Here is a 288,358-nt window from a genome sequence, read left to right on the forward strand (position 1 = left end):
TGTCAGTATGTAGAGAAGGCCAGCCTAAAATTCAACAGAGATCTGTAGGCCTCTGCCACCCAAGAATTGGGTCACAGGCATGTGCAACCACACCTTTTAGTTTTAACTTTGTAATATGAACCCCTAGTGTATACAGAATTGAATTATCACTGGACTAGTCGTTGGTAGAGCTGGGTACAGAAAGAAAGCATATTAGTGCCCAGAGGAGAGCTCTGTCATATTGCAAAGGTTTTCAGTTTAGGAATCAGAGGGGTGTGTTTCAGAACTGGATAAATAGGGCAAATGTTTTCATATTATCCCAGCAAGACAGTAAGTAACTTGCACTCGGAAGACAACTGCTTTGTATATCGATGTAATCAATATGGATAGTGGTAAGCAAATAAATGCTTTACATGCTTAATTCTCACACATTTAAAATATATCTTGGCTTATTTTTGGTGTAAATCAAGGCATAATTCTTTCCTAAATGGTTGACCAATGGCCCAGGTATGATTTATTGAACAACTTTTCCTTCTATCACCAATCAAATTCGCCTTTAATATACACTGCACGTCATCTCAAAAGCCTTTCTCCGCCTACCTCCTGCTTCCACCAGCAGCGTTTCAGTTCCGTGGAGGCTTGTATTTGTGCAAGTCTTAATTACCCTGGCACTCCCACATGGAAGGGCAGGGTTACTGCCCCCCTTTTCCTTTCTCATAGTGTTTGGTAATCCTATTTATTACTTCAAATAAATTAAAAAATTTGAGGTATCATCATTAGTTTTTTTTTGTGCAACATGAAATCAACACAGTATCTTGAGACTACATGATATAATTAAAGCATTTGGTTTATCATGAGTGAACACTAGCTACATGATAAAATTAAAGCATTTGGTTTATCATGAGTGAACACTAGCTGTCTATTCAATCTTTTATGCCCCCAATTAAATTTAAAATTTATCCATATAGTGTTACTCTTTTAACAATCATGAAGACTTACCATTATATTTTAAATTAGAGCATCTGGAATAAAGGATGCTTTTGGCTTTCATATTATCCATGAATTTTTAGATCCAAGTCCCTTGGAGAACACTTACATTTTAAATAGTTCTTTAGTAATTATGTTCTCTAGCTCAATAATCAGACCTGGAAACAAACCAAAACAAAACAATGACATTTGGAAGTTGTTTCTGCTTCATCATTTCGTTGCTGTTCAAAGAACATTGGCTTTGGATTTTTTTTTTTTTTTTTGACTGCTGGTGTTTTTACAAGTTGGTTTGTTTGGTTCAGTAGTCAGTCCTCCATCTCCTCATTGTCCTGTCTCTGCCTCCTGAGTGCTGGGATTACAAGTGCTTGTCATCATGCTGACTTCAAAACCACTGCTCTGATTTATTCTTTTCTGTTTTTATTTTCATTGCTTTAGTTCTGTGCCTCAAACTACTCTTCTTGGCTTCTGGGGGAGCCCCATTCATTTCATTTTCTTGGCTCCCTTGTTCTTACTCGTTTCCCCATTCACAGGTAAGTGCACTGCAGACTCTTTCACTGGTCTTTCTCTCAGTTCCTCCTGTCCTTCATTCAGTAATGATCTCAGCACTTTCAGGATCTCAGGATTCACTTAGGACCGTAGGTATCATAAAAGAAGGGCCTGCTGAAGAATGGAAATTGGCACTTAAACATTATAGTAAACACACAACATGAAATTTGCCTACTTAGCCATTTTGAAATGTTCATTTGGGTGAATGAACATTTTATTATACATTTGATTGTGGTCTAGACTTTAACAAAGTGATAAGTGGTCCTCATTTGTTTTTGCTCGGCTAGGATGAAACCCAGGGTCTTGTTCGTGTTTGGCAAGTTACTTCCCATTGAGATGTCTCCCTAAGCTATAAAAGTATCATTTTTTTTTTTGAATGAGCTTTTCGTTGTACCCATTTATTTTTGATATTTAAAGTTTATACCATGCTTTTTTATTTTCTAGGCAGGGTATTGCTGTATAGCCTTGACTGCCTCCTCTCAAAATTGTTCTGATTCTCCTATCTCTACCTCCTGATTGCAGGGATTACAGGCTTGCACCACCACATCCAGATCTATCTATCTATCTATCTATCTATCTATCTATCTTGGTTTTTAGAGACAGGGTTTCTTTTTGTAGCCCTGGTGTCTTGGAACTAGTTCTGTAGACCATGCTATCCTTGAACTCACAGATATCTGCCTGCCTCTGCTTTGCAAGTTTTGGGATTACAGGCCTGCTCCACCTATTGCCTGGCACAGATCCCATTTATTCTTAATGGCTGACCAGCTGTTATTATTTTTTACTGTGTTATGTCTGTTTTCCTTCTGCTCATTTACTAATTCTAGGCCTCAGGCTAAAGCTTGGTCCCCCTTTCCATCTGTATAATATTGCCATCCCCAAGTGCTATTTTTTTAAAAAAAGTTTTAACTTTAATTTTTATTTTTTCTTTACCGTTTATTCACGATACACCCCAATTGAAACCCCCTTCCTCAACTCCCCCAGCCCCATCCCTCCTCCCTTTTTCCCTCATCCCCTTCCCCTAGTCCATTGAAAGGGGGCGTTCTCCACTATTGCCATCTGCCCATAGCTTGTTGAGTCTCATCAGGACTGCCTGGATCCTCTTTTGTTAAAAATTTCAAGTGGTTCCCAGCAGCACTAAAATACAAGCATTTAGCATCCAGGGCCCCTCTCTCCCTTTTCGCTCAGGTGACACCGGGCAAGCATAGTGGCGGGACCATCTGGGACCGGCTGGAGAAGGGAGAAGGGAGCTATGAAGCCAAGGGCAGATACCTGGTCCTTGTGTTACCAGAGCCTTCACTTTTTCTCCCAAGAAAAACTTGTATGTATAAATGTCCCAGTTAAAACGTGTCCGTTTTAATTTATATTTTGAGAAACTTCCAAATAAGTGAAAAATAGTTTTGAAAAACATGTTCAAGCTCCGGGGGTCTAGTCGGAGACCCCCATCCTCTATTATCCCTGCTACCTTAGGTGTTCCGGGCTGGCACCTATGGGAGTCTTGCTTGCTTGGAAGTGGGGCACAACATCACAGCCTAAAGAAATGCTAAAGTAGGTCCTAAGGGGCTTGGGAATTATTGCCGAAAAAAAAAAAAGTGGTAGTTTAGAGCAGTGTTTCTCAAACTTTCCAACGCTGCCACCTTTTAGTACAGTTCCTCATGTTGTGGTGATCCTCCACCACAAAGTTATTCTCGTTGCTACTTCACAACTAATTTTGTTGTTGTTGTGAACTGGAATATAAGTGTATGGTTTCCGATGGTCTTAGGCGACCCCTGTTCAAAGGTCTTTTGTCGCCCGGAGGGGTCCCGACCTCCATCCAGGTTGAGAACTGCTGCTTTAGAGGGCTTTCACGGTTCCTGGGAAAGGCCATAGACGTAAATTTACTTGAACACAGTACATTCTACCTGAGGCATTTTGCTGGAACTGGAACTTTATTAACCTAAGTTTTGTTAAATATCTATAGTAAAAAAAATTTTTTGGGGGGGGCGTATTTTACAGGTCAAGTGCTTCAAGATGTCCACCTTTCGGAAGCACTTCGGGCTGACAGCCAAAGATGAATCGTGCATATTTAAAGAGCTCGAGAAGGTTCGCCAGCGGACCAGGACCATTCGCCGGAGGAATCTCTTGTTCAAGCAGAGGCTGGATTTCAGGCCGCCTTTGAGCTCAAGTTCCGAGGAAGAGCCCCCGGACCGGGACGAGGAAGAGCGCCCACGCAGCAGCGGTGGGAAGAAGAGGATGAAGGAGAAGAAGAAGGGGCGCGCGCCGTGGCCTGGGGCGCAGGGTGCGAAGCTCCCCGCCACGGCCGACCTGCAGGGGGCGCGGCGCCGGCCCGGGAAGCGGCCGCCCTTCTGCCCGCGGGAGTTCTACATGCGCAGCTCGGCGTACCGGCGGTTCGGTCCCTTCGCGCGGCTGCCAGTCATCGCCACGCAGGCTGGCACCGTCAGGCCCGCGCTGCTGCTCCGACACATCACGCGCATCAGGAGGCCGCGCAGCAAGGGCCCCGTGGCGCCGGTGTCCAAGCGCGTGTACTTCCTGAGCCCCGCGCAGGAATCGCGGCTGCTCGACGTGGTCCGCCAGCGCTACAGGCAAGCCAGCTCCCTGTCCAGCCTGAGCAGCGAGGCCGACGAAGGAAAGTCGCGTAGGCTGCGCTTCCACACCCACTACTTGCGCCAGGCCGCAAGCTGGGCCCGGTGGCCATCGAGGACATCGTCCAGATCCCCGCACGAGGGGCGCTCCACGAGCCAGATATTCTCACCTGGTCCGATGACGCGATCCTTGCCCACGAGCATAGAGGAGATCATTGCCTCTCTGCAGTCGGAGGCCCAGCAGGCCGCTGACCAGACCATCAAGGAGCTCATAGAGAGCATCCTGGGCCAGAACTACGAAGACATAATGAAAGTAGGTGTACGAACTCTATAGATTATACATGCATGTAACACACGTGTATGTACATTTTGTGTGTGCATGCATGTATACATGCATGGATGCGTAATATTTTATTGTGCATATTTCAGTTTATATGGTTAGATAGCAAACCCCAAGGTGTTATTGAAGTTCTTTGCATCTTACTTAAATTTTGAATTTTTGTATTTTCCCTTATGGGATTCTACATTGTTTTCAGAGTCAGAGAGGCGGAGAGGTCATTTCAAAAGGGATTCAAAGCACATTTGCTGACAGCCAGCGTAGCACCTCACCTGTGGCCTTCCTTTTCAATGGTTGTCATTGCTTTCTATTGAAAGACCAGAACGGGAGGTTGATGTGGAAACATTTCACTTTTTTCCCCTTGAGTTTAGCCTAATTAGTCATGATTAACAGAATAATGAATTTATATGCCAAGAAAATCATTATTACACTTAACTCTGTAATAAAATTTTCTAGTGGGGGCTATTCTCTTAAAACATTAAAACATTTTCTTAGTCATTTCTAACTTTAGACACTTACAAGTGCATGTTGTATGCCAAGCACTGTGACACACATTACACAAATAAATTTTCTGTTTTTCATGTGTATGCATATTTTTGCGTGTGTGTGTGTGTGTGTGTGTGTGTGTGTGTTCGTCTTGGATACCCGAGGTTGATGTCCAGAATAACATCAGGTAGGTGGATGCCAATAGGAGATTTGCTTTATGTAGGAATAGAAGTGAGATTTTCTATGTGAAATGGTTGCTCACTGGGAAGCCTTCCAGTTTAGTGGAGCTAGTGAGTGCACAGCCACAACTAACGTATGGTAGATTTTATGGTAGAGTTGGCTCTTCCCCAGTCATCTTTGATCAGAGGTTGTGTCAGAATTATGCCGAGAGAGAGAGAGAGAGAGAGAGAGAGAGAGAGAGAGAGATGGCTGTGAAAAATTATCTAGCGTGTCTGTGAGGGTTTATTTTCACTAGGTTAACCGAGGTGAGAGGAGGCATCCTAAAAGTGGGCGGCACCATTCCCTGGGCCTGGGCCCTGGACTGCACGAAAAGGAGAAAGCTAGATGAGCCTTGCTTCTGGACTTGCTAACTGTTGACATGCCATGAGAAGCTTTCTCAAGCTTCTTCCTGTTTTTGCTGCCATGATGGAATGTGAGCCATCCCATCCTCAAACTGTGAGCCACTATAAACTTTCCACACTCATAAGTTGTTTTCATCGGGGCATTTTGTCATAGCAATGAGAAAAGCATACATACATATAATACATGTACATACATATACCAATACGGTGTGTGTGTATGTATGCAGATAATTTGCTGCCTGGAGCAGTGAGGATTTTGTACCACTCTCCATAGATTTGTTTAAGAAACTGTATAGATAAAGCAAAATAGAATTAAGGATATAAGTTACCCAGAAGAAGGCAGAAAAAAATTAGCAGAGAAAGAACAAAGAAAAATAAAAAGCAATAAAACAGGAGACTTGAACTGTAATGTTCTACTAAGTATTTGTGGTTTGAATACATCAGCGGAAAGACAAGGGTTGACTGATGTGACCCAACTATATATTATAAAAAAAAATCCCTGAAATGATTATATGTAAGAGTTTATCTAATACAGCAACAGTTTTCTTAAACCCCACTAGCTTCCAAAACAATTGACACAGAGAGACTATGATTCATGTTACAAGCTTAAAGCATGGCAAACTTCAACCCTGTAAGCTGTTTAGCTCTCTCTCAGCTACACCACCCATGTGACTTGCCAATACGTTGTCCCTGCTGGGCTCCATCCTGCCATGACCTCCTAGTCCATCTTCTGCTTCTTCCTCCTCTCTCTCCTCACCTGTGGTCCCTGGACCCCAAGTATGCAAATCCTAAACTCTGCCTCCCTTTCTTCTGCCAAATCCCAAGCTTTAGCATTTTTTATTAACCAGTCAACTTTAAATTAGGTGGAGCCAAGGTTTTTACAAGAAGGACAGGTGCATATGAGAATGTGCTCATCTGGGAGACAACCAGACCTGAGGAGGGGTTAGTAATTAGCATTAAAATACACAGCACCAGACCAACCCCCTCCCCCCCAAATTATCTAGGTAGTTAAAAATGAAGGTGGAAATACATCATTCAGTTGTCAATCAAAAGAACACAGGAGTGGCTGCATTACCATCAGAGAAAGTAGATTTCAAAGCTTCACAAATAACTACAGAAGGCCAGACAAAAAACAAACAAACAAACAAAAAAACAAAAAACAAAACAAAAAACCTCCCCCAAAAAACAGTCTGCCAAGAAGACAAAGGATCCTACATGTGTTTGTAGTAAGTAACAGAGATAGAAAACATACAAAGAAAAACTCAAAGTCTAAAATTGTATTTGAGGACTCCTAACATTCCTCTTTTAAAAATTAAGAAAACTAGGCAATAGCCAAATATATGATTTGTTCCTGCCAAGGAATCATATAACAAAATTGACCATATAATGAATGAACCATAGAATAATCTCAGTAAAATGAAATAATCAAAATAATTGCAGTGTGTTCTGTAACCATCTGGAATCCAACTAGAAATGCAGAGATAGAACATCTTCAGGCAGTTGGAAACTAGATAGGATAATTTTGAGTAAGTTCTAGATCAAAGAGGACGTGTCACAGAGAGAAAAACAACACTGAACTGAACTGAATTTTGATAAAAACAAAATGTCAAAAGACTTTGGGTCACAGTTAAAGTGGAGCAAAGGGAAGTTGATGGCATTGTATTTGTCCATTAGCAAAAGAGGAAAAGTTCGACATCAATAGCAAGGGTTCTCAGGCCATGTTGGTTTCCGATGTGATTCATCGGTATCATGGCTGGGAAGGGCCGAAGGCTGCCTTTCCCTTTGGAAGCTTGCACTGTGTCTTTCGGTGCAATGAAAGGTAGTCCTTACGGATGGGGCATGCAGGCTGGTTCCAGCTCAGGAGTCTCTGGGTGCTGCTTCTGAAGGGCGAGGTGTCTTTAGTAATATGGACTTGCTTTCCAGCACTGGGAGATGGTAACCAATGGCAACAGCAGCAGGTTTTATGTTTTGGGAGTCTCTTAGTCTTGCCAACAGCTCAAAAGAGGACTTCTTATTTCTGGTATTGGATTTTTTTGTTAAGTGGTCTTTGGTCGTTGGAGGAAGCAATTTCAGCCCGAATGAGAAACATTCATTAAAAGTACATATACATTTATACACTGAATTACGTGCGTTACAGGTTTTTTTAAGGTATGTAGTGAATAGCATGGTTCTTTGCTATTCTCCAGACATCCTTATGGCTACTTTGCCCCCTTTTCTGTATTCGCTGCCCTCCCTCTTCCCTAAGGAGACCCCTCTTTGCTCATTTCCTGATGTGGTTCCTTGCACCCTGCCGTTCTCTTCTCTGTTGCCCCCCACCCGGCCCCCATTTTGGTGTGATGGTTGGAGAAGAATGGCCTCTGTAGGTTCATATATTTGAATGCTTAGTCATCAGGGAGTGGCACTGCTTGAGGAGGAGTACACTGTGTGGCTTTGCTGGAGGAAGTTTGTCAGTGTGGTTGGTTTTTGAGGTTCCATAAACCCAAGCTAATCACAGGGGCTTTCACTCTCCTGCTGCCTGTGGCTCCAAAACTCTCAGCTACTTCCCCAGGACCATGTCTGTCCATGCGCTGCCGTTTTCCTGCTAACCCTCTGGAACTGTAAGCAAGCTCCAGTTAAATGATTGCTTTACAAGAGTGGCCATGGTCATGGTGTCTCTTCACAGAAATAGCACGGTGGCTAAGACAACTGGCAGTGTTCCTATTTTACTGTCCTAGTTTCTGTAGTCACTGCAGGCTACGTGCTTATACCTGGAGGTTTGGAGCTAGGATCCTCCAAAAAGAGAGAACATGTGACATTTGTCTTTCTGGGTCTGGGTTACTTCACTCAAAATTATCTTTTCTTGTTTCATCCAAACTGCGAAGTTCGTGATCACACTTTTCTCCACAGCTGAATAACATTCCACATACCGCATTTTCATTATTATTTATCAGCCGTAGGACATTTAGGTTGTTTTCATTTCCTAGCTGTTGTGAAAAGAACAACAGTGAGCACGACTGAGCAAGTGTCTGTGATGGCATATCCTTTGAGCGTATGTGAGGAGTGGGACAGCTGGGTCATACGGTAGGTTCACTTTTAGCATTTTAAGGGTCCTCTACACTGATCTCCATGGTGGCCATGCCAGGTTGCAGTCCCACCAACGGTGGGTGGGGTTCCTCCCCCCCCCCCCGTATCCTCTCTAGCAATTGCTGTCTGTTGTTCCACTGATCTTCCCCATTCTTACTGGGGTGAGATGAAATCGCAAAGTTGTTTTGAGTTGCATTTCCCTAATTGCTAGAGACAATGAATATTTTTTTTTTAAAAGATGTTTCACAGCCATTTATTTCTCTATTAAGAATTCCCTGTTCAGGCTCTAGGCTCAATTTTTTCAAGTGGCCCTTTTTTTCATTCTTTGCTTTTTTGAGTTCTTAGTATATTCTTGATATTAATTATCTGTCAGATGTATGGTCAATAATCTCTCCCAATCTGCGGGCTTCTTCTTCACTTAGTCAGTTGTTTCTTCAGCTATGCAGAACTTCCTTCATTTCATGAAGCCTCACCTGTCAATTGTGAGGCCTTGATTCTTGGGCAAATGAAGTCCTGAAGAGGAAGTTCTTTTCGAGAGCTGGAGCAGATAGAGCACTTGCCTGTGCTTTCTTCGAGCAGTTTCAGTGTTTCATGCTTTGTGTTTAGTTCTCTGAGTCATTTGGAGTTAGTTTTGTGCAAGGTGATAGCCACAGGTCTAATTCTGCGTGTTGACATTCAGTCTTCATGGCATGATTGGTTAAAGATACCTTCTTCTCTTCTTCTTCTTTTTCTCCCAGTGTATGATTTTGGAGTCTTTGTCAGATATAAAGTAGCTGAAGTTATTTGTGCTCATTTTTGGTTCTTCCATTTTGTTCCATTGGTTTATATGTCTGTTTTTATGCCAATACCATATTGTTTTTATATCTTAAGATCTGGAATTGTAATCACTCTAGCATTGTTCATTTGCCCAGGATTGTTTTGGCAATCTGGGGTCTTTTGTGATTTGTTATTAATTTTGAGATAGTTTTTTTTTCTAGTGCTGTGAGAAATGAGATAAGGATTTTGAATGGAAATGCATTGAATATGTAAATAGCTTTTGGTAGGATAGTCATTTTAACAATGTTAATTCTGACAGATGAGCATAGGATGTCTTTCCATTTTTCTGTGTCTTTATCTCTTCAGGAGTTTAAAGTTTTTGTTGTAGGTGTCCTTTATGTCCTTGGTTAGGCTTATAACTAGATATTTTTTTTATTTGGGATTATTGTGAATGGGAGTGTGTTCATGATCTTCTTCTGTGCATGTTTTCATTGGTGTATAGTAAAACTATTGATTTGTGCAAGTTAATCTGTATTCTGCCACATTGCTGATTTTGTTTAACAGTTGTAGAAGTTTTCTGGTAGATTTTGGGAATCTTCTATCCATGCTTGTATTCCTTTCATTTCCTTCTCTTGCCTTATTGCTCCAGCTAGTACTTCAAGGACAATGTTGAAAAAGACTTGAGACAGTGAACATCCCTGTCTCATGTCTGACTTCAGTTGAATTGCTTCAGGCTTTTCTCTATTTACTATGATACTGGCCGTGAGTTTCTGGTATATCTGTAGTATATTTATATTTGCTCCCTCTAGTCCTACATTCTCTTGAACTTTTTTTTTGGGAGAAAATTATGATTTTATTAGAATGCTGCTCCAACAAACATTTTGTATGCAACAAATTAAAAAACTCTGTGTGAACAACCATAAATGCACATTACAAAACATAAGGTTATGAAACCAAAAATAAATCTGAACCAAGATTGATCCACTTTTCATCTGTTAAAGCAACACATCTTGATTGTCACATTCTTATAGTAACAGAACCATATAACGCTCAACATTTGTATTGGTGTGTTTTCTACAGGAGTAGAAACACTTGCCTCACCACTGTGTGGGTATAAACTTAACACAATGCAAACATCACCAGCTTATTATCTTTTTAAGCAATAGTGACAAGCCAAAATGTCATCTTTGACCAATAATACTCTCTTAAAGATGGAACTCTGACCTTCTGGTTCAGTAGAAGGCAGAAAAATGAAGCATAACTATATCTCCATTAATTCCCTAAGGCTTAACTTAAAGACCCGACATAGCTTCTGCTAAAGTTCAAAAGCCTCATTCAAATTTTTACGAGGCTGACAAATATATTGCCTACTAAATCTCAACATCCATTCATGTTCAAAGTATTGGAGAGATCAGGGATACAAGGCACATATCTAAACATAGTAAAGGCGATATACAGCAAGCCTATAGCCAACATCAAACTGAACGGAGAGAAACTTAAATCAATCCCACTGAAATCAGGGACAAGACAAGGCTGCCCACTCTCTCCATATCTCTTCAACATAGTGCTGGAAGTCCTTGCTAGAGCAATAAGACAGTTGAAGGAGATCAAGGGGATACAAATTGGAAAGGAAGAAGTCAAATTATCACTATTTGCAGATGATATGATAGTATACGTGAGTGACCCCAAAAACTCTACCAGGGAACTCCTACAGCTGATAAACACCTTCAGCAAAGTGGCAGGATACAAAATTAACTCAAAAAAATCAGTAGCCCTCCTGTATACAAAAGACAAAAGGGCTGAGAAAGAAATTAAGGAAACAACACCCTTCACAATAGCCACAAATGACATAAGGTACCTCGGAGTAACCCTAACCAGGGAAGTCAAAGACTTGTATGAAAAAATCTCTTGAACTTTTATCATAATGGCATGTTAGATTTTTTTCCAAAGGCCTTTTCTGCATTTATTAAAATGGTCATGGATTTTTGTCTTTAAATATATCTATATGGCTTATTATATTTATTCACTCACATGTGTTAAACTATTCCTGCATTTTAGACATGGTCTAACTTGGTCATGCTTTGTAATGTTTTTGATGTGTGTATGTATTCTGTTTGCAAGTAGTTTAGAGTATTTTGTGTCCATATTCATCAGGGAAAACTGTAGTTTTCTTTTTGTGTGTGTGTCTTTAATTAGAGTGATACTGGATTTGTAGAAGGAGTTTGACAGTGTTCATTCTGTTTCTCTGTCTCTGTCTTGTCTTGTCTCTCTCTCTTAAATGGTGTAAGAAAGAGTGGATATAGATCTTTGAAAGTCTGGTGGAATTCTTTGCACCTGTTCCTGGGCTTTTTTTTTTTTGGTTGGAGTTCTGCTTCTATTCCAATAGGGGTTATGGGTCTGTTTGATCTTGATTTAACTTTGATAGATTACAGAAATTAATGTTTTAGTTTTTCAGATTGGTGGTATACAGATTTTTAAAGTATGTTCTTATGATTCTCTGAAGTTTGTTGTGATATCCCCATTTTTATCTCTACTTTTATTAATTTGGATTTTCTTTCTCCTTATTTTAGTTATTTTGTCTAAGGGTTTCTCAATCTTGTATATTTTTTTTCAGGGAACCAGGTCTTCCTTTCATTGGTTCTTTTTATTTTCTTGTTTATGTGTTTCTATTTCATAGTTTTCAGCCCTGAATTTGAGTATTTTTTGCTTTCTACTCTTTTTGGGCATTATTTATTCCTGTTCTAAAAATTGCAGGTATTTTGCTAATATGTTAACATAAGATCTCTCCATTGTTTTTGATGTAGACTCAGTACTGTCAACTTGCCACTTAGAACTACTTTCTTTGTGTCACAGAGATTTTGTTTTGTTGTTTTTGCACTTTACTTCAATTCTAAAATGTTTTAATTTTCTTTTGATTTCTGTCTTGACCCATTTCTTATTTAGTAATGAGTCTTTCAGTTTCCACAAGTTTGTGTGTTTGCTGTTGTTTCTATTGTTGGTGTTCAGCTTTAACCCATGGTAGTCAGGTAGGATGTGTCATGTCATTTCAATTTTCTTGTGTCTGTTGAGACTTTGTGCCCTAGTATGTAGTCAGTTTTGGAGAAAATTCCACGAGCTGCTGGAAAGAAAGATATCCTTTAGTGTTTGTTTGACTTGTTCTGTAAATGTCTGCTAGTTTGTTTTGGCTTATAATGATATTTAACTCCATCATTTTTCTGTCCAGATGATTTGTCCACTTTTGAGAGTAAGGTGCTGAAGTCACCCACTGTCAATGTGTGGGGATAAGCATGTGATTTTAGCTGTGGTAGTGTTTTACTAACTTGTGTATTCTTGTGTTTGGTGCATAAGTCCTGAGATTACAACATCTTCAGGGATTTTTTTTTTCTCCAAGAGTGTCTAGTATCTTTCCCTATTTCTTCTGATTAGCTTTGGTGTGAAGTCTATTTTTCCAGATATTAAAATTGCTATTTCTCTTCCATTTGCTTGGGAGAGTTTTTCCATCCTTTAACTTTGAGGTGATGTCTCTATTTAGTGGTGAGGTATAGATTCAGTAGAAAGCTGGATTTTGTTTTTTCTAATCCAGTCTTTTAGTCTGTGTCTTTTTATTGGATAATTGAGATAGTTTATTTTGAATTTTACCAATGAGAAGTGTTTATTGATTCCTGTTATTTTGCTGCTATAATGTGGGTTCCTCCCTTTTTTATTTACTGTTCTTAGATTATTTATTCTGTGTGTCTTCTTGGCTGTGGTTAGCTCCTTCAGTTTTCTTTTTAGTGCCTTTTGTAGATTGATAGATAGAAATAGCTTAAAGTTGGTTTTATTGTGGAAATTTCCCCCTTTGGTTGGGATTAATAGTTTTGTTGGGTACAGTAGTCAGGACTGGAATTCGTCTTCTCTGTGCTTGTAGAACATCTGTTCATGCTCTTCTGAGTTTCAGAGTCTCCACTGAAAAAGTTAGGTGCTATTCTTCTGGAAGGGCCTTTAGCTTTTAACATATTTTCTTTGCTCTGTGCACTTAGTGTTTTTATGGGGTGTTTTTCTTCTGATACTGCCAATAAGTGTTTGGTATGTGTCTTGTCCCCTCATAGGTAACTACTTTAGAATGGGGATATTTCTGGATGTGGTGGCACATACCTGCAATCCCAGCACTCAGGGAGGCAGAGACAGGCAAATCTCTGTGAGTTCTAGGCCAACCCGGTCTACTAAGTGAGTCCAGGACAGCCAAGGCTACACAGAGAAACCCTGTCTCAAAAACCAACCAAACAAAAAGAATGGGGAAATTTTCTGTTATGATTTTGTTAAAAATATTTTTTTGTGCTTTTTACCTGGATTTCTTCTTTCTTTTTTTTCCACCCCTATTTATAGGTTTTGTTTGTTTGGTGGTTCTTTCATACTGACCTTAGTGCCAGGATTTTTTTTAGGGTTAACATTTTCTTTGACTGAACTATTTCTTCTATTTTGTCTTCAAGAAATTCCCTGTTCCCTGTGTTGTAATCCATTGGTGATGCTTACCTCTGAAGGTTTTTTCCTTGACATCCTAAGTTTTTCTTTCTAGTTTTGTTTCAGTTTGGATTTTCTTTAGTGATTCTATTTCTACCTCAATGTCTTGAACCCTTTTCATTATCTCATTGAACCATTTGTGTTTTCACTGTCTTTTAAAAGGCACTTATTTATAATTTCTTTAAGGTCTTTCAGCATACCCCATAATTGCTGTTTTCAAAGCCTGTTGCAATAGGGTCACTGGGTTCTACAGAAGGAATAGTTTTCGGCAGCTTATGTTTCTGTTTTTCCACTGGGATATCGGCATCTGGGGTTATGATGAGGAGGTGTTTCTTGGTATTGATATTTGGTCTTGTCTCTCTTGGGTGGTTGTTCCCTTCTTTGGTTGCCATTGCCTACTCTGGATCCCAGGACAGTGTCTTCTTTCCTTGTGCCTTGTTTTTAATGGAACAAATCACAATATAAGGTAAATGCTCTACTTTGACTTAATATGATTTTAAATGCTGAGACAACTAAGTAAAAGTGCTTTTAACTGAGTGTCAGATTTCCTGAGCGATTCGCATTTTAAGAACTGGGAAGAGGCATTATAGACAGCACTTTCATAGCCTTCTCCATGACCAATGTCAACAAAACATTCAAACTAGAGATTTGTAATTTGAGCTCACATGTATGGGGATACTTTCTTGGGTCTTTAATCTGGAGCTACAGAATATGGCTGCTGTTAAATGGTTAAGAAAGTTAAAAAAATACAGAGTCCTCATATAAAAATTAGAATGTACTTTTCTGTTAGCCCTTCAAGGACAGAGCTCCAAATGTATTCTAATAATCACATGCTCTATAGCTAGAATTCCCTGAAAGTTTTCACTGTGCAAATGTAAGTGGACTTTGTGAAAGCTCTTACTAACCCATCTGGGGTATTGGGTGTCAGTTGTGAGTGAAAATAGTCTCAAACATTTATGACCCCATCACAATATGCAGGGTATGCAGATAAAGGGATTAACCAGCCAAATATAAGAGAGCATAACCATGAGCCAAAATGGGCAAAGCAAAAGGCAAAAGCAAAAGGCTAGCCTCCTTTCGAGAAGAAAGACATTTTATGGGAAAAAAAAATCCAACGCTAATAAGAATTGTGTTTACTTAGAATCACTCAGAAAATGGCTCAGTGTAAAAGTACTTACTTACTTTGAAGCCTGGTGACCCACTTGTTTCTCAGAACCATCTTCAGGTGGAAAGAGAGCACTGAATTTTCCAGTGCACACATCCTCACTCCAATGTAGAGAATTTCAACAAAACAGCTTCAGTGTTCTTTTTCTATTCAGAGTGGTACTCAGTTAACCAAAGAATATTTCAGATTAGCTGCACTCGTGGCAAATGGAAATGAGAAAATTACCACCCCCAACGAATCAAGAAGAACCTGACTTAAATTTCCACCTTAGCTTTCAGTCCCCAAATACTGCCAGGCAAGATTAGTGGATACTGAAAATACCACCAAGACAGGGCTACCTGAAGACACATTTGGTAGTGTGTCAGTTTAAAAAACAAAGGACACCAAACGGTTTAGAAACAGATGTCACATAGCAGTACATTTCAGCTCTCTCTCCCTTAATTCAGGGAGTTGCCCATTTTGGTCTCCCAGTACTGAGATTAAAAGTGTACACTACCATGTCCAGCCAATTTATACTTTTTTAATGTAACATTTCAATATCTACATATTTGGGTGCTTTCAGTAAATATGAAATGCTTCTGTATTTTTTTATTTTAAAATGGAAAATAAAGTATATTAGTTCTCACAGATTCTTTTCCTGTTAGTTTGGTTAGTACAGTAATTTTGAACCAAGGTAGTTGTTCTCACAAAATCAATTTATTGTTTGTTGGATAAAGTACAGTTTATTTGCATGAGTATTGTTTGTCATGATTAGAATATGGAATTAATTGAAAAATGAGATGCCAATTCATTGCAAAACTCAGATTATCTTTGCTATTGTTTAGTAAGATGCTACCCAATAATTTCTTTAAGTTCTTTTCTGTTTGTATAATCAATTTCCTGTTTTTAAACTGTAAGTGGCAAAGTATACGTGCATTTGAATCTTGAAGTGATTTATTTTTGCAGGTACTAAGTAGATTTGAAGAAAAGCTTACCTATGTGACAAAATTGTCAAAGTGATGTTGGCAATAAATTATATTAGCTGGTTATTGTAGCTACAGTTATTTACATATTAGGATCAAAGCGTATTGTCTGTTCTATGGATTGCTGTTTAATATGTTTAATTTCACCTTTATTTAATATATACCTTTTTATCATTTCACATGTGACTGACTGACCAAATGCCTTAGAATCTCCTTGAATGGACAGAAACTATCGGAATAGTGAGAATCAGCACTAGTTACTTTGGTAGCATTAAAGTGTTAGTCTTCAAGGAGATAAAATATTTTATTATTTTGGCAGTTTCCTGTACGTACATAGTGTATCGTGATTGTATCTACCTCTAGCTTTTTTCCTTCCACTCTTTCCAGGCCCTTCCAGCATGTGCCCCTCCCACTTAGAGGTTCTGTTCGTTTTTGTGTTTACAAACCACTAAGTCCAGCCAGGGTTGCCTACACAAATGTGGGTAACCTGCCAGTTGCCAGCCACTGTGAGAAAAATGACTTTTGCTCTGTGACTAGTCATCAGTTGCCCAGAGTTCCCGAGCTCTGGAAAAAGCCCTTTGAACTGCTCCCTCATCCACACTGGGATTATTAGCTGGCTTGAACTGTGCAGCTCTTTGGCAGGCAAGCATACCTGCTGTGAGTGCATGAGCGCGATGGCCGTGTTACACCCAAAAGACAGCATTCCCAGTACTGCTTCCCATCCTCCAGCTCATGCATTCCTTCTGCTTCTGTAATCTTCCCCTGAACATAGTGGACATTGATAACGATGTCTCATTTTGTGCCGAGCATTCAAGTCACTTACCCTCAGCGCATTGACGAATTGTGAGTTCTTGCATTGACGGCTACCTGCTCTCCAAGGGAGCTTCTCACCAAGTTTGAGAGCATCACTAGCGTACATCAAGCATAATCATTAGAAGGCAGTTTAGCAACGTGTGCCTCCAGCAAAAACAGTAGTAGTAGGTTGTCCCACTAGGGCATATGACCTCCCCAGCTTCTGACCAGGGTTACAGTTTCTGGCATGAATCATCTCCTGTGGAGCAGGCTTTGAATCTGGTCAGAGAACAGTTGGCTACCCCAGTAATAGTCATTGTCCCTGAGGGCGTATCTGGCCTGATAGGTTGACATTGTAGCACAGGTTCCACCACTGTGTCACTAGATTGATGGCTTTTCTTGCTCAGCAGCTATATGGCACCTTTTGTCGGTATGAAAGCTATCCAGCAGGGAGGAAGTTTTCAGGTCAGCCCTAGTTTGATTTGTCTCTGCCCTTCCACCCCCCCCCCCCAAAAAAAAAACATGATGTGACTTCAGCAATAAAATCTTACCATCTAGTGATGGTAAGACACTGGGAGGAGTGGCCACAGAGCTTGGGTTGTTTTGAGGGGATACCCATCAGTGATAGCTGGTTTCTTTTTAAAGCTTGGCATTAATTACTAAATCTCTTTCACTGTTAGTTTTATAGTACTTTTCCAAAAAAGAAAAGCAACCCAACTCAAGTTAAAGCCCAGTTGTACACTATTTAAGAGGTGGTGTTTTCATTCTTCTGCTGCGTGAGCATATCGAGGCTCAAGAAAGAGGACACCAGCTTATAATTGTTTTTGGAATGTGAACTACAAAAGTGAATGGTCTTTTATAAAAGGTTACAAAGTAAGGAGGTGGGCAAGGGAGAGATTGTTCCTGAAGAGTCCCAGTTCATATCCCCTCCTCCCCAGATGGTTGGAGGAGGAGGTGAAGTATCAACATGAACTTCAGTGCTCTGTGGGAAGGGTCAGAAGGTACCTCACTGGGGAGGCTGCTGCTGAGGAGGGAGATGGCTCTGCTCCCCAGCTAAAAAATGAAAATGGAAAGTTTACTTATTGTCTTTTAAAGTTAGCTTGTAGTGGGTTTCCACAGCATTTTTTTTTTACCTCCTTTGCATTGGTTAAGCCTTACTTCCCTTCTCTCCCACCACCTGCTCTCATACCTGCTTAAGACTTTAACAGGGGGATTTTGCTGTTCCCCTCAAGTGATGATTTTTATTTACTCTGAATAAAACTAGAGAGACAAAAAGCTTAGACAAGTGAAAATAGCAATGTAGCATATGAGGTTGTTAGCAAGGCTAAGAATAATATGGCTGCCTTGACAGCAATTTGAACCAACTAAATAGCGCAGGTAAGCTACACATCGACTTATTATACACAAGAACCTTTTTATTTTCTGTTACTGAAGAGTACAGTATTTGATTGCTCTTGAAGTCAGGCATCCTATAGCTCTAAACAGCCTGAAGCTAAGCAGCTATATTTTTTACAGTGTTTGTTTTAAAGCAGAGTAGGTAAACATGTGGGTTTTAAGGATGGGTAGGTAAACAGTTTTGACAGTAAAATCAAAATTTTGAAAACTAGCCAATTACAATCACGGTTAAGCGTCTCTTATTCCAAATGAAAACAGTCTAATGACTGCATAGTGCATTTTATAATTGTGTTGGATACATATTCTTTCTCAGGGTGATATTCTAACTTCATTTCAAACTGTGTTGAATGTCGAATGTTTGTCTCACCAAAGTGAGGAGGAATGGCTTTAAGGAATTAGTTGTACATATCTTCATTGTGTGTGTTTATGATATGGTAGAATGAACGTTTAAGTTCCATTAGAGTGAAACACATCCTCATTTCATACCCTGCCTTTGACATATATTACTTTCTGTTGTAATTACGTAGGAATGAGCTTTCAGAGGTGATTAATTACTCAAAGTGTTTCTTGACCCCATTTTTCCCTAAAATAATGTGTTGCTCTGGAAGCCACACACACACACACACACACACACACACACACACACACACAAATGCATGCACACATACACTCTATACTATAAATAAGAAAACTGAGATCTCAGTGAGGAAAGTGACTATTGCTATGCCCAATGGCCAATTACTGCTGACAGGCAGTGAAAAATAGTCATGTCGGTGGCACTTTCCATTCTCTCCTTCCCTTTGTCTTCCTTTCCTCTTCCCCTTCAGCACCTAAAGACCTAGAGCTGAAATATTAAGAGTATTTCTCAGCATCACACTCTGCTTTCAGGTCTATGTATGGTAAGAGGCCCTTCCTAGTGTGGGCTGGCCATGCAGCCTTTTTATGATCACTCAGGAACTAGACCTCTTGGACCCGGGGAGAATCAGCAAGAATTAGGCTTTTCCCATAGCTTCCTGCTGTTAGTGGAATGCATGTGAGATGGGGCTTGGTCAGTGGCTCTGAGACATTCATTGTTGTCTGTTGAAAGGCTACAGATAGGAAAAATGGCGCTGGTTACAACAGAAGTTGTTTGCATGAGTACTAGCCTGTAGCATTCAAACACCCCTGAGTCTGCTAACCTACATTAGTTGTTTGTTTTTTTTTTTCATAAAAGATCAGATCTTTCCTGTTAAACAAGGCTGAGTAACAGACCTGCTTACTTTTTCATCTTAGTAGTTGTATTTGTTGGTAAGCCTTGATTTTTTCTCAAAGTGAGTACCCATGGCTAGAAGTTGTGAGTCCCCATCATTTTTCAGAGAAGAAAAGCTATTTTGATTTTTGCACATAGACTTAATGGTGAATTAAGGCCTTGTTAGAAATTTTCAACATGGTAGGATAGTTTTTACCAAGACCACCTTTTCCCATGCCAGGAGGGGAAAGGATGTGCTTTAGATATCATTTACGTGAAACTATAGGTTTATTGTGGTAAATCTTCCCCACATAAATCAACTCATCGGTCATTAGGTTTACTCTACCTTGTTAATAATCTAAATTTATCACTCACCCACCTTTTAAAGAGGTAGTGTTTCTTCTTTAGCCTTTACAGATAATATAATTAATGAAATTCTTACCCTTTGCTTGGCTCACTACAGATTTATTAGGTACACAAAAGCAGATCATATTGGGGCCAGACCTTATCATTTCAGCTAGATTTCCCCTCAAGAACATTTCAGATTGTAAGCTCTTCATCTCTTAATCCTTAGAAATAAGGTTATGAAGAAATGAACGATTGAGTCAGCTGAGATATTTTCATTGTTTTTATTATGTCATCAAGATTTACCTCATTGCATTGTCTTTGGCAGTCAATTATTCTGGGAAGTGATTATTGAATATTATTCTAATAACAGATATTTTATGTATGACTGTCTTGTTACTCTTTGGGGTTAAAAAGAAGAGACAGTAAAAATGCGTTTACAAGGGGAATTTTTGAAAATGATAAATGGAATGCATAATTCATAGAAACTGTACTTGTATAAAGTGAAATCAGTTTAGCCAAACACTATGTTAAAAAGGAGCTGGGGGCAAGTGGCGGGCCTGACATAGCTAGTCCTGGTTAACTCACAGATCCAGATAACCAGGGAACCCACAGTAACCGTGCCTTAGAGTACATCAAAGTTTATTCCTTCCTTGTTTAAAAAAACAGTTCTTGTAAAAAGGTAGTGCAGAAAAGATACGGCATCTGGCAGAGTCAGGATCTAGATTCCTGTCAGCTGATACCTACCCCCCTCCTGTGATACTTATTCCCACGGTCATCTTAAGGTCCAGTATGGCTGCTCTAGATCTTTATCACATCTGCATTCTTGCTAGCAGGAAGCCATTGAGAAAGAAAAGCACATGCCCAGAGTTGCTTGCAATTTTGGCTTATATTTTATTGACCCTAATTTCGGCATGCAAGCTCACATAGCTCCCAAAGAAGAAGACAAATAATATAATTGTGTGAGAAGCCATGTGAAAAGTTTGCATTTTATTATTGTGAAAAGGGGGGGATGAGTTACTGGGGAAAGTTTATTAACTTGTGGGTGCCTCAGTTTTCTCATCTATACAATGGAGTTAGTAATGCTATACAGTTCTGTGGGGACAAAATTATCTTTAAAACAATGTGTTTGTCCACATGACACATTCATTCACTCCCACCTGAGTGCCTGAGTGCTCATAGAAGCCAGAAAAGAGTATCAGATCCCCTGAAAATGGAGTTGCAAGCATTTATGAGCCACTTAATGTGAATGCTGGGAGCCAAGCTGCTCCTTTGAAGGAGCGTCAAGCACACTTAACTGCTGTGCATACTTGAATTAGATTCCTGTAGCTCCTTTCCAACGGAGGCTCTATAGATATGCTTTCAAGAATCTGGGCTATTGATGAGGGCTAAATTTCTCCAGCTCTAGAATTATCACACACAAGGCAGCACACACTAAAAGCCTGCCTTGTACTTGAAGGCTCTTTGTACATATTGCTGCACCAAACCCCGTTACGTTGAAGGAGCCGCATTTTCCTCAGCAGTGAGTACCAGGGTGTTTCTGTCTCTCCACTAGCCTTGCATGTTATTGCACCGTTGTGTTTTAACTAGTTTGAAAGTTCAAAGACTTTCCAGGACTTTTTAGTAGTGGAAACTGTTTTCAGAGGAAACCACTGCTGTGAGTTTAATATCCCACACACTTGAAAGCACATCTGTAGAGCCTGAGCTGGGAAGGACTCCTACTGCACTGTCTATAATGAAGTGGTTTTTTGTTTGTTTGTTTGTTTGTTTGTTTGCTTTTCTTTTTCTTTTTTTTTTAATCCACTCGTGTTATTATATTCCTGTCATGGAAGATTTTGGCCAGACTGGGAAACAGAAGTGAACAAATGAAGTCCCTGCTTTTTTAGGCCTAAAATCTGGAAAGAGTAGATAGAATAGATAAATTGCTGATGCACTGTATTATAGTAAATGAGTTAAGGAAAATTAATTTTAGGATGTGAGAGGCAGAGAATGATGGGGCTTGAAATTCATTTAAATAAAATGGTCAAGAAAATCTCTTAAGAGACCAAGTCATTTGAGCATACATCTGAAGGAAGTACGAGGGCAGGGCATATGCTATATGAGTGGAAGAGGATTGTTCCAAGCAGAGGGAAGGGTACCTGGAAAATTCCAAGGCAGAGGTGTCCCTGTGGTATTTGAGGAATGGAGGAATTTGGATGGAAAGATGACATCTCAGAGGTAGCTCCTGAGAGCTTGGTAGAATCTCTTATCCCAGGGGTTCAATAGAATCTATGCATTTATCATTTCCCTGCCAGTTACTCTGGCCAAAGAATTCAATTCAGAGGGGGAGGAGGAACCATTACTCAAACTCACCTTTTTTTCCCATCTGAAATCAGATTTTTCTCTTCTTCCTTCTGTTTGGTTCCTTTCAGGTTTCCTTGAAACCCGAGCTCCAGAAAGAGCCTTTTTTATTGCTTATATTCCACAGTATTGCTTATATTCCTTTTACCTCTGGCCATGTGCCCACAGGGAGCAATCTAAGCAAAGGCAGAATGGTGGTGGGAGGTTGTAGGGACTCATCACTCCACAACTGTCTCTTGTGTCCTCAGAGACAAGACTGAAAACAGGAGCTCAGAGAAGCAGCTGGTTTGCCACTTACAGTGCGGGAGCAGACTCCAGGCTCTGGGATTCCCTCCAGTTCCCTACTGTTGAGCATATATTTAAAACTCTCCTACAACTTAAGGTCAACAGCTCAGCACAACATCTCCCAACTGGATTTTAAAATTAATTTTTATTGCTGGCTTGTGAATCCCTTCACTATTGAGTAATTATAGTTGGTACTGAGTTTTTATTTGTTTGTTTTTTAGATACATTTCTTTAATTCAGTTCCTGTTGAGGGAACATTAATGTTGCACAGATAGTAAAGATAGCTTAGGATGTTTTTAAAGATAGAAAAAACAGTTTTGAAAATCTAGTTCATGTTTTGTTTTTTTTCCACCATGAAAGATTGTTTTGTTCCCATTGTAATTTAGAAGAGTTCTCCTGAGGAGGTGTACTAAAACGGTACATCTTACTCACGTAAAACACTTCCGGGAAAAGACAATAGACAGAGGATTGACTGACACACTAGTTTTAGTTTGACAGCTCCTGTCTACAACTGAACATTTTAGGCCTCATTTTTTCACTAAAGTACAAGATGTTGGACTGGATGACGACGACGATGACGACGATGATGATTGACATCCTGATTGCAGTTCCCCTCCCTCCTCTCCTCCCAGCCCCTTCCCCCACCTTCCCTCTGCCCCACCCATCCACTTCTTCTTTGTCTTCAACAAAGGGCAGGTCTTCCATGGATATCAACCAAACATGGCATATCAAGTTGCAGGAAGACTAGGCACCTCCCAAAGTATTAAGGCTGGACGAGGCAACCTAGTATGAGGAAAAGGTCCCCAAAGTAGGCAAAAGAGTCAGAGACAGCTCTTACTCTCATTGTTAGTTGTCTAACAAGAAGACCAAGCTAGACGACCACAACATATCTGTGCACAGGGCCTTGGTCAGAGCCATGCAGGCTCTGTGACTGTCAGTTCAGTCTCCGTGAGCCCGTGTGAACCCAGGTTAGTTCATTCTGTGGGTTTTCTAGTGTCCTTGACCCATCAGGTTCCTACAATCCTTCATCTTCCCTTTTTTGCAGGATTCCAAAGCTCTGCCTAATGTTTGGCTGTGAGTCTCTACATCTGCTCCCATCAGTTGATGGAAGAAGCCTCTCCAATGACAATTGTACTAGGTGTACTAGGCGCTGCTCTACGAGTATAGCAGAATTTCAGTAGGAATCATTTCATAGCCTGCCTGCCTGCCTTCCTTCCTTCCTTCCTTCCTTCCTTCCTTCCTTCCTTCCTTCCTTCCTTCCCTCCCTCCCTTCCTCCTTTCCTTCCTTCCTTCCTTCCCTCCCTCCCTCCCTCCCTGCCTCCCTCCCTCCCTCCCTCCCTCCCTCCTTTCCTTCCTTCCTTCCTTCCTTCCTTCCTTCCTTCCTTCCTTCCTTCCTTTCTTCCTTCCTTTCCTCTCTCCCTCCCTCCCTCCTTTCCTTCCTTCCTTCCTTCCTTCCTTCCTTCCTTCCTTCCTTCCTTCCTTCTTTCCTTCCTTCCTTCCTTTTTTTCTCTTCTTTTTCTTCTTCTTCTTGGATAATTAAAGGTCTATGCCTTTTTTTTTTTTCCATCAAAGTGAATGAATCCCATTCTCCCTTGCCTTTCCTTTACCTCTATGAGTGTGTCCCAGTGGGAGTGCTGGGAGAACACTTTGCTTGAGAATGGAGGACACTGGTGTCCTTTCTTGGTTGTCACTTCTTTACGCAATTCTATAGTATGTTGTGATACTCCAAGATGCTGTTGGTGAGTAAAGTGTCTGCCTCACCCTTTCATTGAGCTGTGCCTTGAATTCTTTTGTTTCCTTTTTTTTTTTTGTAATTTGTTTCCTCCTTCCCATTATGCTGCAGCTGTCTGTTTTGCAGGCAGTTTTTTAGTATGCTGCAAGTAGCTCCTCTCCCACAGCTCTCCTCCTAATATCTTATTTCTGTTCTGCCTCAGGCTTAGAAGCTAGATAAATAAACCTGGCAATATTATTTGTAAAGTGAGAGTAAATAGCCCCAGAGGCAGGGCCTTGGAAGCCTTCCTATGGGAAAATGTGAGCTCCCCCTCCAACCTCAGGCTTGGCTGACATGCTTCAGGCTTCTTTGCTTTGGTCCTGCTTCCCAAGCCCTCTGCCAGGCCCTGAGGTTGGTAGCTATCTGCACAGTGGATAGGTGAGGAATAACTACCTTTTCCATTTTCTGTCCTTATTGGTTCGGATGCTGTGAAAACATTTTTGTATTTGAATAAGGCATATTTAGGGCAGAAACCTATGGCCCAGTTCCTTTGCAAATCAAAATGAAAAATAGCAATCTCAGAACCACAGAAAAAGCTTTAGGCCATTTGATTATTTTAAGATGCAAACTATAGTGCTGACCTTGGGGGATTTTTGAACCACAGCTGTCAGTTTAAACAAAGAACCAAAACTAATTAAGCTTTTGTTGGAGGGGGCAGGGGTTTGAGAACTGGTTGGACAACTTTTAAAAGTTAATGACAGTTCTGCAGAAAACAAATAGAAGTGCTAATATTGTGTCCACATATCCTCTGAGGCTCAGCTTTAAGGTCTAGTTTTAGCCTTTTTTTCTTCTTATGGAAAATGGAGACTGGTTTTCTGCCCACAGGTCCATTGTATTTTTGCGAAGCGAATTTCCGCCAGGCCCTCTTCTTTCTACCTGCCTCTCTCCCTGTGTTCTTTCTCTGTTGTCACTACAGTTCATAACCTGGCTAGATTTTACTGTCACTGTCCCATTTGAGACTTAAGTAAACATTGTCAAGGGGTTGGCTTTAGAAAAAAACTTGAATATTATGATTAATTCCTAGTTCATTGATAAAAATGCTGAATTTTTCTGTAATTAGTGGTTATTAACTATTTTAAAGGTGCCAGAGAGGTGTAATCTCTCAGATTTGTCTGTCTGTGTAGAAGAAACATCTGGGTAAGTTAGATTCACGCGTAGAGTTGGGCGCAGGCCAAGGGTTCAAAACCTGAAGGGAGGCGGGCAGTAGCAAGAAGCTCCGCTGGGTGTCACAGCACCACGCACACCTCAGAAGGGGCGCCCGCCGAGAGGCAGGACCTCCATCGGCTGGCGGCAGCGAGGGTTGCGGCCGTATGTCTGAACTGCATCTAGGGCTACAGAGCAGGCTGCACAATAAACGCTAGATAGCTGGAGGCATTTGAGGGACGGGCTCAGCATTTGGTAGTGGTGATGACAGTGAGCCATTAAGGTGAACTACATGCAGTTAGCGTGTTTACAGGTTAAAGAACAGATTTGCCTCATGTGGTTCAAACTTTACATGGGTTAGCAGACTGAGGACTGGCTGAGGATCAGATCACAGAATGCGTCACAACTAGAATGGCTGTGGTAGAAACGTTTCAAAGGAACAAGATGAAAGCCATTCCCTTTTCCTTTTGCCTAGTTATTCTGAGAGTTAGTGTGTGAAGCGTATGGGCCTGCCTCATCATGGCCCATGTCTATACCTACATGCTTTTTTGTGGGTCTTCCCTGTCTCCCTGATCCCTCCTGCTGGTCTCCCACTCCACTTCTATGTGCTGAGGGGAAAGAAGACCTACTGAGGTGGGAGACAGAACGATTAAAGATACCATAGGCATTAGATATAATGTTTTTTTTTTGATGTTTATATTTTGTTACATTTTATTTTTAATCTTGTTCAAAGTAACACATAAACCTCGTTTGAAAAGTTGACACAGTACCAGGCTTATAAAAACAGCTCCTTGTTAACTTCCTTGTTAAACTTGTGCTGCTCCTGTTGCTCCCTGCCCTCTGCAGATAGCTGCTTTTCAAAAGGTTAGCTATTGCGATTTTTATATAACTTCACATTTCTACGTCATGTACTGTCTTTTCCATTCTTTCTGGGAACATGTTGAGGCAGGATCTCAAGCAGCTGCAGCTGGCCTTAAACTCACGACTCTCTTCCTCAGCCTCCTGAGCCGGGCTTGCAGGCCCGCAGCACCGCGCTCTGCTACTGCTGGCTTCTCCTTCTCCCTCCCTCCAACAGAATCTGTTGCTCTCCCATTATGGAGCTCCCCAGTTTGTCACCTTCGCTATGGCCCACCCCCGTTGCCAAGGTGCACAGACTTTCCTACTTTTCTAATACAGTGAGTTTGCATATTTGAGTTTGAAGTGCTATAGTTAGGCAGATGTTGTGGGGGAACATTTCATTTCTCAAGTAATTGGTTTTCCTTCTGGATTAATGGTTGCAAAGTTTTGTTTTGTTTTGTTTTTTTTTTTTTTTTTTTTAATCTTATTGCTTGGTTTCTAATGTGCACATCACAGGTTTGACACTAAAGACAAGTGACACTGTCTTCTGAACGCATCTGGGCACATCCGGTATTCTTTCCATCCTTTCATGGACATATTTCTCTTGAGCCTTTGGTCTCAGTCAGATTTGGTCTCTGGCCTGCTACTTAGTTAGCTCAGGTCTGCTGTCTAACTTCATGAATTATTTTCTGCATCTTCCTCTTTTATTCTTTTATTGATCTCCTGGGAAGGCAGGAGATGTGGGAAGTGTGTGTGTGTGTGTGTGTGTGTGTGTGTGTGTGGTGTATACGTATGTTAGATTTTCACAACTTAAAATTTCGTTATTCCGTCTCCCTTAAAATAATTGCTTGGCTGGTGGTAGAATTACAGATTGTAAATCACTTTACCCTGAATTTTGGAAGCGGTTCTTTCTGTCTTCTGATGTCTGTGGCTTTAGATATAAAATTCAGTATTTTTTTTTCATGGAGGTCGCGTTTTTAGCTTCTTGCTTTGTGCTGAAGTCTTGGTTCCTGCTCTGTTGAGAGAGAAGCTACTTGGCTTCACAGAGGGAGCAGTTGAGGGGGCTATGTCTAGCCCTGGTTGCCCACTCATTCCTGCGGTTTGGGGTCTCCAATTCCTAAACCTTTCTGAGGTTTTATACAAGGAACTAACTATATGGCTTGTTTTCCTTCTGGCTTTTTATTTTCTGTAAGAAATGACTACTTTGCAGAATTGTTGGTAAAATAATAAGAAAATATTTACATGACACTCTCTTGTCAGCTTAGCCATGTTTGTTGTTATTTTTAATGGGCCCTTTTGTTTATCCATTTATCCACTGGTGACTCACTACATGCATTGCAATAGTAAGTCACAAAAATAAATAATTGTCTTGTAGAATACACCTTGAGGTTCTTATTAAATCACATCCAAAGTAAACTTTCTTTCATGCATTTGCTCACAATGGGAAGAGCACTGTCTCACAGTCAATGCTGTTTAAGACACTTGTTTCTTCCACACAGACTTTCTAGATTCTCTTTAACTGAGAAAATATTAAGCTAAAGACAAGAAAATAGAAATTGTCACTGAAACTTGTCACACAGGATAGAGTAGCTGAGGCACTTTTATTTTTAAATCTACCAGAAAACATTTAATCCCATGAAATAAAAAAAAAAAAAATGTAGTTGGTACACAGAAAAAGTTAAACTTGTTTAAGTAACGCTGTCCCAGAAAGATGGCCAGGCTGAGTACTTGTGTCTTTGAAATGTTTTCTGATTCACAGGTAATATTTTTTAAGTTTTATAGTTGATTATGTTCTACTGATTTGAACTTAAAAATTATATATATATATATATATATATTTTTTTTTTTTTGAAGATCTGAGGATTGAACCCAGAGATTTTGTATGCTAGGCAAGAAAGAACTCTGCCGTTGGGCCACCTCCTGAGGCACGCACCTTCCTATTTTAACTTGTTCTTTCACTGGTTTCCTTGTCATGTGACTAAGTGTGCCGGTGCTGACAGAGTGGTTCTGATTGTTCTTAGGGTGTACATGAACAGTTACTGCACTGTCGCCCTAGTCCTCACTGGATGCTAAACCCCTCGCTTGTGTGGGCTCTCGGTCTCACACGTAGCTAGGAAGAGCAAGAATAACGTTCAGGCACACTTGTGAACTGTAAGATAGATCCTTACAAAACACAACGTGACAAATATATCATCAGAGTAGAGAAGCTAAACAATCTGGAAGATCAAAGGACATCAAACCACATTTTTTTTAAAGCTGGTAGTATCTCATTATCTTGAATTTTATTTTAAATTTGAATTTTCAGCCATTTCTAGCAACTTATAAACAAGCTTAGTGTTTTGTTTTGGTGTTGCTATTTTGCTACAGTGCTGTGATTAGGGATCTTGGTATTTTGAATTTATAGGGTACAGGGAGATCAGTCAGCTTTGTCTTTCTTTTTAGAGCTGCCTTTGTGCCAGGTTGAAATGAGGGTTTTGTTTCCTTGAACTTTCTGCTATATTGGTAATAAAGGCATGCAATATCCCTGTTCTCAATTTTTATTTTTCTAATTACTAACCCTGATTAATTCATCATGACTTGTGTGCTCAAAGGGGTCCCCAAAGACTTTAAACAGGGACCAACAATGGAATAAGACTGCAGATTCCCAAGAAATGCAAAACATTTCAGAAACACTAGTGTGACACTTCCTACCTCCAATATTTTATTCACGGGCATTGACAGGGGCTTTGCTACATAATCACTTCTCTTTGTAGTCTGTAATCGAAGGCTGTGACTCTTCAGCCTCACATCTCCACACACCCACTTGCACACAAACACTCACATCATATGCCAATAGTAAGGAAACATTCAAAGAAATATGTTACTGGGTAATCTTTCACTGTGGACTGGTGATGAGTTTAGACGTGGGAGTCACGAGAGAGGAGAGATGTTTCCTTCCGGCATTTGCAACTGGCTTCTTGGGATTCTGGAGAAGAATCCAGAGTGACCCAAGCAGCTCACTGGAATTTGTGTAACCGATAACTAAACCTGAATAACTAGGGTGATTGATCCTAGAAGCATATATCACAGTGTAAGTGCTAAGTAGAAGTACAACTGAAATTCTGTGTGAAGAGGAGCTTGGAAGCAACTGCTCAAGTGCTGTTTCATTGTCCCCTTTGTTAAGACCCAGGCTTTCTCGTGAGGTTCTCTCATCATGACTAACTCCTTAATTCCCTAAATGTTAACAGAGTGACTCTCAATATTCTTGAAAATAAGATGCTGGAGTCTGTCCCATCAGATTTTCTCTGATATTTCTTGACACACCTAAATTCCAGTTTATTGAAGATGGATCCTCTTCTACAGTTAAAAACTTGAAACTTACTTAAATTAATATTTCCCTTTATGGGTAACTCTTAAATAATGGAGAATAAAGAATATTAAGGAATATTATTTGTGCCTCTATTATTTCTATTATTTGGGCCTCATGTTAGGCCACCATCAGCATTTACCTACACCTTTATACCTTACTTCTAGTAAAACTTTTTCTCTTTTTTTTACCCAAACACTTAACTAATTTATTTTTCACAAGAAATTGATTGGATCTCTACTGACTGCAGGATAGCATTTAAATGCTAACCACAGATAGCACAGAATAGAGAATGACCCTCATAATCTGACTTTGTCACCTTCATTTTTATTTTGTCTTCCTTCATCAATGTTATATAGGCCAGCTAATGAACTCCCAGAGCCCACTGGCTTTGACTAGTATTTCTCACATCATTATATTGGCTGGTTTCCTAGGTTGACTGTTGTTGCTGCGATGAAATACCCCAAGTGGAAGGATATTAGGGGGAAAAAAGTTTTTTTTTTTTTTTTTTTTTTTTTTTTTACTTTACAATTCTGGTTACAGGAACTTAAAATAGCTAGTCACACCAAGTTCAAGAGCAGAGAGAAATGAATGACTACATGTTCACTTGCTTGCTTTCTTGTGCTTGATTACTTCATCTCAGATAATTCAGAATCTCTTTCCTAGGGAATGGTGCCACCCACAGTGGGTTGGTTCTTCCCGAATCAGTTAACAATGTTAAAACAATTTCTTGTGGACATGCCCCCAGGCCAACCCAATTAGACAATCTCTCATTGAGACTATTTCCCCAAATAATTCCTTATTGTGTCAAATTGATGATTAAAGTGAAACATAATAGCTGGTCTGAGCTAATTTAGACCGTGCTTGCTCATCTGTCTGCTGCTCACTTGCCTTATTCATATATATATATATAGTGCATCAGTTAAAGATTCTATAATGGCTGGAGACTATCTGGATCAGGTTTGTTTATCCCTTGTGACCAAAATCCGACTAGGAACATCCGTATGTATTTCCCTCCTGGAAGCCATAATTTGAAAAAGTGTGCATTTCTCCTGGTGACATATAAGCTGCCTGATATCAAGACTCAGAATCGGGATGTTGTTACCTCTGCCCCATTTTGTTTGTAAGGTGAGCCATATGGGCCAATCCTGTCAGAAAGCAGGGAAGTGCACCTTTTTAATCATTGGGGAAAATGTAGGAAAAGGTATGAATTCAGTTGGAGGTAAAATTAGAGGTCATTAATTCAGTTTACCACACCAGCCATCCATTGGACTTTTACAGTTTTCTTAGTACACTATGTGTGTTTACAAAAATGTTTCCCCTCCCTCTATCTCTCCTAGGTCCCACATCTCCTCCTCCCAGATCCACTCCCTGTCTGTCTCTCATTAGAAAAACATAGGCTTCTAAGAGGTTAACAGCAAAACACAACAAAATAAAATATAAGATAAAGTATAAACCATTAAATTAAAGCTGGGCATGGCAAATCAACGAAAGGAAAACGACCCCAAGGGAAGAAACAAAAATCAGTTGTCCACTGGTTCACAGCTGGCAATTACACTCTTTCCACCTCCTCCTCCAAGGGGTTTTCTGAACTCTGGGGTGTGGGATTTGATGGAGATATTCCTTCTAGGACTGTGTGTTCCAAGGTGTGTCTCTCTCTCCCTCTGTATAATATTTGACTTTGGATCTCTGCATCTTTTCCCATCAAAGAAAGATTCTTTGATAACGGCTGAATAAGGCATCAGTCTATGAGTATAGCAGAATATCATTGAGAGTCATTTTCTTGTTACTTTTCTTTTTACATCAGTAGTATTTTGTTTCAGCCTAGGTCCCCGGGCTATCTAGTCTCTGGCTCTGGATCTCTCAAGCAGTGCTGGGTATGGGTTCCATCTCATGAAGTGGACCTTAAGTCAAATCAGGGATTTGGTTGGTTACTCCTTCAAGCTTTGTGCTACTATTGACCTAGCATAGTTTACAGGCAGGAAAGATTGTAGATCAGTGGTTTTGTGGCTGGATTGGTGCTTATGTTTTTCTTTTGGTAGCCTGCAGAGTACCTTTCTATACCAAAGACACTAGAACATAAGTGTGAATGCTCTCATACCCATGTTCAACAAGTTGTGTGCTGTTGTCTTCAGCAATCGGGCCTTGCTGTCAGTTTGTGGAGAGCAACATACTGTCTTGGCAACTGCCTGGGTTGTTTGGGGATTTCTGTGGGACCCCTTTGGGCAACAGCTCATCTGGTAGCACATTATTATTATTTATCTAACCACTAACATATATGTTCATTTTGGTGGTGACTCCATAAGTCATCTGAATTGAGTCTACTTTTTTTCTGTTTTTCTGAGGATTAAAATGCTGAATTTATTCTTGTAGACCATAAAGCCTGGAAGCGAGATTATTTTTCTTTTGGCTTTTTTGTGCTTCAAATCACTTCATATGATTTCTTGGACTTAGTAGTTACTCTGTAAATAAATATTTGTTGAACGAGGTAAATAAAAATGTGCTTACTTTTGGAGCTCTGAATATTACTTTTGAAGCATTTATTTATGTTATTAAACTTTAAGAAGCCTAAGAGAATGTTTTTATAAATTCTCTTCAAAATATTTTTCATTTATTTTCTCAACTTCACAGACAAAAGTTTAGAGAATATGGTATATGCAGAAGGAAAAAAAATTAGGGCTGATCATTAACTTTTTGGATATTAATTAACCTTTATCTTAACTTTATCTTAACATATAACATTGCATAAAATATCATATATACTTTACGTAGCTGAAAGAATAAGAGGTCTCCCCCCCATAGGCTTTGTTTAGCAAGGCCAAGAATCATGTTCATGGCATAGGAATATCTTCTAGTTATCTCTTTAATTCTAAAGGTTTAACAAACACTTCAGAAATCTTGCAAAGTGTTTGTTATTTAAAGATATTGATAAACATAACGAGATATTAAATGATACAATCTCAAGGTCTTAATGTATAAGTCACATACCGCTAGCCAAACATGTGTGAGGCTTTTGTTGCTGTCACATAAACAACCATAAATCAACAACAGGAGGAATGACTGAAAGATTTCGAGACATATAGATGATTTTTGTGGGACAAAGAGTATGTGAAATATTTCCCAGTGCATATGAAGACGCACACACTTGTTTGATGTAGAGACTGTGTCACCAACTCCTGCACCTTTTAATGGTGTCTCTAAGCAATATGATTTTTAAAAGCTTATTCTTCTGTCATACTATACATCCTGACTGCAATTTTCCCTCCTTCCTCTCCTCCCACTATTTCATTTCTGAAATAAATGCCCCAAAGCTTAAGACAGTGGACACGTATTATTTCATGCAGGTTTTGTGGGTCAGGAGTCCAGAAACAGCTGAGCGATATGGCTGTGGCCCCACACTCCTGATGGATTGGGTCTACGCCTCTTCTATGGCCCTTGTTATTGGAAGTCTTCACTAAAACTGAAGGATGTGCTTCCAGTTTATTTCAGTCACAAGACCAGCAATTTGGTGCAGGTTCTGACCACCAGATGACTCTCCCAAGAACAAGTAATGTAAGAGAAAGGCGGAAGTTGCCTTGAGTTTTATGGTGTAGCACGCTTTGCCATTTCTGCTGTATTTGATAGATAGCACAGTGAGCTTGTTCTCTTAGGAGTTGAGTGCCCTTGGGGACCACTTTGAATGATAAGTTCTCATGGTAATGAGAGTTCTCTGAAGCCTGTTGGAATAAGCTCTATAGGTAGAATAAGATCTACAATAATTTTGTTATACATTGTATATGTTCTTCGTGTTTAGTTAGAATTTCCAGGTAAACTTTTGGCATGCTTTTTAAATAGAATATTAAGGGAGCTAACCTTTATTATTTGACTCAGGAATAGAAAAACAATGAAACATTTTCAGATTTAGTGTCACTTTGGATAAATGTAAACATTTTCAGCTTCTCTCTCACAAAATTGAATTAGAACATTAGTACTAATTCTCAAAAGTTACTATGTGGAAAAACCAAATATATACATCACTAAGTGGAAAGAAAGAAACCTTAAAAAGGCAATTTGTGGACTAATTTAAGCTACCACATTCTAGAAAAGACTGAGGTGGCATTAGAGAGACCATGGTTGGCAGGGGTTGGGGGAAAGGAGAAAGAGACGGTAGACAAGGAAACTAGAAATTTTAGGAAACAAACTGAGGACATTAAAAGATGAAGTACTTGGCGACAGACTTTCTGAGAGAACAAATAGTAGGCATGTTAGTAATATACACTGGCAATATGTCATATACCCTCTGTCCCACAAAATCATCTACACATCTTGAAGTCATTTTTGTCATTGCTGCTGGGGACAGTAACGAGCACCTCTTCCCACAGAATCATCTGCGCACCTTGAGACAGGGTCCTGGCAGTGCTGGGCAGGCCTCATGCATCACTAAGCCACATCCCCAGCTGAAAAGCCTTCACTTTCATCGAGTACTGTTGACTATGTAAGCAAGAGTTTTCAGAATTGAGACACAAAATTATTTTCACATGGCACTCTATTAAGTTATGAATTAAGAACCGCGCTCCATTTTGCACTGCCTCTTCTCCCCCTCCAAGAGCCCAACTGTTCCCTAAGTTAATTTTTCATTGGCACATAGGATCAGGGATACTCTTTGTTATTTACAGTCTCATTTTCATCTTTGTATGGAAATTGGATTTATATGAGGATTGAACTTGGAGCCTGTACATAACACTTAAACTTGACTAAATATCCTTGTTTTGCAGTCTGAAAAACATCTTACCTGTTACTTTCATCTCTAGCTTGACTGCTTCTTCTCAAGGCAAGAAATCTTGCCTTCTGTTCTTGTGCTTTTCTTGCATTCCTAAATGAAGTGCTATAGCATGGCGCTGCTTATGTAACTAGCAGGACACCATTCCTCAATACTTGCTACTTAATGCAAAAAAAAAAAAAGTCATATGACACAACGAATGCTATAGTCTAGAAGAAGCCAGGCACATTTGCCCAACTTTTTTTTCTTCCTTTTAATTTTAAGCATTTTTTTTTATTAATAGTGTCCTATAGGACTCCCACCTCTGCACAGTCTGAATGATCTTAAGATCAAGAGCACTTAAGATCAATGTTTCAGCAATTTGCTTTCTTACAAATACCATTATAAATTATGTTATGTATTTATGTAATTTTTGTTTCCAGGAGGGCTTGTCTTTTCCGTTTTCATTTTCAGCAGTTTCATGATCATTATTAGTATTAATTTTGAGTCAAATTTCTTTATAGGTTTCTGAAAGGGAAAGCCATACATTGGGTTGCCTTTTTCTATGGTGCTGACAATGAGTGAAGAGTGGAGCTTTGCTCTGACTCAGGCTCTGTCATACTCTTAAAGTATTTTTCTGATAACTTCTTTTTCTAGTTTTATTGACAAGTATCATAATGAAAAGCAATGTAGACCAGGCAGGGTTTTATTTCAACTTACAGGTTGTATAGCCTTACAGACTTATCATCAGTAGAAGTCAGCTCAAGAACTGACGCAGGAACTTAAGAGACAGAGATCACGGTAAGGTGTTGTTTACCAGTCAGCTGGCAGGCTCATGTTTGGTTAGCTTTCTTAAGAACCTAGTATTTTTTTGCCTAGAGAATGGTGCTCCCCATAGTTTGGTGAGTCCTTCCATATAAATTAACAGCCAAGACAAACTCCCACATACAGGCTGGCTCATAGGACATTCTGATCTGGGAAATCTCTCAGTTGAGATGGCTCAGGTGACTCTAGTGTCAAGTTGACAGTTGATGCTAATTAGAACACATCTGTAAGATTTTCTCTTTTAAATAATCTGTTTCATGAAAAAAACTCAATAGTTTGCCTTTTCTAAAACACAGTGTATATGTGATTCTATAGTAAGGGGCACTTACCAAAGGGATATGCCATCTTACTTGAAATACTGTGTTCCTAGAAATGCTGAATCTTTAGAAAGGATTTAAGGACTTCATGGAGAAAATGCCTTGCGTGATTATAGATAGCGACTGTGGTGGTTTTGATGCTTACGTTCATAAAACAACCACTCAATTTCTGTTTTATTTGAAATCACATTTTTTAAATACTGGCAGTTCTATTGAATTCAGGATCAAATCATCCATAATAATCATATAAAATATTTAACTGGGGGGAAAAAGTATAAGTTTGGAAGACTTAAAGAAAAGCAGTCCTGACACATTCCTGTGCCTGAAAGTAGAATTCTGAGGGCCAGTGCCATCAGGTTTGTACCTGCAGGAAGCAAGAGATTGTAATGCAAATTAGGGCATTTTCAAACCTGTGTGGACAAGTTCCTATTTAGGGCCATGAAGTGTCTTTTCTTCCTTTCCTGAAACTTGAACTTCAGGATAGTGTACTTGAAGGTATTGCACCCGGAGGGAGGTACTCACAGGAAGGCCTGTGCTAGAAATATACTCATGGCTCATGTCGCTGAGGAGAAGATAGATTAAGAAGTATGAAGAAATGGGGTTGACTGTCCTCATCCCTTCTCTAGATGATGACTGAAGAAGCATGAAGCCAGCCTCACAGGCCAAAGGATGGCAGCTGCTTGGGTTACTGTCCCATCTGCTTGTGCTGCTTACAGGGAAGGCCCTGGGCTTGCTTGGTTTGCTTTGAAGACATGGCACTCCTTGAGGTTTTTTTTTTTTTTTTTTTTTTCAATGCAGTTTATTCAGGAACCTTGAACAATCATCTGACCCTGGGGAAAGCCAGCCCACAGCTTAAGTAGCCTCTGGGTAGCCAACCCCAGCGTGCCACGTGGGCAATGCAGATAGGTCCACATACATGGAAGCAAGCCAGATCTTGGCCTTAGCCAAATGTGGAGTTGTTCCTGACAGAGAGCACTCACCATCGGGAAGGTGGAAGGCAGAAACCAGCTCCATCTTTAAGGCGTGGCATTACGCAGATCTCTACAGTTCCCCCTTTTTGTTTTAGACGCATCAGGCAAGAGTAGAGGTCTAATCTCTGATATTAGAAATAAATTGGGACTTTGTACCGATGTTCATTTAGGTGTCATCCACCCAAAGGTTTTTTATTTTTTTTGCCTGGGCTTTCTTCAGATTGGTATTGATCTTTCCAGTGTCTTCTAGCTCTGACACTTGTATACAGTCTTAGGCACTTCAGGCAACTTTTTTTTTTTAGAACAAATAAAAAAAGTATTGAGGATTGTGAAGCTGGACTGCTCTCAGCCTCACTAGTTTTCAGTCACCTACAGAATTTTAGAGTGTATTCAATGCATTTCCAGACCTTACTATAGATGCAGAAACATCCTCCTGTGAGTTACAGTGGATGACTCAGAGATGATGTAAAGTTCATGTATGTTATGCAGAGTGCTGTGTGCACGTCTTAATGATTTCTCTTTGATTTTCTTGTGAGCCTACACTTCAAGATATTTTATTCAAGACAGTGTTTATAAATGATAGTTAATTTCCTCATAGCCCTCAAAGCACCATCTTAATAGTTTATAATTTTTGCTGCTTTTGTAATTTCATAAATTTTCTTATTTTCTAAAGGGCCAGTGGCTTTTAAAGATTCATTTTCATCCTAACCCCAAGAGTTTTCTATAGATTACCTTTTGTGGTCTAGGTTGTAGTCATGGCCTTTGATGTGTGGTTAATTCATTTCTTATAATCACACAGTTGGGTTGCTTCACATTTAGGATTTCCAATATAAAATCAAACATTGATAATGTTACAAGCATCTGCATTTTGATTTTAATGTAAATAGTAATATCTATTAGCTTTCAGGCATTTTTTTTGTCTGCATTTCTTGTTTCAGTCTTACCATAAACATGATATATGTATTATTATTATCTCTATGTTAGAAAACTGGGGTTCAGAGGGATTCAGCTGCTTGTGGTTCCCTAACATGACCGAGTAAATATTTAAAACCCAAAGTAGAGTGCGTGTTCTCAGCAATTAATTACTCTACTGTACCACCTTCCATGTGTGATTTTTCACTTGACGCTATGATAATTTATTTGATTTATAAATTCATGATATTTTTGAGATAGGATCACTTTATGTACTTTGCGCTGGTTTTCCAACTCACTGTGTAGCCTAGGCTGGTCTCAGATTCATGAAGTCCTTGCTTCAGCCCTCCTTTGAGGGCTGGGTTTACGAGTATGCTATGGCTTAAAACTAATGTATTTGTATGTTTATTCTCTTATTTTTTGGGGGGAGGATTTTTTTATGGCGATTTATCCTAGGGCCGTGCACATCTTGTGTGTGCTAGGCACGTGCTCAAAGCATTGACTTCTATTCCCAGCCCCATCTCTGCCTTCTGAATTTGAGACAGGCTCTTAAAAAATTGCACATATTGGTCTTGAGCTCACTCTGTAGCCCAGAGGGACCTTTCTATCTTCTTGCTCCAGACTCTCCAGTATCTGGGATTGCAGGCTTGTGCTTCCTTACATGGCTATGGATTTCTTAATGTTGTGTGAAACCCACTCATTAACTTCCATTTGTGTGTTTTTGTTGCTAAAATTTCTATCTATTACCAACAAAATTCTGCGGTCAGAAAATTGTTATTTATTCATTGAGACAGGGTCTTACTACATAGTCTTGCCTGGCCTGGTACTCTCCATTTAATGAGGCTGGCTGAGAAGCCACACTGTGAATTGCTTAGGGTTTATTAGATTAAAAACAAAATATATTCTTTTTATCAATGAATAATATATTATTACAGTGATTATTACTGTATTAGTGAAAACAAAAAACCGAGGAGTTAAAAAATAAAATGTTATGAGTCTTAGTATTTGCTTTGATACACTGCTAGGTAGAGTCTTTCAGAGGCCTTCTGTGGTAGGCTCCTGTCCTGTTACTTGTTTTCTCCTACATCCAATGCACATCCCATTTGTCTTTCTAAGTGAGGATTGATCATCTTACCCTGGGTCCTCTTTCTTGTTTATCTTCTTTAGGTATACAGATTTCAGTATGTTTATCCTATCTTATCGGTCTATATAAGTGAGTATATACCATGTGTGTCTTTCTCCTTCTGGGATACCTCACTCAGAATGATCTTTTCTAGATCCCACCATTTGCCTGCAAATTTCATGATTTCCTCATTTTTGTTTGCCGAGTAGTATTCCATTGTGTATAAATACCACAATGTCTATATCCATTCCTCTGTTGATGGACATCTGTGTTGTTTCCAGGTTCTGGCTATTACAAATAAAGCTGCTACAAGCATGGTTGAGTAAATGTCCTTGTTGTGAACTTGAGCATCTTTTGGATATATGCCTAGACCCATAAGCAAACCTTCGGCAGAGTGCAGGGAATCATATGAAAGAAGGGGGAGTTAGTATGACGTGGAGAGGATAGGAGCTCCACAAGGACCAAATATATCTTGGCACAGGGGTTTTATATGAGACTGTATCCAACCAAGGACCATGTATGGATATAAACTAGAACCTCTGCTCAGATGTAGCCCGTGGTAGCTCAGTAACCAAGTGGGTTTCCCTAGTAAGGGGAACAGGGACTATTTTGGACATGAACTCAGTGGCAGGCTCTTTGACCTCCTTCCTCCCCCAAGGGAGGAGCAGCCCTGCTAGGCCACAGAGGAGGACTTTGCAGCCAGTCCTGAAGATACCTGATAAAACAGGGTCAGATGAAAGGGGAGGAGGTCCTCCCCAATCAGTGGACTTGGAAAGGGGCAGGAAGGGGATGAGGGAGGGTGGGATTAGAAGGGAATGAGGGAGCAGGATACAGCTGGGATACAGAGTTAATAAAATGTAACTAATAAAAAAAAGAAATAAAATGTTGATCAACTGTCACATTTATATAGTTTCCAAACCATTTCATCACCACAAAAGACATTTTGCATTATTAGTCATTCCCTATTTTACCATCTTCACCCATCCTCTAGCTGCCCCTCATTGGCCTTCTGTATCTACATATTTACCTATTCTGTATACGTCATGTAAGTATGACCATTCAATACATTATTTGCAATATCTTGCATCTTTCAATAGTAACATTGTCCGAATTAAAACTTTCCTATAAAGAACTTAATAAAAACACAGCAAGATTAACAATACATAAAATCTATAGCGTGCTTCTATACAGTTAGAATTGCCATTCTAAAGTTGTGGTGCTTCACATTGGGTTTTACGCTCCCCACCCCCTGTTTTTAACTGAAAAACTTTCTTCATACATTGATCATTTTTTCCTCTCACCTAATTCCTCCCTACCTTCCTACCCATCCAACTTTATACTATTTTCTCTTCCTTTCTTTTTCTTCAAAAACAAACACACACACACACACACACACACAAAAAAAAAAAAAACCACAATAAAATTTGACAAAAACAAAAATCAAAACATACAATTAAGAAAAACAGTAAGACTGAGTCTATGGGTGACATCTGAGCTGAGGTTTTATGTCTCCTCCATGCATTGTCCTTGGTTGGGGTATCATTCTCTTCAGAGCCCCCAGGGCTCAGCTTTTATGGCTCTCTTTGTCTCCTTTTAGAGCTCCTGTCCCCTTCAGGTCTTCCTATCTCCCCCTTTCCTAAGATTCCCTGCATTCTGCCCAAAGTTTCGCTATGAGTCTCAGCCTCTGCTTCTATACCTTGATCAGTAGATTTTTTCAGAGGCCCTCTTTGGTAGGCTCCTGTCCTGTTCCCTTTCTTCTGCTTCCAATGTCTATCACATTTGTCCTTCTGAATGAAGATTGAACATCTAGCGGAGCAGGGGTTTTCTCTGGCATGAACTCAGTAGCAGGCTCTCTGATCACCCTCACTTCAGGGGTGTAGTCTTGCCAGTCCACAGAAGAAGACAAAGCAGCCAGTCCTGATGAGACCTGATAGTCTAGGGTCAGAGGGAAGGGGAGGAGGATCTCCTCTGTCAGTGGACTAGGGGAGGGTCATAAGGGGAGGAGGATGGTATTGGGAGGAGACAAGGGAGGGGGCCACAGCCGGGATACAAATTGAATAAATTGTAATAAATGATAATAAAAAAGTTATTAGGCAAAACCCCCAATAAGACAAAAATGTGCCAAAACAAAACAAAATGAAACAAAAACTCCACAAAAATGCTGTTTTGTTTACCGAGTATTATCCATCTACTCCTTGGCATGGGGCCTGAAGTGTGCTTGATATGTTTAGTGGAACTCTGTTGGAAAATCTGATTTTCCCTTTGCTGTTGGTATTGATTTCAGATGACTTCTTGGTTAGGGGTGGGACCCAATGTCAACTTCCCCTTCGTAGTGCTCAGCTACTATCTAGGTTAAACCCTGCCAGTCTCTGTGCAGTCAATGGCATATCTGTTCTGTTTTGTCTGGATGACACCGTTTCTTTCCTTGGAGTAATCCATCACCTCTGGATCTTAAAAGTTTTCTGTGTCCTCTTCCACATGGAGGCTTGATGAATCATTCCCATTTAGGGCTGAGTGCTCCGAACTCTCTCACTCTCACTCACATTGCCAATTGTGAGCCTAAGTGTTAATTCCCACCTACTGCAAGGAGGAGCTTACCTGGTAGGGATAATGTAAGGCACTGGCATGGCAGCATGAAATTAGGAGCCATTTTATTGACATGTTACTTTAGCAGAATAATAGTGGTAGGTTTTCTCATGAGCCTATGACCTGTCTTGTCTCAGATTTTTGGCCACATTAACAGTGTCATTATGGGTTCCATTTCATGGAGTGGGCCATAAATCCAATGAAAAAGTAGTTGGTTTCTTTCATAATATTTGTGCCACCATCGCACCAATGTATCTGGCAGACAACTTACTGTTTTAGGTGACAGGGTTTGCCTCTGGGTGATCTTGATGATCACTTTTCCCTTTTAGTCGTGTGCAAAGTACGTCCCTGTACTATGAACACTAGTCCACTAGTTAGGCAATAGCTTGACTTCTCTGTTTGATGACATAAGTAAGAGTTGCCTACAGTAATAGGGCCTTACCACCTGGTTGCAGAGAGCAACCAGTAACCTTGACAATAACCTGTGGCGTTTAGAGGTCTCAGTGGGGCCCCTCTGACCAATGACTCAACCAGACGGAACCCATTGCTGGCATTGGGGCTTTGCTTGGTGGCATATGATATCTGGTTGGGACATTGTGTCCCCTATAAATTGGTGATACCATTTAGATTCATTTCGTGTGTGTACAGATGTTAGGAAACTTCCACAATGGGAGGTTTCTTTATGGCTTTTCAAATGGCCTTTAATGTTAGTTTTTACTCTCTCTTATTTCCTCCTTCACCCCTTCTCTTCCAAGTCCCCTCCATATGTCATCCTTCTATTCTGGTTTCTTTCCTCTTTGCCTCTCCATAATGTATATTCTTTTGTTTGTTTGTTTGTTTGTTTTTGTTTTCTACTTTTATTTTTCCCGAGACAGGGTTTCTCTGTGGAGTCCTCATGGTCCTGGAATTCAGGTGTCCGGGCTAGCCTTGAATTCACAAGGATCTACCTGCCTCTGCCTCCCCTGTGCTGGGGTTAGAGGCATGTACCGCCACTGCCAGCTTCATAATACTATATTCTATTTTTCCTTCCTTGAGAGAACCTCTCGTGTCCCTAGTCCCTTTCTAGCTACCTAACATCTGTGTTTATTCAGATTATAACACACATTTGGAATGCTTTAAAGCTAACATCTGTATATAAGACAAAACATACAATATTTTTCTTGTTGGGCCTGGATTATCTTATTCAGGATGATTTTTTTTCTAGTGCTATCCATTTATTTGTGTATTTCATAATTTCATTTTTCTTAACAGCTGAAGGACACTCCATTGTGTGAGTGTACCACATTTTTATTACCCATTCATCAACTGATGGACATCTGGGCTATTTCTATTTTCTGGCTATTATGAATGAAGCAGTGATGAACATGATGAGCAAGGATCTCTGTAGGAGGGGTAGAGTCCTTTGTCTATGTGCTCAAGAATGCTGTAGAAGGATCTTGAAGTGGATATATGCTCAGCTTCCTGACAAACTGCCATTGCAGCATCCTTTTGGTGGATTTTTCTTTTGATGAATATGTAGTGTCCTTTCATGTCTCTTCTGAATAGTTCTGGTTTGAATTCAGTTTTGTCAGATATTAAAATTGATACACCTGACTGCTTCTTGGGTATATTTGCTTGCAATACTTTTATATATCCTTTCCCCAAAGATGGTATCTATTCTTGATAGTGAGGGCTGTTTCTTGGATGCAGCAGAAAGAAGCATCCTCTTTTCTAATCCAATCTGCTAGTCTGTGTCTTTTTATAGGGTAGTTGAAACCATTAGTACTGATAATGGTCAATGAGCACCACTTATTGATTCCTGTTATTTTGTTGCTATGGTGTGGGTTCCCCTTTTTATTTATTGTCCTCAAGTTATTTATTTTATCTTCTTGGGCATGATTGACCTATTTAGACTAAAATGTGGTGTTTTTTTTTTTGTCACTGCTCTAGAGCTGTATTGATAGATAGAAATTGGTTAATTTTTTTAATGGAGTGCCTTTATTGGTTGATTATGATTGATCATTTTGCTGGGTATAGTAATCTGGGCTCTCATTTTTTTTTCTCTCAGTTTGTAGAACAGCTTTACAGGCTTTTTTTTTTTTTGTCTCTTTTAGAGTCTCCATTTAAAAGTCAGATGTTATTCTTTTGACCATGCCTTAATAGGTGACTTGGTTTTTACTCTTGCAGCTTTTAATATTCTTTTGTTGTTGATTTTTTTTTATACTCAGTGTTTTGATTATGATTATGTGTCCTGGGTAGTTTCTTTTCTGATACAGTCTATTTGGTGTGCTGCATGATTCTTGTAACTTCATACCTGTTAATTTAGACTGGGTAAGTTTTCCTCTATGATTTTTTAAAAAAGATATTTGCTCTTCTTTTGACTAGGATTCTTCTTCATCTACCTCTGTCATTCATCAGTATGGTCTTTTCATGGTATCAGGCTTTCTTGGATGTTTTGTGTCTGATGTTTTTACATTTTGCTATTGACATTACTAAAAAAGAGGAGAAAGGAGACTTGAGTGCCTGGGTGATAAAACTGATGGAAAAGTAAACAAACTAACTTGCCTGGTGATGCCAGATATGGAGAGTTATTGTTTACACTGAACAAGGGATTCTTAATTCCCTGTATTGTCCATCACTGTAATGTCTTCTTATGGGTATAGCTAAGTAGAGTGCTGGTTATCGAAACCAGCATTAATAAGGTAAAAGTGACACCGACAATGCCAGGAAGAGGTGATTAAAATGTATTCATATTCCTTTTTTGTTGTTGTTTGGATTGAATTTTAGTTTGATTTAAGTTTCTTGTGTGATGCTTTACAGTATCTGATTCAATGGCAATGTAGCTGATATAATATTACAGAGTTGTATTATTAAATTTAATCATCCATTTATCAAAGTCAACAATTTAAAAGCCCATTAAATAGAATAAACTTTCGTGTGTGTGTGTGTGTGTGTGTGTAATAGAGTTTCACCATATAGCCCTGTATAGTCTGGAACTTGCTTTGTATACCAGGTTGGCCTCTAACTCAGAAATATGCTTGCCTATGCTTCCTGAGTACTGGCATTAAAGGCATGTGCCACTATTGTTATTACTTTTGTATGTTTTGGCATGCTTTCCTGATTGGGAAGGTGTCCCAAAACCTCACAGCTCCAAGGTCTTGAATTTGAGCCACAACACGAAATGTTATCTTTTAAATTAAATTGTATTTATATGTTTATTTACTACAATTAATTCACTTCGTATCCCCACTGCAGCTCCTGCCTCATCTCCTCCCAGTCCCACTCACACTCCCTCTTCTTCCCCTATGTCCTTTCCCTAGTTCCCTGATTCCTATCAGGGAACCTCCTCCCCTTCTATCTGACCCTAGCTTACCAGGTATCATCAAGGCTGGCTACATCCTCCTTCTCTGTGGCCTGGCAAGGCTGTACCCCTCAGTGGGAGGTGATCCAAGAGCCAGCCACTGAGTTCATGTCAGAGACAGACCCTGTTCCCCTTACTAGGGAACCCACTTGGAAACTGAGCAGCCAATGTGCTTCCTTTTTGTGTGTTGTTTGGCCTGCCTTCTTGATGGGGTGAGAAGATGTCCAGACCACTCACAACTCTGAAGGCCACAAATTTGAGTCACACCTACGAGGACTGGGAAGGTATCTCAGATCAAAGGTGGGAAAGAATCCCAAGGGTATCCTGAGACACGGGAGCCCAGGAACCACACAGCTCTGAGAGGAGGCCTCCTCAACTGAGACTTTGCAGCTCTCAGGGAGGGTTGCCCCAACCCATGATGAGTTGAGGAGCCTAGTCTGAGCTCTGCTCCATTGGTGGTTCTTCTTCTTCTTCTCCTTTTTCTCCTTCTTCTCCTTCTCCTTCTCCTTCTCCTTCTCCTTCTCCTTCTCCTTCTTCTTCTTCTTCTTCTTCTTCTTCTTCTTCATCTTCTTCTTCTTCCTCCTCCTCCTCCTCTTTCTTCCTCTTCTTCTTCTTTCTCCTCCTCCTCCAATGAGTAAGTTACAACAGGAAGTAAATATCTTAAAAGAGATTTATTGAAAGGATGAATCCAAGAGAAGAGGGACAAATCCAGGATTGGCTGCCCAGGCTGGTAGGATTTGCTGAAGGAGGTAGAAACAGGATGATCACAAGTTAGAGGCCAGCCTGGGCTACAATGATGCACAGCCATACAAAAATATTTTCATGTTTTAAAAATATTTTTCTCAGGAGTATCAGTGGATTTGGGAGGGGCGTGCGTGAAGAAGGAGGTGGGAGGGTAGGATCGGGAGGGGAGGAGAGAGGGGCTTATGGGGGGATACAAAGTGAATAAAGTGTAATTAATAAAAAAAATTAAAATAATAAAAAAATACTTTTCTCTGTTCTCTTTGTGGAGTTCCTGTCTCCCCCAGGTCTTTCTAGCTCCCTATTCTTCCATAAGGATTCTGGCACTCTGCCCAAGTTTGGCTCTGACTCTCAGTATCTCCTTCGATACCCTGCTCGATGGAGTCTTTCAGAGATCCTCTGTGGAAGGCTCCTGTCCTTTTCCTTGTCTTCTCCTACTTCTGATGTCCATCCTGTTTGCCCTTCTGAATGAGGTTTCAGCCTCTTCCCTAGGGTCCTCTTTGTTGTTTAGCTTCTTTAGGGTTATAGATTTTAGTATGTTTATCCTATAGTATATGGCTAATATCCACTTGTAAGTGAGTATATATCATATATGTCTTTCTGCTTGTGGGTTACCTCAGTCAGGATGATCTTCTCTAGTTTCTACCATTTGCTTGCAAATTTCATGATTTCCTCGTTTTTAATTGCTGAGTAGTATCCCATTGTGTAAATGTACCACAATTTCTGTATCCATTCCTCTGTTGAGGAACATCTAGGTTGTTTCCAGATTCTGGCTATTCCAAATAAAGCTGCTATGAACATAGTTGAACAAGCGTCCTTATTGAATGGTGAGGCATCTTTTGGGTGTATGCCTAGGAGAAGTATAGCTGAATCTTGAGGTAGCGCTATTCCTAATTTTCTGAGAAAGTGCCAGATTGATTTCCAAAGTGGTTGTACAGGTTACATTCCCACTAGCAATGGAGCAGGGTTCCCCTTTCTCTACAACCTCTCCAGCATGCATCATCCCTTGAGTTTTTGATCTTAGCCATTCTGATGTATGTGGGATGAAATCTCAAGGTCGTTTTGATTTGCATTTTTCTGGTGACTAAGGATATTGAGCATTTCTGCCATTTGATATTCCATTGTTGAGAATTGGGCCCGGGAGAAGGGGGATCCTGCAGAGACCGATACTCCAATCAAGGACCTTGCATGGAGAGGACCTAGACACCTGTTCAGAGGAAGCCCACAGGCTGCTCAGTTTCCAAGTGGTTTTCCTAGTAAGGGGAGCAAGAGCTGTCTCTGACATGAACTCAGTGGCAAGTTCTCTGATCACCTCTCCCTGATGGGGGAGACAGTCTTACCAGGCCACAGAGGAAGAGGATACAGCCAGTCCTGATGAGACCTGATAGGCTAGGGTCAGATAGAAGGGGAGGAGGTCCTCCCCTATCAGTGGACTAGTGGAGGGCCATAGTGGGAGAAAGGGAAGGTGGGTAGGATTGGGAGGATAGGAGGGAGAGGGCTGCAGTGGGGAAACAAAGCGAATAAATTGTAATAAATAAATAAATAAATAAATAAATAAATAAATAAATAACTTTTCTTATTTATTGAACATAATTGATTACTTTATATTTTTCTTATGCATTTGTAATTTACTGTTTGAATTGAATAACCCTCTGCAATATTAGATAATGCATTTCAGTAATTTTATAAGTTGACATTACTTTGTTTCTTTTTTTCTTAAGGGTATTTCTTTGGTGGAACAAATGCACCTCAGACCAACTCAGTCACAAATAAAATCACCCACGGTGGAAGAAGACAAAAGTGGTCAAACAAGTGTGAAGGAACAGTCAACCACGGTAACGTCTTCCATAAAAGTCCTTTCCCCTTCTTGAACTGAAGTAATAGTTTGTCTCCTATTGACTGAATGTTTGCAGAGGGTTAAAAACGGGTTCCTCTAACTTTGAAGTGCCTTGAGAATCTAACCCAAAGGCATCTGGCTCCCTTGGCTCTGGGAAACTATTTTTCGCTGAAGCCAAACACCATTTTCAGGGAGAAATGTTATAAGTGGCTCTCATGAACTAGAGCTGCTTAAACATGAGGCAGCTTGAGATATGATTAAAAGTTATTAGCACCTAAGCAAATCTTTTTTTTTTTTTTAAGATTTATTTATTATGTGTTTTAGTGTTCTGCCTGCATGTACAATGGCATGCCAGAAGAGGGCACCAGATCTCATTTTAGATGGTTGTGAGCCACCATGTGGTTGCTGGGAATTGAACTCAGGACCTCTGGAAGAACAGCCAGTGTTCTTAACCTCTGAGCCATCACTTACAGAAGACATGATGACAGGATGCTTTACTTGAGAGTTTTGCAAATATGTCCCCATATATTCACACACACACACACACTCACACTCACACATGCACACGCACATACACACCAGAGCCAGGACTTGGGCTCAGTGCCATGAGATTGAAAATACTATTATTATTGTTTTTTTTTTTTCTGTTACATCACTAACCAGTCATTGTATAAAATTTTGAGCTCGGAGTCAATGCTACATTTTATAAGCTCTTGACCTAGCCATTCCTTCTTGTATAACAAAGAAACTTGTGCAGTATTTGGTCCTGCATGACATCTTTGATTATATCAAAGAACAAAATGGTGTATTGTAAAGCCACTCTTTGTAATTTAGACTTTTATTTAAGCCAGATTAGTTTTGTCATTTGAGAGAGTGCGGTGTTTTTTTTTTTTTTTAACTCCCAGTGGTCCATTATCCCAAATAATCTTTTAAAAATTGACTAATGAAATGTGACGATGAAGATTTTTTTTTTTTCTCCTTAGGATTTGGTGACATAGGCCATGGAAAACAAATGTGCTGGCTTTCAGATTTTTTAATTAAGTCAATTTGAACTTTTCTTTTGAAGTTTGCAGATAAAACCAAAAACAAGACAAAAAAAAAAAAAAATACCTTACCGCAGATCAGCGGAATTTCAGTCATGCATTTCCTATCCATTCTGCCGTGGGTAGAGCATGTGCAACTGAAGAGCTTCGAAGGGCCAATACGATGAACTTTTTGTACTTTTATTTTTCTCCAGCAAAGCACCGATGACATTTCGGAGGCTGTGCAAAGCACCTTGAAGACTGAACAGGAGGATCTTTTGGAATGGGCAGCCATAGAAGATGAGAATTTAGGACTTAAATATGAGGACGTCTCAGAGATGGTGCCACAAGAAGACACTGGCCAACCCTTGGAAACTGTAAAACAAAAAATGCGGTTATCTATAAGAGTAAGCAAAATAAAACACTACTGTTTGTATTGGGAACACTTAGACCTGTGAGAATTGGGGGATGCGCAAATGTGAAGACGTTCCCAGGCAAAGATCAAGGTATGGTGTATAGGTAACACTGGCTGGGAGTCAGGAAGTGGAGTCCCAAGATTAGGCCTGGGTGAACTCGGTAATTCCTATACATTTACCCCATTTAGATTTATTGTAACTGGAGAGTTCTTTCCTGTTGTGCAAATGTTTGCCAGCATTTTAGGCTTGTTTGTTTGTATCATCTCAATGCCAGTTATTATCCATGAACTTTGACCCTCTATTTATGGGCCAGATGCTTTATTTGTACTTTCAGTGGTGCAGGAATGAGGAACAGTGTGCTCCAGTAAACCAAGACAGGTCTGGGAGACAAGGCAACTTTTTGATGTCGCTAATAAATCCATCCAGATAAAAGAGTAAGGCAGGGCGGTAGCTGCAAACAGAATTTGCATGATTCCTGCCTCAGTGGACGTCTCCTAGAACTTATTTGCAAGAGTAAGTTACTAGTATTCTGTGCTGAGTCATAACTAACAGCAGAAAAAAAAAATTCACAGTTGTGATAACAACTTGGTGAAGAATGACTGGTTAGCTTCTTAGAAGAGAGATTGAAAACAAGCCTGAGAAATAATTATGACTTAAGATAAAAAAATGGACAAAAGTTTAAGAGCTGTGAGCTTCGAAAGACCACCCTGTCATCATGGATGAATAGTGTAATGACAGCAGAGGGCAGAGCTGGCTCAGCCTATTTTTGAAAAGAAGATTGAGGTTTTTAAAGAGGCATATGACAGAATCAGATTCTTCACTTTTAAAATCTGACAAGGAAAGTGATCTTTAGTTTAGGAAAAAAAGAATTGGGTTTTGAAAAACAAAAACAAAATAAAAAAACGCATTGAATCCCTTAACATTTGTGAGAGATTTTAAGCGTTAATTTGGGTATCTGAGCAGGCTGGCTCAGGTGGGTGCTTTTCACCTGCTGTGCTGTTTGAGTAGCAGAGTGCTACCTGCTGCCTGTCACTGTTAAATGACAAAGACAGAGCCTCCTTTGGAATGTTGGAAGACAGGCAGCTGAAAAAGAAAAAAAAAAAAAAAAAAACAACAACAACAACAACAACAAAAAAAAAAAACCAAAAAAAAAAAAACCAAACCTAGGCTCTAAGGGTAAAGGTTCTTATTTCTGCAATCTCTGTGCTGTACTGTCCTTGTAGGAAGCTTTAGAATGATTAAATAGCTTAGTAAAAAACGTTGTGCCACAACCCTCCTAACAGGAAGAGGTAATGCTTTTTGGAGCATGGGTTCCCTACAGACAAACATGGAAGACCAACCTCATTACTTCTCTTAGAATTCTATTAGATGGACTTTCATAAAAATGCTAAGCATGCTGCTCACTAACAGTGTCATGGGTAAGTCACAAGGCTTCTGGGCCCAGATTTTTCATGGACACTGTTTCTTTCTCCCCAGTACTAGGCATGTGAGTTTGGCCCAATTCCCAGACTATGCCTGTGTTGTTAAGTGAGGATAATGGCAGTGCCATTTTCCTAAGGCAAGGATGCTATACAGATACTATACGGATAGAGCTTAGTGTCTGGCACACAGAAGAATTAGCACGATTAGCGAGGGTTGATTACTGTGGTCTGAATTTTAGCAATCCACATATGAATGCTTCTTGAGTCATTGTAGCACACGATTGGTGTGTGAAAGTCTCTATTGGAGTGATGTAGGACGGTGTCCGGTTTAGCATATTCCTCAATAAGGTAGATGAGAATGTGGAAGGTTTACTGATTGGATTTGCAGATAACATCTAAAATTCGGTTGCTTAGAGTTCAGAATAAACTTACTAGTCCTAAAGCTATGTTACATTGTTTTTTTTTTGTCTTTGGGTCTACCGACCAAGTATGAGATCAGATTTAGTAGCAAATGTGATCAACCTCAGGCTTTAAATTATCATGCCGTTTTGTCACAGGGAAGACAAACACAGTTGCAGTTTACATTGTTGGTGGGTGCCACAGGGAGGATCCTCTTTTACTTGGTTGATCTGATCAGATCACATGTCAAATATTGTGTTCTTATCTGAGTATCCAACCACAGGAGGGTCCCTGGCAGATTAAACTGAAGAAAGGATGACAAAGCATGCCACTGCAAAACCGTTCCATGTAAGGTAGAGTTGAAGGGGCCACAGATGTTCATGTAGGGGAAAGCTGGCCCAAGCTTTGACTGTCTGCCAAACGGAAAGGAACTAGATTGTACTCTAATAGTTCCTGGGGTTTGAATTTAGATCAGTAGATTAAAGTTGTTAGATACTATAATAAAGAAACAAAACAGAATTGCGAGTAAGTGGATGTGTTTGGAAGAGAAACTGGCCGACAGTCTGTGCATCCATGTTTACTGCTCCCGTTCAAGCAGATCTGCTCAAGCAGATGACCAAGACTGGTAGAGATGCTGTAGGCAGAGTTCAGGTACGAACTGCAGGTGAGAACGGATTGCTCTGCTTCCATGATTGGCATGATTGGCTAGCCCCTCACCTAAGAAGCTGCAGGAAGTCACTCCTTTCTTACGGAGTTAAGCCCAATCCTGCAGCTAACTGTAATAACCTCCTTTTACCCAGTCCTCTGCTTATCCAGCTCTACCTCTGCCTTTGCTAAGAAAGCCTGTCTGCTTTCTCCTTGAAATCTAGTCTCACAGGCTGGACAGATGAGCTCAGCCCAGTGGTTAAGAGCACTGGCTTCCAGAGTACCCAGGTTCAATTCCCAGCACTTACATGGCAACACACAACTGTCCGTAACTCCTGTTCCAAGGGATCTGAGACCCTCACACAGACATACATACTGTCAAAACACTAATGTACATACAAAATGAAAATAGATAATTAAAAAATCTTGTTTCAAAACAAAAGCACAGAGCAACCCAGTAAGAAGAGTCCATATGTGAATTATTACAATCATATATTTTGAAAAATTTCCAGGAAACCCGAGAAAATGTTTTCAACATATAATTATTAAGAGGCAACTCTTTGTGAGACATAATGTATTTGGGTTTGCCCAGCAATAGAAATATAAAATGTATAGTTTGACAAATACCACACAAAATTACATTGTAAAGCCCCTGCTCCCACAAGAACACCCAGCTACACAACTGTAACATACGCGCAGAGGAACTAGATCAGTTCTATGCAGGCTTTCTGGTTGTCAGTTCAGTCGATTTCGGCCTCCGAAGGTGGAGATGGATGGGATCCTTGGAGCAAGCTGACTAGCAAGGCTAACTGAAATGGTGAGCTGTGGGTTCATCTGGGAGACCGTACCACCACAAAGTAAGGTGGAGAGTGATGGAGGATGCTCTCAGCACCAGACTTGGACCTGTGCATGCACACAAAAACACGTGAACATACGAACGCACACATACCATACATACCAAAAAAGGAAAAAAAAAAGTAGAGTAGATTGGGCTGGGGCACAGGGGCACAGCTTAGTGTTTGCTTGAGATCCGTGGCTCATCCTGTGTTTTTTCTTTAGTAATTTAAGGCAATAAATAAGAAATTTTGTAAGTAAATAAAATACTGACATTTTTATTTTCATCAGTACATGGACATAAAACTAGGGATCGTTTGGAAATAGTAACTTACCTTTAGTATAGTTATATTCTGATATACACATAGAAATCAGGAGTTTAAATATGAGACACAGCATTGAACATTCGAGAAAGGTCTAACTTCTTGTCGTCCAACTTTATTTAACGGCATGCTTTGTACGTTTCTAAAGGTGAGATCTTCAGAAATCTTGCAAATCAAAGGAAGAGAAATTAAACAAAGACGGATAAGTAAACCGGTTTTTAAGCCACCGAAGCCAAGAAGGAGTGTAAGAGCTCAGGAGGGTAAAAAACTAATTCGAAGGTAACTTCCTTAAATTTATATATTTTCTGTTTTATTTTTAATTATTTATTTTTATTTTATGTGTCTGAGTAATTGTTGGCATGCATGTGTGAGCACCAAATGCATGCCTGGTGTCTGGAGAGGTCTGAAGAGCATTGGAACTCTTGGAACTAGAATTCAGGATGGTGTGGATTCTGGGACTCCAATCCTCCACAATACCCGGGCTCTCTCTCCGACCACTTTGCACATTTTCTTATCCAAAGAGTAGTCATCCAGTGGCTTGACATGTAAAATTACAGTTTTAAAGGAAAAACTGAATGTTTTATTGTCTCATGGAGAGATCCAAGTGGAAAGTTGTCCAAGGAAAAGTTGCCGGTGGGTTTTTCGTCTGGGATGGGCTTCCCTCCATACTCCCTGTTTCTTGGAGTAGGGACAGCAGGCTAGAGATCATTGCTTTGGTCACCGTTTGATTAACTGCTTCTACTATATTGTTTAATTTTGCTGTGATAAAATAAAAGCCCATCTCAAAATGGTTATATGCTAGTCAGCTTAGTAATTTATGTTTCTCTGTACTGTCCATTCACATCTCCATCACGACCGGCTGTACCTTTAAAGAAGCTTCTTTTATTATTTATTGAGAAAAAGTCTTTCATACAATATGTTTTGATCATGTTTTTTTCTCTCCCCAGTTGGCTCCCGTATCTTCCCTACCTCCCTACCCACCTAACTTTATATTCTTTCTTTCTCTCTTTAAAACACAAATGAACAGAGGAGCAAATGAAAAGCAAACAAAACAAGAAATACACACACGCACACAGAAATCCCCCACAAAATCAAAAACCAAAATGTACAGTCAAAAGATCAATACGACAAAAATTGCATAAACAAAACAAACCTAGGCAAAAAGGCTACAAAAATACCATTTAATGGTGTTTCTTTATCACACCGGTTTGGATAGTGGTGTGTGAGTGCAACTCAGATTATGGTCTACCTTCACCACCCAACCAGCTGAAACTGGTTTTCATTTCACCATTGCGTTTCCTTTCTTCCTTCCTCCCTCCCTCCCTCCCTCCCTCCCTCCCTCCCTCCCTTCCTTCCTTCCTTCCTTCCTTCCTTCCGTCCTTCCTTCTTTCTTATAGGTTGCTTTATTCTAGATTATCTTCATTTAACTCTTTATGGAGGTTTAAAGAAATTTTAATTACTGGCTTTTGTTGTTGCTTTGGAAACTGGGAAGCTTTGGGTATGAAGACAACCTGTTTTATCTTTCTTTAACCGAGGGCTTAAACTTCGTAAATGGACATTACTCACAGTTTAGTAGTTGAGAGTGGATTCATGAGTACAGAATTCCAAAGCTGATGAAACAGTGAAATTGGCATCTAAGTGACCCTGTGCATGCCATTGCTTATCTGCACTGCTTTAAGCTCATTTAGTTAGCAAGATTATGTATTAAAACAAACAGTGACAGCAGGCAACAGGTATTCTACCTTCAATAAATAGTTACTGTCAGATTACCAATGAAGCAGAAACTTCTTGATTTTTTTTGTCCCTAAAAATCCTTGCATTTAGTGCATTAAGCAGAGTAGTGTGGCCACCCACAGAGGCAGGGTCTTTTCTTTTTTTATGTCTTAGTGTTTCAAAGAATGACAAATAGTCCTGCTTAAAGAGAGTGCGCTGTAAAAACACATTGGCTTTCTTGAGGATGCCAAAAATATTTGTAGCTCTTATTGACATATATTTGTTATTTTAATTCATGAACGCTGATTTTAGAAATTTCCATTATACAGAAACTAGACTGAAGTGCAGGGAAGAAATATAGGCCATTTAAAGAAGTCACTCTATAAAAGAGGATCTTGAACAATATTGCTGAAAGGCTTTAACACACTAGTCCTTTGTCTTCAACCAGTCTGTCTTTTCTCACCAGTGGCTAGCCCTCAGAGTAAGTGGTTGCCCTGGGAACTCAGTCATTTGGTACTCTGTGTTGTTTGGTGATGGAGGCACAGGAATTCAGATTGGTTGCAATGATATATATAATATATCATGATATATATATATTTATATATATATATCCAGAATATATTTTATATAATATACATAATCAGAATATATATAAATAATAACACTAAATATTCTGAATATATATATATATATATATGTAATCATATATAGTAAGATCTGAAGTGCACTCTACAAGCTAGGACCTGTCTGAAGCAGAATGATGGTTTAAGTAAGTTTGACATGAGAGCTTACTTTTTTGTTCCTTTCCCTGCTCCTCTCCCTCCCCCATCTCCAATTCTCTCTTCTTTCCATTTTATAGGGAGAACCTATAGCCCTGCATTCCTGGTCACTGCTATCCACTCTCCCAATCAGGTTTCTTGTCTCAGACATTTCATTGGCTTTAGATTTATTTCTTTTCCTCCCCCACAGTGTTCACAAAAGCTTTTGTCCTTGTTGGACTTTATGCTACTCAGGAAAAGTCATAGACTTTTGTATGTATGTATGTAGTATACCTAGCAATAGGCTAAATGGCATCAGTGAAATTCAGTAACAATAAAAATAAAACAATGTTTTATTTTTTTTATAAAATAAACTCTTTTTTATGTTAAAAAAGAGTTCTCATAAATGTAAAAGCTAGAAAAATTTATTCCATTCCTTTTCTCAAGGTATTTAGAGAAGTTGGTAATATAACTTGCAAGCTCAAGAAGGCTCTGATCCTGACCCAGACAAAGCCAAAATCTATATTCTCTATTCTATGCTACTAGTTGAGGGTTTCTAGACACATGGGCCACTAAACAGAGAAGCACTGACCACTGAGAAAAGGATCAATACAAGAGAAGACAAAGCAAAACAGACAAACAAGCAAAATTCCACCACCTCCAAAAAAAAAAAAAAAAAAAAAAAAAAAAAACCTCAGGACCTATACAATGCATGGAAAGAAACACTTATAAAATACAAACACTCCCCAACTCCTGCCCCACACACCAACATCAAGGGGGTAGAAAGTAAAGTAGAAACGAAGAAGAAGAAACCTCAGCAGAGGCATGTCATCAAGGTATTGTCTGAAGGATGTTTAGACACGAACAGCAGGCTCCATAGCAGTCTGTTCAAGCTGACGATACTTGATAGCTCTGGTGTGAGAGACTGTTCCTAAGTGCATTTACTCTTTTTAAGCTAAGGCCTATGGCCAAATGAGAACTTTAATGAAAACATTTAAATGCAGGCAGTCCAACCCCAGAACCACACTCTCTTAACTAGGGTTCTAGAAGTCAGACAAGATGCTAGATGCCTTTAAACTTGAGAGAAGCCAGGTAGGTGCAGTAAGCAAAACGAGCACTGGCCTGAGTAAAGGAGCAAGGATTTATCTGCAGATGGAAAAAGACAGCACAGTACCCAGCTCACCTTTCACAGCCTTGCTTCTCAGGAGGACCATGCCCGGAGTGTGCTGGTAATGATACATGCTGGGATCCCAGTAGGGGCTGGTTTGTTGACCTAGCCCAACTAGGCCTGCTCTGAAGGAAGGGTGATCTCTCCAGTACAGAATTACTATGAGGGTTAGAATGTGTAAAGCACCCAGAATGCAACCTGGCATATACTAGGTGCTTCAAAGGTTGGTTGGATGACGTGTCATACAAAATCAAGAAGGCGGCTCATCATGACTTATTTGCTTCTCTGGAGAGGGTACAGAGAGGCACATTTAAGGAGTGGGGAAAGGATGTGATAACTGAAGACACAGTGTTTCACTAATGAATTTCTGTAGTGTGGGTCTTGTTATGTTGTTTCATTAGCAGAGGAAGAAACTGGAGACTGAGTTACAGAATTCAAGTGAGGAGAGCCCATTGGAGGAATGACAAGTTTGCTTTAGTTTGCATTGAGAAGACGAGTAGCTTGGTATGAATTTGAAGCTCTGGGCATTTCTCAATGCCGCAATATTAAATCTGTCATAAGCCGTTATTATAGTTTTGTGTCTGATCTCACTATCTGTACTTCACTGTTCTTTTTAAAGTCTGAACTGAACTGTCAGTGTCAATCTGTGTCTTATCAAGCGCCCATAAAATGATGAAAGACATTCACTTTATGTCCTGTTCCAGAATCCCACAGCCTCTTCCCATTCCTCATCTTCATGACCTGTGCAACAAGGTTCCTAATGTGGAGTTACCTATGGATCTGCGTCTGGCTTCTCGAGTGTACCACACTCCCGACAGGAGAGGTCACAAGGCCATGCTTGGAGTACTGGAGTCATCTCTTTTAGGTGCTTGCTCTGTAGATGAGCAGAGAGACAGGTAAGTTTTCTGGTTATTTTGTTCTAAACTGTCAAAAACATCCAGAGAAGAGAGAAAATATGAGAGAGAGCCTTTCTAATTAATTCATCGATGTCTGAGCCCACATGGTGCAGCCTTAAAGGCCCTGTCTCTACAATGTCTTCATTGGAAATTAAGGTTTCAGCACATGAACACTGAGAGGCACATTCACCCATACTACTAATTTATCATAAGGAAATTTGATTGATTTACCCAGCTCTACAAGTGTAGCGCGTACATTATTTTATTTTTTTAACTTCATGATAACTCTGAGATACAAATACGAAAATTGAGATTCAATGAAAGTTAAGTACCTTATCTCTCTCTCTTTCTCTCTCTTTTTGCTGTTAAAAGAATCACGGTTTTGGGATGAGAACTGAGCAGGTGTTTAAATTAGAGTCCACTGTCATACTTTGGTCCTGGACAGTGTGTAGAAGCTGTGTGTTTGGAGTTCACTCCAGGTCTCTGTGTCTTTTCCTTTTTTTTGGGAAACTGTGTACAGCGTATGATCCACAATATTCTTGAAAGAGGAGAGAAAGGGGAATAGAGCATTCTGACTACAATGGTACCTGCTTTTGCGTGTTTTCTATTTAAATTTTCAACTGCTAAGGGAGAAGTCATGATTTCCATTTTATGCATAAAGAAATTTAGGCTTCATAACATTAAGTTACTTGTCCAAATTATCTCTGATTAGTGAATGGAATCCAGGAATGTCTAACTCAGTTCTACCCTCAATCATTTTTCCATTCTTTCTCCACTTAAAATATATACTAAAGACATTTTTTTTTGTTCTAATAACCCCTTCCGATTAAATCTTATTATCCTAGATCCCAGGTATACTATATATCTACTTTAGTATTGTATGTATTCATACACTTGTGAATATAAAGAAAACTCTTCTATCATCCTCCTCTCCCCAAACCCAGAGTGTGAGTTTTCACCTTCATGGAGCAAGTGTTTTCCTCCCACCATCAACAATGCTCTAGTCCCCTACATTTTAAAAGATTGGGTAAGGCTCAGAAAAAAAAATTACCTATGTCAAGAATAATACAAAATTAAATATTAAAATAAATTGGACCCATTTCAGAATTACAGCTTATTCTAGACATATAAGAATAAGATTTAAAAGAGAAAGGGAGGGGGGATAGCTGGAAGAAGGTGGAAGAGAGGGACCAGGAGGGAAGGAGGGAGGGGCTACGATCAGGATGTAAAGTGAATGTATAAATTAAAAACAAATTAAAAAAATCACCTCCGGTTGTGTTCACACATTACTTTACTCTTTTCATGGTATATTCTGAACCCGTTGCCTCAGATTGAGACTATTAGTATAAGTTGGAGCAATGTATGCATTCTTTTACAGTTTAAAATCATCCATTTTCCTGGTGTTCAACAACCATAATGAATTTTAACTTCACTCCTTGAAAGAAGGAATTTAAACCATTATCATACTTAATTCTTAATGAAGCAGTATGTAATTTTGGGACACATGTACCAATGAACAGGGCACCTCTGAAGTCCAATGTGTGGGGTTTGGAAATGTGGGAGCCGTTTCAGCATCTCTGATAAAAAAATAACAGCCTAAAGCTTGGAGTACAAAACAAAGACTGTATGTAATTGAGAAGGCACGAGATTCTATGATTGCAAAATAAAGACTGTGCAATCTCGTAGGCATGAGACTGTACTTCTTTCTCTTTCCTTTAGTACCTAGGATTGAACTCAGGCCTGGAGCATGTTATTCAGGTTTCTCTGCCACTGAGCTAGGCATCCAAGTGCCACAGTGTCCAGGCCTTTCTGCTCACACTCCAAAGGCCCAACATCCTTTTGAGTACTAATGGCTTGTATCATTCAGCAACGTGTTAAAAACAAAACAAAAAACAAAACAAAAAACAAAAACTGCTTTCTTTCCAATTCTAAGTTTTTTCTTTTTCCAGGTAGCTCTCACTTTCTTTTTCCCAGAGAGGAAGTAAGTGCGGTTTGATACTGATAATTCTTGACAATTTGTTTCTAAATACCAAATAAGAAGTTAACTTAAGTACTGAATATTTAATTCTTTAGCATCCATCTCTTGAGGATTACCTTGCTAAACAAAGCTTTACCTTTTCAAAACATACCTGTCTGCAAAGCTTCCCTGTTTGGAGAAACGTGTGATTTTTCCTCCTGTGAAAAGAGTTCTGAAGAAAGGTAACTGGAAGTACAAAGTAGCTCTCACTTCACGGATTTGCTTTTGCCGTAATAAAAACAGTGAGCTCTAAATCATAATATTTGTGGTTTGAAGACTTTTTGCTTTGCTAGTTCTATGATATTGTTATTTGTGGTAAATACCAAGAATATTTCAGTAGAAGGGTGAGAATATACGCTCACATTTATTTAAAACAACAAAGGTACTAGTGAAATGTACATTTATATTGTTGAATATTCATATTGAATATTCTACTTTAAGATGGATTTTGTGTTTCATAGAGATATTAATGGACATTTATTTAGATGTCTTAGTTTTGATTATTCTTAATTTTGGGTGCTGTGGTTGAATCCTTATGCGTGTTAAATAACGTTTCTCCCACTGAATTATACCCCTAAGCTTTGGTATGGACTTTTATTGTGGTTTTGAAGGTAGTTCATTGTTATGTAGTCCAGGCTGGCCTAAAGGCTGATTTCAAAGTTTTATTAATCTCCCTGAGCTGAGGTTTTTAAAGCAGGAGAAAAGTCATTGAAAAGTTGTTATGCCATTTGTGCCTTTAGCAGGTTAGTAGGCAGCGGTTCAGACATTCCTTGTTAATACATGTGCTGAAGTCATAAATGACATCCTATAGTGCCAGCTTTCCCCCCAGATTATGTGGGAACAGTGACTTTATCTTATCTTTTCCCTCAGCGCATGACACTGCTTAGTCTCTTGTCATCCTGAAAAGTGTAACTTGGTTTTTGTACATTGGCTCTGCCCCCCAAACCCTCACCACACAGATAAGATACTTGGAAATACACACACACACATGGGTCAATCCCTATGCATATATATGTGTATGTATATATGTATGAATGCATATGTATGTGTGCATACATATATATGTATATACACACACATATACATAATATTATATATCTACACACATATATGGGGATTGAACCCAGGGCCTATTACATGCTGGGAAATTGCTGTTCTCTAAATCATTAACTTAAAAACAATCTTTTGGGCTGGAGAGGTGCCTCATCAGTTAAGAGCACTGATTGTTTGTCCAGAGGGCCAGGATTCAGATGCCAGCATCCACATAGCAGTTCATTGTCTATATCTCCAGTTCCAGGAGATCCAGCGCCTTCTTCAGGCCTCTCTGGACACTAGGCATGCAAATGGTGCACAAACATGCATGCAGGCAAAATACCCATACATACAAAATAAAATTAAAAAAATTAAGAAACCCAAACATCTTTTGCTATTTTATTTTAAAATTTACTTGTGGTAAGGTTGAGCTTTTTTTTTTTAAATTTTTTTTAATGTTTAGGGCTAACCATTTCTACTTTTGAAAACTCCAACCACATAATCTTGGAGTTGTGATTCATCTTTCATTGATTTGTAAATGGTCTTCTTATATTAAAGTTTTAATTCCTTGCCACATATACTGAAGGCACTTTTCAAAACCTTACTCTTCACTTATGTCTGTGGTGTTTTATTGTATACTGAAGTTTTGATTTGTATACAGTAAAACTTTTGTGGGATGGTGGGTCAAGACAGGGCCTCATACAGTAGTTCAGGTTTGCCTGGAACTGACTCTGTAGCCAGGGTAACCCCAAACTCATTGTGCTCTTTCTACCTCAGCCTACTGAGTGCTGAAATTTAAGGTCGGAGCCCACGCTCTGCTTTCCAGCATGCTTTTTTTTTAAAAAAAAATTATTTATTGTTTTATCAATTACAGCTTATTCACTTTGCATCCAAGTTGTAGCCCCCTCCCTAGTCCCCTCCTAATTCTGCCCTCCCTCCCTCCCTCATCTCCTCCCATGCCCCTCTCCAAGTCCACTGATAGGGGACGTCCCCCTCCTCTTCTATCTGACCCTAGCTTATCAGGTCTCATCAGGACTGGCTGCAATGTCCTCCTCTGTGGCCTGGCAAGGCTGTACCCTCCAGGGGGAGGTGATCTAAGAGCCAGCGACTGAGTTCATGTCAGAGACAGTCCCTGTTCCTATTACTAGGGAACCTACTTGGAGACTGAGCTGCCATGGGCTACATCTGTGCAGGGGTTCTAGGTTATCTCCATAAATGATCCTTGGTTGGAGTATCAGTCTCAGAAAAGACCCTTGTGTCCAGAATTTTTTTTCTCTCTTTATGGAGCTCCCGTCTCCTCCAGATCTTTCTATCTTCCCCTTCTTTCATAAGATTCCCTCACTCTGTCCAAAGTTTGGCTATGAGTCTCAGCCTCTGCTTTGATACCCTGCAGAGCAGAGTCTTTCAGAGTCCCTCTGTGGTAGACTCCTCTCCTGTTTCCTGTTTTCTTCTTCTTCTGATGTCCATCCCATTTGCTTTTCTGAATGAGGATTGATCATCTTAGCCAGGGTCCTCCTGCTTGCTTAGCTTCTTCAGGTGTACAAATTTTAGCATGGTTATCCTATATTATATGTCTAATATCCACTTATAAGTGATTATATACCATGTGTGTCTTTCTGCTTCTGGAATACCTCACTCAGGATGATCTTTCCAGTTCCTACCATTTGCCCGCAAATTTCATGATTTCCTTGTTTTTAATTGCTGAGTAGTATTCCATTGTGTAAATGTACCACAATTTCTGTATCCATTCCTCCATTGAGGGACGTCTGGGTTCTTTCCAGTTTCCGGCTATTACCAATAAAACTGCTACGAACATGGTTGAGCAAATGTCCTTGTTGTATACTTGAGCATCTTTTGGCTATGATGGTATAGGAGTGGTATGGCTGGATATTGAGGAAGCACTATTCCTAATTGTCTGAGAAAGCACCAGATTGAGTTCCAAAGTGGTTGTACAAGTTTACATTTCCTCCAGCAGTGGAGGAGGGTTCCCCTTTCTCCACAACTTCTCCAGCATGTGTTGTCACTTGAGATTTTGATCTTAGCCATTCTGATGGGTGTAGAGTGAAATCTCAGGGTCGTTTTGATCTGCATTTCCCTGATAGCCAAGGATGTCGAACATTTCTTTAAGTGTTTCTCTGCCATTCTATATTCCTCTACAGGGAGTTCTCTGTTTAGGTCTGTACCCCATTTTTAAATTGGATTACTTGATTTGTTGCTTTTAACTTTTTTTAGTTCTTCATATATTCTGAATATTAGCCCTTTGTCAAATATTGGATTGGTGAAGACCCTTCCCCAATTTGTAGGCTGTCATTTACATATATGACAGTGCATTATGCTGCATTTTCTTCTAGAGATTTTATGGCTTTCTTGAGAAAAAAATGCCTGTTCCATCTATAATTTATTTTGTAATCTTTTAAATAACCTCTTCTTTTTTCACTAATTTGGAGTTCCAACAGTAGCAACATATACTGAAACCCTTGACCTCTGAGAGGCAGGGAGGTGTGTACTGGTGCTTCCCTCTCTTCTCTTGTGCTCATTTTATTCATCCTGCCATCCAAGTCCATGGCTCTACATTCAGGATAGATCTTCCCCTTCAGACTAGCCAAGGAATGTCTCCTGGCTGATTCCAAGTCTGTTTGATTTGTGAATGATGGATCTTCACTTCCTCTTATCATGGACACAAGGAAGACAAAGTTCTTTTTTTAATTTTTTAATTTTTTGATTATACTTTATTTACTTTGTATCCCAGCTGTAATTCCCACCCTTCTCCCCTCCCAGTCCCGCCCTCCTTCCTTCTTCTCCTCCCATCCCCTTCCCTCAGTCCACTGATAGGGGAGGTCCTTTTCCCCTTCCATCTGACCCTAGCCTATCAGATTTCATCAGGACTGGCTGCATTATCTTCCTCTGTGGCCTGGTAAGGCTGCACTCCCCCCAGGGGGAGGTGGTCAAAGAGTGAGCCCCTGAGTTCATGTCAGAACAACCCCTACTCCCCTTACTAGGGAACCCACTTGGATACTGAGCTGCCATGGGCTACATCTGTGCAGGAATTCTAGGTTATCTCCATGAATGGTCCTTGGTTGGATTATAGTTCTTTGCAAAGATCCCTGTGCCCAGATTTTTTTGCTTCTGTTGGTCTCCTTGTGGAGGTCCTATCCCCTCAAGGTATTTCTATCTCCCCTTCTTTCATAAGATTCCCTGTACCCTGCCCAAAGTTTGGCTATGAGTCTTAATATCTACTTTGATACCCTGCTGGGTAGAGTCTTTCAGAGGCCCTCTGTGATAGGCTCCTGCCCTGTTCCCTATTTTCTTCCGCTTCTGATGTCTATCCCATTTGCTTTCTGAATGAAGATTGAACATCTTCCCCAAGGTCCTCCTTCTTGTTTAGCTTCTTTAGGAGTATAGATTTTAGTATGTTTACTTTAGTATGTTTAGTATGATTTTAGTATGTTTAGTATGTTTATATTAGGTGATTAATATCCACTTACAAGTGAGAATATACCATGTGTGGAAGACCAAGATCTTAGTACATTGACTCTTACAGAAAACATGGATGATAGACAAACCATGGCACTGCATTTATATCTTAGATCCCACGTTTTTTAGTATGTTTTTGGACACTTGCTGTATTTCACTGATTTGTTGATGTAAAACTATTGTGTTGATTTGTACAAATACAAAAAGAGATGGTGGCAGAAATGCTGCTGTGCAAGCATTGGCTGACCTCAACTAATTATCCCTGTTGCCAGTTTCCTGGCTCAGAGAGATTCTTAAGGAATGAATTTCGGAACCATTAACTAACCTGGCTTCAAATCACAAATTCCTGGTTAATTTTTATCATCAGATCATTAGTATCACTCATTAAAACAGTAGCAATAACAATTGAAAAACAGAAGTTTAAATAATTAAATGTGTGTTTTATTATTTGTTATAAATAAATATTTAATGATTACATAAAATACACAAGAAAATGAAAACAAAAAAAGCAGTTGTACAAAATCTTGCCATTTGGAAATTATATTAGCATTTTAATTTTTTATTTCCTTTTTTTGCACTTGACTATGAGTTCTTGGTGTGTGTATGCCTGTATGTTCGAGTGCAGCTGTGGGGGCATACATGTGCGTATGTAGGAGGCATGCATGTAGGTAATGCCAGAGGGTATTTTTGACCATCATTCCTCATGCACCATACACCATCGTTTTTGTTGCAGAGTCAGTGACTTGGAACTCACCATGTAGATTGTACTGGCTGACTAGAGAGTCCTAGGAATAAATGTGTCTCTGCCTCCCTGTGCTGGTATTTGAGTGCAAACCACAATAATCAGCTTTAAATATTTATTTCTTTAAGTTTTGCTACTATAATAGAATTATATAATTTCTCTTTTCCATGTCCTCACTGGAAGCTGTCCCATATAACCTTCTATCCCCTGCTCTTCCAGAGGACCCAAGTTTGGTTCTCAGAACCCGCTTCTGGGAGCTCACAGCCATCTGCAACTTTAGCTGCAGGAGAGCAGATACCCTCTTCTGGTCTCTGCTGGCACCTGCACACATGTGCCATATAGGTAGAGATAGAAGTATATAGACATCATACAATCTCTAGAAACAGTTTTTGCAGTGGCATTTCAGACAACTGGTTACTGGTCTGTGAACCTTTCATCCATTGCTCTTCGGGATCCACTCTGAGCTCTTTGTCTGTTTCCCCGCACCTGCCCCCTCCCATTTTAAATATCTATTTTCAATTGTGTGTGTGTGTTTATTCATGCATTCAGGCGCATGCACACATATCCCTGTGTGTGTGTGTTCACATGAGTGCAGGTGCCTGCAGAAGCCAGAAGTGTTGGGTCCCCTTAGGGTTGAGTTATAGTTGGTTGTGTGTCACCCAAGCAGGTGCCTGAAGCTGAACTTGGGTCCTTTGCAAGAACTGGTGAGCCATCTTTCCAGCCCTGGCACCATTTTTTCTCCTCCCTTTTGACTGGAGTGCCTAGGGCTTAAACTGCAGCCTCTTTTCATATCTGCCTATACTCACAAAGTGAGCTTCCCAAGGTCCCAGGCTTTAAAAGCCATCTACATGATGCTGAGCATTAATTACTCAGGTAAGTGCAGCGATGCTCCTCACGGCACACTGTATAAATACAGACTGCCCACATTTAGGACGGACCTTTCCACCTCCATTAGCCCAGTCTAGAAACTCTCACTGGCATTCCGGAAGTTTGTCTCCTAGGTGAGTCTAGGCACTGTTAAATTGGCACTTGGTATCTACCATCCCACCTGTTCTTGTTCCTTATTGTTAATGTGAGATAAGAATGTCAATCAAGCCTCTGACATTATTTTCAAGTGATTTGCTACTCCCACATTCTTACAGGAGTTTACATCTTATTTTAATTGCACCAGCATATGTTCAGGGGTGGACCGCTTTCTCATTAACTTTTCCTTGTACGTGGAAAGCCATCCAGATTTGCTACTATATCTCTTCAGTTGAGGATTTTCCTCCGTTTTGAATAATGTTTGCATTATATTTACTTTATGCATTTCTTTATAAATATCAATCACCTATAGGTTGGATCTTAAGTTTGTATTCTTCATGTATGTCACTTGTTAGCTTATATTAATCTCTCAAACTTCTGCTCATCAGTGGTTTCATGTTTTGAGGTATGAAGTTTAAAAACCACAGCTCCCACTTTAATAGTTACAGGATCATTTTTCTCAGTCACTTACGTGAAGTATACGGCTTTATTTTATTACTTGCTTCATTCCACACTAAAGATTTTTCTTTGTAGACCATAATGAGTCTTTTAAAGATATTCTTGTTTCCCCCTGACAGTCTTTACTTGGCTCCTTGACTGTATTTCTTTGTTACACATTGAAGGTTCTCCTCATAGAACTACTGTTGGATTTTTCTATGTACTCATATTTGAAGGAAGACTGAAGAAAGGTCTTTTCTGGCTACCCAAAATAATACAGGATAGGTTTACCTGTCAGTGTTTACACTGTCCAGTTTGGAAGTCCTAAAATCCTATTGTAAGATTTTAAGTAGGCTAACCAGAGGTAAAGATTTATATTCCCCTCATTCAGAATACTGAAATATATGAATACTGAGAAATATGGAGCAGAATCTGAAAATTTTACCTGTTTCTCCTCAGTGATTGTTGAGACTATATTAAAGATCTTTTCCTATTGGATTTTATGTATTATAACGGTTATTATAGGCCTCTTTGTGAGCACATATATTACCTATATTTTATAAGAGTGACACTGAATAAATTTGAAAGCTTCTACTCCTTTGAAGAGACATGAAGTGTATTGCACAGAGACAAATGTGTAATTATCTTAACATTATTATCTCTGCATCATATGACTTACAAATAAGCTGTACAAAGAATGCTTCTACTTGGAAGATTTCATCCAACTTCTTCAAGGAAGTTAGTGACATTTGGTAAGGACATAGGAAATTGTGTAATAGACGAGTGAAGAGAGTTGTTTATACTAACAAGTATGTAGTATATAAAATACTTAATTTCCCAAATGAAGAAACTGTGGCCCGTTGCTAAGGAAACTGGTTCATATGTACATAGCTGGTAAAAGTGAGGACTCAGACTCGGATGGCTCTGAATCTCAGTGTGGTTTTTATTGTATCTCACTGTGTCATGCATCTGTGACTCCCCTTTCTCTATATGCTTTGTCTTGAATACACATTCTCACCCTATCTCCAGTCTCTAGTTGCATAGGAAGAAACATGCCCGCTCGCCCTTGGTAGCTCACATTTGTTCCGTTGCCATCTAATGTTGGAATCAGAGTATTTGCTTGTAGTGTGGTGGAGGGGGGGTTGTAATCTTACTTCTTCATTTTACTAGTGTTTGTTCCCTTCTAGGCATCTAGACAGAGGATGTTGCTAACTGTGGGGGACTTCCTTATGCTAATTATGTAACTCCATAAAGCTTTGGGGTTTCTGAACATTGCCTGTTTTGTTTTTTGTTTTTTTTTTCCATCACTCATTGCACATTTCCACCCTCTAGAATGCACCAGTGGCTCATGCTAATGCTTTCTGATGACAGCTTTAGAAATACCACTGTCTGTGGTCTGTTGTACTTCATTCTTAATGTGCTTTGCGTCTTGTTCCTTACGTCCTTCCAGCATAGGTATCGGGGACTGTCTTTCACTCCTCATTTTTCTTATTGTCTGCCATTTCTCAGTAATCAGGCTATTCCTGGCCCCACTTTATTTTTCTCTTAACCTTTGCTGTATAATCTAGGCAAAAACCTAAGGTATTATATTGAAGAGTCTAAGACTTAAACCTTGTTGGTGGTATGTGTCACAGATGAACATACATCAGGGTTGTGCTAAATTTTTATTTTTTTTTACAATTTATTCATTTTATATGTTGATTGTAGCTCCATTCCCTCATCCCCTATTAGTCTCACCCTTCCTCCCTCTTTCCTCCATCCCTTTCCTCTAGTCCACTGAAAGGGGAGTCCTCCTCCCCTGTCATCTGATACTAGCTTGTCAAGTCTTATCAGGACTACTTGGTAAATCTCTTACCCCAACTCTCTTGTTTGTAAATGAGGAGACAAAGGCAAAGCTCTGAACCCCCAAACACATGGCAGAATTAGAATCAGAATCAATTCTGGCCTCAGTTAAGTTTATGCTGCAGAAACATTTAGTGCATATTTTCATTAGCATACCTTTTTAAAAAATCATGTCTTTGCCTACATGTATGTCTGTGCATTGTGTCCATGCCTGGTGTTCAAGGAGGTCAGGAGGGGGTGTCAGATCTAGGAACGGAGGTACAGACTTCTTTTTTTCCTTTTTAAAAAATTCTTTATTAATTACACTTTATTCACTTTGTATCCCCCCCGTGGCTCCCTCCCTCCTCCTGTCCCAATCCCTCCCTTCCTCCACCCTCTGCATGCATGCCCCTCCCCAAGTCCACTGATAGGGGAGGACTTCTTTTCCCTCCTTCTGATCCTAGTCAATTAGGTCTCATCAGGAGTGGCTGCATTGTTTTCTTCTGTGGCCTGGTAATGCTGCTTCCCCCTCAGGGGGAGGTAATCAAAGAGCAGGCCAATCAGTTCATGTCAGAGACAGTCCCTGTTCCTATTACAATGGAACCCACTTGAATGCTGAACTGCCATGGGCTACATCTGTGCAGGGGTCTTAAGTTATCTCCATGCATGGTCCTTGGTTGGAGTATCAGTCTCAGGAAAGACCCCTGTGCTCAGAATTTTTGGTTCTGTTGCTCTCCTTGTGGAATTCCTGTCCTCTCCAGATCTTACTGTTTCCCACTTCTTTCATAAGATTCCCTGCACTCTGCCCAAAGGTTGCCGGTAAGTCTCAGCATCCGCATTGATAGTCTGCAGGGCAGAGCCTTTCAGAGGTCCTCTGTGTCAGGCTCCTGACTTGTTCCCTCTTTTCTCCTTCTTCTGATGTCCATCCTCTTTGCCTTTCTGGATAGAGATTGAGCATTTTAGCAAGATTCTTCCCTCTTGATTAGTTTATTTAGGTGGAGTACAGACTTTCGTGATCCACCATGTGGGTACCAAAGATCAAACTTGGGAAGAACTGCAAGTGCTCCTAACTGCTGAGAACTGCCTTTTGTGTATTTTTATCCTTACAGAGTGGTAACAGGAAAAAAAAGCCATTTAGTGTACACAGCAGTATTTGATAAGATAGTTTCTTAGTATGGTTTTATTTTTTGTATGGAAAGACATAAAAAAGAAAAATTTTGCAGTCCTATCCCATGACTTCCTAACTTTTACACATTTCTTTTTTTTAATTTAATTTTATTTTTTTCTTATCAGTTACATTTTATTAACTCTGTATCCCAGCCGTGGTGTCCCAATCCCTCATTCCCTCCCAGTCCCTCCCTCCTTCCCTCATCTCCACCGTGCCCCTTTCCAAGTCCACTGATGGGGGGGACCTCCTTCCCATTCATCTGATCCTGTTTTATCAGGTATCTTCAGGACTGGCTGCAAAGCCCTCCTCTGTGGCCTAACAGGACTGCTCCTCCCTTGGGGGTGGGGAGGCCAAAGAGCCAGTCATTGAGTTCCTGTTAGAAATAGTCCTTGTTCCCCTCACTTTGGGAAACCAATTGGTTACTGAGCTACCACAGGCTGCATCTGAGTGGAGGTTCTAGGTTATATCCATACATGGTCCTTGGTTGAATGTCAGTCTCAGAAAAGACCCTTTGCCCAGATATATTTGGTCCTTGTGGAGCTCCTATCCTTTCCCCATCAGACTAACTCCCCTTCTTTCTTATGATTCCCTGTACTCTGCCAAAGGTTTGGTTATGAGTCTTTGCTTTGAAAACACTGCTAGTTAGAGTCTTTCAGATGCGCTCAGTAGACTCCTGTCATACGTTCAATGCACATCCCATCTGTCTTTCTAAACGAGAGTTGATCATCTTACCCCATGTTTGCTCTCTTGATTATCTTTTTTAGGTGTGTAGATTTCATTATGTTTATCATATCTTATAGGTCTATATAAGTGAGTATATACCGTGTTTGTCTTTCTCCTTCTGGGATATTTCACTCACAATAATCTTTTCTAGCCATGTGTGTTGTTAAAGTAAAACAGTGCCATTCCACCAGATGTCACTGTTAGCATGCAGCAAAGGAGTTACAGTCCTGAAAAGGCACACCACCCTGATCTGATTTTGTTAAAACAAAAATCTGTGCAGTTACCCATATATTTCCCTATAAACTTCTCATGCTGAGACTATTCCTTGCTTTCAAGAAAGCATGCAAAATTTTCATCTGCCCGAGCTTCGGATTTTAAAGAAACAGTACACCAGGATAAAGAAACCTGCGCACAGTGTAGCGTCTTAGACGGTGAGCTTGGAAAATTCTTCCAGACCTCGGCTCTACTTTTTAAACAATACAGTCACAGTTCTCTAAATTGTGGAGTGAGACCTTGTGATGAGGTTGTAAAAATCGTTTTAGTGATTAGCTATGAACATTTGAGAACGGCATTACAGCAGCTATTGCATATAAATATACCTTGGTAGCATTTTTGTAAGGGAATATTTCTAGTTTTCCTATGCATCTAGTCTGTGAATTACCTGAAAGTGACAATGGGCTCCTGAGAACTTTCCTTCAGATTTTGTACACCTTGCAGCAAGGTACGCTTTCTAAGAAAGAGACAGTGAAGCTGTGATGAAGAACTCTTCTCTGCAGGGTCTCCCTAAGGCAGAGGAGGGCTGCCAGAGGGAGAAACCTCTGTGTTTTATAGCATGCGATTCACAGTTGCTTATATGTAACTTAGAGTTCTCACAACTTGTATCAAATGTCTTCTAAACTTCTGTTGTAAGCAACCTACAGTAAGAAATGTATTTCATATCCTGGTCTGATGGTATTGACTTTGAAAAAGGTATAGCTTTAATGTTAGAGAGATGGGCTTGTTTTGTTCCATTGGCCTCTTCCTTGATAGTAACAACATAAATTATAGTTTAGTCATTTGCTGAACATGTACTATTTGAAACACTGTTTGCATATAGTTTCCTAATCAGTAGAAGTAAGAACCAATCCGTGGAGCCAGGTGCTGTGGCACATGCCTATAATCCCAGTACTCAGGGAGGCAGAGGCAGGTGGATCTCTGTGAGTTTGAGGCCAGCCTGGTCTATAAAGTGAGACCAGGACAGCCAAGGCTATGCAGAGAAACCCTGTTTTGAAAAACAAACAAACAAATGAACAATAGCAACAACAACAACAAAAACCTGAATCAGTATTGCCATTTACAAACAAGGAAACAGATTGAGGAAGAAAAAAAATACCCTTCAAGTGTCTTAGTCTGTTTTGTGTTGGTCTAACAGAATACCCAAGACTTGGTAATTTATTAAGGCCGAACCAGTCATATTTATAGTAGAGTGTTGGGAGTTCCAGAGCAGGCAGCTGCAAACGTTTTATGGACTCATGCTTTTTCAAATCATGATGGAAAAATGAAAGGACAGGAAATCTCACAGAGAATGAAGATGAGTGCTTGTCTATCAGCGCTAACTCATTCCTGTGGAAATGGCATTGATTGTTTCCTCAGAGCTATGTCCTGATGGTGTAGATACCTCTCATTAGGCGCCACTTCTCAACATTGCTGCTTTTGGGAACAAGACTCAATGTCAGTTTTGATGAATACAAACCATATTCAAATGATAACAACAAGGTAATCTCAAGTGACTAATTTGCAGTTAAAGTCCAGTCTACTGCCTCGTTACAGAGCCTCAGTCTTTCGACGGTGCCAGTGATATTCAGACTTCATTTTGACCAACTAAAATACACAATTGTGTTTTTGGGAAACTGAAAGACAGTAAATGTAAATGATGATTGCTCTTCCATTTATGGCTTCTAGCTAAAGCACAGTGTTGCTGAAAGGTAGCTCGTATGTCACCTCACCCCGACCACTGTCACTTTTCCTCCACAGTCTGATGTTAAACTGCTTTATTTGTCTTGATATATTTTCACTCTAGTCTCATTTCTTAGTCTCTAGACCCAACCCTTTCTTTTCAAGAACGACAAGTCAAGACTGAGCTACAGAAAACAGAAATACTTTTAGTTATTTGAAGCAACAAAGAACTGATAAATGGCTGTTTAGTGGAGGGTTTGAAATAAATGGCCATGCACTGGGAAGACTTGCAGAAATAGCCACACAGCAACTGAACCGGCTTCTGAGGGAGTTGCTCTTTCTGCTTCAGGAAGGCTGAGAACTGGAAGCCCAGTTCTGGTAACATAGCACCTTAATTAAGAGTCAAGGCATCAAGAGTCTTTGTCCCAGATTTTCACTTTTATCTGATATTCTCACTGGTGAAATAAACATTAAAACTAACAAAAGCACTTGGTGGCCCTGCTGTGGAGGAGCTCGGCATGCTTTCATTGTGCTTGCCGAGAGAACCACCAGGACCACCTTCCTTCTAGATGGTGTGTGTGTGTGTGTGTGTGTGTGTGTGTGTGTGTGCGCGTGCGCTCGTGTGTGCACCTAGAGAGTGGTCCTAACTCACATCTCGAGCAGACAGCTGCAGGAAGAGTTCTCATCTCACCGTCCTCATCGCCATCAGGATGAGGATAGCATTTCTGTGTATTAAACTTGCTGGGTTATAATTTCTCTTTGAATCCAGATATTTGACCATGTAAGGTAAGAGGTGGCTCATGGGTAGCTAGACTCGTAAAGAGTTGGTCACATGGGCTTTGAGAGTTCACTACATTATTAAATGGCAAGCCAGTTGGTGATTCAGAAAGCTAGTTTCTGTCCCTGGAATGGAATGTCAGAAAATCAGAGGTGAGCAGTAGCCCTTTCACGTGTGATGACACTGTAGCATATGAGCAGGCCTGATTCATGTTTATCTTAAGCTTATTGCAGCACCTCTACATGAAATATCGACATATTTTAAGAGGTCTCTTAAGTCATTTACTCTTGATACATTCTGTTTTCAGGCTTTAAGCTTTATACTGGACATGCATGCATACTGCATGCTTTCTTAGCTCTAAGCCTGTATTGCTTATGGAGCGAAGACCGGGTGGGAAATGTTTTTGGATTTAGAAAGATGTGTATTCAAAAGGGGAAGTTGCAGGCATGTTGGCAGTTATACTCAGGCTGGTGTTTTGTCCTCGGTCTAAGAAATGAATATGCAGTTGTGAATTTGGAGTGGGGAAGAATGTTAAAAATAAGTGTCAAAATTATTCTGTTTTCTGTGTATGAATGTTTTGCCTGTATGCATGTCTATGAGCCACATGTAGGTCTGCTGCCTAAAGAGGCCAGAAGAGGTTTTTGGAGCCCCTAGAATTAAGAGTGTGAAGAGCTACCATGTGGGTTCTGAACTCATTGTCTTCTGGAATAATTGAACTCATGTCCTCTGGACATGAGTTAACAACAGAATCATTTCTCTAGTCTCCAAATAAGGTTTTTAGTATATTTCATTCTTACATTTTTGTAAAGCAAGAATACTTTTCCTATATAATGAATCAAAACCATTACTCAATTGAGTCTAGAACCAGATTTAAAAAAAAATTGAATTGACTTCTTCAAGATGCCTGTTTAGTTCAGGTATCAAATGTCAGTACATTGATTTAAGCAGAGGTAAGTGACAAGAGGGTGGTTCTTTTGCTTTATCAATAACTTTAAAAACAAAATTATTGTTTTTGTCACTTTGTAGAATACTGCATGGCCTTCCTGTTATGAATGAGAGACAAAAATATAGCAGTGTTACTCCAGCATCACCAGAGAAATTCTCTGAGCCGGTGCAGACAAGTCAACAGCAAGCTCACCAAGCAAACCTGCAGCTCTCAGGAGAAGAGGTAAGCATCGCTTCTCGTGTTCGCCTTCTCTGACTCACGTGCTCGTAAGCATATCGTTTACAGCACCTTTGGCATTCTTGAACATTGCTAAGGACTTCAATACTTGTTAATGTGAACCATGTCTTTGAACATTTACAACGTTACAACATAAATCAGAAAACATTAATATTTATTAATATAATAAAACCACAGGTATTAAATATGACTCCATAAATGCCTATTTATAAACCATAGTTACTTTGTTTCTTGCAACACTCTCTTGCTGTGTGGTCGAGGTTAGGTTGGCATCTGGTGACCCTCCCGAGGGCTGGGTAACAGCTGCCTACCCCCACGTGCTTCCTATGCTCATGGTTTCTAAATTCCAAATATGATGAGAAAGGTAGAGCTTGTTCCTTAATTTACTCACTTGGCAAATCTTTTTATATATTGAGTTCTCAGACATTCTTCATTGGTTCTCTTTTGGTTGGTTGTTTTGGGTAAAATACAAAGATTTGGCTTTAAACAGATACATAGTTAGAAAAGACAAAATTATTTCAGTATCATTTCTTACCTAGTTGTGGGCATTCTTTAATAACATACCAGAAATTTGATAAGTGATGATTTCCTGAGAGTGGTAAGATTTTCACTTTTCCCTGTGCCTCCTGCAAAGGTACTGAAAACTCTGTGTATAACAAACTTAAGACTTTCCAAAAGTGCAGGGAAGGAAGCATGAGGTCCAGGACCGTTAGGACACAAAGAGTGACACGGCACTGCAAAAGTACTTGGGCTTTCTTTTACTGCATAGAATTTAGACTTGACACATACAACTTGGAAATTTGGAAACACCGTACACACACACACACACACACACACACACACACACCCATACATGTGCACACACACAGGCCCACACACACAGCAAAACACATATGCCACAACAGATGGACAGATGGTCTAACTCACACTTTAACAAGTTGCATGACTCAACACACACACACACACACCAACACATATACACCCTAACACATGTACACATACCCCAGCAAAAACATGTTATTTCATTATTTCAAGTGAGGGTGGGCTACAAAACAAAACATTTTTGTTTAGAAAGTAATTACTGAATCTGTATAGACACCACAAGAGTGCTTCCACTGCCTGCTTTTACTGGTGACAAATCTGCCCCTGCCTAGAGTGTGTCGAAATATGCCAACATCTCTGTCAGATAGTTGGTAAGGCAGGGTGAGCATGTAGTTGCATCGTGGCTTGGATATAGGATGTTTCCTGAAGGCTCATGTTTTGAAGACTTGGTTTCCAATGCAAAGTTGAGGTGTGGGGCTTTGGGGTAACGACTGGGTTGTGAGTGCTCGCATCTAATCCACTAATAGAGTTATACTTAAACATACTGTTGGGATGTGGTAGAATCCATGGGAGAAAACAGGATGGGAGGGAGCAAGGAAATAAAGCTTGTCTTTGAAGGGCATTGCTCATATCTGGCTTCTCCCTTTTTTTATGCCGCTCTGCTTCCTGGTTCCATCAGTAAGTACTTTTGCTATGCTACCTGCTTCTGCCCAGAGCAGTGGATTTAGTGTGGGTTGAACTCTCTGAAACCAAGAGCCAAAGTGAATGTTTTTTCTCCTTTATGTTTCTTTTTCCATGTATTTTGTCTTAGTGAAAACAAGTGATGAAAGCAAACCAAAAGGAGTAGTGAGTAAACTTTGTGTTCACATTGTCAGTTGAGGCATATAAATTCTATCCCCAATTAATGAGCTGTTCATTTCTGCCTGATTGTGTTGGTGTCTAAGTGGAGTGTCAGTTAACCAGAAAGAAGATTTAAGTAAAATCTAACTTTTATGACACTAGGTTTAAAAGATTCATATTTCAAAAATTAGGATAAATCGCACACTAAATAGAAAAATGCATGGGCTGGAGAGACGACTTAGTGGTTAAGAGCATGGACTGCTCTTGCACAACACCTGAGTTCACTCCCCAACATCCATGTTGGAACCTTCATGACTGCCTGCTCCAAGGAGCTGACATCCACAAGCACCTGCACTCATTTGCATATACTCTTCTCCACATGCTCATAACTAAAAATAAGAACATATTTTTGAAAAAAAGAAAATTAACTATAGAAAAGTGTTTAATAGATGCTATCTATAAGATAACAAATGTTAGGCTTCAACAGGCTCTTCCTGAGGCCCCAGCTCTACATCTCCCAGACTTAACCAGTCCCTTCTTCCTTTTGGGTCACCTGTTACTGTCTTCTCCTCTTATAATTTGTCCCACCTTTTAACGTATAAAGGCCTACAAATTCTACCTCCCTCTTGAGTTCTTCTCTCCAGGTGGCACTAATAGATTACTCTTCCTTTCCAACCATGCCCACCTCTTAATATTTCAAACCTTCTTCCTCCACCTAACTCTGACTACTCTCCATCTCACTCTTGCACTGAAACTTTAGAGGAGCTATTGCCTCACCCCTCACACATACAGGAGGGCACATTGCCTCAGGCTACTTATACCTGGTATCCAGATGGCAGCTGCTTTGTACATGAAGGAGCTCAAAAAGCAGGCTATGCCATAGTTTTTGATACTGAGGTGATTGACACACAAGCCCTCCCTGCCCACACCACTAATCAACAGGCCAAACTAAAATTCTTACCTGTGCCTTCCAATTGGCCCAGGGACAATCCCTTAACATCTACACAGACTCTAAAATATACCTTTCATATTCTTCTCTCCCATGCTACCACCTGGAGAGAGCATGGTTACTTACAGCAAAGAGAGGATCTGTCCAATGCAGGCCAAATTATGTCCATGCTAGAAGCCTCCCACCTTCCCACAGCCATCGGAGTAGTCCACTGCTGGTCCTACTGGACAGACAATTCCATCGTTTCCAAAGGAAATAACTGGGCTGACAAGGCAGCTAAGGCTGCGGCCCTTAAAGGCCTAGACTTGTTCCATCCACCACAGGACATCCTTACTCTAAAACCCACATTTCCCCTGTCATCTCCTGACACTCATCAGATTCTGTCCTATCTATACCAGCTCTTTCATCCTAATAGTCGAGCTTTGTTTAACTTTGTCAAGACCTACCTGCAGCCTACAGAGAAATGCAGAGAAATTGCATTTCCTAAAGACTATTACTGCCTCTTGTAAAATTTGCCAGACTTCAGATCCTAACTCAGGATATCATAGTCCTCCTTTCCCTACCCACCATGTTAGAGGCTCTCTCCCCATGAATGACCGTCAACTTGATTTTACCCACATGCCAGCAGTCAAACTTGTCCAATACCTCCTGGTCTTGGTGGACCGGGATGGGTGGAGGCTTTCCTTACTACTAACAAAATTGCTCAGACAGTTTCTGATCTCCTTCTCCATGAGATTATCCCATGTTTTGGAATGCCCACCTCCTTCCAGTCAGATAATGCTCCTGAGTTCACTTCTCAGATTTCTCACACCTTATCTAAAGCCCTTAATATTTCTTGGTATTTTCATATCCCATACCATCCCCAGTGCTCAGGAAAGATAGAACAAACTAACTGATCTTTAAAAAACACTCTTGTTAAACTATCAAGCTTCACCTCGATTGGGTGAAACTCCTCCCCCTGGCCCTTTCAGGCTACGAGCTCTCCCCCCAAATCCTCTGTCCATGTTGTCCTTTGAGCTCATGCATGGAAGATCGGTACTAACTTCTGGTCTTTCAGCTAAATCCTCACTTCTCCCTGACTGCCTACTTACTCCCTTACTCTGTCATCTCCATTCTCCTCTATGGAACTTTACTGACCACTGTTTACCATGGTCACACACTAACTCCTGTCCATCTCCTATTAACAGCAGGGACCAGGTCATTCTCTCCCCTCCAGACCAAAGCCCCTCATCTCTTTCTCCTAAATGGAAAGTCCCTTTCAAGCTGATTCTGTGACCCTCACAGCTGCTAAGTTTGTGGGCTTCCATCATTGGATTCATCTATCTCACCACAAGCCTTTTACCCCCCTCTTCAAGATAATGCCCCATTCTACATATTAACTCCAACAGGACCCTGCTTCCTCCAGAAGATGCCAAGATCAACCACATTCTCCGGTTCCAGAGAAATGAGGCCTTGCTACAGCAGTTGTGTTCGACCCTACTGGATTGGATATGTATTTTTCTTCCTCTCCTGCTTGCCTGTTTCTATTCAAGGTGATCCCTACATATGGAGATTCGAGGTTCAAGACAATAAACAGTCTCTCCAAATTGCTCTGTGGGAGGCTGTCAGCAGATTGAAATAGCTACCACCCCCACATCCTCCTCTCTTATTTGACAGAATTTGTGTTTGCTTCCTCTTTGATCAAACAAAATATTATTGCAAAAATTGGCCAGTCATATGTGGAGGCTGCCCAGATTGGTCTTGCCAAATCCACGCACCAGCACAGAAGAAGCTCCTTCATCTGTATAAAAGGACTCTCTTCTTATACATCCGAGACCCTTGGGATCCCAGATGGGTAACAGGCATCGCTGGAAAACTCTACTGCTGCCGCATACCCAATTTACCTATTGGTACTACCTGTATTCAGAGAAAATATGTCCCAATTACCCAACCCCTGGTGATGGGAGGAGTAGAGAAGGTAATTAAACACTCCTCTAAGGTCATCACCTCTCTGACATCCCAACTCCTAAATAATACAAACCTGTCATTTCATCACCTACTTCAGACTCTGACCTCAGCCTACAAGCTCCTTAATATAACCCAACCAGGCCAATGTATCCCACCTGGGACCAACTCAGAACTACCACTGACAGCTTCTTCCATGACTCTGTCAAGTAACCTTACTTCACCATTCACTAACTGCCCTGACCCTGATGTTGTCACACCCCCTACTTTTTTCATATCACCTTCTTTGGCATGGCAAGCTGTTTCAAAGCCTCTGGGACACACACTGTAACAATACTAAGTTCTTTAGACTGTACTAAAACTATAATCCTTGACACCTCATCTCAACCCCAATGCCTTTCTGCTAATAATACCTCGATTCTTTGTGGTAATCACATCTACCATTGTCTACCTACTTATTGGTCAGGAGTTTGCTTGCTGATGTTCCTCTTCCCTGAGATGGGGATGATAAATGAAAAGGAGCCCCTACCAATCCCTACTCAATAGCTGCTCAACAGGATAGGAAGGCAATTCAAATCTTGCCCCTCTTGGCTAGCAGGAATCATGGCAGCTATAGGGACAGGGACAGCAGGAGTAGCCACTTCACTAACTTTGTATTATCAGCTTTCTTCCCAGTTCATGCAAGACCTCGAGCAAGTGGCTCAGACAATAATACTAACTCTCCAAGGACAGATTGACTCAGCTCACTGGCAGCAGTAGTACTTCAAAACTGATGAGGATTGGATCTCCTCACAGCTAAAGAAGGTGTTCTTTGCATCTTTCTTCAGGAGGAATGCTGTTTTTATGTCAACCAGTTGGGTATGGTAAAAGACGAAATCCAATAACTCCAGACTAATCTACAAAAGTGAAGGGAACATCTCCAGGACTTTAGCTCTTAGGCCTTTGAGAACTGCATATGGAAATGGATTCTGCCCTTCCTCACACCTTTTCTGCTCATCTTTCTGCTTTTGCTTTTTTGCACCCTGATTTATTAACTTCTTCTCTACATTCCTCTAACAACAAATATAAAAATTCTCTAACCAAACCATTAGTCAGTTACTCTTACAGTATTATTAACCTTTGCCCACAGAACCAGATGACAATGACCTTCCAATCAACCCTGATGATGGGGATCCACTATACCCTGAGAATGACAATGCTTCTCATCAGCAGGAAGTAGCTTGAAGAACAAAGGTCACCCTTATGCCCTCCCCATCATTATCCCCTTCCTAGCTCCTCACTTTTTAACAGAACAGAAAGGGAGGAATGTTGGGATACGTAAACAGGCATTTTCATGGCCAGCCCCAAGGGACCTGACAAAGGGGATATCAGGCATCTGAAGCCACTTAATGACCACCTGAAACCATTCTCTGTGTAGCCTTAAAAGAGAACTCTGCACCACCTGTTGTCTCTCTCTCTCTCTGTCTCTCTCTCTCTCCCTCTCCCTCTCTCTCCTACCCCGCCCAGAGACAGTCTCTGTGACTTCCTCCCCCTTCCCTTAATAAAAACTCCCAAGTGGAACCAGTCATGTGCCGTGATCTAGGAACCTACCATATGACTTTGCTGCACAGTCCTAACAGGTGCTCCATGTGAGAGAATGTCTGGGAAGAAAACAAAACAAAGCAAAACAAAAAACAAACAACAACAACAACAACAAAAACAAAAACAGGCTGAAGTACACTAAGTTTGGCCACTAATACAACTTGGCACTCTTCAGTGTCTAAAATTGGACTGTTCAAAGGCGCATGAGAAGGAAAAATAAACATAAGATCAAGAGACTTAATAGAGTTCAGCCTTCATTTGGTTGAACAACCTGCAGAAGGGGCCTCCTTAAAAATCAGAGCCGAGCCCCAGTAGTTAGAGGACAGAACAGGAGCAAGGCATGGAAAGAAGTTGATTTTCTCCTTTTTTTCTTTATTTTGGCCTGAATTTGATCATTGCTAGTGGTAATCAGTGAGTAACTGAATAAAAAATGCTATGTGATTGATTAAAAAAAAAAAACTGGCAAAAAAATCTAAAACCACCATAAAATGATAGACTGAAAAATTATGAATACCGTTTCAATAAATAATAAAAGACTCAGAAAGGCAATTGAAAGTTTTAATAAAGAAATGGAAGATTATAAAAAGGCACATATCAGTTTTAGCCTGGAAAAGTTAGTGTAACTGAAATGAAAACTTTAGTGGGTGGGTTGAATCAGGTATCAGTGGACTTCACGACAGAACATGAAATTTGCTCAGTCCAAACAGCAACCAGAAAACACACAGAAATATTAATAAAAAGTAATGAACTATTTCGTATTTGTGCTGTGATAATCCATAAGAGAACAAAAAGGAGAGACTATAAGGAATAATTTTAAAGAACTTACCAACTTGACAAAAAGCCATGCATCTATAGATTTAGTAATTTGGGAGAACTCTAAATGAAAACACAAAGAAATATATACCAAAGCACATATTAGTTATGCTGAAAACCAGAGACAAGAAAAGTCCTGAAAGCAACAAGAGAGGAACAGCATTTCATTCATTGAGAAACAACAGTTTGAATGGAAATTCTCATAAAAACCAGTGAGAAAGAAAACTGTGAACTTAGTTCTTCAATCCAGAGAAAAACACTCAAGAATGAAATGGAGTCAAGACATTCTTAGATGAAACAAAACAGAGTGAATTTGTTGCCACTTGAGTTAACCATAAATACAAAGAAAACAAACAAAATCTTAGGATGTCTAAGAATGAAGAGCATGGGAAGGAGAAAAAAAGGAACTACAAACGGAATCCCCCTTTTTCTGTTATGTTTCTCAGTTAAATCTGGTCCTGTTATAAATGCATATAAAGGAAATACTTAAAGCAGCTATGTCATAAATGGGGAATAAGATATAAGAGATATATCTTCTACCCATCACTTGGACAAGTAGGATGAAGACATCGGTCAACTGTTATAAGTTATTGTCTAATATAACTGGGTCAATAAATTAAATCTGTACAAAGAGATATACCCAAAACATTAAAAAGTAAGATTAGACTTAAAAACATGGTCAAATAACTCAAAGAAAGAAAAAAATAGAAAAAAAGAAAATTAGAGAACATAAAAAGAAAGCAACAATATAAATAAAATATTCCTTAATTAAACGTAAATGTTTAAAAGACATTCAATGACAAAGAATGCCAGTAACTGTTCAAAACAAACAGCACCATCATAAATAATCTATGGTTAAAGAGAACACTTCAGGGGACTTAAAATCTACTCAACTGGTGAAAATACAACACATCAAAAATTGTGGGTGGGGAAACTGAGAGAAGGAAGACAAGAAAAATTTATAGCGTTAAATAGTAAGTTGGGTAAAGATAGATGGATTGGCTTTGCACTGTTCTTTAAAATTCATGTGAATTTACAGAATAAGAACTGTAGTATAAAAATTGTGGTTATTGAACCAGCCTGGAAGAAAAGAAAGAGAAAATAAGTTGAGTTTGAATCACACTACTGTAAAAGTTTGTTGTAGTTGGTATCCGAAAGCATATCAGTGACCTTTTTCATACAGTATGATATTAAAATCTATGGGTTTATTCTCTATGCTGAATAGATATTTTTCTCATGTATGATTTTGTTACTGTCACACTTAGGTCACCTGAAAAATACTATTAATCAAACTATGTAGAGCTTAAATCATTGATGAACTGCACTAAAATTTTTCAGATCAATAGAATCCAGTTTTTTTTTCATTTATTGATAATCGATTCTTTTTCATTCAATATGCTGATTATAGTTCTCCTTCCTCTACTCCTCACAGTTCTTCCCCACTTCCCCTCCCCTCCTCACTGATTTCCTTTCTTTCTATCATTAGAGAAGAACAGGTTTCTAAAAGATAAAAACCAAACATAACAAAATAAAATACAGTAAGATGAAGCAAAAGCTATCATATTGAAGTTGAACATAGCAACCCAGTAGGAGGAAATGAATCCCAAGGCACAAGAGTCGGAGGCTCACTCATTTTCACAGTCAGGAGTCCCATAAAAGTAGCAAGCGAAAAACTGTGATGTATGCACAGAGGCCCTGGGGCAGAGCCAAGTAGGCCGTGTGCTTGTTGCTTCAATCTCTGTGAGCTCCTATGTGTGTTGCTGAGGAGCTTCAGAAGGGCTTGTTCTCCTGGTGTCCTCCATCCTCTTTGGCTCTTACAAAATCTGACCTCCTCTTTTCTGAGCTCTGAGAAGAAGGAGTTGACAGAGACCTCCCATTTAGACTCTCTTTCCACGTAATGCTTGGCTGTGGGTCTCGGCGTATGTTCCCGTCTGCTGGAGGCAGTCTCTCTCGTGATGTCTGGATAGAGCACTGATGAATGAATATAGTAGAATATCATTAGGAGTCATTTTATTGATGCTTCTTTTCCTGAGCAGTAGTGTTTGGTTTTACCCTAGGTCTTTGTGTTCTCTAGTTTCTGGTTCTTAATTACCCAAGCAGTAGGTTCCTGCTTGTGAAGGGGGCCTTAGGCCAAACAGACATTTGTTGCTACCCTCACAAGTTCTGTGCCACTATTGCTCTGGCATATTTTGCAGGCAGGAGAGATTGTAGGTGAACAATTTTTGTGGCTGGTTTGGCATCCATGTTTCTCTTTCGGTATCCTTCAGAGTACCTTCCATGTGGGCACCAGCTCAACTTCTCCATGTTCAGTGAATTGTATGGGTATTGTCCTCAGCAATGGAGCCCCATGCTCAGTTTGAAGACTGCAACCTTGGAATGCAGCCTGGGTTGTTTGGGGATTTCCATGGGGCCCTCTTGGCCATCAACTCAGTTGAATACACACCAGTTCTACCATTTCCCAGCAACAAGAAACAATTTTAGCCTTCTCTTCCTGTACTCTCTCCCCCACCTCATCTTTCCCTCAGCTGATCCTCTGCTCTCATGACGATCCTCTCCTAATCTGCTTGTAAAATCTATTTCATTTCCCCTTCCCAGGGAGATCTATGTGTCCCTGCTAGACCCCCTTTTTTTACACAGCCTCTCTGGGTCTATGGATTGTGGTTTGATTATAATTTACTTAATGGATAATATCCACTTATAAGGGAATACATACCATATTTTCCTGTCTGGGTCTAGGTTACCTTACTCAGGATGATTTTTTTTTTCTAATCTTATTCATTTGCCTGGAAATTTCATGATGCCTTACAATAAAACAAAACAAAACAAAACAAAATGGAGTAATACTCCATTGTATAAATGTATCACGTTTTCTTTAGCCATTCTCCTCTTAAAGAATATCTAGGTTGTTTCCAGTTTCTGACTGACTGTTATGAATAAAGCTGCAATGAACATGGTTGAGCAAGTGTCCTTGTGGTAAAATGAAATGTCCATTAGGTCTATGCCCAAGAGTGGAATAGCTGGATCTTGAGGTAGATTGATTCCAAATTTTCTAAAAAACAGACATATAAATTTGCATAGTGGTTGAACAAGTTTGCACTGCCACTAGCAACGAAGGAGTGTTCTCCTTGCTCCTCATCCTCACCAGCATGTGCTGTCACTTTCGTTTTTGATCTTAACCATTCTGACATATATAAGAGGGAATCTTATTTTTTTTGAATTTTATTTTTTTCTTATCAGTTACATTTTATTAACTCTGTATCCCAGCCGTGTCCTGATCCCTCATTCCCTCCCAGTCCCTTCCTCCCTCCCTCATCTCCACCGTGCCCCTTTCCAAGTCCACTGATAGGGGGGTACCTCCTCCCCATTCATCTGATCCTGTTTTATCAGGTATCTTCAGGACTGGCTGCAAAGCAAGAGGGAATCTTATACATCTCTTATTCCTCAAAATAGGGGAGCCCCCCCCCACCCAGACACACCAGCTCATCTATTCACCTGAGCACTGAGTTCGTGTTCCTTCCCTATGACCTTGTAAAGAAGTCCCATCAGGGGGTAGTGATCAAAAAGCAGGCAACATAATTTGTGTTAGAGAGATCCCTTACTCCCCTTACTAGGGGGCAGACATGAAGCTTAAGATGTCCATCAGAACTCTCTTCTTGGGCTCTGTGCATTGTAGTATGTATACACTGTACTATATGACTAAAATTTGAGTATTAGTGAGTATACACCATGTGTGTCTTTCTGGGTCTGTGTTACCGCCCTCAGGATGATCTTTCTAGTTCCACCCATTTGCTTGTAAATTTCATGATTTCTTTGTTTTTAATGGCTGAGTAGTATTCCATTGAGTAAATGTACCACAGTTCTTTATCCATTCTTTGGTTGAGGGACACCTAGGTTGTTTCCAGTTTCTGGCTATTATGAATAAAGCTGCTATGAACATGGCTGAACAAATATCCTTGTTGTATGGTGGAGCATCTTTTGTGTGCATGCCCAGTAGTGGTATGGGTGGGTCCTGAGAAATGTCTATTTCCAGTGTTTCGAGAAAGCACCAGGTTGATTTCCAGAGTGGCTGTACAAGTTTGCACTCCCACCTGCAATGGAGGAGTGTTCACCTTTCTCTACATCTTCACCAGCATTCACTGGAGTTACTGATCTTAGCCATTGTGACAGGTCTAAGATGGAATCTCAGAATTGTTTTGGTTTGCATTTTCCTGATGACTAAGGACATGGAACATTTAAGTGCTTCTCTGTCATTCGAGATTCCTCTGTTGAGAATTCTTTGTTTAGCTCTGTATCCTGTTTTTTAATTGGATTATTTGGTTTCTTGGTGTTTAATTTCTTGAGTTCTTTATATATTCTGGATATTATCCCTTTTTCAGATGAAGGATTGGTGAATTTATTTTTCCAACCTGTAGACTACCTTTTTGTTCTATTGATAGTATCCTTTGTTTTACAGAAGCTTTTCAGTTTCAAGAGGTCCCATTTATTAGTTGTAGATCTTAGAGCCTGGGCTATTGGGGTTCTGTTTAGGAAGTTGTTGCCCATGCCAATGAGTTCAAGGCTCTTAACTCACTTCTCCTTTAGCAGACTTAGTGTATCTGGTTTTATGTTGAGATCGTTGATCTACTTGGACTTGAGTTTTGTGCAGGGTGAAAGATGCATGGATTTAATTGTATCTTCAATGCTGAAATTCTTTCCTTTCTCTTGCACTGTTTTTTTTTTTTTTTTGTTTATGTTTTCTTCATTCTAATTGCATTTTCAGGTCTTGAATAGTTTCATTCATTTTTGTCATCTGTTTGATTGTGGTTTCCTCTCTGTCCTTGATGGCCTCTATTGTTTTGGTTGTATTTTCCTGTATCTTTTTGAGAGATTTGTTTGTTTGCTCTTTATATGCCTCTAATATCTGCACAATCATTGAGTCAAAGTTATTTTCCTGTGTTTCAGCTGTATTAGAATATCCCCCCCTTTTTTTTTGTGGGGTGGTTCTGGTGGAGCCATGATGTCCTGGTTTTTGTTGATTGTGTTCTTATGCTGGCTTTGAGCCATCTGGTTGTCTGTAGCGTTGGCTGTGTTTATTCCTGGAACCTGCTCCTAATACTGGATCTGCCTGTCTTCGGTGTCTGGAGTAGACTTCAGGAGGAGGAGCGAGGTCCAGAGGAACAGGAATGGTGCTGATGTTTCGGATGCAGCCGCCCTGGGGGTCCGTGTATCAGAAGGCGGTATGCGTCACAGGTGCTTTGAAGGGGAAGGGATGTGAGTGCAGGTGCTCTCAAATGGCAGGGGTGCGGCTGGTGCCTTGATGGTCAGGGGTGCAGGTGTGAGTGATTTGAAGGGCCGGGTGCAGAAGTCTCAGGTGGTACCTGAGGGGTCATGGGCACCTCAGGTGGAATCTGGGAAGGTAGTCATCCTCAGCTGACAATCAGGGGGGTTTGGTGCCTCAGAAGGCAGCTGAACTGCAGTTTATAGGCCTTTCAGACACTGTGCTTCCTTGGACTTAGCATTGTCTGGGTTCTACCATCTTAGATCTGGGATCCCTATGATTTTATTGTCTCCACAGGGCGACCAGTAGAACCATGGTTTGGAGGTTTGGATGCTGTCCCAGGAATCCAGATGCTGCCCTCAGGGGAGTGGGAGGGATCCAATGTCTGGCTGCTGGAATGGAGAGTCCCAGGACCTAGGGGCCTGCACACACTCGAGCATGCAAAGAGGACAGGGGGCTCACAATTCATGACTCCTGGACCCAGGAGACGGCCACAGGGGGCCTGGATCTGATTGCCCCAACTCTCTGAATGTCCTCTCCGGTCCAGGAAACACCAATGTTAGTGTTTTGGATCCAGCTGCCTGCTTGTTCACTGGTTTCGTAGTCTCTGATCTTCTGACCCTGAGATACCACACACACTGGCCGCAGCCATCTTGGAACTCCGGTTGTACCTTTCCTTCCTTCCTTCCTTCCTTCCTTCCTTCCTTCCTTCCTTCCTTCCTTCCTTCCTTCCTTCCTTCTTTCTTTCTTTCTTTCTTTCTTTCTTTTTTTCCTTCTTCAAACTACATCTTTTTAAAAAAAATTTATTTTATTAATTACACTTTATTCACTTTGTATCCCTCATAAGCTCCTCCCTTCTCCCCTCCCGGTCCCACCCTCCCTCCCCCTTCTTCATGCATGCCCCTCCCCAAGTCCACTGATAGGGGAGGTCCTCCTCTCCTTCCTTCTTTTCTTAGTCTATCAGATCACCTCAGGAGTGGCTGCATTGTCATCTTCTGTGGCCTGGTAAGGCTGCTCCCCCCTTAGGGGGAGGTGATCAAAGAGTAGGCCAATCAGATTATGTCAGAGGCAGTCCCTCTTCTCATTACTATGTAACCCACTTGGACACCAAACTGCCATGGGCTACATCTGTGCAGGGGTTCTAGATTATCTCCATGCCTGGTACTTGGTTGGAGTATGAGTCTCTGGGAAGACCCTTGGTTGTTCATTTCTTTATGAATTTCTCAGCCCTTTGAGTTTCCTTTATTGAGGATTCTGTTTGGTACTGTACCCCATTTTAAAATTGGTTTATTTATTTATTTACTTTTGATATCTAGTTTCTTGAATTCCTTTTATATGTTGGATATTTGCTGTCAGATGTGGAGTTGGTAAAAATCTATTCCCAGTCTTTACACTGCTGCTTTGATTGACAGTGTCCTTCACCAGAAGTTTTTCAGTTTCATGAGGTCCCATTTACTGATTATTGATCTTAGTGGCTATACTTGCAGGGTTCAGAAAGTCATCTCCTGTGCCAATGCACTCAAAGCTGTTCCCCACCTTCTGTTTTATTACAGTGTATCTGGTTTTATGTTAAGATCTTCCATTCACTTGGACTTATGTTTTGTGTATGATGATAAATATGGATCTATTTGCATCAAACTGTATGTGGACTTCTAGTTAGGCCAGTACCATTTGTTGAAGAGGATCTCTCTCTCAACATATATTTCTGGCTTCTTTATAAAAAGAACCAGGTGTACATAGGTGTGTGGATTTATGTGTGGGTCTTCAGTTCAATTCCATTGATCAATGTCTGTTTTTATGCCATTACTGTGTCTGTGTGCATGTTTTTTTTTTTAATACAGTAGCTCTGTAGTACAACTTAAATCAGGCACACTGAGACCTCTAGCAGTTCTTTATTGTACAAGAGTGTTTTTAACTACACTGGATTTTTTGATTTTTCATATGAAATTGTGAATAATTGTGTTGGAATTTTGATGGAGTTTGCATTGAGTCTGTAGATTTCTTTTGGTAGGATGGCCATTTTTACTATGCTAATTCTACTGGAACATGGAGATTTTTTTCATTTTCTAATATCTTCTTCAATTTCTTTTTTTAAAACACTTGAAGCTTTTATCATACAAGTCTTTCACTTGCTTACTTTCTTGGTTAGAGTTACCCCAAGATACCTCAAGATACTATTTGAGGCTATTGTGAGGGATGACATTTTTCTGATTTCTTCTCAGAATTTTTTGTTATTGTTGTTTTGTTTTAGTTAATTTTGTATTCAGCTGCTTTACTGAAGGTGTTTATCAGATGTAGGAGTTCCCTGGTAGAAATTTTAGGGTATATTATCTTATCATCTGCAAATAATACTTTTGACTTCTTCTTTTCCAATTTGTATTGTTTTGATCTCCTTCAATTGTCTTATTGCTCTAGCTAGAACTTCAAGTACTGTATTGAATTGACATGGAGGGAGTGGATAACCTTGTCTTGTTCCTGAATTGCCTTGAGTTTCTCTCCGTTTAATTTGATGTTGGCTCTAGTCTTGCTGCGAATTATCTTTATTATGTTTAGACATGGCCCTTGTAGCCTTAATCTCTTCAGGCCTTCTATTATGAAGGGGTGTTGGATTCTGTCAAAGGCAATTTCTGCATCTAATGAGATGATTTTGTGGAACAATCCAGTTTTTACATTGCAAAATATTTAACAATGGAGATATGACAATGTCATAGTGAGGACCACATCTTTCTAAAATTGTAGTATTGGCCAGGAGCCCTTTTTTGTTGACTGGACTTCTGACACTGACAGGTTTACATCGTTCCTTTAAGGGAAGCACTGGCCACATAACTGCTTTCTTACTAGCCATAGCTTGTTTTTCGTTAGTTCTCAACTCAAATAGCTGTACAGATGATTTTCCTCAAAAATCACCCTTGTACCTTACTTAAGGTCTTCTCATCTCATCAAATTGAACATTAAGGAGCTCTGTACTGAGTTATTGAGAGTTAGAAAAATTGGTCCTATTATGTTCTTCCTGGAGGGCATTTTAAAGGTGTTTTGTTTGTTTGTTTGTTTGTGTTTGGGTCTGGGTTTATGCTGACACTATTTTATTTTGTTATTTGTGTTTATTTTTAACAATCAGTGCAAATGTCAACATAGTGAAAAAGCCCAATAACCTTTTTCTGTATATCAGAACATATTTTGTTTTTCCACATGACATTTTTATTGATTCTCCGAGAGTTTCACATAATGCACCCCAGTCACAGTCCCTTACCAGTCCTTCCATGTCCACTCTTCTTGTGACCCCCCAAAATGAATAAATTAATCAAATAAATAAATAGCAACCCCAAACCAAGTTTACTTTGTGTCATGTACTCACGGGAGTGTGATCATACTCTCAGTGGTCTGACCCATAAATAGATCTCAGTCCTTGCCCTCCCACACCTCTGTCAGAAGCCATCAGTTGTGGAGAACTAGCCTTCAGTATTTTTATCACACTTTTCAAGAATTCTCATTGGTGGCTTCCTGTCTAGGCTGTTACTTTTGAGGGATGGGATTGGGAGGTTAGGGGTTGTCACAGAAGCCTTCTGTGTCCCGCCCTCCCTTCAAGTGTGCATCCACAGCCATCAGTATCACAGTAAGGGTAGCCTCCATCCTCTTCCCTGTCGGTGGGAGCACAGATTATTGGTGTCCCCATGGTTTCTGATAACAGCACAGACCACGAAGACTGCCCCATGCTGTCATAGGACCCTGGACCCAGACAAGGTCCTGGGAGGCAGCCCTGAACTGGGACTTGCCTCAGGTGGCAGGGCAGGGCACTCATGTCAACATGCCCCCTGTTGGCAGTATGGCCTCTGGAAACTAACATGGCTTCAGGCTGCAGCACACATCACAGACTTCTGCATGACCTTTGGTAACTTGGACCATGGACATCAGCACAGACCCAGGCTGCAGTTGGCCCATGGACCCAGACATGGCTCTTGGTATCAGCAAGGACCTGAACACCACCATGGTCTCAAGTGGCACAGGCCACGCCCATCAATATGTAACCATCCCCTGACCTCCAGCTCATAGATATGGCTTCAGGCTGCAACGCAGGCCACGGATGTCCGCATGGATCTCTGTGATAATCTGCGCCACAGACATTATCCTATCCCCAAGCAGGTCGTGTTCAGGTGGATCTGGCTGACTCATCCAGCTGCTGTTTCTCCTGCTGAGGGTGCAGCCTGGCTGCTGTCTCTTCCCAGAATAGAGCTTTGAAAACGAGTGTTCTGCCTTAAGTTTCATTTATTTGAAGTTTTAATAAAACAAATAAATTCACATGTCTGTCTCCCCCAGTGAACATAATGTTTTACCTTAGGTCATCAGTGTCAATGTGAGTTACTAATACTAGACTGTAATGGTAATTTATAAACGTTTATAAGCATATATGTGTACATATTTATATTTCTATAACCCTACAGGTTCCATTTGACTTCCACTTATGGAAGTCAAATGTTTTCTAATTAGTGGTTCAGTTCCTATGTGTTTTCTACCTCCCTGTCAAATTTTAGCATCCATTAGCCATACTAATCATGTCCCTATAACCAGTAGAACATTTTGAACATCACAGGGTACTTTCCCATGAACGTCTGTTTACCGGCTTAATTTGATAAAAGCTCTTCCAAAGGGACATCTGTACTTTCCCTTAAAAACAGAGTGCTGCTGATCAGCCTCCTCTCACATTTGTATCTTGCTTGCATCCATGATGATAACCTTGTTCTAGATGCCTACGCCGCAATAACTCCACCTATTCGCTAGCAGGAAAGACAGTGCTGTACCGTGACATATCATTTGTGTCCTCGGAATCCTCATAATTTCTATATATTTTTTTGGAAGACATCATCAACTGATTTGGGAAGAGCTTATTAATTTTTAGCAAGGACTTCCTGGCTGTAGGCCTGTGTACCTTACTTGTAGTATGCCTATCAAGACAGAAGGCAAGTGAGCCAATCATTTAAATTTGAAAACTTAGCCTGGTAATCACAAAATCTGCCTTCTTTTACCTAAGAATTATTTTTGGTAGATAGGAACTACTGATCAAATATATGGATGATAGAGGCGTGTATCTGGCTAGAAATAAATACAAGTACCCCATCATTGTGGCTTTTTCAGGAGTGGGGTCTTCACATGTTCTTCTCTGCTCTAGAAAATGTTGCTTTCAAGGGTTCATAGCTAATGCTTGAGTGCTGCTTGAGAGTTGATGCTTTACAGCATTAGTGCTCACTTATTTTTGTCAAAAGCTATTCTTCATGGTGGTATGGCATGCAGAGTCAATTTGCTTAAATAGTTTCAAAACCACCAAATTTAAGGAAAATAAAATTGCCTATAACATCAAGCTTTCAGACAGCTATTAATTTTAAAGTACTGCCAGAGATTTTTTTAACTTATTTTCATGAATGCCTAAATAATTTTTATGTGCAAGTATTTTTTAAAAACTTAATTTAATTAATGTTTTATTATTTATTAATTGTTTTATGTATTGTATTTACTGTTTTCTTATACCTTTATAAAGACAGTATGAGGATTTTTCTCATGCCTCATACCCCACTTCTTCTATTAGTATACAATATTAGTTGAATGGTTGCCTCCAGAAGACATGTCCAAGTCCCAACTTTTGGTGCTGTGGTCTTGCTCTTATTTTAGAAACAAGTATTGTCTGTTAGGCCACAGAGGAGGGCTTTGCAGCCAGTCCTGAAGATACCTGATAAAACAGGATCAGATGAATGGGGAGGAGGTCCCCCCCTATCAGTGGACTTGGAAAGGGGCACGGTGGAGATGAGGGAGGGAGGGAGGGACTGGGAGGGAATGAGGGATAGGGACACGGCTGGGATACAGAGTTAATAAAATGTAAGTGATAAAAAAATAAAAAAGAAAAAAAGAAAACAAAGAAAAAAAAGAAACAAGTATTGTGAAGATATAGTTAAAATTTTAGATAAGATTATTCTGATTGTTGGGCAGGTCTTAAATCCAAATAGTAATTGCATGCTTAGGAAAGCAGAATGCCTCTAGTTACCAAGTGATGTTCCCAGTACTGAAAATGGGTTATATCTAATCAAGCTGTAGGCCAGAGTCCCCATGGAAATCATTAAAGAACTTAGGGTATTGTCAAGGCTATTGGTTGCTCTTCACAAACTGACATCCAGGCTGTCCGCAGCTACACACTCATTGATAATGAAGAAGTTGCCCTAGTGCTTATCTGGAACCTTCACCCCTACTGACTAGTATTCGTGGTACTAGAAGGCACTCAGCTTGTACCCAGCTACAATCCCTCTGATCTACAATGGTGTTAGTCCCTGGAGCCCCCAGAGGAAGCATGTGCCTAGGTTCTGAAACTGAAAGGATGCCTTTCTCTCCATTTAAACCAGCAGGGGATGCTCCCTGTGGCAGCTCCTGAAGACCTCCACAGTTTGTTAAAATCCATGGCTCAGAACTGGAGCTTGTTTCTCACCAAGGTCCATATTCCATTCAGAGTTCCCTGGCTTTCCATACCAGGTCTGTGTCTCAGGAGTAATTTAGTTGTCTTGGTTTTTATGTTTGTTTTTTTGGTTGTTGTTTTATTTTTTTTTTCATCTAAACTCTAAAAGACAGAAAAATTTAAGGATTACTGTTCAAGTGTTTTGTACTGTGCACCTCAGTTGAGAGCTGGCTGTAGCTGGATCTGACTGGCTTGGGGGAGTTCAGGAGGGAGTCTTCTGAAAGGGAGCATCTTGGCAGCGCAGCTCTTTCAGGGCCTATGCTGTTTGCAGGACCTGGCAGCATTGTGCTGACCTGGTGAGAAAGTGCTTAAATGTCTCTCTTATAATGTTTTTCCCATTTATATTGTCCATTTTAAAGGAAATCACTATACATAGTCATATTAAAACATGGGGAATATTGCTCTACCTCTTTGAGACTAGAATATTTACAAAATTATCTAGAATTTTTTTCTGCAGAAAAGATTGTTTTACCTGTTTATCCATTAATTCATTCATCTGTTGAAATCAGCACTACTGATAAATATTAACATTACACTTTGTGTTATAATCCAGTGATATTTTATTACTACCACCACTAAAATGGTTTGCATTTTGGCTGTTGGTAAGCCATTCAGTTGGCTTCCATGCTTCTTTTGATGCATCTCATCACTATGAGGGATTTTTGACAGTTCTCTAATTTTTGGAACTAGAAGATATTCTAAACTTCTCTTTTTTTTCCTTTAAGAGCAATTTCTTAATTTTTGACAGTGCAAAATATTCCAGATTCATTTTATATATGATCTTATACAATTCTTGATTTGTTTATGGTGATGCATCCTGGTTCCATTTATATGAGTAGAAACCAAGAAATACCTGAGTAGAATGTATGCTTGCTACTATCAAGGCATTGTTGCTTCTAGGCCTTACCAGTCAACAAAGCAAAAATATACATCTCTCTGGCAAGGCAGTAGCACAAATGAACTCACATAAACCCAGAACGGAAGTAGGGAAATGAGCAGCACCAGTTGAGGAGCTATGAGCATTTTGGTAGCAGCTTGGAGAAATAAGTCAGTTTTCTTTAATGATGTGGCCTCTGATTGGTTAATCACATTCCAGTACATACCCCACTTCCCAGAATGGCAAAGCAATACAAACAGAATTAGATGCAGAAAAAAAGAAAAAAGAAAAAGAAAAAAGAAAAAAACCTCAATGTTGGGTAGGTTGATAAGAAAATGTAGATACAAGGGGAGTGAGAAATATGATCAAAATACATTTATGGAATTCACAAGACTAATAAAAATATTATTTATAAAATACATGTTTGTATATAGTAACTCATATAAATTCATGCATCTCTAAATGTTTCTGTATGTCAGCATTTATGTGTCTATATTAAACTAAATATGAGTTCGCAATCCTTTGTGATATGGAACATTCTAGCTACCTTTTGATTATCTTTAAACTCATATTCCAAAAAATGGCGAACTGGCTCCTACCATCCTCCACTCTTTTATTGAGTCTTCGAGGACCACTATCTGCTGATGGAAGTATCAGAATTGCTAGTCCATATTCCTAAGAACGATGCCATATGGACTGTTTCTTTTCCATTAGTTTTGCATTATCCACTCCTTTTAGCCACTGAGCTCAGCTTTTAGGAGATTGTTCCACGTATTGATAATACAGCTACAATATTTTGTTATGTTTTGCATTCCACCCTGAACTCCTCTTTACTCCGTACATGTTTTTGTAAGCTTTGCATTAGGCTACAAGTCAGCCTTTTTTTTTTTTTTTTTTTTTTTCAATGCAGTTTATTCAGGAACATTGAACAATCCTCGGACCCCCGGGGAAAGCCAGCCCACAGCTTAAATAGCCTCTGGGTAGCCAACCCAGGCATGCCACGGGGGCAATGCAGATAGGTCCACATACATGGAAGCAAGCCAGATCCTCGGCCTTAGCCAAATGTGGAGTTGTTCCTGACAGAGAGCACTCACCATCGGGAAGGTGGAAGGCGGAAACCAGCTCCATCTTTAAGGCATAGCATTCCACAGCTCTCTACAGTTCCCCCTTTTTGTTTTAGACGCATCAGGCAAGAGTAGAGGTCTGATCTCTGATATTAGAAATAAATTGGGACTTTGTACAGATGTTCATTTAGGTGTCATCCACCCAAAGAGCATCGGACCCGTCCGATACCTTTTTCTCAGAGGCGGGACCTGGGGCATCAACCCGCATGCAATCAGACATTTTATGCAAAGCTAAATAAATTTTAACAAATACATTGTTATGTAGCCACAATTCTGGTAGCATCTACAATAGTTTTCCTTTTTTTTTTTTTTAACAAATCCCTTTTAGTTTATGACTTAGTAACTTAATACTTTACTCAATGTATTACATATATATTTATTTTTGGATTATTACAATGTATTCACTTTGTATCCCAGCTGTAGCCACCTCCGTTGGCCTCTACCAATCCTACCCTTCCTCCTCCTTCTCCTCCCATGCTCCTCTCCCAGTCCACTGTTAGGGGAGGTCCTTCTCCCCTTCCATCTGACCTTAGCCTATCAGGTATCATCAGGACTACCTGCATTGTCTTCCTCCATGGCCTAGTAAGGCTGTTCCTCCCTCGGGGGGAGGTGATCAAAGAGAAAGCCACTGAGTTCATGTCAGAGACAGCACCTGTTCCCCTTACTAGGGTACCCTGATTAGCTGCCATGGGCTGCATCTAATCAGGGGGTCTAGGTTATCTCCATGCATGGTCCTTGGTTGGAGTATTGGTCTTTGCCAAGACCCCTGGACCCAGATTTTTTGGTTCTGTTGCTCTCCTTGTGGAGCTCCTGTCCCCTCCAGGTCATTCTATCTCCCCCTTCTTTCTTAAGATTTCCTGCTCTCTGCCCAAAGTTACTAAATATCCACCCCCCAAGGGAGGAGCAGTCCTGCTAGGCCACAGAGGAGGTCTTTGCAGCTAGTCCTGAAGATACCCGATAAAACAGGGTCAGATGAAAGGGGAGGAGGTCCCCCCCATCAGTGGACTTGGAAAGGGGCAGGGAGGAGATGAGGGAGGGAGGGTGGGGTTGGGAGGGAATAAGGACACAGGATAGAGCTGGGATACAGAATTAATAAAATCTAACTAGGGAGGGTGTGACCGGGAGGGGATGAGGGAGGGGCTTATGGGGAAATACAAAATGAATAAAGTGTAATTAATAAAAGTTAAATAAAAAATTAAAAAAATAAAATGTAACTAATAATAATATTATTAATAATAAAAAAATTAAAAAAAAGAAAAAATCTTTATGGTCCTAACTAATGTCTCTCTGTGTGCAAGTACATTTATATAAATAACATTTTTTGCATGAATTCTTCTGAAATGCTTATTTTTAATACTATGTTTGTAAGTCCTGTCTAGGGATTATAAGTGTTGTGCCTGAAAAGCTTTATATATGTATTTGTTTCTCTTTATAGAAGCACTTAAGTTGGACTTTATTTTCTCATTTAGTATGCTTTGTGAATGACCTATGCTTATCTCCCCATGTATGTGTAAGAACTTGCTTAGATACACAGCAAGAAGTGACATGTCTGCCCTGTGGCACCTGTATCTCCTGCTTCACTGACTGGCCAGTTTGCCACCCTGCGGCTCCCCCGTTCCTCAGATCACAGTGTCACTCACTGCTGCTGCCTCTACATGTGCTTTATGCTGACAGTATGCAAAGCCGTCTTCCCATGGCGTTCAGAGGCTGTGTAACAAAGCAGGCCATTTTTTTTCACAACTAGAAACAATTTGCCAGGAGCTTGGGTTTTTAGTTTTAGGGTAAGTTTGTTACTATTTGTCATAATTTTTTTTTAATAATATTTGCAAAGGTGTTTGCATATCCTGGAGCTTCAAAGATGTTTTGGAATCTTACTGCATCCAAATTCGCTTTTCCAGAATCAGTGATGAGGGAAACTTTATATTCAAAATTTCAGGTAAGGAATACATTTTCTATATTGTTGTTTTTGATGTTATTTAATAATAAATTTGTACGATTGCTTCTGACCTAAAGTTTACTGGATTGTTGTATAACTTGCCAAACAATTATTGCCACAGTCAAGATTGGTTGGATAATACCATACAATTGATTTATATGTGCAAATAATTGTCCCACGAGTACATCCTTATATTTTCTAAAACTATGGTATATAAATGCTATAACTGTGATTCATGTACTTGTTTAAGTTATGTATTCACTGCAGCTAGACAAGACTAACTTGTTTTCTTTCTGGAAGAATATTTTATTTAGGTATTTAAGTTATGAAATTATGCAGGTTGTGTAGAGGGACCCTTTTAGTCTTTTCATTTACTTTCTTGGTACATGAAGACAATGAACATTTATTATCAAAATTTAGATAATTAAGAATCCCTATTAAATTTGCTGGTAGCGATAGTATTATTGATGTATGTCTTACAGTTAAGATTTTACAGTTCTTCTGGAGAACCAGATAGAACTTTTAAACTTCGCTGGAAAAGCAAACTTTATTTAAGCCAGTCTAGAAGAGTAGCCAGACTGGTAGGAGATGGCATACAGCCACATGGCCAGTTGGCACCGGCTCATTTGGGAATGCCTCCAGGTCCTCCTCATCACCGAGCACCTGATGCACTTTTCTGCTCAGGCTGAAACTAGAACGTTGTCTGCAGATGTCCATGATGTCTCTGTTGTTCAAGCATGTACTCATTTCACGGGAGAAGATAGTTAATTCTTTTTTGAAGCCCTGGTAAAATTCTGAACTAAATCCATCTGTCCCTGGGATGTTGTTCATTGGGCAATTTTGAATTACTGCTTTATCTCAAAAAAGCATTTATTGGGTATGGCAGGACTGTTGTACCCATGATGCCACAGTGTCTGCGGCTACATGCTCAAGACCCAACTAAGATCAAATCAGCCAAAATCCCAGCACGGAAAGGAGACGGGTACAGGAAGCCCCACCCATCTACCTGAGAAACAATAGATGGAGTGGGAGTCTCTTTCCTTCATACAGGCAGCACTAAGCAGTCGCAGTAGATTTTCAAGAAAAGCACATCAAAGTGTTGGGGGAGCAGTTGTAGAGGACAGTATGGAGTAATGGAGTGAGGGATTGAGGGTGTACTTGATTAAAACACATTTATATGCATGTGTGACGTTTTCAAAGACTAATACTAAAAGCAAATGGAAATTGAATAAAAGAGAAGTGTGCATTGGACAGCAGCTCTGCATACCCCAAAGGCAGGAAGAAAGGGTTAATGTGATAAGCCAGTCAAAGGTGGCCTTCTGCCAACTGGAATGTAGCTGGCTTTCTGAAAAACTATTAGTGTGTTTAAATGTCAGGTAGGAGGCTCTGCAGGTGTCAGTGGCCAGCCCGACATGCTCTACTGACTGCCTTAACAACCCTGTTTTTCTTACAGGGTTTGGGATGAGTGCCCAGTCACCTGGAGGGCAAAATGGCAGTTATGGCCGAGATGACTGCCATCACATTGCATGGCTGCCTACATGAATTATCTCCTGTGTTGATTTTGTTACCAGCTATTTTGTTTACATGTTTAAAAAAGAAAATATGAGAGTTGATACAGATAGGACTCTTCTTGAAGTGTTGAAAGAACTGATTATTTGGTCAGAACTAAATAACTGGAGAAAGTTGCTGATAGCGTAAATGATTTCTTTACTCATTTTTGAGTTATTTATATTTAGTAGTTTTTGAGTCAGATATTGGTGCATTACAGCAAGTCGTGTGTTTTATGAAATGCATGTTATATGTATAAAGTTGTATGTATTTTTCTGTCAGTTTTAACATGTTTGTAATGTTACATTTTTTTCCATTTTTCACAGTTTTCATATCTATAATAGGATTTTTAGAAAGTAACTTAACTTTCTTGTTTCTTTTCTTTGTTTTCAGTTATAAACTTTACCCTTTATCAAACTCACACCAGTAAAGAACCATCCCTGCTAATACATTTGTAGTGAAATTTATGATATACAGTATCCAAACTATCTATTATGACTTGTCAACAAAAAAGAAATGAATTAAATATATCTTGTTTGATTAACAATATTTTGAATTAATTATTACATTATTGTGACATTGTGAAAAGTTATTTTTCTCTTTTGAAATTTTTGATTATTAACTTCACTGCTTATTACTGAATGTTTATATTCTGTTTAGTCTTTTTCTTAATTTTGAATTGAATTTTAATTCTTTTCTTAATTTTTTTATTGAATATTAATTATTTTCTTATTCTTTTAAAGTAATAGAAATATAACTTATGATTTTTTGTATAAAGATTTGAGTTTATTTCACCAGTTTTTAGTGTCTTCATTTGAAGGAGATAGTTTTCTTTTTTCTTTCTTTTTTTTTTTGGATATACCACTTAGGTATAACATGCAGTGTATCCTTAGGCTACATGTTTTTTGAAATGGGCTGTTATTTGTGTGGTGCTTTATTAGACACCCTAGCATTTGCTAACTAAGCCAGGGGCACTGTCTGTGGTTCCTGTTGGTGGCACTGAACTGGACTAAGCAGAGCATAGCTTCTGAAACCAGTCTTGGATTTGAATTCTTTTACTTCCTAAGTACCTAGGCATGCTCCTGAATCTTTTTGTATATAAAATAAATTTTGAAGATTTAATGAGGCATGACATTATACTGTGTAGGTAAACTGAGGTGCTCAGTTGGCAATAGATTTAGTTATTATATTGTGATATGACCTCATTTCTTTGTGGTTCGTTTTCTATTTCTTTCATTTGACCTAGTGAAGACTGATTAATTAATGTTTTTTTCAGTGTAGATGTTTTGTTCATTCTTTTCATGTGTTACTAATGGTTTTATTTCATGTGGCATGAAAATTTTGTATTAATTGAAAGCTTTCAATTTATGAATTTTATCTCCTGTTATTTTTAAATGACTCAATTTTACCTAGTTAATATTTAAATTCTACATATATATATATGTATACATGTTAGTAGAATATATGTGTGTGTGTTTATGTGTGTGTCCAGGGATATTTTCTTTATTTTTTTTTGTTATTTTCATTTGTTTTCCTCAGTTTATGATTGCTTGTTACCATACGTTTAAGCCAGACATCATGGTTATGGGAGGGTTCTTTTCTTCATAGTAGCCAGGAGTCAGAGAGGGGGAAGGCACTGAGCAGGTATAACCTTCAACAGCGCCCCGCATCCCCTCCCAACACGGTCACTTTATGCTGCTAGGCTCCTAATGTCCCCAAAGCCTCCCAAAGCAGTGCCATCAGCTGAAAACAGGTGTTCAACCAGGGGGCTGGAGGCAGGGGACATTCCATGGTCACACAGTTTTCCCAGTCCATCTCTACCCAGCGTCATTTCAGCAGCATCCCTGGAGAAAGGCAGTAGCATTTGTGCCTGGGGCATCGATCAAACACTATAATTGCTCTAACTCTAACTCCTAACCCTAACCCTAACCCTAACCTCAGTATATGAGCTCTGCTATGTTTCTTTTATAATAAACAATCATTGACTGTCAATAAGTTCTACTGTTTAACATAAAATATGGTGTGAAAGCTTTTGCCTTTGTTTTGTCAAAAGTGTCCTGTTAAATGTTTAATACCCGGTAATTCTGCTGTATTTTGTATATCTTTTGTAAGCATAGCTCAAAACAGTCACAAAAGTTTTTTTCTGTATCAAGTAGGTAGTCTCTGACTAATAGTGGTACTTTAGTTGTCCAAGCGTCTTTCTGCTATGACTATTTATTATTGTTATGATTATTATTTGTCTTCCGCTGTGCTTCAGCTATTCTGTCCTAGTTTTTTTTTTTTTTTCTCAATGCAGTTTATTCAGGAACCTTGAACAATCATCTGACCCTGGGGAAAGCCAGCCCACAGCTTAAATAGCCTCTGGGTAGCCAACCCCAGTGTGCCACGTGGGCAATGCAGATAGGTCCACATACATGGAAGCAAGCCAGATCCTCAGCCTTAGCCAAATGTGGAGTTGTTTGTGACAGAGAGCACTCACCATCAGGAAGGTGGAAGGCGGAAACCAGCTCCATCTTTAGGGTGCGGCATTACGCAGCTCTCTACAGTTCCCCCTTTTTGTTTTAGACGCATCAGGCAAGAGTAGAGGTCTGATCTCTGATATTAGAAATAAATTGGGACTTTGTACCGATGTTCATTTAGGTGTCATCCACCCAAAGAGCATCAGACCTGTCCGATACCTTTTTCTTAGAGGCGGGACCTGGGGCATCAACCCGCATGCAATCAGACTTGCTCTTCTCTGGGTCCAAAGCAGCTGACCCTGAGTGCAGTGCTTAGCCTTGCATCCTGAGCATAACATTTTAGCTTTTTATGGTAGCCAACCATGCTTGGGGAGACTGTCCTGCTTCAATGGCTGTAAAGGCCTGAATGATCATGGCTGCATTACGCTGTTGTGAGACTCTAATCTTGCATATACACCACAGGCAAACCAAGGAGACCAACACCAGAAGGCCTGCTAACACTCCCATGCCCGCCCATTCCTTCAGATGATTCATGTCTGCAGCAATCCATGGTGATAATCCTGTGGCTAGTCCTGCGTCCACTCTGGTAGAATTTACTGTGATAATGGCCACTCTCAGCTGCTCCATCGTAGTATCGAATTCTCCAGTCCAATTACCTAAAATATAGCTAGACAATTATTTAGACAGATTTGCAGCACAGGAAAAATTCTCATGTTGTATGCTAGTGACACAAAGTCCAGCATACTTTCATTGACAGCCAGGTTGAGCGATTTGCCATAGGGTATCAATTTGCTCCTGCACGAGGTCAATCCTCTGATTGAACACCATCAAACCTCCTTTTAGTTGAGCATTAATTCCTTTTTGTACATCTAAGGCATGAGCTACATTGGCTAAAAGATTATTCAGGGTCTGAGCAGTCTGCACAGTATGACTCCTGGCTAATGCCACGGTGGTAGCTCCAACAGCTGCCAATGAGATGGCAGTAACAGTGGCGGCTGTAGTTCCAAGATCCCTTTTCTGTCTGAAGAGAGTCATAGCGTGAGGGGCATCAACGGGCACAGGCACCCAGCGAGGCATGCGAGTAACCAGGGCATACCTAAATTCACTAGCATTCCAGCATTGGGCAAAAAAACAAGTATCATCACCACAATTACTTGGCTCTATCTGGCTAATAATGAATAGAAATGGGGGATATAAACAAACAGGTGTGGGCTTATAGGAAATATTATGAGAAGCCTTAACCCCCTCGTTGGAACATCCTGCGTCAGTTCTAGAACTAGCAGTGGTGGTGTCCGAGGTCTGAGTAGGTTCAGGAGACCATTGCCCCCAGGGGCGAGACGTGCTCCATGTAAATTGACTAACTCCATGTTTTCCTCCACTTTTGAAAGTCATTTTAAGGTTCTTAAATTATTTTTTCCCTTTTTTTTTAAAATTTTTCATCAATTACACTTTATTCATTCTGCATCCCCCCATAAACCCCTCCCTCCTCCCCTCCCAATCCCATCCTCCCTCCTCCCTCTGCATGCATGCCACTCCCCAAGTCCACTGATAGGGGAGGTTCTCCTCTCCTTTCTGATCTTAGTCTATCAGTTCTCATCAGAAGTGGCTGCATTGTCCTCTACTATGGCCTGGTAAGGCTGCTCCCCCCTCAGGGGGAGGTGATCAAAGAGCAGGCCAATCAGATTATGTCAGACGCAGTCCCTCTTCCCATTACTATGTAACCCAATTGGACTCTGAACTGCCCTGGGCTACATCTGTGCAGGGGTTCTGGGTTATCTCCATGAATAGTCCTTGGTTGGAGTATGAGTCTCTGGGAAGTTCCCTGTGTTCAAATTTTCTTGTTCTGTTGCTCTCCTTATGTCAACCTCTGACACAGGCTAAAGCCATCTGAGAGAAAGGAATTTCGCATGCCTACAGAAGATCCAGCTATAAGCAGACAAGCTGATAGAGTAGTTTCTAAAGTAGTGATTGATGGGGGAGAGCCCAGCCCATGCTGGGTGGTGCTGTGCTCCTTGGGCTGGTATCCTGGGTTCTCTCTATAGAAAGCAGGCTGAGCAAGCCATGGAGAGCATCCCAGCAAGCAGCACTCCCCCCATGGCCTCTGTGTCAGCTCTGTCTCCAGGATCCTGCCCTGCTTGAGTTCCTGCCTTTGATGATAAACAGTGAAGTGTCGGTGTGAGTGAAATAAACCCTTTCCTCCCCAGACTGATTTTGGTTAGGATGTTTCATTGTGGCAATAGAAACCCTCAAACATACAGTATAAAAGGATGGACAAAATTCAGTGCTTCTGATTCCTAAGATACTTTAAGTTTTTTTTTTCTATTTTCAATGATTAATAATTAAAAAAGCATTAATATTTTTAAAAACTGATTCTTAAATTTAAGCATTTTTCAAACATAAAGTTAGAACATCATCAGGTAAATAAGGCACAGCATGGTTCAGCTAATCATGAAAATGTCAGCTTGTCAAATTTAGGCCTGCTGGTGGTTTGTGAACAACAAAATCACCGAGTATAAGGCAGAGAAGCAGCATATTTAGTGAGCATCATTTGTATAGCCTTTTCCTCTTGTAATAACTTGGTTGGGTGACAGAATTAAGCTTAAGTCATTTAAGGGAAATTGCGCTCTAGTTTACCTTTAGAGTGCGTACTTATGCTTGAAGGTGAAGTCACTCGCTAGTAGCAAGGCCTGGCGATCAGTCTGGTGTTGGCGGAAAAATACATGGTGCTAATCTCCGTAATGTTGCTGATAGCTCCTAAGATTTCACATTGCAGGAATCACGTGCTTGTTCCCATTTGACTAAAGGCTGGAGCTGTGGATTTTGTGCTAATATGCAGTCTCTAGTTATACTTTCATGTGTCATTGGAGGTAATTCTTTTACTACAGGATTATTCATTTATTTATTTTGCTAACAATGTTCTTCAGTGAAACAGCGGTGGCTGTAAACATTGAAAAAATTCCATGAAATTATTTAGTATATACTATAACTTTTTTTTTTTTTTTTTTTTAAATCACAGAGTGTTCAGGGAAGCAAAATTTTAACTGAGAAAATTTCTGATTCCAAGGAGAGTCTGGTTATCTTCGACACCTACTACAGAAGAAGCTTTAGGGTGTGTATGACTTTTACTCTGGATTTAAGTTGATTATTATATCTTCTTTCAGCACAGATATGTTTCTAGTTACTGTAGAGACTACTTGTTGTTGTTTTGTTTCTCTGGGGCATATATCAGACCGGCCACCAGTATGTGTGAACACACTGATTTTCATTGTTCCGTTCTTAGAACGCTCAGAAGGCAGGACTCATTCATCAGTGGCAGGGTATTTGTGTGGGTTCCCCCCCCTCAAATTCTAAGCTTTCTAATTTGTCTTTGCCTAGGACTTAAATGCTACTGTGTGCGTGTGTGTGTGTGTGTGTGTGTGTGTGTGTGTGTGTGTGTGTGTGTGTTGGCTCAAAGGGAAGCTGTTTATAGCTGTGGAGCAGAATAAAATTGACCGATGCAAATGGTGATTGTGTGTGCTCCTGCGACTTCAGGGTCCTGGCAAGAGTATTCATGGCTGCTCCTTAAGCCATAAACAGGACTGGAGAGAGGTATGCAGTTTATATCAGTGGCTTTTTAATGTCCTGAAATTTAAGGAAGAAAACCAGGACACAGTTTTCTTTTTATTAGGACCTTCAGCTCTGTACTCTACCTCGACACTCGGGCTGCTGACCAAAGCAAAGAGAATCAGTGTCCTGAGTCAGGTCATACCTACCTCCCTTTCTGGTGGGCTATTCAGACTGAGTGTGTTCCTGCCCCTGTCTACCATATTCCCAGGAAGTACTTTTGGGCTGTAGTAGTGATCCTCACTCAGTGTTTTGCTACCTCTTTGCCACCAATCATTCGCTACTGGCCCTGATGTGTGTTTGATCTTTTTATTCCTAACAGGCCCAGGGTGTCATTGCTCATAACATTGTCTTGTCTGAAGCACCTAGAATTGTTGTCTTTTAAAAATAACCAAACCACCCAAATGCACACTCTTTCTGGGTTAAAGAGCCATTTTCCTTGTCAAGGTTGTGGCAGTGGCACCTCTCATGCCTTCCTGTCATATGGTCTCATCTTTGGTAGCTACTGCTTTTCACCCATTCTGCTGTAGCTGGGAGACTCTTGCATGATGACATCACTGATGTCTGTGTAAACAGTGGCTCCAGCTACCACATAAAATGTATCCAAAGTGCTGAGGCAAGCAACACAACCTGGTCTCAAGTATGTATGGCCTATATGCTTCTAGAGCCATCTGACATCCGTGCAACCTATGCTCTGCCTCCACCAGAAGACTTGCGGTCTAAAATTTCTAAGAGTTTCACATTTCTCTATGTTTTTTCGGGGACTGCTTGCATGGCCTGGGATGTCCTTAACATCTTTGGAATCTGTGGCAATACTTTTGCCCTCACACAGCAGCTATGATGTATCCAGGTTATTACCCATCTAGAACTGACCTCCCCCTGTTATCCTTGTACCCGAATCATACTTTGTTTACAGTAATTGACACCTGTTTTGCATCATAGATGCTGTTTCTTATTTGTCGAGGAACATCAACATCTACTGTCACAGTGCTTGCTTACTCTCTAAACGTCATAGCACCCGTTTGGGTGACGTTGTAGAAAGTCGTTAATGCTCGTGTGCTTGCCTCCCCTGAAGTGAAAGGCTGAGGGTTCTCATGATTAAAGGGGACTTTCCAGTACGCACATGACAGAGAAAATACCAGTATGGAGTTGGAACAGACCGGTGAGGCTCCAGCTCCAGCTGAGGAGTAATTGGCAATGTATGACTGCCATGGGAGGGAGAGTCCGTTTTCCTCAGGGATGCAGGGCATCAGAGGCTGCCTGTATCTCAGTAGCTGGCTCCAAGCTACGCACACACAGGCAGCCCTAAGCACACTCAGTAGGCTTTAAAAGATATAGCACGTGCAAATGGGAAAGAAAAGTGGTTGAGGACATAGGGGAAGAATTTTCAGGAAGAGAATTGGGAGTGGGTTAGATAAAAACACATTATATGCATGTATAAAATTTGGAAACATTGGAAAAGGAGAAAAGGGAGACTGCTCAGGGATCAGTTTCTTTCTCAGGTCTGACTAAAGTAGCCTCATGTGTTAGATACCCTCAAACCTTGAGAAATCAGGGCCATTTATACCACCAGGGAGGCTTTGCCCAGAGCCCCTTCACATCATGGGCTCTTGATTTTACAGTGTAAGGCTTAAACTTAAAATGAAAAATTTTCATTTCTATAAACTTGACTGAATGAAGTGACAGATCTTAAGTCCTGCTCTTTTCTATTAAGGAAATGACTTAATAAGTAAGAAAGTATATTTTAATTAATATTTGCACTTTCCATTAATCTACAAAAGTTAAAGTTACTTAATCTGCTTTGTTTGGTTTGCTGAACAGTAACTATGGTTAATGTATTTTTACTTGATTGTTTTACAGTCTTTAATAGAAAAAAAAGCTGCATCATATGAGAATATCCAAAAATATTCCAGTGCACCATATACGCGATTGAAGGTATTATAACTTTTTGGCTATTTTTTATTCCTCTCCAAAAAACTTGGGTTCTAGCAATAAAAATCATGCCTTTTCCCCTAAGTTTGAATAGATATGCTATTTCTTATTATTATACTTTTAGTTAGGTGTAGTTTCACAAGATAGGGAGTATAATAAATAATGCAGAGCTGCTATCTCCATGGACACAGTTTAAATACATAAATAGCTCATGTGAAATTCTTACTTGTGGATAACTGATAAAAACCAGCTAGCACAAAATCTAACAAAGAAAATGAAAGATCTTTGCAGTGAAAATTATAGAAAACACTGGAGAAACGATTTAAAGACACAGGAAGTTGGAAATACTGCCTATGTCCATGGCTGGCAGAGCTAATATTATGGCTATGGCCATGCTACCAGAAGTTAAATCTAAGTTTCATTGCAATGAGTACCAAAATTCTGATGAAACCCTTCAAAGAAATGGAAAACAGTCCTGTGTAAATGCAAGATTTACTGAACTAGCCAGATCAGTTCCAAGCACCAAGGGCAAGAAGGATCACAGTACCTGCTTTAAAATGATAACACAGTCATGATAAAAAAGACAGAAGGGTAAAAGCACAAGGCAGACACAGACAGTACAATAAAGTGGAGAACTCATACAGCTACTGTCATCAGAGCCTCAGCACAGGGGCCAGAAGCATATGTTACAGAATCAAACAAACTCCAAACAGGCTTCCATAACAAATGGTTCTGGGAAAACTATACACCCACACATAGAAAGAATAAAACTAGATCTTTTTATCCAAGAAAGCAATTCAGACTGTATCATGTATCTTAGTGTAAGACAGGAAACTTTTAAATCATTGATGAAAAGGCACTCTAAGATACTGACATGAACAACAACTTTCTGAATAGCTCAGAAAATAACAGCAAGAACTGAAAAATGGGATTGCATAATATTAAAAAGCATCCATTCAAGAAAGGGAACTATTAGCAGAGTAGATAGACAACCTACAAAATGTGAAAACAGTCTTTGCCAGATATTTGTATGACAGAAATTAATATCCAGAGCGTAAAAAGAACTAAAAAAAAAAAAAACCAACGCAAAACCAAACTAATCAAACAGACAAACAGACATACAGAAAGACAGAAAGACACCAATCACTAAATAAACAAAAGAAACAAAGTTTTCAAGATTTGAAGCTCAAGTGATTGATAAGTACATGTGAAATTTTCTAACATTCTTAGCCATCAGGTATGTACAAATCAAAACTATCTTGATGGGTTATCTCACCCTATTGAGGATGGCCATTATCAAGAAAACAAATGATGACAGACTCTGGTGAAGGTGTGGGCAAAGGGAATCCGTATGCACTTTACTAGAGGGAATGTAAATTAGTGTAGCTGCTGTGGAATGTCAACATGGGGCTTGTTCAGGAAACTAAAAATAGAGCTCTGACCCAGCTGAGTTGCTCCCCTGTATATTCCAGAATGAATCAAAAGCAATATGCAATAAACACATCTCCATATCCATGTTTATTGGGGCTCTATTCGCAGAGGCAAGGTATCATAAGTCTGGATGCCATCAGTAGTAGAAAAGCGAATGGATAAAAAAAAAAATATGGCATACACACACCTGAATGATATTCACGTAAAGAAGGGTGGGATTATGTAGTTTGAGGGGAAATGGATATAGGCTGGAGATGTGATGTGAAACAGGTTAGATGAAATAAACAAATACTGTATTATCTATCATATCTAGAACTGTAGTTTTAAAAGCCATAAAAGGAGAAGGGAGACTGGGAAAAGGAAGGACATCAGGGTGTGGGGATAAGGAAAGGACAGAGATGAATGTAATCAAAGTACACTACACACATACATGAGAATGTCATAATGAAACCTGTTATTTTGCACAATTCATATATATTGGTGACAATTTCAAGAGTATATTATTTAATAGTTAGTAAAGCCAAACCACATTAATTGAAGTTTGATTATATTAATTTTAAATGTAGAACAACTAAACTGATTTTATATATATATATATATATATATATATATATATATATCCACTTCTGTTTTCTTATTAAGAGATCAAAGTCTACAGTTGAGTTGAGAGAAGAGGCCCCTCCGCCATTTATAGTGAAGGATGATGTAATCAGCAACCTACAACAGTTGCTGTACCAGAAGAGGAAGGAGCTGGAGCGGCACTTCAACAAGCTGAGGAGAGTAACTGAGCCCATCATAAATACCGAAGAGGAAGTCGTGAATGAGCCAGAGGACGTGAAATACCTGACCCTCGTTGAAGCATCAAGAAAGGCTGGCATTAGCTACATTGTATACCCCAAGAGAAGGAAGAAAACGAAGAAGAAAGGAATTAAGTTCCCGAAGCTCAACCTTGTGTATGAACAGCTCTCCAAGCCTCCAAGGAAAATACAAAGGTTCTGTCCAAGTAGTACATGTTTATGGCTCATGGAGGGTATTATGTTATTGTTTGGGGACTTAATTTTATGATTTCATTCAGCATAGCTACTCTTTGTTCTCCAAGGAAAATATGCTAGCTAGCTAGAGTAAATATCTTACTTCAAAAGATGGAAGTATTTGATAGTATAAATATGTGGATTGCTTAACTTCATGTTTTAAGACTGAATCCATTTTATGGCTGAAAGAAGTCTATCAGTGGAAAGAAAAAATGTAACATTGTGTTTGCTAAACTGGCTCAAATACCACCTATTCCAAAATCAAACAAGATTGCTGATATTTAACTGTTTTCAGATTTACATTTTTGTTTAATTCTATAATATAACAAACTTAAATATTTTGTGTGTTGTGAACCTGTCTTCAAGGATCAACACACAAAAGTAATTATCTTTTCACCTCAATTGAATGTATCTGACATATTTTCAAAATGTCTAGGACCAGGAATAGCAATAGCAGAACTCCTGGGATGTGCATGTTTACTGTTTAAGACATAGATGCTAATGTCCTTATTGTGTACTTGAGCCTCTTTTGTATATATGCCTAGGAGTGGTATAGCTGGATCTTGAGGGAAACAGTAAGATCTGGAGAGGACAGGAGCTCCACAAGGAGGGCAATAGAACCAAAAAATTTGAACATAGGGGTCTTCCCAGAGACTCATACTCCAACTACGTACCATGGATGGAGATAACCTAGAACCCCTGCACAGATATAGCCCATGGCAGTTCAGTGTCCAAGTGGGTACCCTAGTAAGGGGAACAGGGATTGTCTCTGACATGAACTCAGTGGCCTGCTCTTTGATCACCTACCCCCTCAGGGGTGGAAACAGGGGCTGCCTCTGATATAAACTGATTGGCCTGCTCTTTGATCACCTCCCCTTGAATGGGGAGCAACCTTACCAGGCCACAAAAGATGACAATGCAGCCACTCCTGATGAGATCTGATAGACTAAGATCAGAAGGAAAGAGAGGAGGACCTCCCCTATCAGTGGACTTGGGGAGGGGCATGTGTGAAGAAGGAGGAGGGAAGGTGGGATTATGAGGGGAGGAGGGAGGGATTTATGACGAGATACAAAGTGAACAAAATGTAATTAATAAAAGTTAAAAAAATTAAAAAAATAGATGCTGCATGTAACCAATGCAATTTATAGAAAATTTCAGAAAGCCTAAGGATGATTTCTCTCTAGACATTCTCAGGTTGTAGAATCTGATACACTTCTGCCCACTTGATAACTAAGGCCTTTCCTAGTGATAAGGGGATAGAAATGTTTCATTTATCTTGTTGTTATTAAGACATGCTGGCTCCTTGGTGACTGGTGACATTATCTCAGGAGTCTGGGACTTAACACTTTGTGGGTGACAGCTGTGACTGAGGCCCCTGTGGTGTGGAGTACCTGAGTTCTCCTGTGTGCTGGTCTCTCCTGCTCCAGTGTAGCAGAGTTTTTCTCCTTTGGCCTGTCTTTTGGAGGTTTCAAATAGATTTCTCTGAGTTGAAAACTAGGAACTTAGATCTCCCTGTGCAGATATAGCCAAAAGGCAGCTCAGTCTTCAGTGTGGGTTGCCTAGTAAGGGGATCAGGGCTTATCTCTGACAGGGACTTGGTTGCCTGCTCTTTGATCACTTTCCCTTGGCAGGGCAACCTTGACTGGCCACAGAGGAAGAGAATGCAGGCAGTCTTGATGAGCCTTGACAGGCTAGGGTCAGATGGTAGGGGAGGAGGGATTCCCCATTCTATGGTCTAGGGGAGGGGGATAGACAGGAGAGTGATGAGTGGGAACAGGAGGAAACGAGGGAGGGGGCTAAAACCAGGATATAAAGTGAATAAATTATAACAAATAAATAAATGAGGGGAAAAATGAAAAAAAAATTCCTTAGGGAGGAATCAGACTTTTGACACATTTGCTGATTTCAAAGTATGAACCTTTGTCATCCTAGTACAAAAGACAATACAACACAATTCTGACTGCTCCCCAGGTGACTTCTTTCTAAAATAAAGTATACAATAATAGAATAAACACATTCTGGGAGTTTTTGCAATGCTCATTCACTTATTTTTGTCATGTTGAATACTAAGTTTCACTATTTTAAAAATATATTTCAAAATTTATTATAAGAAATTGCAGAAAAAAACCCACCTCACATTGAAATTAACCAGATGCAAAGACTGTAAAAGTCAGTGTATATTCGGAACAGAAAACTTGGGGCTTCACATTGGATTTTATACTTTTGCTCCTAAATATATTTTTATGAACTTATTCACCACCCCAAACAAATAATCCATGACAGAGTTAGAGCTAGAGAAACAACTTTTTTTATTCACTTTTCTTTTTTTAATTAAATTTTTATTTTTTTATATTAATTACAGTTTATTCACTTTGTATCCCAGCTGTAGACCCCACCCGCCTCCCCTCTCACTCCCACCCATTCCCCCTTATCTCCTCCTATACCCCTCTCCAAGTCCACTCATAGCAGAGTTCCTCCTCCCCTTCCATCTGACCCTAGCTTATCAGGTCTCATCAAGACTGGCTACAAAGTCCTCCTCTGTGCCTTGGCAAGGCTGCCATCCAGGGGAGGTAGTGAAAGAGCCAGTGACTGAGTTCATGTCAGAGACAGTCCCTGTTCCCATTAGTAGGGAACTCACTTGGAGACTGAGCTGCCATGGGCTACATCTGAGAATGGGTTCTAGGTTATAACCATGAATGGTCCTTGGTTGGAATATCATTCTCAGAAAAGACTCCTGGGCCCAGATTTTTTTATTCTGTTGCTGTGCTTGTCGAGCTTCTGTCCTCTCCAGGTCTTACTATCTCCCCCTTCTTTCATAAGATTCCCTGCACGCTGCCCAAAGTTTGTTTATGAGTCTCATTCTTTTATAGAATGCTGGGTAGAGTCTTTCAGAGGCCCTCTGTGGTAGCTTCCTGTCCTGTTTCCTGTTTTCTCCTTCTTTCAATGTCTGTTCCATTTGCCTTTCTGAGTGAGGATTGATCATCCTACCCAGGGTCCTCCTTCTAGCTCACCTTCTTTAGGTGTACAGATTTTTGTAGGTTTATCCTATATTATATGTCTAGTATCCACTTATAAGTGAGTATATACCGTGTGTGTCTTTCTGTTTCTGAGATGCCTCACTTCGAAAAGCTTCTGTAAAGCAAAGGACACTGTTGTCAGAACAAAATGACAGTATACAGACTGGGAAAGGATCTTCAGCAACCCTATATCTGACAGAGGTCTAATAGCCAGAATACATAAAGAACCAAAGAAGTTAAAAAGCAACAAATCAAATAATCCAATTAAAAAATTGGGTACAGAGCTACACAGAGAATTCTCAATAGAGAAATATAGAATGGCAGAGAAACACTTAAAGAAATGGTCAAAGTCCTTAGTCATCAGGGAAATGCAAATCAAAACGACCCTGAGATTTCACCTTACACTCGTCAGAATGGCTAATATAAAAAACTCAAGTGACAACACATGCTGGAGAGGTTGTGGAGAAAGGAGAACCCTCCTCCATTGCTGGTGGGAATGTAAACTTGTACAACCACTTTGGAAATCAATCTGGTGCTTTCTCAGACAATTAGGAATAGTGCTATCTCAAGATCCAACTGTATCACTCTTAGGCATATATCCAAAAGATGCTCAAGTACACAACAAGGACATTTGTTCAACCATGTTCATAGCAGTGTTATTTGTAATAGCTAGAACCTGGAAACAACTCAGGTGTCCCTCAATGGAGAAATGAATACAGAAATTGTGGTACATTTATATAATGGAATACTACTCAGCAATTAAACACAAGGAAATCATGAAATTTGCAGGCAAATGTTGGAACTAGAATAATGTTCATTATCTGCATTCACTCTTTCCTCATTCCTTAATATTTAGCCTTTCTACGTGTTATATTTCTACAATGTACACTTTTAGTATATATATATGCATATACACACACATATGGAATACAATTGAAATTTGAAAAAATTACAAAATTTGCAGAAAAATGGGTGGATTAAAAATGTATATTAAATGCAGTCACACAATCTAAAAAGTAAACAAACATACTTGTTCTTCCTCCTATATGAAACCCAGCCAACTTTCACCACTTAAGGAAATGTTTTTGCCTCTTTTAATTTTTAAAGATTTGCACCGACGGTGAAACACTTGTGTACCGGGTGGTGCATCAGAATTTTCTATTCCCTTCGAAACCTTCAGCTAATTTATGTAGCAATGTAGAGAGGGGCTGATTGTTAGCTGACAGCAAGTCATGGAACATCTTGATGATGATTTTATTCTAGAAATACTTTCCTTACCATATTTCATGCAGCTTTACTGTTGTTGTGTGATAGCCATTCTGGCTGACTCTCTTAATGGTTCTTAGTGGCCCCATTTGCTTTCACGTATCAGGTCAATCTTGACTCCAGAAGGTTGTTCTGCTGAAGGTCATTTGGGCTAATTAAAGTCCCAGGCTCATGCATTTCCTTTCAATCTCCTTGAGACACGTTGCTGCTTGCTGTCACTTCCCTCCTCAGGTAGGTTATGACAGAGCACCCCACAACTGCAAAAACAGCACAACCTCATTGTTCCTTTAGATGCCTTCACCTCTGAGTCTTGCTCTGTGAGACCCACCAGTGAGGAACTGGAAGGAAACTTCAGTAGATATCTTTGCTGAGCTGGCATATTTCACCTTTTCCTTATTCTGTTTCTTTAAGAGCTGGAGGCAGTTCAGTTCCAGGAACAATGATGAGACACTATCTCTGTGTCTGTATTCTAACTGCCGTGCGCTAGGCCCTTGGTGACCAGGCCAAACCACTTTATTTCTTAGGCTGTTTCTTAGCTTATCTGGAAGATGAGCTTACCCATATGACTACTGAAGTCATTTCTAGCTCAAAAGTCTCTTAAGTCAGACAGTAAAATCAAAATTATCCTTCTACAAATGGAATATCTCGAGCAACACATTTAAGCTGTTTAAAACTTCCCTATTCCCTATGTCACATCTCATGTCGGGATAATTATGTGCACACATATTCCTCCTGGAGAGCCTGGCCTCCTGCCTGACAGATAAACCAGCAGGTTAATTTACCATGTTGTTTGTTCAAATGCGAAACCATGAAACATATGGCTGGCTTTGAAAATGTGGACTTTCTGATTTTTTTCTTCTTTTTTCTCTTTTAATTTGGGCTATTCAATTTCAATGAACCAAGACTATAGCTTTTCCTTGTAAACATTCATCCGTTACCTGTGTTTGCTTTTTACATTCTTCTAAAACTTGTCTAGCTGCTTCTAGTTCCTTGCTTCCATTAACATATTATAATTATTTTTATCAGCTAGTAAGATAACGCATCCTCATTGTAAAAACTTTAGAAAATATTACAGTCCTGTCATTAAGTCACCATTAACATAGTTTTGAATGTGTACATGGGAACACATTCAAACAAACCTATGGGAGTAGATTAACCTTCATGCATGTGCATGTATGTTAAATGTGTGCTTGCATATTATATAGAGAACATGGGACTACATCCACTAAGTTCTGTCACTGATTGTTTCTGAGGTATAGGTAGTAGGTGAGGTTGGGCTAGCAAGAGACTCCTCAGAAGTTTACTTTATACCTTCTATATGTTTGAATTTTTTTCTACTGGATGTATATTTATGGTTAAAAGTAACTTTTTTATTTTCTTTTGAAATAGTCTTTTGTGAAAAGCAGGGATTCTCAAAATATATTTCCATTCACTGTGAGTATCCTGCAAAGAAGACCAAGGGGCTCTGTGACTGAAAATGTAGCTGTGTGACTGAAAATGTAGCTGTGTTCATTCCCAGATTTACAGAGCCATAAATGAAATATACATGCATTTTAATTTCAAATATTTATTTCATAAGTGAATCTTAAAACTGAGAGTCACCTCTGCTTATGAACTCAGTGGCTGGCTCTCTGATCACCTTCCCCTGGTGGATACTGTCTTTCCAGACCACAGAGGAAGACATTGCAGCCAGTCCTGATGAGACCTGATAAGCTAGGGTCAGATGGAGGGGGAGAAGGACCTCACCTATCAATGGACTAAGGGAGTAGCATGGGAGGAGAAGAGAGAGGGAGGGTGGGATTGGGGAGAGACCAAGTATGGGACCACAACTGGGATACAAAGTGAATAAATTATTCATAGTTAATGGAATGGTTTGAAGAGTATTGGTGTTAGCTCTTCTTTGAAGGTCTGGTAGAATTCTGTGCTGAAACCATCTGGCCCTGAGCTTTTTTTTTTGGATAGGAGATTTTGATGACAGCTTCTATTTCCTTAGGGGATATAGGACTATTTAATTTATTTACCTGGTCTTAATTCAGCTTTGGTAAGTGGAATCGATCAAGAAAATTGTCCATTTCATTTAGATTTTCAAATTTTGTGGCATATAGGCTTTTGAAGTAAGACCCAATGATTGTTTGGATTGCCTCAGTGTCTGCTTTTATGTCCCCCTTTTCATTTCTGATTTTGTTGATTTGGATAGTGTCTCTCTGCCTTTTAGTTAACTTGGCTAAGGGTTTGTCGATCTTGTTGATTTTCTCAAAGTACCAGCTCTTGGTTTCATTGATTCTTTGAATTGTTTAATTTGTTTCTAATGTATTGATTTCAACCCTGAATTTGATTATTTCCAGACATCTGCTCCTCTTGGGTGTGTCTGCTTATTCCTCTTCCCCTGCCCCTAGGGCTTTCAGGTGGGCCTTTAAGTTGCTTGTATGAGATGTTTTGAATTTCTTTTTGAAGGCGCTTAGTGCTATGAACTTTCCTCTTAGCACTGCTTTCATTGTGTCCCATAAGTTTGGGTATGTTGTTTCTTCATTTTCATTGAATTCTAGGAAACCCAGAATAGCTAAAACAATCTGCTTCAATAAAAGATTTAAAGGTATCTACAACCCTGATCTCAAGCTGTACTATAGTGCAACAGTAATAAAAACTGCTTGGTACTGGCATAGAACCAGAATAGAGGATCAATGGACTTGAATAGAAGACCTAGAAATAAGCACACACACTTATGCACACCTGATTTTTGAAAAAGATGTCAAAACCACACAATGGAAAAAAGATAGCATCTTCAACAAATGGTGCTGGTCTAACTGGATATCCACATTTAGAAAAATGCATATAGATCCATACTTATCACTCTGCACAAAACTAAAGTCCAGGTGGATCAAATACCTCGACATAAAACCAGACACACTAAACCTGTTAGAAGAAAAAGTGAAGAAGAACCTTGAACTCATTGGCACAGGAGACAACTTCCTGAACAGAACACCAACAGTTCAGGCTCTAAAAGAAACAATCAATAAATGGGACCTCATGAAACTGAAATGTTTCTATAAAGCAAAAGACACTGTCATCAGAACAAAAGGACATCCTACAGACTGGTAAGGATCTTCAACAACCCTATATCTGACAGAGGTCTAATATCCAGAATATATAAAGAACTTAAGAAGTTAAACAGGAACAAACCAAGTAATCCAATTGAAAAATGGGGTACAGAGCTACAGAGATAATTCTCTGTAGAAGAATACAGAATCCCAGAGAAACACTTAAAGAAATGTTCAACATCCTTAGTCATCAGGGAAATGTAAATCAAAACAACCCTGAGATTTCACCTGACACCCATCAGAATGGCTAATATCAAAAACTCAAGTGACAACACATGCTGGAGAGATTGTGGAGAAAGGGGAACCCTCCTCCATTGCTGGTGGGAATGTAAACTTGTACAATCACTTTGGAAATCAATCTGGTGCTTTCTCAGACAATTAGGAATAGTGTTAACTCAAGATCCAGCCATACCACTCCTAGGCATATATCCAAAAGATGCTGAAGTACACAACAAGGACATTTGCTTAACCATCTTTGTAACAGCTTTATTCATAATAGCCAGAAGCTGGAAACAACCCAGATGTCCCTCAACTGAGGAATAGATACAAAAACTGCGGTATATTTACACAATGGAATACTACTCAGCAATTAAACACAAGGAAATCATGAAATTTGCAGGCAAACGGTGAGAAGTAGAAAAGATCATCCTGAGTGAGGTATCTCAGAAACTGAAAGACACACATGGTATATACTCACTCATAAGTATATATTAGATGTGTAATATAGGATAATCATAGTAAAATCTGTACACCTAAAGAAGGTAAGCAAGAAGGAGGACCCTGGGTAAGATGCTCAATCCTCATTCAGAAAAGCAAATGGGATAGACATCAGAAGAGGGAGAAAACAGGAAACAGGACAGGAGGCTACCACAGAGGACCTCTGAAAGACTCTACCCAGCAGGGTATTAAAGCAGATGCTGAGACTCATAGCCAAAATTTGAGCAGAGTACAGGGAATCTTATGAAAGAAGCAAGAGCTAGAAAGACCTGGAGGAAGTAGGAGCTCCACAAGGAGAGCAACAGAACCAAAAAGTCTGGGTCCAGGGGTCTTTTCTGAGACTGGTACTCCAAATCAAGGACCATGCATGGAGATAACCAGAACCCTACACAGATATAGGCAATGGCAGCTCAGCCTCCAAGTGGGTACCCTAGTAGGAGGAACAAGGGCTGCCTCTGACATGAACTCAGTGGATTTCTCTTTGATTACTTCCCCCTGAGGGGGGGAGCAGCCTTACCAGGCCACAGAGGACAACAATGCAGCCAATATTGATAGATCTGATAGGCTAGGGTAAGATGGAAGGGGAGGAGGACCTCTTCTATCAATGGACTGGAGGAGAGGCAAGGGAGAAGCGGGAGTGAGGTTGGGATTGGAAAGGGACGTGGGAGGGTGCTACAGCTGGGATACAAGGTGAATAAATTGTAATAAATTAAAAAATAAATAAAAAATGTAAAAGACCAAAGTGAATAAATTATAATAAATAGTACATAAAAAAATAAAAAATCTGGAAGTTACTGTAGATGACGTAAGAAGTGAGCAGATAGTGAAGAAAATTATTACTTTAACTCAGCTGTTTATTTCTTCAGAGTAAATTTATTGTGCACCTTCTATACAGCAGATACTAACCTGGATTTGAAGTTGCAAATGAGAACAGTGAAGAATAATAACCAATCCCCTGCCCTCTTATATTTTATATTCTAGAGGGAATGTGCTGGTGGAGAGACTAGCTAGGAGTATTATGAAGAGAATATGGCACGGTAGCAGGAGCTTATGTTTTAGGCAGAGAGCTCAGATGTGTCTGTGACTTGGTATGGAATGCTGTGGAGGAATTGCATGTTAACCACTGAAGAAGAGGGAAAAGAAAGTGCAAAATCCTTGACTTGGAGGATATGCATATTGTTTTTGGACAGCACATAGAACAGTTTCTGAAACACAAGAGACTGGTAAGGAAGTAAGGTCAAGGAAGTATTTGGGGATAATATCCAGTATTGCAGTATTGACCATAGTAAGTAATGAGTGTGAAATTACTCATAAGACTGCCCACAGGTTGAAACTCTGCAGATGTCTTGGGTGGGTAAGAATGCTTTTATAATCAAATTTCCAGCACCCACATGAAAATGCTGGGCATGGCTGCATGTGCCTGTAACCCCAGCATCAGGGGTAGAGAAAGGTAGAGACAGGTGGGTCTCAGCGTCCTACTAGCTAGCTCAAATGGAGCTTCAGGCTCACTGAGATACTGTGACTCAGGAGAGTGTTGAGCGATAGTGGGCGACACACAACATTCTCGTCTGGCACCTACACATGCATCTATGGCTACTCGCACCCGCACATAGTTGTGTGTATACATGCGTACACCATACACACAAATTGAAAAAGGAAAATGTATATTTGTGAGTCATTGTGAACTTGAGAAGGGGACAGAGACATTTGTAAGCTGTGATAAGTGTTTTGGGTCATTAAAAGGAGACCTCAAGAGTGAAGAGCAACCTCCCCACCCCCAAGGGAGGAGCAGTCCTGCTAGGCCACAGAGGAGGACTTTGCAGCCCGTCCTGAAGATACCTGATAAAACAGGATCAGATGAATGGGGAGGAGATCCTCCCCAATCAGTGGACTTGGAAAGGGGCGGGGAGGAAATGAGGGAGGAGGTGAGGGTGGGATTGGGAGGAAATGAGGGAGCAGGATACAGCTGGGATACAGAGTTAATAAAATGTAACTAATAATAAAAAAATAAAATTAAATGAAAAAAAAGAATGGAGAGCAGTATGTTGCAATGATCAAACATTTTCCAGCAAACTCACCATGGTAGTGGTATGAATTACAAAATCGTAGTGGAAGCACAAAGACCCATAAGAAAATTATTGGATGATCTATGAGAGAAATGGCTGCTTGGTCTAAAGTGATAGCAATCCAGACGATATAAAGTGGCCACTTTCTAGACAGATGTTGGGGGTACTGCCAACAGTATTTCCTCATAGACTACTTGTAAGATATGAGAAAGAAAGAGATTAAGGATACTCCCACAGAATTTTACTGGAGCAATTGAAAATATGCAGGTTGCCCAGGTGGTTAAGACTATGGAAGGGACAGGGCATGATGAGACTTGAACAAAGTGCCTATCAGTTTAACTTCAGATCACAGTGACATTGCAGGACAGGTGAGATGGTGATCAGGTCAGAAAAGGTAGATAACTACTGTAACGCAAGGTACTCAGTAACTGTAAGCCTTGATGCGTCAGATCACAGCCTTGGAGAAACAAAGCCAGATCAACAGCTGCAAATCAGATGCTGGAAGGGGTGCCCATTGCTTTACTACATCAGACCTAAGGTGGCCATCGCCATCAACCCCTGCTTAAATGACATTCACGATAACTTATAGTAACTGTCTACACTAAATTTTCTCTGAGTCACTCACTGTTCCAGGATTGGAAAGTGACTACAGGGCGGTCAGTTCCTTGCCTCCACAGGTGAACAGTTAGACAGTCTTAAAGTCCTGATCTTTTTTCAAGGGCTATATCCAGTTAGAAGCACCCTACCTCAAGGATCTTCGGGTATAGATATCTTGACTTTATTTTCCTATGTTCTTTTATTGAGGTTTCTGAGAGAAAACAGAGAACAAGGGGTCCTGTGGATGTAGTCTGCATAGATTCCCAGGCCAGAGACAAAGTCAGGAAGTAGAGAAACATGAAAGCACAAACAAAATAGCTGGCACAGAAATTAGAAATGTGAATAGAGGAGCCAGGTAGTGAGTGGTCTAAAAAGTGCACTGCCTTGGAGGCTTTCTCAGGGGATGTGGCTGGAGAATGGAGAGGGAGGAAGAGATAGGGGAATCTCAGTGGTCTGTGCTGACACTTCTGCTACATCTTGACGGCCTTGGTAAAACCTTATGTTCTTGACACTAGAGATCCTTTCAGAAGAGCGACATAATTTGACACACATTGGTGAAAATGTTACCCAGATGGCACATGGAAGATAGATTAAACAAAGGGCAAGAGTAGATGTGTAAAGTTAAGTTACTGTATGTCTGAGCTAGGGTTTTATTTGGGGGATAAACCACCAAGACTAAGAGCAAGTTGGGAAGAAAATTTGTTACTCTTCCACACTGTAGTCAATCACTGAAAGAAATCAGGACAGGAACTCAAACAAGCAGGAACCTGAAGGCAGCAGCTGATGCAGAGGCCATTCAGGGTGCTGCTCACTGGCTTGCTCCCCGTGGCTTCCTGCCTAACCTGCTTTCTTATAGAACCCAGGACCACCAGTCCAGGATGACATTCCCTGCAATAGACTGAGCCTTCCCACACCAATCAGTAATTAAGAAAGTGCCCTGCAGCCATGCCTCTAGCCAGCCCTATCTCTTGGAGGTGCTTTCTCAAGTGAGGTTTTCCTTACTCTAAGATGGCTTTAGCTCTTGTCAAATTGACGTAAAACTAGCCAGGATGCTGCATTCCAGGGAAAACAGATGAAAAAAGCTTATGCTAGAACATGGTGTGGACATTATAAGAAAGGAATAAAAGAATGGGAACCTTCTCCTACTTTAGCCCTTTCTTATAATATAAATCCAGTAAATAAAAGATGATAGAGCTAAAACTTCCTTTTCAAGCTTTCAGAAAGAGGTCCTTATCCTGTCTTCCATAGCTACTGCCATACAGATAGTAAATGCTACCAAATGAAAGCTGTATTGCCATTGAGAATTTGATGTGGAACCTATAGCTGCATCGTTTGCAAGCACCCGAATTATAAAGTGCCATAGTTTATGGAAAAACTAAACTTCAAGTTCTTACCCTTGGTAGCCTTTGAAAGAAGCGTTTCCTATATCTCTTCCTCCTTACCTCATAAATTCCACACTGCCATCATTCTGGTAGAGGGTGAGGTTGTGAATTAGATCAGAGAGGAGCACTGTAGTCATCATCACAGCACTTTAGAGAGGCTGTTGCATAAAAAATACATTTCCATTTAGTGTACAGAGATTCTTTAGAGTGTGGTACAATTTTAATGATTGAAAATGTGAACTTGGGTTGCATAAAATTAGCAAATTTTGTTAATAGAAAAATAGTAATTTTTGTGTATGGTTGGTTTTGAATTATTGATCAGAAATATAATTGTGCTTCTGTAATTAAAAAAATCATTCTTTTGAAACCAGATCAGCATCTCATGGAATACTTCCTGGACAGAAAAAACACTTCCTTAAAGTTCCACTATATGAACGTCAAATAAGGTGCCCCAGTGTACCCACGCAATTAAATTTTGATAAGTTTGTTCAAAGAAAAGGAGGAATACCAAAAAACACTAATCCTCTGGCATGGGTTATTGAGACATTTGCCAAAGACAAACCTCAGAAAGCACACGCGCCAGTTTTGCCTGTTCAAAAAGATGTTCCAGAAATAGTGACAGAGATCCCGAAGCTGGAATTAAGTGACAATATGAAGTGCAACCTTCCAGAAGATCTCATTGCGTATTACGAAGCCGAAGTGGAGAGGTTGACTCAAGAAATAAACAACGAGAAACAAACTCCTGTGTTTGCATACTGTAGGCGTGGAGCTATTTATCGAAAACTGGGAAAGCTGCAAAGTGCTATGAATGACCTACAGGAAGTAAGTTTTTAAAATAACAATAACGCAGGTCACTATTCACATTGCTTTTATTTATACAGTATTTTTTTGTTGTGATGTTGACTAGCAAATGATTGTAAAACAGTTTATGGGATTGTGGAATACAAATATTGACGTTGTCAATACTTGCTGGAAACAGTTGGCTTCTGTTGTTTGGATTGGGAGGTTTTATTTTATGTATGTGCACGTGAAGTCACTGGTATCGATGATGTTTGAGAAATTCATTTAATAGTGTTTCTTCTTTTTGGAAATGAACTCACCTGCCTTTATACATGTATTTTTCAGACCATATTTGTGGAGCCAATGTTTCTAAATGCTTATTGGCACAGACATTTCATTTATCTTTTCCAAGACAAATTTAATGATGCTTTGGATGACTTGAATTTTATACATAAATACAATAAAAACCATGCAGGTGGGTTGTGTCTGGAGATGGTTATATCACCTGTTTCTTTATCTCAGCTTTTGTCATTATAACAGATAAGACATATACTGATAAATAGATGTTAAAATGCAAAAATGATGTGAATGCCTTCAGCTTTCTTTTTTTTTTAACTTTTATTAATTACACTTTATTCACTTTGTATCCCCCTATAAACCCCTCCCTCATCCCCTCCTAATCCCGCCTTCCCTTCCCCTTCTTCACACATGCCCCTCCCCAAGTTCACTGATAGGGGAGGTCCTCCTCTCCTTCCTTCTGATCCTAGTCTATCAGATCTCATCAGGAGTGGCTGCATTGTCATCTTCTGTGGCCTGGTAAGGCTGCTCCCCACTCAGGGAGAGGATCAAAGAGCAGGCCAATCAGATTATGTCAGAGGCAAGTCCCTCTTCCCATTACTATGGATCCCAGTTGGACACTCAACTGCCATGGGCTACATCTGTGCAGGGGTTCTAGGTTATCTCCATGCATGGTACTTGGTTGGAGTATGAGTCTCTGGAAAGACCCCTGTGTTCAGATTTTCTGGTTCTGTTGCTCTCCTTGTGGAGCTTTCAGCTTTTAAAAAATAATTTTCTTAATGTTACAAATGCAGACTTCATGTAACCTGATATTGTTTTCAAATAACTCATTGTATTTGAATTTATGCTCTGGAGATCTTTTTCAGCACAATTTCTTTCACTTATCTCACAAGGAGAATATGAATTCAAAATTATAGATGGGAGGTGACTTGTAAGTCTTCTCTTGACCACAAATTTCAGAGTGAGAGTTATGGTACAGCGAAGGCCTCTTGGTGTATGAAATCTATACCTTTGCCGTATGTGTCATTTTCTAACTGCCAGAACTTCTAGACACAGAACTTTTTAGAAATGTGGAAGTGTCACCCTCATCTTGGAATCCCCAACACTCACAGATGGACACAACATAGCAGAAGATGGCTGAATGATTTCTGTTCTGTGTTGGTCTCTCTGTGCTAGAAGTCCACATACTTCTGTGTCATTCAAACTTAACTATTTTCTTCCATTTATTTATTTAATCACTTTACAGCCTGGATGCAGCCCCTTCCTGCCTCTCCTACCAGTCCCACTCTTAAGCCTCCCTCCCCCCCTTCTCCTCCCCTTCTTCTCAGGGAAGGGTCCAAACTCTCCCCGCCCCCATGGGTACCAACCCACCCTGGCACATCACAGCACAGCATGGCTAAGCTTACCCTCTCCCACTGAGGCCAGACAAGGCAGCCCAGCTAGGTAAAGGGGGTCCAAAGGCAGGCCACAGAGTCAGAAATACTGCCCTCCCACACCACCCACTCTCCAATTGTTAGGGGACTCACATGATAACCAAGCTGCACATTTGTTACATAAGTGTAGGGGGTCTAGGTCCAGCCCACACATGTTCTTTGGTTGGTGGTTCAGTCTCTGTGAGCCCCTATGGAACCAGGTTACTTTACTCTGTAGGTCTTCTGGTGGTGACCTTGACCCCTTTGGCTCCCTCAATCCTTCCTCCTGTTCTTCCACAAAACTCCCCGAGCTCTTCTTATTGTTTGGCTGTGGGTCTCTACATCTGTTTCCACCAGCTGCTGGACGAAGCCTCTCAGAAGACAGTTATGCTAGGTTCCTATCGGCAACCATAGCAGAGTATCTTTAATAGTGTTAGAGGTTGGCTTTCTCCTGTGGGGTGGGTCTCAAGTTGGGCTGGTCGTTGGTTTGTCATTCCCTCAACTTCTGTGCAATCTTTATCCTGCACTTCTTGCAGGTAAGAAGAATTTTGGGTTGAAGGTTTTGTGGGTGGGTTAGTGTCCCCCCTCCCTCCACTGGGAGTCCCCCTGCCTACAGAAATGTGGCTATTTCAGGTTCTGTATCCCCTGCTGTTAATTATTGATGCATATCTTTTGTATCCCATATCTCCCACTGCTAAGAGTCTCAGCTAGGGTCACCCTCCTAGAACCCTGGAGATGTCCCCCAACCGATTTCTGATCTTTCTCAACTTAACCTTATACTGCAGTTGTTAAGGCTGAAACATTTAAAACAGATTCAGAGATGAGTGGTAGTTTTGCCAGTTCAGAGTAGGACTACTTGAAATTGCAGATGCATATTCAGTCTTTGAGAAAAAATATGGTGTTGACCTTAAGAAAGACTAAACAAACTATACTAATGAAAATCATTCTAGGACTTCATTTTTAGGGAGGGATTACTGATTTAAAATTTCACAGTTAATGAATAGACTGTAAAGTGTAGTTTTATCTTTCCTCTTTAGAGGCATACTTGTCAAAGGCAGAGATTTTCAAAGAGAGGAAGGACTTTACGTTGGCAATTCTGAATTATAGCCAGGCCATTAAGTGCAGGCCCACAGACGCTGACCTCTATTTCAGGAGGGGAGAATTGTATGAGAAGACAAACAAAGTGCTGGCCATGGATGACTTCTCAAAAGTAAGCTTTCTGACACTCTCTTTACAGTACTCTCTTTACAGATTTTGTTTTGGAGACATTCTTTTTAGGTTTATTTGTTTATTTGAGGTTTGGCCTGCATGTAAGCATGACAACCATGTACATGTCTGGTACCTGCAGAGGTCAGATGACCATCCAGGTCCCTGGAACTGGAGTTACAGATGGTCATGAAACAGCACATGGGTCTCTGGGAAACAAATTCCAGATCTCCTACACGAGTAACAAACTGGCCAAAACCACTGAGCCATCTCTCCAGCTTCCTTGTAAAGTTTTTTAAAATTATTTTTTATTTTTAAATTAATTACAGTTTATTCACTTCATATCCCAGCTGTAGCCTCCTCCCTCATTCCCTGCCAATCACATGCTCCCACACTCATTTCCTCCCACACCCCTCCACTGAAACCAAGTCCACTGATATGTGAGGTCTTCCTCCCCTTCCATCTGACCCTAGCTTATCAGGTCTCATCAAGACTGGCTGCATTGTCCTCCTCTGTGTCCTGGTAAGGCTGCTCCCTCCTCAGGGGGAGGTGATCAAAGAGCCAGCCACTGAGTTCATGACAGACAGTCCCTGTTCCCATTACTAGGGTACCCACTTGGACACTGAGCTGCCATGGGCTATATCTGAGCAGGGGTTCTAGGTTATCTAGGTTAGAGTATCATTCTCAGAAAAGACCTAGAATTTTTGGTTTTGTTGCTCTCCTTGTGGAGCTCCTGTCCTCTCCAGGTCTTACTATCTCTCCCTTCTTTCATAAGATTGCCTGCACTCTGCCCAAAGTTTGGGTGTGAGTCTCAGAATCTGCTTTGATACCCTGCAGGGTAGAGTCTTTCAGAGGCCCTCTGTGGTAAGCTCCTGTCCTGTTTCCTCTTCTTCTTCTTCTTCTTCCAATGTCTATCCCATTTGTCTTTCTGAGTGAGGATTGATCATTTTACCCAGGGTCCTCCTCCTTGCTTAGCTTCTTTAGGTATTCAGATTTTAGTATGATTATCTATAAAAATGTGTAATATCCACTTATAAGTGAGTATATGCCATGTGTGTCTTTCTGCTTCTGGGATACCACACTCAGGATGATCTTTTCTAGATCCCACCATCTGCCTGTAAATTTCATGATTTCCTTGTTTTTAATTGCTGAGTGATATTCCATTGTGTAAATGCACCACAATTTCTGTATCCATTCGTCCACTGAGAGATATCTGGGTTGTTTTCCTGGTTCTAGCTATTACTAACAAAGCTGCTATGAACATGGTTGAAAAAATGTTCTTGTTGTGTACTTGAGCATCTTTTGGATATATGTCTAGGAGTGGTATAGCTGGATCTTGAGGAAGCACTATTCCTAATTGTCTGAGAAAGCATCATATTGATTTCCGAAGTGGTTGTACAAGTTTACATTCCCACCAGCAATGGAGGAGGGTTCCCCTTTCTCCACATCTTCTCTAGCATGTGTTGTCACTTGACTTTTTTTTTTTTTATCTTAGCTGTTCTGATGGGTGTAAGGTGAAATCTCAGGGTTGTTTTGATTTGAATTTTCCTGATGACTAAGGGTGTTGAACATTTTTTTAAGTGTTTCTTTGACATTCTGTATTTCTCTACAGAGAATTCTCTGTGTAGCTCTGTACTCCATTTTTTTAAAATTGGATTACTTGATTTTTTGCCTTTTAACTTCTTTAGTTCTTTATATATTCTGGATATTAGACTTCTGTTAGATATAGGGTTGCTGAAGATTCTTTCCCAGTCTGTAGGCTGTCATTTTGTTCTGATGACAGTGTCATTTGTTTACAGAGGAGTTTCCGTTTCATGAGGTCCCATTTATTGATTGTTTCTCTTAGAGCCTGAACTATTGGTGTTCTGTTCAGGAAGTTGTCTCCTGTGCCAATGAGTTCAAGGTTCTTCTTCACTTTTTATTCTAACTGATTCAGTGTGTCTGGTTTTATGTAGAGGTCTTTGGTCCACTTGGAATTTAGTTTTGTGAAGGGTGATAAATATGGACCTATTTGCATTTTCCTACATGTAGACATCCAGTTAGACAGCACCATTTGTTGAAGATGCGGTCTTTTTTCCATTGTATGGTTTTGGCATCTTTGTCAAAAATCAAGTATCTGTAGGTATGTGTGCTTATTTCTGGGTCTTCCATTCAATTCCATTGAGCCTACTCTTTTTCTTTGCCAGTACCATGCAGTTTTTATTACTGTTGTTCTGTAGCACAGCTTGAGATCAGGGATGGAGATACCTCCAGATGATCTGTTGTTGTACAGGATCGTTTTGGAGATTCTGGGTTTTTTGTTTTTACATATGGAGTTGATAATTTTCTTTCAAGTTCTGTAAAGAATTATTTTAGTATTTTGATGGGAATTGCATTGAATCTATAGATTGCTTTTGGCAGGATGGCCATTTTCACGATGTTAATCCTACCAATCCATGAGCACGGGAGATCTTTCCATCTTCTGATACATCTTCTTTTTTTTTTTTTTTTTGTTCATCAGTGACTTGAAGTTTTCTTTTTTCTTTTTTTTTTCGAACAGGTCTTTCACTTGCTTGGTTAGAGTCACACCAAGGTACTTTATGTTAGTGGCTATTGTGAAGTGTGTTGTTTCCCTAATTTCTTTCTTGGTCCTTTTGTTTATAGTATACAGGAGGGTTTCTGATTTTTATTTTTGAGTTTATTTTGTATTCAGCCACTTTGCTGAAGGTGTTTATCAGCTGAAGGAGTCTGTGGTTGAATTTTTGGGGTCACTCAATTGTACCATCTGCAAATAGTGTTACTTTGACTTCTTCCTTTCTATTTTGTAGCCCTTGATCTTCTTTACTTGTCTTATTGCTTTAGTTAGGATTTCAAGTACTATGTTGAAGAGAAATGGAGAGAGTGGGCAGCCTTGCCTTGTCCCTGATTTCAGTAGGATTGATTTAAGTTTCTTTATGTTTAGTTTGATATTGGCTATAGGTTTGTTTTATATTGTCTTTACTATGTTTAGGTATGTGCCTTGAACCCCTGATCTCTCCAAGACTTTAAACATGAATGGGTGTTGGATTTTGTCAAATGCTTTTTCACCATCTAAGGAGATGATCATGTGGTTTTTCTCCTTCAGTTTGTTTATATGGTGGATTACATTGATGGATTTTCTTATATTGAACTACCCTTGCATGCCTGGGATGAAGCCTACTTGTTCATGGCCTTGTAAAGTTTTTAAGAGTCATCACAGTTATATAATAAATTAATTATAAGTTAGGAACTAGAACTTCCATTTCTGGAATTCTGTTAACACCAGTTTCTTGACTGAGAGACATTATTGAGTGAATGGGAGACAAAGGCAGATGTGAAACATTGAGGCAACTGCAAAGGACTCACAACTTTTCTAGTTCTCTCTTTTTGGACTAAGAAATATGGTTTCAGAGGCCTTTGAGATTTGCTTGTTCTCTATGGCTAACAGAAGAACTTGCCTTTCCCCCTTTATTAAGCCTTTGAACAGCTGACACTCTCTTCAGGGAACCCTATGGCTCTTGAAGAAGCTGTGATGCCAGATTCATTTACTCATTCATTCATAAATATTTGTTGAGGGAGACACTGCATGCTTTAATAGATAAAGAGTGAATGGCATAGAAACGATTCTGGATTATGCATATCTCATAGAAAAGATATTTAAAGAAAATATAAACACACCCATGAGATATAAAATTATGATGGTGCCCTGAAGGAAGGAAGGTGAGAGGAGGCATCTGTATTTGTTTGTAGGTATCAGGATCCCCAAAAGGAAGTGAGGTTTTGACTGAACCACACTTTGAGGCTGCCACCAACGCAACACATTTCCCCTGGCTGCAGCAAAACATGCATTTCTGACTATTGACTTTTAAGTTTAAATCTTAGTTCCAAGTACATTGACAAATTAGAATAAATTACTTAAAATTTTCAATTTACACGTTCCCAACTGCCAAGTTTCCTTCATGGTTTAGTTTGATATTCTTCTGTGTAAGGAAAGTTTTATTGGTCTTGTAACTTATGACCTAGAAGTAAGCAAAAAGCTCTTTTGAATATGTTAGGAATACATACATATATACACATACATATGTACATGTAACAATTAATGAAAAAGGTCATTCATTTGAAAGACCAAAGAGTGGTATATGGGAGGGTTTGGAAAGAACATCAGTGAAGGGAGAAATGATGTGATTTTATTATAATCACAAAATTAAAGGAAAACATTTTAAAAAATAGTAATTATTTTTTAATTTATTATAATTTATTCACTTTGTATCCCAACTGTAGCCTCTTCCCACATCTCCTCAGCCCTCCCTCCCTCTTCTCCTCTCCTCCCCCTCCCCCAGTCTATTGAGAGGGGAGGTCCTCCATCTAACCCTAGCCTATCAGGTCTCATCAGGACTGGCTGCATTGTCTTCCTCTGTGACCTGGCAAGGATGCTTCCCACTCAGGGGGAGGTGATAAAGAGCCAGCCACTTAGTTCATGTCAGAGACAGCCCCTGTCCCCCTTACTAGGATGCCCACTTGAATACTGAACTGCCACGGGCTACATCTGTGCAGGGCTTCTAGGTTGTCTCCATAGTTATTTTTGACTCTTCTCACTTCCTGTGTCTGTCTACAGTAGTTTAAAAACAGATGAATATAGCATTTTGAAGTCAAGCAATTCTCAAGCGACTTAGCTCATTTCTTTCTTCTTTAAACATCCTTAGGGACCTGCTCTGTGCTGCAGTTTTTCCTAGTATCAACCAGCAAGCAACTTCCCAGCTGAACACTTGCATGACCCTGCCCTCTGCTGCTCTGTATGTCAGTGTGTAAGGACGAGGGACATCACCACAAATTAATTTCTTCTTCCTTGTGTTAGGGGCTGGATTAAGCGGTAACCTATGCTACTGATCAGCTCAGTTCTTTCAGCCGCTGTTAGGACTGAATGATGTGAGACACTGCAGCCCTTCCCTACAGTTCTTTTATTTTTGAAATTATAATATAATTACATCATTTCCCCCTTTCATTTCTTTCTTCTCAACCCTCCCAAATATACCTACTAGCTTTTTTTAAAATTTCTTTTTTCATCGATTGTTATATGCACACACTCATATATGAATATATATATATACATGTATGTATATACAAAATTCTAGCTTGTTTATCCTGTGTAATGTTATTCATATATATGTTTTCAGGGGTGACCATCTGATATTGGATGACCAACTAGTGTGCTCTTCCCTGGGGAAGACTGTTTTTTTACCCAATCTCAGAATTTTTCAATTGCCTGTAGTTCCTTGTGTAGTGATGAGGGCTCATGGTCTTTTCCTTACCCAGTTTGTCATGTCTGTTATTGTCCTTGTTTAGCTCATGTTTAGGCAGTCATGTTGGTGAGACTTAATGAGGCTACTTTCTGACATTATAAGGAGACACAGGATTTTTTTTTTTTTTAATCAGTGAAAGTTTCAGTGGCCAAAAGCTTTGGCTGTTTGTATTTACTGTTTGCTTCTCCTCTGGATAATAATCTCCCTCAATGTGGATGGCTGAGTGAGAGGATCAGGGGCTGCCTCTATCATGAGCTCAGCTGACTGCTCTCTGATCACTCACCCCTGATGATGCAGCCTTGCCAGGCCACAGAGGAAGAGGATCCAGGCATTCCTGATGAGACTTAACAAGCTAAGGCAAATGGCAATAATGGAGAACTCCCCTTTTCAGTGGACTAGGGGAAGCAGATGAGGGGAAGACGGAGGGAGGGTGGAAATAAGTGAGTTGAAGGAGGGGACTTCAATCGGGAAATACAATGAATTAATTGTGAAGAAAAAAATAAAAGTTAAAAAAAGAATTTGATGATGGGTAAATTTCCTAATATCTTTAAACACAAACCTGAAAATTTGAGCATGAAAGTGGATTTCTCTTATGCAATTTGAATTTGTCTTCAATTTTCTCTCACTGTATGATATGTTTCCATCCTTACACCCTTCCAGTGTATTCATCATGATCCCCAAAGAGCAGATGCATTAATGAAACGTGCAATGTTCTACTTTGAAAATGAAAACTGGTCTGGAGCCACAAGTGATTTTACATCTCTGATAAAACTTGAGCCCCAAAATTCTCAAGCAAGGTAAGAATTATTTTAGACGTGAATTTTGAAATAGCTTATTTAAATGTGTCTTCAGGAAAAATTGCTTGATATCATCTGACAGCCCTTTTAAACTAGTGAGCTAATTTTCAGGGTCAAGTTATTTCCTTGCATTTCGAAGTGCACACACTTTGTAACTATGTAAATTCTCACTTGTCATCCATAATTTCCTTCTTTACATTTCCTTTTTTCATTCATAGCCTTTGTACCCACAAGGAAGAGATATGCTCAAATATTTTTCTAAATATTTTATTGTAACTTGTATGGTAAACTTCACTATTTTTTATTATTTATTATTTTATTTTATTATTTTTTACTTTTAATAAAAATAGATTTTTTATTTTTAATTTTTTATATTAATTACACTTTATTTATTTTGCATCCCAGATGTAGCCCCCTCCATCATCTCCTCCTTATCCTACCCTTGATCCCTCATCTCCTCCCATGCCCCTCCCCCAGTCTGATAGGGGAGGTCCTCCTCCCTTTTCCTCTGACCCTAGCCTATCAGGTTTCATCAGGACTGGCTGTATTGTCTTCCTCTGTGGCCTGGTAAGGCTGTTCCCCCCTCAGGGAATGGTGATCAAAGAGCAGGCCACCAAGTTCATGTCAGAGACAATCCCTTTTCCCCTTACTAGGGTACCCATTTGGAGACTGAGCTGCCATGGGCTACATCTGTGCAGGGGTTCTAGGTTATCTCCATGCATGGTCCTTGGTTTGGGGTATCATTTTCAGAAAAGAGCCCTGGGACCAGATGTTTTGTTTTTGTTGTTCTCCTTGTGGAGCTCCTGTCCTCTCCAGGTCTTACTATCTCTCCCTTCTTTCATAAGATTCTCTGCACTCTGCCCAAAGTTTGGGTATGAGTCTCAGCATCTGCTTTGATACACTGCTGCGTGGAGTCTTTCAGAGGCCCTCTGTATTAAGCTCCGTCCTGTTTCCTGGTTTTTTTTTTTTTTTTTTTTTTCCCTTTTCTGATATCCATCCCCTTTGTCTTTCTGAATGCGGATTGAGCATCTTACCCAGGGTCCTCCTTCTTGCTTAGCTTCTTCAGGTGTAAAGATTTTAGTATGTTTATCCTATATTAAATGATTATATTATATGATTATATGATTATTCTATATTATATGTTCACTTATAATTGAGTATATACCATGTGTGTCTTTTTGCTTCTGGGATACCTCCCTCAGGATGATCTTTTCTAGTTCCCACAATCTGCCTGCAAATTTCATGATTTCCTTGTTTTTAATTGCTGAGTAGTAAAATAGATTCCCCCCAGCACAATATTTTCTGATTACAATTTCCCTTCCCTCTACTCCCACTACCTCTCATCTTTCCTCCTGATCTACCCTCTCCCTGTCTCTTATTACAAAGAAACAGGCTTCTAAGGAATAATAATAAAATAAAATGAAACTAAAACACGGGAAAAGGCAAAACAAACAAACAGAAATAAAAGATACCTAGAAAAGACACAAGAAACAGACAGTTGGAAAGCCCAACTTTTTTGTAGACTCAGGAATACCATAAAAACACTTAACTAGAACTCACATGTGCAAAGGACATGCAGGGGGGAAAAAGAGAAGAAAATGAAAATAAAACAAAATATGATTAAAAGAAAGTGTTGGGTGTTAGTCTGGTGCTATCTATTCTATGTTAATTGCTTCCCCCCTGAAACCTGCTTGCTACAAGCAGAAACTCACCTACTCCAAATGACACTTTAAATTTGCCTCTCTGTTTAACCAATAAAATGCCTATATACTTGGGCAAGGTTGATAGGGAGGTGTGGCCAAGGTTCGTGGGCTTTTGGGGATAGAGAGAATATTGGGAAAGGGAGAACAGAAATAAAGAAGACAGGAGGAAGCCACAGTGAGTTACCGTGGAAAAGGTGCCACGTGGGTCGGGAGGAAGGATTCCAAGAATGACCTGGAAATGATTGATCCAGATGAAGGATAAGCCAGTATTTATGGAATTATGGATGGAGGACTGCCCAATTAGGAGTGATTAAAGCAGACAGAATGGGATGTGGGCTGAGAGATATGGAATTATCTGTTCAGACCAAGGTGAAACAAGGCATGTGTTAGATTATAAAATCTAACAGGTGTCTTATTGATTGTGATAGTGGTTTAAATAATACCACCATAATAATTATAAGGCTAATAAACAGTACGATCCTGATACCATAAATTTGGCACAAGAAAGGAAGAGTCTTAACCTGGCAAGGCATCATGAGACAAGGACCTTCCAAAGATGCTGTTGATTTCACTTTCTTTTGGTTATCTACTGCTGCACATGCAGCTTACCTTGAAGAGTCGCTTGCTTCTCCAGGGAGACCCCCAAACTAAATTTCATGTGCAAGTTGTTAGCAACTAGAGAAAGCTTCTAGTTTAAGGATGGGAGTGTGTGTCCTTTTCTCCTTTTAGCTGTAGCACCCCATCTGTTACCTGCATAGACCCTCTGCATGCTGCCTCAGTTTCTGTAAGTTCATATGTGCATCAATTCTGTTTATTCAGAGGGCCTTCCTTCCTTGACATCTTTCATTTCCTCTGGCTCTTACACTCTTTATACCTCTTCTTTCACTGATGCCTGAGCTCTTGTGTTTTAAGGGAGATTTTCTGGAGACATCTCTTTTAGGACTGAGTGTATCAAAGTCTCTCACTCTGCATATTGTCTGGGTGTGGGTCTGTGTATTTGAACCCATCTGTTACGGGAGGAAGCTTCTCTGGTGATGGCTGAGCAAGGCACTGACCTACAAGTATAGCAGAATGTCATTAGGATTAAAAAACAATAGTATTCAGTCTTATCCTCAGTTCCTGGCCTATCTGGTCTGAGGTTACTGGTCTCCCATGAAGTGTCATGTATGGATTCTATTTTGTAGAATGAGCCTTGAGTTAAATCAGCTACCAGTTGGTTACTCCCATAAGCTCTGTTTCACCATTGCACTAGCATATCTTGCAAGGAGGATGCCATTGTCTATCCAAGGGTTTGTGGCTGCTTTGATGTTTGTGTTCCTCCTTTGGTAGCATGCAGAATGCCTTCTTGTAACAGAGGAGCTAGAGCATAGGGGTGAAGGCTTTAGGTAGACACCAGATCAACTTCTCTGTGTTCAATCAGTTGTATAGTTGTTGTCTTCAGCAATGGGGCCTTGCAGTCAATTTGTAGAGAACACTCTATAGCCTTGGTAATATACTGGGTCATCTGGGAGTTTCCCATGGGCCAACAATTCAATTAGATGTAACCCATTTTTGGTATTAGGGCTCTGTCTTCCTCATTATTTAGCTTAACTTCATATTCATATATATATATAAATGTATATTTATATAAATATATATACATATACCCATACACATATAGTTTTACTGTATTAGGTTTACATACTAACTCTCAAGCAGTTCTTAATTTTAGCTCTTTCCCCATATGCCTTCCCTTATGCTCCTCTTCTCTTCCCTTCCCCACTTGATCCTCCCATTCCAGCCTATACCCTAACTCTGAATCATTCATAATTATGTATTCTATGTCCCTTTCCTAGGGAGATCTATCTGTCCCTTCCCAGTCCCTTATTCTATACCTAACCTATGTGGTTTTACAAATTGTAGTTTGGTGATAATTGAATTAACATTTAATGTCCACATAAAAGTGAACACATACCGTATTTGTTATAATTGTCTTTCTGGGCTTGAGTGACCCAAATGAGGATGATTTTTTTTTCTAGTTCTATCCATTCATCTGCAAATTTCACTTGTTTAACATTTGAGGAATATTTAGTTGTGTAGATGCACCATATTTTTTTTTTATATTTATTGGCTGAGAGACATCTAGGTTGGTTCCAATTCTGGATATTATGGATAGAACAGCAATGGTTAAGGAAGTGCCTCTGTGGCAGCATGAAGCTGTTTTTTTTTGGGGGGGGTATAGCTAGATTTTGAAGTAGGTTTCCAGCTTGCTGAGGAATTGCCACATTGATTGTCATGGTGACTGCACAAGTTTGCACTCCCACCAGCAATAGAGGAGTGTTTCCTTCACTCTACATCCTTGCCTGGATGAGCTTTTCCCTGCTTTATTGATCTCATCCATTTTGATCAGTAGAAGATGAAATATCAAAGTAGTTTTGATTTGCATTTCCCTGATTGTTAAGGATGTTGAACTTTAAGTGTTTTGGGGCTTTCTCTTTTGAGAATTCCCTATTTTGGTCTGTACCCTATTCCAAAACAACAACCACAACAACAACAACAAAAAACAAAAACAAAAAAAAACCAAAAACCTCTTTTTATTATCATTTATTACAATTTATTCAATTTGTATCCCAGTTGTGGCCCCCTCCCTCATCTCCTCCCAATCCCACCCTCACTCCCTCCCTCTTCTCCCCCTATGTCCCTCCCCTAGTCCACTGATAGGGGAGGTCTTCCTCCCCTTCCATCTGATCCTATCATATAAAGTCTTATCAGAACTAGTTGCATTGTCTTCCTCTGTGGACTGGCAAGGCTGAACCCCCAGGGGGAGGTGATCAGAGAGCCTACCATTAAGTTCATGCCACAGAAAACCCCTGCTCCCCTCACTAGGGACCCCACTCGGAGACTGTGTCTATGGGCTACATCTGAACCAGGGTTTTAGGTCCTCTCTATTCTTTGAGTTACTTGCCATTTTGATATCTAGTTTCTTGAGTTCTGTATAAATTTTGCATAGTAACCTCTATTGTATGCATATTTGGTAAGAATCTTTTCCTACTGTAGGCTGCCACTTTGTCCAAATGATGTTCATAACGCTTGCCATATGTAATGCTTCATTCTTTAAACATTACTGTGGCTTGAAATGTGTTTATAGCAATACCTATTCATCTCTTTATTTGCAATTTTATTCTTGTTTTTTTTTTTAACAAGAAATTTCTTTGTAGCCTAGGCTGCTCTTGAACTAATGATCCTCCTGCTTCAATCTCTTGAATGACGACATTACTAAAATGGAGCCACCATGTCTGCCTTCACTTGGCAATTTTCAGTCATAAGCCTCATTAATGTTAAAGTATACATTCTTAAAAGCACCACACAGAGAAGTGCATAGCTTAATGACATTACCCTGTGTATATCTTGTAACCAAAACAGGCAAAGAAACATTTGTAGTACTGTGGAAACACCCTTTGGCTCTGCCTCCTCCAGAAGGTAAACATTGCCCTGGGGCTTATTTTAGTCACTTTCTTGTAGGTTTTTAAGAGTTCCAGTATGCAAATATATGTCTAAATATTCTTAGTTTTGATTTTTCTGTTTGCAGATTTTATATCAATGTAATAGTGTTGCTTCATGTTTCATATCTTTCACTGCAAATTAGTTGTTGTCATTGAAGGTGGTTCTACTAATAGTTTTTCTTTCTTTTTAAAATTAATTAATTAATTAATTTTAGAACCCGATTTTATCACCTTTCCTCCTCTCCTCCCATTGCTCCTCTCCACCCCCCCCTGCTTTCCCTTACAACCTCTACCCCTCCCCTACTACTCAGATAAGGGAACCTTCCTCCTACCCACCCTTCCTTCCTACAGCACAGGAAGTCGAATCAGAACTGACCAAATCGTCTCCTGTGGCCTGGTGAGGCAGCTCCACCACGAGGACGTGATTGAAAAGCAGGCAATAGAGACTATGTCAGAGACAGCCCCCCCTTCCCTTTCTAGGGAAGCCACATGTTGGCCAAGCTACCCAGGGTTAATGTATGAGTAAGGGGCCCAGGTCGAGTTCATGCATGGTCCTTGGTTGGTGCTCCGTAACCCCCATGGGTCCAGGTTAGTTGGCTCTTTTGGTCTTCATGTGGAGCTCCTGTCCTTTGTGAGTCCCTCTATTCTTTCCCCGTTCTTCCACAAGGCTCCCTGTGCTCCACCCAATGTTTTGTTGTGAGTCTTAACATCAGTTTCCATCTACTGCTGGGTGGAGCCTCCCAGGGAAGGCTATCCTAGTCTCCTATCTGCAAGTATAGCAGGATATCATTAACAGTGTCAGGGGTTGGCTCTCTCCAATGGGGTGGGTCTCAGGTAGGGCCAGGAATTGGCCCTCAAGCTCTGATCTAGCTTTATCCCTGCACATCTTGTAGGCAGGGCAAATTTTGGGTTGAAGTTTTTGTGGGTGGGTTGGTGTGTTCCACTCCCTACACTAAGAGTCCAGTCTGGTTAGAGAACCACGTCTTCAGTTTCTAAGTCCCCTACTCCTAACCATCTCAGAGAGAGCCACTCCCACATTGTCTCAGAAGCCTACCGTGTCTTAGGTCTCCAGCGTGTCTCAGAGATGCCCCCGCCCACGATTTATTTTCTCTTTGCAAGCCCTCCTGCTCCATCTGCCCAGTCTGATCTACACCCTCATTTCTCTCCACATTCATTCTTCAACCCTGTTCCCTCTCTTCAACCACTTCTGCTATCTATTCTGTTTCCACTTCTGAGTGATATTTAAGTATGCTCCCTTGGGTCCTCCTTGTTACTTGTTTTCTTTGGATGTATGAATTGTGGTATGGTTATCCTGTACTATATGGCTAAAACCCACTTATAAATGAGTACATTCCATGTATGTCTTTCCAGGTCTGGGCTACCTCACCCAGAATTGTTATTTTTTAGTTCCATCCACTTGCTTGCAAATTTCATGATTTTTTTTTAATAGCCTCATAGTATTCCATTGTGTAAAGGTACCACAATTTCTTTATCCATCCTTCAGTTGCGAGACATTTAGGTAGTTTCCAGTTTCTGGTTATTATAAATAAAGCTGCCATGAACATAGTTGACCAAATGTCCTTGTTGTATGGTGCAGCATGTTTTGGGTATATGCCCAAGAATGGTATAGCTGTGTCTTGAGGTATAACTATTCCCAATTTTCTGAGAAACCTCCATATTTATTTCCACAGTGATTGTACTAGTTTGCACTTCCACCACATCTTCCCTTCCTCCATATCTTTGTCATCATGTACTGTCACTTTAGTTTTTGATCCTGGCCAATCTGACAGGTGTAAGACAGAATCTCAGAGTCATTTTGATTTCCATGTCCCTGATTACTAAGGACATTGAGCATTTCTTGAAGTACTAATTGTAGAATAATCTGTTTAGCTCTGTACCTCATTAAAAAATAGATAATTTAGTTTTTTGGTGTTTGATTTCTTGGGTTCTTTCTATATTTTGGATATTAACCCTTTTAGATATAAGGTTGGTGAAAATTTTTTCCCCCAATCTGTAGGCTGCTATTGTGTTCTGTTGACAGTGTCCTTTGCCCTACAGAAGTTTCAGTTTCCTGAGGTCCCATTTATTAATCATTGACCTTAATGCCTGAGCTGTTGTTATTCTATACAGGGAGGTGTCTCCTATACCGACGAGTTCCAGGTTCTTCCCACTTTCTCTTCTATTAGATTTAGTGTATCTGGTTTTATGTTGAGATCTTTGATCCACTTGGATTTATGTTTTGCAAAGGGTGATAAAAATGGGTCTATTTGCATTCTTCTACATGTAGACATCCAATTAGACCAGCACCATTTGTTGAAAATGCTTTCTTTCTTTCTTTCTTTCTTTCTTTCTTTCTTTCTTTCTTTCTTTCTTTCTTCTTTTTTCATTGTATGGTTTTGGCTTCTTTATCAAAATCAAGTGTCCATAGGTGTGTGGGTTTGTTTGGGTCTTCGATTCAATTCCATTGATCAACCTATATGTTTTTATGCCAATACCATGCAGTTTTAATTACTATTGCTCTGTAGTACAGTTGAAATCAGGGATGGTGATATTTCCAGAAATTCTTTATTGTACAGGATTTTATTCACTATTCTGGATTTTTAAACTAATTTTTAAACTTCTATATGAAGTTGAGAATTGCTCTTTCAAGGTGTAAAGAAATGTGTTGGAACTTTGATGGTAATTGCCTTGAATCTTTAGATTGCTTTTGATAAGATGTCCACTTTTACTATGTTAATTCTAACAATCCATGAGCATGGGCAGGGGGTGTCTTTCCATCTTCTGATATCTTCTTCAGTTTCTTTCTTCAGAGACTTGACATTCTTGTCATATGGATATTTCAATGGCTTGGTTAGAGTTACACCAAAATAGTTTATATTATTTGTGGCTATTGTGAAGGGTATTGTTTCCATAATTTCTTTTTCAGCCCATTTATCATTGTATACAGGAGGACTACTGATTTTTTTGAGTTAATTTTGTATCCAGCCACTTTGCTGAAGGTGTTTATTAGCTGTAGGATTTCTCTGGTAGAATTTTTGGGATCACTTAGCTATACTATCATATCATCATCTACAAATAGCAATATTTTAACTTCTTCCTTTCTGATTTGTATCCCCTTGATCTCCTTTAGTTGTCTTACTGCTCTGATTAGGACTTCAAGTACTATGTTGAAGAGATAAAAAGAGGGTGGACATTCTTGTCTTGTCCTTGATTTTAGTGAGATTTTCTTGTGTTGCCTTCCATTTAGTTTGATGTTGGCTTTCAGCTTGCTCTATATTGCTTTTATTATGTTTAGGTATAGGCCTCTTTTTATATGATGGATTATTTTGATGGATTTTCACATGTTGAAACATCTCTGCATCCCTTCAATGAAGCTGACTTGATCATAGTGGATGATGTATTTAATGTGATTTTGGTCTCAGCTTGTGAGTATTTTTGCATCAATGTTCATGAGGGAGATTGGTCTGAAAATTTCTTTCTTGGTTGAATCTTTGTGTGGTTTAGGTATCAAGGTAACTGTGCCTCATAGAATGAGTTTGGCAATGTTTTTTTAGTTTCATTTTGTGGAATAGTTTGAAGAGTATTGGTATTAGACTTCTTTGAAGGTCTGGTAGAATTAAGATCTAAAACCATCTGCCTCTGGGCTTTGTTTTTGTTTGGGAGACTTTTAATGATTGCTTCTATTTTCTTAGAGGTTATAGGACTATTTAGACTGTTTATCTGATCTTGATTTAACTTTGGTAAATGGTATCTATAAAGAAAATTATCCATTACATTTAGATTTTCCAGGTTTTTTTTAGTATAGGTTTTTGAAGTAGGACCTAATGATTCTTATTTCTCCAGTATCTGTTATATTCCCCTTCTTGTTTCTGAATTTGTCAAATTTCATATCTCTCTGCTGTTTAGTTAGTTTGGTTAAGGATTTGTCTATCTTGTTGATTTTCTCAAAAAGCCAGCTTTTAGTTTTGTTGATTCTTTGTAGTATTCTCTTTGTTTCTAAGTTATTGATTTCAGACCTGAGTTTGATTATATCTTGTCCTTGATTTTAGTGAGATTTCTTTGTGTTTCTCTCCATTTAATTTCCTCTATTCTTCTCTAGTATGTTTGCTTTTTTTGTTCTAAAGCTTTCAGATGCTAGCTTTAAGTTGCTAATTTGTGATTTTTCCAATTTCTTTATGAAGGTGCTTAATGCTATGAACTTTCCTGTTAGCACTGCTTTTGTTGTATTCCATATGTTTGCGTATATTGTGCTTCCATTTTCACTAAATTCTAGAAAGTCTTTAATTTCTTTCTCTATTTATTTCCTGACCCAGTAGAGTATGAGTAGAGAGTTGCTTTGTTTTCATGAATTTGTAGGCTTTCTGTTGTTGTTGAGTTCTAGCTTTAATCCATTGTGGTCTGATAAAATACAAGGAGGTATTTCACTCATCTTATATCTGTTGATTGAGGTTTGCTTTGTGACCAAGTACATGTTCAATTTTGAAGAAGGATCCACGTGGTGCTTAAAAGAAGTTGTACTCATTTATGTTTGGGTGAGATATTCTTTAGGTTCATTCGATTCATGAAGTCAGATAGTTTCATTATTCTATGTTTAATTTCTGTCTTGTTCACTTATTTATTGGTGAGAGTGGTTTGTTTGTCTCTCACTTTCAATGTGTGGGGTTCAATGTGTGATTTAAGCTTTAGTAATATTTCTTTTACTAATGTGGGTGCCCTTGCATTTGGGGCATAGATGTTTGGAATTGAGATGTCATCCTGGTAGATTTTTGTTTTGATGAATATGTAGTGCCCTTACCCATCTGTTTTGATTAATTTTGCTTGAAAGACTATTTTATTAGATAGTAGAATAGCTACTCCTGCTTGGTTTTTTTTGGGTCTATTTGCTTGGATCCTTTTTCTAGCGCTTTACTTTGAGGTAATATCTATCTTTGTTGCTGAAGTGTGTTTCTTGTATGCAGCAAGAGGAAGGTTCCTGTTTTCATATCCAGTCTGTTGGCCTGTGTCTTTTTTATTGGGGAATTGATTCCACTGATGCTAAGAGATAATAATGACCAATGATTGTTGATTCCTGTAATTTTGATATCAGTGGTGCTAATGTGTGTAATGTGAATTTTGTTTTATTTATTCCTGTGTTTTTTTGGGAGTAGTTACCCTTGTTTTGTTGTAGTTTTCCTTCTAATATCTTCTGTACAGCTGGGTTAGTGGAAAGACATTGTTTAAACTCAATTTTGTTATGGAATACCTTGTTTTCTCCATCTATGGTGACTGAAAGTTTTTCTGGGTGTAGTTGTCTGGGCTTGCATCTGTCTCTTAGGGTCTGCAAGATATCTCTCCAGGTCTTCTGGTTTTTGAGGTCTCTGTTGAGAAGTCTAGTGTAATTCTAATAGGTCTGGCTTTATATGTAACTTGGCCCTTATCCCTTGAGGCTTTTAATATTTTTCTTTGCTTTGTACATTTAATGTTTTTGTTATTTTGTTATTATGTGGGAGGATTTTTTTGGTTCAATCTATTTGGTATTATGTAGGAATCCTGTACATTTATAGACATCTCTTTCTTTAGGTTCAGAAATTATTCTTCTATGATTTTTGTTGAAGATATTTTTCTGGGCATTGGAGCTGGAAATCTCCTTCTATTCCTATTGTTTCTTAGGTTTGGTCTTTTTTTAACTTTTTTAATTACACTTTATTCATTTTTGTATCCCCTCATAAACCCCTCCCTCCTCCCCTCCCGGTCCCACCCTCCCTCCACCTCTTTCTGCATGCATGCCCCTCCCCAAGTCCACTGATAGGGGAGGTCCTCCTCTCCTTCTTTCTGATCTTAGTCTATCAGTTCTCATCAGAAGTGGCTGCATTGTCAGGGTTCTAGGTTATTTCCATGAATAGTCTTTGGTTGGAGTATGAGTCTCTGGGAAGTTCCCTGTGTTCAAATTTTCTTGTTCTGTTGCTCTCCTTGTGGAGACCCTGTCCTCTCCAGCTCTTACTATTTTCCACTGCTTACATAAAATTCCATTCACTCTGCCCATCAGTTGGCTATCAGTCTCAGTATCTGCTTTCACAGTCTGCATGGCAGACGCTTTCAGAGGCCCTCTGTGGCAGGTTCCTAGGTTGTTTCCTGTTTTCTTCTTCTTTGGATGTCCATCCTCTTTGCCTTTCAGGGTGGGTATTGAACATTTTAGTTAGGGTCCTCTCTTTTGCTTAGTATGTTTAGATGTACAGATTTTAGTGGGTTTATTCTATGTTGTATGTTTATATGAGTGAGTATATACTGTGTGTGTCTTTTTGCTTCTGTGACAACTCACTCAGGATGATCCTTTCCAGGTCCTACCATTTACCTGCAAATTTCATGATTTCCTTATTTTTCATTGCTGAGTAATACTCCATTGTATAGATGTACCACAGTTTCTGCATCCATTTTTCAGTTGAGGGGTATCTGGGCTGTTTCCAGCTTCTGGCTATTACAAATAAAGCTGCTACAAACATGGTTGAGCAAATGTCCTTTTTGTGTACTTGAGCTTCTTTTGGGTATATGCCTAGGAGTGGTATGGCTGGATCTTGAGGAAGCACTATTCCTAGTTGTCTGAGAAAGCGCCAGATTGATTTCCAGAGTGGTTGTACAAGTTTACACTTCCACCAGCAGTGGAGAAGGGTTCCCCTTTCTCCACAACCTCTCCAGCATGTGTTGTCACTTGAGTTTTTCAACTTGGCCATTCTGATGGATGTAAGGTGAAATCTCAGGGTTGTTTTGATTTGCATTTCCCTAATGGCTAATGAGGTTGAGCATTCCTTTAAATGCTTCTCTGCCATTCCATATTCCTCTACAGAGAATTCTCTGTTTAGCTCTGTTCCCCATTTTTATTATTATTATTTTTTTATCAGTTACATTTTATTAACTCTGTATCCCAGCCGTGTCCCGATCCCTCATTCCCTCCCAGTCCCTCCCTCCCTCCCTCATCTCCACCGTGCCCCTTTCCAAGTCCACTGATGGGGGGACCTCCTCCCCATTCATCTGATCCTGTTTTATCAGGTATCTTCAGGACTGGCTGCAAAGCCCTCCTCTGTGGCCTATCTGTTCCCCATTTTTTAATTGAATTACTTGGTTTGCTACTTTTCAGCCTCTTTAGTTCTTTATATATACTGGATATGAGTCCTTTGTCAGGTAAAGGGTTGGTGATGATTCTTTCCCAATCTGTAGGCAGTCGCTTTGTTTTGATGACTGTGTCCTTTGCTTTACAGAAGCTTTTCCATTTCATGAGGTCCCATTTATTGATTGTTGCTCTTAGAGCCTGTGCTGCTGGTGTTCTGTTCAGGAAGTTTTCTCCTGTACGAATGAGTTCTAGGGTATTCCCCACTTTTTTTTCTAGCCGTTTTAATGTGTCTGGTTTTATGTTGAGGTCTTTGATCCACTTAGACTTCAGTTTTTTGCAGGGTAATAAGTATGGATCTATTTTCATTTTTCTACATGTAGACATCCAGTTGGACTAGCACCATTTGTTGAAGATGCTATCTTTTTTCCATTGTATGGTTTTGGCATCTTTGTCAAAAATCAGGTGTCCATAAGTGTGTAGGTTTATTTCTGGGTCCTCTGTTCAGTTCCATTGATCCACCATTCTGTTTCTATGCCAGTACCATGCAGTTTTTATAACTGTTGCTCTATAGTACAGCTTGAGATCAGGGATGGAGAAACCTCCAGAAGATCTTTTATCGTAGAGGATTGTTTTAGCAATTCTGGGTTTCTTGTTATTCCATATGAAGTTGAGAATTTTTCTTTCCAGGTCTGTAAAGAATTGTGTTGTCAATTTGATGGGAATTGCCTTAAATCTGTAGATTGCTTTTGGTAAGATGGCCATTTTTACTATGTTAATTCTGCCAAGCCATGAGCATGGGAGATCTTTCCATCTTCTCATATCTTCTTCTAATTCTTTCTTCAGAGACTTGAAATTTTTTTCATACAAGTCTTTGACTTCCTTGGTTAGGGTTACACCAAGGTACTTTATGTCATTTGTGGCTATTGTGAAGGGTGTTGTTTCCCTAATTTCTTTCTCAGCCCTTTTGTCTTTTGTATATAGGAGGGCTACTGATTTTTTTGAGTTAATTTTGTATCCTGCCACTTTGCTGAAGGTGTTTATCAGCTGTAGGAGTTCCCTGGTAGAGTTTTTGGGGTCACTCACATATACTATCATATCATCTGCAAATAGTGATAGTTTGACTTCTTCCTTTCCAATTTGTATCCCCTTGATCTCCTTCAACTGTCTTATTGCTCTAGCAAGGACTTCCAGAACTATGTTGAAGAGATATGGGGAGAGTGGGCAGCCTTGTCTTGTCCCTGATTTCAGTGGGATTGCTTTAAGTTTCTCTCCATTCAGTTTGATGTTGGCTATAGGCTTGCTGTATATCGCCTTTACTATGTTTAGATATGTGCCTTGTATCCCTGATCTCTCCAAGACTTTAAACATGAATGGATGTTGGATTTTGTCAAATGCTTTTTCAGCATCTAGGGAGATTATCATGTGGTTTTTTTCTTTTAGTTTGTTAATATGGTGGATCACATTCATGGATTTCCATATATTGAACCATCCCTGCATTCCTGGGATGAAGCCTACTTGTTCATAGTGGATAATATCTTTGATGTGTTCTTGTATTCGGTTTGCGAGTATTTTGTTAAGTATTTTTGCATCAATGTTCATAAGGGAGATTGGCCTGAAATTCTCTTTCTTTGTTGAGTCTTTGTGAGGTTTAGGTACCAAGGTGATTGTGGCTTCATAGAATGAGTTTGGTAATGTTCCTTCTGTTTCTATTTTGTGGAATAGTTTGAAAAGAATTGGAGTTAGCTCTTCTTTGAAGGTCTGGTAGAATTCTGCGCTGAAGCCATCTGGTTCTGGGCTTTTTTTGGATGGGAGACTTTTGATGACTGCTTCTATTTCTTTGGGGGATATAGGACTATTTAATTGATTTACCTGGTCCTGATTTAGCTTTGGTAAGTGGAATTGATCAAGAAAATTGTCCATTTCATTTAGATTTTCAAATTTTGTGGCATATAGACTCTTGAAGTAAGTCCTAATTGTTGTTTGGATTTCCTCAGTGTCTGTAGTTATGTCCCCTTTTCATTTCTGATTTTGTTGATTTGGGTGGTGTCTCTCTGCCTTTTAGTTAGCTTGGTTTGTCTATCTTGTTGATTTTCTCAAAGAACCAGCTCTTGGTTTCATTGATTCTTTGAATTGTTTCATTTGTTTCTAATTGATTGATTTCAGCCCTGAGTTTGATTATTTCCAGCCGTCTACTCCTTTTTGGTGTGTCTTCTTCTTTTTCTAGGGTTTTTAAGTTGGCCATTAAGTTGCTTGAATGAGCTGTCTCGAATTTCTTCTTGAAGGCACTTAGTGCTATGAACTTTCCTCTTAGCACTGCGTTCATTGTGTCCCACAAGTTTGGGTATGTTGTGTCTTCATTTTCATTGAGTTCTAGGAAGACTTTAATTTCTTTCTTTATTTCTTCCCTGACACAGCTGTCATTTAGTAACAAGTTGTTCAGTTTCCATGTGTGTGTAGGCTTTTTGCTATTTCTGTTGTTGTCGAAGTCCAACTTTATTCCATGGTGATCAGACAGGATACAAGGGATTATTTCAATCTTCTTGTATCTGTTGAGGCTTGCTTTGTGACCCACTATATGGTCTATTTTGGAGAAGGTTCCATGAGGTGCTGAGAAGAAGGTAAATTCTTTTGTGTTTGGGTGTTCTGTAAATGTCTGTGAGGTCCATTTGATTCATGACCTCTGTCAGAGACAATGTTTCTTTGTTTAATTTTCATTTTATTGACCTGTCCTTTGTTGAGAGTGGGGTGTTGAAGTCTCCCACTATTAGTGTGTGGGGATCTATTTGTGGTTTAAATTTTATCAATGTTTCTTTTACAAATGTGGGTGCTCTTGTATTTGGGGCATAGATGTTCAGGATTGTGATGTCTTCCTGGTGGAATTTAGGTTTGGTCTTTTTATGGTGCCCCATATTTCTTGGATGTTTTGTGCTAGACTTTTTAGATTTAGTATTTTCTTTGACCAATGTATTGATTTCTTCAATCCTATTTTCTATGCCTGATATTCTCTCTTATAGTTTGTTGGTGATACTTGTATCTGTAGTTCCAGTTCTCTTTCCTAGGTTTTCCATTTCCAGGATTGCCTCAGTTTGTGTTTTCTTTATTGCTTCTATTTACCCTTTCAAGTCTAGAATGGTTTTATTAATTTCTTTCACCAGCTTGAGTGTATTTTCCTGTATATCCTTGAGCGATTTAATTATTTCCTCTTTAACAGCCTCCAGCATCTTCCTAAGATTAGATTTAAGGTCATTTTTCTGTGCTTCAGGTGTGTTAGTATATCCAGGGCTTGTACAAGGATAGTTGGGTTCTGGTTGTGCCCTATTGTCCTGGGTTTAATTGATTGTGTTCTTTTGCTGTCCACTAGCCATGTGGTTGTTTCTGGTGTTGGCAGGCTTGAAGGTTCCTGGTAGTCCCTGATGGCTGTCACCTTTGGTAGTTGCTGATGTCTGCTGCCTCTCTGTGGGCAGTCTCTAATGGTCATGGTCCTGGAACCACAGGCAGAGCTGGTGCCTTGGAATTGGCTCAGAAAGGTCATGGAACCTCTGCTAGTAGTCTCCAATGGCATTCAAGCCTGGAAATCTCTACTAATAGTTTTTATGCTACATTTATTTTCTCTTTTGTTCATAGATGTGGTGTCTAGTTTTTTATGATTGTGAATATTGTTCCCTGGAACATTCTTGAGTGCGTGTACTTCTTCTTCTTCTTGCTAATAAGAAAGATAAAATTTTACTCATGTTTTTAGAAATTCAAGAATCTTCTTATTTTCTGGTGAGGGCTTCACATAGCTTCAGCTAATGGTGGGAAGAATAAGGAAGCAGGCATGTATCCACACATTCAAAAAGCAATAGGGACCCAACTGATTTTTCAAAGTGATTATTGCAACAGTAATGTATGGCAGTTCTACAGAAACACATCAGGAGTATTATATGATTTTCAGACTTTTTTCCAGTGGTCACCCTTATGGGCATGTAATACCATTCCATTGATTTTTTTTCATTTTCTTTAATATCATCATTATTTTTATATTATACCATGATTTATATACATATTTTATATGTACATGTAACCATTTGGATGTCTTCTCTTGTCAATCATATCCTCTTTTTATTAATTTCTAAAAGTTCTTGTATGTACTAGATACAGATTTTTTTTTTGTTATAATCATGACCATTTTTTTTCCTGTTTTTGATTGTCACTATGCTCTTTAACTATTATCTTTTGGTAAATAGAGTTTTAAAATGTAATGTCCACTTTATCAACTTCTTTCATTAAAACTCATGCTTTTGAGATCATATAAGAAAATACTTTTTTCTATTATGGCAATTCCATTTTTAAAATTAATTGAAATTTCAATCTGATAAATTATTTTTTGCTTTTATATTAATTGAATTTCTGGAAGACTGAACCTCTGTTTTTTTAATTAACATTTTCTGTTTTTGTCTCTTATTACTCTTGTCTCTATTATTTTAAATTTAAATATTTCTAATTTGTATATGCACTTTGTTGAAATATAATTATATCTTATTAAACTTTGTGTATTAATTTTCAAATGTAATTTTATTTTTAATTTTCAATAATATTTGTAAACATAGGGATAAAGTGAAATGAGGTGATTTGTAATAATTAAATCAAATTAACATGCGTATAACACTACATTCATCTTTATGGTAACTGTCAATTCTTTCAGTAATTTTGAAATATATAATCATAACTGTTAACCATAGTTGTCATGCTGTACAATAGATTAATGGATCTTATTTCTCCTATTGTTGCCTTTGGCCAACCCCTTTGTTTCTTTATCCACTCTACACTTCAGCCTGTGGCTGTCAGGACTCTCTGCTTCCACCAGTTTGCCACGTTGATATTGTCTTTTTCTTCTTGATTAATTTCCCTTAGCAGAATGTCTTCAGGTCGATTCCTGCTGTTAAATTTGCCAGATTTTCTTCCTGTGTGAAGGCTGAATTGTACCTTCGTCACATTATGTTTATATCACAGAGTAGGAGGAAATATTTACCATCCATACATGTCACAAAGGGCTAATATCCAAAACACATAAGGAACTCAAATGATAAATAGCAAGAAAATAATTTGATTTGAAAAATGGGCCCAGGATCCAAGTACATATTCTTTAAAGGATAGTGTAAAAAATATCTAATAGTCATGAAAAATTTCAACCTCACTGCAAATTAGAAACTTTTCAGCTAAAATCACAGTAACATGCAACCACACACCCGAGACAAATGGCTGTTAAGAAGACACAAAAAGTGTTAGAGAGTGGGAGAGAAATGGGTTAAACCTTTTTATAGTTAAAATTAGTGTGTATGTGAGTGTGTGTGTGTGTGATAGCTGAACAAAACGTAGATAATATGACGGAGTAAATCTTTCATTTATTTGAGTGAGTGAAGGAAGGAAGGTTTGGTGTTGATTCTTTAATATTTGGTTGAATTTATCCAGGGAACTTCTGGTATTAGCTATGTTTTTAAAAATTATTCTATACAGGCTATCTATTTCTTCTTGAGCCAACTTGGTTAGTTTGTGTATTTCTAGGAAGAAGGTAATTTTATTTAGGCTTATTTACAAGTTGTTCAAATGTTTATATTGTCATACTTTTTTTTGTGCTGGGGAAACGGAATACTCTGAAACTGAGCAATTTACTTTCATCAGCGTAAAGCAGGAACCAACCTGAAGACATTATGCTAAGTGAATAAATCAAGCAGAAAAAGACAAATATCACAACAATAAGTCCGGTTCTTCTTACCCAGCATCATTATCAGAAATTATTGTAATTTGTATTCCTGATAATAGCCATTTTGAGCGGGACCAAGACAGACTTTCTAAGGATTTTAAGAATATGTATGCATGTTAACAAAAATTGATGAAAATAGAAGCCATGTATTTTTTCTTTTCTTTTTTCTTTATTCTTTATTATTTATTACAATCTATTCACTTTGTATCCCAGCTATAGCCCCTTCCTTCATCTCTTCCCAGTCCCACACACCTTCCCTCTTCTCCTGCTATGCCCCTCCCCTAGTCCACTGATAGGGGAGGTCCTCCTCTCCTTCTATCTAACTCTAGTCTATCAGGTCTCATCAGGACTGGCTTCATTTTCTTTCTCTGTGGCAGAGGGAGAGGTCTACAACCAGGATACAAAGTGAATAAATTGTAATAAATAATAATAAATTAAAATAAAGAAAAGGAAAACAAACAAACAAGGAAATCACGAAATTTGCAGGCAAACGTATAGAACTAGATAAAATCATCCTGAGTGATGTAATCCAGAAGCAGAAAGACAAACATGGTATATACTCACTTGTAAGTGGATATTAGACATATAATAGAAGATAAACCTACTAAAATCTGTACTCCTAAGGAAGCTAAATAAGAAGGAATCCATGGATTTCAAAGAAAGCAAGGAAGGGTTTGAAGGGAGAAGAAGGAAGGGGGAAATGGTGTAATTATATTATAATATCAAAAATAAAAGAATTAATATTTATTGTAACTTTGGATATATTTTGAGAATTGTTTAGTTGTTTATCCCATTTTTATTAGGTTGTTTGTTTTCTTTTAAGTTCTTTGTATATTCTGCACACCAATCCTGTAGTAGATGTATAACTAGCAAAGATTTTTTTCCTATTTTATACGGCTGTCTCTTTAATCAATTAGCTATTTCCTTTGCTGTATATAATTTTAAAGTTTTGTTAGATCTTGTTCGCTGGTTGCTCGGCTTATTTCCTAAGTGAGTGGAACTATAGTTAGAACGTCACATGACTATATCTAGTAATGTCTCGTAGGTTTTTGTTTTTTCCTCTATCAATTTTATATTTTCAGGTCTATGTGAAAGTCTTTGATACATTTGAAATTGACGTGTATGCAAATTAGAGATATGGATCCAATTTCATTCTTGATATAGATAAACACATTTTCTAGGACTAGCTGTTGACATGATTGTTTTCTTCCACGTGCATTGCTGCCATCTTTTTCAAGCATCAAGTGGCAATAATTTTGTAGACTTATACATTGGTATACTTTATTACATTGACCTACCTGTCTTTTTCTGTGCTATACCATGGTTATTTTGACTGTACCCTGAGTATAACATGAGATAGTATTCCCAGAGTTATCCTTTTTGCTCAAGATTGCTTTGGAATTTGGACTCTTTTGTGTTTCTATATGAATTTATTTTCTAGACTTGCTTTTTAGCCCATTTCATTAGGTGGTTGGATTTTTCTTTTATGTTATTTGTATATTTTAGACACTAATCCTGTGTTCTACAAAGAGTGGCATTGGGATATTGATGAGGCATTGAGTCTATAGATTGCTTTTGGTAGGAAACCCATTTTCAGAATATAAATTCTTCCAGTCCGTGAGAATGGGAATTCTTTCTGTCTTCTACTGTCTTCCTTCGCTTCTTTCTGCAGTATTTAAAACTTTCCATTGTAAAGGCTTTTAATTTCTCTGGTTAGCTTTATTACAGTACACGTGCTTCTGTGAATGAAATTGTTTCTTTGTTTTCTTTCTTCTTTTGTGTAGGTCATTAGTAAACTTTCTATCCTGCCATTTTGCTGAAAGTGTTTATCTGATCTTTATTTTTTAATTTTAATTTTTATTAATTATACTTTATTTACTTTGTATGCCCCATGTAGTTCCTTCCCTCTTCCCCTCCCAACCCCACTCTCTCTCCCCCTTCTCCACACATGCCCCTCCCCAAGTCTACTGATAGGAGAGGTCTTCCTCTCTTTCCTTCTGATCCTAGTCTATCAGGTTTCATCAGGTCTGGCTGCATTGTCTTCCTCTGTGTCCTTGTACGGCTGCTCCCCCCCTCAGGGGAAGGTGATCAAAGAGCAGGCCAATCAGTTCATGCCAAAGACAGTCCCTGTTCCCATTAGTATAGAACCCACTTGGACACTGAACTGCCAAGGGCTACATCTGTGCAGGGGTTCTAGGTAATCTCCATGCATGGTCCTTGGTTGGAGTATCAGTCTCATATAGTCTTTTGGTAGAGGCTTAAGAGTGTTTTATGTATAGAATCACTTTATCTGCATGTAAGGATACTTGGACTTCTTCCTTTTCTGCTTGTATTGACTTTATTTTCTTCTCATTTCTTATTTCTCTGACTGAGACTTCAAGCACTATATTCAATAAGAGTATGCAATCTTGTACCTGATTTTATTGTTAATGCTGTGAGTTATTCCCTAGTTACCATGATGTTGGCTGTAGATTTGCCATGTGTAACTTTTATTATGTTGAAATGTATTCCCTTCATTCCAAGTCTTTTTATGACTTTTATCATGAAGGTATGCTAGCTTTTTTCAAAGACATTTTTTGAGATGATCATGTGATTTCTGTCTTGAGTCCATTCATGTGATGGATTACATTGACTGATGGGCTTATACTGAACCATCCCTGTATCTCTGCAGTGAACCCAACTTTATTGTAATGATTGATTTTTTTAATTTTAATTTTAAATTCTGTTTGCAAGCATTTAATTGAGAATTCTTTTTTTGTCTGTGCTTATCAGCAATATTTGTAATTTTTTAAAACAGTTTCTTTATCTCGGTTTGGTATTATGGTAACACTGCTTTCATAAAAAGAATTTGCAAGCATTCTGTTCTATTCTGTTTTGTGGAATAACCTGAGATGGATTTGTGTTATTTCTTCACCAGCCACCTTTTCTATCTTCTGCTTGCCTAAATGTTATATTTTACCTACTGATCTGGGAAATGGAAAATGCTAACCATGCAGGACTGACAAAGTTCCCCTATTAAAATGCCGCTTGTTTCCTCATCCATTAATCATTAACTTGGTTGCTCTAAGTTTTCGCTTAGGACCTAGAGCTCCAAAAGTGTTAATAATGACTATTTGCTTTATCTAAGCCTTTTTATTCATATGGAGAAATGGCATTTAAGGTTCCCCACCTTGCCAATTTTGCTAATTGCCTGACTCTTATTAACAAATTGATGTCAATGATTTTATTAATAATAGGAATTTTAATATCTTGATGTCAGTGATACCACTTTTTTGCTAACAAAATTGTAGTGGTTATAATTTCTGAGCCATTTATTTTTTTTATTTTCCATACTCCATTTATTTTTTAGTTACTTCAAAAAGATAGTCTTTTATTCCCTCCCCAAATTATGTTCATATGATTTATTTGCAAGCTGTTCATATTAATCGACTTTCTAATTTTGAAGAATAAATGGCTTTTGGACATTATACTTTTTGATGAGATATTAAAAATACACTTAATTTTGTTTTGTTTTAAGGTTTTGTCATTACTATTTCACATTGAGATAGGCCAGTGGTTTTGTAATCTGAATTAAATTTCAGAACTTTTCTACTTTATGAAAATGAAGTAAGTCTCTCGTCTTCTCTTACAAGCAGATGCCCTTTGAATTTGATGTGAGACTCTGCTGGTAAGGTCGAAATCTGGCACTTCTGGGTGGCCTCTGAGCTCAGGCTAGGATGAGGGATTCCCTTTCTCAGTGGGGTTCTCTCTTCACCTGATCTAGGGAACCCCAGATTCCATAAGGAGTGTCACATAGCCCTCAGGGAAGATTACAGGCCTGATCCTTTCCTGATAAGAAACCTGTTCAGCAAGCATCTTGGGATTGCTAGGAACACCCACCCTATACTAGTGAGAGTCTTGGCTTTCAGCCAATGACCTTTAATTGTACCTGAAGTTCTTTCTCTACCCATAAACTAATTAAGTACTATGTTTTGCCTCTTGTAATAGGACTGTGCTACTACATGTAAATGAGATACTATAAATTAAGTATCCTTAGCCCTCTAGCTCTAGTTCCAGCAAATCAAACACATTCACCCTTCGATCCCCTCCTAGTGCCAAAGTTTGTAAGTCTTTGATTCACAAAATAAATATCTCTTGCTCCACTCCTCCACCATGGCCACCTGAGATTCAGCATTTTTTTCTGGGGAAGAGAGGGCTTTTTTTTCCTTCCTGGAAATTCACCTCCAAAATCCCAGAGCTTGGCTTTTGGTCAGGACAGCTGGAGCATGACCACCATGAGCTTGGTGTTGACCACCAGTAAAGTACCTGCCAGGCCTGGACTGGCCTCCATGCCTACCAGAACTGCATCTCACTAGACCTGCCTTCAGGCCCACTAGCTCTGAGCTTTGCCAGGCCTGTGTTGACCAAGCAGGTACAGGCTTTCTCCGCACCCCTGCCGTAAGTACAACAGCTTAACCAAAGAGCTATAACATTTGGGTACCCTCACAGCTTTCTGGAATCCCCGAGTTTTCACAGAAGTCTGATACCGACAATCTCATCGTAAAAGAGCAACTGTAGCACCCAGTAGAAACGTCATTTCCATCTCTCTCAACAGCATAGCAAGAGTGGGAGCCTCACCTAGTGCATGAGCCTCACTTTGATTACTCTGTCTGTTTCTGAGAGAAATGGAACCTTTGATCTTGGGGTTCCTATGTTCTTTATGCAGAAGCTGACAGCCAAGTCCCAGACTACTGCTGGAGAAGGAGCGACAATTTGGCATGTTCTGTTCTTTGAAAATTAGAGGATCTCACCTCTAAAATTACCCAACTCATGTCCAGTAGAGGTCTTTCAAACGCAAAAGGCATCTTGAGACCCTTGAAGACTGAATACTTCATCTTTAAAATTGTCTTGGTTCATGTCCTAACAAATCAAAATCATATATTTATTTTTTGAGACAGAATCTCTACGTAGCCCTGAATGACAAGTTATAACTTGCCACATAGACCGTTGATCCTCCTGCCTCTCCCTCCCAATTTCTGGGACTGAAAGGCCTGTGCCACCAACCCAGCTTTATCTCACTAGTCCTGCCTTCAGGTCTTACAGGATCAACCTTTTGAGGTGCTCTCACAGCATGCAATCAGTCCATGTGAATTCTCCAAGCACACGGCTGCTGATGCTACTTTTTTTTTTTTGCATTTATTTATTTTACATCTTGGTAGGATGTTCCCCTCCCATCCCTCCTCCAAGCCCCTCCCTTTCCCCTCTCTTCCCTTCCTTCTCACATACCCCTTTCTTTCTTCTCAGAGTGGGGGAGACTTCCACTGCTATCAGCCCACCTTGAGGTATCATCTTCTTCTGTTGAGGCCGGACAAGGCCATCCAGTTAGTGGAAAGGGACCCAAAGATGGCCAACAAAGTCAGAGACAGCCCCTGCTCCTGCTGTCCCACACAAGGACAAAGATGCACATCTGTTAAATATGTGTGGGGGGCCTAGGTCTGTCACACGGGTGTCTCTGGTTGGTGGTTCAGTCTCTGTGAACTCCTATGGGTCCAGGTGAGCTGATTTTGTAGGTTTTCTTGTGGTGTCCTTGACCCCTCTTGCTCCTTCAATCCTTCCTCCCCATCTTCCATAAGATTCCCTGAGCTCCACCTACTGTTTCACTGTGGGTCTCTGCATCTATTTTCATCAGCTGCTGGATGAAGCCACTCAGGTGACTGTTATGCTAGCCTCCTGTCATCAAGTATAGCCGAATATTATTAATAGTGTCAGTGGTGGGCTCTCTCTCATAGGATGCAACTCAAGTTGGGCCATTCACTGTTGGGCTGGGTTTAATGTGTTGTGTGTGGGTTGGAGGCCCCTTCCTTCCATTAAAAGTCCCCTTGGTTATAGGAGGTGACCACTTCAGGCTCTATATCCCTTGCTCCCAGAAGTCTCAGCTAGGGTCACCACCATAAACTCCTGGGAGCCTCCTGTGTCCCAGAGATGACCCCCCGTCCTGTTTTCAGTCCTTTCTCCCATCCCTCCCCTCCTTTTCCCAAATCTGATCCCTCCCCACATCCTCACTCATCCAGTTCCCTCCTCCATCTACTTCAGATGCTGCTTTCGTTCTTACTAAATCAGTATTTGATTCAATCCCTTTGAGTTCATACTGGAATACTTAATATCCTATCCCTGGAGTGATGAGCTTTGACTTCCACAAAAACAAAGATCATTAGTCTCAAAAGCTTTTCTCAGCCATCTCCCTTTGCTAATGGGCTAAAGACAAATGCTTTACAATAACAGATGTGTCATTGTGATAAGACAAGTCTGTCTCATAATACTTTGAACTAACCTTCATATTTTCCTACTCCAATCCTTTTTTGTGCAAATATTGCTCCTTTCACTAAAAATAAAATGAACATCCAGAATAGATCAATAATACAGAATTTTAAAAGGTGTTTTAAAAAAGTTGTCTCCCCTGTAAAAGAAATTAGATGAAGCTTAATAACCAAGAAGCTGCCTTACAAACACAACTAATTATGTAACAAAGAGTCCGTATAAAAAGTTTATGTTGTTTTGAGAGCAACATCACAACTAAGCTCCATTAAAAAGCAAAGAGAAACAATTAGACATTAGGTGATAAGTTTAATAAAAAGAGAATGCCTATTTTGCAGTGCACATTCAAATGCTTTTCTTTTTCTAGGACAAACCGAGGGAGAGCGTATTTTAAAAGGCATTTTTATAAACAGGCAACCGAGGACTTTTCTGTTGCCATCCACTTGGATCCCAACAATTGGCTAGCGCTGTACTACCGAGCCTGCTTATTTAGAAAGAGTAATCCACTGAGAGCACTGCAGGACTACAGCGTGTCAGGTACTCAGCTGTGTGAGAGAGTCTGACATGAGCTGCAGCAGCTCCGCTTGCTAGAGGGGAATGCTCATGTTTGTTCACGAATGTGATATGGAGATTACTGTGTAGTACTGTGGATAGTCACATGCTTAAACACTTGTTTTGTGTATGTGTGTTGTTGATGTGTCTGCACACACGTGTAGGGACCAGAGGACATCTTCAGGAGATGACTACTTTTTGTCTTTTATTCTTTTCTCTCTCTAATTCTTTTAAATTTTATTTATTTAATTTTTGAGACATGGTCCTTCACTGGCCTCATTGAACAGGCTAGGTTTTGTGGTCAGCAAATCTAGGGGTCCACTCTCCTCACCCACCCCCTTAGTGAGATTACCAGCAGCAATGCTACCAGGCCAAGCTTCCCCAGCCCCGTGGATTCTGGGGCTAGAACGCAGGTCCTTGTGCTCCAAGGCAAGCACTTTACTAGGACATCATTCCATCACCTTAAATGCCCCATATATGCTGAAAGGAACCTCATGCTGCATGTCTGTCTCCAAGGGTTCTTGGAAAGCAGGGATGAAGACTGCTGTTCACTTTTCTCTTTATCTTTACATCTAATTTCTGGCCATAGCTGACTCCATCTTGGCCTCTCCCTTGCCTGCTGTGGCCTTTGTTCTCTCTGATTTGCACCTTCTCAGTTCACTCCTCAATTCCCAGTGTCGTGTCAAAGCAAATGAGCCTTCTGTATGAATGGGACTCTGTCCCCTAATGCTTTAGGTTTGAAGAGTTCTGTGAGCCAATCTGACTCCACTGACCTGGTCCATCCAGAGAATCCTTTCCTCCTTATTCTTTCTCTAAAAGCTTTACTCTCACATTCCCCCATCAGCCTCCCATCTTGGAAGCTGTCATAACAATTCAAAATCTCTACAATTGAATTATTCGGAGCAAACTGGCTCTATTTTAGCCGTAACCATTTCCTTTACATTAACCCAAGGATTTAAATAATCCACTATTAGAACAAAGCTCTATGCTAATGATGTTTGGCATTTATGGGAAACTTCAATACTTTCTGAGCACTGTTCTAGGTACTAATATATAGAATACTTCAGTGAATACTCAAATAATGATACAAAGAATTTACTATCTAAATTTTACTGATAAAAACAAAGTCTAGTGTAGTTACATCACACGAATAATTTTTCTATAAGAATAATTTTTCTTCCAGTATCACAGGAAAGCTTTTCCTAGCTCAGCCAATCACAATGTAAATTGAACAGTGAGGTTGCCTTCATGTTATTGATTATTTGCTTCAGTAGCATGGCCATTGCTAACAATGGCTAAAGCTTCTCAAATTTAGTATGGAGGTGCGTGTACGTGTGAGTGTGAGTGTGAGCATGTGTGTGTGTTTGTGTTTGTATGCGTGTGTGTGAGCATGTGTAAGTGTATGTGTGAGAATCTGAGCATGTGTGAGGGTGTGTGTGTGTGTGTGTGTGTGTGTGTAAAGTCTAACCTCTCAATCCAGAATGGACTTGAAAGCTTAGATAACTTGCATTGACTCTTATAAGAACCTGCACAATTCACTATCATGTGAACCACAAAGAGGGTGTTAGTAACCAAAAGACTTGTGAGGTGACCTCTAAGCTGGGTCCTGGTGAGGGACACTCATCTGAAGTGGAGGTTATTTTTGTCCACTTGTTTCTGCTCTTTGAGATATATACAGTCAAGCTGCCCATCTCATTTCTGTGTTCTGCCTTAAATAGCCTCTTGGAAGCTGCTTAGCTTTAAAGGTGAGGAGATCTGACATGTGCCATATGCCTTGTTCTAGACCAGCACTACCACTCCTGATCTTTGGTTCTTTTGTTTTGTTTTTGCTTTTAATTATTTTTATTTTTATTAGTTACAGTTTATTCACTTTGTATCCACCCTGTACCTCCCCTCCCAATTCTACCCACCCTCTTTCCCCACCCATGCCCCTCCCCCAGTCCATTGATAAGGGAGGTCCTCCTCTCCTTTCCTCTGATCCTAGTCTATCAGATCACATCAGGTGTGGCTGCACTGTCTTCCTCTGTGGCCTGGTAAGGCTGCTCCTCTTCCTCAGAGGGAGGTGATCAAAGAGCAGGCCAGTCACTTCATGTCAGAGACAGTCCCTGTCCCATTACTATGGAGGCCACTTAGACATTGAACTGCCTTAGGCTACCTCTGTGCAGGGGTTCCAGGCCATCTCCATGAGTGGTCCTTGGCCCGAGTATCAGTTTCAGAAAAGACCCCTGTGCCAGACTTTTTGGATCTGTTGCTCTCCTTGTGGAGCTCCTGTCTTCTCCAGGTCTTACTATCTCCCACTTCTTTGTGATAACACCAAGCCACTGTGAGCAAGAGCACCCTTCCATCAGCTGTTAAATTCTAGGCCTGCCTTTGCCATAGACTTATATCTTAGTTTGTGTCAGTGTGCTGTTCCCCTTTGGCTTTGACCACTTATTTGTAAAATGAGTGGAATGTCTGAGTTTACCACCAGCTCTAATAAATTTGTGAGTCATAATAGCCACTGAATGACTAGTTAGCATTTTTTTAAAAAATTTATTATTATTTTCCACCCACCAAATGGGCACAGTCATCATAGATAACATTGTTTATGGAATGTTAAATAAACATAAGCAATAGGAAGGCTGTAGTCTCAAATGAAACTCATAATTGTTTAGAAACCGAAGTGTATGTTTTGTATCTTCAGCTCTCATAAATGATGGCTATGAGAATCTTAATTGCTTTCTACATCGGGGCATACTTTACACACAACTAAAACATTGGATGCTGGCAGTTTCTGATTTTGAAACTGTTATTTTTCTTGAAAGGTATGTCTTTTCATATTTATTTCAGTATTGTATGAAATCAGGAAGAAAATAAAAGGAAGCTTTACCTCATTAATGATAACATTGTAGAAAATGAGATTGTAATTATAAAGTCACACTAGAATTAGAATAACGCTAAAATAAGGTTACTGCTAAAATAAGACTTTCTCATTTCAGTTGTTTTGCAAAATTTAGAGGTTGAATAGATTTAAGAAAATTTAAGTCCATGGCTGTCAAGTTCAAAAGTGAAAAAGGAGAGATAAGACTGTAGGCCTCTGAGGAGCACAGTGGTTCCTTTTGTGCTAGCCAGGCAGAGTGTTGTTTGGGAGGTGTAGCCAGAGGGTCGTGGAAGAGCCTCAGTTCTGCAACAGACTGCTTCCATGGCAGGGGCTACAGAAGACATAGTTTTCTTGTCTTAATGCAGAAACACTGAACAAAGTAATATGTAAGGTCATTTCCATACTAAAAAAAAAGTCACTTGATTAAGGAGAGAAAACAACTTTTCTTTGATATTGAAAACCAGTTTAATAAATATTTATGTGTAGAGGGTTTTTATTTTTTTTAACCTGAAATCACCAAACCTTAGAATGATTCTTTTTCACAGTTAGGGCCCATGGCAAAGATTTTTTGAAAAAAAAAAAATTCTTTTATTAACTACAATTTATTCATTTTGTATCCTAGCTATAACCCCCTCCCTTATCCCCTCTCAATCCCACCCTTCCTCCCTCTTCTCCTCCTATTCCCCTCCCTCAGTCCACAGATAGGGATAGGGAGGTCCTCCTCCCCTTCCATCTGACCCTAGCCTATCAAGTATCATCAGGACTGGCTGCATTGTCTTCCTCTGTGGCCTGGTAAGGCTGCTCCCCCCTCAGGGGGAGGTGATCAAAGAGCCAGCCACTGAGTTCATGTCAGAGATAGTCCCAGTTCTCATTACTAGGGAACCACTTGGACACTGAGCTTCATGGGCTACATCTGTGCAGGGGTTCTAGGTTATCTCCATGCATGGTCCTTGGTTGGAGTATCAGTCTCAGAAAAGATTCCTGTGCCTAGAGATTTTGGTTCTGTTGACAAAGACTTTTGAGCTGAGAAACAATCATCATTGATTCAAGGTAACTGAAGAGTCAAGTTTTGCTAAGAGTCAAGGAGGAGACTTTACTATTTCTGCTTCCAGTAGAGACCCCGTAATTGTTAATTCACTACAAAGTCTTTTTATTAATAATGTTCCAACTTTTATTGAAAATTTTTTTCATACAATATATCCCAATCATGGCTTCCCCTCCCCTACCTCCTTCCAGGTCTTCCCCACCTTCCCAACCAAGACACTTATTTTTTAAGGTCACATAGTGAACTAATTTCATTTCTTTAGTAGAGCATAAATAATATCTAATTGCAATTGATTCATGTATTTCATTAGCTTTTATAGCTGAAAGCATTGGAAATACATTTAAAGTTTTAATTAATTTTTTCTTTTTTGTTTAGAAGCGCTACTGTGGCTTACATAAATATTGGCCTTGTATACCTGCTACACCTGGATAATTACACCGAAGCCTTTTGGTGGTTTTCTGAGGCAATTAGAATTGATCCTTTATATATCCAAAGCTATCTTTGTAGAGCAGAAACCTATCATAAGGTATTTAAGACTTGGGATTTTTTTTTGAGTTTAAAATATTTGAATTTTTGGAATATTTATCTAATTTCCATAGAGGCTCATAGATTTATAAACAATAGCTATTAAGCATATGCAGTTACCTGTTATTAGCTGTTTACAAAGCCTCTATTGATGAGGCATCCATTCTCATTTTATAATATCTCTAGTACATGTTTAATTCTCAATACAAAACAACATATAGCTATTACAGTCAATGTATTTTATGCAAATAATAATACATGATCAGGAAGTGTCTGAGAATCATATCTTCAAAGTGCCTGTAATTTTATTTGCTGGTCAAACTACTGTTAGCCTTTTGGAATTTGTTGGTCTAATTCCGTGTATTTGTTTGTGTGTGTGCATGTACTGGCAAGAATAGGGTATATATAGAATGATGGCCTAATAACTAACAACTTTTTTAAATTTAATTTTTTACAATTTTTATCAATTAAAAATATTAAATTTTAATTTAAGTTCTAAATTTAAAAGCATGTAACAAATTCTTAGTAACTCAATAATTAGTATGTGTCTTACAGCCGTAACCAGACCTGACCTCCCACAGAACACAACATTAGCTTTTATCTCTGATGAAAATGCAGATACACCTCTGGCCTATTTCCTACAAACTGCTCTGCCCAAGAGGCTACTTCTTTCCTAGGATGTTTGCAATGGCCTCTTCATCTTCTTGTTTCTGCTCTTTACTGCTTTTGGTGGAACTATTATAGAAGTGATTGTGCCAGAAAATAAGTCAGGCTTTTACTTTTATGCTTAAAAACAACGAGGCCAGGCACGTCACTAACTTTCCACCCTTGTTCATGCGTATCTCTGGATATATCGGTTTCAATCATAACATGCTGAATTATGCTGTGATTAAAAATGAACAAAAAAAACAAACAAAAAACAAAAAATGCCTTCCAAAGTACCTTACTAAAACAGCAAAGACTTATTTCTTGTTCTTTTTTCATTTGTTATTATTAGCAATTTATTTGCTTTGTATCCCAGTTCTATCCACTCTCCCATCTCCTCCTGGACCCACCCTCACTCCCTCTTCCTATGCTATCCTTCTTCCCTAGTCCACTGATAGGGGAAGTCCTCCTCCCCTACTTTCTGACCCTAGCTTATCAGGTCCCATCAGGACTGCCTGGATCCTCTTCCTCTGTGGGGTGACTAGGTTGTCCCACCAGGGAGAAGTGATCAAGGAGCAGACAACCAAGCTCATGTCAGAGATTCTGTCTTCTCCCATTACTAAGGAACATACATGGAGAATGAGATGACTATGTGCTCCATCTGAGCAGGGGTGTTGTCCTTTCTATGTATGTTTTTTTATGCATCGGTATCTGCAGTCCCCTAGGGCCCTGCTTATTTTTGGCTTTGTTGGTCTCCTTTTGTGGCTCCTTTCCCCTCCAGGTCCTTTTATATTCCCCTCCTTTTATAAGGCTTCCTGTGCTCTGTCCAAAGTTTGGCCGTGAGTCTCTGCATCTGCTTCAATACCCTGCTGGTTGGAGTCTTTTAGAAGAGGAGATCTGTGGTAGGCTCTAGTCCCTCCAGTTCCCTCTCTTCTCCTGCTTCTGGTGTCTATTCTGTTTTTCCCATCTGGATGAGAATTAAGGATCTTGTCATTTAGCTTCTTTAGGTCTGTAGATTTTAGTATGTTTATCCTATAGAGCAACAGTAATAAATACGGCATGGTACTGATATAGATTGAAGGATCAATGGAATTGAATGGAAGATCCAGAAATAAACCCACAAACCCGTGCACACTGATTTTTGACAAAGAAACCAAAACGATACAATGTAAAAAAAAAAAAAAAGATGGCATCTTCAACAAATGGTGCTGGTCTAACTGGATGTCTACATGTAGAAAAATGCAAATATATCCACACTATCACGCTGCACAAAAGTAAAGTCCAGGTGGATCAAGGACCTCAACATAAAACCAGACACACTAAACCTGTTAGAAGAAAAAGTGGGAAAGAGTCTTGAACTCATTGGCACAGGAGACAACTTCCTGGACAGAACACTAAGAGCTCAGTCTCTAAGATCAACGATCAAAAAAATTGAACCTCATGAAACTGAAAAGATGCTGTAAAACAAAGGTCATGGTCAACAGAACAAAATGAGAGCCTATAGAATGGGAAAAGATCTTCACTAACCTTACATCTGACAGAAGGCTAGTATCCAGAATATACAAAGAACTCAATAAGTTAAACAGCCAGAAAGAAAGCATGGACTTTGCACTACAGCAGGGGAGGTTCAGGTAGCTCTGTGGCACAGAGTATAATGCACTGGGCTTCCAGTGATGACATAAAATGGGAGTGTTTCCTTAAAGGTAAAACTTTCAAGAGAGTTCCAAGGTGTGCATCAGGGTAAATTAACTTGAAAGAAGAATAGCTACAAAAGAGATTTCAGGCTATCTTTTTTTTCAAAACTGAGCACCCGGGGAAGTGTTTCTAAGGGTTAGACTTGAAGGCACATGGAGGCCACTGCTTTTATGGTCCAGTGAGACCAAATCATATATTGAGCTGGAAGTACATTCACATTGTCTGTGTAGTACTGGTTGTGCTGGCATGCAAAATCTAAGAGCAAGATGACTGTCAAGGCTTGCACCAAGGTACCAGAAGGCTGCTGAGCAGGCAACGGGTAGCATGAAGCTCCAGCATCAGTTGTGTTTGAAGCGCTGAAGGGAAAGCTCAAGTTGTAGTAGAAACTTTACAATATCGGAGATGTTTCACTAAGGAAACATCCGGGTACAAGTGCAGCTTCCTAGGAAAGAGACTGCATGTGCCCAGGCAACAGAGCTGGAGGGGTAGGGCGACCCAAGCTTTTTGGAGCGTAAAAGAGGCAATCCAAGCGTTGGGCATGAAGCATAGAACTTGGTATTTGAGGTGCTCCTTCTCAGCTTTGCTTTGGTCTGATTGGTTTCTTGCTCGATCCCATTCATCTTGTTGGAAGGGGAATGTTTACTCTGCACCACTGCACAGGAGAAGCGCAGGAAAAACTTTCCTGGGTCTCGGGTAGGACCAAGTGTGTGGAGCCAAGCATGGAATGTTATGGTTTAAATGTGAAATGCCTCCCATTAGCTTGTATATTTGGACACTTGACTCCCAGTTGATGGCGCTATTCCTTTATTATTATTATTATTATTATTATTTTTCAATGCAGTTTATTCAGGAACCTTGAACAATCATCTGACCCTGGGGAAAGCCAGCCCACAGCTTAAATAGCCTCTGGGTAGCCAACCCAGGCGTGCCACGGGGCAATGCAGATAGGTCCACATACATGGAAGCAAGCCAGATTCTCAGCCTTAGCCAAATGTGGAGTTGTTCGTGACAGAGAGCACTCACCATCGGGAAGGTGGAAGGCAGAAACCATCTCCATCTTTAAGGCACGGCATTACGCAGCTCTCTACAGTTCCCCCTTTTTGTTTTAGATGCATCAGGCAAGAGTAGAGGTCTGATCTCTGATATTAGAAATAAATTGGGACTTTGTACTGATGTTCATTTAGGTGTCATCCACCCACAGAGCATCAAACCCGTCCGATACCTTTTTCTCAGAGGTGGGACCTGGGGCATCAACCCGCATGCAATCAGACATGCTCTTCTCTGGGTCGAAAGCAGCTGACCCTGAGTGCAGTGCTTAGCCTCGCATCCTGAGCATAACATTTTAGCTTTTTATGGTAGCCAACCATGCTTGGGGAGACTGTCCTGCTTCAATGGCTGTAAAGGCCTGAATGATCATGGCTGCATTACGCTGTTGTGAGACTCTAATCTTGCATATATACCACAGGCAAACCAAGGAGACCAACACCAGAAGGCCTGCTAATGCTCCCCTGCCCGCCCATTCCTTCAGATGATTCATGTCTGCAGCAATCCATGGTGATAATCCTGTGGCTAGTCCTGCGTCCACTCTGGTAGAATTTACTGTGATAATGGCCACTCTCAGCTGCTCCATCGTAGTATCGAATTCTCCAGTCCAATTACCTAAAATATAGGTAGACAATTGTTTAGACAGATTTGCAGCACAGGAAAAATTCTCATGTTGTATGCTAGTGACACAAAGTCCAGCATACTTTCATTGACAGCCAGGTTGAGCCATTTGCCATAGGCTATCAATTTGCTCCTGCACGAGGTCAATCCTCTGATTGAACACCATCAAGCCTCCTTTTAGTTGAGCATTAATTCCTTTTTGTACATCTAAGGCATGAGCTACATTGGCTAAAAAATTATTCAGGGTCTGAGCAGTCTGCACAGTATGACTCATGGCTAATGTCACGGTGGTAGCTCCAACAGCTGCCAATGAGATGGCAGTAACAGTGGCGGCTGTAGTTCCAAGATCCCTTTTCTGTCTGAAGAGAGTCATAGCGTGAGGGGCATCAACGGGCACAGGCACCCAGCGAGGCATGCGAGTAACCAGGGCATACCTAAATTCGCTAACATTCCAGCATTGGGCAAAAAAGCAAGTATCATCACCACAATTACTTGGCTCTATCTGGCTAATAATGAATAAAAATGGGGGATATAAACAAACAGGTGCGGGCTTATAGGAAATATTATGAGAAGCCTTAACCCCTCGTTGGAACATCTTGCATCAGTTCTAGAACTAGCAGTGGTGGTGTCCGAGGTCTGAGTAGGTTCAGGAGACCATTGCCCCCAGGGGCGAGACGTGCTCCATGTAAATTGACTAACTCCATGTTTTGCTCCACTTTTGAAAGTCATTTAAGGTTCTTAAATTATTTTCCCCCCCATTTTTTTTAATTTTTCCTCAATTACACTTTATTCATTCTGCATCCCCCTATAAGCCCCTCCCTCCTCCCCTCCCAACCCCACCCTCCTTCCTCCTTCTTCTTGCATGCCACTCCCCAAGTCCACTGATAGGGGAGGATCTCCTCTCCTTTCTGATCTTAGTCCATCAGTTCACATCAAAAGTGGCTGCATTGTCCTCTACTATGGCCTGGTAAGGCTGCTCCCCCACAGGGGGAGGTGATCAAAGAGCAGGCCAATCAGATTATGTCAGAGGCAGTCCCTCTTCACATTACTATGTAACCCAATTGGACTCTGAACTGCCCTGGGCTACATCTGTGCAGGGGTTCTGGGTTATCTCCAAGAATAGACCTTGGTTGGAGTATGAGTCTCTGGGAAGTTCCCTGTGTTCAAATTTTCTTGTTCTGTTGCTCTCCTTGTGGAGACCCTGTCCTCTCCAGCTCTTACTATTTCCCAGTTCTTACATAAAATTCCATTTACTCTGCCCAACACTTGCCCATCAGGCTCAGCATCTGCTTTGATAGTCTGTAGGGCAGAGGCTTTCAGAGGCCCTCTGTGGTAGGTTCCTAGGTTGTTTCCTGTTTTCTTCTTCTTGTGATGTCCATCCTCTTTGCCTTTCCGGATGGGGATTGGACATTTTAGTTAGGGTCCTCTCTCTTGCTTAGTTTCTTTAGATGCACAGGTTATAGTGGGTTTGTCCTATGTTGTATGTCTATATGAGTGAGTATATACCATGTGTGTCTTTTTGCTTCTGGGACAACTCACTCAGGATGATCCTTTCCAGATCCCACCATTTACCTGTAAATTTCATGATTTCCTTATTTTTCATTGCTGAGAAATATTCCATTGTGTAGATGTACCACAATTTCTGCATCCATTCTTCAGTTGAGGGGCATCTGGGTTGTTTCCAGCTTCTGGCTATTACAAATAAAGCTGCTACAAACATGGTTGAGCAAATGTCCTTTTTGTGTACTTGAGCCTCTTTTGGATATATGCCCAGGAGTGGTATGGCTGGATCATGGGGAAGCACTATTCCTAGTTGTCTGAGAAAGCACCAGATTGATTTCCAGAGTGGTTGTACAAGTTTACATTCCCATCAGCAGTGGAGAAGGGTTCCCCTTTCTCCACAACCTCTCCAGCATGTGTTGTCACTTGAGTTTTTGATCTTAGCCATTCTCATGGGTGTAAGGTGAAATCTCAGGGTTGTTTTGATTTGCATTTCCCTAATGGCTAGTGAGGTTGAGCATTTCTTTAAGTGCTTCTCTGCCATTCGATATTCCTCTACAGAGAATTCTCTTTTTAGCTCTGTTCCCCATTTTTTAAGTGCATTACTTGGTTTGCTGCTTTTCAGCTTCTTTAGTTCTTTATATATACTGGATATGAGTCCTCTATCAGATAAAGGGTTGGTGAAGATTCTTTCCCAATCTGTAGGCAGTCGCTTTGTTTTGGTGATGGTCTCCTTTGCTTTGCAGAAGCTTTTCAGTTTCATGAGGTCCCATTTATTGATTGTTGCTCTTAGAGCCTGTGCTGTTGGTGTTCTGTTCAGGAAGTTTTCTCCTGTACCAATGAGTTCTAGGGTATTCCCCACTTTTTTTTCTAGCCGATTTAATGTGTCAGGTTTTATGTTGAGGTCTTTGATCCACTTGGACTTCAGTTTTGTGCAGGGTGATAAGTATGGATCTATTTTCATTTTTCTACATGTAGACATCCAGTTGGACCTGCACCATTTGTTGAAGATGCTATCTTTTTTCCATTGTATGGTTTTGGCGCCCTTGTCAAAGATCAGGTGTCCATAAGTGTGTGGGTTTATTTCTGGGTCCTCTGTTCTGTTCCATTGATCCACCATTCTGTTTCTATGCCAGTACCATGCAGTTTTTAAAACTGTTGTTCTATAGTACAACTTAAGATCAGGGATGGAGATACCTCCAGAAGATCTTTTATTGTAGAGGATTGTTTTAGCAATTCTGGGTTTCTTGTTATTCCATATGAAGTTGAGAATTTTTCTTTCCAGGTCTGTAAAGAATTATGTTGGTAATTTGATGGGCATTGCATTGAATCTGTAGATTGCTTTTGGTAAAATGGCCATTTTTATTATGTTAATCCTGCCAAGCCATGAACATGGGCGATCTTTCCATCTTCTCATATCTTCTTCTAATTCTTTCTTCAGAGACTTGAAATTTTTTTCATACAAGTCTTTGACTTCCTTGGTTAGGGTTACTCCGAGGTACCTTATGTCATTTGTGGCTATTGTGAAGGGTATTGTTTCCCTAATTTCTTTCTCAGCCCTTTTGTCTTTTGTATATAGGAGGGCTACTGATTTTTTTGAGTTAATTTTGTATCCAGCCACTTTGCTGAAGGTGTTTATCAGCTGTAGGAGTTCCCTGGTAGAGTTTTTGGGGTCACTCACGTATACTATCATATCATCTGCAAATAGTGATAATTTGACTTCTTCCTTTCCAATTTGTATCCCCTTGATCTCCTTCAACTGTCTTATTGCTCTAGCAAGGACTTCCAGAACTATGTTGAAGAGATATGGAGAGAGTGGGCAGCCTTGTCTTGTCCCTGATTTCAGTGGGATTGCTTTAAGTTTCTCTCCGTTCAGTTTGATGTTGGCTATAGGTTTGCTGTATATCGCCTTTACTATATTTAGATATGTGCCTTGTATCCCTGATCTCTCCAAGACTTTAAACATGAATGGATGTTGGATTTTGTCAAATGCTTTTTTAGCATCTAGGGAGATTATCATGTGGTTTTTTTTCTTTCAGTTTGTTAATATGGTGGATCACATTGATGGATTTCCGTATATTGAACCACCCCTGCATACCTGGGATGAAGCCTACTTGGTCATGGTGGATGATATCTTTGATGTGTTCTTGTATTCGGTTTGCGAGTATTTTGTTGAGTATTTTTGCATCAATGTTCATAAGGGAGATTGGCCTGAAATTCTCTTTTTTTGTTGGGTCTTTGTGAGGTTTAGGTACCCAGGTGACTGTGGCTTCATAGAATGAGTTTGGTAATGTTGCTTCTGTTTTGATTTTGTGGAATAGTTTGAAGAGAACTGGAGTTAGCTCTTTTTTGAATGTTTGGTAGAATTCTGCACTGAAACCGTCAGGTCCTGGGCTTTTTTTGGATGGGAGACTTTTGATGACTGCTTCTATTTCCTTGGGAGATATAGGACTATTTAATTGATTTACCTGGTCCTGATTTAGCTTTGGTAAGTGGAATCGATCAAGAAAATTGTCCATTTCATTAAAATTTCAAATTTTTTTGCATATAGACTTTTGAAGTAAGTCCTAATGATTGCTTGGATTTCCTCAGTGTCTGTAGTTATGTCCCCATTTTCATTTTTGATTTTTTGATTTGGATGGTGTCTTGCTGCCTTTTAGTTAGCTTGGCTAAGGGTTTGTCTATCTTGTTGATTTTCTCAAAGAACCAGCTCTTGGTTTCATTGATTCTTTGAATTGTTTTATTTGTTTCTAATTAATTGATTTCAGCCCTGAGTTTGATTATTTCCAGCTGTCTGCTTCTTCTTGGTGTGTCTGCTTCTTCTTTTTCTAGGGTCTTAGTGAGCCATTAAGTTGCTTGAATGTGCTGTCTCAAATTTCTTCTTGAAGGCATTTAGTGCTATGAACTTTCCTCTTAGCACTGCTTTCATTGTGTCCCACAAGTTTGGGTATGTTGTGTCTTCATTTTCATTGAGTTCTAGGAAGATTTTAATTTCTTTCTTTATTTTTTCCCTGACCCAGCTGTCTTTTAGTATCAAGTTGTTCAGTTTCCATGTATGTGTAGGCTTTTTGCTATTTTTGTTGTTACTGAGGTCCAGCTTTATTCCATGGTGTCAGACAGGATACAAGGGATTATTTCAATCTTCTTGTATCTGTTGAGGCTTGCTTTGTGACCAACTATGTGGTCTATTTTGGAGAAGGTTCCATGAGGTGCTGAGAAGAAGGTAAATTCTTTTGTGTTTGGGTGTAAGGTTCTGTAAATGTCTGTGAGGTCCATTTGATTCATGACCTCTGTTAGAGATATTGTTTCTTTGTTTAATTTCTGTTTAGTTGACCTGTCCTTTGTTGAGAGTGGGGTGTTGAAGTCTCCCACTATTAGTGTGTGGGGATCTATGTGTGGTTTAAATTTTATCAATGTTTCTTTCACAAATGTGGGTGCCCTTGTATTTGGGGCATAGATGTTCAGGATTGTGATGTCTTCTTGGTGGAATTTTCCCTTGATGAGTATGAAGTGTCCTTCCCCATCTCTTTTGATTAATTTTGGTTGAAAGACTATTTTATCAGATATTAGAATGACTACTCCTGCTTGCTTCTTGCGTCCATTTGCTTGAAAAGCTGTCTTCCATCCCTTTACCCTCAGGTAATGTCTATCTTTGTGACTTAGGTGTGTTTCTTGTATACAACAGATTGCTGGGTTTTGTTTACACATCCATTCTGTTAGTCTGTGTCTTTTCATTGGAGAATTAAGTCCATTGATGTTGAGAGAGATTAATGACCAGTGGCTGTTAGATCCTTTGAATTTGATGTTGGCTGTGGTCATACGGTTGTGTGCTTGGTTGCTTTTTGTTTTACTGAAGTGCGGTTATTTATTTTCTGTGTTTTCTTGAATGTAGCTAGCTTTCTTGGGTTGTATTTTCCCTTCCAGTGTCTTCTGTAATGCTGGATTTGTTTGTAGGTATTGTTGAAATTTGTTTTTGTCATTGAATATCTTGTTTTCTCTGTCTATGAGGACTGAGAGTTTTGCAGGGTATAGTAGCCTGGGCTGACATCTGTGTTCTCTTAGGGTCTGCAGGATATCAGTCCAGGCCCTTCTGGCTTTCATAGTCTCTGTTGAGAAGTCAAGTGTGATTCTAATGGGTTTGCCATTATATGTTACTTGGCCTTTTTCTCTTGCAGCTTTTAGTATTTTTTCTTTGTTCTGTATACTTACGGTTTTGATTATTATGTGGCGGGAGGATTTTCTTTTCTGGTCTAATTTATTGGGTGTTCTATAGGCCTCTTGTATTCTTATTGGTCTCTCCTTTAAGTTGGGGAAATTTTCTTCAATGATTTTGTTGAAAATATTTTCTGGGCCTTGGTGCAGGGAATCTTCTTTTTCCTCTATTCCTATTATTCTTAGGTTTTGTCTTTTTATGTTGTCTTGAATTTCTTGGACGGTCTGTGTCAGGAATTTTTTAGATTTAACATTTTCTTTGACAGATACATCTATTTCTTCCATTGTATCTTCCACACCTGAGATTCTTTCTTCCATTTCTTGTAGCCTATTGGTTATGCTAACCTCTGTAGTTCCTGCTTTCTTCCCTAAGTTCTTTCTCTCCACAATTTCTTCCATTTGTGTTTTTTTTTAATTTTTCCAATTCTATCTTCAGGTCTTGAGCTATTTTGTTGGTTTCCTTCCCCGGTCTGACTGTATTTTCATGTTTTTCTGTCAATTCCTTCAGGTGTTTGTTTGAACAATCCACTGTTTCTTTTATTTCATTCAGTGATTTAAGCATTTCCTCTCTAAAGGCCACAGACTGTTTGGCTGCAGCTTCCTGTATTTCTTCACGGATGGCCATAATCTCCTTGTCTTTAATTTCCTCCATTTCTTTACGGATAGCCATGATCTGTTTGTTTTTATCTTCCTCTAATTCTTTTCGTATTTTATTTGTTTCCTCTGTTATCTTCTTCATGAGCATAGATGTTAGGTCATCTCCTTGAATTTCATTTATGCTGGGGTGTCTAGGGCTATTTGCCCCTGGATAACTGGGTTTTGGAGATGCCATATTGCTCTGGCTTTTGTTGGTTGGACTTTTACGCTGTCCTCTACCCATTGGGCTATCTTAGTTGTTTGAATTTAGTTTCTGGTTGTTCCTGGCCTCTTGTAGTGGAGAGAATCCCTTTGTCAGGAAGATGGTTTTTCCTGAAGGAAGCCTTTCCAGCTCTTTGGGTATAGTCACTGGATGTCCGGTGTTTTTCAGGAGTTGCTACAGCTCACCTCAGGCCTAGAGACCTGGGTAGTAACTGTGGTCCTGATTAGTCGAGAGGGCTCTCCTCTCACTGGGAGAAGTCCTGGAGACAGTTGCCCTCCTTCTGGGTTTCTTGCTGTAAATTTAGTGATCAACTGCTGTAACCTGTGTGTCCTGTGGTTTGGTCGGTTTTGTTAGGGATAACTGGTTGCCCCCTGGAGCAGTATCTGGGGGGTTGATCTCAGGGTTCCCGGTCTTTTGTAGGTCTGAGTTTGGGGCTTTGTGCCCCAGAACCCAAGAGGTAATTTGTGGAAGGTGAGTACTGCTCTGGTGTCTTGGGGCGCACAGTTCTGCCTGTAAGGTGTATTTGGTACAATGCAGGCCTCTGGGCTGGTGGAGCGTGCGCCCGCCTGCTAGTCTTCGGAAGCTGAGTTTCTGATCACTCTGTGCTCCCCGTTTGGGCCGAGATCTGTGATGGCTGGGCGTACTCACCTGTCTGCAATCTGCAGGCTGCTAGACTTTCCCTAGGTGACCCCAGCAGCACGGTTTCTTCCTTCCCTGTGGGGTCCTCTCTGGACAGGGGTTCCCAGTCCCTGTTGTACTGGGGCGCACAGCTTGTCTGTACCGCTGAGCTGAGAGTGCAGATCTCTGAGCGGCAGGAGCTCAGTTGTGTTGGCGGTGGGTGCCCGCCGTCCTAGCGACCTTCCGGGGATAGACTGGGTGAACCGTGATCAGTCTGGCAACTTTGCTTCCCAGTGGGGTCCCCCCGCGGCTGGGACTCCCAGCCTCAGGCACCCTTGTGCTCACGGATCAGCCTGGGAAAGTGATTGGGACATGGACGTTTGCGGCTCCAGCCCAGAGACACAAAGCCCGTGTTACCCGGGATTTCTTCCTGGTTCTGGCTGGGTAGCCGTGAGTGGACCAGACCGATTCCCACACCGTGGGAGCCTCCCTTCACCTGGGAAACACGATTGATGTAGTTTCAAGGCCCAGAGTTCAGTCTCCTGGTCTCTGCATGGCAAGTGCTGTCCTGCTTCTCAAACGCGGTGCTCTCCCGGCGCTGCCATCTTGGCTCCCCCCAATGGCGCTATTCTTGGAGACTGGGTACTCTTCGTGACATGAAATCTCCCTGGAGGAAGTCCATCCCCGCATGGTTCTTGGTGTTTCATATAAATAATTTTAATTTTTTTATATTAATCACAGGTTATTTACTTTGTATCCCAGCCATAGCCCCATCCCTCATTCCCTCCCAATCCCACCCTCCATCCTCCATCTTCTCTCTGCCCCTTTCCAAGTCCATCAATAGGGGATGTCCTCCTCCCTTTCCATCTGAACTTAGCTTATCAGGAATCTTCAGGACTGGCTGCAATGTCCTCCTCTATGGCCTAGCAAGGCTGCTCTTCCCTCAGGGGTGGGGAGAAGGTAAAAGAGCCAGCCACTGAGTTCACATCAGAAATAGTCCCTGTTCCCTTACTAGCGAATCAGCTTGGATACTGAGCTACCATGGGCTACATCTGAGCAGGGGTTCTAGGTTATATTCCAGGAACAGAAAGACATACATGGTATATGCTCACTTACAGTGGATACTAAACCTATAAGATAGGATAAACATAATGAAATCTATACACCTAAAGAAGATAAACAAGAAAGAGGACCCTGGGTAAGATGATCAATCCTTACCTAGAAAGACAAATGGGATGAATATTAGAAATAGGAGAAAACAAGTAACAGGACAGGAGTCTGCCGCAGAGGGCCTCTGAAAGACTCTACCCAGAAGGGTATCAAAGCAGATGCTGAGACTCATAACCAAACATTCGGCAGAGTGCAGGGAATCATATGAAAGAAGGGGGAGTTAGTATGACCTAGAGAGGACAGGAGCTCCACAAGGACCAAATATGTCAGGGCACAGGGGTCTTTTATGAGACTGTTTCTCCAACCAAGGACCATGTATACCTAGAATCCCTGCTCAGATGTAGCCCATGGTTGCTCAGTATCCAAGTGGGTACCCTAGTAATGGGAACAGGGACTATTTATGACCTGAACTCAATGGTGGGCTCTTTGACACACACCCCCACCCTGAGGGAGGAGAAGCCCTCCTAGGCCACAGAGGAGGACTTTGCAGCCAGTCCTGAAGATACCTGATAAAACAGGGTTGGATGAAAGGGGAGGAGGTCCTCCCCTATCAGTGTACTTGGAAAGGGGCAGGGAGGAGATGAGAGAGGGAGGGTGGGATTGGGAGGGAATGAGGGAACGGGATACAGCTGGGATGCAAAGTTAATAAACTGTAACTAATATTAAAAGAAATTAAAAAATTAAAAATAATATAGGATAAACATACTAAAATATGTTCACCTATAGAAGCGAAGCAAGACAAAGTACCCTGGGTAAGATGAACAATCCTCACTCAGAAAGGCAAAGGGGATGGACATTAGAAGAGGAAGAAAACAGGAAACAGGACAGGAGCCTACCCCAGAGGGCCTCTGAAAGACTCTACCCAGAAGGGTATCAAAGCAGATGCTGAGACTCATAGCCAAACTTTGGGCAGAGTGCAGGGAATCTTATGAAAGAAGGGGGAGATAGAAAGACCTGGAGGGGACAGGAATTCCACAAGGAGAGCAACAGAACCAAAACATCTGGCCCAGGGGGCTTTTCTGAGACTGATACTCCAAACAAGGACCATGCATGGCAATAACCTATAACCCCTACACATATGTAGCCCGTGGAAGCTCAGTGTCCAAGGGTACCCTAGTAATGGGAACAGGGATTGTCTCTGACATGGACTCAGTGGCTGGCTCTTTGATTACCTCCCCCTAAGGGTGAGGGCAGCCTTGTCAGGCCACAGAGAAAGACAGTACAGCCAGTCTGGATGAGATCTGATAGGCTAGGGTCAGATGGAAGGGGAGGAGGACCTCATCATCAGTGGACTTGGAGAGGGGCATAGGAGGAAAAGAGGGAGGGAGGATGGGATGAGGAGGGAATGATGGAAGGGTCTACAGCTGGGATACAAAGTGAATAAACTATAATTAATTAATATAAAAATTAAAATTAAAATAAATAATTTATACATGGAAATGATTTATACAAACAAATATATATATGGAAATAAATATAACTGAAACAGTGCAAACTACTTGAAGAAAACAGTGGGTAGAATAAAGAGGGAATCCAAAGAAAGGAAGTTTGCTTAAACAAATTAGAGCACTCCTGTGGAAATTTGGGGCTAGTACTTCTTAAACTGCCCTTGTTCCAGCTGCACAATTAATGAGCTAGTGACATGTTCACATTGCCATACTTGGTTGTACCAACTGTCCAGATCAGTATTAGTTACTTTTCTCAGTCCTGTGATATAATTCTTGAGAAAGCATTATAAGACAGGAAGGAATCGATTTGACTTGTGGTTTGAAGACCGAAAAGTCAATCATTGTGCAGAACAGATAGTACGAGGCTGCCCCATGATAATCAGTGTTTGAGGCTGGGGTACCTCTCAACAAAACAGGCCAGGCAGCAGAAATCTGACAGGAAGTGGGGTCAGAATATAAAACACCAAGAATACTGAGCTACCATGGGCTACATCTGAGCAGGGGCTCTAGGTTATATCCATACATGGTCCTTGGTTGGAGAAACACCCCTGTGCCCTGATATATTTGGTCCTGTGGAGCTCCTGTCCTCTCCAGCTCATATTAACTCCCCCTTCTTTCATATGATTCCCTGCACTCTGCCGAATGTTTGGTTATGAGTCTCAGCATCTGCTTTGATACACTGCTAGGTAGAGTCTTTCAGAGGCCCTCTGCGGTAGGCTCCTGTCCTGTTTCTTGTTTTCTCCTTCTTCCAGTGTCCATCCCATTTGTCTTTCTAACTGAGGATTGACCATCTTAGCCCAGGTCCTCTTTCTTGTTTATCTTCTTTAGGTGTACAAATTTTAGTATGTTTATTCTATCTTATAGTTCTAGTACCCATTGTAATTGAGTATATACCGTGTGTGTCTTTCTGCTCCTGGGATACCTCACTCAGGATGATCTTTTCTAGATTCCACCATTTGACTGCAAATTTAATGCTACCTGAACAGAACTCCAACAGCACAGGCTCTAAGATCAACAATCAATAAATGGGACCTCATGAACCTGAAATGCTTCTGTAAAGCAAAGGACACTGTTGTCTGAATGAAACAACAGCCTATGGACTGGGAAAATCACCAACCCTATATCTGACAGAGGGCTGATATCCAGAATATATAAAAAACTAAAGAAGTTAAAAGGCAATGAATCAAGCAATCCAATTAAAAAATGGGGTACAGAGCTAAACAGAGAATTCTTTGTAGAAGAATACAGAATGGGAGAGAAACACTTAAAGAGATGCTCAATGTCCTTAGCCATCAGAGAGATGCAAATCAAAAAGGCCCTGAGATGTCACCTTACACTCATCAAAATGGCTAAAATCAAAAACTCAAGTGACAACATCTGCTGGAGAGGTTGTGGAGAAAGGGGAACCCTCCTCCACTCCTGGTGGGAATGTAAACTGGTACAACCACTTTGGAAAACAATCTGGCACTTTCTCAATTAGGGATAGCGCTTCCTTAAGACCCAGCTCTACCACTCCTAGGCATATATCCAAAAGATGCTTAAGTACACAACAAGGACATTTGCTCAACCATGTTTGTAGCAGCTTTATTTGTAATAGCCAGAATCTGCAAACAACCCAGGTGTCCCTCATTTGAGGAATGGATACAGAAATTGTGGTACTTTTACACAATGGAATACTACTCAGCAATTAAAAACAAGGCAATGTGTAGTGCTTTATTGGCAACATCTTTAGTGGTAGTTTGTCTCTTAATGTGTTGAAATGCAAGTTATGTTTCTGTGACCATTAATAAGGATAGAATGAATTTGACTTTCCATATGAATGTGAAGAGGACCTCTTTTTCACACCACTCATTTGTTTTGTTTAATCCATTCACTTACTCATTTTGTTTCAAGTCTGTTTCTTTACCTTATTTGTAAAGTGGAATTTACTTTTTATATTGCTTTTTGCATACTAGTTTATTAACTATGTGAAATTTAACATTTAAGACAAATAATTTAAAAACAAAGACTACATATTATAAGATTTCTTGTCTGAATTTATGAATTTTGTTTGCTTTGGTGAGTTAAGAAAATCATCTATTTTTTTTGTATTTATAAACACACATATACAATGATTAATGAAAAAAAGAGGACATGAATTTGAAAAAGATGAATAGTATAAGGGAGGATTTAAAGTTTAGAAAGGGAAGGAAAATGATATAATTTTACGATATCAAAAATAAAAGAAATTATTTAAAATAAGCAGAAAGGAAAATCAGTTATAATTGGGTAAGTTTCTACAAAAATCTGCAAGAAATTGGGGGCTAAACACCAAAAAGGAGATGATTGCTTCAACTGGAATACACATTTCTGTCTATCACCCAACAGCTGCATACATTGAAAAAGGCAGTAAATGAATTATCTCGTGCTATCCACCTCCAGCCTGATGCCATCCAGTTATATATAATAAGGTATGAGCACAGAAATTGAATTCTTCTTGGGATAACTGTATATCTTAGCAAACGCCCGGGGTTCCTGTGTTTATTCTTTCACTCTCCTTATTTTGCACTTAGCCTCCAAACAATGTCTATCTTTTAACATTTTTTCTTAATTTTAATTAAACATTAATGTAATCATATCGCTGCCTTTTCTGTACTCTAACACTAAATTACAGTTTCTGAAAGTGATGCTCCTTAGATGACTTGCTAAGCAGTTAGCATATGTCACCTTAATGTAAGGTAGGACCCTTTAAGCATTGGCTCTGTTTGTAGCCACAGACGTAATAAATAGAACCCTGTGCCAATTCAGTGAAAAAAAAAATGACCCTCAAAATTGTATTCCAAATTTAGTAGAGTTTGCTATGGAGACATTTTGTAAGATATTATTGCCAAAACTATAATCTCTCAAGATTAATAGGCCTGGAAAAATGCAATGGACATCTTCTGGTAAATACGTATTTTGTGTTTTAAAATTAAACCACATTTCAGAAATTTATATGAATATTTCTTCCCTTTCTGATCTGTTTAACTCTTTCGTTTTAATGTCACATTTCCTAAGTTATTTCTTTTAGCATAATTCCAAGTTATTTTGTTTCTTTGGACTTCTAAAAACTGTAATTTTGCCATGCATGGATGGTAAGCCTTTAATTCCAGCACTTGGAGGCAGAGGCAGGAAGGTTTCTCTGAGTTCAAGGCTAGCTTCGTCTACATAGCAAATTCCAGGACAGCCAGCACTACATAGAAAGTCCCTGTCTCAAAATATCAAAGGCTAAAAATGAACAAACAACTTTATAATTAAAAAAATAACTCTGTGTACACTTACATAAATGGATGAATATTTTATAATTATAAAAAATTAAGTAACATTATAGAAACTTTAGAGATTATCATGGAAGAGCTGGGTGGAAAGAATTTAAGCTCTGGAACATAGGGAGAAGGATTGTGAAATGCTGTCTTCTGGGCATAATACAGTTTCAGTCACAACCACAGAGCAGGTGTGGCTGCCTACAATGAGCCTGCACAAGACTGGGCTTATCAAAGGTCAGTAATGATTCAGAGCAGGAAGAACACTCATTTCTTTCAACTGGGCACCCAACTGAGTTCTAAGCTCATGGTCACATGGAGGAGGCTAGTTAAAAGTCTCTTAGTCTTTTTGTTTATTTTGTTTTCTGACAGGGTTTCTCTGTGTAGCCTTGGCTGTCCTGGACTTACTTTGTTGACCATACTGGCTTCAAACTCACAGAGATCCACCTGCCTCTGCCTCCTGAGTGCTGGAATTTCAGGCACGAGCCAGCTCATCCAGGTTAAGTCTGTTAGTCTTAATAGCAATTCTGGTTGACACTCCTAGTAGCAGAGGTCATGGAGATTGAAGAGGACACCCTTAAACTAGACAGGACTCCTAGTGGAGGGAGGGGAACACCAACCCACCCACAGAAACTTAGACCTGAAATTTTCCCTGCCTACAAGATATGTGCAGGGATACAGATAGAGAAGAGACTGAGGGAAGGTCCAACCAATCCCTGGCCCAGTATGAGACTCACCCCATTAGAGAGAGAACCCTCACACTATTAATGATAGTCTGCTACACTCACAGACAGGGGCCTAGCATAGCTGTCTGCTGTGAGGCTCCACCCAGCAGCAGATTGAAACTGATTTTGAGACTCACAGCCAAACATTGGGCAATGTGTAGGGAGTCTTGTGGAAAATTGGGTGGAAGGATAAAAGGTCCTGGACGCGACAGGAGTTCCACAAGAAGACGAATGGAGACAACTAACCAGGACCTGGAAGGGCTTGCAGAGACTGAAGCACAAACCAAGATCCATGCATGGATTGGAACTAGGTTTTCTACACAGATATAATGATGGACAGCTCAGGCTTCATGTGGGTTCCATAGTAAGGGGAATGAGGGCTGTCTCTTACATGGATTCTGTTGCCTGCTTTTTGATTCCCCCTGCCCTGGCAGGATTGCTTCACCAGGCCAGAAGGGAAGAGGATGGGCACCGTTCTGATGAGAGTTGATGAATTGGGATGGGTGGGTACCAGGGGTGGGCTCCCATTTTCTGAGGGATAAGGGATGGGGTGAGGGGAGAAGATGAAGGGAGGGTGGTATCGGGAGGAGAGAAGAGTGGAGGCCAAGATTAGGATGTAAAGTGAACAAATAAATAAATTAATTAAAATTTAGTTTATAATTAAATTAACTAATGAAAAATTTAAACAACAGCAACAGCAGCAGCAGTAACAATAACAGCAAAGCAAAAAAAGACTGAGTGTGAGACAAGGGCTTTCGGAAGAGCAGGGGCAAAGTGCGGTAGAAGGAGTGGGAAAAGTGTGGAGGTTATATATATATACCTTATACATGCATGAAGTCTGCAAAGAACGAACTTAGTGAAAGTTTTAAAATCCCACAGAATACTTACCCTCCACCTGCTTAGAATAAAAGCTATCATTTCTTCCAGAGGACAGTATCTTCTTATCATGAAGTGTTTTGATCTTGCCAAGTTCACTATTTATCAAGTAGCAGAAATGAACAAAGGTAAATATAATTAATTCAAAATAAAAACGTTATAGAAGATTTTTTTTAATTTTACTATTTGTTATATCTATGTATCGATATTGATAGCATGAAAGGCAAAGCTGTTACTCCTATGTAATCAACTCATAAAGTAATTCACAGTGTGGTGAATGAAAGAGCTCATTTTGGGATATACCAAGCTTATAATTTAACTTTTTTGTTTGTAACTGTAGTGATTTTTGTTTTACAGTAAGAGAAGGTTTTAGTCCACTTCTCATTTCATGTTGGAAAAAAATGTCATACTGAGTGGTTGTCTTAATGTAATTATATTCTAAATCCTTGCTACCTGGCAGGGGTACCAGTAAGCTTTCTTTTGCTTTCAGGTCTCATTGAGCTGACCCCAGTACAGGAAGCGCTTACTTACTCATTTTGTGAAAACCATGACAAGGCCATTCAAGTCTTAGAAGCGTCCTTAGTCAATAAACCAGATATCGCCACTTTCGCGCTCTTGGCAAAAGCCCAGATGAAGGCCAAGAAAATCAAGGTGAAAAACTTGCCGATTGATGTTTATTAAAATTAGTAATGGAATTCACATACTATACATAAAGATTAAATGAAAAAGTAGTATTTATTTATGAACTAATCATTTATACTATACATTTATTCTGTATCTGTATCTGTATTATATTGATTATACATATATATAATTTATTATATAATATATCCACTTTACATCTCCATCATAGCCCTCTCCTTCTCTCCCAGTCCCACTCTCCCTCTCTCTTCCTCCTGTCCCCCTCCCCTACTCCCCAGAAAAGGGGAACCCCACACTCAAACCCACACCAGCATATCAAGACTGAGTGCATCTTTTTTTTCCCTGTGGACTGGCGAGGCAGCCCTGCCAGGTGGAAGTAGTCAAAAAGCAGGCAACAGAGTCAATATCAAAGGTAGCTTCCTCCCTTCTTCTAGGGGACTCACAAGAAGATCAAGCTGCCTATTGGCTATGTATTTGTAAGGGGCCTAGTTAGAGTCCATGCATGGCCCTTGGTTGTTGCATCAGTCTTTGCAAGACCCCTAGACTCAGGTTAGTTGGCTCTGCTGGTTTTCTTGTGAAGCTCCTGTTCCCTCCTGGTCCTCCTATTCTTGCCCTCAGAACCTTTCAGAAGAGTCCCTGCACTCCACCTACTGTGTGGCTGTGAGTCTCAGCATCTGTTTTGACCCGCTGCCGGGTGGAGCCTTTCAGAGGACAGCTATGCTAGGCTCCTGTCTGCAAGCATAGCAAAGTATCATTAATAGTGTCTGTGGTTGGCTCTCTCCCATGAGCTGAGTATCAGGTTGGGCTAGGCATTTGTTGAACATTACCTCAATCTCTGCTCTATCTTCTTCGTCTTTATCCCTGAACTTATTGTAGGTAGGGTAAATTTTGGGTCAAAGTTTTTGTAGATGGGTTGGTGTTCTCCTCCCTCTACTAAGCATCCTCTGTAGTTAGAGGACAGCCTCTTTAGTCTCCACGATGCTCGCTACTAAGAATCTCAGCTAGGGTCATCCCCATATCCTCCCCATATCCTCCCAGAAGCCTACCTTATAGTAGGTCTCCAGGATGTCACAGAGATGCGCCCACCCATAGTTTCCCTTCTCTCTGCAGGCTCTCTGTCCTCCTGCTGCCCCCCTACTCTCCACAGGTCTGATATCCACCCTCATGTCTCTCCTCGTTCCTTTTCCTACACCGTTCCCTCACTTGGATTATCTTTCTTTCTTTCTTTCTTTCTTTCTTTCTTTCTTTCTTTCTTTCTTTCTTTCTTCCTTCCTTCCTTCCTTCCTTCCTTCCTTCCTTCCTTCCTCCCTTCCTTTTCTTTTTTCTTGTTAAAACAGAGCTGCTGAAAATACTCGTTTACATGTCCTTTTTTTCAGTTATAGTCCTGGGAGTGGATTGCTGACCTGTGACATTGTTCTGTAATTTTGTGCCAGGTTATTCTTCTATCTGCTTCTTTCAACCTGTGACATCTCCAGGAAATGGCATTGCCAGGCCTTCTCTTTGGCAATCTCATGGTCAGGCACTGATTCCTTCCTATGTTCAGTCCATGTCTCTGAGCTTGAATGTCAGGTTGTGCATCATTCATTTTATGTCTGTCAGTCATTTGTAGTTTCCATTCTGTCAGCTTCCTGTTTTGTTTTTTTTTTTTTTGTTATATTCTTCTTACGAACATCAAGACTACTGTGTTATCACTTCTCTGTAATAACCCTTGCTTGTACGCTGTGTGTTGTCTCTTTGGCTTGTTCTACAAATGTGCCTTTTGAGGAGCAGTCATCCTCGGTGTGTTTGGATGTATGTACTTTTAGTTTTCCTTCCAGGTGGTTAAGTTTTTAAAGTTCTTTCCTGTGCCAATGTCATTAAACAATTATCCTGTGTTTTCTTAGACGATTTGAAGTTGGGCTCTTTCTATGTAATGCTTTAAAAAGATTACTAAAATTTTAAAAAGTCATTTTAATACACATAAGACATAAGATATATACACAATACTGGGACACTAGGTAATATTTTGATATTGCTTTGATACAGCTTTGATCAGCTGATACTGCATAATGTTTAAATGCTAAACATCGTATATCTTCTAACATTTAACTGAATTTATACCACTTTTCTGTTTTTTTTTTTCACTTGGTGACTTCTCCAATTAACAACCTTTTCATCATTAAAATTTTTGTGTGCTAATTTTTGTGTGTTTGAAAATTTTTGTGTGCTAATTATCTTCACTTCCTCACTTTACACTTGTTATGATCTGCTGTCTATTCTCTTGTGGCAGACATAATGCATACCCAACATACAAACTGTGCCATTCTGTGACCATAGTGTGGGTGGATCCTGTCAGTTGCTCTGACCGGTAGACCTTGGCAAAGGTGATGGATGTGATGTCATGCTGCCTATACTTAAGTTACATTTCATGATGTGTGTGAGTAGAAGACTGGAGAGAGTATTCTCCTGCTACCCTTGACGAAACAGGGAGCTGTACTGTTAGTAACTGACCATGGAGAGGGTCTCAAGGCAGGGAAATGCTTTGGACCTTTCAGTACTGCTTTGGACCTCAGTGATCTGCAACCAACAGTCATTACTCTCTGCCATGTAGTCATAGGGCTATAAAAAGTTTTCAACAAGCCAAAAGACCTTAGAAGAAGAGATTTCCCTATATAGCTGTCACCTAACACCTTATGGCCTAGAGAGCATAGATCAAAAGACACAGTTTTTCTAAACAGAATCCACTTACTGTGGAAAAATGATAAATATATGCTGTTTCGAAGGCACCATTTTTCTTTTTTGGCATAAGGAAAATAATACAAATTTTAGCATCGGAAACTATATAATTACTGCAACGTATACCTAAAATAATGGCAAATCTAAGCAGTGAGGTAGATGCCTGCAAATATTTAAGGATATGCCTTGTGAAATATAACCAACTCAGAGGACTTCTAGTAGTTCATGGGTGTTGTTCTTTAGGGATCCCAGCAGGGGCCAAGTAGAGCAGGAATCTTATTAAAAAATGATTGGATATGGCTTTGTCTAATGGAAGGAATGAATGAATTCATGAGAGGTCTTCAAAGTTCTCAAGAAAATTATTTCTTCAGAAACCAGTATGGAAATAGTGATAGAGACAGAAAGACGGACAGACAGAGATAGAGATACAGAGTTAGACAGCTAGGGAGGCATTCCTTGTGGGAATACTCTAGGCCCTTAGAACAAGCAACAGCTACCAATAATCCAGTGTCCTGTCCTGGAGGGTCAAGCAGATGGATTCCTCTCAAAATGAGCTGGAGAGCTGCTTCTCCGTTTAGTTTCCAGGAGTCAGCTCAACTGATACCATGTGTACGTTTCTGTAGGACCCACACAGAGTTCCTAAATGAGCCATGGGATTTCCTGTGAACTTTTAGACAACTCACCTAATCAGAGAGGATATTGTTGTAGTTTTAGTGTCTCAGTTTCTTTCAAATCCTCTTCATTTCTTTATTTCATGATCATTAGTTGGGTTTTGAGTTACAGTATTAAGATCTTCTAAGCCTTTATTTGTAGCGCCCACAGTATGGCTTTCAGGATACCAATGTGACATCTCTGTTAACCTCCACTCTGAGGTCTTCCTGAGAAGACTTGGCAGAATAGCAAAGAAAGGGCAGATAGGCAAAGTAAGAAAAAATGACGATGTGCTTATTTTCATTGAAGTGGAATGGAAGACACTCAAGTCTTTATGAACTTAGAATTCAGTGAGGAGAGCTAAAGATCTGAAGCAGAAAAGAAAGGTGGTGGAAGGAAATGGAGTGAAGGACTGAACTCTGAAAAGGAGACTATAAGGAAGCATTCAAAGATTGAGAGGAAGGGTGAATATGGCTGACATATTGGTATACTGAACAGTATAAAGGAGGGACACAGAGAACCTAATTCACTTTTCCAGTGGCAAGGATGGGCTAAGGATGGGAGATTAGATTGCTTGTGAGTCTGGAAAAAAATGCTAAAGAAGAGTCAGGAAAACAGCATGTTCAAGTTAAATCACATGGCTACTTTAACAGTTTACTCTAGTTTAGAAAGTAGGATAACAACAAGTAAATGTTTAATCATGATGTTCACGTTTAGATGCATAAGATGGTTTTCTGATTAATAAATAACATCTGGAAATTTAAACTCCTTTTTCCTTAATGGGTTTCAACTATTTTTATTAAATTTATGTGGGTAACTTTTTCTGAAAACTTGTTTTCTAGCTGAATCCTATTAAGAATAAAATAGGCAAGAAAGGGATGACTGAGATAGTATCAGGTATCATCAATACTTCTATTACCCAACTTCATAGCATTTCATTCAGGGACATAACAAGGTAATTATTAGAAAGCTGTTCACAAGTTTAAGTTAGATGTTAAACTTAAACATGATGTTATAAATTCTAACATGATGTTAGAATTTATAAGTTCTACTTCCTGAAATCCATGTATGCAAGCATGCTTCAGAACTGGTATAGATAGGATTGGCCCTGGGTGAAACTGGGACCAGGGTCCTCTAGTTGTACAAGGACGACTTTCGCAACTTTACCAGATCTGTTTGCATTTGTATAACATGAGAGCAGAGATGCTGTGGACCAGGAGTTCTCTTTACACACAAGGTTATAATGTTAAACAAACAACAGTAAAAACAGCCTCCTCTTCCCTTGTCTTTGTCTTTATTTTTACAGGAATCTGTGAGAACATTTAAGAAGACGTTGGACATGTTTTCAAATCCTGAGATAGCAACACCACCCACCAGTGTTTTAGCAGACTGTCTGTATAACCTGGGTCTATGTTACATGGAGGAAGGCAATTTACACATGGTATTTGTGTGTTTAGTTTTTTTTTGAATTCTCATGTATTGAATCCCCACAACAATTTCCTCTTCCTCCGCTCCTCTCTTCCCCTCCTGCCACCTCTCTTCCCTCTCATATTTATTCCTCCATTTTACTTCAGAAAAGAGAAGGCCTCCCGGGGATGTCAACCAAACATGGCATGCCAAGTTGTAGTAACACTAGACACAAACCTTTATATCAAGGCAACCCAGTAGGAGGAAAAATGTCCCCAAAGCAGGCAAGAGTCAGAGACAGCCCATGCTCCCACTGTTGGGAACTCCATAAAAACGCCAAGCTGCACAACCATAATGTATGTGCAGAGGGCCTAGCCCAAACCCGCACAAGCTCCTTGTTTGTTGCATCGTTCTCTGTGAGGCCCTGTAAGCCCTGCTTGGTTGATTCTGTCGGACACATCCTGAGTGAGGTAACCCAGACACAGAAAGAAAATATGGTGGGTACTTACTTATAAGTGGATATTAGCTGTAAAGTAAAGGGTAACTCAAGGTAGGAACACATGGGTTTTCCTGAGAAGGGGAAACAGAATAGATTTTGGGCTGCAGGCATGGAGGGGTGTGGGAACAGGAGGGATTAGGTGGGCAGTGTTTCGTGGGAGTGATAGAGGGCAAGAGTACTAGGAAGGAGGGCTGGAATTGAGGGGAGACATTAGGGGGACAGTGCAGAAACCTAGCGCAGTGAAAAGTTCCTGGACTCTACGAGAGTGATACTGATGAAGTCTCTTAGTGATGGCGGATATGGAGTCCGAGCTGGTCATTGTCTACAACCTGGGAAGGCTCCGAGTGGGACTGGGACGCCAACGCAGACACACAACCTTCGACGTATAATCTCTCCTGCCCACAAGATTTACTGGGGTAACAATGGCACAGAACTTGTGGGAGCGGTCAATCAATGACCTGTCCAACCTGAGGCCCGTGGCATAAAAGGGAGACCACTCCTGACACTGCCCAGATGGTCAGGAACAAGAGGCGTGACAGCTCGGAGACCCAGGGTAGAACCAAATACAACTGGCATGAAAAAGTCACTGAAGTGATTTCTAATGATATTCTGCTATGCTCATAGATTGGCGCCTAGCTCAGTTGTCAGCAGAGGAGCACCATCTAGCAACGGAATGGGTATGGGCTGTGAGAGCCACAGCCAAACACTAGGCAAAACCAGGGGACCTCCTCCCCAGAAGAGGGGGAAGGAGGAATGTAGGAGCCAGTGATACCTGTGTGTTTTGAAGCAAGAGAATATTTGTGACTTTCCAGACTGGTTGCTGCATTCAGTTCTGTTTCTGAATGCTATCCACATTAATGTAGGAAGTGAACCAAGAAAAAGTAGTCCTATCTAAAGCTTGGCTCATACCAGGCACCCTGCATTCATAATTCCCTTGAATTGTTCGATATTAAATATCAGCTCATTTTTATGCTAATTTGTCAGTAATATTTTAAAGCTAACACGTTTCTCAACAAAATAATAAATCTAACTGTAGGAAACTGTTGTGGCAAAATAATGCCACTGCACTAATTTGATTTATTAAATTGTAAATAGTTAAAGTGAGTGTTTCAATGTGCAGTAGAATAAGTGGATAATGATTAGAACATTATTTGACTTTCCTTATTGATAAATAATTCAAAGCAGATTTAAGTTGGTTAAGATGACCACATACATTGGAGAACTGTGGCACCCTTTTATCCTGAAATCTAATAACAATGTTTTTGTTGTAATTCTTGGACCAACATGCAGAACTGAATTCTGCTGTCTATGATTTCTTTGAATTAATGAAATCAGAAGAATAATGATTAAAATTAAACCTCTAAGTATTGTTGTCTAACAACATGGATTATGTAGATATTTGTCTGAAAATAATGGGGCTTTCAATTATAAGTTTGACTTATTTCTAGAGATTATACTAGTTTGTTCACAGGGTCTTTGAGAGAATGTATTTTAAATAGCTCAAAAAAAAAGTGAAGCTTTTCAATAACAGTGCCATACTTTATTAATCTTTTAAATTCATGTATTCTGTCACTAAGTGGTATGTACTTAAATATATTCTTCCAGGCTTTTGACTCTTTTACAAGAGCTGTGCAAGCAAATGCTGAATTGGCAGAAGCCTTTTATTATCGGGGAATTTGTAAAGTAAAACTCAACAAGGAAAACCCAATTCTAGACTTTAATCGGGCAATTACCTTCAATCCTAAACATTACCAGGTATTTAAATAAATGATATCAGTAATTTGGACAATATGTTAGTTTTGGTGAAACTATGAAGCAGTTTATATGTAATTGCTAATAAAACAGTTTGCTTGCTCTCTCTCTGTCTCTCACTCTCTCCAACCATTTCTCCCCCCTTCCCTTTATCCCTCTCTTCCTCTCCTCTTTCTCTTCTTCATACTATACAGCACAGAATGGCCATGCACTCACAATGTAGCAGAGAATGACCTTAAACTCCTGATACTTCTCAAGTTTAGAGATTACAGACATGTATTATCATATGTGATATCAATTAACTATATTTTGATAACTCAATTTTTTTATTCATCTTGGAACAAAAGTATTACTTTTAGATAATACTAATAGATAATACATTTGAAAAAGTATTTTGAGAATTGTGTATATGTAACTATTTAAATTACATTAATTTGTTTGTTAGTAATTTTAGTTTACATGCCGTACATTTTATTGATTTTTTTGCTTTCATATGGATTTTTTCATCCTAACACATTTCAGTGATAACCCCAAATTTAGTACAGGAAATTTGGCTAGATATTGATTTTAAATTAAATTTGAGTTGACTAAATACTGGATAATATTAGTGAATTATTAGTAACAATCCTAGATAAATAATGTTGGTGTAGTTATGTGGGGAAATGTCTTTTTTTTACCCCCACAGGAGACTCATTACTAGGGTAAATGGGATGAAGAATTAATGGTGTATGCAACTTTTTTTCTAATCATTTAGGGAAAAAAATGGAGAAAGCAGATACAGTAGGCCACACACTAATGGTAGCCACAAGCCAGATCCCTGTAAAATTATTTCGGCTATGCTGTATGTTTAATTTTTTTAATGAAAAAAAAAATGGGGAAACCAATTTTAATATTGTCTTTAGGTACCATAGATTTTTTTGAAGTTCTATATATTCTGGTAGGACTGATGATTTTATTAAAACATGTATTCCTGCTTTTCACCTTCTCTGAAAAGGCGTATTTAAGCCGAGTAGCCTACTACGGTTTAGAGGGCAGATACTCCAAAGCAATCCTGAACTGCAACGAGGCCATCAGACTTTACCCTGAGAGTGTGCGCGCCTACATCAGCAGAGGAGTTCTGAAATGTCACAACAAGGTAAGACGCACCTGCCCGGGTCACTAAGGGTTCAGAGTTGAGGTTTCTCGAGTTGTTAACTGGGGACTCGCTTCCAATTTTCCACAAATATATGATGAGAGATTATTCTACCTGTATACTTCTAGTGTTCCCTTGTTCTTTGGACTTACTCTTTGACTATAGATGATGCATTATATTCCACCATAGTTTATATTTAATTACTTGATTGTTAGATATTTGGACTGTTTATATGTTTTACTGTCCATTTTAAATCATGCCTTTATATGTAAGGAAAACAAAATCATTGCTTGACTTTGTTTCCAAAATACAAATTTTTGGGCAAAATACTGTGATATCTGATGTTGAATGGAATGATTTCTATCTCCCTGAGTTGGTTTTTGACATCTCTTCATTACTACTTCATCTGGGATACTTTGCCTCAGCACCTTAAAGCAAAAGTGTAACCTCTCATTCGGTATCAATTTATGGAAATTTATGTCCAGATGATGACATAGGTATCAGAGAATACTAGAGGAGGATGAGAAAGTGAATGTGAGTGCAAAGTGCTGCGACTGTATGCTAGGAGACTCTGAGTGGCAGAGGGAAGTCGGCCCGTTAGCGCTCACCAGGAGACTGCGGGTTGCTTGCCTTTTAAAACCAGTGTCACTTTCTCAGGGCTATATATAGCAACACTGGTAATAATTGCTTAAATTAATTTTTTGAGATTTTTTTGTTATTTTATTTGCATGAGTGTTTGCTTACATGCATATTTGTGCACCATATGTGTGCAATGCCTGTGTAAACAAGCAGAGGGCTCCAGAACTCCTGGATCTGGGGCTATAGACTGTCATAAGTTGCAGGTGCTGGAAATTGAACCTGGGTCCTTTGGAATATTAGCCCAGTGCTCTTAACTGTTGAGCTAGCTCTGTAACCCGTAATTGCTTAAATTTAAGTTACTGATATCCTTAATTTTATTTGTAGGTTAAAAAAAAATCTGTAAAAATCCCTACTAAAACCTTCTTAATGAACTATTAAAAGATTAGCTTTAATGTATTAATTTAGAAAGGTAATGCATAGATTCTGAAAGAAATGCTTTGAATATTTATTTTATGATATGATTTATCCTTCTCTTTCTCTTTGTAGAACTACAAGCTAGCTTTTACAGATTTAACTACTGCCATCAACATGGACAAGAATTGTTACATAGCATATTATAACAGAGCAGTCTGTTACACCAAGATGAGGGAACTTCAGATGGTAAATAGCTGTTGAAGTAAATGAGAGATTTACCCAGAGTCCTCCTTCTTGCTTAGCTTCGTCAGGTGTACAGATTTTAGTATGTTTATTCTTTATTATATGTCTAACATCCACTTATAAGTGGGTATATGCCACATGTGTCTTTCTGCTTCTGAGATACCTTACTCAGGATGATCTTTTCTAGATCCCACCATTTGCCTGCAAGTTTCATGATTTCCTTGTTTTTAATTGCTAAGTAGTACTCCATTGTGTAACTGTACCACAATTTCTATATCCATTCCTCAGTTGAGGGACTCCTGAGTTGTTTCTAGGTTCTGGCTATTCTGAATAAAGCTGCTACTAATATGGTTGAGCAAAGGACCAAGGGTAAGATGATCAATTCTTCACTCAGAAAGGCAAACGGGATGGACATTAGATGAGGGAGAAAATAGGAAACAAGACAGGAGCCTACCATAGAGGGCCTCTGAAAGACTCTACCTAGCAGTGTATCAAAGCAGATGCTGAGGCTCAGAGCCAAACTTTGGGCAGAGTGCTGAGAATCTTATGAAAGAAGGGGGAGATAGAAAGACCTGGAGGGGACAGGAGCTCCACAGGAGAGCCACAGAACCAAGAAATCTGGGCCCAAGGGTCTTTTCTGGGACTGATACTCCAACCAAGGACCATGCATGGCAATAACCTATAAGCCCTGCACAGATGTAGCCCATGGCAGCTCAGTCTTCAAGTGGTTACCCTAGTAAGGGGAATAGGGACTGTCTCTGACATGGACTCAGTGGCTGGCTCTTTGTTCACCTCTCCCTGAGGGGGGAGCAACCTTACCAGGTCAGAGAGGATGACAATGCAGCCAGTCCTGGTGAGACCTGATAGGCTAGAAGGGAAGAAGAGGAGGACCTCCCCTATCAGTAGACTTAGAGAGGAGCATGGGAAGAGATGAGGGAGGGAGGGTGAAATTGGAATTGAATGAGGAAGGCAGCTAGAGCAATGATTTGAAGTGAATAAAGTGTAATTAATAAAAATAAATATTAATATTGAAAAAGACATTTAAAGCATTTGAGAAGCAACATGAATTCAGTGGCTTCCTGAGTTAGACAAATAACCAAAAAAAAAAAAAAAAAAAAAAAACCCAGTGTATTATAAGCAACATGGTAAAACATTTGTAAGAATATTTAAAGCATTTGTATTTTCTTCTTCATCTCTGTTAAAATCTTGGAAAATAATTCCTATGGGAATACACAAATAAAACTTGATAAACCACAAAGAACCATTTTAAATACTATTGATTTCTTTCTTGGTGCCAAATTATCATATGCAGCTTCATTATTGTCAGTTCATTTTATAATGCATGAAAAGGTGTTTAAATGCCTGTAAAAATTAGGATACATTATGTACATATCATCTGAGTAAATGTTTTACTGAAATACCACCATATAGAGTTTTACAGAAGTGTCCACTAGCAGTACTGTTTCACAACTTGGACCTAAGCTAGAGCAGTTTATGAAGGTATTTGTTGTAGAATTCTGGGACTACACATGCAATGAAGAATATGTCTAGAGCCATGTGTTCCGTCTGCAGAGGCTGTTGACAGGGATTTGCACACGTGTCTTAAATGTCTGACGTGTTTTAAAACTTATAGTGTGGCAGCAACCACACTTCTTCACTAAATTCATTCATATTTTCCAATCTTTTTTAATTTTTAATTTATTATTTATTACAATTTATTAAATTTGTATCCAGGCTGTGGCCCCCTCCCTTGTCTCCTCCCAATCCCACACTCCTTCCCTCTTCTCCCTTTATGGCCCTCCCCTAGTCCACTGATAGGGGAGGTCCTCCTCCCCTTCTATCTGACCCTAGCCTATCAGGTCTCATCGGGAGTGGCTACATTGTCTTCCTCTCTGGCCTGGCAAGGCTATACCCCACAAGGGGGAGGTGATCAGAGAGCCTGTCTCTGAGCTCATGTCAGAGAAAACCCATGCTCTCCTTACTAGGGAACCCACTTGGAGACTGAGTCTATGGGCTACATCTCAGCAAGGGTTTTAGGTCCTCTCAATGCATGGTCCTTGGTTGGAGTATCAGTCTCTGAAAGGTCCCTGGAGCCCAGTTTTTTTTTTTTTTTTTTGGCTCTGTTCGTCTCCTTTTGGAGCTCCTGTTCCCTCCAGGTCTTTTTTTTTTAATTCTTTATTAATTACACTTTATTCTCTTTGTATCCTCCCTGTGGTTCCCATCCTGATCCCTCCCTTCCTCCACCCTCTGCATGCATGCCCCTCCCCAAGTCCACTGATAGGGGAGGTCTTCTTTTCCTTCCTTCTGATCCTTGTCTATCAGGTCTCATCAGGAGTGGCTGCATTGTCTTCTTCTGTGGCCTGGTAAGGCTGCTTCCCCCTCAGGGGGAGGTAATTAAAGAGCAGGCCAATCAGTTCATGTCAGAGACAGTCCCTGTTCCTATTACAATGGAACCCACTTGGATACTGAACTGCCATGGGCTACATCTGTGCAGGGGTCTTAGGTTATCTCCATGCATAGTCCTTGGTTGGAGTATCAGTCTCAGGAAAGACCCCTGTGCTCATATTTTTTGGTTCTGTTGCTCTCCTTGTGGAATTTCTGTTCTCTCCCGTTATTACTGTTTTCCACTTCTTTCATAAGATTCCCTGCACTCTGCCCAAAGTCTTTCTATCTCCCCCTTCTTTCATAAAATTTCATGTACTCTGCCCAAAGTTTGGCCATGAGTCTCAGCCTCTGCTTTGATATTTTGCTACCTTTTGTAAATACGTAAGTAGAGTCTTTCAGAGGCCCTCTATAGTAGCTTGACTCCATTTTCTCACCCTTTGTTCAAATGGTTGACTTCAATGAGAATTATCTCTGTGATCACTCACCTCTAAGCTCTTTGTGTTTTGTTCCTTGCTGCTCTAGCTTCTTTTCCCTATATCTACTGTTCTCTCCCTCCTCACTTCTGCTTTTTCATAGCAGTGGTTAGTTCTTTCAGAATACTTCACATCCCACTATTCTAGGTGGATGCACACCTCAATCTCTGTGAAACTTAGCAAAGTCTGCTTATAGCATCTATAGATTTAGGAGTCACAGGGAAAGCACAGGTTGAGAAACCTTCCACACAGAAGAATGCAACATTCCTGACAACTAGCCCAGCAAACTTGTCTTCCTCTAGAAATATAGACATATGAACAATTAATTCTTAACAAGGCAATTGGCAAAATTCAAGGATCCAATTAAAGGATCATTTAGCAGGGACCTACAGAGCAGGTGTCTTTGAGGATTTTCTTCACACCCCTTCCTGCCTGAAGGCAACTCCAGGCCAAACACAGTGAGCTGGGCAAGGAAGGAACTTCCAAATTTTACTCAGTTATGTGAAAAAGCCAATTCTTGCTTAATGAAGAACATGCAAAACAATCTGAATAATTGAGACCAAAATAAGGTTGCAAAATATTGGTGATTTTTAGGGTGCCTGAACCCCAGAGCATTTCTTCTGTTCATTTTACAGACAAGGTAGGTAGAGGCTACGGAACTCAGCCAAGTGGCACTGGGAATTAGAAACCTGCCCTGGCATTCATACATTTGTTTGTTTCTGGGTTCACAGTCCTTAGGTAGCTTTGTAAATTCCTGTGATGCTGGATTGGATAGGATGTCATTTCCTCTTACCCCTTTGCCTACTTTCACTTGCTTTTCAGCATTCCTTCTACCACTGGGCTAACATGCATTCTTTATAGATAGAGTTTCCTAAAAATCTAAGCATGGTGAATATATTTTTGTGTTTGAAATTTTAATAACTTTAAGCAGTCACTGTCATTTTTTAGCACTGGTACTTAACAACAAAATCACAATATGTATTATTGAAATATAAAGCTGAAGAAATATAACGATATTTAACCAACTAAAATCTCTAAGGGCAGTCTTTTTTCAAGTTTGCTGTGTGTACCACCTGTGAAAAGTTACAGAAATATAATCAGACAAAACTAGATCTTGGGGTCTTTTTTAGAATTTCTGAATAAACTAGCTTGTTAGATTGACTCATATAGCCAGTGGATGATGAAGATAAGCTACAAGCTTGTTTTCTTTCTTCAGTATCTACAGAGGAGGCCTTCATGCATGCAATGGTTCTATCAGGATGATTTTCAGATCTTCAGTTTCCTCCACTCAGCAAGTGCTCACCTAGTCTTAGACTAGCATGGTGGATTTTGACTCTACTATTATATAATAATAAAGACAGTAGCCATTACCTCTTAACTACAGCTTATCATATGACAAACACTAGACTAAATACAAATACATAATCAAAGCATTTCTGTTTTAGGCAGAAATTGAGGGAGGGTGAGTGCCACTGGGATTTCCAGGTTTTTGTGTCCCTGAACAAGGATTTGGATTATTTAATAGAAGGAAAAGAATGGGTTTATTAAGGGACTAAAAGACACTTCTAAGGGTGTCAGTGGGTCAAGGCTAGAGAAAGATCAAAGTTTCTATAGTGATGGAAGCAGTAGATTGGAGAATTTGTGCTATGCACCCCCCTTTTTTCCTTTGCAAATATTCTGTCATGTTGACTATAGAAACATGTGGTAAAGGGTTTCTAGACTGGTTTTAGCCTCCATTTTGTTGTTGTTATTATTACACAGAGACCTGAAGAGCTGGATCCCCTAAGACTGGAGTTACAGATGGTTGTGAACTGTCATGTGGGTGCTGGGAATTGAACCAGGGTTTCTCTGGAAGAGCAGCCAGTGCTTTTAACAACAAAGACATTCCTCTGTCAATCTGACAAGCTAGTTGATTCAGAAGTTCTAAAATAGATTCCAATGGTATCTTTTATATGCAAATGTTTACCTTACACTCCTGTGATATTTGTAGATGAACTCGAAAAATGTATTTAAAATTGTAATATTCCAGTTTTGTAGCTGAGGAGAGAGATTTCAAGTTAAGTAAACCTTTCTTAAACTCAGAATCTAGTAAAAGCAATTGATGGTACACATTCAGAAAATGTTATGGCTGTTCTCATCGTAACCAAAACTTTTAGGTTAGACATTCAGGGAAATGTCTGTAATTTCACAGTGTAGTGATCTGAGGTAGAAGGATCATGAATTCAAGGCCAATATGATATCCAAAGCACGTTCCGACTAGATAGTTTTGTGGTCTGACACTATCTAAAGGAGCAATGAAACAAAAGAAAAGAAAACATAACAGAAGGCATCTTCAGTGTTCTCATCTGCAGTGCCCGTGCTTAGCTTCCGTGAAATCCCGTTCCTCTAGAATCTCTCCTCATGTCCAGCTGCTTGGTGGATATCCAGGGTATCTCACAAACTCTACATTCTGTGAGTCCGTTGGAAGAATGACTGAGATAGGGTGTGACCAACAGGGCGGGTTGTCCTTCAAGCACTACTAAATATTCTATAGGCCTTGCAACGTTTGTAGTTATATCACAGTACACAGATAGGATTTCTACTTGTACAGGCTCGTTAGACACATGTGCCAGGAAATAGGAGAAAAGGGCAAATGAGCAGAAAGTTAAATTCTATTTATTCACTTAGCTGACACAAGAACTGACCCTTGTTTGATTAACCATGTGATTTTTGAACAAAATATCCTCAAAGTGTTCAGAAGAATTCACCCCCTTAGAAGTTAGTGCAGGGGAGAAACCTATTCAGTCCCTGGAAAAAAAGATAAGAGTAGAGGGTGCCTTCTTAGTACATTAATTTCTTAAGTTTTGATGGCTTTCTTTAAAAGCTGTGACTATGCATATCAATATATTTTGAATTTCCCTACTTTCCTCTTTGCCCTTATTGTACCCTTTTCATTGGTTTCTGATTTATTAATTTGATTGAAATTTACCAAATGCCTGTATGTGAAGGCAGGACACTTGTCACGAGGTTCAGAGTGCTGAAAATATTAAGCACTTGCCTCCTGCAGTTTAGACTACAGTGAGGAAGGCAATAAAAATGCTAAAATAATTGAAATTTCAAATAGTAATCTCCATTTTATCTCATGTGAATGTGTTGTTTGGAGAAAGAGTCAGTGTGGTGGGGAGCAGCGTGTGTGCGTGTGTGTGTGTGTGTGTGTGTGTGTGTGTGTGTGTGTGTCCCTTCCTTCCAAACTGAGCAATGCATAGGAGCATACCTGGGTAGCAAAGAGATGGTATGTCATGTGCAAGCACAGTGAACACTTACTTAAAAGCAGAACTGCCATAAGATATACCTAAAGGGACTCTTCAAACTTAGCAGAGACTTGAGTCAAACTCCAGAACTGACTCTGAGATTCCCACACTTGATACAAGCATATCTGACCCAGGGCAGTAGAGTAAGCAAGGTCTCTAAAGAGTTGCATTTTGACTATAAGTGAATGTTTTGTTTTTAGGCTTTAAGAGATTATGGGATCGTGTTGCTTCTTAACCCTGGAGAACGTATAACATTAAGTACCTTCGTTAACCGCGGACTCATCTACAATGAGCTAAAGCAGTATGGCTTTGCAATAGAGGTGAGCCTTCCTGTGAATGTGGGCAAATGAACTATTTGATCTGACACAATCTTAAAAAAACTAGTGTTTATTAATTCAGATTGGTGGTATTAAATGAGTTACAGTGTTAACAAGAATTGTATTGAAATACCTAGGATAGATAAGATTTTTATCAAACCTAAGTACTTTACACTTTATTTTGATTGCAGCTGAATGGTTAATGTGTTATTTTTTTTTTTAAACTAAGGCTATCATCTCCCAAAGGAAGTACAAAAATTCAACTGTTTGACAAAATTATTTGTAGATAATTTACTCTGCTCTGTAATGTTCTTTCTCACTCACAGTTTTCCTTCTGCTGTTGAAATTTGTCAAAATATATGTTTTAAATAGGACAGGACATAGATATATGAATGAGCTACTGAAAATTTTTAAGTCTTTAAGAATAGGCTTTCAGAACTGGAATTTATGGAAGTATATTGGAAAGAAACAAGCAGTTTTCGAGTTATTGCTTTATAGAATAAACATGGTTCATAATCCTCATTAAACCCTTTATTAAAACTTGACAGTATTTGTTTAGAATTAAAATTTAGAAACAAGACAAAGGTGGAATATTCATTTGCAGTTAAGTGATGGCCTTTTATGTATTTGTTTCATCCAGACAACTTTTTATACTACCTGTCAGCTTTGACAGTGGTACAAAATTTATAATTTTAACTTAGAGATAAGGAAATGAATATTCAAAAGAGGTTTAATAAGATCTTTGAAGCAGTAAATACTGATGCAAGATGTAAACTTGGGTCCCACTACATTATAAATGCCATGTTCTTTCAGACAAGGCTGAGGAACCGAAGACAGTTTTCATGCTTGGGCAGTCAAGAGAGAATCACTCTTGGACTCTTCTCTTTCTTTACCATACACTTAACCCATTAATAAGTCTAGTTATCTGTCACTGAAACAAAATTTGAACTAAATCAGTTCTCCCAATTGCTCTCTCTCTAGATCTCAGAATAGAAATTTCCATCTCCCAGTCTCCTGAAGTTGCTTACACCTGGCCGTTCTCTTTCATAGTTAGCCTTGCACATGCATTCTCCACATGGTGGCCAAAGAGACCACTTTAAGAAATAAATGAAGTTAGTTCACTTCTCCAAACCTGCAGTGACCCATACCACCCAATAAAACCTGAATTTCTGACCACTAAACCCAAGGTCTGCCTTGATGTGACTGATGCTCACTGCAGACTTTATTCTCAGTCTTCCTTGCTACCCTGGAACCTTTCGTTGTTGGTCTTTTGCTATTCTCTGGTAATGCCCAGCTCCCTTCTTGCCCAGGGCCAATACACGAGCTGTCTCTACATAGCTATAGTTCTAAGCCCTTCTTTAATCTAATATGGTCTTTCAGTCAAGAGTAAATTGAATAATTAAAATGGGATATTAGAAATATGAAAGGACCTCAAAGTATGTTTGGATGTGGGATAGAGAAACATACACTGAAACGACCAGCAAAAGCACAAGTAATAAGGTATTAGACCCAAATCCAATGATGTTAATAGTTATATTAAATAAAATGGTCAAAAGGCACCAAATAAAAGAATAGGCCATCAGTTAGGAATTTTTGAAAAATATCTAGTATATTCTGAGTACAAGAAACACTTCAAATATTGATGGAAAAGACATACAAAATAAAAATGGCGACCTTTGCTTTGTGTAAAGGAAATAAGTGGCTAAAAATTAAAAAAAAAACCAAACATTTAACCGATTCACCCAGAGAAAGAAACAATAAAGGTTAGAATAGTGAGTGATAAGAGAAGAACCAAGATACTGTCATAAACCTACCCATGGGAAAAAAAGACTCATTGAGGGATCAATTGAAGGAAAGCTAAAGCGAGAGGAGAACTGAAGCACACCAGCTATCAGGCAGCTGTCTGACCTTGCAGGAACAGCTTGATCAGGAAGCGTTTAGGCTGGAAAGCTTGAGAAGCTGATGGTATGTTATGTTGCTGTGAGAGCATTTACTTATAGCTTTTCCTTATTACAAATCTACCAGGTGAGACAATGAAATTAAAAACAGATTCAATAAAAGATTAAAGTTAGTACAGACATGATTTTAGGTATCACGCAGGATCCAAGGGTTTGTGCATTAAATTTAAATGCATATGTCCAGCCATAGATCAAATATCAGACATTTAAGGGATGTAAAATTGGTTCCCCAAAAACATGTTGTCATAGGTGCTTAAGTTTGCTGGGAGAAGGGGAGTGATGGCATCTGGGAGCTAAGCTCATCTGTAAGAAGTGAATAGCTGTAAACATGATGTTTCTCATGTCGTGTAGGAATTTTCAGGACAACGCCAGAGTAAGGGATAAAGTTAATTGCCCCATAGGGGTGGGACTAGGAGAATGGAGAAGTGGAACAGAAGAACACTGCTTAGCACTGTTAGTTTCATCGTTCACAAGACTAAGAGCAGAAAATCCATTCCACCCCTTAAGACAAGCAGGCTTCCCCCTTAATAACAAGCAGGGCAAGTCTGTGAGAAGAGGAGGGAGAGGGGAGTGATTGGTGAAGGCAGTGCCTCTCTATTTCTCCCAAATGATGGAATTAAAGAAGTGCACCACCACCCAGCTGCCTGGCTACGGTCACTTTTAAGAAGAAAGTTTAAAGGATTTTCTTTTGCCGTCCAGGAGAGGGTACCATCTTCCCACAGTTCATTTTAGCTCAGTGAAGCAACCGCAACAAATGCCTGTGGAGATTCCTGTTGATGGTGTTCTCTGGGGAAGAACATTTTTATTTCCTGTACAGGTTCTGGGGGCCTCCTTTAGAAGACTCTTCCCCTCCTCGCAGCCATCCGTGAAATCAATCATATACAGTCCATCAGTATGAACATGACATTTGGCTCATAAATGTTTATTTAGCTGCTAATTCAGTCTTTGTACTGTACTTATTTTCATTCATGCTGAAAGTATTTCTGTAATACTTTGAGGTGATTGCAAGCTTCAGACAATATTTTTAGGGCCTGGTAGAGGAGAATGTTCTGGTCCTTTTTGTCAGGGTTTCTTGAAGACTCAGCACATTTTAATTCTTTGAAAAAGCCTGTTCCCCACGGCCATTCAAGTCCATTCCCTCGTCCTTTCCAGGTTTCACAGACTAAGGTTAGAGCTTCCATTTTTTTTTCCACTTCAGGGGGGCCTCTTAGACAGAATCATACAGCTCCTTCCAGAAATGTGGGTTCCAAAGGTAGGTTCAGACCTGACTAATCAGTGTAAAGTGCTTTGTTATCATCACTTACTGGCTTGGAACCTTGTTGTCTAACCGTCGTGTAATCCCAAAGGTTCTTTCCAGGGCAATTTCCTCTTCTCTCCGAGAAGGAGAGTTTCTGGTGGTATAAACAATAGAGGGAAGTAAACGAGATACTTCATACCACAGGGCAGCACTGCAGGAAAAGTCCCCGTTCTTAGGGTGGACTCACAGACACGGAGTGTGAATAATGACTGGGATGCCTTGCTTCATCCGCTCTCGTTACATGTGATTAAAAAAATGAAACTTTAGACAGATGTCTATTTTAAGGTTTATGTGATATATACTTACGTGGAATCAGAGTCAGAAGGATATTTTAAGAAAACATGAATTAACAATATCTTATTCAATTGTTTCAGGATTTTAAACAAGCTGTACTGATAAGCCAGAATAATGTGAATCTTTGTCAAGCTACCGCCATGTGCCATCACAGGTATGGAGCATCGTTGTTGTCAAAGGGGAAGGAGGAAGAATCAGCAGCCACGTACAGAAGACAGAAGGGAATGGGAAGGGGGTTGGGAGATGTGCCTGTGATAGAGTTTTAAAAAATTGGGGTAGTCATATAATGGATTTCTTCCATTCTGATTTGAGGACCATATCTGCAGCACCCTGTGTCTGTACTAAATCAGCAATTAAATATTTATATCATGGCATTGAAGATGTACATTTAAATGTATACACAAAATGTCAACTAAATGTATGTATAGCTTGAAGTATCTAGGTATGAAATAATTTGTTCAGAAAAGCTCATTTCCTGGAAAAGAGGATAATTTACTAATATTTTCAAGAAAATTTTGCACCAAAAGACACATTTCTATATTCTAAAAGTACTAAAAACAATCTAGGAAAATGTGTACAAAATACATTTAAATCTACAAAAATACAATACTTAAGAGTGACCTCTTCCTGAGATTTCTATACAAACATATTATAAACAAGGACATCTGGAAATAACAACAATAACCCACGGCCTTAGGAACAACTACACAGACTTTAATATGGATACAATGTCACTGTTTAATAATAGTTTATAACATTACTTTTTTTATAAATTATTATTTTTATTATAATACAATCCATCTAGAATTACAGTATATTGGGGTCTATTCTATTTTTATAACACTGTCAGCATATTAATAATTATTACATGATATAAGATCATGATATAGTTAGAGCAAGAATTTGTTGGAAAACATAGTTGCAATATTTGTATTATTTTTTAATTAAATTTTATTTTTTATATTAATTACAGTTTATTCGCTTTGTATCCCAGCTGTAGCCCCCTCCCTCATTTCCTCCCACTCACACCTTCCTTCCCTCATCTCCTCCCATTCCCCTCTCCAAGTTGACTATTAGGGGAGGTCCTCCTCCCCTTCCATCTGACACTAGCCTATCAGGCCTCATCAGGACTGGCTGCAATGTCCTCCTCTGTGGCCTAGCAAGGCTGCTCCTCCCTTGGGATGGGGGAGGGGTGGCAAAGGTCAAAGAGGCTGCCACTGAGCTCATGTCAGAGGGAAAATCTAGGGAAAATCACTTGGATGTTGAGCTGCCATGGGCTACATCCAAGCAGGAGTTCTAGGTTATATCCATACATGGCCCTTGGTGGAGTGTCAGTCTCAGAAAAGACCCCTGTGCCCAGATATATTTGGTTCTTGTGGAGCTCCTATCTTTTCCATGTCATACTAACTTTCCCTTCTTTCATATGGTTCCCTGCACTCTGCCAAAGGTTTGCTTATGAGTCTTAGTATCTGCTTTGATACACTGCTAGGTAGAGTCTCAGAGGAATGGATACAGAAATTGTGGTATTTTTACACAATTGAATACTACTCAGCAATTAAAAACGAGGAAATCAAGAAATTTGCAGGCAAATGGTGGGATCTAGAAAAGATCATTCTGAGTGAGATATCCCAGAAGGAGAAAGACACACATGGTATATACTCACTCATATAGTCCTATAACACATGATAAACACAATGAAATCTATACACCTAAAGAAGATAAACAAGAAAAAGGACCTGGGGTAAGATGATCAACCCTCACTTAGAAAGACAAATGGAATGTGCATTGGACTTAGGAGAAAACAAGTAACAGGACAGGAGCCTACCGCAGAGGGCCCCTGAAAGACTCTACATAACATTACTTTTGATAAGGGAAAGAATGCCAGTTTCTTTGGAGGATTAAAGTGGGATGATTCATTAATGATTGATGTGAGTCTGCAAATACAGTTTAAAAGACTAGAATAGAGTTTAAAGTTGGGAAACTAACATTCTGATTCTCCTCTTTAGGATGTAGATGTATAACTACATTTCTCTATGAAAAGTAAAGTTCTTATTGTAGAAAAAAAGTAATAATAGAAGTTATAAATTCTGCAGATGCCTTAGGGTTAAAAACCTGCTCTCAGGCCTTTCATTATACATGGTCACACCTTTGTCTATTTTATTGCATCGGTCTTTGTGCAATCCGTCTCTTTAGGCACCTGTCATTCTTAAGAAGAAATGGAACGGCAGCTGATGTGTTTACTTTGGTGGACATGTGCAGGCCAGATTGTCTGAGGTCATTGCATTCCGTCAACATCCGAAACATCCTACAACATCCCTCAGCCTTGTTTCTACGTGACCCTGTAGAAGCAGGCAGGGCCTCCGTGTTGGCCTCACATCTTTACGAAGTGTGATCTTGGGCTAGAACAGCAAAGCCCCCTAAGGCTTCCAAATAACCAACTTTCACCAGGTCTCTAGGGTCTCCACTTTTCTCTAATAAAAGCGGAATTCAAATCAACAATAATTCCCTATAGTTTAGTTCCCCACCTATTGAGTTTTCACAGTTTTACTGAGCTTTAACAAGCAACATTTAGAGACTATATAAAAAACATTTTGGTAACATACCCTATGGAAGTGTGGCTTGTAACTATGGAACTTATTTTTTGACATTTTTGGTAGAAAAAAGTTTTGTTTTTGTTTTTGTTTTTTTAATTTGGAAAACTTCATAAAAGTAAAAAAAAAAAAAAAAACAACAACTTTAAACATTAGTGCTCAGATACTTGAACTCCTGTAGTTGAGGCTGTTTGACGTATTCGTTGTGTATTTCTATCTCCTGCTCTCGTGGTTGCCAGGACGCGGCCTTCCTTGGGCTGAATACCCTACTTACTGCCCAATTTAATCAGCAAGAGTGCTGTGCCAATGTGAACTTGCAGATCTCAACAAGAAAGCCACCTTTGTATTTTATACCTATTGCTTGGTTGTTTGTCACATGCATTGCTACAACACATTGATTATACTATTTTGATATTTGCATAAGCTGTTTCTAAGCCTTTAACTCTGCAAGCCACATTCTTCTGTGTTTGCAGGTCTTAGTGATTTGTTTGTAGAAACCAGAAAGGCATATCTGGCCACATCTGTGATTACTGTAAATGCAGTGGGCCTCTGTGTCTGTGACTCAGCAGACACTGTAAACTTGAACACCTTCTGAGAGTGATCACATGACTTTAGATGCATATAAAAACATTTGTTTCAGGAAAACTCTTAATGTGCTTTACATATGTTACAGCTGATACTTAATGATTTATAGACCAATGAAAACGTACTCGGAAGCAATGTAGATCTTCTGCCAAATCTTCCCACTGGGTAAGTGCCCTGTTTGGGCTTAGCAAGAGCTCCACATTATAGGATGGTGTGGCAGACCGATCTCCGGGAAAATGAAAGTGCTCTCCCTACAGGGCACCTGGTTCATTTCCCCCTTGTCTATGGTACAGGAAGCAGGAAGAGACACTGTCTTCAGTTCTGCCACTTGGTCTGGTTGTGACTGTCAGTCAAGGATAATCTTCAGGTGCCTGTCAGGTGGCTTTCTATATCCATTTCTAGCTTTTAGGTTGTTTACTCAGCTGAATAGACTAAGTGCACATCAGTTAGCGTTGATTGCTAGCTATATCTAACCGCCCTTCAGAGTATACAGCTTGCATTACAGAACAATGAGCTTTGGTTTACTGTCTGATCTGCAATTGTATGCTTTTGTAATTGGTTAGGCCACACAGAAGGAAAGCTTATATTTTATAAGCCCTGTAGCAGATTACACACCCACGAAGATTTTTGAATCTCTTGATGGGTGAGAAGGGCAGTGGACATGATACACACCAAATGCTAATAAAATAAGAATGCCTCAGTAATTTATAGTGCCTATATGATGATGGCCTTGAAAACCCAGAACACAAGGGCCCTATAAGTATATACTGTAAGCAAATACTAATCTATTCAAATGGAGCAGCTGAGAGTGGCCATTGTCACAGCAAATTCTACCAGAGTGGACACAGGACTAGCCACAGGATTATCATCATGGATTGCTGCAGCCATGAATCATCTGAAGGAATGGGCGGGCATGGGAGCATTAGCAGGCCTTCTGGTGTTGGTCTCCTTGGTTTGCCTGTGGTATATATGCAAGATTAGAGTCTCACAACAGTGTGATGCAGCCATGATCATTCAGGCCTTTACAGCCATTGAAGCAGGACATTCGCCCCAAGCATGGTTGGATACCATAAAAAGCTAAAATGTTACACTCAGGATGCGAGGCTAAGCACTGCACTCAGGGTCAGCCGCTTTGGACCCAGAGAAGAGCATGTCTGAGTGCATGCGGGTTGATACCCCAGGTCCCGCCTCTGAGAAAAAGGTATCGGACAGGTCTGATGCTCTTTGGGTGGATGATACCTAAATGAACATTGGTACAAAGTCCCAATTTATTTCTAATATCAGAGATCAGACCTCTACTCTTGCCTGATGCGTCTAAAACAAAAAGGGGGAACTGTAGAGAGCTGTGGAATGCTGTGCCTTAAAGATGGAGCTGGTTTCCGCCTTCCACCTTCCCGATGGTGAGTGCTCTCTGTCACGAACAATTCCACATTTGGCTAAGGTTGAGGATCTGGCTTGCTTCCATGTATGTGGACCTATCTGCATTGCCCACGTGGCACGCCTGGGTTGGCTACCCAGAGGCTATTTAAGCTGTGGGCTGGCTTTCCCCAGGGTCAGATGATTGTTCAAGGTTCCTGAATAAACTGCATTGAAAAAAAAAAAAAAAAGAAAGCCTATCAACAAATGCATTGTACATAGAATGCCATCTTTATTCTTGGTAAATAGAGCTAGTTCCTGTGTAAAATTGCTGATGTAATCTACCAAGAAGGTACCTGGAGAGGCACTGAGACCCCGATTCAAATAAACAGGCACATTTTAACACAGCCGTTAAAAAGAGTGAAATTTCACTGAAAACTATCAGAGAGATGATCCTGTGATTTCTAAACAACCACCCCCAGAATGAACTCAAGTTACCAATGGCTGAGGAAGGCCATTGTTGACCCTTTTCTGTCACTGGAAGACAAGTATCCCTACTACTTCAGTGCTGATCCTTATGTTGTGATCTTCAAGATGTCACACAGTGCTTGCTTTTGGGTGGTATTTGGCAAAACAACAATAGCAACAACAAAACATGGAGACAGAATCAGAAGGGCTTTTTATCCCTAAGATTTTTATTTTTTATTGTTTTCTATTTCTATTTTATCTTTATTTATATATATGTATGTGTTGAATGTACAGAAGAATCTCTCTAGCCCTGAATTATTTTTCCTGTTATGGATGAACATTAAAAAAATAGTTGTTAAACAATATGAGGCCATTGTCTTCATTGATGCCCTCAGTGAAATGGGATGCCCCTTAGCAAAAAGAAATACTAAGCATATATAAATTTATTTTTAATGTATGCCATGAGTCATTTGATAATGAGATAATTTCTCTGTAAGGTATTATTTTAGATAACTTTGTTTTATGTAAAAATCATTGAGTTTTTCCTTTTAAAATTTATTATTATTTATTACAATTTATTCAGTTTTTATCCTGTACAATTCATTCAATATACAATTTATTCAGTTTGGCCTCCTCTCTCATCTCCTCCCAGTCTCACCCTCCCTCCCTCTTCTCCCCCTACATCCCTCCCTTAGTCCACTGATAGGGGAGGTCCTCCTTCTCTTCTATTTGACCTTAGCCTATCAGGTCTCATCAGGACTGGTTGCATTGTCTTCCTCTGTGTTTTTAATGTAAACTAATATAGTAACACTATCTCTCGATGACATAAGATTATAGGATTATCATTTTATGTTTGGTCCCCTGTAAACTGAAGCATTATTAGTTGGATTGAGATTGTAATTTAAATAGCATATGTTGTCAGTATCAGTGCGTATTTTTCTATGTTAGTAGCTTATCACTCTTAAAACAAAGTTTAGGATTGCTGTTTAGCCTTCTATTTTTGGGAACAGAATTACAGAATAATATTCACATAATGTTGTGAAACTAGTTTAAATTTTTTATATTTATTTATTAGTTTAGTGTGTGTGAGAGAGAATACACACATGTGGATATGAGATGATTATTCCCTTCTACCATGTGGCTTTCTGGTGGCAAGTGCTTTTACCCTTGAGCCATCTTGCAGCCCTTGAAAATGTTTTTACATCTGAGCAAGGAGGGGTCTCGGTCCTCTCCCTGCATGGTCCTTGTTTGGCGCATCAGTCTCTGCACATCTCCTTGGGCCCAGATTTGTTGGCTTTGTTAGTCTCCTGGTGGAGATCCTGTATTTTCTAGGTCTTTCTATTCTCCCACTGTTCCATAAGACTCCCTGCATTTTGCCCAAAGTTTGGCTGAGTTTCAGCATCTGTTTTGATTCCCTGCTGGGTGGAGTTTTTTTGATAGGAGAGGAGGACTTCCTTTTTCTGTGGTCTAGGGAAGGCAGGTGGGGGAAGAAGGAGGGACGATGGGACAGGGAGGAGATGAGGGAGGGGGCTGCAATTGAGATATAAAGTGAATAGATTATAAAAAAGAAAAATAAGTAAATACAAACAAACAACAAAAAGAAAATGGTTTTCACTTCCCTTCTTCTCACCAAAATCTCCAGAGATTCTTCCAGACTTTCTTAGATCATATAGACTCATATACTTCTTATGAAATGTAATAAAGATAAAAGATTTTCTATAATAGTTAATACAAATCTTTTTGGGGAAATCATATGCTGAAAATATTGAATAGACTTTTAGCAAATATCAACTCATCAGAAAGAATCACATTTCTTTTTTTTTTTTTTTTTTTTTCAGAATTAAAGAGTTTGAAGATGCAGTTGATTTCTTTACCAGGGCTATTAAAATTAACCCACTTTTCCTGGATGCTTATGTTGGACGGGGGAATTCTTACATGGAGTATGAAAAGCATGAAGCCATGAAACGAGCACAGAAGGACTTTCTGAAAGCACTGCGTTTTGACCCATCTTCTTCAAAAGCCAGAATTAGTTTGGGCTACAATTTGCAGGTAAATGTAGCATCACTTTTAGCACCGAGAGCATTGTTTGGACAGGAGAAAGAGATTTTTACCAGTAATGTGGTCAAATGTTATTCCTCAGGCTATGAACATTTAGTTTTCTTTTACTGTGGTTACAGAAGGTAAAAGTAGGGAGCAAGGCCTCAGTTCAGTACAGAGAACTTGTGTAGATGGGCCTGAGATCAGCTAAGACTAATATAATAATGCTGGAAGGGATAGGATTGGTTTTTACCATAATGAAGGCCAAGAACACGTCAGTAAGAGAATCAAACAGGAAATTGCCATTATAATCACAATATGAACAGTGTGAGGTCCACCTGAGGAATGGACTGGATCCCTTTAGAGGAGCTAGAGGTGACTGGCAGCCAACACAACGTTCTCATACCATTCGCAGGCTGAGCACCTAACATGGATGAAGAGTTGCTCCCAGCCCCTAGAGACAGCAGTCTAGAAGAAACACGGCTCCTTTCAGAGAGTCAAACTCCTAGTCTGGAAAGAGAGGCACAGTTACATGCATAAAGAATTATTTGGTTGTAATTATGGTAAATACGGTAAAACAAAACAAAACAATCCTCAAAGAGTTTTTAGTGCAAAGAGGCCCAACCGAGGGGTAAGAGAACCGCAAAATTAACATTTATGTTGAGGGGAGAAAGGCTAGTAGTTAGGTGGAGGTAGGGACTGCAGCTAAGATTTAGCCAAACAACCTTTTAGGAAACATAGGAAGAGAGAGAGGGCCCACATGAGTTGAATGCGGTGGAGAGGGAGTGGTTTGTGATGAGATTAGAGAATTAAACAAAATCTTCTTTGAAGTCTATATTAAAATAGGAATAACGCTAACAGGAGAAGTGACATCAAATTTTATTTTGTGAAAATTGCACTGGGTATATAACCAGGAAAGGGGATTGAAAAACACATCAGTTTGTAGGAGCATATCAGGAAAGGGAAGGGGCAATAAAGGAGAGTTAGGGCTGTCCAAGGAGAAGAGTGACAGTTTGTTCTACAGATACATATAGATTCTTTACTGCTGAGGACTGGGGTTGTCACAGTAAGCACAGCAGATGTTGTCAAGAGCAACTGGTAAATTAAATCCTATCATGAAGGGGTTTGCAGTCTAATATTTTGATAGTGCCACCTCTCTGTTTATCAAATGAACTTGTGACAGCCCTGCAGATTTCCTGTTTACTTAGAGAGTTTGCTGGTTAGAAAACAGGACCTAGATCCCTCAGCAGTTGCATTTCTTTATAGCTTTACACGAGAGTCAGCAGGCTCAAGTTGGTTAGAATGTGCCAGCCTCTAAGATCTGGACAGGTTGAGTTTTTGGACCCATGAGAGAAAGAACAGAAGCTGGGCCATCATGAATTAATTAACTCTCGCTTTCCTGTGGGGAGTGTTTAGTTGCCAGCTGGTCTGATCTGGGAAATACTCTGACATCCTTCTATTAATGGTGCCTGTCTCCTGACCTTTTTTCTGTTTTTTTTTTTGCAGTTGGCAATGAAGTTGTTATTAACAGATGCTTGGTGGATTTACATGCATCTTCTGTGGAGTATATATAGTGTTCCTAAAATTCCAGATGCTAGAACAATTCATTTGCACTGCTAGCCCATTTATTTATGTAGCACATACTAATTTTTCTTTGTGTGTTATGCAGATATTGCAGATATCTGGTGTCTTGGGATTTCTGTTGCTGTGAACAGATACCATGACCAAGGCAACACTTATGAAGAAAAACATTTAATTGGGGCTGTCTTACGGTTTCAGAGTTTAGTTACATTTAGTCCATTATCATCATGGTAGCTGGCAGCAAGTAGGCAGATATGGTGCTGGAGACAGAGCTGAGAGTTCTACATCTTTTTTTTTTTTTTTGGCTTTTTTTTTCTTTATTAATTACACTTTATTCTCTTTGTATCCTCCCTGTGGTTCCCATCCTGATCCCTCCCTTCCTCCACTGATAGGGGAGGTCTTCTTTTCCTTCCTTCTGATCCTTGTCTATCAGGTCTCATCAGGAGTGGCTGCATTGTCTTCTTCTGTGGCCTGGTAAGGCTGCTTCCCCCTCAGGGGGAGGTAATTAAAGAGCAGGCCAATCAGTTCATGTCAGAGACAGTCCCTGTTCCTATTACAATGGAACCCACTTGGATACTGAACTGCCATGGGCTACATCTGTGCAGGGGTCTTAGGTTATCTCCATGCATAGTCCTTGGTTGGAGTATCAGTCTCAGGAAAGACCCCTGTGCTCAGATTTTTTGGTTCTGTTGCTCTCCTTGTGGAGTTCCTGTCCTCTCCAGAGCTTACTGTTTCCCACTTCTTTCATAAGATTCCCTGCACTCTGCCCAAAGGTTGCCTGAGTTCTACATCTTGATCTGCAGGCAGCAGGGAAAGACTGTGAACCACACTGGACGTAGCTTGAGCATAGGAGACCTCAAAGTCAGCCCCACAGTGACACACTTCCTCCAACAAGGCCACACCTCCTAACAGTGCCCCTCCCTATGGGCCAATCATGCAGATGATCTATGCGTGCCATTCCTATTCACAGCACCACGGTTAGAGATGATCTGTCTATCATCTGTCTATCTCTCTTTTTTCTTTTTTTGCTTTCTTTCTACACACACACACACACACACACACACATACATCTTACTTGAGACAAGGTCTCACTATGTCCACCAGGTTGGCCTCAAACCCTCAGAGTTCTGCCTACCTCTGCCTCCTAAGAACTGGGTTCAAAGGTGTATGCCTTTTTGGATTTCAATGTAAGTTTGGTGGTTAACAGAAGTATAGTTGTCATATAGTAGCTAAGACTTTAAGTTGTCTAAGATTGGTATAAAAGTTGACCTTTCTATTTATTTGAACATAATTTAATCATAAATACTTAGAGGTAATTAGTCAATTGAAGATGCTCTTAATATAGCCTGATTTTTTTATTTAAAATACCTTAGTTTTAATATCATATAAATATATACTTCACCAAAGATTTTAATAAATGAGAATCAGGAAAATTTGTCACATTAAAGACTGTTTTTTTGTTGTTGTTTGTTTGTTTTTTGTTTTTTTTTTTGTTGTTTTTTTTCTTCATGAAATTGAATAACTATTTTAGGCCCAAGGAAAATTCCAGAAAGCTTGGAATCACTTCACTATTGCCTTAGAAGCTGATCCAAAGAGTTACCTAGCCTATGAAGGACGAGCTGTGGTTTGTCTTCAAATGAGTAATAATTTTGCAGCAATGCAAGATATTAACACTGCCATAAAGGTAACTGTAATCTATATTGATGATACTGTTATTAGCATATATTCGCACCATCAATGAGTAAGTCTAAGGAAAGTTGTTCTCTGTTAAGCTGATATGGAGAGAAATAAGGTTTTGTTTCCCCAGTGTTATGCCTAAGGTAAAGAGTTATTGTGGTTTGATTATTTTGTTATTTAAATGCATTTAATATTTAAAGCAAAATTCTAGATAAGCACTGGTTCCTCTTAGCAAATACAGCTTATATTTTTCATGGGTCCTTCATAGTATTTTGTTATATAAAATGATTTCAAATCCTAACAGTGATGTCCTAAGCATGAAGCAATTAGAGAACGACATAGATGTTTGGCTTCTCCCTGTGGTGAAGGAACAGCCTTCCTGTCCTTTGAATTCTCTTTCAGCTTGAGTTTTGATTTTATAATTTTAAGATACTATGGGGTAATATAAGCGGTTTAATAAAGGAAAAGAATTAAAGTAATTTTTCTACCCAGGACAGTGAAGCATATTATCTGTTCAATTTAAAGTCTTCTCTCATTTACCCAATAAACACTTAAATGTTCCCCATGCCTGTTCCTTGGAAAGGTCCTGTGGAAAGCTCTGAACGTATTTGTTTTGTGGCAGCTACTCAATAAAGCGTTGACAAGAAACCAATTTCATATCGAGCCCTTTCTGAAAGTATTTGCTCTAATTGGATTTTACCTTCACTGGAAAAGTACTTGTTCACACGAGTGGATTTCATAACATTCATTCCACAGACACGAAATAGATTAATATTATTTCCAGATGCCAAATCCTCCTGTGATTATGTTGCAGATCAATACTACAGCAGAATTCTTAACAAATCGTGGTGTGATTCATGAGTTTATGGGTCATCGACACAATGCAATGGAAGACTATCAGGCAGCAATTTCTCTGGACCCCACGTACTCGCTGGCTTACTTCAATGCCGGGAATATCTACTTTCACCACCGGCAGTTTTCTCAGGCAATGTGCATTTTCCTTAACCATGTTGTCTTGGCATTAAATACTTCTTTGTTATACATGGTTTTGAAGTGCAGCCTTTATACCTCAGGTTAATAAATAATCTTCTGGTGTCCATCCTGTTTTCCCTTCTGAATAAGAACTAAGCACCTACCCCAGGGTCCTCTTTATTGTTTATCTTCTTTAAGTCTCTAGATTTTAGTATGTTTATCCTACACTATGTGGCTAATATCTACTTATATGTGAGTATATACCATGCTTATCTCTCTGCTTCTGATAATTTCTAGTTCCATCCATTTGCCTGCAAATTTCATGATTTCCTTGTTTTTAGTAGCTCAGTAGTATTCCATTATGTAAATGTGCCACAATTTCTGTATCCATTCCTAGGTTGAGGGACATCTAGGTTGTTTCCAGATTCTGGCTATTACGAATAAAGTAGCTATGAACATAGCTGAGCAAATGCCCTTGTATGGCTGAGCATCTTATGGATATATGCCCAGGAATGGTATAGCAGGGTCATGAGGAAGTGGTAGAAGAAAGAGAACAGGATGGGAGCCTACCACAGATCTCCTCTAAAAGACTCCACCCAGCAGGGGATCTAGCAGATGAAGAGACTCACAGTCAAACTTTGGACAGAGTATAGGGAGATTTATGGAAGAAGAGGGAGACAGAAGGACCTGGAGCGGACAGGAACCCCACAAGGAAGCCAACAAAGCCAAAAAAGCTGGGGCCAGGTGGGACTGCAGAGACTGATATGCCAATCAAAGTCCACGCATAGAGACAACATAGACTCCCCGCCCACAGACAGCACAGTCTCCATGCGGGAGAAGGGGAGTAGAGACAGTCTCAGACATGAACTCGGTCACCTGCTCCTTGATCCCTGATGGGCTACCTAGTCAGCCCACACAGGAAGAGGATCCAGACAGTCCTGCTGGGACCTGATAGGCTAGGGTCAGAGAGTAGGGGAGGAGGACTTCCTCTCAGTGGACTAAGGAAGAGGGATAGGGGAGGAACAGGGAGTGAGGGTGGAACAGGGGGGAGATGAGGGACAGAGCTATAACTGGGATACAAAATGAATATTGAAAAAGATAACAATAAAAAGTAAATTAAAAGTATAAAACAAATAATCTTCTTTTTCATAAAGATGCTTATAATTTTCAATCATTATGTGTTTACACTTGTGTACATTTATGCTCCTCAGTGCTCCTGACCAATCAGGACCCAGTAAACACTGATTTTAACTTTCCAGGGTTTGGCTATTCTCTTCATCCAACCAAGTTCTAGGATAGAATCCTGTACTTTACTACATTTAGACTTCCCTCGAAAACCTCTTAATGTAGGAACAACTATCTCATCTTAATTTGTATGTTTTCTGATCATTAGGCACATGAGCTCAGGAAATAACAATACACATTTAGCTCTGGTTTTGCATGACCGCTTAATCACTTTAGCTTATACTCTCTGAAATTAAAATCTCGGTAGAATTTTAGATGATATATGTGTAAATTTGCAGTACTGGAATGTACAGGATCAACCCTCTTTTTTTTTTTATATCTTTGTCTTTTTAGGTAGAGTCACTGATTTTATTTTTTTCCTCATCTTACCTTGTTCTTTTTTTTTTTTACACTTTATTTATTTTGTATCCCCCCATAAACCCCTCCCTCCTCCCTTCCCGTTCTGCATGCATGCCCCTCCCTTTCTGATCTTAGTCTATCAGTTCTCATCAAAAGTGCTGCATTGTCCTCTTCTGTGGCCTGGTAAGGCTGCTTCCCCCTCAGGGGGAGGTGATCAAAGAGCAGGCCAATCAGATTATGTCAGAGGCAGTCCCTCTTCACATTACTATGTAACCCACTTGGACACTGAACTGTCATGGGCTACATCTGTGCAGGGGTTCTAGGTTATCTCCATGAATAGTCCTTGGTTGGAGTATGAGTCTCTGGGAAGTTCCCTGTGTTCAAATTTTCCTGTTCTGTTGCTCTCCTTGTGGAGTTCCTGTCCTCTCCAGCTCTTATTATTTCCCACTTCTTACAAAAAATTCCATTAACTCTGCCTGACAGTTGGCCATCAGGCTCAGCATCTGCTTTGATAGGCTGCAGGGCAGAGGCTTTCAGAGGCCCTCTGTGGTAGGTTCCTAGTTTGTTTCCTGTTTTCTTCTTCTGGCTTTCAGAGGCCCTCTGTAGCAGGTGCCTAGGTTGTTTCCTGTTTTCTTCTTCTTCTGATGTCCATCCTCTTTGCCTTTCAGGATGGGGACTGAACATTTTAGTTAGAGTCCTCTCTCTTGCTTAGTTTCTTGAGATGCACAGATTTTAGTGGGTTTGTCCTATGTTGTATATCTATATGAGTGAGGATATACCGTGTGTGTCTTTTTGCTTCTGGGACAACTCACTCAGGATGATCCTTTCCAGGTCCCACCATTTACCTGTAAATTTCATGATTTCCTTGTTTTTCATTGCTGAGTATACTCCATTGTATAGATGTACCACAATTTCTGCATCCATTCTTCAGTTCAGGGGCATCTGGGTTGTTTCCAGCTTCTGGCTATTACAAATGAAGCTGCTACAAACATGGTTGAGCAAATGTCCTTTTTGTGTACTTGAGCCTCTTTTGAATATATGCCTAGGAGTGGTATGGCTGGATCTTGGGGAAGTGCTATTCCTAGTTGTCTGAGAAAGCGCCAGATTGATTTCCAGAGTGGTTGTACAAGTTTACATTCCCACCAGCAGTGGAGAAGGGTTCCCCTTTCTCCACAACCTCTCCAGCATGTGTTGTCACTTGAGTTTTTGATCTTGGCCATTCTCATGGGTGTAAGGTGAAATCTCAGGGTTGTTTTGATTTGCATTTCCCTAATGGCTAATGAGGTTGAGCATTCCTTTAAGTGCTTCTCTGCCATTCGATATTCCTTTATTGAGAATTCTCTGTTTAGCTCTGTTCCCCATTTTTTAAGTGCATTACTTGGTTTGCTGCTTTTCAGCTTGTTTAGTTCTTTATATATACTGGATATGAGTCCTCTGTCAGATAAAGGGTTGGTGAAGATTCTTTCCCAATCTGTAGGCAGTCGCTTTGTTTTGATGACGGTGTCCTTTGCTTTACAGAAGCTTTTCAGCTTCATGAGGTCCCATTAACTGATTGTTGCTCTTAGAGCCTGTGCTGTTGGTGTTCTGTTCATGAAGTTTTCTCCTATACCAATACTCCTAGGGTATTCCCCACTTTTTTTTTTTTCTAGCCAATTTAATGTGTCTGGTTTTATGTTGAGGTCTTTGATCCACTTGGACTTCAGTTTTGTGCAAGGTGATAAGTATGGATCTATTTTCATTTTTCTACATGTACACATCCAGTTAGACCAGCACCATTCGTTGAAGATGCTATCTTTTTTCCATTGTATGGTTTTGGCACCTTTGTCAAAAATCAGGTGTCCATAAGTGTGTGGGTTTATTTCTGGGTCCTCTGTTCTGTTCCATTGATCCACCATTCTGTTTCTATGCCAGTACCATGCAGTTTTTTAAACTGTTGCTCTATAATACAACTTAAGATCAGGGATGGACTTCCAGAGTGGTTGTACAAGTTTACATTCCCACCAGCAGTGGAGAAGGGTTCCTCTTTCTCCACAACCTCTCCAGCATGTGTTGTCACTTGAGTTTTTGATCTTGGCCATTCTCATGGGTGTAAGGTGAAATCTCAGGGTTGTTTTGATTTGCATTTCCCTAATGGCTAGTGAGGTTGAGCATTTCTTTAAGTGCTTCTCTGCCATTCGGTATTCCTCTACAGAGAATTCTCTGTTTAGCTCTGTTCCCCATTTTTTAAGTGGGTTACTTGGTTTACAAAGCTGGGGTGCCCAACATGTCCACAGATGACTCACGAGGGAAAGAGGTGGAAGGAAGGGATGTGTTGACCAAGCACACAGTGCAACAGCCATCTGGATCTTGCTTTTTTAATCACACTGTATCTGTAATTATTTAAATTGAGTATTGCTAGTTATTAAGGAGAATAAAATCCATAAAACAGGAAAAATATGGCTTATAGCTTAAAATCTGGATTCTATTGACAATGTGGAAATCAATCTCTTGTATTGTTTCTTATTTGCTTTATGTAACAAATGTTTTGATGTTAGTGCATCCTCTTTATAAATATAATTTCAAACAATTATATTGCATGAGCTTAATCTAGTATTCTATGTTAAAATTTTCTCATTCTTCTTTATTAAAATGAAGTTGTCTTTATTAAAATGAAGTTGTTTCAGATTCATTTTGAGTAAATTTGATTAAAATGTTAATTTTTGGTTTGGGATATCTTTAACCCACACCCAGTGAAAGGTGGTATCATGAACACTTATGTGAGCATTGTGTAGCTTGGAAATTGTCAATATTTTGACAAAATAGAACATTTCAAGGTATTATTACATTGCTTTTTAAAAAAGAAATAATGGAAACAAAGTTTGTTTGAAATTTGTCACAATGAAACATATTTCTTTATGAGCTGATAAATTAAATAATAAAACAACTTTTTTCCTGAAAAAAAAAAAGATCAGGGATGGAGATACCTCTAGAAGATCTTTTATTGTAGAGGATTGTTTTAGCAGTTCTGGGTTTCTTGTTATTCCATATGAAGTTGAGAATTTTTCTTTCCAGGTCTGTAAAGAATTGTGTTGGTAATTTGATGGGAATTGCATTGAATCTGTAGATTGCTTTTGATAAGGTAGCCATTTTTACTATGTTAATCCTGGCAAGCCATGAGCATGGGAGATCTTTCCATCTTCTGATATCTTCTTCTAATTCTTTCTTCAGAGACTTGAAATTTTTTCATACAAGTCTTTGACTTCCTTGGTTAGGGTTACTCAGAGGTACCTTATACCATTTGTGGCTATTGTGAAGGGTGTTGTTTCCCTAATTTCTTTCTCAGCCCTTTTGTCTTTTGTATACAGAAGGGCTACTGATTTTTTTGAGTTAATTTTGTATCCGGCCACTTTGCTGAAGGTGTTTATCAGCTGTAGGAGTTCCCTGGTAGAGTTTTTGGGGTCACTCACGTATACTATCATATCATGTGCAAATAGTGATAATTTGACCTCTTCCTTTCCAATTTGTATCCCCTTGATCTCCTTCAACTGTCTTATTGCTCTAGCCAGGACTTCCAAAACTATGTTGAAGAGATATGGAGAGAGTGGGCAGCCTTGTCTTGTCCCTGATTTCAGTGGGATTGCTTTAAGTTTCTCTCCGTTCAGTTTGATGTTGCCTATAGGCTTGCTGTATATCGCCTTTACTATGTTTAGATATATGCCTTGTATCCCTGATCTCTCCAAGACTTTAAACATGAATGGATGTTGGATTTTGTCAAATGCTTTTTCAGCATCTAAGGAGATTATCATGTGTTTTTTTTTCTTTCAGTTTGTTAATATGGTGGATCATATTGATGGATTTCCATATATTGAACCACCCCTGCATACCTGGGATGAAGCCTACTTGGTCATGGTGGATGATATCTTTGATGTGTTCTTGTATTCGGTTTGCGAGTATTTTGTTGAGTATTTTTGCATCAATGTTCATAAGGGAGATTGGCCTGAAGTTCTCTTTTTTTGTTGGGTCTTTGTGAGGTTTAGGTACCAAGGTGACTGTGGCTTCATAGAATGAGTTTGGTAATGTTCCTTCTGTTTCTATTTTGTGGAATAGTTTGAAAAGAATTGGAGTTAGCTCTTCTTTGAAGGTCTGGTAGAATTCTGCGCTGAAGCCATCTGGTTCTGGGCTTTTTTTGGATGGGAGACTTTTGATGACTGCTTCTATTTCCTTGGGGATATAGGACTATTTAATTGATTTACTTGGTCCTGATTTAGCTTTGGTAAGTGGAATTGATCAAGAGAATTGTCCATTTCATTTATATTTTAAAATTTTGTTGCGAATAGACTTTTGAAGTATGTCCTAATTATTGTTTGGATTTCCTCAGTGTCTGTAGTTATGTCCCCATTTTCATTTCTGATTTTGTTTATTTGGATGGTGTCTCTCTGCCTTTTAGTTAGCTTGGCTAAGGGTTTGTCTATCTTGTTGATCTTCTCAAAGAACCAGCTCTTGGTTTCATTGATTCTTTCTCGAATTTCTTCTTGAAGGCACTTAGTGCTATGAACTTTCCTCTTAGCACTGCCTTCATTGTGTCCCACAAGTTTGGGTATGTTGTATCTTCATTTTCATTGAGTTCTAGGAAGACTTTAATTTCTTTCTTTATTTCTTCCCTCACCCAGCTGTCATTTAGTAGCAAGTTGTTCAGTTTCCATGTATGTGTAGGCTTTTTGCTATTTCTGTTGTTATTGAGGTCCCCCTTTATTCCATGGTGATCAGATAGGATACAAGAGATTATTTTAATCTTCTTTTATCTGTTAAGGCTTGCTCTGTGTCCAACTATATGGTCTATTTTGGAGAAGGTTCCATGAGGTCCTGAGAAGAAGGTAAATTCTTTTGTGTTTGGGTGTAAGGTTCTGTAAATGTCTGTTAGGTCCATTTGATTCATGACCTCTGTTAGAGATATTGTTTCTTTGTTTAATTTCTGTTTAGTTGATCTGTCCTTTGTTGAGAGTGGGGTGTTGAAGTCTCCCACTATTAGTGTGTGGGGATCTATGTGTGGTTTAAGTTTTATCAATGTTTCTTTCACAAATGTGGGTGCCCTTGTATTTGGGGCATAGATGTTCAGGATTGTGATGTCTTCTTGGTGGAATTTTCTCTTGATGAGTATGAAGTGTCCTTCCCCATCTCTTTTGATTAATTTTGGTTGAAAGACTATTTTATCAGATATTAGAATGGCTACTCCTGCTTGCTTCTTGCATCCATTTGCTTGGATATCCGTCTTCCATCCCTTTACCCTCAGGTAATGTCTATCTTTGTGACTTAGGTGTGTTTCTTGTATACAACAGATTGCTGGGTTTTGTTTACACATCCATTCTGTTAGTCTGTGTCTTTTCATTGGAGAATTAAGTCCATTGATGTTGAGAGAGATTAATGACCAGTGGCTGTTAGATCCTTTGAATTTGATGTTGGCTGTGGTCATACGGTTGTGTGCTTGGTTGCTTTTTGTTTTACTGAAGTGCGGTTATTTATTTCCTGTGTTTTCTTGAATGTACCTAGTTTTCTTGGGTTGTATTTTCCCTTCTAGTGTCTTCTGTAATGCTGGATTTGTTTGTAGGTATTGTTGAAATTTGTTTTTGTCATTGAATATTTTGTTTTCTCTGTCTATGAGGACTGAGAGTTTTGCAGGGTATAGTAGCCTGGGCTGACATCTGTGTTCTCTTAGGGTCTGCAGGATATCAGTCCAGGCCCTTCTGGCTTTCATAGTCTCTGTTGAGAAGTCAAGTGTGATTCTAATGGGTTTGCCATTATATGTTACTTGGCCTTTTTCTCTTGCAGCTTTTAGTATTTTTTCTTTGTTCTGTATACTTACGGTTTTGATTATTATGTGGCGGGAGGATTTTCTTTTCTGGTCTAATTTATTGGGTGTTCTGTAGGCCTCTTGTATTCTTATTGGCCTCTCCTTTAAGTTGGGGAATTTTTCTTCAATTATTTTGTTGAAAATATTTTCTGAGCCTTGGTGCAGGGAATCTTCTTTTTCCTCTCCTCCTATTGTTCTTAGGTTTTGTCTTTTTATGTTGTCTTGAATTTCTTGGACGGTCTGTGTCAGGAATTTTTTAGATTTAACATTTTCTTTGACAGATACATAGATTTCTTCCATTGTATCTTCCACACCTGAGATTCTTTCTTCCATTTCTTGTAGCCTATTGGTTATTCTAACCTCTGTAGTTCCTGCTTTCTTCCCTAAGTTCTTTCTCTCCACAATTTCTTCCATTTGTGTGTGTGTGGTTTTTTGTTTTTTGTTTTTTGTTGTTTTTTTTTTTTAATTTTTCCAATTCTATCTTCAGGTCTTGAGCCATTTTTTTGGTTTCCTTCCCCTGTCTGACTGTATTTTCATATTTTTCCATCAATTCCTTCAGATGTTTGTTTGAACAATCCACTGTTTCTTTTATTTCATTCAGTGATTTAAGCATTTCCTTTCTAAAGGCCACAAACTGTTTGGCTGCAGCTTCCTTTATTTCTTTTTGTATTTTATTTGTTTCCTCTGTTATCTTCTTCATGAGCATAGATGTTAGGTCATCTTTTTGAATTTCAATTATGCTGGGGTGTCTAGGGCTATTTGCCCCTGGATAACTGGGTTCTGGAGATGCCATATTGCTCTGGCTTTTGTTGGTTGAACTTTTACGCTTTCCTCTACTCATTGGGCTATCTTAGGTGTTTGAAGTTAGTTTCGGGTTGTTCCTGGACTCCTATGGTGGAGAGAATCCCTTTGGCAGGAAGATGGTTTTTCTGAAGGAAACCTTCTCAGCTTTTTGGGTATAGTCAATGGACGGCTGGTGTTTTTCAGGAGTTGCTACAGCTCACCTCAGGCCTAGAGACCTGGGTGGTAACTGTGATCCTGATTAGTCGAGAGGGTTGTCCTCTCACCGGGAGAAGTCCTGGAGACAGCTGCCCTCCTTCTGGGTTTCTTGTTGTAAATTTAGTGATCAGCTGCTGTAACCTGTGTGTCCCGTGGTTTGGTTGGTTTTGTTAGGGATAACTGGTTGCCCCTTGGAGCAGTATCTGGGGGTTGATCTCAGGGTTCCCGGTCTTTTGTAGGTCTGAGGTTGGGGCTCTGTGCCCCTGAATTCAAGAGGTAATCTGTGGCGGGTGAATACTGCTCTCCTAGTAACAGCAGGCTATCTGGTGCACAGCAGTTCCCTGGGTTGGGCCAGTCTGTGGGACCTTTTCCGGGGATATACTGGGTTGCCTAAGTCCGTCCCCTTTGCTTTGTTCCTTCTTCTTTGTGAGGGTTTCTCCAGACAGTGACTCTAAGACTCTGGTGTCTTGGGGCACACAGTTCTGTCTGTAAGGAGTAGTTGGTACAAAGCAGGCCTCTGGGCTGGCGGAGCATGTGCCCACCTGCTAGTCTGTGGGAGCTGGGTTCCCAATAACTCTGTGCTCCCTGCTTGGGCCCGGATCCATGATGGCTGGGAGTACTTGCCTGTTTGTGATCTGTGGTCTGCTAGACTTTCCCCAGGCAAAGCCTAGGTGACCCAAGCAGCACGGTTTCTTCCTTCCCTGTGGGGCCCTCTCTGGACAGGGGTTCCCAGTCTCTGTTGCACTGGGGCACGCAGCTTTTCTGTACTGGTGAGCTGGGTGCACACTCTTACCTTGTTCTTTACCATGTTGAGTTGACTGATTTTTACCATCACTTATTAATTTATATTATGATAATTTATCAATACTGTGACTATTTTCTGAGCATCGTTTTGACTGAATCCCATTTATCTTTTTCTTTATATTTTAAAAAACTGAGTAAGATACAAATGATGTGAAATTTACAATATTAACCATTTTTAAATTACAGCTCTATGATGGTAAATAAATGCCATATTAATGCTTCCTAGAATTTCCACCTGCAACTGGAATTTCCCCTGTTGCTTGGAAATGAGCCAGTTGGGAACTTAATCAGGTGGAAGAGCTTTTCTAGTTTTTGTGCTTCATGTGTACATTAAATGTGTTCTACTCTGTGCTGTGTTCCCTTTCAAGTATTTTGTTTTTTTCTGACTTATAGCAAGGTTTGTAGTTTTGCTCTAGTAACCATAAAACTACCTTTATTACCCTTCATTATTATTTCTTTACTTTCTCTACTATGAGCAAAATTTACTCTTGGACTTCCTTCTCATTAACAGAGTAGTGCAAATCCACCACCTCCATCTTCGCTGGTTTGTTTGATTTTGTTCTTGTTCTTTTGAGACAGTCTCTCTTCACAGCCTGAGCTAGCATCTTAGGATCTTTCTGATTTGCCCTCCAGAGAGTGCAGTGTTGGGATTATAGGTGTGTGTGTGAGAGAGAAAGAGAGAGAGAGAGAGAGACAGACAGACACACACACACACACACACACACACAGAGAGAGAGAGAGAGAGAGAGAGAGAGAGCGAGAGAGAGCACGATGACTACAGTCTTGAAAAGAAGAGAAATGCCACTTCAGCCTCCTCCTCGATTTTACTACTGATCTCCACAGAAGAATCTTTTAACCAACATCTACACTAGTTGTCTCAGTTTCTGTCTCATACTCTCAACACACCTTTTCCACTTCATCTTTTGCCCCCACTGCTCCTCTTGTTCCTGCCAGCATTCCCATTGACTCCTCCAGCCTCCTTTTCTGGACTGCTCAGCAGCATTTGACACAGGCGCTTATTGCTTTGTAAAGCATTCGTTCACCTGTTGATACCATTCTGTCCTTTCTTTCCTGTCATCAACATTTCTGGGTGTTCCAGTCTCAGAAATAACTCCTCACAACTTGCTGATTTCTGAGATGAATCTGATTGGTCTCAGTAAGGATTAGATGCAAGGACAGTCAACAAAGGTGTAATTATCTAACACACGGATGGGTTGTCATTGCTCATATGCTAAAACACAGCTATTTTTCCAGGCTGATGTCAGTTGCCTGATTCTTTGGCTGAGTCCCAGAAACTTACTTTCTTTTTCTTTCTTTCTTTCTTTCTTTCTTTCTTTCTTTCTTTCTTTCTTTCTTTCTTTCTTTCTTTCTTTCTTTCTTTGCATTGTAAGTTAGTTAATGAGGATGGGCCAGGCATTAGATACTGAAATGACTGAGGATTGCAAGTCCAAGGCTACTGTCAACACCTTAGTGGAAACCTGTCTTTCAAAACCATAGGAGATCTACCACTCTCCTCAGTGACAGAGTGCTTAGTCAGCATATGTGAGGCTCCATGCTCAATTCTCATGACTGCAAAAAAGAAAACAACTCATAAGATTGAGAAAAATAAAACAGCCAAGGCAAAATTCTGTTTCTATAGATGCTTAAGTTCTATAGGAGGGATAACTTTACTCCTTAAACTTATCTTTAATAACTCAATGATTATCATATGTAAAATTTCTGGTTTTACATAGCTCAGATTTATGTTCACGGACTGGAGAGATGGTGGCTCGGTGGCTCACAATTATCTGTAGCTTCAGATCAGGAGTTCTGGTGTCTTCTTGTGGCCTCTGTGGGCACCAGGTATACATGTGGTGCACGCATATACATGCTGGCACTCATACAAACACATACAATAAAAACAAGTCACAAAAGATGTTTAAAAGTGTGGCTCTATTTTCTCAACATTGCAGAAATATTACTTGAACAAATATTTCACCTAAAATGTTTTCCTGTCTTGAAGTTATGGACACTTGAGTGTTATGCTTCAGAGACTAGCAAGTGTTAAACACAGCTACTCAGCTGTGCTGCCATGTCTGGGCTTCTCTGTGGAGAAAAATGGCTTCTATGCCCTCTCCTGTTTCCCCTTTTAGTTGTTTCTGATCTTAGCACAGGAGGAAGAGTCCCTTATCCAATAAAATAATTGCTAAACAGTTAAAACACATATAAAACCTGACTTCTGATTGTTGTTGTTGTTTGTTTGTTTGTTTTATCAATTTAGTAACAGTGCTTTAAAAACACTTAGTATGAACAAACAAGGAGCTTACTTTTAAATAATAATTTTATCTTCTTTATGATTGATTAATTCATTAATTGTAGATATTAGGGCATCAGATCAGCTATTTGAAGATCAAAGGTTTGAATTGCTTTAGCTTCTAATTGTTTCATACCCCTCTACTTCAAGTAATCTCATTAAATTAATAGGCTTTTAACTTCCTAAGTAATAGACTTTGGAAGCTATCATAAGAAAGCTATGATGTGGAGGTTGGAGTGATGGCTCAGTTGTTATGAAGAGCACTGGCTGATCTTCCAGAGGACTTAGGCATGATTACCGGCATGTATACAGGGGCTTGTAACTGTCTGACATTTCAGTCTTCAGGGGGTCTGACACTCTTTTTCACCCTATGAGATTATTCACACATAGTAGACAGGCATGCATGAAAGCAAAACACTCATAGACACAAAATAATAAAATAACAATAAAAATAAGGTTCTCTTGCTCAGAATTAGGTACACTGCTAGTGTATGACCTTTCATTATTTGCTCTTATTTGATAAGAGGCACAGTTTTGTCATTAGATAACTGTGCAGCCTACTCATTATTTGTTGATGAGTTAAAATGAGGCATACATTGTTTTTAAAGGTAAGCAACGCTTGGAGTCAATCTTTTGTTTCTTTGTTGTTGTCTGTAGATAGAAACTTTTCTTTGGGAGTGAATTATCTTTAAGCTCTCCACAGTTGTGTTTCAATTCTGCTCGTATCTCAGTGGATCCTTAAATTGCACAACTATGGCACCACATATCTGCCATGAGGAATAAGATGTTACTCAGTCTTGATGTAACTGCCCCTCAAAAAGTCAGAGGAAGGAAAGTTTATGAAGAATAACCTGAAGACTATATTGCCTCTTCATTTATAGATAATGAAAGAAAATTTATCTATAGTAATTGACAGAGCCTTACTACAGTTTTCACGCTTTACACATATGCTCACTTCACCCTTACATCAACAATGGAATTAAGAGAGTGTCATTTTCTTTGGAAGATTAAGAAATTAATACAAATAGAGTTTTATTTTTTTTCATAGTGACAATTTTTTTTATTTTTTTTTAAATTCTTTATTAATTGCACTTTATTCACTTTGTATCCCCCCTGTGGTTCCCTACCTCCTCCCGTCCCAATTCCTCCCTTCCTCCACCCTCTGCATGCATGCCCCTCCCCAAGTCCACTGATAGAGGAGGTCTTCTTTTCCTTCCTTCTGAATCTTTGGGCAGAGTGCAGGGAATCATATGAAAGAAGTGGGAAACAGTAAGATCTGGAGAGGACAGGAACTCCACAAGGAGAGCAACAGAACCAAAAAATCTGAGCATAGGGGTCTTTCCTGAGACTGATACTTCAACCAAAGACCTAAGACCCCTGCACAGATGTAGCCCATGGCAGTTCAGTATCCAAGTGGGTTCCTTTGTAATAGGAACAGGGACTGTCTCTGACATGAACTGATTGGCCTGCTCTTTAATTACCTCCCCCTGAGGGGGAAGCAGCATTACCAGGCCACAGAAGAAGACAATGCAGCCACTCCTGATGAGACCAAATAGAGTTTTATAACTCAGCCAATGTAGAAGCAAGAGATAAACCCAGCATTCTGTATCCTTAATCCAAGGTGTAGCCTCCATGCCGTCAATGTTTATACTAGCTCAGATAGGTGAGCTTGAGGAAAGATCCCTGGGAAAACTGGAGGAAAATTGTTTAGTGAGGGAAGAAAATGGTTTAACAGATCAAAACAAGATCAGAAAGAGTCAAGGTGTAGGGCAAAAGATCCAAACTGACTCCTGGGTTTGCAAACTTACCAAAATCCATCAATCTCTGAGCCTGAAATCTGACCAATTTCTGAGCTTGAAATTCTACCAGTTCCCACCCTAGATACCTCTACCTTGAAAAACTTCTCCCCCAAGAAAGTGTACAGGAGCCTGTCGCCCGCCCAGTTCCCTATTGCTCCTCACTAAGCTGAGGCATCCACCCTCTTGTGTCTCTCCCAATAAACCTCTTGTGTAACATTTGTTGTGCCCTGTGACTTTGTACTATCCCTTGGCTGCTGACTGCCAGGACACCTTCCCCTTTAGAACTGTAACACTTGCATTGTTGAAACTTTCCCCCTCAGAGCTGCAAAGGCTTCTTTGGGGAAGCCTTTCCCCTCAGAGATATAACATCTCCATTAGAGAAGCCTTCCCCCTCACACACAGGAGAGAGAAACTTAAGGAAAGAAAGATGGAGGTGCCACGGACACTTTGGAGGAAACAACTGGCAAACATCCACAAGGCTTGAGGACATCTGCAACCTTAGCTGGCACAGAACTCATATAAAGGGCATACTCCAGGCTGCAAAGAGACTGAGAGGTGTGCTGCATAAGAGATCAAACGGAGTGTGATTTTCGTTTTTCCTTACAGACAAAATTTAAATCAGGAGTCAGATGTTCATCACTCACAGCTGGAAGTGATCTTCATAGCATAAACAGAAAAGTGTCAAGTCAGCATCTTGTCTCTGTATGGTAAATGGTCCAGTTTTTAAAAATTCTGTTTAATGTACCCCAGTACTCTTAGAATAAAAATGAATTACTAGAGGATCATCTAATCACATCCCACAGTTGTGTCAAGAGACAATAGAAGTTACTGGTTTGTAATAAATGTTAATACTTGCCTCTTTGCTGGCTTGTAGCAGTTGATTCTTGGACCAGAACCTGAGACCTGATATTAAAGATTCTATTGAAAGGCAAACCACAAATAAGGTTTAGTATATAAGCATTGGAAGATATCATTGAAAAGCAGAATGGATTTGCAAGTGGCTTCCTCCAGTTCAGGAGAAGAAAAAAATTTTAAGGGTAGAATGGCCAAGTGTGTCTGAGGCTTACAAAGCAGTTTTACTCTCTTTTAACCAAACTGAAGTCATCTTCATTTTTATGTTCATGTCTTCCAAGTCCGTGGTCAACACTGAATAATTTAGTGTCTGGTTTTATCAACAAGTTGATATTCCCAACTCTCCTTATGTTTTCTTCATAGTATAATGAAGTTTCTATTCCTTTTGGTGTGGTTTAGAATCTTCTTTTGAAAATCCATTGATCTCCTCATCTCTTTTTCTGTTAATTATCTAATGTTTTCTTTTAATTTTTATTTTTTTAATATTCATCACAGGTTATTTACTTTGCATCCCAGCCATAACCCCCTCCCTCCTTCCTTCCCAATCCCACCCTCCCTCCATCATCTCCTCCCTGTCCCTTTCCAAGTCCACTGGTAGGGGAGGTCCTCCTCCCCTTCCATCTGACTGACCCTAGATTATCAGGTATCTCCGGTACTGGCTTCACTGTCCTCCTCTGTGTGGCCTATCAAGGCTGTTCCTCCCTTGGGGGGTGGAGGGTGGGGTAAAGGAGCCAGTCCTTGAGTTCATGTCAGAAATAGTTCCTGTTCCCTTTACTAGGGAAGCCCACTTGGATACTGAACTACCATGCGCTACATCCGAGCAGGGGTTCTAGGTTATATCCAAACATGGTCCTTGGTTGGAGAAACAGTCTCATAGAGGATCCCCGTGCCCTGATATATTTTGTCCTTGTGGAGCTCCTGTCTTCTCCCAGTCTTATTAACTCCCCCTTTTATCGTATGCACTTTCCCAAAGGTTTGGTTATGAGTCTCAGCATCTGCTTTGATACACTGCTAGGTAGAGTCTTTCAGAAGCCCTCTGTGGTAGGCTCCTGTCCTGTTTCTTGTTTTTTCCTACTTCCCATTTGTCTTTCTGAGTGAGGATTGAGCATCTTACCCCAGGTTCTCTTTCTTGTTTATCTTTTAGTTCTAATTTTTTTCTTTCAGAAAATATGCTTGAGATGCCATTAATACCTGCTTAGAAATCTGTTGGTTTTAACTTTAAATTAAAATAAAGGGACTTCAATTTTTTGACATCTGCTAATTAAAATCTATTAAGCTTATCATTATTCTTATATTTTATAGGCTAGGGACTACTACTCAAAGGCTTTGAAGTATAATCCAGAAAGTGGACATGGGCTCATGAATCAAGCTGTTACAAACACAATATTAAAGAAATATGAAGAAGCAGAAAAAGATTTTTCACGTGCAATTGAGCACTGTTCCCATTGGGCTGCATTGTACATTAATAGAGCAAGTTTCTATTTATGCTTACAGCAGTATGAGCTAGCTGAAAAGGACCTTGGCATGGGTAGGTGTATTTTGCTATTACGTCGAGACAATTGTAGTGATTATTATACTTGTTTTCAGGGTCCCAAAGATGAATTTTATCAAGCCTCTTATGTATATAGAATGGACATGTGTAGAACCATGTCTTTAATGTGACTGATACAGATCCCTTTACATAATATCTCACTGTAATGCATTTATGAGTTAGAATTCCTGGGGAAGCACATACAAACCACACTGTTCTTCCAAAGGAAGACATTGTACCATGGTTTCCCACATTCGTTTTCTTTGAAACATCTGGTATTTCTAATTGAACTGCAGTGTTACATTTTAGAAAAACACTTAAAATGGGAATGACGAGGATTTTATATCAACAAATCTAGCTAGACTTTTTGTTTTCTTTTGCAGCTGTGTCTTTGAAGCCTAATGAATCTCTAGCATATCATCTCAGAGCACAAGTTCGTGGCAAAATAGGACAGATAGAGGAAGCTATGAAAGATTATAATCAAGCCCTCAATCTTGAAGAATATTCCAAAGCTACGTGATTACACAGACTCTTGTGGTTTTGGTAGTAGGTTAAGTATATTTTCTTCCTGAGACTGAAATATATTTGTTGTTTAGAAATGCCACCATTGTTATTGTATTTATTACACTTAAGTGGTTATTTCTTAAAAAACACTTAATGCACTTTAACAAAATGTTTATGCTCTGCATTAACTACAACTTTTCTGTGATTTCAGACATGAATTGGATGTCAGATAGCCTTGTGTAGTAACAAGAATGCACTCTGCTTGGTTCACTTAATACCTCGATAGATTAAAAAAAATTTTTTTCCCTTAGGATATGAAGTCTTAAAAAAGAATGTTAGTGCCTAAAACTCTTTCTGAGATAGATAGAAAGTATCACTGGCTTTTTCTTCCTATGCCCTATTTAAACCTACTCAACAGTATACAGCTTGAAGAGAATGAATAATAGCTGGTGGGGATAAAAGACTGGTGGGCCATGCACTCTCTCTCTCCTTTTTAAACACTGTGATACCATCCTGTATTTTCCTGGTACCTGCATTCTTCGAATATATAAACACACATCCTATGTGCTGCTTGCCTTCTAGAATAGCATTTACAAGGATTTTTAAAACCCCATTTTCTTGACACAATTCCTTCTTCCTTTCATTCAGATTTTACAAACATACAAATAAACATTTACAAAAATCTGTGTGCACTTTGAATTAATATTTCATAGCACTCAGTAAACAAAATTGAAACTTTTTTTGCCCCAGAAAAGATCTCACTATGCAGACTAGGTTGGCCTTGAACTCATGGTTCTGCTCTGGTCTCCCAAGTGTAGGATTTTAGGTGTGGGCCATAATGCCTACTTTAAAATTCATTATATTTCTGGGGGATCTCTTGGTAAACCAGACAGTCCTTTCTTTTTTCTACACTCCAAGTGTCCAAGGTTTCCTGATTTCTCATTTCCTGAGATTTACCTCACTCAATTAATTTTCTTTCTTGGTGTTTTATTCTCCTAATACATCTCCAGCACAGCACTTTAGAGGACTGCTTTCATGGTGATGAGTCATAGGTGTCCCTTTAACTTCCTTTACTTTTACCTTGATAGTCAATGTGTTACAATATAAAGTTGATGGTAGTCTGTAACCTACAGTGAAGACACATCATATCACTCAAGGGTAATCTTCCTGACACGATGGGTGGATCCATGTAAGTATCAGTTCATCTTAGTGAGTTATTTCAGATGATTAATGACACACATTTACTTTGTCTTTTGGAATCTTCTTGCCCTCAGTAGTCTCCAGATGCTTTTGTTCTGCCTTAGCAACAGGTGAGATCAGACAGACCCCATTTCCTTCTGTGGCACATATATACCTCTGACTCTCCTGGGTTTCTTTCCTGAAGTGGAAGTGATAGATGCTGGGGATTCTCTTACTGCCTACTGTATGCCCTGCTGATGTACAAAAAATGTGCACCTCTGTCACATGAACTTTTGAAGATGGCAGAAGGAAAGGGAAGTGACTAAGGGGAATTGGACACATTCGTCACATCTCATTTCAGTGTCCTGAGACCCTGGGTTTATGTAGACTCCTGATAGAACATGGCTCTAAGGGATTATCACATCAGTCGCAATTACGAGTTAGTAGTCAGTTCACTGAATATCTCACATTGGTGTTTCTGTCTTCCATGTGTCATTCTTAAAACATGGGATTTTAAGATTTTGCTTACTGATGGCAACCTTTAAGTCTGCGGCTTGCAGTTGTGACCGTAAATCGCACATTTCTTAGCCTGTGCCCTGGCTTTCCTGGCATCCTCTACATGCCACAGTCTCACCCATCCTGCTTTCGCCACCTTTGCTTTGCTCTCCGAATGACACCTGCTCTTTCAGACCTTCCCAGGTTTGAGCACCCATTTCCTTGTATAAAATCTCATTTTTTATATAATAATAGGGGCAATTTTTGTTATCTGTGACTGATTGCTTATCAGCATTATGTTCTGAGATTTAAAAAGCTTGCTAATTCAGATGCTTGCTTTTTAATGGCTTCAGTGTCTTTTCCGCAGTGAAGCATTTTAGAGTTTACTAATGAACAGAGGAGAAATACAAATTGAAAATAGAAAGTATAACAACCATGACGTTTTGTACCTTAAGTCAAGTACAAGACCCCAGGGCTTCAACAATTATCTCTGTTTTCTCAATAGCCCTATTATACAGTAAGTATTAATAAATAAGAAAACCGAGTTTGGAGAAGGTTGACATATATGCCGTTAGTAAGGAGTTGGTTGGATGTTGTGCTTACTCTTGACTGTTCATTTGCTGGGGTTTAGCAACACCTAGGAGAAAAATGTCTAAATATGTCTGTAAGGAACTTTCCAGAGACATTTACTTAATTGAAAGTCCTACGCTGAGTGTGAACATCATCCTCCATTCTTGGAATGTGGCCTTGTACTGAATAAAAAGGCAAAGCAAATGGAACATGACTGTTCAACTACTCATCTCTCTGCTTCCTAACTGCAGAGACAATGTGGCCAGCTGCCTCATGCTTCTACCTCCTACCTTCTCAGCCATGGTGGACTGTTCCCTCAAACTGTGAGCTGAGATAAGTCCTTTTCCCCTTAGTTTGTGTTTTTATCACAGTATTGAAAAGTAACACACATAGAAAGTTGGTTCTGAGGAGTGAGGCTATTGCCGTCATAAACCTGGCCCTGGAATTAATAGGCTTTGGAAATAGTTTTTGGTAGGAGTTTGGAAGAGTTTTGAGATGGAGGTTAGAGAAGATCTATGGCATTGTAAGTAGAGATTAGTGGACTATGCTTGGAGTTTGAAATATTAGGATACAAAGAACAATGTGAACCTCGGAGACCCAGATCATGAAATTCTACAGTAAAACGTGAACTCTATCAGAAACTGGGCTACAGGCAATTTGTATTCTTGAGTGAGGTGGAATGAAAAGAAAATGGTCAAAATTATTTGGCAGTGGAAATATCAGAGAATGGCAGCATTCCGGCTTTGATGTGTTGGCTGTTCACTGTTGTTAACCAGATCCACATTTAGTCTGGTGGGAGAGTAAGTAGAGCTAAAATAAATGAAAAAAAAATGTGTTTAGGAGAAGAAAGGAATGCAAACAAGTTTAAATCTGCAGACAAGGAGATTTGTTTGCATATGGAGAAAGCAACGGTAATTGTTAAAGAGACTGATATCTTTAAATACGTTGTGTGCTTGTACAGTAGTCAAGGTTCTCTGAAAGCAAGATTTCACCCAACAAAGATTCAAAGTTTTGAAAAAGCAAGTTCATTTGAAAGGAGAGAGCTTTGGACATAGTACAGGGAACTTTATGAAAGGATGGGGAGATAGAAAGACCTGGAGGGGACAGGAGGTCCACACGCAGAGCAACAGAACCAAAAAATCTGGGCACAGGGGTCATTTGTGAGACTGATAGTCCAACCAAGGACAATAAATGGAGATAACCTAGAACCCCTGCTCAGATGTAGCCCATGGTAGCTCAATGTCCAAGAGAGCTTCCTAGTAATGGGAACAGGGACTATCTCTGACATGAACTCAGTGGCTGGCTCTTTGATCATTTCCCCTCGAGGGGGGAACAGCCTTACTAGGCCACAGAGGAAGACAATGAAGCCAGTCCTGATGAGACCTGATAGGCTAGGGTCAGATGTAAGGGGAGGAGGACCTCCCCTATCAGTGGACTATGGGAGCGGCAAAGGAGAGAAGAGGGAAGTAAGGTGGGATTGGGAGGAGATGAGAGAGCTACAGCTGGGATACAAAGGGAATAAACTGTAATAAATGATTAAAAAAGAATACAGATTTAAAAAGTAATTTCAAATGAAGGACTAGAGGGACTATAGCTCAACAGAATAAAAGCTATATATAAGAAACCCACAGGCAGGGATGAAGAGGTGGCTCAGAGGTGAAGAGCACTGGCTGCTCTTCCAAAGGTCCTGAGTTCAATTCCCATATGATCTATGGGATCTGGGGCCCTCTTCTGGGATACAGGTATATATGCAGATAAAATGTTATATGATAAATAAATAAATAAATAAATAAATAAAATAAAGAAAGCGACAGGCAACATCATCCTAAATGGAGAAATGCTTGAAGCACTCCCACTTAAGTAAAAACCAAGATAGGGATGTCCACTCTTCCCATTTCTTTCCAATATTGTGCTCAAAGCACTAGCTGGAACAATAAGCTAAGACAAAGAGATTAAAGGGACACAGATAAGGAAAAAAAAAGTAAATCATTCCTATTTATGGACAATATGATCATATATATTACAGAAAACTTCTAGAAATGATAAAATTCAACAGTGTGGTAGGATAGAGAATGAACTTGCACAAATCAATAATTTTTTTATATGTTAGCCATAAACATGCAGAGAAGAATATGAACATATTCCCTTTCACAATAGCTTCAAATTAAAAACAAATATCTAGGAATAAACCTAACAAAAGAAGTGAATGACCTCTACAATAAAAACTTTCAGTTCTGGATCTGGGTCACAGGTACCCAGCCCAGGGGAAGTGAGCTTGGCATGGGACCCAAGCCCCATTTTCCTCCAGCCTGTGGGAAGCTGGAGCAGTGTTTGGTTAAGAGTTCTTTCCACCTGCTCCCCATCTGTCTAGCACATCTTGAACACAGACAATGAATCCAATGGAGGTACCACCAGGCTGGCTATCACCAGAGTCAATCGGATGGCTAGAGGACAGCATAAAAAACAAGCAACAAAATTCACAGCCATATGATACCACCAGAAACCAGTGGTCCTACCACAACAAACCCTGGAGATACTATCACACCCAAAGGGCAAGAAAAAGATTTTAAATCTGAGGTTATGAAAGTTATAGAAGCCTTAATGGAAGAAAATAAAGCTCACCAATTAGCACAGAAAAAAACAGTCAAACAGGTGAAAGAACTGAACAAATCCCTTAAAGAAATTATAGAAATATAGGAAACTACAATCAAACAATAGAAGGCAATGAGTAAAACTGCTCAAGACCCAAAAATGGAACTAAAAGCAATAAAGAAAATAGAATCTGAGGCAATTTTGGTGACACAGGCATCACCAACAGAATTCAAGAGATGAAAGAGAGATTCTCAGGGATAGAAGATATGATTGAAGACATTGAAACATCATTCAAAGAAAATGTTAAATCTAAAGAGTTCCTGACACAGAACATCAAAGAAATGTGGGACACTATGAAAAGACCAAACCTAAGAATAATAGGAAGAGAAGAAGGAGAAGACTTCCAGCTCCGAGGCTCAGAAAATATTTCAAACAAAATCGTAGAAGAAAACTCCCTCAACCTAGAGAAAGAGAGGCTAATAAACATACAAGAAGCCTACAGAACACTAAATAGATTGGACCAGGAAAGAAAATCCTCCCATCACATAATCAAAACACTAAATGTACAGAACAAAGAGAGAATACTAAAAGCTGCAAGGGAAAGAGGCTAAGTTACATATAAAGGCAAACCTATCAAAATTACACCTGACTTCTCATCAGGAACTCTGAAAGCCAGAAGGGCCTGGGCAGATACTTTACAGACACTGAGACTACAAATGTCAGCCCTGACTACTATACCCAGTAAAACTTTTAATCACCATAGAGGGAGAAAACATGATATTCCATGACAAAAACAAATTTAAACAGTACCTATTCACAAATCCAGCCCTACAAAAGATGCTAGAAGGAAAACTACAATCCAAGAAGGCCAACTACACCCAGAAAAACACAAAAGAAGGGAATCACACACACACACACACACACACACATACACACACACTACCATCACCAACATCAAAATAACACAAGTAACAACAACTGATACAAGTGGTCTGATCAGAGAAATAAGAAAGGGGGGGTATTTCGAGAGGGTAAGGGAAGAAAATACAAAAGAATGAAAGAGTAGGGTAAACGGGAATAACAAATAACAAGTGATCTATTGGAGAAAATGGAAAAGGAGGCAACCTGTAGCAAGGAAGGAGGTGAGTACAGTAGAGAGGAGGATAAAGTAACAGTAAATATGTCTGAAAAAATAATAAGGTGTCGTTATTAACTAGGTAAAAAAAAAGCCTATAAAACCTGATTCTATGTATAATACATATATGTAACTTAAATGAACCTAACTCATCTGGGCTGATAATTCTCCTTTGAAGAGACACAGACTACCTAACAAACCCCCAATAATAGTCACAAGGAGTCAGCTCCCTTTTGAATTGTTTGTCATGGAGTTCCAAGAGACTTTCCGAACATATGGCTTTTGTTATTGCTTTTGGTTGCCCTCAGAGATTATGGAAGGTAAACCTCTATTGCTGAAGACACTATGGACTTTAGAAACAGGGCCCAAAGGCGCTGGAGCTGGACCTCCCTGAAACCTTTCATGGTATCAGAAGACACTATGCAAGCTTCCAAAGGAGAGAAGCAATCAACAGTCCTTCCCAGCTATGTTACCCATGAACCAACCACATCAACAACTAGCATGGTAAACTAAACCTAAAGAGTACAGAAGTGGTATAAATATATTGGTAGTAGCCAATAGGTCTCTAGTTAGACTTAAAACCCCTTAAAAGGTAAATGATGTGGGCTACAGGAAACTTGGCCAACTATTTGGTGCTAGTGAAGTCATGGATCTTGGAAGAGAACCTACAGCCTAGTTTACTAATCCAGCATCATCCCTAACAATAATTAAATATTTGTCCTTATACCCTCCCAAATAAAGTCCTTAACCCTCATAAAGGAAACTTCTCTTTGCAACAGATGGAGACCATTTCAGAAACCCAACAACCAATAAAGTTGTGAACATTACTAAGAAGTGGCATGGGTCAGAAACATTAAGTGTCAGAGGATCAGAGATTTTGTCCCTAATAATGTGAGAAGCTACATTCGTAGAGTCTAGACAACATGAGTGCCTAAACATGAAATGAACAATGAAGACACCAAGAAACATTCCAAGGTCTGGAGTGAAAAAGCCTCTGAGGTGTCAACCCTACACAAAGAACTACAAGAAACTAAAGAATGCTGAGAGTGGAAGAAATAGACTTCCCCAAATAACAACACATGACTTGGTTATCCAATACCAAATGGTCAACTCTGAGAACATACATATGAGTAACATTATGCATACTGAACAGGCTATATTTAACTGTGTGTGTGTGCATGGTATATGTATATATGTACATATACAAATATATATTCATGTAACAATTGAGAGAAAGGGCTATGAATTTGAATGAAAGAGAGTAGGGCATATGGAAAGGTTTAAAGGAATAAAGGGGGAAATGATGTATTATGATCTCAAAAATAAAACAGTGAATTAAAACATCCACACTATCATTCCCCTGAGTAATTGCAGTGGACTCTGATCTATATCCAACAGGGCAGGGGATTCAAAGGGCCATTCATTCAGAAAGATCATGCCACAAAGCATGGTCCATTCGGATTACAGCCTGGTCATGTTTTAGGAACAACTAGCTGTGGTGTGTGTGTGTTTCTATAGAAGTGAAATACTTTAAAAGTGATCAGATATTTCTCTTTTCTGGCTAAGGAAAATGTGGAAAATTTGCTGTCTAAAACCATGAGCCATGGGAGGTCTTTCAACAGGCCTAGAAATGCAGTTTAATATACTTTTGCAGTAGGCAGGAGCATTAACTTTCATGGACTCACGTGATGTTTTGCTTTACTTTGGAACTTTTGCTTATTTGACAATATAAAGATGGCCAAAGCCACTGATTAGAAACAAACAAACAAACAAACAAAAAAACACTGAAAATGTCTCAAAATATCAATCAGCCTTAAGACACAAATTCTAGTAGAAAGCAGAGTTCTGGGAGAATGGTGGTTTATGCTGAAGATACTCAAAATTTAAAAACCATTATTTAGAATTACTTAGAAGTAATAAAGTTTATATGGAAGACATCATTTATAGGCTGGATATAAACATAACCCTTAAATCTTATTTCAAATGGGTAATAAGTTAGACAAGTCTATGTAATCTCTTCATTTTCTTCATTTTAATTTTATTAATTACAGTTTATTCACTTTGTATACAGGCTGTAGCTCCCTCCCATTCCCTCTCAATCCCACCCTCCCTCCCTCTTCTTCTCCTGTGCTCCTCCTCCAGTCTACTGATAGGGGAGGTCTCCTCCTCTTCCATCTGACCCTAGTCTATCAGGTCTCATCAGGACTGGCTGCTCCCCCATCAGGCAAAGGGGATCAAAGAGCCAGCTCCTGAGTTCATGTCAGAGACAGTCCCTGTTCCCATTACTAGGGTACCCACTTGGACACTGAGCTGCATGTGCTACATCTGTGCAAGGGTTCTAGGTTATCTCCATTTATTGTCCTTGTTTGGAGTATCAATCTCACAAAACACCCCTATGTCCAGATTTTTTGTTTCTGTTGCTCTGTGTGTGGAGTTTCTGTCCCCTATAGGTCTTTCAATCTCCTCCTTCTTTCATAAGATTCCCTGTACTCTGCCCAAAGTTTGGCTATGAACCTCAGCATCTGCTTTGATACCCTGCTGGGTAAAGTCTTTTAGAGGCCCTCTGTGGTAGGCTCCTGTCCTGTTTCTTGTTTTCTCCCTCTTCCAATATCTGTCCTGTTTGCCTTTATGAATGAAGATTGAGCTTCTTACCCAGGGTCCTCCTTCTTGATTAGCTTCTTTAAGTGGACAGATTGTAGTATGTTTATCCTATATTATAGGATATAATATCCACATGTAAGTGAGTATATACCATGTGTGTCTTTCTGCTTCTGGGATAACTCAACCGGTATGATCTTTTCTAGATCTCACCATTTGCCTGCAAATTTCATGATTTCCTTGTTTTTAATTGCTGAGAAGTATTCCATTGTGTAAATGTACCGCAGTTTCTGTATCTATTCCTCAGTTGAGGGACATATGGGTTGTGTCCAGCTTCTGGCTATTATGAATAAAGCTGTTACAAAGATGGTTGATCAAATGTTCTTGTTGTGTACTTGAGCATCTTTTGGATATATGCCTAGGAGTGGTATAGCTGGATCTTGGGGAAGCACTATTCCTAATTGTCTGGGAAAGTGCCAGATTGGTTTCCAAAGTGGTTGTACCAGTTTACATTCCCACCAGTAGTGGAAGAGTGTTCCCCTTTCTCCACAACCTCTCTAGCATGTATTGTCACTTGAGTTTATGATCTTAGCCATTCTGATGGGTGTAAGTTGAGATCTCAGGGTTGTTTTGATTTGCATTTCCCTGATGGCTAATGAGGTTGAGTGTTTAAGTGTTTCTCTGCCATTCGATATTCCTCTGCAGAGAGTTCTCTGTTTAGCTCTGTTCCCCATAACATATATGCAGAATACCTGGTGTAGACACATGCATGCCCATGCTTGCCGCTTCAGTCTCTGTGAGCCCATGTGAACCCTGCTTAGTTGATTCCATGGGCCATGTTCTCCTGGTTGTCCTCCATCCCATCTGACTCCTTCTGTATTTTCCCCTTCCTCGCTCTCTACCCCAGTTCCCAATCTCTGATGAGAAGGACCCCCTGACGGAGGTCTCCAATTTTCTTTCTCTCTCTCTCTCTCTCGCTCTCTCTCTACATAGTATCTAACTGTGGGTCTCACCAGCTAGCATCAGCTGCCAGAGGAAGTCTCTCTAATGACAACTGGACAATGCACAATATAGCAGAACATCATTAGGAAGCATCTCATTATTATTATTATCATTATTATTTTACCTGTTAGGTTCGGTTCTACTCTAGGTCTCTGAATTTCTGAATTTATTAGACCAGGAGACTACTGTTTAAGTACATTTGCTCTATAATCTGGAGATAGAATTCTCTTTTGATTTTGAAGACCAAGTTTGTGTTTTTAGTTATCTTAAATTTTTCTATTGCATGAAAATGAGAGATGAGATCTTTCTTTTAAAAAAATATGGTAAAACCATGATTTGATCAGTCTTAGAGACCTATTTAGAAAATGTCCAAGTTCTCCAGTAGCACTGCACCTTTGAAATATGCTGAATTTCAATACAATTTTTCTGGGTGTAATTTCCCCTGAATAATGTATGAACTGTCCCATAGCTTGCAGGGAATTCTCACCTTCACAGCATGCCAGCCGCCTCTAGTATTGCATCTTCCATTTTCAATTCTTAGCCCCTTCTCTTGCTGTATTGGCTCTTTAGTGGCAAGCAGACAAGGTGGAGAGAAGTATAAAAATTGAAAACCCCTGACAGGCGAGGAAATCATTTAATATACTAGTCCTCTGCTGGTAGTATAGTTGGGAAAGTATGATTTTTCTCAGAGAATATTCTTTTAGAGTTTCTGAAACAGGCATTCTTTTATTAGCAGGGTGAGTGGCTAAGTGTCTTTTTACTTGAATGTTAGAGGACTTGTGCAGGGATGTGGGGAAAGAATACAGGAGAGAGAAAACCAATTGGAGAGTAAATTTAAACAACATATTAAAATATATCGCTATGCTGTGTATCAAAGCTTCAAAAATTCACATGAATTTTTATAAATTTAGTGAATCTTGTTTTTTTTTTTTTTTGTCTTGTGTAGAGAACATTAACATTGACAATGGGAGTAAAGATTTATTTTCAATCATTGTTTCAGAGGCTTCAATTAAAAAAATCCTCTGGATCCATTGCTTTGGGTCTGAAATAATGCAAAACACAAAGGTGTCTGAGAAGTATAAGCACCCAATCCAGGAGGCAATGAAACAGGAGTTAGGCAAGTTGTAACCCTTAAAGACATGCTCTAGTGCAGAGCTGGAGGGATGGGCTAATTTGAGACCCACCCTATGGGAGAGACCTAACCTCTGACACTATTAACAAGACTATGCTTGCAGACAGGAGACTAGCATAGCTGTCCTCTGAGAGGCTCCACCCAGCAGAAGATGGAAACAGATGCTGAGACTCACAGCCAAACACTGAGCTTAGAGAGTCTTGCAGAAAATTGAGGAGAAGGAAAGAAGGTCTTGGACAGGACAGGAGTTCCACAAGAAGACCAACAGAGCCAACTAACCAGGGCCCAGAGGGGCTTGCAGACTGAAGCACCAACCAAGATCCATGCATGTACTGGACTTAGATCTCCTACACAGATGTAGCTGATGGGCAGCTTTGTCTTCATAATGGTCCCCTAGAAATCAGAGCAGGGGTTGGCTCTGTGACATGGACTCTGTTGTCTGCTTTTAGATCACTTTCCCCTAGCTGGGCTGCTTTGTTGCACCTCACAGGAAGAGGATGTGCCTAGTCCTGATGCAACTTGCCATGCAGGGCAGGCTGGTATGTTTGTGTAGGAATTCCCTTTTCTGAAGATAAGGAGGGGAAGGGGAAGAGGGTGGGAGGGTGGAACTGAGGGGAGAGGAAGAAGGAGGCTACCATAGGGATGTAAAAAATAAATTATAACTAATGCTCCAGTGACCTGCTCTCTCCGAGTGGGTCCCACTCTCCAAAAGGTTTCCAAAGCATTCCAATGCCATTGAAGTATGAGTCCATCGATGGATTAGCTCACTGATGAAGGCAGACACTTCACGGTCCAGTTGCTTTCCAAGTTCTTCAAAGTCCCACCTCTGAATAATGTACTGAAGTACCTTATTATAATGAAGTAATTTCTTTGGCAGAGGTGTGTGAGCAAACTTAAAAATTCAGACAAGGAGAGTGCAGACAACAAAGCAGCTGTAATTGTTGAAGAGACAAGCACCTCCATCAAAGAGAAACACGGTGATCTGCACTGGGACAATAGGAAATGTGTCTGGAGGGCAAGATTCCACCCACAAAAGGCTCTTAACTTGTAAAGATGCAAGTTTATGTGAAAGGAGAAAGCTTGCACTGTGATTGTTCCTAAGGATGTTCTTGCTTCTCAGTGCAAGGGCCTAGGAGAGTGTTTCTGGTGCCATTATTAGCCAAGGCAGCTAGGTCTTCATGATGGTCTGCAGCTAGGCTTGATTCCTAGCTGGCAGAATAATTTGGCAGTGTTATCCACATGGCACTGGTTTTGTAGGCATGAAGGAGGCAATATTGAGAGGAGCCGTAGACTCTTGCTCCATAATTTCAGAGAGAAGCTGGGGCCAGACAGCTTGTGGTAGGGTTGGAGTCCCAGAAAGAAGGGCTGAGAGACTATTGCTTGAGGCTGTGAAGGTAAATTCTAAGTTACAATGGAGACTTCAGGATATTGGAAATGTTAAGCCAGTGTCTGCCAAGGAAGCGGTGGCATGGAGTAGAGCACGCCTGTGATAGTTAATCTCGGTTGTCAACTTGACTACGTCTGAATCAACTAAAACCCTAGGTGAGTCTATGAGGGGTTGCTCGTGGCTAGATGGTGTGAGGTGGGAAAGCTACCCTAAATCTGGATTATTCGAGTTGGAACACCCACCCTAAGTCAGGGCATACCTTCTGGTGGTATACTATATAAAAGGACATGAAAGAAGGAAGCTTCTGGTTTTTGCCTACTTGTCCTCCTTTTGTCAAGTTCATCTATCCTGCAGCTGTGGCAATCTTTTACTAGTAGTAGAACCATAAGCCACTCTAATAAATTCCCTTTTAATATAGATTCATTCTATCAGTTCTGTTCCTCTAGAGAGCCTTGACTAATTCATTGCCAAAGAGGGAGGACAAGTTGTTTTGTAGTTGGGTGTGGAGTGTGATGGGACTATCCAAACCTTTTAAAGCTCAGCCAATTTCACAATTATCCCCAGATCCTAAACACTTTGCTGCACGATATGTTATTTTCTCTTGTGCATTTAGGTCTTGCTTTGATTACTCTTTGTTATGCCCCAATTCTTTTAGAATAAGTGTAGTTGTTCTGTGCTATTACTTGTTGGAAGTATGTAGCTTGGTTTTATTTTATAGGTGCTCACAATTAAGAGACTTTAGATATTTTAAGTGTTGGAACTCTTAATGACTATAGAAACTTTTGATGTTGAACTGAACACAAGTTAAGATGGCCATGAGCTTTTTGGGAAAAAGTATGGAAGCTTATGGCTTTAAAGTGATGGGCTTATAAGTTGCTGAGGGGTAGCTTGGCTATTATGTGGACCCTCCAAAACGGAGAGAGAGGAGCTGCCTTTGACATGGACTCTTTTGCCTGGCTTTTGATCACTTCTGCCTGGTGGGGCTATCATGCCAGGCAGGGGAAGAAGATGTGCTAAGTCCTGATGCGACTTGATGTGCAGGTGTGAGTTGGTGGGGAGGCTCCCCTTATCTGAGGGATAGGGCAGACAATAGAAAAAAGAGGGAGGGAGGATGGGAATGGGAGGAGAGGAGGGAGGACCTAAAATTAGGATGTGAAGTGGATAAATAAATAATTAAAAAGAAGCAACTACAGAAGGGTTTAAACTGGTTTACAGTTGGAAAGGAAACAGCTTGCTATACTAGGATAGGGGTAAATGTGGAGGCAAAAATAAGAAATGAGTAGTTACATTGTGTCTATATTCAGGAAGAAGAGCTCAGACAGAAAGTAGGTTTGACTATAGAGCTTCAAGGCTTGCCCCCAGGGGCTGAGTATGGTAATTTGATTGAGAATGGCCCCCATAGGAAGGTGTATCTGAGTACTTAGTTTACAATTAGACAAACTATTTGAGAAGGATTAGGAGTTGTAGCTTTGTTGGAGGTATGGCATTGTTGGAGGAGGTGTCCCATTGGGGTCAGGCTGTGAATTTAGTTTTAATTTTAATTTTAATTTTATCCACTTTGTATCCCAGCTGTAGACCCTTGACTCATCCCATCTCAATCCCATCCTCCCTCCCTCATCTCTTCCCATGCCCTTCCCCAAGTCCACTTCTAGGGGAGGACCTTCCCTTCCATCTGACCCTAGTCTATCAGGTCTCATCAGGACCGGCTGCATTGTCCTCCTTTGTGGCCTGTCAAGGCTGCTCCCACCTCAGGGAGAGGTGATTAAGGAGCCAGACACTGAGTCCATGTCAGAGACAGTCCTTGTTCCCATTACTAGGGTACCCACTTGGACACTGAACTGCCATGGGCTACATTTGAGCAGATGTTCTAGGTTATCTCCATGCATGGTCCTTGGTTGGAGTATCAGTTTCAGAAAAGACCCCTGTGCCCAGACTTCTTGGTTCTATTGCTCTCCTTGAGGAGTTCCTATCCCCTCCAAATCTTTGTATCTCCCCTTTCTTTCATAAGATTCCCTGCACTCTGCTTAAAGTTTGATTATGAGCCTCAGCATTTGCTTTGATACCCTGCTGGGTAAAGTCTTTCAGAGGCCATCTGTGGTAGGCTCCTGTCCTGTTTCCTGTTTTCTCCCTCTTCCAATGTCTGTCCTGTTTGCTTTTCTGAGTGAGGACTGATCATCTTACCCAGGGTCCTCCTTATTGATTAGCTTCTTTAGGTGTACAGATTTTAATGTTTGTCCTATGTTGTCTAATATCCACTTATAAGAGAGTATATACCATGTGTGTCTTTCTGCTTCTGGGATACCTCAAATGGTATTATCTTTTCTTGATCTCACCATTTGCCTGCAAATTTCATGATTTCCTTGTTTTTAATTGCTGAGTAGTATTCCATTGTGTAGATGTACCATAATTTCTATATCCATCCCTCAGTTGAGGGACATCTGCTTTTTTTTCCAGTTCTGGTTATTACAAATAAAGCTGCTATGAACATGGTTGAGCAACTGTTCTTGTTGTGTACTTGAGCATCTTTTGGGTATATGCCTAGGAGTGGTATAGCTGGGTCTTGAGAAAGCCCTATTCCTAATTGTCTGAGAAAGTGCCAGATTATTTTCCAAAGTAGTTATACAAGTTTACATTCCTACCAGCAATGGAGGAGGGTTCCTCTTTCACCACAACCTCTCCAGCATGTATTGTCAATTGGGTTTTTAATTTTAGCCATGCTGATGGGTGTAAGGTAAGGTGAAATCTCAGGGTCATTTTATTTACATTTCTCTGATGGCTAATGACGTTGAGCATTTCTTTAAGTGTTTCTCTGTCCTTCGATATTCTTCTACAGAGAATTCTCTCTTTAGCTCTGTACCCAATTTTTTAATTTGATTACTTGATTTTTTTAAACTTCATGAGTTCTTTATATATTCTGGATATTAGCCCTCCTTCAGATGTAGGGTTGGTGAAGATCTTTTCCCAATCTGTAGGCTGTCGTTTTGTTCTGATGACAGTGTCCTTTGCTTTACAGAAGCTTTTCAGTTTCATGAGGTCCCATTTATTGTTAATCTTACAGCCTGTGTTATTGGTGTTCTGTTCAGGACATTGTCTCCTGTACCAATAAGTTCTAGGCTCTTTAACAGTTTTTCTTCTAACAGATGTAGTGTGTCTGGTTTTACATTGAGGTCTTTGATCCACTTGGACTTTAATTTTGTGCAGGGTGATAAATATTGATCTATTTGCTTTTTTCTACATGTAGATATCCAGTTAGACCAGCACCATTTGTTGAAGATGCTATCTTTTTTCCATTGTATGGTTTTGGCTTCTTTGTCAAAAATCAAGTATCTGTAGGTGTGTGTGTTTATTTGCGGGTCTTCTATTTCATCACATTGTTCCAGCAGTCGGTCTCTATGCCAGTACCATGCAGCTTTTATTACTATTGCTCTGCAGTTCTGCTTGAGATCAGGGATGGAGATACCTCCAGATGATCTGTTGTACAGGATTGTTTTGGCAATTCTGGGCTTTTTGTTTCTCCATATGAGGTTGAGAATTGTTCTTTCAAGGTCTGTAAAGAATTGTGTTGGTATTTTGAAAGCAATTCCATTGAATCTGTAGATTGCTTTTGGCAGAATGTCCATTTGCACTATGTTAATCTTACCATTCCATGAGCATATTAGATCTTTCCATTTTCTGATATCTGCAATTTCTTTCTTCAGAGACTTGAAGCTTTTTTCAAACAGGTCTTTCACTTTCTTGGTTAGAGTCACACCAAGGTACTTTATGTTAATACTGGCTATTGTGAAGGCATAGTTTCCCTAATTTCTTTCTTAGCCCTTTTGTCTTTTGTATACAGGAGGGCTTCTCATTTTTTTGAGTTAATTTTGTATCGAGCCACATTGCTGAGAATGTTTATCAGTTGTAGGAGTTCTCTGGTAGAATTTTTGCAGTCACTGATGTAGATTAGCATATCATCTGTAAATAGTGATACTTTGACTTCTTCCTTTCTAATTTGATCTCCCTTAATTGTTGTATTGCTATAGCTAGGACTTCAAGTACTATGTTGAAGTGATATGGAGAGAGTGGGCAGTCTTGCCTTGTCCCTGATTTCAGTGGGATTGATTTAAGTTTCTTTATGTTTAGTTTGATGCTGGCTAAAGATTTGCTGTATATTGTCTTTACAATGTTTAGGTATGTGCCTTGTACCTCTGATCTCTCCAAGACTTAACATGAATGGATGTTGGATTTTGTCAAATGCTTTTTCAATATCTAAGGGATGACCATGTGGTTTTTCTCCTTCAGTTTGCTTATATGGTGGGTTACATTGATGCGTTTCCATGTATTGAACTACCCCTGCATGCCTGGGATGAAGCCTACTTGGTGATGGTGCATGATATCTTTTATATGTTCTTGGATTTGGTTTGTAAGTATTTTTTTGAGTATTTTTGCATCAATGTTCATAAGAGAGATAGGTTTGAGGTTCTCTTTTTCGTTGGGTCTTTGTGTGGTTTAGATATCAAGGTGACTGTGGCTTCATAGAATGAGTATAGTAATGTTCCTTCTGTTTCTATTTTGTGGAATAGTTTGAAGAAAATTGGAGTTAGTTAGCTCTTTTTTGAAGATCTGGTAGAATTTTGTGCTGAAACCATCTGGTCCTGGGCTTTTTTTTTTTTTTTTGGAAGGGAGACTATGAATGACTGCTTCTATTTCCTTGGGTGATAGAGGACTGTTCAATCTATTTACCTGGTCTTGATTTAATTTTGGTAAATGGAATCTATCAAGAAAATTGTCCATTTCATTTAGATTTTCAAATTTTGTGGTATACAGGCTTTTGTAGTAAGACCTGATGATTGTTTGGATTTCCTCTACCTGTAGTTATGTCCCCCTTTTCGTTTCTGATTTTGCTGATTTGGATAGTTTCTCTCTGCCTTTTAGTTAGTTTGGCTAAGGTTTTGTCTATCTTGTTGGCTTTCTCAAAGAACCAGCTCTCGCTCTCATTGATTCTTTGAATTGTTTTCTTTTTTTCTAATTCATTGGCTTTAGCTCTGAGTTGATTATTTTCAATGGACTGCTTCTCTTGGGTGTGTCTGCTTTTTTTCTAGCCATTAAATTGCTTGCATGAGATGTCTCATATTTCTTTCTGGAGGCACTTAGTGCTATGAACTTTCCTCTTAGCCCTGCTTTCATTGTGTCCCACAAGTTTGAGTATGTTGTACTTTTACTTTCATTGAATTCTAGGAAGTCTTTAATTTCTTTCTTCATTTCTTCTTTAATCCAGCTGTCATTGAGTAGCAAGTTGTTCAGTTTCCATGTGTGTGTAGGCTTTATGCTATTTCTATTGTTTTTGAGGTTCAGCTTTAGTTCATGGTGGTCAGATAGAATACAAGGGATTATTTCAATTTTCTTGTACCTGTTGAGGCTTACTTTGTGACCAACTATATGGTCTATTTTGGAGAAGGTTCCATGAGGTGCTGAAAAGAAGGTAAACTCCTTTGAGTTTGGGTGAAAAGTTCTGTAGATATGTATTAGGTCCATTTGATTTAGGATCTCTGTGTCATTACTTCCCTATTTATCTTCTGTCTAGATGATCTGTCCCTTGGTGAGAGTGGAGTGCTGATTCTCCCACTATTATAGTGTTGAGATAGATGTGTGGTTTAAGCTTTAATAATGTTTCATTTACAAATTAGGTGCTATTGTATTTGGGGCATAGATATTCAGAATTGTGATGTCCTCCTGGTATTTTTCCTTTGATGAGAATGAAGTGCCCCTTCTCATCTTTGAATAATTTCATTTGAAAGCATATTTTTTTAGATATTAGGTTAGATAATTCAGCTTGTTTTCTGGGTCCATTTGCTTGAAAAACATTTTTTCCAGCCCTTTCTTCTGAGGTAATATTTATCTTTGTTGCATAGGTGTGTTTCATGGATGCAGAAGAACATTGAATCCTATTTCTGCAACCATTCCTTTAGTCTGTGTCTTTTTATTGGAGAGGTGAGTCCATTGATGTTGATAAATAGTGACCAATGAATCCAGTTCCTTTTATTGTGGAGTTGATGGTGTTACTGTGGAATGCTTGTTTTAATTTTTTCCTATGAAGTTATATAAATCTTGTTTTCTTGGGTGTAGTTGTTTTTGTTGGATTGGAGTTTTCCTTCTCATATCTTCTGTAGAGGTGGGTTGCTGTGTATATATTAAGTTTAGTTTTGTCATGAATTATTTTTTTCTCCATTTATGTTGATTGAAAGCTTTGCTGGATATGGTAGTCTGGGTTGGCATCTGTGGTCTCTTAGAGTGGCATGGTATCTGCCCAGGCCCCCCTGGCTTCCACATTTTCTGTTGAGAAGTCTGTTTTAATTCTGATAGGTCTACATTTATATTTTATTTGGCCTTTTTCTCTTGCTGCTTTTAATATTTTTTCATTGTTTTGTAGATTTAGTGTTTTGACTATTACATGACATGAGGAGTTTCTTTTCTGGTCTAGACTATTTGGTGTTCTGTAGGCCTCTTGTATGTTTATGGACATCTCTTCCTTTAAATTTTGAAAATTTTCTCTGATGTTTAAAAAATTATTTTCTGGACCTTGCAGCCTGGAATCTTCTTTTTTGTCTATTCCTATTATTCTTAGATTTTTGTCTTTTCATGGCATCCTTGATTTCTTGGATGTTTTGTATTTGGAAACTTTCCGATTTTACTTTTTCTTTGAGAGATGTATTAATTTCTGCAAGTGTGTCTTCAGAGCCGAGATTCTCTCTTCCATCTCTTGTATTCTGTTAGTGATGCTTATCTTTGTGGCTCTTGATCTTTTCTCTAAGTTCTCCAGTTCCAGGGTTTTCTCTGTATTTTCTTTTTTGGTTCTTATTCTGTTTTCATGTCTTGCTCCATTTCCTTCATCTATTTGAATGTGGATTCCTGTCTTTCCATGATGGCCTCTACTTTTTGTTCATTTCCTCTCTATATGCCACTAATTGTCCCTCTACTTGTGCCTCTATTTGTTTGGCTGCATTTGCCTGTATTTCTTTGAGAGCTTTGGTCATTTCCTCTATGTGTCTCTAATAACTGGATAAGCATAGACTGGAGATCATTTTCCTGTGTTTCAGATGAATTAGCATATACATCGATTTTGGGGTTGCTGGTGAAGCCATGATGTCCTGATCTTTGACTTCTAGCCATCTGCTTATCTGTAACCTTCGCTGCTTGTTCCTGGAGTCTGTACTTCAGACTGGGCCCATCTTTCTCTGGTATCTGTAGTATTCTTCAGGAAGATGAGAGAGGTCCACCGGTATGAGAGTGGATGTTGGTGTTTCAGCTGTAGCTAAGGGAGAAAGGTAACTGGAGTTGGTGCATAAGTGTGGGCAAGCATGTGTGTGTAAGTGTTCCTTCGAGGACAGGGTGCTAGGGCAGGAAGCTGCCTGGAATGTGGGTGCTGGTGCTGTTCACAACTGCAATGCGCATGCAGTTGTGACTACCTTGGTGTCCTACAGACCTGTCGTACTGTCCTCCTGGTATTCAGATCTGTCTGGGCTCCAGGAATTGTTTGCCTGGACTCCACTGGTAGACCCACAGAACAGGGGCTTCAATGCTGAGAACTCTGTCCCAAGAATCACTATGTTGCACACAGTGTTTGTGTGGATGGGAGGGATCCGATGTCTGTCTGCTAACATAGAAGAACCCTGGATCTGGGGTTCTGCATGTGCTCACTTAAAGGCACACTCACTTGCTAGCAGCCCTATGAAGAAAGCACAGGGGTTCCCCCTGTTCTCTACTCTCAGATTTGGGCCTGTAGGGAAATATGAGAGTGTAGGACCTGATCTGTCAGCTCAGTAGTGTCCACTGTTTGTCCCCTGGGCAGGGAGACCCTTACTTGGAGTAGTCACTTCTTTTTCTCAGTCACGTGGAGAACTAGCTGCCACCATGCCTCTGCTGCTGCAGACCTGGGAGGCTGGTACAGAGTCCCACTGGGAGGCCCTGGGAAGCCTGTACAGCCACCTACATACCTGGGAGGCCTCTCCAACTGCCTGCCTCCGCTGCTGCAAAACTGGGAGTCCTGTCTCTGCTTTCTCAGTTACCGTGCATGGAGGTCCGTGCTTGGAGCAGCAGGTACTGCAGGCCACATCCACCAAGGAGGGAGGTCTGTGCTTAGGTTAAGGGGAAGTGCAGGGGGGTTGAATATTCGCCAGTCTCAGTCCCCTCACCAGTTTCGGAGTTTCAGATCCTGTGCTTCTCAGATATGGTGCACGCTGGTCGCTGTCATCTTGGTTTCCTCTATGTCTCTTTTTAAAGATAAACAGATTTTTTTCTATATTTTATTGGAAAAAGTGAGATTAAAATAACCAAATTTCTAATTTTTGGACTGTGTTTCCATAAATTTCATTAATATCTTAAGATGGTGGTGATGATGGTGATGATTTCAGGTTGGAGCTAGAAAAAAAAACATTCTGAGTGAGATAACTAAGACTCCACAAGACACATATAGTACACATTCACTTATTTCTGTTAACTCTTCAACAGGTGGGCAAAAAAATCCATATAACCACAGTGGTTGGGTCTAGAGTATAGGACTGGGGTTGTGTGGAGGAACGGATCTTCCTAGGAAGGGGAAATAGACTAAATAGTTATGAATGGATGAGGGGGAATGAAATGGGAAGACCAAATAAGGAAGGTCAGCTAAAACTAAGGGTCAAGTGGGGGGTTATTTGAAAAACCAATACAGTAGAAGTGTAATATATACATATATGAAGGCAATCTAAATGAGATCACTAAATAACAGTAGAGACAGAATCCCAACTAGACATCTCTTGTCTCCAAACAAAGCTTTCAGTACCAGGAATAGATTACATCTAATCAAGTTATTGGCCAAAGTGGCCCCATGTAAACTCTCCAACAACTCAGAATGTTGCCAAGACTTTAGGTTGATCTCCACAAACTGATGGTAAGATCCTATTATTTTGAAAATAACATCTACATAGCTCATTGAGCATGAAGGTATCTACTGGCCTCCTTCAGGCCAACAAACTAGTGTTTATGGTACCAGAAGATTCTCTGCATGCCACCAGAGAAAGGTAACCCAACCCAGCTACAAACCCTTCAATGATGACCTGAGTGTAAGATGTGTTGGTGCAATAGTGGTACAAATCCTGTACTAACACCCAAAATCTGATTGGATTTAAGACTTTCTCCTTGAGAAGGAAGCCATCTCTGACACTGCTTGTGTGGCCAAGACCCTGGGGACTAGGTAGACCAGGGACATAGGGGAAAACCTACTATGCTCTGCTAAAGGAATGTAGCAACCAAACAGCTCCAAGGGACACTGTGTTTTACTCACAGAGCAGTGTGTTGCTTAGCCACCACCAGAGAAGTTTCCTCTTGAGGTAGATGGAAGTGGATAGAGACCCACAGCTGGACTTTGTGCAGAGTGAGCTCTCAGTTCTAAATGGGATGCCTCCATGCATTCTCTTCCCTCAGAGCTCAGGGAAACCTGTAGAGGAGGAGGCAGAAAGACTGTAAAAGGCAGAGGGGACAGAGGACACCAAGGATAGAAGCCCTCTAAACATAGCAGGACCAGTGTACACATCAGCTCACAGGTCCTGCACAAATACTACAGAGGTTCAAGCCTGGTAGGACCTGAGTGCTGAGGGGACAGTTGGATACAAGCCCACATGCCTAGCCCCGAAGCCATCTCCATTTGATAACCACTCACAAATGAAAAATTGTTTTCTCCAGTGGAGTCTCACTGGAGACTTAAGGGTATCTCCATGCCCAGAATAGATTCTGTGCTAATTTTGTAATTTTTCTTGTCTCATAATGCTTTGTCTGGATGTTTTTTCTTACCCTTCAGGTCTTTTGCTTATGTACTATGGTTTACAATTTTGTGTTTTTATATGTCTGTGAATGTATGAGTCTCTTCATTGATGTGTTTCTTGTGCTTTTTCTTGGGTTCTTTTTTCTCTTATTTGTTTTTTTTTCTATTCATGTTTTTTTATTTATATTATTTTACTTTTTAAAAAATTGTTACTCTCTCTTGTAGATGCCTGTTTGTTTTCTAATGAGAGAGATCAAGGTGATTTGGATGAATGAGGAGGTGGGGAGGATTGAGGAGTAGTTGGGGAAGGGGAATAATCAGAACATTCTGCATGAAAGAAATCTTCTTTTAATTAAAAAATACTGGATGGCCAGAGAGGTGGCCTACCAGTGAAGACAGAATATTGCTTTTGTAGAGAACCCGAGTTTGGTTCCTAGCACCACACATTAAGCAGCTCACAACTGCCTATATCTCTGGCTCCAGAGGAGGTGACAGCCCCTTGTGGCCTCTTGGGGGAAATTGTCCTTACATTGGTGCACACACCCAGACAGCCACACCCACTCACATGCTTATCTCCTGGTCTCCTTAGCACATAAATAATTAATGTAATGAGAGGTCCAAGATGGTGGCGACCAGCACACTATCTGAGGGACACAGGATCTAAAACTCCGAAATTGGTGAGTGGAGGGGCACCTGAAGCCAGAACATTGACATTGAGGTTTCCTGGACAAGAGGGGACAACCGGTGAGCTGGGACAGTTTGGATGCAGGTCACCCATGGTCTTTTCTGGTGATTGAGAGTGGAGAATATTCAACCCTCCTGCACTTCCCCTTCCACCAAACACAGGCCTCCCTGCTCAGCAGAGGTGACGGTGGTTTCCCCAAGCAGGAGCCTCCGTGCTTGTTGACTGAGACCTCAGAGGCGGTCACCCCAAGTACAGGTCTCCCTGCCCGGAGTCCAAACAGTGGACACCACTGAGCTGATGAATCTCCTACCCTCTCATTTGCCCCTACAGGCACAAATATGAGAGTATAGAACATGGGGAACCCCTATACTTTCCAATTAGGCCTAGGAGTAAGTAAGTGTGTCTTCAAGTGAGTGCCTGCAGAGCGCAAGATCCAGGCTCCCTCTATGTTAACAGCCAGACATGGGATCCCTCCCACCCACACCCCCACTGTTGGCAACAGAGGGATCCTTAGGGCAGCATTCTCAACACTGAAGACCCTGTGCTGTGGGTTTACCAGTAGAGTCCAGGCAAAAATTTCCTGGAGCCCAGACAGATCTGAATACCAGGAGGACATCACCACAGGCCTGTAGGTAAGTGAGGTATTCAAGGTACATGCACATTGCACCCACAAACAATGCTAGCATCTGCATCCTCTCCTGCACCTAAGCTCTACCCTTCAAGGCACACTTCCATGCACACATCAGTGCTTGCACTCATGCGCCTGTGACCTTTCTCCCTTAGCTACATACAGTTGATACACCAACATCATTGGTGGAGCAACATCAAAATGGTGGACCACTCTCATCTTTCTGAAGAATGCTCCAGACACCAGAGACAGACTGACACAGTCTGAAGTATAGACTCCAGGAACAAATAGCAACAGTTACAGATAAGCAAATGGCTAGAGGTCAATGTACGAACACATACATCAAAAACAGGACACCATGGTTTCACCAGCAACCCCCAAAATCAATGGATATGCTAATTAATTTGAAACACAGGAAAATGATCTCCAGTCTATGCTTATCCAGTTATTAGAGACACATAGAGGAAATGAACAAAGCTCTCAAAGAAATACAGGCAAATATAGTCAAAAAATGGAGGCACATGTAGAGGCACAAGTTGAGGCATATAGAGAGGAAAGGAACAAAGCTTTCAAAGAAATACAGCCAAATACAACCAAACAAATAGAGGCACAATTAGTGGCATATAGAGAGGAAATGACCAAAAAATAGAAGCCATCATGGAAAGACAGGAATCCACATTCAAACAGATGAAGGAAATGGTGAAAGACATAAAAACAGAATTAGAATCAATAAAGAAAACACAAACAGAGAAAACTCTGGAGCTAGAGAACTTAGAGAAAAGATCAAGAACCACAAAGATTAGCATCACCAATAGAATACAAGAGATGAAAGAGAGAATCTCAGGCTCTGAAGATAACACTTGCAGAAACTGATACTTCTCTCAAAGAGAAACTAAAATTGGAAAGTTTCCAAACACAAAACATCCAAGAAATCAAGAATGCCATGAAAAGACAAAAATCTAAGAATAATAGGAATAGACAAAAAAGAAGATTCCAGGCTGCAAGGTCCAGAAAATAATTTTTAGAAAATCATAGAAAAATTTCCCAACTTAAAAGGAAGAGATGTCCATAAACATACAAGAGGCCTACAGAACACCAAATAGTCTAGACCAGACTCATGTCACGTAATAGTCAAAACACTAAATCTACAGAACAATGAAAAAAATATTAAAAACAAGGGAAAAAGGCCAAGTAACGTATAAAAGTAGACCTATCAGAATTAAAACAGACTTCTCAACAGAGATTACGAAAGCCAGGAGGGCCTGTGCAGATTTCATGCAGACTCTAAGGGACCACAGATGCCAACCCAGGCTACTATTCCCAACAAAACTTTCAGACAACATTGATGGAGAAAACAATTCCGTGGAGAAAAATATTCCATGACAAAACTAAACTTAAACAATATCTACACAGCAGTGTTCAGATTATTTGTTTCTGCTGGCTTCTGCCACACAACCTGCCAATACATCACACCAGTAAGTGTGTGTCTGCCTCTTGGAGCCTACCATTATGAGCTGGGCATATGCCCTTACTAAGTTGCTTTCCTCTTCGTCTTTTGAAACTATCCTCTTTCAAAAAAAAATCCTCTGTCAGTCTGCCTCTCCAGTTGTTTTCTTCTCTGCCTCCTCCAACCACTAAGATCTTCTTGTCTAGCAGGTAAATGTCACTCTGGAGCTGCCTGCTTTGTCTACTGTTACCCATAATGGTAGCATCAAGAGGCAGATACACACTTACATACTTCACGAGAGTCAGATCAACAGCTTGGTTCAGAGTGTTTAAATACAAGTTGTAAAGGTCTGAGGAGAGAAAAGCTTAAGTTGTGAGGTTCTAAACATGTGCTTTAAAGTGTGTAAATGTAAGCGCTAAGGGTCTTTGAAGGTGATTTAATGTCATAATATTTCTGATTTCTTTTCACCCTTCTTCTGGGAACCCAGCGGGTGAAGCAGGCAAGTGTTGGGTGACCTGGGAACTTACACTCACACTGGTTCCTGGCCAGAAACTGTATTAGTTTATTAACAAAAATACTATCTGACAAATCAAATTCCATTCACTATGAACTGCTAAAATACTATTTTACCCTAAAATAAAACTTAAAAAAGAACACACTAGTGTTCTCCTCTGGGCACTGTGAATGAGAACAGTGTTCATCCATACACACATTATAAACATGCATGGCACAGATGTAACATACATGACTTACAAGTAACATCCATGACATACAAGTTACATCCATGACATAAGTTGAACATACACACAGATATGTCACCACTCTACACACATATATATATACATATACACACATATATATAATATGTGTATATGTGTTTATGTCTATATGTATGTGTATATATGTGAGGGTGACACATAAACATATACACATAGATGTACATATACATATATATACATATGTGTGTCACCTCACATATACACAAAATACATGCACACACACACATACAAACACACAGAGATTCCCACTGATGTTGGTTAGTGGCATTATACTCATTGCAAATCTGTGACCATCACGTTGCTGTTCTGGGTGGTGACATGGCCACAGTCCTGCAACTGAAGAAAAGTAAATAGGGTCAAAGCATGGAGAAGTCCTGTTTTGAAACAACTTATACTTCTAATTTTATACCAAAGAATGGCTCTTGTGACCTAGTCTAGACCATGTAACCTTGGTAGTCGTGGAGGATCTTGAACTTATCCTCCTGCCATTCGCTCCCAATGCTGTGCCTTCATGGCATATTTCAGGAATGCTACAAGTGGAATCCAGGACCTTGTGCTTGAAACACAAGCTCTTCCCCAACTGAGCCATGTCCCCACACATAAGCCTCTAATGTAAGAAGCTCTCTGAAGGCCAGTAGTTCTTAGCTTAAAGGTGAGATTGTGAATCCATGAGATACATAGATAAAGGTCTGGGACCCAGCACTCCTACCTAGTACTCCTCATAGACAGAGTCAGTGTCTCCCATATATCTTTGGACATGTTGTCCAGAGACACTTGTGAAAAATATCTTTATTAAAAGGAACCAGGAATCTTGGAGTTGTGATGATAAGCATATGAATAGTCCTTGAGGGTATTCATATGTAAAGCAAAGTCACAAGGATCAATCCATCTGACCCCAGGATCTTAAACCTCATTGGATCTCTGTGGCTTCATCTCTGGATCTTATATACTTTATGGGATAGGCTCTGGTCCTATGTCGCTGCATTTCCTCTGAATGCAAACTGTGTAAAAGAGTCCAGGGTGATATAAAGAGCCAGAATCTCATTGAATTGAGGCTGATTTGACACAGAGATTAATCTGATCATACTAAGTGTGATATCACTAAACACAGCCTGGAAGAAGAAACTACCTCCTTAGGCATGTGAAAACCCTAATACCTAGACAGAATCCCAGGATAAAAGATGCTTAATTTACCTATCTTACATGGCTTTTTCTTTATACAGATCTCTAACTGAAACTTAGTAGTTGATACTGGTGAAGAACAAGGTTACATGTAATAAGCATTGATTAAACTAACGGATTTCATACTCTGTCTGTTACTTCTTTTCCCCATGATACTAGAGATGGAATCCAGGGTCTCAAGCATGCTGAACTCACACTCTGACCCTAATGTACACCCAAGTCCTACTTCCATTATTCTCTCAAGAACCCTGGAAAGTAAATTATATTAAAATTGACAGATATTCGGTAAAAGATCAGTAATGGTCAATATCCACATAGAACATAAATGACTAGGCTGTAAATGAGAGAAAACTTCTCTTCACTGCCCACTGATTTCTAATTACACAGTTATTATGGATTTTTAGGAATGTGACCAATGATGCTGAACTTCCAAGTGGATCAGAAAAGATGAGAAACCTTATCAGCTCTAGGTCCTGGCTGAGACCAAGGTCTTGATTCATTGTTCAAAGATACAGACACAGAAGAGAGCAGTGTACACTCTGTGAGGATGAAACCCCCTCCTGGAGCAGTAGGGAATTTCTTTTAGTCCAGTAGGTCTCAGTGAGAAAATTCCAATTCTGAAATAAAAAAGTAGACTCAGTCAAGTAGATATGACCCTAGGTGTCTTTCCTCTCTCCTGTCCACCTTTCTCTCATTTTTCTTCCTCCTTTAATTTTCATTTTCTGTTTCCTCTCCTTTCTTGGATCTCTCTCCCTTTTATTCTTTCACTCTCTCTTCTCACCCCTGCTCCTATATCTTTTTTCTGCATAGCTCTTCTTCCCAGTTCTAGAACCTGTGAACCTCCTCCTACTCTGATTCACAGTCATCATTGTCATCTTTATCCTTCTCCTAGACATTGTCTTCCTGTGCTATTCCTAATCATTATACTTCCCTTCCTCTTTCTTTTTTCCTCTCTTCCTCTTTCCTTCCTTCCTTTCTTCCTTTATTTATTTTCTTCCTTCTCCTTATTCTCATACTCCTACTCTTGCCCCTGGATGCCTACATCCCCCTCTGTCTATCTCTCTCATTCTGCATATTTTTATTTAACCATAACAAAACTTGGGAGAGGAAGTTCAACAGTAGAAATTAATAGGAAGAAGAACCAAGCAATTCATTAAATCATTGAGATCAATAATGTGAAGAACAAGGGACAAAAATGCTAAAATCAGGGTCTTCTTGTCACCCTGGGACAACATCCAGGGTACTTTTTTTTTTAACAAGAGAAGTAGGATAATTCATTGCTTTCCCAATATTAGATCTCCTGGGGAATTCAGAATAACTTGACATTGGGAATGAAAAGAGAGGACACTCATGTAGAATGTTTGGTGTAGAATCTCTTCAACCTCTGTCTCTTGAGGTTACTTCTTGATAGTTTCCCTTATATAATCAGTGGTGATGTCACCATATTTTTTAAGAGAAGTTAGTACTAATTAGAATGTTAAACTCAACTTTCTTTCAATCAGTTAAGAAACTACAAATAAGTTTTAAATAATTTTCAGCCACAAAAACATTTTGCTCTTGTACCTTACAGATCTGAATCTTACACACTCGCTCTTTGTATTTGGGGGCACACACCACTGTGATGGACTCAGGCAGCATCTGCTGGTAGCAAAAATGGGTGTGTAGGTCCACACTTGACAAAAATGTTCTCTGGGTTGGATGGGTCTAAGAAAACAAAAGAAGATAAGAATTGCAAGTGAGCGTAGCCAGCCATGTCTGATCCACCAAGAAAGGCAAGCCCAACCAGCTTCAACAATTAGCCCCCACCACGATTCCTCAAATCATTCAAGGGAAACACTCATCTGCTAGGTAGAGAAGGAAGAGGAGACAATCTGCTTTGTCCTCCTAACACATAAAAGGTAAAATAAGCTAAGTTTTTCTCTAACATTTTTAGCTTGTCCCTCACTGAGAACAAGACTCTTATTCATCCATGCTTAGTTATACCTGTTATCTAAAAGGTAACCATTTCAAGTTTTATCCTTCAGTTTCTAACTCACATCTGCTTCCCTGCTACAAACAGCAGACTGAGTCCTTCCTCATCAAGCTTTTGGATGACCACTACAAATATTGGTTCAACAATCTCTCTGGGTCTTCAGTTGTCTGCCTTCACTGCTGCCTCTGAACCCCATGTGATTACTCCTATGGGAAGAGGAGTCCCTTCTGCCCTTCAGATGTGGTACTGTACTACTGTCACTTGATTTACCCCTCTTTCCTTTTCTTCCCTCCTCCTTTTAACTGGATCAACAGTGTAAAAACACATCAGACAACTGCATGCCAGTGTGGCGATGAATCCTGCAGATGTTAAGCCAAGGAAGGCAGAGGTAAAAGTTACATATCTAGCCATTGCATTTCAAGTCCTGTTGGCATGGTGGGAGGCACATGTAGGATGCAAAATTCAGGAATAGATGGCAAAAGCAAATTCTATCTGGAAGAAAGGAAAGAAGGAATTTGGACTAGGCTCCTGATAGGTTTCTGTTTCCTTTTCTCAGTTGTGTATGCACATCATATGTATTCAATGAGCTATTAAACTATACTGTTCATGTATGTATACTTCCAAGTTAGCTATATTTTAAATATCACTCATTTGAAAAACAAAGGTAAAGTCAAAGAAAAAAATGAAATCGAGAAAGCCAACATCAACAAGATAAAATGATGCTCATACCGTCTGACAGTTCCCTCACGTGTCAGTGCTCTCTTAACCAAGTTCTCCCAAGAACAGACTCATAATTCTTCCTTCCACTAGTATCTAGGAATTAGATCTAAGCCTTAGTATGACAGTCATGGCAGATTCTAAAAATAGCCATAACCTTCATCAGATGACTTTTGTTTTGAGGCACAGTCTTACTATTAGCCCAGGTTGGTTCTAAGTCAACATCCAGCAGCCTCAACCTCTCGAGTGGTAAAATTCCATGAAGTTTCCATTATACACAAATTTCTAAGAATCTGCTAAACCTTGAAGTCTCTCCCCACCATGGCCTAAAATCCATTAGCCAATATCCTTAGAAGACCAGCAGGAGATATGAATAATCTTGCTGAAGCCTGTCTCTGAGTCACATGCTGAATTAACTCAACTCTCCTTGCTGTGTGGTTTCTGGGAACCTCCTAACCAGCACTCCTGCAGCATTGTTGCTGTTTCATCACCCACTGTGTTCCATGTTCTCCTTATTAGACCTCCACCTCAGCAGCCAGGGAATGGATTCTCTTGCAGCTAGCTATCCCCATTTACCACATTTCCTAGGCTAACTCCATGCAGAAGCTTCCCAGGTCCCTCTCTTGGTTTTGCCTGGCTTCCCAAAACTTTCTTCCAGTGGCCGAATAGTTTTGATATCTTACACATGCCTTAAATTCCACACAATAAAAATTAACTCCACCTCCAATCTCAGTCCTTCTCTAGAAGCCCTACTCATCCTTATGAGAGGATCACTGCTATCACCATGAGCCCAGCTGAGAGCCTGCTCTGTCCCAGACTCATCAGCTTCTGGTCCTCATTCCTTGGATCTCTAAATCTCACTCTTTCTGGACACACTGCTACCACCCTCTCATTGGATGTTAGCAGCTCCCAAACCTTAACTGATCTTCACATCTCAATCATTCTTGTATCTTCTTCATTTTAACTTCTAGACTATGGCAATCATCATGAAATTCTTTTACCCAGAATAACCCAAACAGTTCTCCCTCTACTCAAAATTACCACTACTTTTCCTGCCCACTCAAGTCAACGGACACCATGGCTTTGATAGGTCCTATCAACAAATATATGTCATCCTTTTCTGATACCAAACACAAATCCCAATCAACAGAACTGCTCACTCATGCAGGAGCACAGTGTAGGTATCCAGTGTTGACCCCTCTCCCATGAACCCCTTCTGGCCCATCTTCACAAGTCATCATAAGTCACTTCAAGTGTGGCCCCTCTTCTCTGAAACTCACAGGGACCCAGGTTTACCTCCTGAAATATGTAGTCTAAAATGCCTCATCTGATTTGGTACTAGGTTATGTGTGATCGCCCATTTACATTACCAGACACAAAGGGCCAAATTTTGATAGTACTACATAGTATGTTATTGATTTAGGCAAAACAGTAAGAATTCGTATTGAACTGAAAATCATGAAGTCACAGGAGACTGCTTCAGAAATCTCAACTTCTCAAGTTCTGAGAATAAGTATGTATGATATCTTAAAACCTAGAAATAAACCATGTTATTGTAGCTTGCATGTGTCATTATTCCAAGAAAAGCTTCTTTTTCTGTGAGTTTCAGTACTTGATAATGAAAGAATATTTCAGAAGAAATCTCTAGGCAAGTTGATGTGTTTACTTGAAAATCGACAGAAGTATGTTCAGCATGTGCAAACACTTGAAAACCTCCCTGGTAGAATCTCTTTGAGTGTGCAAAAAAAAAAGAAAGTGCTTCTTTGTGAACACAAAATACAATAATTACAAAATAACTCACTTGTAATATTTAAAATAGTGTAACATATAATTTTGCAGACATGATCCCTATACCATGTTCCCTTACATCCTAAGCAAGGTACCTTTCTTGACCCAGACTCTCAAGGAATAGGAACTTTGTAGAATTGCTTTGACTAAATCATAAAATTTTAAAAACCTTAAATGACTTTCAAAAGTGGAGGAAAACATGGAGTTAGTCAATTTACATGGAGCACATCTCGCCCCTGGGGGCAATGGTCTCCTGAACCTACTCAGACCTCGGACACCACCACTGCTAGTTCTAGAACTGATGCAGTATGTTCCAACGAGGGGGTTAAGGCTTCTCATAATATTTCCTATAAGCCCACACCTGTTTGTTTATATCCCCCATTTCTATTCATTATTAGCCAGATAGAGCCAAGTAATTGTGGTAATGATACTTGCTTTTTTGCCCAATGCTGGAATGCTAGTAAATTTACTAGCTGGTTACTCGCATGCCTCGCTGGGTACCTGTGCCCGTTGATGCCCCTCATGCTATGACTCTCTTCAGACAGAAACGGGATCTTGGAATTACAGCTGCCATTGTTACTGCCATCTCATTGGCGGCTGTTGGAGCTACCACCGTGGCATTAGCCAGGAGTCATACTGTGCAGACTGCTCAGACCCTGAATAACCTTTTAGCCAATGTAGCTCATGCCTTAGATCTACAAAAAGGAATTAATGCTCAACTAAAAGGAGGCTTGATGGTGTTCAATCAGAGGATTGACCTCGTGCAGGAGCAAATTGATACCCTATGGCAAATCGCTCAACTTGGCTGTCAATGAAAGTATGCTGGACTTTGAGTCACTAGCATACAACATGAGAATTTTCCCTGTGCTGCAAATCTGTCTAAACAATTGTCTAGCTATATTTTAGGTAATTGGACTGGAGAATTCGATACTACGATGGAGCAGCTGAGAGTGGCCATTGTCACGGTAAATTCTACCAGAGTGGACGCAGGACTAGCCACAGGATTATCATAATGGATTGCTGCAGCCATGAATCATCTGAAGGAATGGGTGGGCATGGGAGCGTTAGCAGGCCTTCTGGTGTTGGTCTCCTTGGTTTGCCTGTGGTATATATGTAAGATTAGAGTCTCACAACAGTGTGATGCAGCCATGATCATTCAGGCCTTTACAGCCATTGAAGCAGGACAGTCTCCCCAAGCATGGTTGGCTACCATAAAAAGCTAAAATGTTATGCTCAGGATGCAAGGCTAAGCACTGCACTCAGGGTCAGCTGCTTTGGACCCAGAGAAGAGCAAGTCTGATTGCATGCGGGTTGATGCCCCAGGTCCTGCCTCTGAGAAAAAGGTATCGGACTGGTCTGATGCTCTTTGGGTGAATGACACCTAAATGAACATCTGTACAAAGTCCCAATTTATTTCTAATATCAGAGATCAGACCTCTACTCTTGCCTGATGCGTCTAAAACAAAAAGGGGGAACTGTAGAGAGCTGCGTAATGCTGCGCCTTAAAGATGGAGCTGGTTTCCGCCTTCCACCTTCCCGATGGTGAGTGCTCTCTGTCACGAACAATTCCACATTTGGCTAAGGCTGAGGATCTGGCTTGCTTCCATGTATGTGGACCTATCTGCATTGCCCACGTGGCATGCTGGGGTTGGCTACCCAGAGGCTATTTAAGCTGTGGGCTGGCTTTCCCCAGGGTCAGATGATTGTTCAAGGTTCCTGAATAAACTGCATTGAAAAAAAAAAAACAATAAGAAATGGTCCTATGACTCAGACTGAACACTATTGACTGCATGTTTAAACATAAGAATGATATGGAGTAGATAAACTCTGTGCAGAGAAAGCTTTAGGTAGGATGTTTCTAAGAGAGAAAAAAGAGACCCCTGCCATCAGGGAGATTATTTGCTTATATGAATCCACTCTAAGGTGAGAAGCCCCAGTTCTTCTTGACTAAAAAACAGTTCCTCCTCATTGGTGGCATAGCAATAGTCAGGGCCTACTTCCTGGAGTGGCATGACTATGTGCGTGATATGGTACTCCTCTCCTACCTGCCAAGAGAAAATAACTTAGTAAAATATCCTAGAAGTATCAATACCACTCGTTCAATAACACAAGTGAGTGAATCCCTCACCCAAGTGAATGACCCTTACTGTTTTCCCTCCCCTCAGTGTTTCACAACCTTGGGGGCTCTTGTGGGTTCTATATCAAGGAACAGATGCTGAGATGACCCTGAGATGTCCCTGTTGGCACATCCTAGGCCTAGAGTCCTCCCTGCAGCCACCATCAGGTTTGCTCAGGAAGCTGAGGTGTTTATAATTTACATTCCAAGGCTTACCAGAGTAGGTGCTCAAACCAGGACCCAAAGGCATTGAGTCATTTGCTTTTAGAATTAGTCAACATGCATGTCTACATGCCTCATTCCAGCCTATCTGCCTGTCTGTTTGCTGGCCTGCTTTCTTTGCCTTCAAGACAATGTCTCGTTCCCACTGTGAAGCTGATTTGAACTTGGAGGAAGCCTCCAGCCTCAGTTTGGCAGTAACAGGAATTAGCAGCTTTAGCTACCACTACAATGAAATTTTCTAACTATAGCATTGAAGCATCAGGAGATTCTGAAAAGCAACCAAATACAAATTCATCAAATTCAAGATTTCTAGGCCTTGTCACCCACATTCTTCTGTCTGGTGATGTCTATGGACACATATCCTGGATATGTTCTTTGAGAGTCATTGAAGACAAGGGGAAGAAACAGCTTCAGATCAGGACCTTTCATATTTTTACATGGATCTGCACTAAACACCATAGGTCTCAATTTTCTTCTTAGTGTTCTTCCTCGCAGACTTTAGAAATGTCTCACATAAATTGTGAGGGAGGATCACAGGATGTAGGCCTATGAATTTCTGAACTGCAATGGAAAACAGAGAAAAGTCTTAGGCAACAGGACCTGGTGTTCATGAGCAGAACTCATCTTGAGAGCCTGAGAGAAAAAAGTAATGTCATTGGAATTCTCTCCATGAGTCCCTCCCCATGATGGAATCACAAAGTGAGCCAGGTTTGTTTATTCCAAGCTCTGGGTAAAGCTGGCTGGGAGCTGGGACCATGATAGCCAGCTTGAGTGGATGAAGCAATATACTTGGATGTGACTGTGAGATGAGTGTAAATGGACCATGAAAGCCAAAGACTGAGGACAAAGACAAGGAAATGTAACATTCCCAGTGGTGGTGCTCAGTTTTCCAGACTTCAGAGACCTGTCCACCAGCACGTGTTTACTTTACTAGTGAGCTCTAGTCTCACGCCTGTGTGGCTGAACCGGATGCAATGGGGACAGTTAGGTTTTAGACCATTCCAAAGTGCACCTAGCCTCCAGGTTTTCCCAGCATCCCTTGGTCCCTACCTGCTGTGGGCATGTCTCGGATAAGCTCTGACCAACTATCCTGTGCTTCCCAGCCCAGGGACAGGGGTTTCCCCTCATTATATAAACCAGACATTTAGATTTCCTTATCTCTCTCTCTCTCTCTCTCTCTCTCTCTCTCTCTCTCTCATCTCACTCTACTGTCTGTGTATCTTTCCTCCTCCTCTTCTTCTCCTCACTCTTTCTTCATTCTCTGAGCATGCTTTTCTCTTTCTGTCTCCCCTGTTTCCAGTACTGCAGCCAAGAGCTGCTCTCAGTAAACTTGCTTTTCTATGCTAAAACTTCTTGCAATTACCACATTCCTGTGTTTAAAAGAGAAACCAATTCTACACAAGTCTTTTCCAAGTCAGAAACCTGTGGTTACTTACCTGTGCTTTTCTCTGGGTCATTTTCCCTAGGCTGCTCGGCAGATGTTGATATGCTTGGGGAGATGACCTTAGCGTTTTCCTCTACTGAATGCTGCTGGGCTGGGCTGGAGGTTTCAGTTGGTACTGAAGAAGGTTGAGCTTCCTTCGCTGTTACTGTTGCACCCGGTCTTACTTCTCCACTTTTGTTTTCTTCAGGTCCATACAATGGATCAAATGAAATAGAGTGCCAACTGGAACATCCTGATTTTATGTCCTTCCAGAAGGCTGCCTGCTCTGCTGCTTCCTCTTCTTTCCTCTTCTATAGGAAAAGGATTTAGGTAAATACTTGAAATCTCAGAAGGAAAGTCCTGTCATTGCAGAGATGAACAAAATCTAATTCTGTTCACATCTGACATCTCAGAATAGGATCAATAGCTCTGACATGGTGGAAAAAAGCCAGCTCCCCTTTACTCAGTTCGTATATGGCTGTCTCTAGTAAAAGCTAAGTCTCAGTCTTCTCTACACTCCACCTTTGTGTGTGTGTGTGTGTGTGTGTGTGTGTGTGTGTGTGTGTGTGTGTTGGCTGGTATGGATGCAAGTGCATTTATGTGCAAGTGATTGTGGAGCCTATTCATTGACTCCGAGACTCCAGAGGATCATAATAAGACAGTCCAAGAACAGGCTGAATAGCTGCCATAGAATCCCACTGTCTCTATGCTCCTTATACTGACCATCTCCATTAGGTATTTTTCATATTTGCTGTTATATTTCTCTAACAGTTTCCTCTCCAGAGCCTCACCCTTGTCAAAACTGCATTTAGAGTCTGAAATACAAAATCAAAATGGAAAATTAGAACAATTCTAATGTGAGAAAAGAGGGAATAAAAACGAATTGGGAAAAGCAGCAGTAACTCATGCACAGCTTGAACGCTATTCCTAGGCATCCCTCTCCTCTTTAATGCTCTGCTGAGGCCGCATCTGACCCCTTTCCACCAAGTGTCAGGATCTGTGGATTTTCTTTGAGTAGCACCAGGTTGCTCTGGAGATATTTGTTCATCATCTTAGGCATCAAAGACTCACCTTGATGAAGTTCTATCTTCTTCCATGCGCATCCCTTTGGCGAAGTTTTGGGCCAATGTCTAGTTTTTCCAAATATAATCTAAAGGGATAAAAGAGTAAATAGGATAAGCAGAAAAATTTGACATGTTTGAATGAGGCCCGAAGAAAATTTGGCCTCTGCATGCAGGATTTCAGAATATTTCAGAGTTCACAGTCACACCCTGAAATCCAGCATCAGTTTCCATCTCAGTGTCTGGAACAATATGTGTCTTTACTGTAATATTAAACTGGCACATGCTGTCAAGAAGCATAGCTAAGCTGTTAAGGTGCATGTTTGTCATCCCTGCACTCAGGAGGCAGGACATAGAATTAATAGACCCACAGATCCTTGAGGAAACAGGGCATAATATAACCCTGAACTTCAAACAGGAAATAAAGGCAGTGGTGTCTTTCTTCCATTCCCAATCCCAATATGGATTTCTGCTCATAAGGTACCTTTGTGTATAGTTTCCCAGCAGGACACAACCTCACCCGAGAGACCATTAGGTAATGAAAGGAGACACTGAGGGTGCTCAGAGTTAGGAGTGCATGTGCTGTGGTTACCTGATGGGATACTGCACCCAAGGATGCAGCTCACCTGCTTCAACTCTCACATCAGTCAAAAAAATCAAGAACAATTCACAACCTTGTCAGAAACTCTGCTTGAGGGGAGGGTACGATCAGAATCATTTTATGTGCGTATCTGATTTTCATCACCATTTGAAAAGCTGATGTCTCAAAGGACATATGAGTCCCTTGTAAGAGTAATTTGTCTTTGGAATGGTAAGAAAAAGAGAGGGAAATACATGATGAGTCCAAAAACTACCTTCATATTACAGAATACCAACAGTGGAAAACAAACAGAAGACCCCTGTTCTAGCAGTTGTAAGCGCAGGGAAATGCAAACTGTCCTACTGAACTTATCTCTAAACCTGAGCTTTCTCCTCCTCTGTGGAACAAGAAGGTGATATCTCTACTCAGCATGCATAATCTTCTGAAAATCAGGGAAGTCATGACCAGAAAATCCCACCCCATTGCCTGAGCTCCTCAGAGTCCTGTGCATCTCCTTAGGTTCTGTTTCACCAAATTCAGGGTTAGACATGACTGGTGAGATTTTAACATCATTGACTTCATCAAACAAGGCACTTTTGTCACTGAGCCTTTAAGAGTCATTCCCTGGTGTTAGATCTACAATCTTGTATTTAATCTGCCTGTGCAAGAATGATGAAGAGCTTGGGAAAAGTCCTTACTATGCTGAACCCCACTGACCCCAGGTGCTCTAGAGTCCTCTGGTGACTGTAGCTACAGGGAAGGCTACCCTCTTTCCTATACAACTCAAGAGGGTACAGGATGAAGAGAAGAGGGATATGGGTTTGGCTGCACATCAGAGGTAATCCTGTGCCTGAGAATCCATTTGCTGATCAATCCACTCACCAATTTAGACATGCCTTGCATCCCTACCAACTGTTATTTTCAAAGACCTGGCCATGTGTGCACAGGATCAAGAACTCCTACTCGGGATGGTCTTTTCTAGTTCCCACCATTTGCCTGCAACTTTCATCATTTCCTTGTTTTTAATTGCTGAGTAGTATTCCATTGTGAAAAAGTACCACAATTTCTGTATCCTTCCCAGAAGTAGAAAGACACACATAGTATACACGCACTTGATATTAGACATATAATATAGGAAAACATACTAAAATCTGTATTCCTAAAGAAGCTAAGCAAGAAGGAGGGCCGGGGGTAAGATGATCAATCCTCACTCAGAAAGGTAAACAGAATGGACATCAGAAGAGAGAGAAAAGAGGGAACAGGACAGAAACCTACCACAGAGGGATTCTGAATGACTCTACCCTGCTTTGTATCAAAGCAGATGCTGAGGCTCATAGCCAAACTTTGGGCAGAGTACAGGGATTCTTATGAAAGAAGGGGGACAGAAAAAGACCTGGAGGTGGCAGCTCAGTCTCCAAGTGGGTTCCCTAGTTAGGGGAACAGGGGCTGTCTCTGACATGAACTCAGTGGCTGGCTCTTTGATCATCTACCCCTGGAGGGAGGACAGCATTACCAGGCCACAGAGGAAGACAATGCAGCCAACCCTGATGAGACCTGATAGATTAGGGTCAGATGAAAGGGGAGGATGACTTCCCCTATCAGTGGACTGGGGGAGGGCCAGGGGTGGAGAAGAGGGAGGGACAGCAGGATTGGGTGGGGATGAAGGATGGGGCTACAGCTGCGATACAAACTAAATAAATAAATAATTAATAATAATTAAAAAAAAGACCTGGAGGGGACAGGAACTCCACAAGGAGAGAAAAAAAAAATCTGGGCACAGGGATCTTTTCTGAGACTGATACTACAACCAAGAACCATGCATGCTGATAACCTAGAACCCCTGTACAGATGTAGCTCATGGCAGCTCAGTGTCCAAGTGGGTTCCCTAGTAAGGGGAGTAGGGGTTGTTCTGACATAAACTCAGGGGCTCACTCTTTGACCACCTCCCCATGAGAGGGGTGCAGCCTTACCAGTCCACAGAGGAAGACAATGCAGCCACTTCTGATGAGATCTGATAGACTTGGATCAGATGGAAGGGAAGGAAGACCTCCACTTTTAGTGTACTGGGGGTGGGTCATGTGTGGAGAAGAGAGAGGGACGGTGGTATTGGGAGGGGGTGAGTTAGGGGGCTACAGTTGGGATACAAAGTAAATGAACTGTAATTAATAAAAACATTAAAAAAAAGAACTCCTATTCATGAAGTTCTTTAATTTGTGACCTCAGTACCAGTGGTCCTTGTGTCTTTGAGTAGAGAGAAAAAAATTGTGTATGAACTGCCAGAAATATGATTAAAACTTGACATTGTCAAATTCAGTAACTGTCAGCAAATGTGACAAACATGAACAGGAGAGGAGCATAAGTTAGACAACAGTCCCAGAAAAGGAGATAGAAACTGCAGGTTCTTACATGAGGAATTTACGATAGAGAATAAAGGCTGCTTCTTCTTTTCCACATTCATCCAGGTCAGCTGCCATTTGGAAGAAGTCGTCTCTCAGGCTCATGTAAGAAGCCTTGGAAAATTTTTTGTTGATTTTGATGTCCTGCCCTAGAGCGCTTAAGATCTGGAACCGCTCTTGGGGAGGTAGACTGACATCATCGTGTCTGAGGATGGTCTAAGACAAAAGAGAAGAGAGGAAACATCAAAACCCATCTCCTGCCATCCTTCCATCCTGCTGTGCCAGCTAGCTAGTACACAATGTTTGCTTGTGCGGGCTCTTGTGTGTGTGCCACATATATGTGTGCCAGCTTGTGTGACAAACCTCTCCCTAAAGAAATTAGAGCAAATAAAACACCAGTTGTTATGATTCAGCTCAACAAATTTAGTGAACAGGTACAACATGGGATCCCCTTAATATGGTAGTAAAGTGGCAGATTCTGGACCTGGGGTCTCTGTGTCCTTTGTAAATACATGAGATTTCAGGTATCATGTAACTTAAAGAGGAGTCCTTACAAACGGCCTGTTTATTGAGATTAGCACCATGACTTTACATAGCTGTTGGTATAATATTCTTTTGGGTTATATAAAATTTGCTCTTGTTCATTCAAATGCTGATTTCTCCCCCCCACTACCTGATTTCAATCTGGACACTGCATTATGATGCTTATTCTAAGCACCATTTCTCTCAAGTTTGTGTAAACATGCCACCATTTGTTCTCTATGCTGTCAATAAAACAACCAGACAATGCTATGCAATGGGGAGAATAGGGTGGGGCATCCTGGTCCAGAGGGCAGAGAAGGGAAGCAGGAGGGCAGGGGCAGAGGTGAGCAGGAGAGAACTTGGAACCACATGGGGAGCTGAACCAGACCTATAACATGACTAAAAACAAGTATAACGGGTAAAATCTGAATGGTAGGAAATTCTGCGGGGATGGAGGTTTAGGATAGAATAATCATTGCCCAGCATTGTGCTCTAGGTTAATTGGATAAGTTTTAGACTCTGTGTGGTGAATTGGGTATACAGCATGTTTAGGAATAACCACTGCTTAACTGAAAAAATATATCAATAGTAAATATTAAATACATACAACATTGTAAGTAGCCCAACTAATGTAAGTATCCACACCCTTTAAATCATATTTTAACATAATTTGGTGGGAAGAATGAGCTCCCAGGATACACCCAAACTGAAAACCTAAAATGTCCCAGGTCAATTACTGTCTTTAAGAGAGACTCTTAAACAGGCCCAGGAGCAAAAAACAGCCTACTGTGGTCAGACCTGAGACTTATCATAACAAAACTGGCTGCTGCTACAGTCTAACCTAAGAGCCCAGAAAAAATATTTTGATCTATACAACCTTGTTTTGATTTCAACATGATAATAATTGTATGTTTAATAATAATGGTTATTTATTTTGCTGATCCCTTTATATGGGAACAACTCTGAAACTGACTGACTAGTTCTCCAGCTAGAACTTCAATACATGGCCAATAAATCCTTGGCTACAATATCCTCAAAATTTATTATGTCATTCTTTTAATTGGCATAAATAAAACTGTTTTACAGTTTAGTTTCATCCTGAACATCTCATCCATTAATAATTTTAGAACTGTATAATGCTTGTGAGAAATTATATGTTTGCAGAACAAAAGGACCAGACACTGGAGACCCTGGATCAAACCTGACAAAATCCTCCTTCCAGCATGCTAAGACACTGACACATCTGTGCCAGCATCTTGCATGTCCCAGCATTCTGCTTGATCCTGTCTCAACTGCTTCAATTGCTGTTTCTCATCAAAGCCTTCTCCCAAGAGAGCTTTGAAGAAAGCTACTAATCTCAATTGGTCCAGCATTTTAGACTGTTCCAAACAGGACTTCTAGTAAGCCTGAAACTTCTTTTCATTCAAAGACTAGACCACAAATGTTAGTGTTTGCTTAATTAACTATTTTCCCCAATTTCCTTTGGGCCCAGAAGAGGATTTCTGTGTGTCCAAAATGTCAGCTAGAAGAAATTCATGAGAACAATGTCCAATTTCCTTTAAGGGGGTTGGGTAGGTTATTTTATTGTTTTCTGTGGCTATGAATGTTAATTGTTATTAGGAGATGGTTGAAAATTATTGATGGTCTTATTCAGAGGGAAAAAAAACAAGTTTAGACTCAGGGATTTCTCTCTTTTCCTTTTCTCTATCTTTCTTTCTTAGATAAGGAGAAAGGGGTTAAAAAATAAAGGGGAATACAGGGATATCTTATAGGAATAAAAAGATAAAAGGCAGATTATTAAATCTACTCAAGGTTTTATTTGTTATTCTCAAACAAGGTTGTTTTTAACTCTGGTATAGTCTTGTATATTGATGGAAAAATAAGTTTATTTTAATACATTGGTAACTTTTAGTATATTGATACAAATTCAAGGTTACTTTCAATTCTTTTAAACTGCTATTACAAACTGTTTAGGGTACTACTAGGTAATGCAAGTTAATTGCTAATTAACCAACTCATAGTCATGACAGACACTAGTCTAATTTATTACAGGAGTATACATCTTAGGTTTAACAGATAAATATAATTTTGTAGACAGGTCAATTACATAAAGATAAGTAAGTCTTCAAAAACTTCAGAGACCTACAGAATATGGCATTTAAAAGTGTCTTTACCCAACACCCATTCATGTTTAAAGTCTTGGAGAGATCAGGGATACAAGGCACATACCTAAACATAGTAAAGGCAATATATAGCAAGCCTATAGCTAACATCAAACTCAATGGAGAGAAACTTAAATCAATCCCACTGAAATCAGGGACAAGACAAGGCTGTCCATTGTCCCCATATCTCTTCAACATAGTACTTGAAGTCCTAGCCAGAGCAATAAGACAACTAAAGGAGATCAAGGGGATACAAATCGGAAAGGAAGAGGTCAAAGTGTCACTATTTGCAGATGATATGATAGCATACATGAGCAACCCCAAAAATTCAACCAGAGAACTCCTTCAGCTGATAAACACCTTCAGCAAAGTGACAGGATACAAAATCAACTCAAAAACATCAGAAGCCCTCCTATATACCAAAGACAAAAAGGCTGAGAAAGAAATTAGGGAAACAACACCCTTCACAATAGCCACTAATAACATAAAGTACCTTGGTGTGACTCTAACCAAGCAAGTGAAAGACCTGTTTGAGAAAAACTTCAAGTCTCTGAAGAAAGAAATCGAAGAAGATATCAGAAGATGGAAAGATCTCCCGTGCTCATGGATTGGTAGGATTAACATTGTGAAAATGGCCATACTGCCAAAAGCAATCTACAGATTCAATGCAATTCCCATCAAAATACCAACTCAATTCTTTACAGACCTTGAAAAAAAGATTCTCAGCTTCATATGGAGAAACAAAAAACCCAGAATCTCCAAAACGATCCTGTACGACAACAGATCATCTGGAGGTATCTCCATTCCTGATCTCAAGCTGTACTACAGGGCAACAGTAATAAAAACTGCATGGTATTGGCATAGAAACAGAAAGGAGGATCAATGGAACCACATAGAAGACCCAGAAATAAATCCACACACCTATGAATACTCGATATTCGACAAAGAAGCCAATTCCATTCAATGGAAAAAAGACAGCATCTTCAACAAATGGTGCTGGACCAACTGGATGTCTACATGCAGAAAAATGAAAATAGATCCATATTTACCACCCTGCACAAAACTAAAGTCAAAGTGGATCAAGGACCTCAACATAAAACCAGATACCCTAAATCAATTGGAAAAAAAAGTGGGGAACAGCCTAGAACTCATTGTTTCATGCACAGGAGACAACTTCCTGAACAGAACACCAACAGCACAGGCTCTAAGAGCAACAATCAATAAATGGGACCTCATGAAACTGAAAAGCTTCTGTAAAGCAAAGGACACCATCATCAAAACAAAACGACTGCCTACAGATTGGGAAAGAATCTTCACTAACCCTTTATCTGACAGAGGACTAATATCCAGTATATACAAAGAACTAAAGAAGCTGAAAAGCAGCAATCCAAGTAATCCAATTAAAAAATGGGGAACAGAGCTAAACAGAGAATTCTCGACAGAGGAATATCGAATGGCAGAAAAACACTTAAAGAAATGCTCATCCTCATTAGCCATCAGGGAAATGCAAATCAAAACGACCCTGAGATATCACCTTACACCCATCAGAATGGCCAAAATGAAAAACTCAAGCGATAACACATGCTTGAGAGGTTGTGGAGAAAGGGGAACCCTCCTCCACTGCTGGTGGGAATGTAAACTGGTACAACCACTCTGGAAAGCTATCTGGCGCTTCCTAAGACAAATAGGAATAGTGCTTCCTCCAGACCCAGCTATACCACTGCTAGGTATATACCCAAAGTTTGTTCAAGTACACAAAAAGGACACTTGCTCAACCATGTTTATAGCAGCTCTATTTGTAATAGCCAGAACCTGGAAACAACCCAGATGTCCATCAACAGTGGAATGGGTACAGAAATTGTGGTATTTTTATACAATGGAATACTACTCAGCAATCAAAAAGGAGGAAATCATGAAATTTGCAGGCAAATGGTGGGATCTAGAAAAGATCATTCTGAGTGAAATATCCCAGAAGGAGAAAGACAAACATGGGATATACTCACTTATATAGACCTATAAGATATGATAAACATAATGAAATCTATACACCTAAAAAAGATAATCAATTGAGCGGACATGGGGTAAGATGATCAATCCTCGTCTAGAAAGACAGATGGGATGTGCATTGAACATATGACAGGAGTCTACTGAGCGCATCTGAAAGACTCTAACTAGCAGTGTTTTCAAAGCAAAGACTCATGACCAAACCTTTGGCAGAGTACAGGGAATCATAAGAAAGCAGGGGAGTTAGTCTGATGGGGAAAGGATAGGAGCTCCACAAGGACCAAATATATCTGGGCACAGGGTCTTTTCTGAGACTGACATTCAACCAAGGACCATGTATGGATATAACCTAGAACCTCCACTCAGATGTAGCCTGTGGTAGCTCAGTAACCAATTGGTTTCCCAAAGTGAGGGGAACAAGGACTATTTCTAACAGGAACTCAATGACTGGCTCTTTGGTCTCCCCACCCCCGAAGGGAGGAGCAGTCCTGTTAGGCCACAGAGGACGGCTTTGCAGCCAGTCCTGAAGATACCTGATAAAACAGGATCAGATGAATGGGGAGGAGGTCCCCCCATCAGTGGACTTGGAAAGGGGCACGGTGGAGATGAGGGAAGGAGGGAGGGACTGGGAGGGAATGAGGGATCGGGACACGGCTGGGATACAGAGTTAATAAAATGTAACTGATAAAAAAAATAAAAAAAATAAAAGTGTCTTTACTAGTTTAAAGATTCTTTGACAATGAGACCGGTCAGCTCCTGGCAACACCTCACCTACCTCAGAAGATGATGAATATTGAAGAACCTCCATATGGAGATGGCTTCAAATGTGGCCAATGAGCCAATCAGGTAAAGAAAATACCCTTGCTTCATGACAGACAGAATTCTGCCAAAACTGGGCAAGCTTAAATGCAGAACAAGTCGGCTGTTGAACTCTGCCAAGACAGGGTAAGCAAGTCCTAAATAGTTCCTTCGTCACATTTATGTCTGTCAAATATTCTGAGCCAGAAGGCTAAAGATGATGCTCCAATGTTATAGTTATGGGTGACTGTTCAGGCAGCAGACTGTCCATGTCAATTTTTTTTTTTGAACGCTGCTAGCATGCACTTCCTATTTATTCCAATAACTAATTTTATTCCTTCTCAAGTCTCTGGTGGGGTTGAAGACCAAATAGTTATAGTTCCACAATTAGGCTTCTTGTTTAGAATTTAAGAAAATATTTTCATATAGGTAATACCAATAAGGAAAAAAGTTAATATAGGTATAGAATTCTGAATTTGTCAAAGTAGGATAGATAATCAAGTACTTTCTCCTAAGTTGCCAAATGCACATGAACTGGATATTGCACATGTAAATCTTACCTAACAGTTTTCATAACTGTTTTACAATAATTATTGTATTAAAATAAATAGAAACTTTTATTGGACCTAAAGGGGGAAATGTTGGTATAATGGTCTTTTGGATTGTATACAATTTGCCCTTGTTCATTCAAATGCTGATTTCTCTACCCCACTATCTGGTTTCAATCTGGACACCGCATTGTAATAAGCATCACCTGTCTCAAGTTTGTGTAAACATGCCACCATTAGTTCTCTGTGTTGTCAACAGAACCACCAGCCATTGATTGCTATGCAATGGGGAGAATAGGGTGGGACATCCTGGTCTAGAGGGGAGAGGAAGGACACAGGAGGGTAGGGGCAGGAGAAAACTTGGAACCACATGGAGAGATGAACTGAACCTAAAATATGACTAAAAGCAAATATAATGGATAAAATCTGAATGGTAGGAAACTATGAAGGTTTGGAGGTTTAGGATGGAGTAACCATTGTCCAGCATTGTGCTCTAGGTTAATTAGATAAATCTTAGTCTCTGTGTTGTGATTTGGGTATACAGAAGGTTTAGGAATAACCACTGCTTAACTAATATATATAGTAATATATAGTAATACATATTTAATATAATACGTACAACACATTGCTCTGAGTGGCTGTGCACACATTGGAGGATTGTGCATAAAGGTAAAACCAGCTCTCACCAGAGTCTTCTCCTGCTGTTACCAAAACAAATAGGGAGCACCTGAGCTTGGAGGAACCCCTATCCATGTATTCCATAATTCAGTACCAGCTAGAAGCAAAAGGCTTTGGAATTGGGTACTCCCTGTAATGTAATCCCAGATAATTAATTTAATTTAATTAATATCTATAATGCTCAAATCTTGAAGAACATCTGAGTGACAATGAAGAATGAAAACTCCATTCCTGCTGTTGAAGGACTTCGGGAACTAAGGCTGAGAAGCAGCAGAAAGAAACAAACCTTTGAGAACTGTCAGCACCTTAGACCACAGCATTGCACAATCCTATCCTGAAAGTTTTCAGTGGAGTTGGGGTATTTGAAAACAGAAATGCAATAGAATCTAAAGACTACCTATTTACAGTATTGACCTCCTTTCTCTAATCCCATTTACAGTGTAAAGAAAAGGTGACATATTATCACTCTGGTTCTTCAGTTTACTGTTTCTTTTTTTTTTTACATTTTTAATTTTTTATTATTATTAGTTACATTTTATTAACTCTGTATCCCAGCTGTATCCTGCTCCCTTATTCCCTCCCAATTCCACCCTCCATCCCTCAGCTTCTCCCTGCCCCTTTCCAAGTCCACGGATTGGGGAGGACCTCCTCCCATTTTGTCTGGCCCTGTTTTATCACGTATCTTCAGGGCTGGCTGCAAAGTCCTCCTCTGTGACTTAGCAGGACGGCTCCACCCTTGGGGGGGGAGGTCAAAGAGCCTGCCATTGAGTTCCCATCAGAGATAGTTAGTCCCTGTTCCCCTTACTATGGGAAACCAATTGGTTATTGAGCTATCACGAGCTTTGTCCAAGCAAAGGTTCTAGGTTATATCCATACATGGTCCTTGGTTGGAGAAAGTTTCAGAAAAAAACCCATGTGCCCAGATATATTTGGTCCTTGTGGGGCTCCTATCCTTTTCCCTTCATACTAACTCCCCTTCTGCCGAAGGTTTGGTTATGAGTCTTAGTACCTGTTTTGAAACGCTGCTTGGTAGGGTCTTTCAGATGCCTTTTGCAGTAGACTCCTGTCATACATCCAATGCACATCTCATTTGTCTTTCTAAGTGAGGATTGATCGTGTCTGCTTTCTTGTTTATCTTCTTTATTATGTTTATCATATCTTGTAGGTCTATATAAGCGAGTATATACCATGTTTGTCTTTCTCCTTCTAGGATACTTCACTCAGAATGATCTTTTCTAGATCCCACCATTTGCCTGCAAATTTCATGATTTCCTCGTTTTTGATTGCTGAGTAGTATTCCATTGTGTAAAAATACCACAATTTCTGTATCCATTCCTCCATTGATGGACATCTGGGTTGTTTCCAGGTTCTGCCTATGATGAATAAAGTTGCTACAAACATGGTTGAGCAAATATCCTCCTTGTGTATTTGAGCAAATTTTGGGTATATACCTAGCTGTGGTATAACTGGGTCTTGAGGAAGCAGTATTTCTAATTGTCTGAGTAAGCGCCAGATTGACTTCCAAAGTGGTTGTACCAGTTTACATTCCCACCAGCAGTGGAGGAGGGTTCCCCTTTCTCCACAACCTCTCCAGCATGTGTTGTCACTTGAAGTTTTCATCTTGGCCATTCTGATGGGTGTAAGGTGAAATCTCAGGGTCGTTTTGATTTGCAATAATGACATTGAGCATTTCTTTAAGTGTTTCTCTGCCATTCGATAGTCCTCTATCGAGAATTCTGTTTAGCTCTGTTCAGCTCTGTTCTCCATTTTTTAATTGGATTACTTAGTTTGTTGCTTTTCAGCTTCTTTAGTTCTTTATATATACTGGATATGAGTCCTCTGTCAGATAAAGGGTTGGTGAAGATTCTTTCCCAATCTGTAGGCATTCGTTTTGTTCTGAGGACAGTGTCCTTTGCTATACAGAAGCTTTTCAGCTTCATGAGGTCCCATTTATTGATGCTCTTAGAGCCTGTGCTGTTGGTGTTCTGTTCAGGAAGTTGTCTCCTGTGCATGAAACAATGAGTTCTAGGCTGTTCCCCACTTTTTTTTCTAATCAATTTAGAGTATCTGGTTTTATGTTGAGGACTTTGATCCACTTGGACTTTAGTTTTGTGCAGGGTGATAAATATGGATCTATATTCATTTTTCTGCATGTAGACATCCAGTTGGACTAGCACCATTTGTTGAAGATGCTGTCTTTTTTCCATTGAATGGTTTTGGCTTCTTTTGTCAAAAATCAGGTATTCATAGGTTTATTTCTGGGTCTTCTATTCAGTTCCATTGATCCTCCTTTCTGTTTCTATGACAATACCATGCAGTTTTTAGTACTATTGCTCTGTAGTACAGCTTGAGATTGGGGATGGAGATACCTCCAGATGATCTGTTGTTGTACAGGATCCTTTTGGAGCTTCTGGGTTTGTTGTTTCTCCATATGAAGCTGAGAATCTTTTTTTCAAGGTCTGTAAAGAATTGAGTTGGTATTTTGATGGGAATTGCGTTGAATCTGTAGATAGCTTTTGGCAGGATGGCCATTTTCACAATGTTAATCCTACCAATCCATGAGCACGGGAGATCTTTCCATCTTCTGATATCTTCTTCGATTTCTTTCTTCAGAGACTTGAAGTTTTTCTCAAACAGGTCTTTCACTTGCTTGGTTAGTGTCACCCCAAGGTAGTTTATGTTGTTAGTGGCTATTGCGAAGGGTTTTGTTTCCCTTATTTCTTTCTCGTCCCTTTTGTCTTTGGTATACAGGAGGGCTTCTAATTTTTTTGAGTTGATTTTGTATCCTGTCACTTTGCTGAAGGTTTATCATCTGGAGGAGTTCTCTGGTTGAATTTTTGGGGTTGCTCATGTATACTATCATATCATCTGTGAATAGTGACACTTTGACCTCTTCCTTTCCAATTTGTATCCCCTTGATTTCCTTTAGTTGTCTTATTGCTCTGGCTAGGACTTCAAGTACTATGTTGAAGAGGTATGGAGAGAGTGGGCAGCCTTGTCTTGTCCCTGATTTCAGTGGGATTGATTTAAGTTTCTCTCCATTGAGTTTGATGTAGGCTATAGGCTTGCTGTATATCACCTTTACTATGTTTAGATACGTGCCTTGTATCTCTGATCTCTCTAAGACTTTAAACATAAATGGGTGTTGGACTTTGTCAAATGCGTTTTCGGCATCTAAGGAGATGATCATATGGTTTTTCTCCTTCAGTTTTTTTATGTGGTGGATTACATTGATGGATTTCCATATGTTGAACCACCCTTGCATGCCTGGGATGAAGCCTACTTGGTCGTGGTGGATGATATCTTTGATGTGTTCTTAGATTCGGTTTGCAAATATTTTATTGAGTATTTTTGCATCAATGTTCATTAGAGAGATAGGTCTGAAGTTCTCTTTTTGTGTTGGGTCTTTTTGTGGTTTATGTACCAAGGTGACTGTGGCTTCATAGAATGAGTTTGGTAATGTTTCTTCTGTTTCTATTTTGTGGAATAGTTTGGAGAGAATTGGAGTTAGCACTTCTTTGAAGGTCTGGTAGAATTCTGCACTGAATTCATCTGGCCCAGGACTTTTTTTGGAAGGGAGATTGTTGATGACTGCTTCTATTTCCTTGGGGGAAATAGGAGTATTCAATCTTTCTACCTGATCTTGACTTAATTTTGGTAAATGGAATCTATCAAGAAAATTGTTCATTTCTTTTAGATTTTCGAATTTTGTGGAATATAGGCTTTTGTAGTAACACCTAATGATTGTTTGGATTTCTTCAGTGTCTGTAGTTATGTCCCTCATTTCATTTCTGATTTTGCTGATTTGGATAGTTTCTCTCTGCCTTTTAGTTAGTTTGGCTAAAGGTTTGTCTATCTTGTTGATTTTTTTCAAAGAACCAGCTCTTGCTTTCATTGATTCTTTTAATAATTTTGTTTCTAGTTGATTGATTTCAGCCCTGAGTCTGATTATTTCCAGCTGTCTGCTCCTCTTGGGTGCATTTGCTTCTTTTTTCTCTAGGGCTTTCAGTTGGGCCATTAAGTTGCTTGTATGAGATATCACAAATTTTTTCTTGAAGGCATTTAGTACTATGAATTTTCCTCTGAGCACTGCTTTCATTGTGTCCCATAAGTTTGGGTATGTTGTACCTTCATTTTCATTGAATTCTAGGAAGTCTTTAATTTCTTTCTTTATTTCTTCCTTACCCCAGGTATCATTGAGCAGCAAGTTGTTCAGTTTCCATGTGTGTGTAGGCTTTATGTTATTTCTATTGTTGTTGAGGTCCAGCTTTAGTCCATGGTGGTCAGATAGAATACAGGGGATTATTTCAATTTTCTTGTATCTGTTGAGGCTTGCTTTGTAACCAACTATATGGTCTATTTTGGAGAAGATTCCATGAGGTGCTGAAAAGAAGGTATACTCTTTTGCATTTTGGTGGAAAGTTCAATAGACATCTATTAGGTCCACTTGACTTTGGACCTCTGTAAGTGCCTTTATTTCCTTATTAGGTTTCTGTCTAGTTGATCTGTCCCTTGGTGAAAGTGGAGTGTTGAAGTCTCCCACTATCAAGGTGTTGGGATCGATATGTGATTTAAGTTTTAGTAATGTTTCGTTTATGAATGTAGGCGCTCTTGTATTTGGGGCATAGATGTGAAGAACTGTGATGTCCTCTTGGTGGATTTTTCCTATGATGAGAATGTAGTGTATCTCCTCATCTTTTTTGATTAATTTTGGTTGAAAGTCTATTTTATTAGATATTAGGATACCTACCAAAGCTTGTTTTCTGGGTTCATTTGCTTGAAAGACATTTTTCCAGCCCTTTACTCTGAGGTAGTGTTTATCTTTATTGCAGTTGTGTTTCTTGGATGCAGCAGAATGTTGGATCCTGTTTTCGCACCCATTCTGTTAGTCTGTGTCTTTTAATTGGTGAGTTGAGTCCATTGATATTGATAGATAATAATTACCAATAAATGTTAGTTTCTTTTGTATTGGAGTCAGTGGTATTATTGTGTTCCATTGCTTGTTTTCTTTTCATTTTTGTTGGGATATTATCTGTGTGCCATGTTTTCTTGGGTGAATTTGTTTTCGTTGGAGTTTTCCTTCTAGTATCTTCTGTAGGGCTGGTTTGCTATGCAGATATTGCATAAATTTAGTTTTGTCATGGGATATTTTGTTTTCTCCATCTATGTTGATTGAAAGTTTTGCAGGGTATAATAGTCTGGGTTGACATTTGTGATCTCTTAGAGTCTCCATGATACTTGCCCAGGCCCTTCTGGCTTTTATAGTTTCTGATGAGAAGTCCGGTGTGATTCTGATAGGTCTACCTTCATATGTTACTTGGCCTTTTTCCTTTGCTGCTTTTAATATCATCTCTTTGTTCTGTAGATTTAGTGTTTTGACTATGATGTGACGTGATGTGTTTCTTTTCTGGTCTAGTCTATTTGGTGTTCTGTAGGCCTCTTGTATATTTATGGACGTCTCTTTCTTTAAGTTGAGAAATTTTTCTTCTATGATTTTCTTGAAAACATTTTCTGGACCTTGGAGCCTGGAGTCTTCTTTTTCATCAATTCCTATTTTTCTTAGATTTCACCTTTTCATAGCATCCTTGATATCTTGGATATTTTGTGTTTGGAACTTTTCTGATTTTACTTTTTCTTTGAGAGAAGTATCAATTTCTGCGAGTGTATCTTCAGCTCCAGAGATTCTCTTTTCCATTTCTTGTATTCTGTTGGTGATGCTTACCTTTGTGGTTCCTGATCTTTTCTCCAAGTTCTCCATCTCAAGGGTTTTCTCAGTTTGTGTTTTCTTTATTGAATCTAATTCTGTTTTCATGCCTTGCACCATTTCCTTCATCTGTTTGAATGTGGATTCTTGTCTCTCTATGATGGTCTCTACATTTTTTTTTGTTCATTTCCTTTCTATATGCCACTAATTTTATCTCTACTTGTGCCTCTATTTGTTTGGCTATGTTTGCCTGTGTTTCTTTAAGAATTTTGTCTAGTTCTTTCTTTACCTCCAATTGACTGGCCAAGTCTTTGAAAGATTTGTTCATATCCTCTTTAACTGACTGAATTTGTATGGTTATTGTTCTGAGAGTTGTTTGTTTCCTCTTTATGAACCTCAAAAGTTGGGTAAGCATAGCTTTAATGTCATTTTCCTGTGCTTCTGATGAATTGTAGTATCCATCAATTTTGGGGGTTGCTGGTGAAGTCATGATGTCCTGATTGATGTTGGAAGTGTTCTTTTGCCTACCCTTGGCCATTGGCTTATCTGAAATCTTCCCTGTTTGTTTTTGGGTTCTGCAGTTCAAACTGGTACTGTCTCTCTCTGGTGTCTGGAGAGTTCTTCAGGAAGCTGAGAGCGGTCCCGTGTCCTCAGTGTGTGCTGAGGACTAGCTGTACCTGTGAGAGAAAAGTACACAGGTGCAAACAGGGCAAATGCAGGTGTGCGTGTGTTTGTGTGTGTGTTTGTGTATGTTTGTGTGAGTGTGGAAGTGTGTGTGGAAGTGTGTCTCGGGGGACAGAATGATAATGTTGAACCCTTGAGTGAGTGGGAGGGACTCTGCACTGTATATGTAGCAGGCGCTAGTGATGGTCGTGGCGCAATTTCTGGCTTTAACTGCTTTAACTCCTCAGTTGGACCCACAGAGCAGGGGCTTCAATGTCCCAAGTGACCCTCTGTTTCCCAAAGTGGTTTTGTGGGTGGGAGGGGTTTGATGCCTGGCTTCTATTTTAGAAGGACCCTGGATCTGAGGCTCTGCAGATTCTCAAGGGTGCACTCACTCTCAGGAAGGTCACTTGGCAGGGATCGGGGTATCCAGGCTCTCTGCTCTCTGGTTTAGCCTTGCTTGTTTGATGTGCTCCACCAGCTCCTTGCTGCTGTCACTGCCAGTTTACAAGGTCCCGCTGCAGCCGGAGACTGGGATGCCAGTTCAGGTGTTTCCTGGTAAGACCTGGGGGCCCTCCACTGTACTCTCCAAGTCTGGGAGGCCCAGTGCCTCCTGTGCTTAGCTTGTATGGCGGGTCTGCTTGGCTTTGGTGGGTATATAGTGTAATATCTGTCACTGAGGGATAGGGCGGGCCATGCAGTCAGTGTCTGAGCGACCCTGCAGGGCCAGTATGTTGGCTAGCAGACCCAGGACTCTGGGCTGTTGGTGCCGCAGGTCTGGACCCGCAGTGCAGGGGCCTCGACGTCCCAAGTGACCCTGTTTCCCACAGTGGGTATGTGGGTGGGAGGGGACTGATGCCTGGCTTCTATTTTAGAAGGGGCTTGGATCTGGGGCTCTGCAGACACGCAACAGCTAGTCCAGATGCTTTCTGGGAAGTCCTGGGGGCTCTCCACTGTGCTCTCCAAGCTTGGGAGGCCCAGCGTCTGGTGTGCCTAGCTTGTATGGCGTTTCTGCCTGGTTTTGGTGAGTATATAGCGTATTCTCTGTCACTGTGGTGTTGGGTGGTCAACAATCATGATTGTCAGTGATCGTGATTCTGCGGAGCCAGTATGGTGGCTAGTAGACTTGGGCCCTGGGAGGATGGTGCTGCCACGATGGTCTGGGACTCCAAGACCAGTACCACTGGCAGTTGCCACTAAAGGGCTAGGAGGTCCGCCTCAGCTGCTGCAGACCCCAGGCAGTTAAGTCTGCGCTGAGAATCTCACTGCGCTGAGAGTCTGCTGTGCCGAGGAGGAGGGAGGTCTGGGAGAGAGGAGTGCCAGGAGATCAAAGGATCATTTCTCTCCTTTTCCAAACAAGTGCCCGGGTGACCTGCGACCAAAGTTTTCACCTCATGTGATGTTCCCTGTTGTTTAGAAAGCCTCACCGTTGTTTTCCTGGGTTCAGAGGTCCTTCCACTCACCAACTCAGATGTTTAGCTCTTCCACAGCTTAGAAGCTGTGTGTGCTAGTCGCCATCTTGGCTCCGCCCCCTGGTTCTTCAGTTTAAACACGGAGAAAGACACTAGGGTTTTAAATTTGCCTTTTATTGCTGAGTAATATTCCATTGTGTAGATATACCACAATTTGTGCATCCATTCCTCCACTGAGGGGCATCTGGGCTATTTCCAGCTTCTGGCTATTACAAATAAAGCTGCTACAAACAGGGTTGGCAAATGTCCTTGTGTACTTGAGAATCTTTTGGATATATGCCTAGGAGTGGTATGGCTGGTTCTAACCAAGGACTATGCATGGAGATAACCTAAGACCCCTGCACAGATGTAGCCCATGGCAGTTCAGTATCCAAGTGAGTTCCATTGTGATAGGAACAGGGACTGTCTCTGACATGAACTGATTGGCTTGCTCTTTAATTACCTCCCCCTGGGGGGGGAAGCAGCATTACCAGGCCACAGAAGAGGACAAGGCAGCCACTCCTGATTAGACCTAATTGACTAGGATCAGAAGGAAGGAAAAGAAGACCTCCCCTATTAGTGGACTTGGGGAGGGGCATGCATGCAGAGGGTGGAGGAAGGGAGGGATTGGGATAGGAGGAGGTTTGGGATGGGAGGAGGGAGAGAACCATGTCGGGGGGAGGATACAAAGTGAGTAAAGTGTAATTAATAAAGAAAAATAAAATTAAAAAAATAAATAAATTTGCCAAATACAATTTCATGTAAATTACCTTTATGTTAAAGTGCAGTAAGACTTACCACATTTGTTGTTCCAGTAGTGAAAGGTCTTTTATTATCTGGACAACTCTGGTTGTCTGATTGCCTGGGAATCACAAAGTTCCCTCCTGTCACCATATAAACAAATTTTTAGGAAGGAGATCTTTGCTTCTCGGGGAATTAATGTTAATGTACATTCAACTATGCCTTGCTGAAGTAATGACAACTATGGCTATGGAGATACAGGCTTTTCATACTGCAATTTATTGACTGAGGCAGGATGGTAGTCACAACCTCCACTGCAGAGTGAACATTTAACAATTTTAGTTGAAAATAAAAACAAGATTAAGTCATTGATTTTTTTTTGTTTGTTTGGTTGGTTTTTTTTAAGTCATTGCTTTTTAAAATAAGGATTTGCAATGAAGTTGGACTCAAGATGCATTCATCCTAAGAATTATGGAACAGCTACAAGAAGCCTGAGAGATGCATGAAGGCTCAGAGGAGCCTAAAGCAGAGCACAAGTCTACAGAGAACACACTATCTTCAGAACAACTAAAAATGCCATGCATGTCTTTGGGGAATATGTTTTGAAAAAGTTGTCTTATGAAAATGGAGAAAATAAAGATGGCTGAGCAGAGCCCCATGCATGGGGCAGAGAGAAGTGAAACTAGAGCCACAGCAGCTGGCATTGGTAGAGATGGATAAAGGTTAATTTTCTGAACAGGGCCTCCTCAAAAGACCTCCATGGTCTGTGTTGTGTGTTGTAGCTGGAGGCCATGGTGGTGCCCAAGGTCCTTGCTTCAGCCAGAAACCATGTAGTAGTGCATGTTCTCTTAGTCTCTACACCAAAGGGAAGAATCAGCCTACACTGGAAGACATTTAAGACAGTTCTTAAAATTATGATTAAGTGAGTATATACCATATGTGCCTTTCTGCGTTTCCTCACTCAAGATGATATTTTCTAGTTCCCACCATTTGCCTGAAAATTTTATGATTTTCTTGTTTTTAATTGCTGAGTAGTATTCCATGGTATAAAAGTACAACAATTTCTTTATCCATTCCTCCATCAAGGGACATCTAGGTTGTTTCCAGATTCTGACTATCACAAATAAAGCTTCTATGAACATAGTTGAGCAAATGTCCTTATTGAATGGTGGGGCATCTTTTGGGTATATGTCTAGGAGTGGTATAGCTGGAGCTTGAGGTAGCACTATTCCTAATTTTCTGAAAAATTACCAGATTGATTTCCAAAGTGGTTGTACAAGTATACATTCCTACCAGGAATGGAGAAGGGTTCCCCTTTAGTGGATATTAGACATATATTATATGATAAATATACTAAAATATATCATCCTAAAGAAGCTAAACAACAAGGAGGACCCTACAGAAGATGCTTAATCCTCATTCAGAGTGGCAAACAGGATAGACATCTGAATTAGGAGAAGACACAGGAGCCTTCCAGAGAGGATCTCTGAAAGACTCTACCCACTAGGGTATTGAAGCAGATGTCGAGACTCATAGCCAAACTTTGGGCAGAGTGCAGGAATCCTTAGGGAAGAAGAGGGAGATAGAAAGACCTGGAGGGGACAGGAACTCAACAAGGCAAACAACAGAACCAAAACACTCAGGCCAGTTGGGGTCTGCAGAGACCTGTACTCCAACCAAGGACCTTGAATTGAGGAGACTTGCACACTCTCTTTAAAGGAAGCCCATAGGCTGCTCAGTTTCCAGATGGTTTCCCTAGTAAGGAATACAGGAGATTTCTTTGACATGATCTCAGTGGCTGGCTATTTGATCACATCCCCCTTGGGAGTGTGCAGCCTTGCCAGGCCACAGAGGAAGATGATGCAGGCAGCCTTGATGAGACCTGATAAGCTCTCAAAAGGTTAGAACAGAATAAAGACCCGAGCACCGTCCCTCATCACTTGAAGACCCCTCAGCATTATGTGTACAGGAAGAATTCAATTCTTCCTTCAGGAATAATTTTGACTTTTTGGCAATAACTGGCTTACAATTCACAATTCATTTTAGAATTGCCATGAACCAGCACCAGTCATTCTGTTTCAGCCACCAGGGTGCTCCAATTTCACCCTTGAGTCTAGACACTCAGCTAAGAATTATTACTACACTGTATTTACAGAATGCAAGTTTGTGTAATTTTAAGGCATCAGCAGTGTTCAAGGAGTCATCAGAGAAACATAAATAGCAAAGGTGACTTTCCTGTTACTGAGTCCCTTCAGAACTCAACACTAGTGTGGAACACCACCAACTGTCAAAAGAGTATCTTGCTCCTCAGTTCTCCTTTTACATACATCTCTGTGTGTTTCAGACAAAACAGTCCCAGGAATTCTCTGGTTTCCTTCTCTTTTCCCTGCTCTTAAAGACTCAATACCCCAGGAAACCCTAAACCCTGCCAGCCTATTGTATAAAAAAAAATGTGAAGGTACATTTAGTGAGTATGTGAGTAACTGCTCAGTCAAAAGTCACAACTCTAGGAAATATCGGATCCAATACCACAGTAGGAGACCATCTTGTCATTTGGTGCATTCCCCTTAATCCCACATCATTTTGAAGCTTCCCAACTTAGGAAGCTGTCCAATTAAATAAACATTAAAGTTTCACTTCCTACCTGACATTGTCATGGAGGTAAATAGGAGTAAAGGTATGGGATCTGGATAAAGGGATGAGAAAAAAGCTTCTCGGGTTTCACAAGAAAAAGTCACGTGTGCACAGGATCAGAGATACTGGACACTGAGGAAAGCTTGTTTACTCATCTCCTTGGAAACCTCAAGATTCTATCAGGTGCTGATTGGCTGAGAGAGAGAATGATGTCATGAAACAGGAGAAAGCCAGTAATAGTTCCAGGAGCCATGTAATAGAAGGGACAAGTGGACACCCTTCTTGAGAGAAAGGCAGAGCAGCCTTACATGTTTCAATCTGGGCAGCTGAAAGCACACAACCCAGAGATGACAGTTCCTGTTTCCAAGACTCTTAGTTCAGGAAAAGTATATATTTCTTTCAAGAGGTCATGAATAAAGTCATGTGTCATTGACATGTGACTTTCACATTACCACAGATTTCATTAGTGTTTGTTAAATGCACAAATATGTCCCTAGTCAGTGAATTACTGACTATAAAAATACTCCCTGACCAAGGCAACTCTTTGAACAAAAATCGTTTAATTGGGGCCTTGTTTATAGTTTTACAGGCTTCATCCATGATGTCATTTCAGTAAGCAGTTATCTTTTAGTCATCCTTCAGCAAAGCTGAGAGCTTTTCATAATGAACCACAAGAGGCAGGCAGAGAGAGAAAGAGAGAGAGGAGAGAGAGAAGAGAAGAGACAGAAACAGAGACAGAGAGAAACAAAGACAGAAAGAGAGACTGAGAGATAGAGACTCCATTCTGTCTGGTCACTTCCATTGGCATATTAAACCTCAAAGTACACCCTCCTATAATACAACTCCAATAGCAATTAAGTTATCTGACAAGGCCATACTTCCTAACCCTTCCCAGACTGTTCTTCTAAACATGTAAATATATGAGCTTCAAGGGGATATTCCAATTCAAATCAGATGGAAGTAGATGAAGATTGAGGGAGACCTCTAGGCTGAATGAAGGTAGTGATCCTGATAGTTTGTCATTCAAAGTAATGATTAAAGGTACTGCAACTTTCAAAGACAGGATTGACAATCTCCTTTGGAGAAAATGTGGAATATTTACATAATATAAAGAAATGACACAGTGATATTTTCAGGCAAATGGATGGAAACAGTAAAAATCATCCTGTGTGAAGTAACAAAAATGCAGAAAGATAAATATGGTACATATTCACTTACCTGTGGATATTATTCAGTAACTGAATAATAACCAACCTATAATCCATCCACCAAGAGAGGTTAGCTATAGAGGTATGAGCTAGTAGGGGACACTTGGATCTCCCTGAGATGGGGAAATAAAATAGATTTTACAGGTGTACTGGGACCTGTGGGGGAAGGGAATGGTTGGTTTAGGTGAGGAGTAGCCAGAGAGACATAGTAGAGGAAGTGAATCCTTGAAGAACCAGCTTGGATAGAGAGCCATCTGAGAGATGATATGGAAACCTACTGAGGTGGAAACTTCCTGAAATATAAGAAGGAGATCCCAAGGATGTCTCCTAACAATCAAGAATGAAGTTTCAATAAGCCATCTATTGTGATCAAATCAGTCTTCCTCTAGTGGGATGGAGTTGCAGTTAATTGAGTTGTTGGGTCAGGGCATCCTAAGGAAATTTTTAAACAACCCAGGCTGTTGTTATTAAAATATGTTTTTCTCTGCTAACTGAGAGATCAGTGCCATATTCTTCCATCCACAGATATGCTTCCTTCTGCAGCAAATGGGACTGAATACAGAGACCCACAGTCAGATATTATGCATAGAGAGACCTTAAAACACACAGCTCTAAATGGGATTCCCTATAAAATTCTCCCTCCCCTCAGAGCTCTGGGAACCCTGTAGAAGAGGAGGCAGGAAGAGTGTCAGAATTACAGGAGATGGAGGACACAAGGAGAACAAAACCCTCCCGACCAGGTGGCCTAAGGTCGTATGAACTCACAGAGTCTCAAACAGCTAGCATTGTGCCTGCAGAGGTCCATACCAGGTCCTCTGCAATCATATTATAGTTTTCAGTTTAGTAATTTATGGGATTCCTGAATGTGTGAAAAAGTCAGTCTGTCTCTGATTCTTTGGATTTTTGGGGTTTTTTTCTATATTTTTTTGGACTTAGCCCATTTTGATATGATAGTTTTTGTTTCACCTCATTATATTATGTTTTATTTTGTTATCTCTTACAAGATGTTTTTATTTTAATTATGAGAGACAGTAAAGGAATGTCTGTGTGGGAGGACAGTGGGGAGGACCTGGGAGGAGATGACAGAGGGTCAAGAGCGATCTGGGTATATTGAATGAGAAGAGAATCTATTTTTAATAAAGAAGAAATATAAAATAAAAAAACATTATTTAAAATGGACATATGGAGAATTTTGGAGGCTGTAGCTCAATCATGGGAGATTTGCCTCACATATGAAAAACTCTTGGAGTGATTCCCAAGTTTTGAAGTAAATCACAGGGTTTACATAATTTTTTCTTTACATTGATTAATTTGATCATGGTTCAGATCAGAATATGGAGTCCAGAAGTCTTGATTAAATAATAAATTACATTTTCACCAATCATCAATGGCTTTTTCCCAAATGTTACCTTCGGTAACAAAATAATGTATTTCCCACTCTGTTTTTCCTGCTGTGTGTTCACTTTGTACAAATATTCGCAGAACCATACATATCATTTTTTAAATGCCTGTGAGCCTGGTGTCATGTGAATCTAATTCTAAACCAGAGTGTGTATTCTACAGTTACACAGATGTGTTTGCCATTGATGAATATTGCTGATTGTTCTCACTTCAATGTCAGATAAGAAGTCTTTATAGTTACTTACTGATGGCAAATGCTGCTTCTTGAGAGATTGAACTATGAGGTACATATCTATGTTTATTTCCCCTGCAAAAGGCTATATGGTGCCTCCATAGTACAAAAACTGGAACTTCAAAAGAACGATGCTCAGGACATGTTTTCAATCTAGAACTGTGTTAGATTTTATTGTGATAGCATACATGGGACCTTGACTTATTATTTTCTGATTGATTTTCTTGACTTATTATTTTCTGATTATTTTCTTTAGATTTCTCCTGGTCCCACTTTCCCTCCCTCTTCTGCCATGTTCCTTTTTCCTACCCCAGTGAAAAGGGGAGTTTTCCTGACTTTGAGGACTGTAAAACTTCAACATGTAAACATTTTATTTTCTGATCCTCTTCTTAATGGAGAAAAGTAAAAATCTGTAGATGCAACCTCTTGGAAAGACCCTGCTGTTTGAGGTTACAGCCCTCCCAGTCTAGATACCCAATCTGAAATCAGCATTAAGGTGCAGGGCCTCCTGCTCTCTGCTTGACATGACACCTGAAAACTGTTACAGATATCAATTAGAAACCTATTGGTCAAACAATTATGAAAATATCTAACAGTAATTTTTAAAAGATGCTCATAAAACAAAAAGGGAATATATTATCTTCCGAAAAGAAATTAAACAATGATTTGTTAATTTTAAAATGTTTAAATGAGATAAGTAGCACACCTGCTAAGACACAATGGAATTTTAAAAAGACTGCTGAATTAGAACATTATGTAGAGGTCCTAATTTCAAAATGGAGATCATGGAATATGTCAAGCTGGGGAAGGGGTTTTGAGTGTTTTCATACAGGAGAAGAAAAATTATGGGTTCCATCAAAACTAATAAAAATCGATATGACAAAGGAAGAAGCCCTGAAGATCTTGGCTATCCATAGGAAAAGAGAAATCAAGAAGACTAAACAGAACAGGTAACATAAATTGCTGATCTCTTCACATGGAAACAACTCTGAAACTGACATAAAAATGTCTCCAGCCAAAACTTCAACAATACATGGCCAATAAATTCTTGTCTACAATATCCTCAAAATTTATTATGCCATTCTCTTAAATGACATAGATAAAAATGGTTTACAGTTTGGTTTCATCCTGCACATCTCATAATTTTAGTTATAATTTTACGACTATATAATGCTTGTGAGAAATTAAATATTTTCAGAACAAACAGACTGGACAGCAGAGATGCTGAAACAAACCTGACAGGATTCATCTTTCCAGCATGCTGGGACATTGACATATCTATCCCAGCATCTTGTGTATTCCAGCATTCTGCTTTCTCCTGCCTCAACTTCTTCAATTACTGTTTCTCATCAAAACCAAGAGAGCTTTGAAGAAAGCTACTAATCTCAAATGGTCTAACATCTCAGACTGTTCCAAACAAGATTTCTATTAAGCCTGAAATTTCTCAACATTCAAAGACTGGACCAAAAATGTTAGTTTTTGCTTAATTAACATTTTTTTCCAATTTCTTTTGGGCTCCCTAACAGGATTTCTACATGTCCAAAAAATCAGCTAGAAGATACCAATGAGAAGGAAGTCAATTTTGCTTAAAGAGTGTTGGGCAATTTTTTTTCTGGGCTATGAATGTTTATTGTTATTGGGAGATGATTGTAAGTTATTTAGGATTTTATTCAGAGAAAAATAAGGTTAAGATATTAGGTAATGCAAGTTAATTTTTAGTCAATCAACTCACAATCAGGTTTATCAGTCAGTAGACTAGTCTAATTTATAACAGGAGTATACATCATAGGTTTAACAGATAGATATGATTATATAAAGATGTCATCTCCTGGCAGCACCCAGCCTATTTCAAATAAGATGATGAGTATCAAAGAGCCTCCACATGGAGATGGTTTCAAATTTGGCAAACCAGCCTCTTGGGTAAATAAAATGCCCTCACATCATGACAGATAGAATTCTGACAAAAATGGGCAAGCTTAAATGCAGGCCAACTTGACTGCCAAACTCTACCAAGACAGGGTGAGCAGGTCCTAGATGGTTCCTGCTTCATGTATATGTCTGTCAAAGATACTGAGCCAGATGATGGTCAGTATCATCTGATGATGCCCCAATGTTATAGAGATTTGGGTGACTGCTCAGGCAGCAAACTGCCTCTGTCAGTTTCCTAACTTTTGGAGGCTGCGAACATGCACTTACTATTTAAGTAACTAATTTTATTCCTTCTCATGTCTCTGGTGGGAATGAAAACAAAATAGTTAAATTTTCACAATTAAGCTTAATTTGTTTGGAATTTTAAAAAATGTTTTTATACAGGTAATACCAATAAGGATAAAAAATAATTTAGGTATAGAATTATAAACTAGTCAAGATAGGATAGATAATCAAATATTTTCTCCTAAGTAGCCAAATGGATTGGACATTGCTCATGTAAATCTTACCTAATGGTTTTCATAACTATTCTATAATTATCATTATATTGAAAGAAAACGAGACTTTTATTGGACATTAAGGGGGAAATGTTTGTATAATATTCTTGTGGAATGTATACAATTTACCCTTATTTGTTCTAATGCTGATGTCTCTAACCCACTACATGGTTTTAATACAGACATTGAATTGTGATGCTTATTTTAAGCATCACCTGTCTCAAGTTTGTGCAAACATGATACCATGTTCCTCTGTATTGCCAATAAAAACAACCAGCCAATGCTGAGTAATGTAGAGAATAGGGTGGGATATCCTGGTCCAGAGGGTAGGAGAAAGAAGGGAGTGGGAAGAGAGATCTGAGAGGAAAGGACTGGAAAACATCAGGAGAATGCCGGGGCCAGCTGGGCAGAGTCGAACGGTTCTTGAGTCAGGTGTGAGGATTAATATTAATAAAATAAACACACAGCACACAGGAAACTTTTTAAAGGTCCAGACTCAACAGCCATAGCAAAAGGCAGACTGCTACAGCAAGCAATGCCAGCAGCCAGTCTCAAGACTCTGCCTCCTCCTCTGCCTCCAGCCTTCTGACCACTTTATTCTTTGAGGAGTTACTCTAGCCAGTAAAACATCTCAGAACAATAGGTTAATCTGCACAAGGAGCCTGAGGAAGAGTTGTAACCCTCACAAGCTATCCCACCTGTTGTCACAAACAAAAGGAGATGGACTTGCAAGTTCTCCTCTGCCATTAGTAAAGACTTGCTAAAAGCCATCTCTCCGCTGAGATTTAAATATCAAAGCAGGCCGCTGAGTCACGGCTCCCGACATATCCCCCTTTTTTATATTATTAAAATTGGCCATAACTTAATAGTTATGGAGCAGAAGATTGTGCCTGTCTTAGGTTGTTTCTCTCGAAAGGTATATATTTTTTATTCATGTCCCCATTTTTAGGTCAATATTTGTACATGAATTTTCATACACCCCAGAGAAAACTTACCCATCTTTGACTACCAACCTCTGCTAGGGTGGACACTGTGATATGATCTTGTGCAGATCAGATCAGCTTTGACATACCAAAAGGCCTTCAGGCAGATTTTAGTTGTCACTGATAGGAGCGCATCTCCTATCGCAAGCCAAGTCCAAAGTAACACTCCAAAAGTGACTAGCAGGTCACTCCGTGTGTAAATTACCAAGTCTGAGAAACATTTAGAGGAACCACAGTAAAAGGCTGTCGAGCAAACAACCATTTGAAAGTTTAACATCTCAAAGCAGCAAAACAAAGGAGAATTTACATAGGCAGTTACAGGCCCCCCCAAGAGTTCCTGAAGCAAGTCTGTTTTTCTCTGCTGAAAACCAGAGCCAGATTAAAGTTGAAGTTTGTAGCAAAACAGTCTAGTCCAGTTTATTATATAAGAGGTTTTTCTTCATGATGTCTTCTCCCAGGAGCAGAATGAAGCAAGAGCAGGGTCAGGAGCGCAGGTCTAACGCAGCTTTTCAGTCTAGGTCAGGGCAGAGTTTAC

The 288,358-nt window shown here is 39.9% G+C and overlaps 1 protein-coding gene and 1 long non-coding RNA gene across 2 annotated transcripts; one reads left to right on the forward strand and one right to left on the reverse strand.

Annotated features, from left to right (window-relative positions):
* Nucleotides 1-864: 864 nt before the first annotated feature.
* Ttc6 (tetratricopeptide repeat domain 6) lies at nucleotides 865-224,904 on the forward strand. The gene is made up of 31 exons (XM_060387540.1): nucleotides 865-2,830; nucleotides 3,505-4,404; nucleotides 46,698-46,811; nucleotides 48,051-48,242; nucleotides 52,022-52,152; nucleotides 56,217-56,408; nucleotides 72,586-72,727; nucleotides 95,274-95,378; nucleotides 102,402-102,494; nucleotides 104,849-104,923; nucleotides 106,994-107,343; nucleotides 119,897-120,347; nucleotides 120,651-120,780; nucleotides 123,052-123,224; nucleotides 129,178-129,314; nucleotides 153,988-154,157; nucleotides 156,856-156,976; nucleotides 158,453-158,603; nucleotides 174,782-174,864; nucleotides 177,348-177,424; nucleotides 177,787-177,947; nucleotides 182,611-182,745; nucleotides 184,816-184,965; nucleotides 185,957-186,097; nucleotides 193,679-193,798; nucleotides 197,425-197,498; nucleotides 204,183-204,393; nucleotides 207,494-207,646; nucleotides 208,454-208,629; nucleotides 224,077-224,297; nucleotides 224,684-224,904. Exons 1-31 carry the CDS (start codon nucleotides 2,762-2,764, stop codon nucleotides 224,818-224,820), a joined length of 5,535 nt encoding a protein of 1,844 aa, XP_060243523.1. The 5' UTR covers nucleotides 865-2,761; the 3' UTR covers nucleotides 224,821-224,904.
* Nucleotides 51,192-53,518, reverse strand: LOC132655231 (uncharacterized). The gene is made up of 3 exons (XR_009592965.1): nucleotides 53,440-53,518; nucleotides 51,886-52,038; nucleotides 51,192-51,619 (listed from the first exon to the last, which is right to left on the reverse strand). It is a non-coding gene; the product is annotated as an uncharacterized LOC132655231 (long non-coding RNA).
* Nucleotides 224,905-288,358: the final 63,454 nt, after the last annotated feature.

This window comes from Meriones unguiculatus, chromosome 7, assembly GCF_030254825.1.
Source record: "Meriones unguiculatus strain TT.TT164.6M chromosome 7, Bangor_MerUng_6.1, whole genome shotgun sequence".
NCBI classification, from domain to species: domain Eukaryota; kingdom Metazoa; phylum Chordata; class Mammalia; order Rodentia; family Muridae; genus Meriones; species Meriones unguiculatus.

What these genes read in the sequence shown, in the direction of transcription:
- Ttc6 (XM_060387540.1), top strand. Translation starts at nt 2,762, where the DNA reads ATGAAGCCAAGGGCAGATACCTGGTCCTTGTGTTACCAGAGCCTTCAC. An exon ending in ACTACAGAAGAAGCTTTAGG is followed by an intron (nt 102,495 to 104,848) that starts GTGTGTATGACT and finishes ATTGTTTTACAG; the next exon opens with TCTTTAATAGAAAAAAAAGC. An exon ending in TGAAAAGGACCTTGGCATGG is followed by an intron (nt 224,298 to 224,683) that starts GTAGGTGTATTT and finishes TTTCTTTTGCAG; the next exon opens with CTGTGTCTTTGAAGCCTAAT.